We start from the raw sequence: 288,358 nt of genomic DNA, 5'->3' as shown, positions 1-288,358 counted from the left end.
AAAAGAACAAGCTGATATTTCAATTACTTCCTTCCATTTCATTGAAATTATTCCCTGATGAGTCAGGTCTCAGCCTTCTGAGTGTACCTGCAGTCCTTCCCTGGCTGCTTGACCAAAACTGTGGGTAATGCAAGCTCAGGTGGTTATGTGTACTCTCCTGCTTCTCTGGTTTTCATTTTCTCTCAATTTCTCCCATTTATCCCATTTTAGTAATTGTCATGCCTGTCCTAAATGAGACCTTTGCAAAGCAAACAGGTCACTCTCAGCAAATGAAAGGGTATTCTCAGTGAACAAGACAGATGGCCATAAAAAAAAATTAGGATGAGGGGGCTGGGGATTTAGCTCAGTGGTTTGGCTGCCTGCTGTGCAAGCACAAAGACCCAAGTTCAATCCCTGATACCAAAAAAAAAAATTTAGGACAGAATACACAATCTCCCTGGCACTGGGAAGTCCAGTGGTCGCCTGCACACCTGCGCTGACCACCCTTGGACTCTCAGTCATAAACATTTCTTATGATAATAGCCCCCTTTTCAAGCCCTATAGAAGCCTAATTCCTTTCCCAGCTAACTGCTAATATCTCTCTCTCTCAATGTTAGCCCATCCACTCATGGATGAAATCTTTTCCAGCTACCTGCTGATATTTCTCTCTCAATGTCAGCCCATCCACCCATGGATGTTATTATTTGGCTTTTTCCAGCTAACAGCCGAAATCTGCCTCCAATTACAGTCTCTGTTCACTAGAATAAACCTTTTTTCTCACAAAGCCTGTCCCAAGTGGTCTCGCATGTGCCGTTTATAACAGCAATTAATGAGTATTCATGGCCCCTTTGTATGACAGTTGGATACCATGTAGAGACACACTGCATCTGTTCCGGTGCTGTGTGCTTCTGAAAGTATCAGGGCTTAACCAGCCTATCCTGGTGGAAAGCTACCCTCCCATGGGTGGCTGTTTACTTGAAAAACTGGGACCAGGTGTCTGCTAGAGGAATCCTTCAGACATCAGAACCACCAAACTCACGAGTCACTGGAAAAAAGTGGACTTTTCTTTCGCAAAAGAAAAACACTGGAGGATGAGACAGGCTTCACTTTCAGACGTGGTTTCAGCAGGTCTGGGGCAAGGCCAGACATGATTCTGAAAAATACTTACCACAAGCTGAACTGTGTGCTGGATAAGTACTGTTCTAATAATAATCTCTAATGTCCCATTTGCTTCTTAGTTCTATGGGCACGCTTCACTGTAGTCATACGGTCTCTTTCCCTTTTAGAAACATTTAATGATTTGTGTTTATTTTCTATTTTGTCTTCATCCCTGAATTTGTTATACTTTTCATCCTTTTTAAAAAATAAAACCTAGTCAGCCAGGATTTAGCTCAGTGGTGCCATGCCTCCATCGAAAGTTCAGGGTCCTGAGTTCAATGCACAGTGCTGGGGAAATAAATAAATAAATAAATAAATAAATAAATAAATAAATAAAACAAACCTAGTGTCCTGTGTTGCAACTGGAATGGGTAGATGGCCTGCAAAGTTCAGATGCTTAAAACAACTTCTCTTTGTCAAACCCTGATGCGTATTATGGGATTGTGTTCTGCATTCCATGTCAGGGCACTATTTTTTTTTCCGTATCATGCTTCTCAAACACATAACCCATTTATAATTTGTTGTCCAACTTACAGCAAGCATTTAGATTAATTTCCTGCTCTATCACCATGGTTACTGGGAGACAACCTTCATCCTAGCAGAGCTCAGAAGGAAGAAAGGCAGAAAGTCTGAGGAGTCAGAGCCTCAAGAGGAAAAAGGAAAATCTAAGGTAAGTTCATGTCAGCTCTTTCTTTAAACACACACACACACACACACACACACACACACACACCACAAGAAACTTTACATTTGAAATATCTCAAGGGCTGTTTGTGTTAAGAGTGCTGAAATCTTTTAGCAGTTACTGTGATCTTCATGCCAGTTCACCTATTCAAAGTATATCACTGATAAGAGGTAAATGATGCCAACAGTGACATTGTCATCCCACCTGCTCCTCTCACTGTTCCCTGCTTCATCCAGTGCTGTGGCACCTTCTGGGTGGATGCAGAAGTGGCCACATCCTCACTTACTGCAGTCAGACTCCACGTCTCTCTTGCTTGGCCAAGAAAACTGTGAGGTTCTCTCCTCATTTGTCAAATGTAAGGATATTGGGGGCCAGGGATTTAGCTCTGTGGTACTGCACCTGCCTCACAAGTGCAAGGTCTTGAGTTTGATCCCTGGTACCAAGAAAAAAAGTAAGGATATTGGGATCTCCCTAAACCTTAAATGCAGTAACAGAGAAAAAAGAGTAAATAATATCAAAATCTAAATGAGGGAAGTGATGTATAAGAGCCAAATATTTACTATAGAGATAAAGAAATTAATGGATTTTCTTTACTTCATTCCAGGGAGCAATCTACAGAAAGGGGAAATCCCTAATTAAAATATAACCTTAAGTAAGTGTCGGGGATTTACTCAGTGACACCACACCTGCCTCGAAAGTGCAAGGTCCTCAGTTCAATCCCTGTTACCAAAAAAGAAAAAAGGAAAAAAAATATATATATATATATAAAACCTTAAGTAGGCTCTTCAGAATACATAGTCAGGTAGTTACATTCTCACAGTATTTCAGATGTATTAACCTTTAGCCTTAAGGCTGATGTTGGAGGTCATCTGTGTGATTTTGAAATACACAGGCATTCTGTGTAGACTCAGACTCCAGGAAAATGGATGGGCTTCTCAAAGGAAAATTAATGGAGTCTAAAGGGATTTATGGTGCAGGTAGTAAGGAAAAGGAAAAAAAGCAGGAATTCTGGGGATAGGTACCTCCAGCCTGTACAGCTCCTTTCTCCAGAATGGACCCTCTTTTTCTCAGTTATTTTTTTTCTCAGTTATTTAGTTACACAGAGCATCGTAAAAAAGAGTAAGCCATTGGACCTTAGGGTACACAAAGAAGTAAGCCTACTTCATAGGATTATTTCTTAGAAAATTAAACACTGACTCGTGTATTTCTCCCTCTCTTTCATGCAAGATGAACAAGAAATACAAAGTAAAGTTAAGGCACAGAGTTAAACTCCAGAGCTCCCAAATGTGACCTGGGAGGTCCTAACTGTAACCCTAAACTATCTTTCTCCTCCTATGATACTGAGGTTTCAAAAAACGTAAAATTGAAGGAAGATGGACTTTTCTCTCAGAATTCAGGGGAGATGTGTTAGAAGAACTAGATCTGGTGTCCAGAGGGTAGAAACATACTACTGGATTTCATGATTTTGTTTTTGTATTTTTTTTTGGTACCAGGGATTAAACTCAGGACCTTGTGCTTACAAGGCAGGTGTGGCGCCACTGAGCTAAATCCCTGGTCCCCTAGATTCCATGATTTTAAGAGTTCAAAATTTTTAAATGTTTTCATAAAAATTGACTCCAAAATGCTGTTATTGATGGCCCATTCTTGGTGTATGTTTCTTTCGTCATTGGTCATTCTACATTTTTTTTTTTTTTTGCTACCGGGGATCGAACTCAGGTCCTTGTGCTTGTGCAGCAGGTGGCAAAACCACTGAGCTAAATCCCCGGCCATTCTACATATTTTTTAAAAAATGCATTGTTGGGAATCCATCATGGTCGATTAGAGCTAGCAGCATTTATGAGACGTTTGGAGGATGCTCTACTTAGAAATGGAGGGCAAATGAAGGCATGAGAAGGCAACTTGAAGGAGAAGCCCACCAGATGATATCTATTGTCAGGGGTGATTAGAAAAAAAAATACAAGGTCCCTTGTCAATCCCTGTACTGCTTATAGCTCAGGTCCCATGGATATGACATCACAGCAAAGTATTCTCCTGCAGTAGGAAGCCAAGGGAAGAACCTATTAAGATAGTAACAGCTGGGCAGGGGTGATCTGAATCCAGCCAAGCACTCACCATGGTGCCCACTTGTCCTAGCTCTCTTCCCACCGGGAGACAGAGCCCAGCCACCAAGATATTTACAAGAGAGAGAACACTCAGGTAAGGACACTAAGGAAAGCCTGGGCCAGAAAGTCAATCACTGTGTTGATTGAATTAGGACTGTTGAGCCCTGGGAACAGAAAGAAACAAGGGCTGTTTTAGGACAGGGACCCAGGCACTGGTGTGCAGCTGTGACTGGTGTGAGTGGAGGGTGGAGCAGAGATACTGGAGCAGCACCACTGCTCCCACCATCCCCTCAGAGGTTACCAAGTTCTGCACACATGGGGGATTCTGCCCAATTCAACAGGAAGAAAGAACAATTATAAATATATATGGAGTGAATGTCAGTGCACTCAATTTAATAAAACAAACTACTGTACATAAAAGGACAAATAGGTACCAATACAATTATACTGAGGGACTTTAATACCCCACTCTCACAATACACAGGGCAAACAGACAAAAACTAAACAGAAAATATCAGAATTAAACCACACCATCAAACAAATGTATTTACAGATATCTACAGAGTGTTACATTCAACAACAGAATATACATTCTCACAGCACATGGAACTTTTCCCAGAATAGACCATATCTTAGGGTATAAAACACACATAAATACAAAAGAATTTAAATAATCCCATGCATATTGTAGGACCATAACATAATGAAACTAAAAATCAACAGCAAAAACCAAAAAAACAACAACAACAACAACAAAAAACAGCAAAAGAAACCACAGAAATTGTGCAAACACATGAAAATTAAATAATGCACAAATAACAATACACTATTGAATAAATCAGAGAAGAAATAAAATGTTCCTAGAATCAAATGACAATGGAAACATAACATACCAGAAACTATGAGACACAATGAAAGACTGAAGTTTACAGCAGTGAATACAGTGATACCAAATAACCTAATGATACATCTGAAGGTCCTAGAAGTACAAGAACAATCCAAATCCAAGGCTAGTAGAAGGAAAGAAATTATAAAGATCAGAGAAGAAATTAATAGATTTGAGACAAAAAATACAAAGGATGAATGAATCAAAAGGTTGATTCTTTGAAAGAATAAACAAGAATGGTAAAGTTTTAGCCAAACTTACTAAAAGAAAGAAAGAAAAGACCCATATCAATCCAGTTAGGAATGAAAAAGGTGAAATCACAACAGACACCATCAAAATCTATTTAAAAAACCTATATTCCAATAAACTGGAGAATCCAGAAGCTATACATAAATTCCTACACTTGATCTCAGCCAAAAGGCCGAGAAGCCATTATACATAAATTCCTAGACAAATATGAATTCCCAAAACTGAACCAATAAGGTATACAAATCCTACATAGAAAAAGGCAGTTATAAAACTATTGAGTAAGACTTGATGAATTCACAGCCAAATTTTACCAGAGCTTCAAGGAAGATCTAACACCAATAATCCTCAAACTTTTCCATGAAATTGAAAGGGAAGGAGCACTGCCAAACTCATTCTCGGAAACTAGCATTATCCTGACATGAAATCTGAACAACGACTCAACAGAAAAAAGAAAAAACTACATGCCAATTTTTTTAAAGAATATAGATCCAAAAGTCTTCAACAAGATACTTGCAAACAGAATGCAAAAAATCATTCAAAAGATCAAACATCATGACCAAGTTGCCTTCATTCCAGAGACACAAGGATGGTTCAATACATATAAATCAATAAATGTAATATATTGCATAAACAGAAGTCAAGATTAAAAAATCCATGATCATCTCAATATATGCAGAAAAAAAAGCCTTGGACAAAATCAAACATCCATTCATGATAAAATCTGACAAAAATAGATACAGAAGGACTTACCTCAAACTGACAAAAGCCATTTATTACAAACCACTTCCAACAGCATAGTATATGGGAAAAACCAAAAACATTTCTTCTAAAAAGTAAGAATAAGACAAAAATATCCACTCACACCATTCCTGTTCACTGTAGTTCTAGAAATGGTAGCCAGAGCAATCAGGCAAAAGAAAGAAATAAAATGAATAGGACTCGAAAAGGAAGGATCAAATTGTCCTTATGTATAAATGAGGTGAGGTGATCCTTTACAAAGAAGACCCAAAAAACTTCACCTGAAGATTCTTAGAACTAATAAAAGTAGCAGGACACAAAATCAATACACAAAAATAAACAGTGTATCTATATACCAACAATGAACCCACAGAGAAAAAAATTAGGAAAACAACCCCATTCACAGTAGCTTCAAAAAATTAAATATTTAGGAATTAACCTAACCAAGGAAGTGAAAGAACTTTGTAACAAAAACCATAGTGCTTTGGAAAAAAGGGATTGAAGAAGACTTTAGAAAATTGAGGGCTGGGGATTTAGCTCAGTGGTGCCATGCCTGCCTGGCAAGCACAAGGTCCTGAGTTCAATCCCCTGTGCCAAAAAAAAAAAAAAAAGAAAAGAAAATTGAAAGACATTCCTTTTTCTGTCTAGGAAGAACCAAAATCATCAAAATGGCTATATTACCAAAAATTATATGCATTTAATGCAATTCCAGTCATAATGCCATCAGCATTCTTCACAGAACTAGAAAAACACACTTAAAATTTATATGGAATCAAAAGAGACTCAGAATACCCAAAGCAATCCTAAGCAAGAGCTAAGAAGGAGGCATTACAACTCTAGATTCCAAGTTATGTAACAAAGCTACAATGATTAAAACAGCATGGTACTGACCACACCAGACATGTTGGTCCTTGGAATAGATTGAGGATGCAGAAACACCCTCTGGCACCTTTAGCCTTCTGAATTTTGACAAAGGAGCAAAAGAATATACTGAAGAAAAATAACCTCTTTAACAAATGGTGCTGGGGGCCAGGGATTTAGCTCAGTGGTAATGCACAACATCTTGAGTTTGATACCTGGTACCAAAAACCAAACAACAAACAATCAAATGGTGCTGGAAAAATTGGTTAGCCACATGTAAAAAAATGAATCTAAACCCAGATCCCTCAACTGTACTAAAATAAAATTAAAATGGATCAAAGACCTATATATAAGTACAGAAACTCTGAATCTGCTGGAAGATAAGATATTTTAAAATCCTGAAGACATAGACATAAGTAAGGACTTCTCAAACATAAATCTCCCCCTACTCCACTGCACAAGAAATAATACCAAGAATCAATAAATGGGATTATATTAAATTAGAAGGTTTCTCAGAGCAAGGGATTTAGCTCAGTGGCACCATACCTGCCTTGCAAGCTCAAGGTCCTGAGTTCAATCCCCAGTACTGGGGAAAAAAATTAATTAATTAATTAATTTAAAAGCTCCTGGAAATAAACTAAACAACCAATAAGATGAAGCAACAACCCAAAGAATGAGAAAAATTTTCCAGCTTTCTCTTGAACAGAGGACCACTATCTAGAATATATAAAGAACTCAAAGAAATTAGATCCCCCAAAATAAAAGAGCCAGTGAAAAAAATGAGCAATTGAAATGAAAGACACGACCCCACTGCAGACAGGCAGCCACCTGGTTCCACACTACAAAGACGCAGAGGACACCAGACCACCAGACCAAGGTACTGAGTCCCACTGCTCCTGGCCCAGAGGTAGGGGTTTCTGAGCCACCGTCCCACTGCTCCTGGTCCAGAGGAAGGGGCTTCCCAGTCACCATCCCTCCCACTGCTCCCAGCCCACAGGAAAGGGCTTTTGGGTCACCAACCCTACCCCTGCTCCCAGCCCCTGTCCCACCTCTCCCAGCTCAGAGAAGGTAATCTGTGCAGGCACTAACAGCCCCCTGCCCCTGTCGAAATGAGAAAACATGTAAATAAGTCTCAAAACCAGACTTGCAGATCACCTACTCCAACCCCAAAGGGAAATGAGATGGAACACTCTGATACTCAACCACCTGGACCCACAGAACTGGCAACAAAAGGGGATCTGGAAAAAATGAAATCAGAAATAATTTCCGAGATAACAGGAGAAATGGTGCCCCTGGTGCAAGACATGATTAATAAATCTAGAGAGGAGCTCAGGAACATGATGGAATCCCAACATAAGAAACAAATGGAATCCATAAAACAGATGCAAATAGATTTCCAGGACATGAAAAACTCCACTGAAAGTCTTCACAGCAGAATGAGCCATTGTGAGGACAGAATTTCAGACATAGAAGATAAGATTGCAATTAGTGACCTGGAAAAGAAAAATTGCTTCAAAATTATAAGGGAACATGAGAAATCAATCCAGCAGCTGCTAGATGATGCAAAAAAGAATAACATAAGACTGATTGGGCTCAATGAAGAAACAGGAGAGAGTGTAGATGACATAAAAAATTTCTTCACAGAAATAATGGCAGAAAACTTCCCAAGCAGGGGAAAAGAGCTTGACATACAGATTAGTGAGGCATATAGGACTCCAAATAGCCTTGATCAAAAAAAATCTACACATAGGCATATAATTGTTAAGATTCCAGAAACTCAACAGAAGAACAAAATTCTATAAGCACGTAGAGAAAAGAAACAAATCACATACAAAGGAAAGCCCATCAGAATAACAGCAGACTTCTCAACATAAACCATCAAGGCAAGAAGAGCTTGGAGTGACATATTCCAAGCCCTAAAAGAAAACAGCCTCCAACCCAGATTGATGTACCCTGCAAAACTATCTTTCAAATTTGATGGAGAAATAAGATACTTTCATGACAAAGAGCACCTTAGGAACTTTGTGAATACCAAACCAGCACTCCAAAGAATTTTACACAATAGCCTAGGAACAGACATTGAGGATCACAACCCCAGGAAGCAAAGCAGAATGAACCCATCTGGCATGACAAGAAATTAAATGTAAAGGGGAAGAACCCAACAAAAAGAAAAAGTCATGGCAATGACAAGTCAATACGTTTCAGTTATAGCCATCAACGTTAATGGTCTCAATTCACCAATCAAAAGAAATAGACTGGCAGAATGGGTCAAGAAGCAAAATCCAACAACATGCTACATACAAGAAACACACTTCATTCAAAAGGAAACTCATAGACTGAAAGTTAAAGGGTGGAAAACAATACTCCATGAGACAGGAACCCCCCAAAAAGGAGTAGCTAACCTCTTTGCAGATCAAGTAGATTTCAAACCAACACTGATTAAGAGAAATGAAGAAGGACACTACATTCTTGTAAGGGGAAGAATTCAAGAGGAAGAGATGACAATCATAAATATCTATGCACCAAACACTAGAGCACCCAACTATATAAAACAAATACTAACGGACATGAAAAGTCATATATGCACTAATACAATTATAGTGGGGGACCTCAACACCCCACTGTCACAGATAGATCAACTAGACAAAAAATAAGTAATGAAATACTAGAACTCAATCGAACTCTTGAACAAATCAACTTAACAGATGTTTACAGAGTCTTCCACCCCACAAAATCAGAGTACACATTCTTCTCAGCTGCACATGGGTCATTCTCCAAAATAGACCACATACTCACACATAGAACATGTTTAAGTAAGTGCAAAGGAACTGAAGTTATCCCCTGTATATTATCAGACCATAGTGCAATGAAATTGGAGATCCATAGCAAAAGAAACTCCAAACATTTCATAAACACGTGGAAATTGAACAATACACTTCTGAATAACCAATGGGTCACAGAGGAAATTAAAGAAGAAAACAGACAGTTCCTTCAATTAAATGACAATGACAATACAATACATCTGAATCTATGGGACACAATGAAAGCAGTCTTACAAGGGAAATTCATAGCAGTGAATACACATATTAGGAAAAGAGAACAAGCCCAAATAAACAACCTGATGCTGAACCTCAAGCGTCTAGAAAAAGAAGAGCAGGACAATCCCAAAGCTCATACAAAGGAGGAAACTATAAAGATCAGAGGAGAAATCAATGCAATGGAGACTAAGAGAAAGATACAAAAAATCAATGAAGCCAAGAGTTGGTTCTTCGAAAGAATCAACAAAATTGACAAACCCTTAGCCAACCTTATCAGAAAAAGGAAAAAAAAAGGCCCAAATCCATGCAATTAGGAATGAAAAGGGTGAAATGACAACAGACCCAGCAGAAATCCAGAGGATCATCAATACCTACTTCCAGAACCTTTATGCCAATAAGATGGACAACACAGAAAAAATGGACAGATTTCTAGATACATATGAATTACCCAAGTTGAACGAAGAAGACCTAAAAACTCTGAACAACCCAATATCAACCAATGAAATTGAAAATGTAATTAAAAACTTATCAACTAAGAAAAGCCCAGGCCCTGATGGCTTCACTGCTGAATTCTACAAGACATTTAAAGAGGAACTGCTGCCACTACTGTTTAAACTCTTCAATGAAATTGAAAGGGAAGCAATACTCCCAAATTCATTCCTGGAAGCAAGCATCACCTTGATCCCCAAAGCAGAGAAAGACCCAGCCGAAAAAGAGAACTATAGGCCAATCTCAGCAATGAACATAGATGCAAAAATCCTTAATAAGATAATGGCAAACAGAATGCAGAAGATCATCAAGAACATCATACACCCTGATCAAGTGGGATTCATCCCAGGGATGCAGGGATGGTTCAACATATGAAAATCAATCAATGTAATACACTATATCAATAGAGCCAAGGACAAAAAACATATGATTATCTCCATAGATGCAGAAAAAGCATTTGACAAAATCCAACATGCATTTATGATAAAAACCCTACAAAAAATTGGAATAGATGGTCTCTACCTCAAACTGATGGAAGCCATCTATGAAAAACCAACAGCCAATATCATACTAAATGGTCAAAAACTGAAATCCTTCACACTAAAATCAGGAAGAAGACAAGGATGTCCACTATCACCACTCTTGTTCAATATAGTTCTGGAAACATTAGCTGTGGCAATTAGACAAGAGAAAGAAATAAAAGGAATAAAGATAGGAAATGAAGACGTCAGATTGTCCTTATTTGCAGATAACATGATACTGTATATAGAAGACCCCAAGAATTCCACCAAAAGTCTTCTAGACTTAATAACCAAATTCAGTCAAGTAGCTGGTTACAATGTCAACACACAAAGATCAATAGCTTTACATGAATGACAGACTCACTGAGAGAGAAGTAGGGCAAATAATTCCTTTCACAATAGCATCCAAAAACTGAAATACCTAGGAATCAACCTAATGAAAGAAATCAAAGACCTCTTCTCTGAAAACTATGGCACTCTGAAAAGAGCGATTGAAGATGATATCAGAAAATGGACAGACATCCCCTGCTCCTGGGTAGGAAGGATTAATATAGTGAAAGTGGCCATACTTCCAAAACTGCTATAGAGATTCAATGCAATTCCAATTGAGATCCCAGCAGCATACTTCATAGACCTTGAGAGAACAATCCAAAAATTCATTTGGAATAAGGAGAGACCCAGAATATCAAAAGCAATCCTAGGTAACAGAGACATGGCAGGTGGTATCACAATCGCCAACCTGCAACTGTACTACAAAGCTACTGTGATAAAAACAGCATGGTACTGGCAAAGAAACAGACTTGAGGATCAGTGGAACAGATTAGAAGATGCAGAAACAATGCCAGACACATTCAGCCATCTCATCTTCGATAAAGGAGCCAAAGACCCTCACTGGAGGAAAGATAGCCTCTTTAATAAATGGTGCTGGAAAAATTGGGCTTCAACTTGCCAAAGATTAAAACTAGACCTGTATCTCTCACCATGCACTAAACTAAAATCAAAATGGATTAAAGATCTAAATATTCAAATAGAAACTCTGAACCAGTTGGAACAGAGTTTAGTTAGAACCCTTGAACACATCGGTGTGGGAAAAGATTTTATGAACAAAACCTCAGTTGCACGTGAACTAGCATAAAAAATCAACAAGTGGGATCTCTTCTTATTAAAAGGCTTCTGCACAGCAAGAGAAACCACCAACAGTGTGAAGAGACAACCCACAATGTGGGAAAAAATCTTCACCTGCTCTTCCTCAGACAAAGGTCTACTATCTCGAATCTATAAAGAATTTAAAAAGTGTTGGGAGCAATGCTACATAATTCTAGGGATAAATCATTTGGTTAGCCTAGTTCTCTTGCCTACAGCCCAGCTACAGAATAACTGGCCTCCGGTCACAACTGAAACTTCAGTGATCCAGTGATGCTGTGATTCCCCAGGACAAGAAACATCCTGGGAGAACAAACATCTGCTCAGTTCCTCATTGTTCTTGGACTGATTAACATCTTGTTTGCCGGAGATGTACTGAACTCTCTGCAAGCCTTCCGTTACACCTTGTTTATCCCAATGTGAACTATTGAACTCTCTGCAAGTCATTTGTTACAATTGTTTCTCCCGATGTACTGAATAAAAGGTGTGGTAAGCTGGGGGCTTTGTCTTTGCCGCCCAGAGCAGCACTGATCAGACCCAAAGCTCAGCTTCTTCTCAGTCTCATTTTTCTACCTTTCCTGTAATTCGCCGTGTGCTGCCGTGGCTCGCAGGAGACCAGGACTAACTGCAGAGGTTCTGGTAACGTCCCCTTCCCCTGTCCCCTACAAAAAAGATCAGACCTCCCAAATTGAAAGACCCAATCCAAAAATGGGCATCTGAAATGAACAGATATTTCTCAGACAAAGAATTAGAAATAGCAAATAAATACATGAAAAAATGTTCAACATCCCTGGTCATTAGAGAGATGCAAATGAAAACAACACTGAGATTCCACTTCACTCCAGAAAGAGTGGCTGCTGTCATGAAATCAACCAATAACAAATGCTGGCAGGGCTGTGGGGAAAGAGGAACCCTGCTCCACTGCTGGTGGGAGTGTAGACTGATGCAACTACTGTGGAAATCAGTATGGAGATACCTCAAAGAACTAGGACTGGAAGTCCCATTTGACCCCGCTATTCCACTGCTGGGGATCTTCCCCAAAGAATTAAAAGAATCATACCACAGTGATATATGTGTGCCCATGTTCATAGCAGCACAGTTTGTAATAGCTAAAACTTGGAAACAGCCCAAATGCCCATCAACTGGAGACTGGATAAAGAAAATGTGGGTTTTTTAATAAAATAGAGTACTACTCAGCCATAAAAATGAGAAATTAGAGACATTTATAGCTAAGTGGATGCACATTGAGGTGATACTCTTAAGTGAAATAAATAGGAGACACATGAATAAATCATGAATAGTTTCTCTGGTGTGAGAAACTGAAAGTGTAAATAAGGACTAAATGTATAATAGGTAATGTGAAATAGGAAGAAAAGGGGCAAAGGGGAAGGAAGTGGGAGGGCTAGAAGAAAGGATAGAAGGGGATGGGATTAATATGAGAAAATGGAAAAATAGGAACAAAATCTTTGTAAATAGGGAGGACTGGAGGGGTTGAAGGGAGGGCTGGGCAAGGGTGAAAAATAAGAACCAAGAGAGATTATGTAAAGGTGCAAATTTCCAATGATGAATGTCATTATATTGTATACCTAAAATGTACCAATGATTAGAATGAATAATGGATAATGCAAAATAGGAAGAAAAGGTCCAAAGGGGTAGGGGTAGTGGGAGGGGCAGGGGAAAGGAATGAAGGGAAAGGGAAAATGATGAGAAATGGAAAAAATGGAAATACAGTCTTTGTAAATAGGGAAGGGTGGAGGGGGTGAAGGGAGGGCTAGGAATGGGGAAAAAATAAGAACCAAGATGCATTATGAAAAGTTACAGTTCCCAATGAGAAATGTAATTGTGTTGTATACCTACAATGTACCAATAAAAGAATTTAAATTTTTAAAAAAGAAATGAAAGACACATGTAAGAAAAAGAAGTACAGCTCTCCAATAAGTACATTAAAAATGTTCAGCATCTTTGCCTTTAGAGAAATGTACATCAAAATGACAGTTAGATTTCATCTCACTCCAGAAAGAATGGCTATCTTACAGAACTCAAAGAAACAACAAATGCTGGCAAGGTTGTGGGAGCAAAGGGAATCCTTCTACATTGTTAGGGAGAGTGTAAACTAGTACAATAACTATGGACATTGGTATGGAGATTCTTCACAAAACTAAAAGTAGAAATTCCATTGGACCAGCTATGCCTCTTCTGTGTATCTTCATGAGTTAGACATATTACAGTGATACACGTGTGCTGTATTTATAGCAGCACAATTCATAATAGATAAATTTTAGAAACAGCTTATGTGCCCATCAACCAATGAATGGGCAAAGTAAATGTGAGTGGAGTACTCAAAAGAAGGCTAAATTTGAACCATTTGTAGGAAAATGCATGTATCTTGAGACAGTAATTCTAAGTGAAATACATCAGACACAGAAGATTAAATATCACATGTTTTCTTTTATATGAGAAACCCAAAATATAAATAATTTAAAGAGTAAAATAAAAGAGAGATTACAGAAAACAGGAAAATATACATTTAGAGATGGGAAGAAAATCTGAGGAGGAGAGAGGGGAGGGTGGGAAGGGGGGTAGAAGTAAATATGATTAAAATGTGATATGTTTATATTGCAACTCCCCAAAATTAATATAATTATTATGCATCACAAATATACCAACAAAAAATATTGTTGTATACTTTCTGCTTAATTTTAAGGATAGTTGAAAACTATGAGTGTTACTAGACAAATTATGGGCAGTGAAGCTCAGCCAGTCCCAGTATCGGGAAGGAAGCTCCCCGCCTCCATCCCAGGCTCCTAGGGCAGAGAAGCTGAGCCGGTCCCAGCACCTGGAAGGAAGCTCCCCCACCACCATCCCAAGCTTCTAGGGCAGAGAAGCTGAGCCGGTCCCAGCACCCGGAAGGAAGCTCCCCTGCTGCCATCCCAAGCGTGGGCGCCAGAAGCACAACCCCCCCCCCCATGGAAATGAGAAGACACATAAACAAGCCTCAAAAACAGACTTCTGGATCACCTACAGCAACCCCAAAGGGAAATGAGATGGAACACTCTGATACTCAACCACCTGGACTCTCTGAACTGGCAACAAAAGAGGATCTGGGAAAAATGAAATCAGAAATAATTACTCAGATAACAGCAAAGATTTTGCTCATGGTGCAAGACATGATTAATAAATCTAGAGAGGGCACAGATAAAAACAATAGAGGATCTGAAGAATATGATGGAATCCCAACATAGGAAACAAATGGAATCCATAAAACAGATACAAACAGATTTCCAAGAGATTAAAAACTCCATCGAAAGTCTGAGCAGCTGAATGAACCAATGTGAGGATAGAATTTCAGAAATAGAAGATAAGATTGCAATTAGTGAGGAGGAAAAGAAAAATTGCTTTAAAATTGCAAGGAAACACAAGAAATCAATCCAGAAGCTGCTAGATGATGCAAAGAAGAATAACATAAGACTGACTGGAGTCAATGAAGAAAGAGGAGAGAGTGCAGATGACATAAAAAAACTCTTCACAGAAGTGATGGCAGAAAACTTCCCAAGGAGGGGAAAAGAACTTGACATACAGATAAGTGAGGCATATAGGACTCCAGCTAGCCTTAATCAAGCTAGGCAAATTATGTTCTTACACAAGTAAACTTAGTGATGCAACTGCTCAGTGTCAGTCTCACTGTTTGGTGTAAGTTGAGGTTTGTTCCTCTGCACATTGAACTTCTGCCATGGAGGCCAGAAGCATAGAAGTTCTCAGAGTTCAGCTTCTTTCTTGGTTCCCTGAAGAGAGGTCAAGAGTACGAATATCTTTGACTGCTACAGCAGGAGAGAACATTAGTCCACCAACAGAAACAAAACAAGAATCAGCAGATAGGTGCTTGGTTTACTTATTTTGTGATTATTAAGAAATGTAGGGCCGAGGATTTAGCTCAGTGGTTTTGACCCCTGCTGCACAAGCGCAAGGACCCGAGTTCAATCCCTGGTACTGTGAGACCAAAGCAACTCCATTTTGCTAAAATCCACCATTCCCCTAGCCTCTCAAATTAATGGTTAAAATGTGTTTGCTCTGGAACAAAAGATACAATCTGTAACAAACCAAAGTTCCTAAGTTAATTACTCAGCCATCTGTTTACCCAGGAAATGAACATCCTGGGCCCACTCTCTGTAGGAACAGTCTGTCAATGTGCTGACTGTCAGTGCTGGGTGGTCGTGACCATTAGTCACCGTGTCTGCTGACCATCAATACATGACACTTGCCCACTAACCTTTGTCCTTCTTTTCTTTTGTAAAACCTACACGTAATCACCCCTTAACCCTGATGAGTTCACCCAATCAGAAATGTACATTTCATGCATGTTAAGTGCTGACCAATCATTGTAACTGCTAAGTGGAAAATCTCCAAACCTTGCTGTAACCTCTATAAAAACCCCGCTAATTTGGAACTCGGGGCTCTCAATCTCGATCCGCTGTGTTGGTGACAATTGAGAGTCCCTGCTTAAGCTTGAATAAATGACCCTCGTGTGCTTACATCGGAAACGGCCTCCTGGTGGTCTTTGGGACCTCGCAATCTGGGCACAACAGTACCAAAAAAAGAAAAAAAAAGAAATGTATAGCTTAGTTTCTTCAAGCACGTTTGTCAGTGAAGGGTAGAAAACATACAAGGTGCAGTCATTTTGATATTTTGGTCAGTGCAAAGTCTGATTTCTAAAAGAGCAAATGCTGTTTTTCCAATTATTTTACTTACTATAATTTTTTTTTTTTTGGTATCAGGAATTGAACTCAGGACCTTGCACTTGCACGGCAAGCCTGGAATCATTGAGCTAAATCCCCAGCCCTTATTTACTATAATTTATACAGTAAGTCCTTAATATACTGGAACCTTGCAATAATTAACTACAGCTTTTATTTTTCCTTTTTTAAAACTATGAACCAGAAATGTAACATTTGCTGCAGTCTTTTAAGATTTACATTATGAGTCACTTAAACTTTAATTAAATTTCTTAGATATTTCCTTTCTAGACTGAAGAGGAGTGCATTAGAATGAGCAGTTCTTTTTCATCCCAGAAAGTACTTCAAATGGCACTGTAGAGAATCATGTGTCTAAACAAAAAATGTAAAACTTGGTATTTCAGTTGGTCTCCATTCCACTATGTCAGAGTAAGATATGCTAGTCCACTGCCACTATTGGCAAATAATAAAAAACATGAAGTTCATACAGAAGGATTCAAGCAAGCCTACAGAAGGAGCAGGAGGGATCATAAGGACCATAATATATACATCTTATGAATATTTCTAGAAATAAATCAACAAGCCACTTCATTCTTCTTACAGTGTTTGTAATCTCTTTATTCCAGAAATAATTGGCCTGCTGGTTAAGAGGATGTGAGCGGTACTTTTCAGCTTGCCTCGCTATTCTCCTCAGGTCAGTGCCACACCTAGGATGGATGGTAGGGTACTTCACCCAGACAGGCAACGAGGGAGTGCATTGTGTGTTGAAAATTTAAAAGGAATAAACAATAAAATTTTTATCATCACTATATACTGACAATTCCAAACAGCTTCAGTGATACTATTACTCTGGAAAAACAAAAACAACATTTTTGTTGGCCCAAGTGTTAACCAATTGCTGCAGTTACGGAAATTTGACATACACATGAGTATTGCCACTTTTAAAATTATTATTTTTCAATAAACATTGCATTCTACATGGAGATAATTCTAACTCCTAGATGCACGTGGGCTCAGCTACACTTGTTTATATCAAAAATAAGAAGCTATGTGTGCTTAATTTTTATAATCACTATGCTATAATTGTTTGTTTTGAATCTATGGTTCAACAAGACTATATAGTACAACTGGATTAGAGATATGCACTGACTTGAGACAAGTTCTAGTAATTCATAGTCATTACAAGCTTTGGAGAATTTTACCATATATGATAGAAACTTAAAATGAATTCTTTGATGAAGCTCTTTTCTTGGGGAGGGGTTGTTTTTGAGACAGGGTCTCACTGTGTAGCCCAGGCTGGCTTTGAAGTTGGGGGGATCCTCTGCCTCAGCCTCCCAATGCTGGGATTACAAGCTTGCGCCACCACACCCGGCTTGATGAAACACTTTCAGTTGGAAATGTTTTCAATTGCAGAAATATTTGAAAACCGCAAGGGACAAAGTTACAGAACTCCAATTTCTGTAATTTATTATGAAGTGTTGTGTTGGATGGGATGTACACTCCGCTGCTCCTCTGGAATGCACTGCTACCAGGATGGTAAACTCTCAGCACCAGTAAGGAATTAGAGAGGTGGAGTTTAAAGGAAAGGAAGACATTTACTTGGAAAAGGATGGGAAAAGAGAAGACAGACAGCTACTCTGGAAGATCAAGGGGCATCGGAAAGGTGAATACCTCCCCCTACTCTGCCCCTGTCCCTGGCTCCTTTTATTTAGGACTAGTGATTTTTCCCATACTACATGGGGGCACCTGGAAATTGTCGCCATCTGGTTGGCTCTCTGGCTGTCTATATTTTTTGGGAGGGGCATTTGATTTTCTGTGTGTGTGTGTGTGTGTGTGTGATGGATAAGTGGGGGTGCCTTACAGAAAAGTAGCTTAGAGTTAATAAGTAAAGGGAACATTTGTGTATCTGGTGGAGTAATATAGTGATGCTAAAGTGAGAATATGCATATACATGTGTAAGTGTGTGTGTCTTCTGGTGCCTTCCCTTTGTCTCCTTTGCATTTTATCAGAGGTGGGTGGCTGGTTACTCTGGTCCTTTATATTTTGAGCTTTTTTTCTTTTATTAACTCTTTTTGATAAATTTTTATGGTAATTTTGTTATCTGGCGCTTTTTGGGGTCTTTTTTTTAGTAAGATTTCCTATTGATTTTTAATAATGCCTATCCTTTTCGTGTCTAGGAGCTAGCTTTCCCTACAGTAGAATTTTTAGGAATTTCTGCTAAATATCTATACTTTAAAGACTTCCTATCTATATATTCTATTTTTTTCATGAAAGTCTATATCACATAATTGCAGATAGCTAAGTTAGTTAGAAATTATTATAAGGCAGCTAGATACAACTGGGCCCTCAGCATAAACAATTGAGGCACATTCACTGGTTAGCATTATAAAAAGAGAAGAGGTACTGCACTTACCTACTTCCCCTATAGATGAATAGCAGTGATTGATTTTCTAAATAGGCATCAATCTCCCTAGCCCATTTCCCTTCTGGAAATTCCTCCTACATGACTTGTTTTCCTATTTGATCCCCATTTAATCAATATCACCTGGGTGACTGTACTTGTAATCTTATTGGTTGACTATGGTTTTGCCCCACCTCATGCCCATCTTGTGATTTTCTGCTGGATCTTTGTCCACTTTGTACCCACCTCATCTCATGGCTTTGCCCTGTAAAACATCTTATAATAGTGGGGTGGGCAGGCAACCCACTTTCTAGTCCCCCTTCTGTCTCTCTTATCAAAAGCTATCTTTCTCTCAATACATTTTTCCTACTCTTAACCTCTGTTGTTCCTAAATTCATTCTTCTATTTCATTTTGGGGGGGGGGTTGTTTGTTTTTTGATACTGGGGATCGAACTCTGGACCTTGTGATCGCGAGGCAGGTGCTGGAACCACTGAGCTAAATCCCTGGCCCTCTAATGTTTTGGCTATGGATTCATGCTGTTGCCACAGTTTTAATTTCTATTATCACTAAAGCAAGTTCTCATGCATGTTCTCTTATCAGGAACAAGAAACATTAACCCCCCAAAAAGCAGATTGGTTAATATCAGACTACTCTAGGTCAACTTTCTTATGAGGGTTCAAGCACCAAGAACTTATTTATTATGATGACCTTGGAAGATTGGGCTCCTTCTGATTTATTGCTCTGAATTTGTTATTTTCAGGAAAAACTGCTCTTTTTGGGGATCTACCTGCTTCCTTAAAGTTTCAGTTTGATCATGTGGCTCTTAACATAGGTGACTCCATTTGGTCTGGCCTGCTAGGACCAGTACAGAAGAACAGTCCAAACAAAAAGCCTCTTGCAACCCTTGTTTAACAATACTTAATCAGTCACGGACATCTCTCTTAGGATTATGTTTAGCATGTTAGTGTCCCTACTACACATTTGTAGTCAGATATCAACTCCTTTGGAATCCAGGAAAAATTTTATTTTGGCTACATTTTATTATACTATAAATAAATATGTTTTAGAAGAAGAATTTAAGAATATATATCATATGGTACATTAGCAGAACATGCATTCCTGTTGTAAAGTTTCATGATGTCCTAGAGAAAATTTAAACAATTGAAAGACAGGATGATATCCAGTCTTACAGAATGTTAACTAATTTGATAGTTAATTTTAGCAAGTCTTGCTTCTCTGAATGAAGCTATAGTTTCTAAAAATTATCTTATAAATACAGATGAGGGCTGGGAATTTAGCTCAGTGGTTCTGCTGCCTGCCTTGCAAGCACAAGGTCCTGAGTTTGATCCCTGGTTCCAAAAATAAATAAATTTAAAAAATGAATTTCTTTAAAATTAGCATTATAATGCCACTACCTGAGTGACATGTGCTGTAATATATTTTGCTTTTTATATTTTGTTTTAAAAGGGAGGGGTAGTTAGTGGGAAGAATGGATACAATCAAACTGTAGGAAAAGACGGCTCCTAGGCAGGGCAAAGATAGTCTTTCTTTAAAAAATTAATAGGGGGACCTGGGATTTAGCTCAGTGGTTCCACCATCTGCTTCACAAGCACAAGGTCCTGAGTTCGATCCCTGCAAACAAACAAACAAAAAACTTAATAGGGAATCTGGATAAAGCAGCTTTTGCCTCTACAGTTAGACTCTACAGTTAGACTCTACAGTTAGACTCTACAGTTAGAGCAAGTAGAAAGACAAAGAAGGAGAGAGAAACCAGACCCAGAAATGTGCCAGGTTATGTAATCACGATATGTATTTTTTAGAAAGAGGTAACAAAGCCTGTAGGAAGCTAGAAACATAAAAGATCAGCTCCACTCTCTACCTCTGATAACATGCAAAGGGGACAAGGGGAAGACACCTAAGGACCCTTATTTAACATGTAAAAGATACGCACACCTATACATGTAAAAATATATGTATATTCTCACTTTAGCATCATACTATACCAGATACACACATGTCCCCTTTATTTAATCATTAACACTAAGCTACCTTTCTATAAGGCTTCCCCCAATACACTTATCCATTACAAAGAAGCAGGAATGAATCAAATGGCCAAAAAGAATGCAGGCCGAGGTGTCTGAGTTAGGGTCAAAGACAGCTAGAGAGTCAATCAGATGGCAACAATTTCCAGGTGCCCACATGGGAGATAGAAAAAAATCAATCCTAAATTTAAAAAGCCAGGGACAAGGGTTTGGAGGTATTCGCCTTTCTAGTGCCTGGTATCTTCTCTTTTCCTCCCTTTTCCAAATAAACTGTCTTCTTTCCTTGTTTTGATTCCAGGGATTGAACTCAGGACCTCATGCTTGCCAGGCAGGCACTGTGCACTGAGCTACATTCCCTACCCATGCCTTCCTTTATTTCAAATGCCACTGCTTTGATTCCTTACTGGTGCTGAGAGTTTACAATCCTGGTAGGTGTGTGTCCCAGCAGAGCAGTGGTGTATACATTCCACCCTGATGCAATAAAACCATGCTGTATGTACGTATGAAAGTTTCACAACCCATTAATTTTTGCAATTTATATGCATTAATAAAGACATCAAATTTTGCTAGGGTAATTATATTGCACTCAAAATACCTGACTGTATATTTAGGTAAGTCCATTGTCTTTCTTGTAAAAATGTTACTCTTACCAAATTCAGTTTTCAACAATCATAGTATTAAATAATAATTGTATTAATTCAGCAATATTTGTAAGACTGGACTTCATGATTAAAGATGTAAACCGAAAGCAACATGAGGATAATGAGAATAACTAATGAGAGTGATTTACTGATTATGCCTAGGGTGTATTTTTAATGCAGTAGTCCTGTGAATGATACTAAGCACTAACATCTCTATTTTACAGGCAAGAAAACTGAAGCACAGATAGTAATCAGTATTTGTTCAGTGGCCAAGCTGGTGCTCAAATAAGAAGCTAATTCCAGAACCCTGGCTCCTTACATCATAATCCAGTATCTTCTATATATAAGGAAAACATGTGAAGAAAAGAAAAGGTGCTTTGCACAAGGACCTGGTTTAGCTAAATTCTACTGTAGTAACATTATTCATCATTTAAAATTCAGAATGCTCTAACTGCAGAACTAATCAAGATAAACTGAAAAGCACTGGTATTGTTCACAATTGCTGAAAGTCTTGGCTCAAATAAGAGGTGCAGATTTAGAAATGTTTTGATAAAGATTTGATTTCAGATATTGCAGAATAAAATGGTTTTGCCTTATTATATTTAGTAAGCAAAATTATTCTGTGAAATTAGGTTATTTAGAAATTATTTGAGAAGATTATAAAAAATTCAGTCTATTCTGATGCATTTGGACGTTTTATTCCTTTATTCAGTAATGCTGGGTTCTTGTTTTTGTTTTTTTTGGTACTGGGGAGGGGATCAAACTTGGGACCTTGCGCTTGTGAGACAGGTGGCAGAACCACTGAGCTAAATCTCTGGCCCTATTCAATAATGCTGTTAGCAGTTTGGGGAAAATGTTATGCAACTTGGTACAATTATGAAGATTATACCTTCAGCAACCATAGTAGGAATTTGTAGTGGCCTTGGTTCTGTCTAGTAAGGGCAATGACAAGCCAGGGGTGGTGGTACATGCCTGTAATCCCAGCATTTGGGAGGATGAAGCAGGAGAATTGCTGTGATTTTGTTCCTTTTTTTTTTTTTTTCAGTACCAGGGATCGAACTCAGGACCTTGTGCTTGCCAGGCAGGTGTGGTGCCACTGAACTAAATCCCTGGCCCAGGAATGCTATGATTTTATTGCCAGCCTTGGTAACACAGTGAACTCAAGGCCAGTCTGAACTGTACAGTGAGGCCGTCTCTGAGAGAAAGGCAGACAGACAGACAGACACAGAGAAAGACACAGAGACATAGAAAGAAACAAAAACCGGCAATGAACTTCATGAGTTCTTCACTCTAACAAGAGCTTTAGTATTCTTCATACCTCAGGTGTTCTAATTAGCTTTTGTGTTATGGTTCTAATTATCTTAATATGCATCCTTTCATCATAAAATACTTTAAGTTTGGATCTTACTAATTCAGAACTCATTATAATTCATACACTGAACCCAAATTACCTTGGCTCAAGTACACAGAGAGGGAAAGGCTTTAGCTAAATAATGTGACTCACACCCAACACGCTGCAGAGTTTTGATTATTTACTTTGCAAAACCATAAGCTTATTCCATTTACAAAGCTATAGCATAGCAGAAAGCCTTTTCCACTTTCCAGCATGCACTGTACAGCCAACAGCATGTTTATGAAAGAAAGCAGGTTGGTGCCCAGTGAATCAGAATTCTCCAGCTTCCCATTGTCAAGCATCTATGGACCTGAGGACTTGCCTGGATGTCCTTGCCCAAGTCAGTCAGGAGCTACAAGTTCATATGTTTTTTCAAATAATAAAACTGAGTATTGCACAAATTGTTGGCAGTGGTCTTTGTCTCCGGCACACTGTGCTAGGAGCTCTGTTCATCTGTGTCCATTTATTGGTAACATGGTCCTGTTCAGTGGATGAGTTAGTTTTCCTCTTGTCTGTAAGTGACTGGAAAAGTCCAGGGTGGGATCTCCTTCACCACGTTCCTGCCCATCTGGTCACCACATGAACTTTTCATCTTCCATAGCTGATGTGGCCACTCTATGCTGCCAGGAACTTACATAATGTTAATTTTTAGAACATTTACAAGTTGTCAGGGAACATGTACCCATCCACAAGTAATAATCTTTTTCCTCCATTCTTTCTTTCTTTTTTATACTTCATGGTTTATTTCAGTTGAATTGAAAAAAGTCTATACATTTGTTTCTTAACTGGAATTTGAGTTGGCGTAAGGAGATAGTAAATACAGTTTCAAAAGGAATGTTTTGTCAAGAGATTCAGATTTTATATTATGAGCCATAAAAAACCATCAAATGTTTTTTGTTGTTATTTTAACCAGGAGATGATCAGAGCTATGTTTTAGCGGTATTAATCTGAATGCTGTTTTGGATTGATTAAAAATAGGATATGTAGGCTGGGCATGGTAGTGCTCACCTGTAATCCTAGCACTCAGGAAGGCCAAGGCAGGAGGATTGGTGTGAGTTTGAGACCAGCCTCATCTACATAGTGAGATGCTATCTCAAAAATCAAAACAAAAAAAGGATAGGTCATGAAAGTCTGTTGTTGCAGGATCGATCCAGGTGACCAGATAAAAAAAATTCTTATTTCGAATTTGGTTCAGGTCCAGCTTTTATATTTCACTCATCCTTTTCTCTTCTCTCTGTGTGCTCATAACTTCAGGGTTTACCACCAATGTGGGACTAGACGTGTTGAGTTTTGTTTTTTTTTTCTTTTGTGGTATAGGGATCAAACTCAGGACCTTGTGCTTGTGAGGCAGGTGTGGCACCACTGACCTACATTCCCAGCCCTAGATTTGCTCTTAACTAGTATCCACTGCAGCCTTAGACTAACAGAGCTGTTGGCCACCCCAGCTCACCCTCCTCAGAGATCAACATTTCCATCAGAAGGGCTGCTGGGAGTGGTTGTCTGCCATCATTGCAATTCGAGTGAGTTTAAAGCTTCCACTTTTGTTTTGGTACTGGGAATCAAACGCTGGCCCTTGTTCTTTTGAGGCAGGCGCTGGAACCACTGAGCTAAATCCCTGGCCCAAACTTCTACTTTTTACTTAAGAAAGGTACTAATAAGTTGGTAACCTCACTAGCATTTAAATTCTAGGAATGAAGTTTATAACTGGTTATAATATTATATTCTTATTCCCTAAATGATCATAAGCATACTCTATTACATATACTAATTTGTTATTTATTAATAACTTCATTATTTTTTCTTCATTCTAAGATAGCTACACATATACAGACATGTTTAGTAATTTGTTCCAAAGAAGGGAAAGAAAAGAAGAGGGATTGTTTTTCTGAATCCTGAGTTCCAAAATATATAATCTCAGAAACCCAATTTTATCAATTTAACACAAATGATCAGTCTTTCCTGATTAGAACAGTCTTTGCTGTTACCAGAGTACTCCAGTCCTAGTCTCAGGGAATTTAGGAATTTGATTTTGTAATCAGAAAGCTTCCTGGTGAGCTATGAATTGTGACAGACATTTTGAGGAGTGTTCACCCAACTCTGGTTAAACCGGGGGAGGTGCTTCTTACATTAAATCATATTTCTTTCTAGTAATTCTTCAGTCCCACAGTAATATCTTTAGTTTATAGGAATATTAAATTCCAACATTAAATCTTTACTAACTTGTGTAATGTTCTTGAGTATACTGGGTTTCCACTGGCTAATTGCATAATGTTCATTTCACTTTCTGTCAATTACCTAGGAAAAGTAACATAAAATTTCCAGACCTCAGCAGATGAGGTGAATCTTCTGGGTTGCCATACCACTGCCCTGAGTGACAAAGAACAGAGCTGCCCCCAGTGCAGAGGAGGTCAACTTTCCAGGCTGCTATTTGACCACTCCCAGCACTGAGGAGGTGAGCTGCACAGGTGCCAGCAGCACACAGCTCCCCAGAATGCTGTTGAAATGAGAAGACACATAAACAAGTTTCAAAACCAGACTTCCAGATCACCTAAAGCAAGCTCAAAGAGAAACAAGAGGGAACAATCTGATACTCAACCACCTAGACTACATAAACTGGCAATGAAAGAGAATCTGGAAAAAATGAAATCAGAAATAATTTCTCAGATATCAGCAGATTGTCCCCATAGTGCAAGACATGATTAATAAATCTAGAGAGGACACAGATTAAAAAATAGAGGAGCTGAGGAACATGATGGAATCCCAACATAGGAAACAAATGGAATCCATAAAACAGATGCAAACAGACTTCCAGGAGATTAAAAACTCCATTGAAAGTTTATGCAGCAGAATGAGCCAATGTGAGGACAGAATTTCAGATATAGAAGATAAGATTGCAATCAGTGACCAGGAAAAGAAAAAATTATTTAAAACAGGAAGGGACCACAAGAAATTAACACAGCATCTGTTACACAATCCAAAGAAGAATAACATAAGACTAATTGGAGTCAATGAAGAAACAGGAGAGAGTACAGATGACATAAAAAACTGTTCACAGAAGTGATGTCAGAAAACTTCCCAAGCAGGGGAAAAGAACTTGACATACAGATAAGTGAGGCATATAGGATTCCAAATAGCCTTGATCAAAAAAAATCTACACATAGGCATGTAATAGTTAGGATTCCAAAAAGCCAACAGAAGAACAAAATTCTACAAGCAGTGAGAGAAAAGAAACAAATCACATACAAAGGAAAGCCCATCAGAATCACAGCAGACTTTGCAACACAAACCCTCAAGGCAAGAAGAGCTTGGAATGACATATTTTAAGCCGTAAAGGAAAATAGCCTCCAACCCAGATGGATGTACCCTGCAAAACTATCTTTCAAATTTGATGGAGAAATAAGACACATTCATGACAAAGAGCACCTTAGGAACTTCATGAATACCAAACCAGCACTCCAAAATTTTTAGACAGTATCCTAGGAAAAGACAACAAGGATCACAACCTGAGGAAGCCTAGCAGAATGAATCCATCTGGCACAACAAGAAATTAAATGCAAAGGGGGAGAATCCAACAAAAAGAAAAAGTCATGACAAGGATAAGTCAATACGTATCAGTTTTAACCATCAATGTTAATGGTCTCAATTCACCAATCAAAAGAAATAGAATGGCAGAATGTGTCAAAAAACAAGACCCAACAATATGCTGCATTCAGGAAACACACTTAATTCAAAAAGAAACTCATAAACTGAAAGTTAAAGGATAGAAAACAATACTCCATGAGACAGAAACCAAAAAAACCAGGAGTATCTATCCTCTTTGCAGATAAAGTGGATTTCAAACCAACACCGATTAAGAGAGACAAAGAAGGACACTACATCCTTGTAAAGGGAACAATCCAACAGGAAGAGATAACAATTGTAAACATATATGCACCAAACACTAGTGCACCAAACTATATAAAACAAATACTAACGGACATGAAAAATCATATAAGCACTAGTACAGTAGTAGTGGGGGACCTCAATACCCCACTGTCACAAATAGATAGATCAACTAGACAAAAAAAAATGGCAGTAGAATACTAGAACTCAAACTCTTGAACAAATGAACTTAACAGATGTTTACAGAGTCTTCCACCCCACAAAATCAGAATACACATTCATTTCGCCTGCACATGGGTTGTTCTCCAAAATAGACCACATACTCACTCATAGAACATGTTTAAGCAAGTGCAAAGGAATTGAAGTTATCCCCTGTATATTATCAGACCATAGTGTGATGAAATTGGAGGTCAATAGCAAAAGAAACCACAAAAATTTCATAAACACATGGAAATTGAACAACACACTTGTGAATAACCAATGGATCACAGAGGAAATTAAAGAAGAAATCAGACAGTTCCCACAATTAAATGACAATGCCAATGCAACATATCAGACTCTATAGGACAAAATGAAAGCAGTCTTACGAGGGAAGTTCATAGCAGTGAATACTCATATTAGGAAAACAGAGGGAGCCCAATTAAGTAACCTGATGCTGAACCTCAAGCTTCTAGAAAAAGAAGAGCAGGACAAACCCAAAGCTCATACAGAGGAGGAAATCATAAAGATCAGGGAAGAAATCAATGCAACGGAGAATAAGAGAACAATACAAAAAATCAATGAAGCCAAGAGTTGGTTCTTCAAAAGAATAAATGAAATTGACAAACCCTTAGCCAACCTTATCAGAAAAAGGAAAGAAAAGGGCCAAATCCATGCAATTAGGCATGAAAAAGGTGAAATGACAACAGACCCAGCAGAAATCCAGAGGATCTTCAATACCTACTTCTAGAACCTATACACCAAAATGTGGAAAATAGGCAATGGACAGATTCCTAGATACGTGTGAATTATCAAAGTTGAATGAAGATGACCTAAAAATTCTAAACAACCCAATATCAATCAATGAAATTGAAAACATAATTAAAAACTTACCAACTAAGAAAAGCCCCAGTCCTGATGGTTTCACTGCCCTACTCAATGACATTTAGAGAGGAACTGCTGCCACTACTGTTTAAACTCTTCAATGAAACTGAAAGGGAAGCAATACTCCCAAATTCAGTCCTGGAAGCAAGCATCACCTTGATCCCCAAAGCAGAGAAAGACCCAAATGAAAAAGAGAACTGTGGCCCAATCTCACTTATGAACATAGATGCAAAAATCCTTAATAAGATACTGGCAGATAGAATGCAGAAGATTATCAAGCAGATCATTCACCCTGACCAAGTAGGATTCATCCCAGGGATGAATGGTTCAACATACGCAAATCAATCAATGTAATACACTATATCAATAGAGCCAAGGACAAAAACCATATGATCCTCTCAACAGATGCAGAAAAAGCATTTGACAAAATCCAGCGTGCATTTATGACAAAAACCCTATAAAAAATTGGAATAGATGGTCTCTTCCTCAATCTGATAAAAGCCATCTATGAAAAACCAATAGCCACTATCATACTAAATGGTCAAAATCTGAAATACTTCACACTAAACTCAGGAACAAGACAAGGATGTCCAATATCACCACTTCTGTTCAATATAGCCTTGGAAACATTAACCACAGCAATTAGACAAGAGAAAGAAATAAAAGGAATAAAGATAGGAAATGAAGAAGTCAAATTGTCATTTTTTTTTTTTTTGGTACTGGGAATCAAACTCGGGTCCTTGAGCTTGCGCAGCAGGTGGCAAAACCACTGAGCTAAATCCCTGGCCCCAAATTGTCATTATTTGCAGATGACATGATACTCTATATAGAAGACCCCAAGAACTCCACCAAAAGTCTTACAGACTTAATAATCAAATTCAGTAAAGTAGCTGGATACAAGGTCAACAGACAAAAATCAATAGCTTTTCTCTACAGGAACAACAGACTCACAGAGAAAAATAAGGCAAACAATTCCTTTCACCATAGCATTGAAGAAACTGAAATACCTAGGAATCAACCTAACAAAAGAAATCAAAGACCTCTTCTCTGAAAACTATAGCACTCTGAAAAGAGAGATTGAAAATGATATCGGAAAATGGAAAGACATCTCCTGGGAAGGAAGAGTCAACATAGTGAAAATGAGGGCCAGGGATTTAGCTCAGTGGTTCTAGCGCACCTGCCTTGCAATCACAACGTCCTGAGTTCGATTTCTGATACCAAAGAAAGAGAGAGAGAGAAATTAGAGCCATTTATAGCTAAATGGATGCATATTGAGGCAATACTCTTAAGTGAAATAAGTAGGACACGTGTAAATACAGAATAGTTTCTCTAGTGTGAGAAACTGAAAGTGTAAATAAAGACTAAAAGGTATAATAGATAATGTGAAATAGGAAGAAAAGGTGCAAAGGGTAAGGGGAAGTGGGAGGGGTAGGGGAAAGAAAGAAGGGAATGGAATTAATATGAGAAAATGAAAAAATGGAAACAAAGTCTTCGTAAATAGGGAGGGAAGGAGGGGTTGAAGGAAGGGCAGGAGAATGGAGAAAAAATAAGAACCAAGAGAGAGTATGTAAAGGTGCAAATTTTCAATGATGAATGTCATTATATTAAACACCTAAAATGTATCAATAAAATTAATTTTAAAATATTTTCCAGACCTCAATTTCATATGTAAATACGTTAAATGAAAGGTACATAATGTAAACAGGTAGATAAAATGAAGTGATAGTAAATGTTTAGCAATAACATTTCTTGATTTTAGTTGTTTATACATTCCTGGGGTCAGTATTAGTCTTCAGTAGTGCCCTACCAGAAGTTTCTTCCACTTTAATTACACACAGCCCCCTCTGCACTGCTAACTCTTTCAGAACTTCACCTATTCCATTACGATGCCAAGGATCAGTTCAATTCCCGTGACTGCTCAAACCATCTTTTCTGTTGATGACAACAAGTGTCCCCCAAACACAGGCTGACTTAAAGGATGAAATACTTGCTCCAGAAGAAGCTCTTGATGTGCTGCTGAATTTGCATAGATTATTGATTCCAATTTCCAGGCTCTGCATGCCAGTGGGGAGCTGTACTGGGAATGGTGGTTCTGAAAGGCATCCAGAGTTAGTGCTGGATCAGGCAGAAGTCAAGAACTCCTAAATTTGGTAGTAAACATCAAGGAATGGGGGGCGGGGGGCGAGAATTTCAAGATGCTTTGAGGAGCACACTTAAAACTGCAAATGGAGATGTTTGTGCTAAAAAAGTAACAGGGCCAAGAAAACATTAGTCAGATCTGGGACTTCATTCATTCCAATAATAACCCCTGGCACAGAAATGATTACGCATTTTGCAACACAGCCTTAGGGCAAGTCTGGGAAAGGTCTGTGTGGGCAAAATGAGTCTTTCCTAAACTGACCCAGCTTGCCAGCTCAACCCCCACATGTGCCCCTTGTATGGAGTCTTCCTTCCTTTCTTTTTCCTCCCTGCCTCCCTCCCTCCCTTCCTCCCTACTTCCCTCCCTCCCTTCCTTCTTTCTTTTTTTCCTTCCTTCCTATTCCCTCCTTCCTTTTCTCTATCTCTCCTTGTTCTCCTCCCATCCCCATCCTCCCATCTCTCTCCATGGCCTTATGGATTCCATACAGTGTGCAGGGAGTTTATCAGACAAGTCCATCAGGAACTGTTAAGGGTAAGAAAGAGACAAGAGTCTTGAGGTCATCATAAATGGTTGGGTTTCCCAACTACCTCATTCATTTATGTTATCTAAGTACTAAGATCAAAGTATTTACTAATTTATAGTTCAAATATACATAACTGTGTGTGTTTGTGTATACGAAGAAGTTTACACTTATTTGTGGGTCTGTGTATATATAAACACTGATGGATTTTTTTCCTGAGTGAACGGATGTTGACCTCTAACTGTGGTTCAGGGGAAACTTTATGTTCTACTTTTTCTCTGGAGAAATAAAAAGATTATTAAGGGTTGTGGTGGTGGTGGTGGAATTGTGCATGTGTGAGTATTAGGTAATATTTGGTGGAAATTTGGGGGATTTTTTTCTTTGTAATCTTCCAAATAAGTCTGTTTATGTCATAGTTACTTGGAATAAATATCCTTCTTTCATAAGCATGTTGTGTATTTCCAGAAAATCTTTTTTTTCTGAAAAACATGTTATATACATAACTATTTTATAGAAATAAATCTTTGTCTTTCAGTGGGTTTTTTTTTCTTAGCTTTATCTGAAACACAATAGATTTAAGCAAGATCATATATCTGCTTACTACATTAACCATGTTATTAAGTTCCCCTTAAGAATATAGTACAACAACAACAAAAAAAGAATATAGTACAACATTGAAGAGTTGCCTGAAAACAGATAATGTTTAAAATTTTATATAAGGAATAAGCATTTCATGAATCCAGCAAATTCTTTGAAAATATGTTAAGCTTTTATTGTAAAGTATTACTCTCTCCTAGCCAGCCATGTGATAGTTTTTCTTTGATAGGATGTAAGCCACTGCAGATGTGGAAGCATAAGGTGCTCTGCAACCTCTATCGAGCACTGTGCAATGCATTTACCCTTTTCTTTGTGGTTACTGGCACCAAATTCCCACCAGCACAACTGGGGATGTTGGTTTGCTGAGCCATTCACAACTATGTAATTGATTCTTCTCCAGCTTCACCAAGCATTGCAAAATGCAGTCCAAAAGTACAGCAATTCTTTTTATCAGATTGGCATTTCCTGCCACAGAAGCACCATTGTGGACACCCCCAGTGTTTTTATTTTCCTCTGCTAGAGTTTTAATATATCTTTTACTTAAGTCTAATATGCGTTCACATACCTTGATGTCTTGGTTTTTCAAAAGTATAGTGCAGTAACATCAACCCTCATATGAGTCCAAATACAAGCTTCAGTAAACTCAGTTTCTGGGCTATATTTTTTCTCAAGATTGTGAAAAATATTTCTTTCTTTCTTTCTTTCTTTTCCTTTCTTTCTTTCTTTCTTTCTTTTTCTTTCTATTTCTTTTGTTACTGGGGATCAAATGCAGGACCTTGAGCTTGCCAGGCAGGTGCTGTGCCACTGAGCTAAATCCCTGGCCCTGTGAAAAACATTTCTGATGAAGCAAACAGATTTTATTGTAAAGAAGTAACCGGAGATAATCTACTAATCAGTCAAAACTTCTGGAAGAAAAACTCTATTACTATATATATTCTTCATCTTCCACAAGATTGCCTCTACTTTAAATTACCTTGTTGGTTTAAATTTAATGATATCCTGGGGTTGGTGATGTAGCTGAGAGGAAGAGTGCTTGCTTACCCTGCCCAAGGTCTTGGGTAAGATACCCAGTATAGTCATCAGGAGATAAGATTTGAAGATGCAGTTTAAAACTTTGTTTTAATAATAATAATAATAATAATAGCTACCATTAAGCATTTATTCTGTCTGGCATTGTTGCCTAACACTTTACATTCTCATTCACATAACTGCAAAAGATGGGTGTTAATATCCCTAGGAAACTGAAATTTGCATAGACTAAGTAATTTTTCAGAGTTATAGAACAAATACACTGTACAGCAATTATCTGAACATAAATTTGGCTAGTTCCAACCACCAAACACTTGGCCCTGTGATGTGAAAGGACTCAGATTAGTGATTTATTTTGTAATTGTTCTCTTTGGAGGCAAGCTTGTTGATAGAGATGTTTATTTTGTAAATTTTAATGGCTTATGTGAAATAATTTGGTAATTATTATTTTACTTATTTTATTAGAGGAAAACATGGGACAATCTTTATGACATTTGAATTCATGGATATTACACAAAGGGCTGTAAAATGATGCAGGCACTGTGGAAAAGAATTAAGCTGTTTTGTAAAAGATTACATAATCACAAAACTATTATATTTTCCCAACAATTCCATGCCTAAGTGTAAATCCAAAAGGACTGAATGCAAGGTATTTGTACACTAATGTTCATGACAGCATTATTAACAATAGCCAAAAGGTAGGATCAGCCCAAATGTCCATCAGTGAATAAATAAGCAAAATGTGGTGTACACATACAATGGCATATTATTACACCATAAGAATGAATGAAATTTTTATATGTGTTGGCACATAAGCAGACGTTAAAAACATTACATTTAGTGAAACTGACACGGAAGGAAAAATATGTGTACTATTCCATTTATATGAGGTACCTAGAGTTGTCAAACTGATAAAGGCAGAAAGTCAAATGGAGTTTACAGTGACTGACAGTAGAAGGAAAGGCAAGTTATTTCTGAATGTCTTGAGAGTTCTTTGGGAGAAGGGGCTTATGAAAGAGTTTTAGTATTTTTTTTTTACACCCAAAAGTTTGCTTACTTGATAAAAATTCAGTCTATTATGAATGGAGAGAGAACCCTGGTTAGTGAAGTCTAAAGCTTATACAGTTGTAAAAAGCAGTCAAATACTACATCACAGATGCAGAAATAAAGTCAGTGTATGTCTCAGTTACTTTTCTCATTGCTGAGACAAAATGCTCAAAGTTAAGGGAGAAAAGGTTTATTTGATTCACAGTTTGTTGAGGTTTCAGTCCATACTCAACCGGCCCCAAGGCAGGTGGCATGTGGAAGGGCATCACAGAGGAGAAACAGTTCACGGTGGGCAGAAGGTAGCAAAGGAAGCAAGGGGCCTGTGAAGTTTTTTTCTGCTCCTTTCATGTCCCAACTAGGTTACCAGGATTAGGGCAGTGCCAAATAAATCAGTGGACTGATTTAGTAATCACCCACCCTTAATCCTAGCACTCTCAATCCTAGCATTGCACCATGAATCAATCACACACTCTAGATTCAGCCACCTCTGAAAAAGCCCCATCTATGACTGGATGAGGCTTTGGGGCACACATCTAATCACAAGTCATAACAATGTTTTAATTAATAAATCAAGAACTCCTCTAGGGAATTTTCCCTTTTTTTCCTATTATCTGTCTTCTTTTTGCTCTTTATTTATATTTATATTTCTCCCATAAGAGAACCCATGAGATGTCTAAGCTTGTGTTCCTGATTTATTTAACAGTATGGTTCCAGGTTAAGGTTTTAAATTTTTTAGGGGCTGCAGGATAACAAGTGTTTCTCCCGAAAGGCTCAGATATCTCAACAAAGAGTTAGGTATTAAGGACATATTTTAACGCTGGAATTTCTTAACCCTGAAAGAAAAGAGGGTCTTTTAAAACTAGGCCCACCTCAAATCAAAAGTTGGCTCAGGGATTTCCTTGCGGAAGGATGAATTTTTCAGGATATGGATTCAGTTTTGGACTCATGACTAAGCCTCTCTGTGAGACTATGCAAGGACTTGATCATAAGCCCTAGAGTAGACTGAAAGACAGTAAGAGAGTTCAAGACTTAAGGATCTATTGCTGCCTACTCCAGCTTTAGGATTTTCTGGTTTAGATCAGCCATTTATACTATAAACAGCTCAAAGGCAGGGCATAACACTGAGGATCCTTACTCAAAGACTGGGAGGCATTCCTCGGTCTGTGGTGTATCTTTCTAAGCAACTAAACTCTGCGCTATGCGGATGCCCTGGACCTGGACACCTCCAGGCTGTGGCTGCCACAGCACTCCTGGTTGATGAAGCTACTAAATTAACTCTAGGGCACCCGCTGGAGGTCCAAGCTCCCTGTTAGGTTCAAAGTATTCTCAAAGTTAAAAGACACCAGTGGCTAAATGAAGGATGGCTATCTGAATATCAAGCTCTCCTGTTAGAATCTCCAGAGATTACTCTCAAGGTGTGGCAAGGTTTAAACCCAGCAACTTTATTTCCTACCTCAGGAGGAGACAGCCTGCTTCACTCCTGTATGGAAACTATAGAACAGGTTTGTTCCAGCAGGCCTGACCATCAACCAGCCCTTGGACAGCCCTGAAGCAGACTGGTTCACTGGAGCAGTTAGGGAATAATGGGACTTGAGGGCAGGTTAGGCAATCATTAGCCTCAAAGAAGAGATCAAGGCAAAGCTGCTTCCCTCAAACACCTCAGCACAAAAAGCTGAAAATAAGGCCTTACCCAAGCCTCAGAACTGAGAGAAAACAGGCAAGGTAACATCTACACTGACTCAGATATGCTTTCTTAGTCCTTCCTGGCCAAGTGGTCATGAGGAGAGAAAGGAGATTCTTAACAGAAAAGAAAGAAGGAAAAAAACCCCTCTCCAATTAAGCATGTACCTGAGGATCTTTCCCTACCAGAAGCAGTGTGGCTACTGACCTATGTAGCAGTAATATACTGCAGAGGATGCCAAAAGAACAACTCTCCCATGATCCACGGCAAGCCGTCAGCAGATCATAGTGTCAAGTTTGCAGCACTGAAGGAGGCCTCACAGATGGCCTTAATACCTTGGACTCCAAGCCAAAGTGTAAGACCTTCCTATTCAGAGATTAAAAGGAACAGGCAAGACAGTGAGGCTATAAACCAAAGAAGAATGGCTTGGGGGTTAAGGAGGAAGATCACAAAGTTTATCACCTCAGGCTGATCAATGGAAAATTACTGAAGAGTCCATGGTTCTTTCCATCTAGAAAAGGAAGCACTGGCCTCCTTGGGCAATTGTGGTTTTGTGGAGAGGGGAAGCCTCAAATCCACTATTCAAGAAGTCACAAGGGCTTACCCCCATTGCCTCCACACTGACCCAGGAGGAAAAGGTGAACCTCCCCCTTTGCTTAACCCAGTAGAAAGGTGGGGCACCTTCCCTGGAGAAGACTGGCAACTAGACTTCACCCAGACACCCCCACACCATGGGAACAAATACCTCTTGGTTTTTGCTGACACCTTCTCTGGATGAACAGATCCCACCCAGACTGAAAAGGCTCAAGGAGTCACCAAAGACTTTTTAAAAGACATCATTCCCAGATTAGGACTTCCCAAGTCACTCCACAGTGATAATGGCCCTTCTATTGTCTCCAGAGGGACACAGAAAATTTTACAAGCCTTAAGAATAACTTACTACCTTCATACCTCTTGGCATCCTCAGGCATCCAAAAATGTTAAAAGGGCTGATTCAGATATCAAAACCAACTTGGCAAAATTAGACCAAGAAACCTCAGAGTCTTTCCTGAAACTGTTACCCATTGCTTTACCAAGCATCAAAATTGCCCCAAAGCTTCCCTTCAGCTAAGCCCTTATGGAAGCCTCTATAGGAGGCTATTTCTAACTTCAAATCTAGTCACTGACCTTAGAACACAGGAAATGATTAAATACATCATCAATCTAGGTCAGGTACAGAGGTTTTACTAGAATATGGCAGTAAAGCCTTCCAGCACCAGACTCTGCACTCATCACTGTAAAATTCAACCTGGTGATTATGTTTTCCTTAAAGTCTGGAAGAAGGAGCCACCTTCAGATCACCTCCTTCATAAATGGAAGGGCCTCTCCTACTAAGTTCTTTTAAGCACAACCACAGTTGTCAAGCTACCAGGACATATTTCTTAGATTTATTTATCAAGAATTAAACAGGTTAATTAAAGAGAAATCTGTTTCTCTTGAGACTTTATAGGATTGATTTTTATTTTTGTTTTTTTTTTTTTAGTCAGGGTCTCACTCTGTAGTTCAGGCTGGCCTTGAACTCACTATGTAGTCCAGACTGGCCTCAAACTTAGGGCAATACTCCTGACTCAGGCTCCCGAGTGCAGACTGGGATTACAGGTGTGTGCCACCACACCCAGCAAGACTTTATAGGATTGACACATCAAGGAAACAAAGACCTGTGACCAATACTCCTGCAAGCCTTCAGAAGACTTCCAGATTCTACCATATTTAGAAAAAATAAAAAGGCTGATTCAGGATAAATTAGATAATTTTATTCATCTTAAATATATCCTCTCACAGTCACGCTATGTCTGCTAAAATCAAAACCAAGGCTATTCATTTTTTTCTTAACCCTTACATTATTCTTCAACAGGGGAGCTTATGTTTTTGTTAACTGGGCCCAGCACTATGCCAAAAACATTAACAAAGATCATGCTGGGTTTGTGGACACTGGTCACTTCTAGTGCACCTGGACCATCATGGTGGGCATCTCCTCTGTAGGGAGATGATTGAATAAAGCTTCAAAAATTTATAGAACAGCAACAAAGTGCAGTGACAGATTTAAAACTTGCTACTGGGTCTGTCAATGGTCAATAAATGAGACTCTTCATCAAAAAGGCCATGGGAAAATTTTTCTGTAGTGAAAAGTCATTCTCAGATTGGAAATATAGAGACCCTGATCTACCTCAGACTCCTAGAACTCTCATAATGGAAGATAATCTTTGTTCCATTGACAGCTACTATGAGCAACTCAGCCAACTAGCACTCCTTCATTGAGAACAGCAAAAAATGTACTTATCATAAGTTGAGCAGTGGCATCTGAAGTATGGGATGGATTCCTACTCGAGGCTATAATCACACTATTGTGTTACAAGATACTGACTTGTTTGCCACTCACTGGAGAATAAGAGCTGGAATAAGATGCCAGCCCCAAATGGTATCCAGTGCCTCTGTGGCACAAACCTATGGCCTTAGTTGCCTCCAAGATAGATAAAAAGATGTATATTAGGGTACCCATGGGTATATGGGTACTGGGTTAAAACCACAGGTCAACCAGCTAACCCCAGGTTTGTGGCATTGATGGACCAAATTTGGTTTTCACTGGTACAGTCATTTGGCTGCTATCATTGTACCCCAAATAGGACTTGAGAACGTGATGGGACACACTGAATCTCTTACTAGCTATAGACAAAAAGCTCTAAATGACACTGCAGAGGATATTTTATTACTAAATTCAGAAGAAAAAAAATGATGAGAAAAGCCATTCTAGAAAACTGAATGGCCCTAGATATCCTAACAGAAGCACAAGGTGACACCTGTGCCATCATCAAAACAGAACCTTGTGTGTCCATTCCTGAAAACTCTGCAAATGTGTCCTCTGCATTACAAGATCTACATTCACAAATTGGTGCAATGTCAGACCCTCCCATAACCTTCAGTGACTAGATAGAATCCTGGTTTCTGGAACAACATGATGAAAAAAATTTTCTCATTTTTCTGGCAATGATACTGTGCATTGGAATTGTTTTGTGTGTATGATCCATTGTTGTGGGCTAATGTCTTGTATGCCCTTCCCTGTAATGGTTTTTGGAAGTCAGAATCCAATATTCCTATGTCTCCTATAGATCATTCAGGACAAGACTTTTGGTTGCTGTGTAGGCAGGATCAATGCCCCTCCTCAGCTTGGAGCTGGACCTTTGGGGCTTCTGCACCTCCTTAGGAATAAGGGATCAAAGTCTCAGGAGGGAAATGAGGTGGGATAGAAGACATAGAAGTTAGGTAGAAAGGAGACAAGGAAATCGTAACTAAAAAATTAAAAATTTTAAGAAGACTACAACTTCTAGGAACCAGGTGAAGTTACCCAAAGAAATGTGTATCAGCATTCTTTTGGTTAAATTTAGACTCCTAGCCTACCAGGCCCATCACACCCAAAATGTTTTAGGAATACTAAAAGTCCGTAAGTTGGCTTAATTGCAAAAGTAAAGAATGGAAGCCTGACCCCAAGATAAAGCACCAGGTTGAGCGAACTCAAAGAATGTTCATATTACCTATTTTAAAAAACCTGCCCATATCTGTAAAATGGATGAATACTCTGGGAAGTCACCTTCTTCTGGGCTTTCTCACCCCTTCAAGAGAGGTATAAATGTTCCCAGTTCCAAACTGTAAGGCATCTCATTTTTCAGAGTGCCCACACTCCACTCTTGAGTATGTCCTATATCTCTGTTTAAAAATCCCTTCCCAAGGCTCTTACTGACATTTCCCAGAAATGCCCTTTCTGTGATAGGAGTCAGTGACCCTACTGCAAAGATGTGAGTTAAATTCCTTGTTTCAGGGTCAGGGACCTTGAGACCCAGCCCAATGACCATCAATACCTGGAAATTATATCCACACTTACTACAACAAAATGTTATTTTAAAATCATTGAAGAGTTTTGTGGAGTGTTTGAATTTTTTTTTGTTAGGTTTTAAAGTTTCAATCAAATTTAATTTCTTTTATCATCAAAAGCATCATATTTTCCTTACTCTTAGGAGTCATTATTTTAATACAAAATAAACACATGCCTTGTAAAAGTTATATTTATAGATAAATATTTCTTCAGTCATCACTATCACTTCCTGAGTCACTCAGCTGCAAATCAATACATAGAGTATTCATCAGAAAGCCACTGTTGTCATGAAATCTCTCACGACCAGCATCTGTATCAGAAGTCCTGAACTGTGGTATGGCAGACATGGTAGGATGCCCTGAGACACAATTCTCTGGATTAGAAGACCTGCCCTCTTCATCATCTGATTCACTAGAACTATCCTCACTACTTGATGATGATGAACTTGTGGAATTTAATGAATCATCACAACTACTCATCTGGTCCATTAGACTAGCTTCTGCCTTTAGTTCTCTTTCAATGTCATCCATTAGGGATGTGGGGGCTATCTTGTCTTCGGATGGAGAATGCTTTATAAGACTGGGAGTCCTAGTTGAATTTTGTATTTGTTGCTGCTGTTCTACATGATGGTGAATTTTACTGCTTCCTTCAACTCTTGTTTTTTTCTCACAGTGATGTTGCTGCTTAGTTTTTCTAGTCGACATTCTCCAGTATCGTGGTTAATAATCAAAATGCATTCTTTTAAGTAACGCTTCTTTGAACCTTTGGAAACAGTTACCGGTGTAGTTTAACCTTCTATATTTGGCAGAGTTATTGTCACCTGTTCACCTTTGCCAACTTCAAGGTGTCCTTTCCTTCACAAGAAGTGTCAATAGAAGCAGGTTTGAAGTCGTAGCGTACAGTGTGGAAGGCGTAGCGCGGCTGCTTCTTGAAACTCTCGCCTAACTTGAGAACTCACTCGCTACGGCCCAAGTGCGCAAGTCTCGCTGGTCCATTCAACACTGTCCTCTCCCTCCAACTTTGCCTTCGCTACAATCTGCCACCTCAGGCCCAAGCAGCTCTGTTTGTGGTCCGCCGCCAGCGCAGCCACCACAGAACCCGCCCCCGGGTGTTTGAATTTGAATATTTACATTGACCCTTATGAATTATTTTCTAACCAAATTCTCAAACGCAAATGATCCTGGATAAAAAAGATGTCCATAGGGAATCTACTTGGAAGACTATAAAACAAATTTTACCAGTAATGGGCATTTAAAATGGAAAACTCGCATAATCTAAAAAGATTCACTAGCTCTCGGGTCCTTGTTTCGGGGCAATGAAGATTGAAGCTGACAAAACAGTGAACAGCAAGCAATGGGGAATGGCCAAATGTGTGTTTATTAGAAAGAATAAAAGAAAAGATCTCCACTAGTCAGAGAGGGGCATGCCACGAGGTGGACACCATAGAGTTTCGATTCATTGACTTTTTATACAGTTTTGGGGACCGCTGTACCTGACAGAGAGCTGGGGTGCTCCTGGTTGCAGGTAGGTCTTTGACATCCAGAGGGCAAACTGCTTCATTCACATCTTATTTCCTCCAGTGTCTGTCCCCTCTGGTTAAAGACCTGTTCTTTTGTCTCTTGCATTTCATTAGGTCTTGATAGTACCTTTTAGTAACTCACTTAGGCCCCACTTTTAGTTTATTTTAAATTAGCTATACAGGACCTGTGTCCTATCTGTCTAACTCCCCCATCTCCTGCTTCAAAACTATGGAGGGAAATATTGGTTCCACATCAGTGCCTCCTCACTTGTCATTCCAGAGTTGAGGAAGACATTACCCATGTAAATGTGAAGCCAGCTCTTTCAGGAAATTAGGAAGAAGTACAGCATGGGTAAACTCAGACACAAGTTAATGCATAAGATGAAACTGTCTATTACTTTTCATAGACTTAGTAAGAAAGCCCTCAAATCAAATGAACTTTTGTTAGATAATGTCTAATAAACAGAAACTTTTCAATTGCTCCCACTTCTCTACTTGAATAAACCATAAGAGATATCTGTTATCTCAAATTCTGCTAAGTAGAAAAACCAAGTAGAAGCTGTCCATCTCTGTAAGCCACTCTTATTTAAGAAAGCAGTCACAAGAACATTTTGGAACAAATCAATCATGAAAGCAGCCTTCACACTGATTATTGTTACATACTTTCTGGGAATTTACACAATTTAAGCTTTTAATGAGAACGCCCAGCAAGTCCTATATTGACATATATGCCACATTTTCTCCATGTTCAACCAACTCTAATTCCTAAAAGTCTTTAAGATCCTAATGTTTCTGGCTAGTTTCTTTACAAATGGTTCTCCAATTAAAAGTATTCCAGGTCCTTCTTGCCTTGAGCAAAGAATTGAATGAGACCACCCAAAACTGATGCCAAAATTTGTTTGAAATGTGAGGGGTGAAGTGGTATAGGAAGAACTAGTTCTGCAGAGCGAACTTGAGCTGAACAGAGAATAAAGGTAAAAGCAAAAATAAAAGTGTACTCTGTCTATAAATGCAGAGTGGACTACCCTGAACAGTTACAGTAGTGGGCTCCTTGTGGTGTCTGTGTCCTTATAAGTGTCTACATCTCATGGGAACCCACTAGAGCTTTTACATACGGGGTTCTGGGAAATATATGGCTCTGTCCTGGGATCTTGTAACTGACAGGTCTCACCTATTTCCCCAGCCAGCTTTGCCACATCCTTCATCCTACATCACTAACAAACTCAATAATTTTCATTACATTTTTTATGCTCTTTAGTACTTTTTACAACCTTTCTGAAACTGAAAATACTATTCCAAAAGTCAAACAACTAAATATAATTGATTGGCTAACACAAGCAAAATGCATGTTAACAGTTTTGAGGACACTTTTGTTACAGCTTTAAAATATTTCCTGAAGTCATGTGAACAAAAAAGCATTGGAATTTACGCTTTTTATTTTTATTTATTTATTTATTTTATTTCTGGTACCAGGGATTGAACTTGGGACCTTGCCCTTGTGAAGCAGGCAGGGGTATGCTTTTTAAATTGTTGAGTGATAGCATTTTTAGATTAATTTGACAACTTCTAAATGATATACAAACACAAGTACACATGTAGACATTTTAAATAATACATACATACATGCCAACATACATAAAACAAAGACTTAGATTTATAATTAATCAGGCTGGGGATTTAGCTCAGTGCCACTGCACCTGCCTCACAGGCGCAAGGTCTTGAGTTTGATCCCCAGTTCCAAATATAAATAAATAAATAGAATTTTAAAAAATAGATTTATAATTAATCAATCTTTAAAAATTACATAGTGGCATAATTTTTATGTTTACAATTCTAAGTAATACTTAATCCTAAATTTGCATGTCTGAAAGTTGGATTACTGGTTGTAGCAAGGTGAGAAATATACACGGCAAGGGAGATTGCTTGCCTAGTTAATTTGAGTTTGAATTTCCTGAAGGTTTTGTTTTTCTGCCTTAAATTATTTAGTCAATTTGAAAATTTTTGCTCCAGGTTTTAAGACATTTTTCATTGTGTTAAAATTTGGACTCAGGTGGTCACATCTTATCACAGCTCTATTGATCAAGGTCTTCAGTACGGAAAAAAAGAAATCAGTTTAGGAACAGTACTCCCCACTGAGAAGAACACAGAGGCAAGCCATGAGTATTCAGATTTCTCCATTTTTCTAGTTAAAGAACAGAGGTGAAAGGAGACAAAAATCAATTTCCAGCAAACAGAAGTTTTGACATATATTTTGAAATGCATCTCATTGAGAATGAAACAATAACTGTTAGGCAAAATGAAGGGAAATTTAGACCTCAATATAAGAAACTCACCAACATTAGACAAGTAGCTGGATGGTCAGTGCTCCAGAAGACTCTTGCTTGTACTTGCCACTAGTTCATAAAAGGACAAAGAAAGCAGCTATGGTTGTTATCCTGGCCAAAGCTACTCCAAAGAATTTTCTTTTCTTTTTCCAAAGAATTTTCTTAAGGACAGTTGCATGAAATCAGAGTGGTACGGGTAGTACAACTGGGGTTGTGGGACCACTTCTCCTCCATCACCTGGACTTGGACAACATCCCAGGGCCAATCCTGTCTCCATTGTCCTAATAGAAGCAGAAATAAGAATAACAAAGACCCAAGAAACTTCTGAAGCTCCAAGCCAGACCATCAGTGTGTTAAATACAATATTTTGACCTACAATAACATTGTCTCCATTCAAAATTCATTGAAGGTTCATACATGGGGACTGCATGTCATGCATGTAATTATAACAGTGAATTATGGCAAAGTACTGCACACCAGATACTCTTGAGATGACTCAGCGCCCTTTGGATCATTTTTATCTGGAGAGATCCAATGAAAGACAACCTAAGTGGGCCACACATCTTTCAAATCCAAAAGCCACCTTTTCTCTGTTATTCCCATCCCAGCTCTTCTTCTCCTGTATATGCCTCCTTTTTGTTTCTGCTGGCACAAACCTGCTTGCTCTGAGCACACCTTCCCATTAACTTCAATGAACATGGCTGATTTTTCCTTTTACCATCAGGGTGTACACTTGCAATTCTTTGCTTGACATACGCAAGAATCGGGAATCTATCTCTCGGGAAGTCATCACACACTGTGTCAATAGGGCACTTTCAGTTATACACACCACGTTCAATCGCAATAAAATCATATTTTCTAAGTCACAGGAAACTAAAATTTCCTAGGGAGCTGAAAAGTAGCGCAAGCACTTTTATTCCTGAGCAGTTTAACACAGAGCTCCTGAAACCACCACCAGTACCTCTATCCCCTTAAAATCTTTTAACCCTAACTTTTTTTGTTGTTTATAAAGGAGGGAGGAACTGTCCTCCAGATGCTAGAATGTTCCTGGAGTCCTAAACTTGGGTTCAGATGGCAGTCGTTCCCTTTTCCCATGTCTGCTGGCATGCCAAAACTGTTACCGCTCACTCAGGCTCATATGTTGAGATTCATTTGTTCACCACTGACTAATTCAAAGAAGGACATATATTTTGGTAAAAAGGAGAAAAGGATTTATTCAAAGCTAAGCGTGAGGAGGTGGAGGGGCCCATATGCCCCAAATCCCCGTCTTACTGTTTATAGGTGGGCAAGGGTCCTTTATAGTAAAGAACAGAGGGGGAGGGAGAACAGAGGGAGAATACAAATCTTCACACTTGCTTTACTACTTCCACCGTCTTCAGCTTATCCACCTCTTTCCAGGCTGCCAGCCTCCTGGGGCTGGCCATCTGTGTATTCTGTCACTTCTTTTGGGCAGAAGAGAGGAGGAAGTATAAGCTATGTGCTCAGCAGGAAGAAGTCTGGAGACATTTTTTTAAACCTCTAAAATAAAAAATCTAACTTGTAAAGTTTCATTTTGCAGTGCCAGTTACACGAATAGTCTTCTTTGTTCATGCTTAAATGATTTGGGAAGTTTAGAAGAAAGACTTCTAATACTTATATCTGTTTCTTTTATGTCAGTAAAACTGGGGAGGTAGCTTGGTGGTAGAGCTCCCTTGTTTTCAGTCCCCACTAGTGCTAAAAAATTACATATGTGGCTTGCATTGTGTCTTCACTGGACAGTTCTGATCTAAGAGGCATCTGTTCCACTGCTGAGAGTGGTACAGCACTTGCCTAGTAAGCTTGAGATGGTGGGTTGGGTCTAATCCCCATCGGTGATAAACCTAAAAGATTCTTGTAGACGATGCAACCTCTTGTTTCAAAAACCAGGAAACAGGCACACTGGTGGGTAAAGTGGCTTACCCAGATCACATGAGTCAGTGGTAGAGGCAGGGAGCCCCTGAATCCCACAGCTGTCTCTCACACACAGACACACACATCCCGCTAGCTTCTCTCTCCCCAGTTGCAGATGTTTGGCAGCAGTAGCCACACTTAGAGTTCAGGGTTTCTACAGTTCTGGGCATAGGAAAGCTCACCACTTGCAACTCCTTGCTTTAGTCTCTGCTCTCCACTTTCTGTCTGCACAGCTTCCAAATTCACCACTAAAAAGCATTTTTCAGGCCTTAAAGTAGACACTTCCCCTTTTCACCACCTCACATTAATTACTAGCTTTGACTCCACAGGAGCTGTGGTTTTAATGAAGTCTTGATATCTTTCCAAAACAAGTTTCAAAAATAAATTCTACTTAATTTTGCAGTGTGAATTTATGAAATTCACTAATAATGCCCTCCATTCCCCACTGTGCTTTCGCATCCTGGAAAACCACAGAAGCTCATAGAAGCTCAGTTGCTCCCTGGCTCATGCAGCCATTAAAAAAAAGTTAAGATTTACCCAGCACCAGCAGAGTTTTGCTCATATAAAACATGTTTTAAGTAAAATAAAATTATCTGTTTTCATGTTTTAATAAGATATTTGACAATTATAAAAAATAGTATTATTTATAATATTATTATTTATTATTTATTATTATTATCATCCAAAATATTTAGGTGACATTCCTCCTCATCCCCCATAGGAATATTGACTGTTCTGAATGATGAATTTCAGGAACCTACTTAACCCATTGATTCCAACCTTTTTTTTTTTTTTGCTTAAATTCTTTTATTGGCACATTTTAGGTATACAATACATTTATACTTATCATTGGGTGCTTGTACCTGTTATTCCAACCCTTTTGAGATCCACATCCATAGAGATGTGATCCAAAAATACAATTGTTGAAAAATTTTTAAATTTTATTACAGTAAAAGACATACTGCCATTAATCTCTTAACATGTACTCCCTAGCTTCAAAAACACTTATCCCATCACTCCTGCCACTTTCTGAAGCAATTTGTAGAAGTCCTTTTTTGTAAGTGTCTCTAGTCACTCTATTGTGCCTGTCTTGATGTCTTGAATTGATTTAAAATGTTTACCGTTCATGGTCATTTTGACTTTGGGGAAGAGCCAGAAGTTGTATGGTGCCAGATCTGGTGAATAAGGTGGATGAGGGCACACTATAATGTTTTTCTTTGACAGAAATTCCTATAATCAGTTGATTGAAGTGAGGAAACTGAAACCAGAGGTGATTATTTAAATTTTAAAAATTTATTATAGCAAAAGACACATTGCCATTAATCCTCCTCAAAATACCATCCTTTGCTTGTTCAAACACACTTATTCTATTGTTCTTGGCAATGTGTCTTTTACTGTATTAAGCTTTTTTAATTTAGACATTCATTGCTTTTTTCTATCACACTTTGTACATGTTCCAGAATGTATTAAAGTCTGTGTGTGTGCGTGCACATGCGGGTGCATGTGTGAAAGTCAATAAAGATTGAGAGAAATGCCTGCTAACGTTTCTGCTGCACTTTGATGTATTTCGCTCTGGATTCCTCAGGTTTAAGCATAGCTGTCAACTGTGGAATTTATAGAGAGTAATTATTCCAAGTCACTGATAGTTCAAAATGCCCCCAGGCAAATGTGTGGATAAATCTGCTTTTAGGACTTCATAGGACTGGGTTTCAAGAATACTTACCAATTCTTACCCTTTGTTGTCTCATGAATCCTTACTGGTGGCGGAAAGCAAGGAACTGTCCTCTTTTCCTGGCTTAAAAACCCTGCATTCAATCCAGAGACAATTTCTGTCCAAGGCTCTTTCCCACACCACTTAAAGGTGTCTTTTACTACTGCTGAGTGTTTCTGACCATAGAAATCCAGCGCACTGTTATTCACTCTGTGACAAGAACTTTAAAAAAATGACATGTTTTGAGATAATAGCATCAAAAGTGTGTGTAACAGCAAACTACAGCCTATGCTGGCATGTGTATTACCCATTTATAAATGGAACTTTGTTAAGGGAGAAGCTGTTCTTTCATTATTAGAAATCTGATATAAGGTCGTGATGGAATATGGAGGCCTATTCTGGGGAATGTGTTTGGAGCTTGGCATTCCTTCTCTGTGGCAGGAGCAGACTACTCTTCCTCAGCCAGGTGGACACTCTTGTTAATGAGTTGACAGCTCCTAGGCCTTGGGAACTCCCTGGGGTCTTGCAGTTACAACTGCAAAATTTCTTGGTGCATCTCATAAACACACAATCTTTCTGTTAGAAGATCTATGTACCCCTGGGGAAAATTTAAAGGTAATACATACCTTGACTGGGCTTTAGATCTTGTCTAATTGCTACTGTTTCCCTTTGTGGGTTTGAGTAAGTCTCTAAATGCCACAAAGAATTTGATAGTGAGCCAAGTTATCTTCACTTTTGCAAATTGTTTGGTTAAAGCATCAAGGCATCTTCTAATGTTTATCACTCAGAGTTATGTGAATTAGAAAGAATTTTGAAGCTACCATTTCAGCTTCATATTACTCAGAAGTCTATTCCCTTTAACTTGGAAAGTAGACATGAATAATATTTTTCTATATATACACAATATTCTCAGTGCAATGTTTTTAACCTCCAAGTTTCAATCTGTTAATGGGTCCTGAAATCTAATAAGTTCATCAAAATTTTTCTTTTTTAATGAAGTAGAAGAAAATCTGCCTTGAGGGAACTGTCAGAAATAGATTATTAGACTGCATAACAATTCTTATGGTTTCATAGCAGACTAAATAGGCAACATTTACCATGCAAGTATTTGTTTGTTTGCATATATGATGATATTATTCTTTTGCAACTTCCTCCTCTTACAACTCACATATTGCTGGGCAAGGGTTTTAGCTCAGTGGTTCTGCCACCTGCCTCACAAGCGGAAGGTCCCGAGTTCAATCCCCGGGACCAAAAAACAACAACTCACATATTGCTTTTGTTTGTTTAAACTGTTCCCTAGAGACATTAAAAAAGGAGGTAGTTCTAAGTCTTATGGGTACTAAGTACTAAGTTTAGTAACTGTTGCCAATTATCATGAGAAAATATACAAGAGGTAATCAAAATATAGAGTGAATATTTAAATTAAAAATATATATTACGGTAAAAGACACATGATCATAAATCTCCTTCAAAATACACTTTTTTTTTTTGGTACCAGGGATTGAACTCGGGTCAAAATACACCTTTTTTGGGCCTGGGATTTAGCTCAGTGGCACCGTGCCTGCCTTATAAGCTCAAGGTCCTGAGTTCAATCCCTGGTACCACAAAAGAAAACAAAACAAGATACATCTTTTTTCTTTGAACACACTTATCCCATCATTTTTGCTTCATTCTGAAGCAGTTCTGGAAGTCCTTTTTCAGGAGTGTCTTTACAAGCTATGATCAAAAATACAGTGAATGCAACTGCCCAGTGCCATCAAACAGATAAAGCTTATAAAAAATTATGGTGTTATCTGATTTTTGGCAGAGGAGCCAATAACATCCTGTAGAAAAGACAGCCTCTTTAACAAATAGTGCTGAGAAAACTGAGTATCCAAATGCAGAGAATGAATATAAAAATCCATCTCTCTCACCTTGTGCTAAAATAATCAGAATGGAGCAAAGACCCAGATATAAAAACAGAAACACTGAATCTGCTGGAAGGTTAAAAAAAAAAAAAAAAAAAGGTGAAATTCTTTTCTTTTCTTTTCTTTTTTTCCAGTACTAGGAATCAAACTTACACTTACACTTGCCAGGCAGGCACAGTGCCTTCGAGCTACATCCCCAGCCCAAAAGGTGAAATTCTTGAAGGCCCAGGCATAGGCAAGGACTTGCTGAACAGAACCCCAATTACACAAGAACTAACACCAAGAATCAACAAATGGGATTATATCCAGTTAAAAATCTGCACAGAAAACAAAATCAAAAGATAAAGAAACAACTTACAGAATGGGAACAATTTTTTTTTTAAATTCTTAAATATGGTTTAATACTCTTCTCCATTTCTGTACATCACAACACCAAGATTTCGCTGCTTAGGATCTCTCTTCAGAGGCTATAGAGAATGCAAAAGCTACGGTTTTCACCCCTCTTAGTTATGTGTTTGTATGTGTAAGTGTAATACATATCAGTATATATTGATATACACATCAATATGTAATGCAATATATATCACCGAAGAGAACACATTGATTAAATACAAAAATTTGGCATCATTTCCAAACTTAAATAGTAAAAATAAAGACTACAAAAGGAGCTGCATACCCTAAATGTATCATGTGTAACAACAAGCATATTCAAAAATGTAAATTTACATCCAATTTCTCTGGTCTTGTCATATCACATTAGACCCATTTACAATGGCAAAACCCTAAGGTACTGCTGTGAAGAGAGCATGTTTGCTTGCTCATGGGTGTTCTGCAAATAAACAGCAGAGCCCAAAGCAAAAGCCTGTTCTGGTGAAACCTCCCACGTCGGTGAACACCAAAGAATCAACTCTTCTCACTGGGGTTGAGACATCAGGTTACACATTGACAGACAGTAATTTGGACCTCAGAGTACAGTGTAAGAACCAGAAGCTTTACATTTAAGACATACTCCCTTCATTCAAGTGAAACAGGATTATTGGAACGATAGGCGGGTCTGTAACCTGGGAACAAGGAGCTGGTTCAGACCAGTAAAGCTACGAGTGACTGAGTCAAGTCAGCGAAGAACAGCAGTCAGGCACTAAAGTGTTAAAAGTACCCAATTTGAAAACCAAATACACCCCGCTATCCTGTCAGCGTGGGGGTGATACCAACTGACTTTAAAAACCTTTGGTCCTTCAAAGTCCATTTGGTATGTATGTTTTTCCATTGCTACCACTGGGCACATCCCACACACTTTGTTTACTGTCACCACCTTGAGGACACCTTGACCTTGCATGTCAGCCAGCCCGAATTATGGCCCAACTGCAAAGCATAAACTTCAGGTTTTCAGGTCAACTTTTGGATCCAACATGGTTTTAGTCCATGGTGCCAGAAGCTGCATCCCATCCCTTCCCATCCCTGTCCTTTCCACCTTCCTCCCATCATTTCTCATGTGAGAAGTGCTTGTTAAGTCCCACATTTGAAACAGATGCCCCAACCCCACGAGGGGTTCATAATTACATGCACAGTCATACTGTCTGTTGTTCTTGTGAAAATCTTGTAGTTCATTTAAAAAAATCAAAACATTCACATAATCTCATGCCACCCAACACCCTAAGGAAACATGACCACCTCCCTTTTATCAAAGATACACCCAAGCAAAATAAAATAATCTTTAAATTTTTTTGCTTCCACTTAAAATGCATGTTTTATTTCTCCCAATCCCAGCAATAGCACAGAAGCCCCATCAGATCCATCCCAAACCAGTTTTTAGAAGGCTGAGATTATGAGGACCCTTGTCAAAGCAAGTGAGTGATACAAAGGCTCCCAAAGGCTGGGCACAGATGTGTCTGTCAAACAGATGGAAGTAAACAGTGCACTGGCCCCAGTGCTTCATGAGTCAGCTTGACATCGCAATGCAATCTGTATCCTTGAAACTGACAGTCTGGGGAGGGGTGTGAGGGAGTGAGGTTGATATTGCTTCCTATTAGCTCACCCTTTCAACATTAAACAGAGACCGGGAGAGAAATGGTTCCGACATTTCACCACATATATTTCTTCTTATGCAGTCTAAACTGAGAATGCCATGTAAATGGGTCACTGCAAAATGCAGCAATTTAATTTTTCTCCAATCAAAATCAGAAACAAACCAGAATGATCTCACTTCTATTAACTTTTGAAGGTTTACAGCAGTTAAAGTATTTTTGCTTCTATGTATGAAGGTTAAAAAAAATCATTTTTTTTCCATAAAATACAAGAGCAACCAATTTCACCATCGAGTTAAAGTAAAAACTGGGATTCTTTTTTAAATTAGTCCAAAGTGGCATTTAGGAACTTAGTTGTAGGCTGCTGTGCTGAAACCATGACAAACCAAAGTATAGGGCTGGGTCTGGTATTGTTTCGGTTTTCTTTTCAGTACCCAATGCTCACAGATTAAATTCTGGAAATGTTCCAATTGTAAGGCAGGGATCTCTTTGGATTCCACCACAGGTATGCTCCTTGGGTTGGATGCTGGAGGGTGAGGCACGTTTTGCCTGACCCGTGTCGACTACCTAGTAGTCATCAAGGTCAAAAAATTCATCAACTCTTCCTTAGTATTCCATTCCCTGGAAATCTACTCAGTACTGCAAGATACCTCCAATTCCACCAAATCCTTTCACAAATTGGGATCCTTCTTGTGACTTATCTGTGACAATTTCCAAAGTAGCTTCAAATTTTTTATAGTTGTTTGTAAACCATTCTAAAAGGAGCATGCTTTCAATCAGCTCATGTTCCTGTCCTGTCTCTTTGTCTGTGAAATGAGATTTATCCTTCTCTTGTTCTGGTGTTAAATAGGGAATTTTCTCCTCTTCTGTGCCTTGGCAATGAAGAACATATCTCATTATATCCAGATTTTCATAGGCTATTAGAATCTCTACAGCTCCCATTTCCAAAACAGTACTTGCCTGTGTCCTGGCTAATTTCATCAAAGTATCGTCCTATTAATTTCTTCTCTTGAATGAATTTCACGTTGGAGAGAACTTCAGTAGATAACTCAATAGTTTGGTTGAATCCATTTTCACCACCATAGGATATATCAACTAACTTTAAAACTTTCGATTGCAACCTCTGATCAAACATATCAGATTGACTTAGTTCAGTTTTAAAGTCAGCTGATCCAGGTAAAACAAGACCAGCCACATTCACTTTGTCCCCAGAAATAAACAGTTGTACAGCAGTTTCTGCTACTTTCCGAACATAGTTATGTCGCTTTTCCATTCTTAAACGGGCAAAACGCAAGGCTGACTGACCTCCTCTATCATGTTTCTTTGGAAGATCCACAGTGAATTTGTGCAGGACTTCTCTTGTATTTCCTTGGAGTGTGCCAAAAAGTGCACCACTACCATCTATTACAATGAAGCCAAACTTGCCGTCGTCTGAAAGTAGTGCTGTAAGAGCCTCTGTATGGAATTTGTTGTCACACAAATACAATGATGGTTTGAATTGGTTTGAAAGGCTCAAAGTCAATGTTGACTTTCTTTTCCTTTCCTTCTTCTGTTACAATTGTTCCACAGTAAACAACCAGACCATTTGGAGGTACTTTGTTATAAAGTTTGAGTCTTTGTTGTACAGATGTAATGGGTCCCAAGACTGAAAGGCGGTTTACTCGTGACTTAATGTTAGATGCAGTTCCAAACTCATCTGCTAACATTTTTGCCACTCGTGAAATCTGGCCTTTGGGAGGAATGCTCAATGATATCATGCTGGTGCCATTGCTGCGGGCCGCCTCCAAGCTCTTAATGAGCTTCTTGATCTTCCAGATCTCCACGTTCCTGTCTTCCTGTCGGCAGCACTGGGGTCATCTGCCATCTTCTCGCTTCCTCCCCCCTAAGGGCCCAGTCCTGGGCAGCAGCGGCTGCTCCTCCCCGGCGGCAGCTCTGACATAGGATACCAGCTCCCTCTCTCCAGGCAGCTGCAGGTGTTGCAATCTGCTCACATGGGGCCTGTGATCGGGAACAATTTTTTTTGCCAGCCACTCCTCAAAGGACTAATATCAAGAATATATAAAGAATTCAAAAAAGTTAGTCACCCAAAATAAAAGATCCAATCAAAATATGGGCAATTAAAATCAATAGACACTTCTCAGAAGAAGTACAAATGGCTAATCAATACATGAAAAGATGTTCAGCATTTTTGACCATTAAAGAAACGCAAATCAAAACAACACTGAGATTTCAATTTACTACACAAAGAATGACTATTATCACAAACTCAAAAAACAACAAATACTCATGAGGTAGTAGGTCAAAAGGAATGCTTGTACTTTGTTGGTGGGAATGTAAACTAGCGCAACCACTATAGAAATCAGTATGGAGATTCCTCAAAACACTAAAATTAGAAATTTCATTTGACCCAGGTACATCTCTTTGGGGTATCTTCCCCAAAGAATCAAAGCATCATATTATAATGATACATGCATATCCATGTTTATAGCAGCACAATGGGTAATAGCTAAATTTCATAAGTAGCCTATATCCCCATCAAAAGATGAATGAAGAAAATGTGGTATATATACATAATGGAGTACTATTCACCCATAAAGAAGGATACATTTGAGTTACATTGATACATTTGTAGGAAAATGGATGTATCTTAAGTCCATAATGCTAAGTAAGTCAGACATAGAACATTAGATATTGCTTTATTTCTCTTATATGAGAAACTTGAAGTATGTATAATTTAAGGAGTAAAATAAAAGAAAGATGATAGTGACCAAGGAGATAGACTATGGAGATGAGATGAGGATTTGGGGACGAGGAGAAAGGGGAGGGTGGAGAGGGAAAGTAGAAGTAAAAATTATTAAGATATGATATGTATATATACCAATTCCTCAAGATGAATACATTAGCTATCACAAACATATACTAATAAAAAATTACAGGATGTCCTCATTTACCAGGTCTGACACTGTTTGACTTCTTACTCTTCCCCAAAGTCAAAAGGAGCACAAAGAGCCCATATTTTAAATTGATTCAGGATATCGAGACAGTTATGACAGCACATTTAAAGACATGAAAGAGGACTGCTTCAGAAAGTAGCAAGAAAGATGGGATGAGTGTCTTTGTAGTTAAGGAATACATTTTTAGCAGAATTAATGGCAATGTTTCTTATGGTAATAAAATTCTACTTTAACTATTCAATACCTGTGTTATGGCCCATGTCTCATGGATCATAGGTAGAGGTTTTCAGAGGTAGCCGGATCTAGTGTGTGATGCTGGGATTAAGGGTGTGTGATTACTAAATTAGTCCACTGATTGGTTTGGCATAGTTCTGGGTATGAATAATGGGAAGGCTGACCCTGGGTGTGACTGCTACCCACCTTAAGGGCATGTTGCCTGGATAGAATACAAGGGACAGAAAAAAAAAAAAAGAATATAAAGGACAGAAAGAGGGATACTGTGGTTGCTTGTAGCTTGCTGCTTTCTGCCTTGCTGCCTTCTGCCTTGCTGCCTTCTGCCTGGTATGAGTCTCTATGATGTCCCTCTGCCATGCCACCCTGCCTTGGAGCTGGTCGACTATGGACAGAAACCAATACAAACTGTGAGCCGAAATAAACCTTTCCTCCTTTAACTTTGGGTGTCAGGTATTTTGTTTCAGCAAGGAGAAAAGAAACCAAGACACCTTGTATCCTTTTTATTTATAATTTTAGCTCACCAACTATAGTTATGTATCATGTTTCCTATATATAGCAAATGTTGTTTTAATATTAGTGAAGTTCAGAAGCTTCTTGGCTAGGTTAAAATTTCAGAGAACAGCAGCTGACAGATCAGGGACAATCAAAAATTAGTACTATTCTTTCACTCAAAAGAGAAACTGTATTACAGATCTTTCATTTCAATACAGAATATAGGACAAGTGATGTGGTTAAGTGGAAACAGATGACAGTTTTGCAATACTATTACAAATCAAGATTCTATAGTACAATACTTCATTTTCTCTTCAAGCATATGTTAATCTCAGCTCATATGTGGTTCTAAGTGTTGATGATAAAAACGGTATCTGTTGGCTTGTTAGGAAGATCTGCTAGGTTAAATCGTTAAGCCATAAACATTCTTGGTGTCATCCAGTGAAAGCACAATTCATATGGCTGTGGTGTGCAAGTGGTTTCAGTGTTTCCCCAAGGGTGCATTGCTGGAAGCTTGGCTTCCTGTGTGGCCATGCTGATATGGTGGAAATTTTAGGAGCCCAGTATGAAGTGCAATCCTGGACTCCCAGCACTTTGGGAGGCTGAGGTGGGAGGATGGCACGTTCTGAGCCCATCTTGGGCAATTTAGCAACTTAACGAGACCCTGTTTCAAAATTTAAAATATAAAGGGCCTGGGATATCACTTAGTGTAAAGGCCGAGGGCTCAATCCCCAGTTACAAACACACACACACACACACACACACACACACACACACACGTGGAGCTAGTGGAAGGTAACTCTGTCAATGGGGGCTCCACCTTTATGAGTGGATTAATGCAGTCTCATGGAGTGGGATGGTTTTCTCAGAAATGAGTTAGATCCCAAAAGAACAGGTCATTGTAAAGAGCCTGGCTGCACGCTGATCTCTTGCTTTCTGTTTGCCATGTGAGCTTCCTCCTCCTCGATGCTCTTGCCCTTCTGACACCCTGCAGTGTCAGGACCTCACCAGAGCTGAACCTCCAGAACAGTGAGCTAAACAAAGCTCTTTCCTTTACGATAAACTGTCCAGCATCTGGTATCCTATTATAGTAACACAAAACAGACTAAGACAACTCTGCAACATTGTTTTTGGATGATTCCCCAACAGATTTTGTTTTCCTTACAAACTTGCTTAATGAGAAGAAATATTGCCTTGTGTCTATATATGGAGAGAAAGTCATACTCATTATGTATTCCAGTATTTCATTTGTGACTTCCTGGATAATGTTTACTTGTTCGAACATGGGGAAAATAGTTGAAGGCTAGTTTTTGGAGGACTTGCAAGTGAAGGTGACCCCATTATGACAAATAAACCCTGTATTTTTGAGTGAATGGACCAATTCAAAGTTAATTTTTGTAGTCACTTTGTAATATGGATACTTAGTTTGTACATGTACTTGGAAAATGTTCCCACCCTGACCTCACCAGAAAAGAATTGTAATTAAGCCAAGCACCGAAATGCCACACTTCTATTAAACCCCAAGATTTCAAAGATGATTTTCAAAAAATTCATCTGTTATTTATTCTTCTGTAGTAGCTCTGAAGTGATTAAATGGAATTTTAAATGGCTCATGTCCCTGGGAGGAAAAAAAAATATCAGGGTGTTGAGCTTTCTGCTCTTGTGTGCTGATGGTATTACAATTAACCTGATTGGTCTGTGCTTTGGTGATGCAAGATATTTTAAAATGTCATTTGTTTACAACTGTTATTGTGAGTTCTGGAGGAAATAGCATCTACAATTTTTATCATAGACTCACATTTTGTTATCAAAAGAAAATTTAAAATTCATATAATTGTGAAGTTAAGTTTGAATACTACATTAAGAAATGTCCATACTTCTTTGTTTATATGGTTGAACTTTTTTGAGACTGCAGTGTAATTACATTATATTTGTTTTTTAAGATTTACTCCTAAGCTCTGAAAAAATTCTTAGATTCTTTAAAAATAGCTCATAAGCATCATGTGGCTTCCAAACTTTTATTTAATCTTATTCCATGGAAAGACAGTGACTATCAACTAAATCTTTGATTTTTATTGAAGAATAAAGAAGTATATATTCAGTGGAATGTAGTGTAAAGATAGTAATTCTCAAATACTTCTTGTTCGTGGTGGCACACGCCTGTCATCCCAGCAGTTGGGAGGCTGAGACAGGAGGATCACTTAAGAGTTCAAGGGCAGCCTGTGCTACAGAGTGAGTTCAAGGCCAGTCTGAACTGTATATCGAGACTCTGTCTCAACCAAAACAAAAATTCTTCTTGTTTGGGGCCAGGAATTTAGCTCAGTGGTTCTGCCAACTGCCTCAAAAGCGCAAGGTCCTGAGTTCAATCACCGGTACCAAAAAAAAGAAAAAAAACTCTTCTTGTTTAATACATTATATCACCAAGTGATTAATAAAAAGTTACTAACAACAAATGAATTATATCCAGAGCTACAATATAGAGAAAGCTATCCTATCATCCTCCTGATGTATATTACCTAGATTATGTATTATATTATACATAATATATATATATGTCATTACATTAAAATCCATACTGTTAGACTGCAAAGACTCTGAGAGACCTTCTACCCCACTGATTCTTAGATAGGATTCACTGTTAGAGCTTTAAGCTTGTTTAGACTATGCAACCTGCAACAATTCAGTTGAGTCTCTAGTATAGGACCCTAGGCATCAAAGGTTTAAAAACTCCCTAGTGCACCCAGGATTTAGCTCAGTGGTGCTGCCGTCTGCCTTGCAAGCACAAGGTCCTGAGTTCGATCCCGAGTACCAACCAACCAACCAACCAACAAACAAAAACAACAACAATAACAACAACAAAATAAAAACTCCCTGGTGATTTAAATGCATGTTAAAGACCCAGTGGCCTAGGGGAGTGGCCCTCCAGTTTAGCTATAAGTAAGACTCATCTGCATGCCTGTAATCCCAATGATGTAGGAGGCTGAGGCAGGAGGATCACAATAGCCTATGAAACTTAAAAGTTTAGAAGGAAGCTGTCTCAAAAATAAAATTTAAAAAGTGCTGAGGATAAGGGCTGGGGGTTTAGCTCAATGCTGCTGCCGAGTTCGATCCTAGGTACTAAAAAAAGTTCTGGGGATATAGCTCACTGCAAAGACCCTGGGTTCATTCCATGGGACACACACACACACACACACACACACACACACACACACACCACAAATTCACCTGTGGAGTTGTGTTAAAACAGATCCCAGGCCCTCATCCCTAAAGAATCTCCTTCAGTAAATCTGGGCATGAGATTGAAAAATTTCAAGATGACAAGTGCTTTGAATTGAATTGTATTCCCCAAAATTGATATTCATGAACCCCAATGTGACCGTATTCACAGAAAAAGCTTTTAGGAGGTTTTAAAATTAAATTAGGCAAAAAAGATGATTTCTTCTAAGAAGGATTGGGAGGGAAGGAGAGGGAGAGGGAAAGGAAAGAGAAAAAGGAGAAGGAAGAGGGAAAAGAAGACACACTATGCCATGCACTTTTGAGTAAGCATTTGATTTCTTTCAAAAATAGAGCTTATTTTTCCTTAGGCATTGACATTTTGTTAATAAGGAAGGGCAACTTCACAATTTTTATGAATTGCCAGGTTAATACAAAATGTGAAGACCTCAAAAGGAGAGATTAATTGCCCTGTCTTAGCCAATGATGTAACAGAGAAGTGAGAAAAAGACAATTTGGCTGGGGATCAAGCGGCTTCATTTCTCTTCCAACTGCTACCAGAAATGAGAAACAGGAACTGGTTAACAATCCCCACCCAGGATAACCTCATTTCTTTGTAGACTGAAAGGGCTAGAATATAATTATTCCAAGTTTCCTTCTGCCATTCTTATTTGATAAGTGCTTCTAAGGAGTGTTATTTTTCTGCTAGACTCTAGTTGGGCTTTTAAATTGTGTTATTTTAGCATTTAAAGAATATGGCATGCTTCCCATATGGCCACGATGAGTAAAAATAGTACTATTTACAGTGGAGCCCTGACTTACGAACTCAATTCATTCTCGAGGGCTAATTGTAACTCAAGTTGCTGATTTGAAGGCTCAGACTCCTCTACACAGCCTTCAAAGTCTCTCTTCTGTACACAGGCAGATCTCATTGTCCTTAGCGAGACATTGGCCCAGGATTTCTCATTAACTCCAAACAGGAAAGGATGTTGTAATGTTCCTTCCAGAAGTCTTTAAAGGTTAAATCTGTATCTGAAACCATCTAGAAGCACAAGTCGGTGATATTAGAGGTCATAACTCAAGACTCTGTTTGTAGATTAAAATTATGGCTGTAACCCAAGTTGTTTGTATTTTAGGCTGGCTGTAACTCGAGGGTCACTGTATTTTGTTTTATTTGTTTGTTTTGCTTTTTGAAACATGGTCTCACTGCGTAGCCCAGCTGGTCTTGAACTCACAATGTAGACTAGGCTGGCCATGAATTTGTGGCAATCTTCTTGCCTCAGCCTCCTGAACGTTGAGAATACAGATGTGTGCCACCATGCCCGGCAAAAAGGGCACTATTAGAAAATAATAAAGATGAAAACAAAAGAAACACATAAAGATGAAACAAAAGAAAACCAAAAGAAGAAACTGTAAGTTTTTGGAGTTAGGTGAGAAAAGTGTACAGAAACATCACTGGACTACACACTCAAATTCAACATTACCAAAATGTCCATTATTCCTTATCTAAAAATACTATACTGTAAATGCAAAACAGCCACGACTTTCTTTGTTTGAAAATGAACCTCATCAGTAGAAGAAAAAGTTCAAATAGCTTGGCTGTTTTATTGGAATTCATAGTGTATAATACTCAAGCAGCAAAAGTGTGAAAGGAAACATTAACTGCAACATGAAATCAACTTCACTACTTCAGCCAATGAGGAAATCAAGTATTTTTCCTAAATTGCATATCCCACAAAAGTATTTAGAAAGAAATATATTAGTAAGTATAGATTTAAAGTCAATTAGATTGAAGGCCATTCTTCACAATATCTTACACAATTATGAAGCCAGAACAGATGTGACAAATAAGCATATTCTCATCTGTGCTTTATTTGGCTAAGGGCCCATGTAGTACCAGTCCCACAGAACAGTGGCTCCCAAGCTTCCTGCACACCGGAATCACAGTGCTTTGAACACCGTGTACACCGTGATTTGATGGATTCAGGCTGTCAAGTGGGCTCAGGAATTCTAAATGCCCTCTGAATGGCTTTTATGTGAAGCCAAGTTTGGGGGCCACTGCTGTGTAACATTAGTTCAAACCCTAGCTACTTATTAGACAGGGCCATCTGGCACCTCCAAAGGCACGAGGGACACAGGAGCTGCAGCCTAGGATATGCCAAGAGAATTTTATTTTGTAGTTTTGTTTGTTTTTCAGACATCTACATCTCAGTAAGTTTCCCATTAAGGACTCTGAGCTGGAATCAGCCAGAAGGAGACAGGCCCTGAGAGGCTGGCTACAGACAAAAGGAGAACAAGTTCTTCAAAGGGAAGCTTGGTCTCTGAAACCAACACAAGACCCTCTCCACAGATTCTGACCAAAACTAATAAACTTATTATTAAAGTAACATCTGGACACTTGGAAAAGAAATTTAGTAAATGTTAACAAGAATTCACTAAATAGCCATTTTCTTTTTTTGACAATGTGGCTATCCTGGTAGAGCAAAGCTAAGGACACAGCACAGAGCGTATCTGCTGTCACTGCACCTGTATCTGGGAGGAAGGAGTTGCTTCTTTCTAATCCTTCAGCTGGGGGCACAGGAGGGTGCTCTTTTCTAATTCCTGCAACAGTGCCATGCACCCATGTACACTACTTTGCTCCCCTGGGATACAGAAAGAAAAGATGACTTGGTAACATGAGTCCTCAATCGGCGAGAATATTCACCTACCTCATCAAGTTAGTGTTAGGTGGCAGGGAAGAGGCTTGAGATCTTAAATAAGGACTTGGACTCAGACTGGACTTGAAGCAGATGCACAGTTGGGGGCAGAACTGCTCAGTTCTCTCAGTAATACCCAATTTGTTAACGAGCTGAAAGAAGAGGCCTGACTTAACACAGTAAACTCCACAGCATCACATTGAAATGTCGGACATTTCACTGGGGTGGGGTGGGATGGGACTGCGTGTTGTAACAGCAGCTGGGGCAAACTGATTGTAATTTAGAAGTCAATGGGGGGCGGTAATAATGCTGCCACTAAAGCGCCAAGGATATACTTAGGGAAATACAGTAATTAGAACAAAACCATTAAACAGCTTTCTACTCTTCTTTAGATGAAACGTGGAATTCAGTCCGTTTTTTTTTTCCGGTACCGAGGATTGAACTCAGGATCTTGCACTTTTGAGGCAGGCGACAGCACCACTGAGCTAAATCCCCGGCACCTGGAATTCAGTTCTTAGGGTTAACTGATCTGGTGTGGGGGCTCCCATGAAAAAGAAGTCACTGAAAACTTCCTTCATGAGTCTAGGGTTGGAAACCACTGACTAGAAGACTACTGTGCTTGGTGGGAAATTAAACTAAATGAGATTTTTGTCAAGATTTCTTCCAAATTTAAGAAGATAAACAAATTCACATGGATTACATAGTACTGCTAAGCACTTCCACAATTTATTCTAATAATACATGTAACTCTCAGCACAGAGCTTGGCCATGTATTAGACTCTCAATAAATATAAGATTAGCCATTTTTATTGTGTCCCCTCTATTGATAGAGCTATACTGTACAGTCAGACAGGTCCTTGCCTGGCCTCCAGGGTTTCTTTTTTTCCATAAAATGTTTTGTTCCAGAAATGGAACAGTTTGTGCGCTCCTGACTAATGTATCAAAATGTTTTGTAACTCTTTGAATTTGCAGACCTCTCAAGAATGTTCTGTAGCTCCACCCCTTTCAAGAATGTTGTTAACTCCGCCCCTCTGCTCCTGTGAGGATGCTCCCCACTATGTCAGAAATGTTCTGTAACTCCGCCCCCCCTTCAATGAGCATGCTCGCCTATGCCTAGACTGCTATATAAGGAGGCTGTCATTTCTAGTCAAGCTCTCAGGCTTCAGAGTATGAGCTCCTTTGTACCAGATTGTGGTAGCTGTGACGCTAAGCTGTAACTCTGAACTGTTAACTTTTGGCTATAGCACCTAACTGTTCCGTTCTGCCACAACACTATAGCAGTTCAGTGGAGGTATTTTATCTTTACACGCCAGCTGAGAAAACTGAGCCACTGAAGTTGACTTAGCTTTCCAAGGCCTGCAGTAAATTACAAAATCAGGGTTTGAGTCCAATGAAAGCTAGTTCTAAATTACAGAGCCTTTTCTTTCCTCCACAAGCCCTCTCCATATAAAAATATCAGGAAGTTTATACAAATCAGTGGTTTACCTGAATAAACATTTTAAAAATTTCACAATATCATTTCCTCCTGACTCAGTTGCGAGGAATCTCTCTTCCATGCAATTTCTGAAAAAGAGAAGCACAAAAGTAGACATCCACACTTTTTCCTATAAATGAGGCCGGACTGAAGGTCTTTGAGGTCTTGCAAACAAGGGAGATGGATAGAAGTGGCCCTTCTGCACTCGGAGGCAGGCCAACCTGGAGGAAAGCAGCCATCTTCACCACCGGGGAAGTAACTTATGCACGATCACTTCTGGATAGCCCAGCTCCGGAGACCAGTTAGGCGATGCTGAGCGAGGGGACACTGGCCCTGCGCTCACCCTGGTCACAACTGACAGGGGCCTGGCTGGCCTGGACTGGGTCCGTTAGTCCCTGGGGACTCCTTGCACGGAGCGGGAGGAAACTTCTAGTAGGGGTTACTACCGAGCTGCAAATGCTCCTGAAGGCCCTGGGTGGAGGAGGGCCCCTCTCTCCCACTGCAGGCCTAGGAGGTAAGATCGAAACTTCCTCTTGGGAGCTACAAACGTAGAACGCTGCGCTCCTGACCCTTTATCTTATATGATTAAAGTCGGGATCTCGTGCATTTGGCCGTACAGTCAAGGTGGGGACTGCTTCTGAGGCCCCTTCTCCGTCAGAGTGAGAGTGGTCAGAGGAGAGGGAGTAAGAGCTTTGGAGACAGAGGCGGGGAGCGGGCATCTGCTCCGGACGGAGATTCCGCACGTCCTGGGATTTCCACTCCCCGGGCCCGGCAGAGCCTCGCTCCTCCCCCGGGCCTCCCCAAGTTATCTTCCCTAGTAGTTCCACAGGAGCCTGGGGCGTGCGGCCTGAGCAGCGGCCCGGCGGGGCAGAGCGCGAGTGCGCCGGCCGGAGTCGGGGTCCCATACCCTTTCCCTCGCCTGCCCGCCGGGTGACGTCGCGGCCCCCCGCCCTCGGGAGCCCCCGCCCCGCCCCACCCCGCCCCTCCGGCGCCCAGCGGCAACGCGCATCCCGGCTCGGGTCCTGGATCCGTGGCGCGGCAGGCGCGCTGAGGCCGGCACCGAGCGCGGGACTGGCGCCCGGCGCGGCGGCGCCTGCAACGTCCGAGCCGAGCGGTCGGCGGCCGGCGGGAGCGGTAAGCGGAGGGCGCGGGGCTGGCGGGCGGACGGGCGGGCGCCGTGGGCCTCCCGCGCGAGCTGCTCCCGGGACTCCGGCTCGTAGCCGGCGGGGAGCGAGGAGCCCGGCCCCGCGGGGTCCGGGAGGCGGCCGCAGCCCGGCCTGGCGCGGAAAGGACCCGGCAACACTCGGCTCGGGCGGCCCGGGGCTTCTGCCCTGCTCCGGGCTGAGGCACCGCTCGCGCCCTCTCCCTGCCCAGCCCCAGATCCGCGCAGCGGGAACCCGGCCGGCGGGCGGCCCGGGCGGGGCAGGGCGGGGCGGCTGACTCAGCCTGGAAGCGCCGCGAGCGGTGCCGCAGGGCCGGGTCTGCGCTGCGGTGGAGCCCCGCCGGCCGGGAACTCGGCGGCTCTCCCTTCCCCGCGCGCTGCGGCTCGCAGTTAGGCTGGCCGCACTGGGGTCCAAACCCAGCCCTAGGCTCTGAGAGCTCGAGCTGACCCTCGGCTACCTGCGATTCTCGAGGTCAGGGAACACGTTACGTTTCTAGGCATCTTCGTGGAATAAAGTTCTTGTTAAAAATTTTAGCTCGTCATGATTTAAAATTGGAGAATGGACTTTCTTGCTTAGAAATATTTTCAATATGTGTGTATAGAATTGACCTTTTCAAGAATTCTTTTTTAGTTTATTTCTCCAGAAATGATAATCTACAAAATTAAATACTGAGGTGAAATATGTTATAGAATATTCAGGTTGCACAAGTAAATGGGATCATAAAAATATAATGTGCATGGAAGAAATAAAATTTAGGATTATCTGAGTATTGATTTCACGTGTTACTTTTTTCCTTCAAGTCACTCTACAGACATAAGCCCTTTTATAAACTATATAGCCAAGGTCTGCTTTAGTAAAAATGGAAGAGAGGTTGAATTTCGTGTCTCTGTCACCTAGTGACCCTTCTGTGGGTTTAGCAAAAAGTGCCAGACAGAGCTGGTTCCTGAGGGGACATTCTGGGCACACAAGAACGGCTCTCACTCTCCTAGCTGCATGGGAGAGAACATAAATAAGCAGCACAGTGAACTTGGAAGAGTTATTTTTGTTGACTGGTGTATGATGTCAGTATCAATTTCAGCCAGTTTTGCTTAAATAAAAACAGTGGCCTGCACAGTACATGTTAGCATTCAGATTGAAAAATGACATTGCAGTCGGCCAGTAGACGCGAATTCCCCAAAACAAAACAACAGCAAAACCAAACTACTTTGACAAAAGAAGATTTTGTAGTAGAACCTGATCTGGGCCTTTGCAGGATGGGATTTGGGGTTCCATTCCTGGTCCCTGCGGGTAGAAGCTGTTTCAAGTTCCTCTCTGTTTGGGGCCTGATGGAGGGGAAACTGCTGGATTTGCCAGGTGGGGTCAAGTGTCACGTAGTAGGTAGTGCAGATATATGTGCATCTGCTTAGGAATTTATAAAAGTAGTTCATAAACAAGCTAGGACCCTATGTTTCAGTGCGATGCAGGGCATGCCCAGCCCTAAGCTAGCAGTGTGGCCCGGGGAGTTCTCCCAGGGGTGACATTCCTAACTTCACAGCTATTTCCTAGTGCTTCATTATAATTTTTTTAAATTCCTGAGAAGGTATTTTCAAGTCAGAGATGAAAATGCATTCTGCCATTAAACAAAAAAATTATTTAAACACTCCTTAATGTTATTGTGGTAGAATATTTTCTTCTTTTGTGTGATAGACTATTTTCCAACTTATTTCAACTTATTTCTGTTTGCTTTAGGTCATGGTGTGTTATATGAAATTATACTATTCTCAATATTATGATTTTAGTAGATGACTGGAGAGGATAAAAGGAAAATAAGATAATTAAATTTGAGTTTTAACATACCAGTTTTTTTGTTTTCAAAAGGGGCAAAAAAATTAGCACAAGATTAGTATTTTGTAGTTGGAACATATACTAAATATTACTTAGCCATTAGGATGTTTGGCTCCTAAATGTAGTAAATATTCATCTACTTTTTCTCCATCCCTATTGCTCCTGGGATATGTTTGTCCTGGTCTGTAAGAAGAATCAGAACCTGTGGTAGCGGGAACTTCATCACATTATTGAAGGAGAGGGGCTGAATTTTTGCTACTGTGAAAAGCAGTAAGGCACCTGAGGAATTTTAGTTACCACTAGTCCTATAGAAAAAATGTAGCCCATCAAAGAACAGGGCAGTTCTTACTGATATATTAAATACCCACATTTTTCTCATGGGGGAATTACATTATCTTCTACAGGGATTTTTCTTGGGTGAGGTGGGGTTACTGGGAATTGAGCCCAGAGCCTTCCTGCAGGGCTGTATCCTCAGACTATTTGTTTATTTATTTGTTGGTTGGCTGGTTGAGGTTTCTTTATTGTTGATTCATTTATTTATTTAGAAAGGGTTTTTCCTAAGTCGCTAAATTGCTCAGTTTGGGCTTGAATTTGTAATCTTCCTGCCTCAGCCTCCCAGAGAGCTGGGATTACACAGATATGCATCACTATGCCTGAATCTCTATAGTGATTGGTAGAATAAAACACTTACATGGGCCACAGAACTACTTGTAGATGTTTGGATGGCACAAGAAAATTCTACAGACTTAGAGTTGGTGCCCAACATAGGAATGAGGCAAGTGAGGAAGCCCAGAGTACCGAAAAGGAAAATTATTTCCCCATGAAATTTATATGGTAAACGTAGTAGAATGGGAAATAGAGATTAGAATCCCAGACTCCCGAGAGATACTGATCCATATCCATTTGGTGATAGCAATAATCAGAAATGGGTGTTTCTAGTTAGAAGACATTAGAAAAATGGCTTCTCAATTCTACTGCCCAATTCTAATTGGAAATTCCCTTTTAACAATTAAACTTTACACTAAGAGGACAGTATTTTTAATTGAAATAATTGTTCTTTAAAGAAAATTTTTCTGTGTGTATAAAAAAATAAATGTAATCCTAAATTCTGATCCTCTTAGTGTTTCACAGCTTCTAACGTGTAGAAGAATGGTTTGGTTAGCTGATGGTGAAATGTTTCAGAGAAGAATCAAACTAGAAAAGAAATAGTATTAAGGGGGCCATTAGTATTAACAAATACTTACCTGTTTAGACCATTGAAGGAAAGGAAAAGTCCCTGAGGTCATACATACAGTTACATGAGTTCTTGCATTTTCAAATTGCATGGTACTATTTTCATTTTTTTCAAAGAATCTTAAGATTTTCATATTTAACGCTAGTGGAAATGGAGAGTGCTGTAGAGCAGGCTGACCTTTATTTTAGTGATGCAGAAATGGAAATACTGAAGGTAAGAGATTTGTCTGTTATTTTACCAGTAATTAGAGGTGTACATTCAATAGGAGATTAATGTAAATTGCAGGCTTAATGGTTCTTTTCTCCTTTGTGATTTGAAATTCATATTATTAAAGACTTACATTTCATTTTCCTACCTATATGCTTTATTCTCCTTTTATTATGTGCTACTGCCTTAAACTGTCGGTTCCCTAGAACACTCCTGTGCATCGAACTTCTGTAACTGGTTTGTGTCAGATTCCTTCCTGCAGCCCATTCTCTCCCACTCCCCTGTGCCTCCCTTGCTGTGTGAAGATTCCTTAGAGCCCCAGGCTGCTTGGGGAGTCCTCATTAGTGGCTTCCTTCTTGTGCCTCACCCCTGGTGTTGCTGGATTGTGCCATATGTAGGCAAGCTGTGGCCTGTTCGAAGTGTGGATTCCAATCCTCTTTCAGATGCCCAGAAGAGTACAGACCTGCTGGAGGAAAGTGCTCAGAGAGCTGTTAGAGATCACAGCGAAGCAAGGGGATGATTTAATTTGGAAAGAGGAAAAGACTGTTGAAGCCATTTGTTTATCTCTTCAGTGGAGTCCTTTGTTCCTTAAATCAGAATAACAGTATGAATTTTGATGGCCATTAAGATTGTCACTGGGTTTCTTTCTATTTCGACTTCCTTAGAATATTTGATAAACATGATCTTGGTGATCCTTGTTATCAAATGTTAGTAGATACTTCTTGAAAGAATTCCTCTCTTTAGCAATATACATAAGCTGTAGACAATAATATTGACAATAAGCATGATTTGCTTGGACATTTTATATATGGAAATAGTCATAACCATCAGACAAGTGTAGTCTTACTATTAAAAAAATCAAAAGGCATAGGTACAGGTAGCTTTCAGGTACATATTCATGACATATCCATTGTGGGCTGTATCCATCTGCTTTGTCCTAGATAGGGACAGTTTGCTATTGTGTATGTGTCTGTGTGCAAAAACAAAAACGAAAAAAACCCCTAAAAACTAAAAACCTTTAATGAATATCATTTGTAGAGTTAATAGTATCTCTCTTCTCCCCAATTGGTATGAAAGATAGTAGGATAATCATGTTAAAATCCCCTGTGTGTGAGGTAGCATACATACTTTTCTGGTGGAAATTGAATGGGCCCACAGTTTAAAAAGCTGTCATTTAAATCTTTGCATAGAAAATATCCATTGCACACACAGGTCATAGAGTAGTTCATTTGTGCTTGTTGCTTAAGTCATGCACTTTTCTCATATGCAACAGACCTAGGTACAAAGCAGTGGGTATTTAATACATGCAGAAGTTACACCACAGCAGTGTCAGATAAGCATTTCATAACTCTTAAAGGGAAGGAAATGGGCTCATCAGTCTTACAAATCTATCATATGAAGTATGCAGGCAGTATTCTGAGCTTTTGTGTTGCTGTCAAATGGCCATTACAAAGAAAATGAGGATATTTGTTAGCAATTCTTGAAGTAGAAGGTGACATTAGCACTAGTTATGAAGATTTTGGTGTAAAATGTAAACATCTACAGATTATATCATTAATTCAGTGTGGATTACTCATCAGAGGGGTAACTGACTAGAGATTGACCCTTATTTAGAGTATTCATTTAGGTTGGAGTATGGAAAGGGTTACTGCTTTTCCAAAGTTACATCCAGAAAGTTGCATGAGTGGCAAGAAACTCAAGAACTGCATGATAAAAATCACTAAATGGTTTAAAAATATTTCCTGCCAAGGTGCATGAACACCCTTCACAGAGTAGTAAAGACCTTGGTGTCTGGCCAAAAGAAGACACTGCCTACCTTCTAGACAGTACTGGGTGTGAATTTTCCTTCTTGAAGCTGAGGTATTTTTGTTCCAGTGTATCTGAGGGTAGTCCACAAGCTCCGGGTTTCTCAATTCCACGAATTCTGGGAGACCCTTTTCCTGTGGCCTTGGCAGTTTAATGACGTCACCCAGGAGGTGTGGAGGGGTTGGGTTCGGCTCCAGGGATGGGTTGGCAGGGGCAGCTGGATTTTCATCACCTGGAGCGTTCAGGCTTCTCTCTAGGGGGAGTGGGCCTGGCCAGAAGGAAGAAGTAGCCAGAAAGGGGAACTTGAACAGCTGTTTTCCATCTCCCCTGAAGAAAAAGAAGGGGAAATAGGGGAAATCATCAACTTAAAGCAAGCATTAAGAGGAATTTATGCTAGATACAGGGGAATTTTTCTGAATGCTTTTATCCTTTAGGATGGGTTTCTGAAGGAAACCTGGAAACCTTTGAGTTCTTCTCTGTTTAGAAAGGTTTAAATGGGATTATCTTGAAAAGATGGTAGACCTTGTCTCCTGGAGCTTTAATTCTTTGAAACTCATCTAAACTTAAATCTTAGAAGTTAAAAATGATTGAATTGTATGAATGTAGAGGAAGTTGTCAGTTTTACTCTTAAAAATTGCCTTTAGAATTTATACTTAGCATTTTTTGCAAGTATTTTTGTGAGTCTATTTATGGATTTATTCATATACTTGACCTTATACCAGTACTGTACAGTGTTGATTACCATAGCTTTATAGTCAGGGTTTTTTTTTTCAGTTATTATTAGGACATATTTACAGTACAAAATGGATGTGTTCCTTGTGGGTAATTGGTACATGTTCATGACACATCTTAAGACTTTTTACATCCTCTTTCCCTCCCCCTCCAGGTCTTGATCATCGTCCCAGTTTGCAAAAGATCTATTTTCCTGTTTCCTTTTGTCTACCTTTTATTTTGCTCTTTAATTTATTTATACGGTGAGTTTCTCATATAAAAGAAACCACACAATATTTAAGCTTGCATGTTTGATTTATTTCACTTAGCATCCCGGATTCAGTTAGACCGCCCAAAATAAAAGATCCAGCCAAAAAAATGGGCAACTGAGATGAGTAGACACTTCCCCAAAGGAGTACAAATGGTCAATAAGTACATGAAAAAAATGTTGTACTTATTTGGAGAAGGGTCTATTTTTTTTGAGTTCTTTATATATTCTAGGTATTAGTCCTCTGTCTGAGGAGCGTCTGGCAAAATTTTTTTCCCATTCTGTAGGCTGCCTCTTTACACTGTTGGTTGTTTCCTATGCTGTGCCGAAGCTTTTTAAGTTGATATAATCCCATTTGTTGAGTCTTGATGTTATTTCTTGTGCAGTTGGGGTTCTGTTCTGAAAAATCCTTGCCTGTGCCTATGACTTCAAGCATTTTATCCATCTTCCAGAAGGTTAAGTGATTCTATTTTAATATTTAGATATTTGAACCATTTTGATTTTAGTTTAGTGCATGGTGATTGATATGATCTAGCTTCAGTTTTGTGCATGGTGATTGATATGATCTAGCTTCAGTTTTGTGCATGTGAACAGCCATTTTTTGTTTGTTTTTGACCTTTTTGTCAATGATCAGGCAGGAGAATATATCTGGAGTTGTTTCTGCATCCTATATTCCATTGGTCTACATGTTTATTTTCATGTCAGTACCATGCTGTTTTTATCATTGTATCTTGGTAATATAACTTGAAATCTGGGACTATGATCCCTCCTGCTTTGTTCTTGTTGCCCAGGATTGCTTTGGGTATTCTGGGTCTCCTGTGGTTCCATATGAATTTTCAGATTGTTTTCTCTAGTTATGTGAGGGATATTGTTGGTATTTTGATTGTGATTGCATTAAATCTGTATATCAGTTTTCATAGTACAGTGATTTTGACAATGTTGGTTCTGCCTATACAAGAAAAGGGAGTATCTTTCCATTTTCTAACGCCCTCTTCAGTCTCCTTTTTCAGAGCGCTGTAGTTTTTGTTGTAGAGGTCTTTTACTTCTTTGGTGAGATTAATTTCCTAAGTATTTAGTTTTTCTTAAAGCTATGTGAATGGTATTGTTTTCTTAATTTCTTTCTCATGTGCTATAGAGGAATGCTATTGATTTTAATATGTTGATTTTATATCCTGCTACTTTGTTGAATTGTTTATTAGTTCTAGGAGTCTTTTGGTAGACTTTTTGGGTCTTCTGTGCCATCTGTGAATGATAGTTTGACTTCTTTTCCTGTTCTTATCCCTTTTATTTCTCTCTCTTGTCTTCTCTGGCTAATGTTGAGTATTGTACTGAGCAGAAATAGTGATGGGGGACAGTCTTATCCTGTTCCTCATTTTAATGGGAAAGCTTTCAGCTTTTCTCCTTTTAATGTGATTTTGGCTATTGGTTTGTGGTAAATAACTTTGTCAGGTTAAGATAAGGTCCTTCTATATCTGTTTTCTTCAGGGCTTTTGTCATGAATGGATGTTGGATTTTGTCACCTTTTTCTGCAACTATTGACATAATCATGTGATTTTTGTCCTTGCTTCTGGTGTATTACATTTATTGAGTTGTGTATGTTGAACCATCCTTCATCCCTGGAGTGAAGCCCACTTGGTCATGGTGTATGATCTTTTTGGAGATTTGTTGTATTCTGTTTGCCAGCATCTTGTTGCAGATGTTTGTGTCTGTGCTCATTAAAGAGATTGTCCTGTCACTTTCTTTTTTAGTTGGGTCCTTGTTTGATTTTGGAATGAGACCTATGCTACCTTCAAAGAATTTTGGAATCACTTCTTCCCTTTAATTTCACTGAAGAGAAGAGTCAGTGGGGGTGATCTGGGAGAGGAGAGTCTTGGCATCCATGTCAGAGAGCAACGTGCTGCAGAGCCAGAACAGAATGGGTACGCGCCTACTGTCTCTCCAAAACTCGGACAGCCCTGAGAGTGCTTACGGTCCTACACACTGCCCTGTGCCCGCCAGGGAGGGCTCTCAGCTCAGCCTTGGGGTTGGTGCTAAGACTGATAGTCGTCTGTGGGCTGGGACCATGATCAGCACCCGGGCTGATGGCTTTTTGGCCATCTGTGAACCAAGGAAAGGTTGTGAAGGGAAGATACAGGGGTGTCTGTGATAGTCCTTTCCAATCAGTTAAGGCAGTCAGATCTGTGGAGGTCTGCAAGGGTCATGCTGGGAAACAACTTGCAACCAGGACTCCTATTCGGAGTGAGCAACATTGTCTTTTTGACATGGTGATTGCCACATTTTTACTACAATATCTGTGAAAGCCCTGCACACTCATGGACCACCGAGATCCCTAACCTGCACTGCCCCTCTGGGTCTACTATAAAATGGAGAAGAAAAAGGTAAAAGACAAAAATCAAGGCTAGAGATTTAGATCAGTGGCACTGCACCTGCCTCGCAAGCGCAAGGTCCTGAGTTCGATCCCTGGTACCCAAACCTCCCCCCACCCAAAAAAACAAAGAAACAAACAAAAAAGTCAAAAATCAGTGTCTCGCCTTAGTTCTTTGTCAGTAGTTTTGAAATGCTTTCCACACTTTTCTCAGTTGTCTTAGGTTAGTGTCTTTTGATGGCCTCTTCAGCTTTGACACTATTTCTTTCTCTCTTCCGTCTTTACCTGATGTCTTCCACAAGTTAGAGCCTGTTGGCTCTGAGAACTCAGGAGGAATAGGGAGCAAGGGAAAAATGAACCTGTTGCTTTTATGTACCATTCAGTTTATCCCTTCTTAACCACCAGTTTGAAATTTTAAGGTGTACCTTTTTTATTTCCCCTAAGAAAATTATGTTCACTATTATCAGTGTGCTATGTTAGGGTCTTAAGATTTTTGCCATTAAAATTTTAGGGCTTAATGTGAGTTGCATAGGATAATTCTGTAAAAAAAATAACAAATGATAGCTGAGTCTCTGCTAGGGGAACTTTAATGGCACAGTGTCAGCTCAGCTTGTTAAATTTCATCTTGTGCAAACTTGAGAGTATTGACCCCCTTCTAATACCTCTTTCTTGGGAAAGGTATGTAAGTCAACATTTATACTACTAAGTTGCCTTCAGATGATAAACCCTATGCCTGAAAAAGTTAAGTTGAGCTAGCAGTGTTAGGGTGGTTACATTACAGACCCTTCTTTGTGTGCTTACCTCTTTTTTTCTTGTTGGTGAAACTCCTGACTTGATTCAGTGATTGGATGTTTTAGAAAAGATAAATCTGTATTATTTGGGATTGACTGTTTTGATGTATAACTTTTTCCAATGTACTTTTGAACTTGGAGAGTCAGATGAAAGAACACTGTATTTGAGGGATGGGAGTACTGAAAGGATTTAGTCATTTAGGGAGTATTTGCCAGGTACTTTTGGGTTTGAAGGGCCATCTTGGTAGCAGGCACAGGAGGCATGCAGAATAAATGACAGGATTTTTAACCTTGAGGACCTCTAAAATCTGTTTGGAGAAAGGTAACTGAGTATGAAACTTTATGAGATCATTGAAGTATTGAAGAGAGACAAATGTATAGTGAAGGATTGCAGGAAGGAAGCAGCCAGAGATTGCAAGGGTAGAGGATACTCAGCTATGATGGGGAGAATGAATAGATACTGACAGGATTTTATGCAAAAAAAAAAAATTAGGGAAAAGCGTTAAAGCAGACAGACTGAAGAGCAGAAGCATAGGAAGAGAAAGAAGCAGAAAAAGGACTAGCTGCCAGATTCAGGAGGACTCTTAGAAGTCACAGTAATTCACTTATCTCCTTTTATAACTTCTCTTTCTTTTCATTGTTCTCGTCATGTTTTCTTTCATTGTTGTTTTTTTCCCCCCATTAACTTTATTGGTACATTTTAGGTATAAAATACAGTTACATTCATCATTGGGATCTTGTACCATTACATGAGTCTCTTGGGTCTTATTTTTTTTCCCCTTCCCTTGTCCTCCCTTCACCCTCTCCACCCTTCCCTATTTGCAAAGACCTTGTTTCCATTTTTTTCCTCTTCTCATATTTTTTCCTTTCCCTTTTTTCCCCTTCCCCTACCCATCCCAATTCCCTGCTCTTTTAGACCTTTTCTTCCTGTTACACAATATCAGTTATGCATTTTTAAAATTATAATATTAAGATCTAGGAGACATTACCACAGATTTTACAGAATTTAAAAGGATATAGAAAGCATATTACAAAAACCTTTTTTGAAATAAATTTGACAACTTCTAAGAAGTAAGTTAGAAGACAAATTAATGAAACTAACTCTGGAGGAAATATAAAATTTGAATAACACCTATTAAAGAAAGTATATTCCTAGCTTGAAAACCTACCTATATGACAACAGTAGGCTCATAAACATTTTAACTGATAAATTATATCAAACAGCTAAAGCAGAAAAAAGAAGGAACACTTCTCCCCTCATTTTAGGAACTCAACATTGTGCTAATCCTAAAACTGGATAAAGATAATAGAAGAAAAAAGTATGAACATAGATAGAAATTTGTTTAACAAAACAAACTCTTAGAAGTCAGATATGGCAATATGTAGAAAGTGGTTTTATTATAGGGATGGCAGTGTTGGTTCAGCATTGGAAGATCCACCCCCGAAAGCAATCATTTTAACAGAGGAAAGGAAAAAGCCATATGATCCTGTCACTAGTTTGAGAAAGAGTATTGGACTAAATTCCACAGCTGTTCGTGGTAAAAGCTATCAGGAGACTAGAAGTAGAACAGAACCTTCTCAACAGATCAAAGACATGTACTCCATACTTCCAACAAAAACTCCTTCTATGAATGGAGATGATACAATGCTTTCTCCCTAAAGTGGGGAACAAGGGCATATATGCCTACTCTTCATCTGTCCATTAGACTTTGAAACATAGGTCTAAACCAAAATAGTCTGGCCATAAAATGACACAACTAGGATAGGATTGGCACAGCAGAAGCAAAATCTTTATATGTAGATGAAATGATCATCTACAGAGAAAATACTAAGAAATCTCTAGGAGCCCCTAGAACTTGTACTTGAATTTAGCAGGATTAGAAAACACAAGGTATATATAAAAATTCAGGTCTGTGTATACTTGCTATAAATGAAGAACTGGATATTGAAATTTAAAAGTTATGTGGGAGTACAAAGGACCCAGAAAAGCCAAAAACAAAAACAAAAAAAGTGTTGGAAGACATTTAGCACCCAATTTTAAGACTTCTTCTAAAGCTACAGTAATCAAGGGAGTGTTGGTGTAAGGAAAGACATATAGATCATTGGAATAAAACAGAGAATCTAGAAATAGAACCACACATATATGGTCCACTGAGTTTGGAAAGATTATTTAACATTAGCATTTTATAGAATATAAACTCGATTCAAGAGCCGAGGAAGAGATAGTGTCTTCAGCAAACAGCACTAGAACACCTGGTATCTGTATATAAAAGATTAACTTCAACCCTTTTTTTCCATACATGAAAATAACTTGAAGGGATCTATGAACCTAAATAAGAAAGCCTAAAAGTACAAAACTTTAAGAAGAAATTATAAGGGAAAATATTTATGAATTCAGGGTAGGCAAGAACTACCTAGGATACCAAAAACACGATGTATAAAAGAAAAAAAATTGATAAATGAGATTCCATCAAAATTTAGAACTTTAAATGACATCATTAAAATGAAAAGTAGTCCTTAAACAGACCATATTTACAATGCATATAACCTATGAGTAGAATATATAAAGAATTCTTAGAGCTCATTAATAGACAACCCAATTAAAATGTAGACATAAGAACATGATAAATAGCCAGTGTAGCACAAGGAATGGTATGCAATTCTAGAATCAGAAAAATACTAATCAGTACAATAATAAGATTGAATTATACACTCATTAGGGAGATGAAGGTAAAAGTTTTAAAAGCCTTGTCATGACTTTTTCTTTTTGTTGGATTCTCCCCCTTTGCGTTTAATTTGTCACGCCCAATGGATTCATTCTGCTGGGTTTCCTGGGGTTGTGATCCTCATTGTTTTTTCCTTGGGTATTGTCTAAAATTTTTTTGGAGTGCCGGTTTGGTATTCATGAAGTTCCTGAGGCGCTCTTTATCATGAAAATATCTTATTTCTCCATCAATTTTGAAAGATAGTTTTGCAGGGTACATCAATCTTGGTTCGATGCTGTTTTCCTTTAGGGCTTGAAATACATCACTCCAAGCTCTTCTTGCCTTGAGAGTTTGCATTGAGAAGTCTGCTGTGATTCTGATGGGCTTTCCTTTGTATGTGATTTGTTTCTTTTCTCTCACTGCTTGTAGAATTTTGTTCTTCTGTTGGATTTCTGGAATCCTAACTATTATATGCCTATGTGTAGATTTTTTTTTGATTAAGGCTAGCTGGAGTCCTATATGCCTCACTTGTCTGTATGTCAAGTTCTTTTCCCCTGCTTGGGAAGTTTTCTGCCATCACTTCTGTGAAGAGTTTTTTTTATGTCATCTGCACTCTCTCCTCTTTCTTCATTGACTCCAGTCAGTCTTATGTTACTCTTCTCTGCATCATCTAGCAGCCGCTGGATTGATTTCTCGTGTTCCCTTACAATTTTAAAGCAATTTTTCTTTTCCTCCTCACTAATTGCAATCTTATCTTCTATATGTGAAATTCTATCCTCACATTTCATTCGGCTGCGCAGACTTTCGATGGAGTTTTTAATCTCTTGGAAATCTGTTTGTATCTGTTTTATGGATTCCATTTGTTTCCTATGTTGGGATTCCATCATGTTCCTCAGATCCTCTATTTTTTTTTAATCTGTGTGCTCTCTAGATTTATTAATCATGTCTTGCACCATGAGCAAAATCTTTGCTGTTATCTGAGTAATTATTTCTGATTTCATTTTTCCCAGATCCTCTTTTGTTGCCAGTTCAGAGAGTCCAGGTGCTTGAGTATCAGAGTGTTCCATCTCGTTTCCCTTTGGGGTTGCTGTAGGTGATCTGGAAGTCTGTTTTTGAGGCTTATTTATGTGTCTTCTCATTTCCACCAGGGGGAGGGGGTGGTGGTGCTTCTGGCCCCCCCCCCTCCCCGTGGCTCACCTTCTCTGCCCTAGGAGCTTGGGATGGCAGCGGGGGAGCTTCCTTCCGGGTGCTGGGACTGGCTCAGCTTCTCTGTCATAGGAGCTTGGGATGGTGGTGGGGGAGCTTCCTTCTGGGTGCTGGGACTGGCTGAGCTTCACTGCCCTAGGAGCCTGGGATGGAGGCGGGGAGCTTCCTTCCAGGTGCTGGGACCAGCTGAGCTTCTCTGCCCTAGGAGCCTGGGATGGAGGCGGGGGAGCTTCCTTCCGGGTGCTGGGACTGGTTCACCTTCTTGGCCCTAGGAGCCTGGGATGGCATTGGGGGAGCTTCCTTCCGGGTGCTGGGACTGGCTCACCTTCTTGGCCTTAGGAGCCTGCGATGGCAGTGGGGCTTTCATTGGTTTTTTTGGTACCAGGGATCGAACTTAGGACCTTGCACTTGCAAGGCAGGCGGCAGCACCACTGAGCTAAATCCCCGGCCTTCCACACATATGTTTTGAAGACCTCTATTGCATGTAACCAGTGGTATTTGGCACTGTAGAAAAGATGAAAAATGACTATGACTCCTAGCACCTCATCCCTGAGTAAATGAGCTCCACCTCAAATCCTGTGTGGATCCACAGAGGAATGAAATAATAACTATAAGAAAGGTAATCAGAAAGGTAAAATAACTCAGTATGCATTTAAGTAGTAAGAAGTGAGTAGGAGAGAGTGTTAAAGCTGCATACATCCTTCCTGACCCCTTTATAATTTCTTTTAAAATTTAGTTTAATTCATGAGTACCTGTTTGCAATACACAATGTTTACACTCCTTGTGTGGAGTTGGTGTATGTACGTAACAGCTCCCAGTTCCTTTTTTCATCCCTTATCCTTCCCGCCCTCCCGTCTCCCTCCATCTCTTGATCCCCTTCCCCATTGAGAAAGATCTATTTCCCTACTTCCTACTATCTATCTTTTATTTTGCTCTTTATTTTTACTCTGGGTTTTTTATATAAGAGAAACCATGTGATATTTAAGACCGTGTGTCCGATTTATTTCCGTTAACATGGTCTTGAGGTGCATCTATTTCCCTACAAATGACTTGTTTATTGTTCTTTATGGAAGAGTAATACTTCATGGTGTGTGAATACATTTTCTTTATCCATCTGTTGATGGACATATAGGTTGCTTCCAAGATTTAGCTATTATGAGTTGTGCTGCTATAAACATGGGTATGTATGTATCTCTGTAATATGAAGTCTTTAACTCTTTGGGAAAGATACCTAGATGGGGAACAGCTGGGTCAAATGGACTTTCTAGTTTTAGTGTTTTTGGGAATCTCCATACTATTTTCTGTAGTGGTTGTAGTAGTTTACATTCCCACCGGTAATACAGAAGGGTCCCTTTCTCCCTCACAGGCCCCCAGCATTTGTTATTATTTGATTTCCTAATGATGGCCCTTTTTTCTGGGGTAAGGTAGAGTCTTGTGTTGTAATTTGCATTTCTCTAATGGCTGGTGATGTGGAGCATTTCTGATTTACTTATTGACCATTTGTACTTCTGTGAAGTGTCTTTCCATTTCTCTAACCCAGTTTTTAATTGGGTCTTTTATTTTGCGGGGTTCTGTTTTTGAGTTCTTTATATATTCTAGATTTTAGTCTTCTGTTGAGAAATTGCTGGCAAAATTTTTTTTGCCCATTCTGTAGGTTGTCCTTTCACTGTGTTCTTTCTTATGCTTTGTGAAAGCTTTGTAATTTGCTGTGATCCCATTTGTTGATTCTTGAACTATTTCCAGTGCAACTGGGGTTCTGTTCAAAAGTCCTTGCCTTTGCCTGTGACCTCAATAGTTTTACCTATCTTGTCTTCCAGCAGGGTAATGGTTTCTGGTTTAACACTAGTGACCTCTTTTAAGGCCCAGTTCAGATACTCCACTCTCAGTTCATCCTCCTTTACTCTCTTCTGTAAGTTTCAAGAGTACTTTGTCCTTCTCATGCAAAGTCACTTCCTTTTATTTTTTATTTATTAATTTTTTTACTTCCTTTTATTTTCGTTGTTTCTGTAAGTACTGTGTTTCTACCATGATTGTGTAAGATGATATAAACACCTTCATGGCTGGCATCATTTTGGAATAATCAAATTATATTGAGCAGTGCGTATATTGGCTCACAGGGAGATGACAAATGAATGGATTTGAAATTGTGTTCTTTTAATGAGAAAAGTACCAAATTGGGTGCAGAACAGATACAGAGATGGAATGCCATAGAGAGGGTAGCATTGGGAATAAAGAACAAGGATGGGAGTTGTGCTTAAGCAAGGATGCAAAGGTAAGTCTGAAAGGAGAATTTGCGGATAGAGGAAATGAACGATAAGATCAAAAAAGTAGGCAAGAGCTAGACTATGTAAACCATAGACAAGGAAGGGCTGTTCGTTTTACTGAGGGGAATAGAGGTCTTTCAGTAGGGAAGTGATATGATGGTGACTTAAAAGGAACTTTATAGTTTGCAAGAGTGTTGATCAGACTGCCTGGCTTTATATATTGTCTCCTTCACTTTCTTTGTGACCTTGGATAATGTTGTGATTTAGATCTAAAATGTCCCTCAAAAGTAATGTCATTATATTGTATACCTAAAATGTACCAATAAAATTAATTTGAAAAAGTTTTGTGTATTCAGAAGTTGGGCTTTTGGAAGGTGATTGGATCATGGGGGCACCAGTGGATTAATCATAGTTGAATGTGCTCTAGAAAGTGAGGTGTTGTTGGAAGGGGTGGGTTACTGGCAGTGTGACCTGAAAGAGTGTTTTCTTGTCCCCTACTCCTTTCTCTAGCTCTGCTTCCCAGCTGCCATGAACTAAGCAGCTTTGCTCTGCTACACCCTTTTGCCATGATGTTTCTCCCTTGGAGCCAGACGACCATGGACTGAAACCTCTGAAACTATAAACAAGTTAAACCCCTCCTTTCGGTTGCAAGTAGGAAGCTGACTAACACAGATAACTTAGTTGGTTTATACCTCAGTTTTTTTGGCTGTGAAAAAAGGAATGATACTAGTATCTGTATTATGGGGGGATTAAATGAGTTAGTCTGTGTGAAATACTTAGTGTAGTTCTTGACCCTTAGTAAACACTGTGTATGTTTATTGTTTATTGGTGTGGATATAATAAAGATTACAACTTCTACTTTAGAAATGTGAAAATTATAGGTCTTAAGACTGTATTAGTTTGCTAGGATCAGCATAACAAAATACCACAAAGTGGATGGCTAAAAACCAAATTTATTGTCTCACAGCTTTGGAGACTGGAACTCCAAAATCAAGGCTTTGGAAGGCTAGTTTTAGACTGTGAGGGAGACTCTCTTCCTTGCCTTTCTCACATTTTTTTCTTTCTTTATTGGTGGTAGTAGGGGTTGAACCCAGGGCCTCCTATGAGCTACTCAAGCATTGTACCACGGAGTTACATTGCTAGCCCCTTTCCAAGCTTTCGGTAGATGGATGCATCATCCTGTGACGTCTCTATGTGCCTGTATCTGTCTCCATGTTTTCCTTTTTCATAAAGACAACAGACATGCTGGATTGGAGGCCCATGATACTCTAGTATGAGCTCATGTTAATCAATAACATCTGCAACCACCTTGTTTCCAAATCCAGTCACATTTGGAGGTATTGAAGGTTAGGACTTCAACATACGAATTTGATGGGTGTTGGAGAATACATTTTGTAATAGACTCCAATTCAGGTCTTTTAAGTCTGTTATACTATGGTCATGGTATGACAAAAGGATTATAAAAAAGAGGAGGAATCTGTAGGTTTATTTGATAATCAGTGAATAAGGTGTTCCAGGCTCCTTAATCACCTGTTTGCCTGGACCTGCACCATTCCCTCAGTAGCCACAATGATGGACATGCCGCAAAGGGTCTCGGAATATTGGTGTGTTCTCTATTTCCTGAAAGTTTCTTTGACATTTTTTTTCTTTCCAGCATAGTACACTGTGACTTCTTTCTATTTGGCATTGCAGATAAGGATATTAAGGCAAATTTAGAGACATTATGTCTGTGCTCGATCCTTTCAGTTTTCTCTCTTAGCTTAGATGATACTTTGTTGTCCCAATGTACAGGTGATAAAGAACAGGCTACTTGGGCGGGGGATTTATCTCAGTGGCATTGTGTCTGCCTCAAAATTGCAAGGTCCTGAATTTGATCCCCAGTACTGGAAGAAAAAAAAGAACAGACTACGTTTGGAAAAAGTCAAAATTGTTGAAGCATCAATGGTATGGATTTTACTAAAGAGTCAGAAATGGAGAAGTAAATAGATGTGTATAGCTATCTTGTAAGACAAAATTGATGTCTCCCAGACTTACAGTAGAGATTGAGGGAAGTGGACAAATACAGTTGTGGTTGCTTAAGTCACTGAGAAAGTTGGAAGTATTCCCAAAGCACTAAAAATTGCTTGTGAAGATTTTTAAAAAAACAGACCAATGATGATTTCAGATGATGAAAGTGCTGAGAGAAGCACTCTTAGAGAGTCATTTGGAGAACTAAGCTGTCCCCAGGGACTGAAGAGGCTGGCTCCAACTTGCTTGTAGAGTTGGCTGTATGAGCTTTGTCTTCCATGGGAGAGCACAACCAGAGGAAAGGTGTCATTAAAGAATCAGTTACTTTTCAAAATCTTTATTTTGAAAGCATCTTAAGTGTCAACTCCCCCACACTCCCTTTTAATTTAGGAGTCACCTCAGAAATGGTCAGCTAGTTCTCTGCATCCATTTGGGATAAGAAATGAAAAGAAAGTTTGAAAAATAAGTTCAAAAGAGAGTTTTCTACAGCATGAGCAAAGAAGAAACCCATGAGGTTTGATCAAAAGAAGAGGTTAGGGGAAATCTTGCTGTGAATAGAGGTGGGATCTCACGGTGGGGATGAATATGAAAGTCTGGGTAGAAAAGTGCAAAGTAGAGATGAGAAGATACACATGTTTTAGAGTAGGGTGCTAAAGACAAAATGAAATGTGGATGGTTGATTCATCAAGAGGAAGACCCAGACACCAAGTTAAACATTTATGACCTTGTGCCTGCCCACAGACATAAACATTAAATATCTGCTTATGTTCCAGGCTATGTGTTAGAATACTCTGTCTTCTTTTTAAAAATCAGAACTGTTTATTAAGTACCTTTTACATGCCAGTCAGAGCACTAGGAACCTTGCTTGATTATCATTAGTCTCTGCTATAGTCCGGTGACGTGGCATTTCTATAGCTAATTTGCAGATGTGGAACTGATTTGGAATATGTCTGCAGGATATAGGAGAAACAATAGAGGGTATCCTTCTGAATCCTGTTGATGAAAAAGTTAGTAGTATAGAAATATTTTTAATTAATCAATTAATTACCGAGGATCAAACTTAGGGTCTTGCATCTGCCAGGCAGGTGCAGAGCCACTGAGCTACATCCCTGGCCCTAGAAATATTTTTTTAAAGCTTGCAGATAATGACAGTAATAAAGCCCTATACCAAACCATTAAATAATAAGTGTCCTTGGAAATATGGTTAGAAGGGGACACATGAAGGGAATCCTTTTACATTCCAAAAAAACCAGTGAAAGTAAGTCTCAGCACCCTGTCATCCAGCAGAAAGGCAGGCCTAGCTGGTCTTGAGGAAGAGTGATGGAAGGTCTTAATTCCATGCAAGATGGACTGAATGTTTTGAGGTGACCCTTAGGACTGTCTGTGGAGTGCCAGGAAACAAAAAAGGACATTCAGGAAGTGGATTGTGCACCGGCACACCAGGCCCCTGGAAGGGGTAAAGAGAGCCAGCTGGCAGTCTGGGCTGACTTAGTGAACAACTCTAAAGACCACTCCAGATGCCCTGAAGGTTCAAGCGTCGCAGTACACTTTACCTCCAAATGGTTTCTCTTGGTACACAATGACTTTTATTTTTATATAATTATATTTATAGAGCTATATATTATCTCAGAGTATCTAAAGGATTACATCTTGACACAATAGTTAAGTTTACCCATTTAATAAGTTATTTTCTGAGTGTTTCCCAAGTGCTAGCCCCCTCCCTGTTTCCCAGCCCAGCTGAGCTGGTCTCCTTGCTGTTTCTGTAGCCGTACCATGTGCCTTCTCGGTGCCTCTGCACCCAATCTTCCCCCTAGAGTGCTTACTGCAGAGAGCTGCATGGCTGCTCCCTCACCCCCGTTGAGTGTTTGCTCAGAGTGTGGCCAGCAGCGATCACCTTATTTAAATTACATCCTTGTTGTGCCCCACTACCGTCATTCCTTAACTACCTGCTGGGTTTTATTTTTCTTCTCAGCACTTGTGACCATCTAATCTATAATTTATTTCCTTTGTGTGCCTGGCTTCTCTCTAAAATGTAAGCTCCTGTGAGAAGGGAGAGGGAGGTTGCGGGGGGGAGGGTGGGCAGGAGGGTGGATGTGAGAGCAGGCAACATGGCCAGACCCCGAAGTGCCTGGACAGCCATCAGCAGGGACGTGGTGCCTGCTCTTAATGACGTGGGAAACCCTTGGACTGCTTGAGAAAGAGCAGGTCATAATCTATCAGGATTGGCCAGATCCCTTTGGCTCTTACGTTGAAAACAGCCTTGAGGAGGTAAGATGGAGGGAAGTGAGACGGGTTTGGAGGCAAGATGTGCCGTGGCATAGGTCATTAGAGTGGTGTGGATATGGATGAGTTTGAGGGAAGAAATCAGAATTTGCTGATGATTTAGATGTTCAAAGAAATTAGGGAGGAGAGGGAAAGCAGTTTGCAACTGAATTCCTGGCAGGAAAGGTTGCCAGTAACAGATGAGAAAGACTGAGAATGCAGTGCTTGCATCTTTGGGCTAATTACATGTATGTGTCATTGTTTTACAAACCAAGTTGTGGTGTTCTTCATTTGATGATGATTCATGAAAGGACAGTTAGAAAATACACAAAGATTTTGAAGCCAAAGAACCATGATCTGTGAGAAAAAATGAAAATCAGAAAAACTACATATGAAAGTGTTTCAGAATAAAAGATCTCCCCCTAAAAAGGTAAATTATTATTTGAACACTGAAAAAATAGAGGAATGCTTGAATATAAGAATGTAAAAGAGCTTCATGTCTAATGATAAAAGCATTTCTCTGCATATACTCATCCAATAAATACAATTTTCATTTTAATCAAATTAACTGAAGTCATGGTGTACCAGTAAATTTCTTTTGCATGAATTTCCCTTAAGCCTTTGCTTAACATCTAATATTTTATTTTATTTATTTTTTATTTTTTGGTACCGGGGATCGAACTTGGACCTTGCGCTTGCGAGGCAGGTGCTGGAACCACTGAGCTAAATCCCTGGGCCTCTAATATTTCATTTTTATTTATTTACTTATTTATTTATTTTTGAGACAGTGTCTTGCTATGTAGTTCAGACTGGCTTTGAACTCACTAGGTAGCCTAGGCTGACCCCAAACTCACAGTGATCCTCCTGCCTCAGCCTCCGGAGTGCTCAGATGACAGGTGTGAGCCACCATGCCTGACCTAATATTTCACTTTCAGACAATTTCTAAAGCTTTAAAGAAAGTATAAGTCCACTATATCCTGCTGTGTCCTTTGCTTCAGCAGCAGCATTCTTTTTTTTTTTGTAGTACTGGCGATTGAACTCAGGAGAACCTTGCGGTTTCAAGGCAGGCGAGGCACCACTGAGCTAAATCCCCAACACATCAGCTGCATTCTTTTTTTTTTTTTTGGTACCGGGGATAGAACTCAGGTCCTTCTGCTTGCAAGGCAGGCGGCGGAACCACTGAGCTAAATCCCTGGCCTGTCAGCAGCATTCTTGAACAGAGTTGTTTTTCTGGGTATCAGTCAAAGAAAAATGGCAAAAGTTGAATAAAGAGAAAATTTTGGTGAAAGCTATTGTGCCTGTTTTTCTAATGGGACAAAGTATTATGGCAAGACTCATAACTCTAGTGGGAATTGAGTTTAGGTTTAGGTTTCATGAAAAGGAAGTGGACACATGGGTCCTGGGGTCCCCGAGACCATTGACTCGGTGATTTACCAGAGGGACTCACAGGATTTGTTACAATCATAGTTATGGTTTAATGCAGCCAGAGGATATGGATGAAAGCAGCAAACGGAGGACCAAGCCTTGGGCTTCCGCACCCTCCCTGGAAGGGCTGCACTCCCAGTACCTGACAGCATGTGCCAGGGTGCTGCCCGGCAGAGCTCGCCTGGGTCCGGGCCTCTGGGGTACCTACTGGAGCAGCTCCGGAGCAGCTGATTTTAGCTGCTCAGACTCTGGTTCCCCCAAAGACACAAGTTAACCATAAGTCATGATGTTTGTATAAATACCTCTTCAAACTAGTTCCACTTGACATGAGCCTCAGACATACCAAACAAACTAGAAACAAGCAAACAAACTCAGAGCTGGTCAAGGGCCAGTCCCAAAGGCAGGATTCGGTTGGGAACTCATATGATTCCGTTGGGAACTCAGGCCTGCCGAGGTAACATTTTCCTACATAGCACAGGATGGTAGGGCCTTAAATAGAACAGACTACTGTTACAGAATAGCCTAAAAGGACCTGGTCCTGAAAGACTCGATATAAACACATATCCAAAATATGTATCATTTCCAAAAGGGTCTAGCTAAATTCATAAATGAATGAACTAGAGGGGAGTACATAAGAGAGGTTAGACAGGTTTTGGAGTACTTCCCCTAAAAATCTGTAATAGATGATGGATGATATGACTCACCCACAGAATTTTGCAATTAGTAGGCTAAAAAGACAGAAACTGACCCGCAAGTATACAGTATACCCCGTGAAGTTGAGGTTCCGAGTTCGCAGCCGCAGTCATTCACAGGTTTTTCCTTAGAACCTGACACTTGTTTGTGGAAACCTCCGAAGTTTCGTGGAAACCGCAAATGTCCTCCGCGATTGTGTTTTTGGAGGGAGATTGCAAGTAGCCAATCCGAAAGCGTTATTCAGTTCTCCTCGCCGCTGATTGGCTGCTGCCCTGTACCCTGTCTCCTGCAGATGCACCAGCATTCCCGCATCATAACAGGGTGCTGTACCGCATGTAGCTATCTTGAGGGTTCTGGGTTTTGTTCTTAAAACCCTAAGATTCCTAAGAACCTCCAAAACACCCGGCACCTTCAAAGGCCTTTTATACAGTATTTGATTAAATTAAATTATGTAACTGCAAGAGACATAGCATATTTAGGGCTTAAACTGTAACAGTAGGCATTTATAGGCATTTTATCTGGCCATACCTCAAATTCACAGTTATTCGCAATTCATGGGTGCTCTAAGAATGTAACCCCTGTGAATTTCGGAGGTCCACTGTATTTGGTATTGGCTGGGATTAGGAAAGAGGCCAAAAAGAGGAGAGTTAGCTGGAAGTTGATGTTGAATCCTAGAACAAAGTCTCAATGAGGAATCTCTTAAAAATGCAGAGTAATGTTGCTTAAGAGGAAAAAGCATGTTTTGATGAGAAAAGTGGAAGTAGAAGAAAAAGGAAGGAACTAAAGGTGACTTCAGGTTGAGAAAATATGGTGAAGAAGTTAGTTTTGCATAGAAGATGAACTTTTAGATGTAAGGAAGAAGGTGGGAATGAGTGTGGGAGATACATACCCAGGGTCCCTCCAGAGAAAGCTACGCAGCCACACACTGGTTAGAAATCCCAGGAGCAGGCAGCTGGAGGTTCCCAGGAGCCAGCAAGTGAAGGACAGTGGGGAAGTTCTTGACTCTGAGGTCAGACAGACCTGAAGTCAAAAACAAACCTGGTCTTTACTGAGCAAAAATGGATTATTACTTTACCTTTCTGAATGTCACTTTGCTTATCTGCTTAAGACAAAACTATCCCTCAAGATGACTTTAGAGATTAAATATGGTAACAACATGAGCACCCTTTGCACAGTAAAAGCAATGACTGCTTTTTGGGAAAGATCCATAAAAATTTGCTTGAGAATTATTAGAAGTAGGAGAATATGGTGTTGTAATTAAGTCCTCAAAGTATCAGAGAAGAGGCAAAATACTGTATAATATGAGGTGCAATAGAAATGTATGCTGAATGTTTAAATAAAATTTATTACACTAAGTATACTGCCATTAATCCCCCTCATAAACTTGCTCTCACTTTGAACACACTTATCCCATATTCTTGCCACTTACCCAAGTAGTTCTGGAAGTCATTTTTTGTGAGTGTCCTTATAAGGTGTGATGAAAAATATACTGAATGCTGCTGCTGAATGCCATCCAGGAGAAAGACAGGCTCATAAAAAAATTATGCTGTGTCCCTGTCCACTTTATTACTGGGTCTGGCACCATGCAACTTCTAGCTCTGTCCCCAAGTCAAAGTGACCATGAAAGGTGAGTGTTCTGCATTGAATCAGAACATCAGGGCAAACAGGACAGAGCAATTAAACACACTTCTGAAAAGGACTTCCACAACTGCATCAGAAAGTGGCAAGTATGATGAGATAAATGTGTTCGAACTGAGGGGGAGCATTTTAAGAAGAATGAATGGCAATAAAAAAAATGTTAAACATTCACTCTATATTTTGATCACCTTGTATGGTAGATAGTGAGGGATTTTGGAACATGTGCACCATGAAAGGGCCACCGGGTTTCTTTAAGTTTTTGAAAGAAGGTTTGGCCTGAGTATCTTTTTTTTTAAAAACTAATTTTATTGGTTCATTTTAAGGTGTAGAATATAATGATATTCAGCATTGGAAATTTGCACCTTTACATAATCCATCTTTGTTCTTATTTTTTCCCCATTCCCTTGTCCTCCCTTCAACCCCTCCACCCCTCCCTATCTACAAAGACTTTGTTTCCATTTTTTCTTTTTCTTATAATATTAATTCCATTCCCTTCTTTATTTCCCTTACCCCTCCCACTTCCCCCTCCCCTTAGCACCTTTTATTCCTATTTCACATTATCCATTATATCTTTTAGTCCTTATTTACACTTTCAGTTTCTCACACTAGAGGAACTATTTGGTATTTACACATGTGTGTCCTATTTATTTCACTTAAGAGTATTGCCTTAATGTGCATCCATTTAGCTATAAATGTCTTTAGTTTCGCATTCTTTATGGCTGAGTAGTACTCCATTTTATTAAACCACATTTTCTTTACCCAGTCTCCACTTGATGGGCAGTTGGGTTGCTTCCAAGTTTTAGCTATCATGAATTGTGCTATGAACATGGGTCCTCATGTATCACTGTTGTATGATTCTTTTAGTTCTTCGGGGAAGATACCCAGCAGGGGAATGGCTGGGTCAAATGGGACTTCCAGTCCTAGTTCTTTGAGGTATCTCCATACTTATTTGCACAGTGGTTGCAACCAGTCTACACTCCCACCAGCAGTGGAGCAGTGTTGCTCTTTCCCCACAGCCCCGCCAGCATTTGTTATTGGTTGATTTCATGAGAGCAGCCATTCTTTCTGGGATGAGGTGGAATCTCAGTATTGTTTTCATTTGCATCTCTCGAATGACCAGTGATGTTGAGCATTTTTTCATATGTTTATTTGCTATTTCTACTTCTTTGAGAAATGTCTGTTCATTTTAGATGCCCGTTTTTGCAATGGATCTTTAAATTTGGCAGGTCTGATTTTTTAAAAGTTCTTTATAGTTCAAGATAGTAGATCTTTGTCTGAGGAACAGCAGGTGAACATTTTTTCCCACATTGTGGGTTGTCTCTTCAAACTGTTGGTGGTTTCTCTTGCTGTGCAGAAGCTTTTTAGTAAAAAGAGATCCCATTTGTTGATTGTTTGTGCTAGTTCACAGGCAACTGAGGTTTTGTTCATAAAATCTTTTTCTACACCAATGTCTTCAAGAGATGTACCTAACCTCTCTTCCAGCTGGTGTAGTGTTTCTATTTTAATATTTAGATCTTTAATCCATTTCTATTTTAGTTTAGTGCATGGTGAGAAATATAGGCCTAGTTTTAATCTTTGGCAAGCTGAAGGCCAATTTTTCCAGCACCATTTATTAAAGAGGCTATCTTTCCTTCAGTGAGGGTGTTTAGCTCCTTTGTTGAAGGTGAGGTGGCTGAATGTGCCTGGAGTTGTTTCTGCATCTTCTAACTTGTTCCACTGGTCCTCAGGTTTGTTTCTTTGCCAGTACCATGCTGTTTTTATCGCAGTAGCTTTGTAGTATAGTTTCAACTTGGAGGTTGTGATATACCCTACTTTGTCTTTATTGCCTACAATTGCTTTTGCTATTCTAGGTCTCTTCTTGTTCCAAATGAATTTTAGGATTGTTTTCTAAAGGTCCCTGAAGTATGATGCTGGGATTTCAATTACAATTGCATTGAACCTATATAGCAGTTTTGGAAGTATGGCCATTTTCACTATGTTGATTTGTCCTACCCAGGAGCAAGGGATGTCTTTGCATTTTCTGATACCATCTTCAGTCTCTTTTTTCAGAGTGCTGTAGTTTTCAGAGTAGAGGTCTTTGATATCTTTTGTTAGGTTGATTCCTAGGTATTTCAATATTTTGGATGCTATTGTGAAAGAAATTGCCCCATTTCTCTGTTAGTGAGTCTGTTGTTCTTGTAGAGGAAAGCTATTTTTTGTGTGTGTGTTGACCTTGTATCCAGCTACTTTACTGAATTTGATTAGTAAGTCTAGAAGACTTTTGGTGAAGTTTTTGAGGTCTTCTATATGGAGTATCATGCCCTCTGCAAATAATGACAATTTGACTTCTTCATTTCCTATCTTCATTCCTTTTATTTCTCTCTCTTGTCTAATTGCCATGGCTAATGTTTCCAAAACTATATTGAACAAGAGTGGTGATAGTGGACATCCTTGTCTTATTCCTGATTTTATTGTGAAGTATTTCCATTTTTGACCATTTAGTGTGATATTGGCTATTGGTTTTTCATAGATGGCTTTTATCAGATTGAGGTAGAGACCATCTATTCCAATTTTTTGTAGGGTTTTTAATCATAAATGGGTGTTGAATTTTGTCAAATTCTTTTTCTGCATCTACTGAAATGATCACATATGGTTTTTGTCCTTGGATCTGTTGATATAGTGTATTACATTTATTGATTTGTGTATGTTGAACCATCCCTGCATCCCTGGGATGAATCTCACTTGGTCAGGGTGAATGATCCGCTTGATGATCTTCTGCATTCTATTTGCCAGTACCTTATTAAGGATTTTTGCATCTATGTTCATTAGTGAGATTGGCCTCTAGTTCTCTTTTTCGGTTGAGTCGTTCTCTGCTTTGGGGATCAAGGTGATGCTTGCTTCCTGGAATGAATTCCGGAGTATTGCTTCCCTTTCAGTTTCATTGAAGAGTAAACAGTATAGTGGCAGTAGTTCCTCTCTAAATGTTTTGTAGAATTCAGCAGTGAAGCCATCAGGACCCGGGCCTTTCTTAGTTGGTAAGTTTTTAATTATGTTTACAATTTCATTGATTGATATTGGGTTGTTTAGAATTTTTAGGTCATCTTCATTTAACTTTGGTAATTCATAAGTATCTAGGAATGTGTCCATTTCTTCTGTATTTTCCATCTTATTGGCGTATAGGTTTTGGAAGTAGGTATTGATGATCCTCTGGATTTCTGCTGGGTCCGTTGTCATTTGACCCTTTTCATGCCTAATTGCATGAATTTGGGCCTTTTCTTTCCTTTTTCTGATAAGGTTGAATAAGAGTTTGTAAATTATGTTTATTCTTTTGAAGAACCAACTCTTGACATCATTGATTTTTTGTATTGTTGTCTTATTCTCCATTGCATTGATTTTCTACCCTGATCTTTATAATTTCCTCCTTTGTATGAACTTTGGGTTTGTCCTGCTCTTCTTTTTCGAGAAGCTTGAGGTTCAGCATCAGGTTGTTTAATTGGGCTCGCTCTGTTTTCCTAATGTGAGTATTCACTGCTATGAATTTCCCTCATAAGACTGCTTTCATTGTGTCCCATGGATTCTGATATTTTGTACTGTCATTGTCATTTAATTGAAGGAACTGTCTGATTTCTTCTTTAATTTCCTCTGTGACCCATTGGTTATCCAGAAGTGTGTTGTTCAGTTTCTTTTGCTATTGCCCTCCAACTTCATTGCACTATGGTCTGATAATATACAGGGGATAACTTCAATTCCTTTGCACTGACTTAAACATGTTCTATGAGCGAGTATGTGGTCTGTTTTGGAGCATGACCCATATGCAGCTGAAAAGAATGTGTATTCTGATTTTGTGGGGTGGAATACTCTGTAAACATCTGTTAAGTTCATTTGTTCACGAGTTTGATTGAGTTCTAGTATTTTGTTGTTCATTTTTTGTCTAGTTGATCTTTTTGTGACAGTGGGATATTGAGGTTCCCCCACTACTATTGTATTAGTGCTTATATGATTTTTCATGTCCATTAATATTTGTTTTATATAGTTGGACGCACTAGTGTTTGGTGCATATATGTTTATGATTGTCATCTCTTCCTCTTGGATTGTTGCTTTTACAAGGATGTAGTGTCCTTCTTTGTCTCTTTTAATCAGTGTTGGTTTGAAATCCACTTGATCTGCAGAGTATAGCTACCCCTGCTTTTTTTTTTGGTTCCTGTCTCATGGAGCATTGTTTTCCATCCTTTAACTTTCAGTCTATGAGTTACTTTTTGAATTAAGATCAATTCTTCTATGCAGCATATTGTTGTATCTTGCTTCTTGACCCATTCTGCCAGTCTGTTTCATTGGATTGGTGAATTCAGACCATTAACATTGATGGTTACAACTGATATATATTGACTTTTCATTTTCATGACTTTTTGTTTTTGTTGGATTCTCCCCCTTTTGCGTTTAATTTCTTGTCATGCCTGATGAATTCATTCTGCTGGGCTTCCTGAGGTTGTGATCCTCGTTGTCTTTTCCTAGGATATTGTCTAAAATATTTTGCAGTGCTGGTTTGGTATTCATGAAGTTCCTAAGGTGCTCTTTTTCATGAAAATATCTTACTTCTCTGTCAATTTTGAAAGATATTTTTGCAGGTTACATACATGTGCGTTGGAGGTTGTTTTCCTCTAGGGCTTGAAGTATATCATGCCAAGCTCTTCTTGCCTTGAGGGTTTGTGTTGATAAGTCTGCTGTGATTCTGGTGGTCTTTTCTTTGCAAGCAATTTGTTTCTTTTCTCTGTCTGCTTGTAGAATTTTGTTCTTCTGTTGGATTTCTGGAATCTTAACTGTTATATGGCTATGTGCAGATTTTTTCTTTTGATCAAGGCTATTTGGAGTCCTATATGCCTCACTTATCTGTATGTCAAGTTCTTTCCCCCTATTTGGGAAGTTTTTTGCCATTTCTTCTGTGAATAGTTTTTTTATGTTGTCTGCACTCTGTCCTGTTTCTTTATTGACTCCAATCAGTTTTATGTTCTTCTTCTTTGAAATGTCTAGCAGCTGCTGGATTGATTCCTTGTGGTCCCTTAATTAATAATTTGAAATGGGAAGAAAAGATCCAAAGGGGGAGGGGAAGTAGGAGGGGAAGGGGAAGGGGAAAGGAAAGAAGGGAAACAAAAAATTATGAGAAAAAGAAAAAATGGAAACAAAGTTTTTGTAAATAGGGTTGGGTGGAGGGGTGAAGGGAGGACAGGGAATAGGGAAAAGATAAGAACCATGATACATCACGTACAGGTACAAGTACCCAAAGATAAATATAAATGTATTGTATACCTAAAATGTACCAATAAAAGAATTTTTTGGAAAAAATAAATAAAAAAATTTAAAAAAGATATTTTTCTTTTCCTGGTCACTAATTGCAATCCTATCTTCTATATGTGAAATTCTATCCTCGCATTGGCTCATTCTGCTGTTTAAACTTTCAATGAAGTTTTGAATCTCCTGGAAATCTGTTTGCATCTGTTTTATGGATTCCATTTGTTTCCTATGTTGTGATTCCATTGTGTTCCTCAGCTCCTCTATGGTTTTTTTTTTTTGGTACCGGAGATCGAACTCGGGACCTTGCATTTGTGAGGCAGGTGCCAGAACCACTGAGCTAAATCCCTGGCCCCAGCTCCTTTATGTTTTTATCTGTGTCTGCTCCAGATTTATTAATCATGGGCCGGGGATTTAGCTCAGTGGTTCCACTGCCTGCTTCGCAAGTGCAAGGACCCAAGTTCGATCCCCGTTACCAAAAAAAAAAAAGTAAGATTTATTAATCATGTCTTATACTGTGGGCACAATATCTGCTATTATCTGAGAAATTATTTCTGATTTCATTTTTTCCAGATCCTCTTTTGTTGCCAGTTCAGGGAGTCCAGGTGGTTGAGTATCAGATTGTTCTACCTTGTTTCCCTTTGAGGTTGCCTTAGGTGTTCTGGAAGTCTGATTTTGAGACTTATTTACGTGGCTTCTCAGTTCAAAGATGCAGCCTGCTGTGCCTTTGTTGAGGTGACTTTTTGCTCACCCAGTGGGCTTCACTTCTCAGCAAACCACCGAGCACCCTTTACTCTGCTGCTCACCAGTACCCCAATTCCTGAGTTCGGAGTGGTGGCCTTCTGGATCCCTGAGCTGACCTGTTGTATGGGTGGGCTTCTGGCTGGGGCCTGTGTGCATTTGGGAATGTAGCTAGGTGTGCCTCTCGCTGGGGCCCCTATGTAGCTGTTGTCTGGGAGGGCCTTTGGCTGGAGGCTGTGCACCCCAGTTTCTGTTGTCTTCACAGGCTTCTGGCTAGAGTCTCCACGCACTTATCAATGGTATCGGGGCAAGCCTCTGGCTGTTGCTTGTGTGCCTGTGTAGCTCTTTTCCAGGCAGGTCCTTGGCTGTGAAAGATGGTATGGTGGGCCTCTGGCTGAAGCTTGTGGGCCTGTGCAGCCCTTTTCTGGATGGGCCTTTGGCTTGGGCAGGTGTGCCCGAGCCTCTGGGGTCCGGGTGGAGCCCTTGCTGGGATTCACCTGCAGCCACACAGGTCTGGGCCACACAGCTGCTCCCTGGGATCTGTGTGTACTTACTGATGGAATGGCAGGCCCTGAGTATCTTTAATTAGTGCATTAGTCAGGGTTCTCTGGAGAACCAGAGCCAGAAGAACCAGGTCGGTCTCTCTCTCTCTCTCTCTCTCTCTCTCTCTCTCTCTCTCTCTCTCCCCCTCCCTCCCTCCCTCTTTTATTTAGAAGGAAATTTATCCTGGTCCTTGGCTCCTGCAGTTGTGAAGGTGAAGAAGCCCACCATGTGCCTTCTCCACGCTGTAGGGTGTGGTCCAGCCTGAGTCTGAGGCCCAGGAACACTGATGGTGTGGTCCTGTCCTAGGACAGGGGACCAGAACCCGGACTGAAGTAGGCAAGCAGGGGGAGAGGGAGCTCTGCTGTCCCTCGGCCTTCTTGTTCCCTTCAAGCCTGCAAAGTATGGGAGGAGACCCACCTACTTTAGGGAGGGTGTCTGCTTTATTCAGTTTACCAACTGAAATGCTAACTTTTTCTGGAAGCCTGCCCACCAGCACTGCCAGAAATATTTGACTGAGTATCTCTGCACTGCTGACCCAGTCAAGTCCACACACAAAATGAACCATGACAGCTGGGAAGAAAAAAAAATCACATATCTAAAAGTCAATGGGACAGAGTTGGTGAATTAAAGATATTTTTATCCACAGGTTGAAACAGTTACATTACCAACTGATAATTAATGTATTGTTGTCATTTGCGGGAAATGGAAAATGTATTTGTGTTAAACATCAGATTGAAAGTAATTATATTTAAGTTCAGAAGTGAAGTTGTCATCTGTTCACTTTCCACCAGAACTGATGTTTCTGCTTTTAGGATGTTTTTCTGACGATTGGTGTTATGGGTAAGCTTTATCTGTAAACTTCGATTGGTCGAGAAATAGTGTTAGACTCGATGCCTTCTTTCTTCCTCAGTTGAGCTCAGTTACTTGGAATATATAGCCTAGATTTTATATGTGTGCAGTTAGTTGTGCAGAAAAGAAAGACCTCTTGGCATCACATATTTTATATCTGTGAAAATTTTGGTTATTTTTAGGCTGTTGAAGAGATTACAAGATTTTTAGTAAACATTGCAGAGTGCTGTTTTTGGAATAAAGTTGTCTGAGTAGGTGTGATGAGCGCTTCCTCCTGGAGCCATAGTGATTTCCTCTCAGTTGGACTCAGAAGTTGATGATGGTGGCTGGTATTTATTGAGCACTTTTTAAATCCTAGGTGTCCTTTTAATGCTTTAAGTATATCAGCTAAATTAAGCCTCACAGAAATCCTGTGAAGAAGGTACTATTATTTTATCCAGTTTATAGCAGGAAGAAACAGGAATAGGAAAGGATGTGGCAGCACTGGGATTCAAACCCACAAAGTCTGGTTCCACCTGTCCCTTCAACCACTAATCATGTTCTGAGGTGAATCATAACTAGCATTAAAAAACAGCCACGAAGTGATGAACACTTTATAGATGTTTATCTCCCAACAAGTCTATGAAACAAACAGCGTTTGAATCTCATTTTAAATGAAGACACAGGCTTTCCGGTTAGTTTATGTGAGTTCTGCAGTGTGGACAAGCCTCTCCAACTACCCTGCCGGCTCTCTAGGCACCTGGCACTTGTCTGCTCTCCTCAGTGTATGGCAGGAGAAAAAGTTCACTTTAGTTTTTTTCATGAGCATTTCATGGTTTGGTTTAACTGTTATTTGAAACTGTTTAAGGTCGAGATTAGCTGTTGGCTTCATTATCTTTATTTACTCATTTTTTCCCCTGTGCTTTAAGGTTTTTTTTGTTTTAGCCAGTAGTGACCATAAATGTGTGTTTCCATGGTTAGAGCTATTGCCAAGAAAGCTATAGCTGGCGCTTTGCCCTTCTCCAGGAAATCTTTGGTTACTTACCCTTTAGAGGAACTTTGAAGAAAAGATTGTGAATTTTCTCCTGGGGTCAGGAACAATGGGTTAAATAAACTGCCTACTCATGTTTATCATCAGCCAGTAATACAAGTATTGCAGTTTTACAAAACTTCAGAAACACTAGTTTTTTTCTGTTTCTATCCTGTCATTATTTAGGGAAGGAATCATTTTTATTCTTCACTTTGTGTTTTTGATGCCTAGCATAGTTGCTGACTTCATAATGGCTCAGTACATAGTAGAGTCAATTGATATTTATAAAAAAATTACCAAACATGGATAATTGATATTCCAATTCTGGGTAACAGTTCAATGAAAAGCATAACATGAGTCCCAAGATGGTGGCCACCGTGAAGAGGGTGGCTGCAGAAGATGTCAGTGTTACTTTCAAAGATCAACAAAAGATAAACAAATTTGCCTAGAATCTGAGTAGAATCACAGAGCTAAAGGAAGAAATAGAAGTGAAAAAGAACTCCAGAATTTAGAAGATGCTTGTGATGACATCATGCTGGCAGATGAGGACAGCTCAATGATACCTTATCAAATTGGTGACGTTTTCATTAGCCATTTTCAAGAAACACAGGAAATATTAGAAGAAGCAAAGAAAAATTTGCAAGAAAAAACTGATGCTTTAGAATCCAGAGTAGAATCAATTCAACGGGTATTAGCAGATTTGAAAGTTCAGTTATATGCAGAATTCAGCAACAACATAAACTTGAAGCTGATGAAAGCTAAACATTTTATAATACCTTTTAAAATTTGTTTAATAAACTTGAATATTCTTTAAAATAATAATTTCCCTTCAAATGACATGGAAAGGAAAACTTTTTTAAAATTTTCATTTATTTAGTGGAAACTTGCCTATTTTCACGTCTTGCTTATTTATTTTATACTTTTAAAAGAAGACAGTATGTATTTTGCATAATGATTATATTGATTCTAGGGGCTTTATGTTATTAAAATCAGTTTTAAAAAAAGAAAAGCATACCATACCTGGATCATTACTTTTTAAAGACTCAAGACACAAGATATACATTTAATTATATTCAATAGTAACTTATTCTGAGAATAACATAAGAATAAAACAGTCTGAAAATACTTTAAGATACTGTATTCCTAGGCAACATTAGGAAAAATTAAGATAAATACCAGCTAGAAGATGTTTACCTGTTAGCCTGCTAGATACGCTAAAATTTACTTACAGCTTCTCATAGAAAGGATGACCATATCATTTTTTTTACTCTTTTTGTAAGCAGCTACCCTGGTAGCCCCATCAGTGATGTTACACTCCTACTTCTGCCTTACTTTCTCTTTGCCATAAAAATGATAGAGGTTTTACTTGCTTTCTAGATCTTTGTGGCCATATTAAAATAATTGGTTGAATTATTCTTCTCATTTAAGGAAGTTGTATAAAATTACAGTATTCATTGTCAGTGTAGGAAAGAAAGTGGGCTTCAGGTTATACTATGAGAAAACGCGACATGTTTATGAAAACCTTCCAGGGGGCAGTGCTAGAAAGGTTCTTTATTATACATAGCTGCACTTAGAATTGAACCTGAAGTTTTTCCAGTGCCACATATGAAGGTGGCAAATACTATTATTATACACAGCATGGCTTTGCTGTGTGGAATTGGGTACAATTACTCCTTTAGTAATATATGTAAATTCTAAAGGGTTACAGGTGCCATCGTATCATAGTGTGTTTGTTTGGAAATGACATTTTGGGAAATATTTTTCATTTCACCTTGAAAAAAGGAAGCAATAATCCCCCAGTGAAAGGAACTTTGTTTCACTTTGATTAAGAGCCCTTATTTTTTAAGTTTGGCTTTTTGTCTAAATCCACAGGCTTTACACATCAGGGACTGCAATTTTAGGGTATGACTGTGTAGTACCAAAAACATGTGTTTTCTTATGATTTGTCATACTTAAGAGCAAGGTTAGATTTATTTCACTAAAAAATTTTTACCAAAGTCATATAAGGGTTTTTTTAAATTTTGAGGAAAAATTTTTTCCTAAAATTTATTTCAGTTTTAATTGCTCATCTAATAAAAATGAAACAAAATAGTAAGGAGAAATATAAATATGTATTCTGTTAATTAAAATATATGTGAACAGTATAAAACACATGGAAATACATGGAAACATGTAAATGAGACTGTACCAAGATGTTCCCAGACACTTGAAAATGGGTTCTTCCGAGGGTAGAATGGATCAGAAAAGGGAATGTGTGGTTTCATTAGGAGCGTTAGCACTCGCAGCCCATCGCAGTTGGGAATGAAGCAGAAACAAGCCTGTTTCCCAGAGCAGGGTGTCAGGTCAGGGCTGTCTCTGGTCTGCCTGGTGGGAGACGTTCATGGATCGATCGGGGCTCTTCGGTTTTCGTCAGGACAAGACATTAGTAGAGGATGTCTTTACCTGTCCAAATCACATCACCAACCACTGGCCCACCTGTTGGTTTGGGCAAACTAAGTGACTGCAGTTGGGCCGACCTGGGGGAGTGGTGGCAGGAACTGCATGATGTTCTAAATATCGGTACAGTTCAGTTCCACAGATTGTGTCCAGTGATCAAAGGGTGCCTGGCAGATGCTGGCAGTGCAGCCTCTTTCGGGCAGTGAAGGTGACGATCTCAGACTGAATAAACTCGAGCCCAGGCCCTTCCTGTTGTCTTTGTTCTGATTCCTTCCTTGTTCAGCAGGCAGATATCTACTTTTACTTCCTCTGTTGGTTTCCTGTGAAGCTAGAAAAGATTTCCAATTGCTTAATAGCTGCATTTATGGTAGATGAATATGCTGACCTTCTGGTTTATCTATATGGGGGGTTAGTTTTACGTAACATCTCCTGTCCCAGAATGATCAGCTCCATTACTGATGATGTTGACTGAGCCAGAACTTGATCCTGGACTGAGGTTAGCTCATCTCCCTGGCAGTGATGGCCAGTGTCTCCTGGCTCTACATGTACCCCTTCCACTGTATAAATGTACTGAGAAATAGCTTCCTGGCTGGAGACTCCAAATCCCAGCCACTGTTGTGTCATTGCACCTTCCTGCTGAAGCAATACAGTGAGAAGGAGTTACATTTTGTATATCAAGAATTACTAGCCATGCTCGGTGTGGTGGCACACACATAACTTCAGTACTCAGAAGGCTGAGGCAGGAGGATTACTGTGAGTTCAAGGCCAGCCTAGGCTACATAGTGATTTTAAGGCCGGCCTAAATACATAAGAGAAATCCTGTCTCTGAAAAAAAGAAAAAAAAGCATCACTAGCCTTGGGAAGTCTCACAGTCAGGTAATAGTTTATTTATGTTACTCTTTTCTTTAGGGCAAAGCCCCCACTTCATACCTGAAAAATTTCAAGGATTCTGTCTGTTCTTTTCCAGTGAGTGGTGGGCTTGTTATGAATGACGTATTGAAGAGTCCAGAGAGCACCACTTCCAGTGTCACCTATCGAGTGTGCCCTTTCCCTGGGCAGTTAGTATCTGCCCTCAAGTTTTGCCTGTGAAGTATGAAGATTTGATTTCTTTCAAGTAAAATAGTTTATGGATGGGTTAATGTAATCTTACAGGTCTAAAGCTTCTCTTTTACTAAAAATAAATATTTTTTGAGCTCTGACTCCATGTGAGGTCTAGGCTAAGCACATCACATATGTTTATCACCCCATGACACAGGTACCACTGTATAGCTGAGATAATGGAGGCTGGACGGATAGAAGTCAGTTGGTCAAAGCTAGCAGAGGGTGGAACTGGGATTTATACTGATGTCTGCCCAGCTCCGTGTTCTTTATGCTGTGCTTTTTGGGTTTGGCACAGAAGAGGTCTTTTAATCCATCTTAATTGGAGATATATATTACTTTCTACAGGGTGATTTTTTTCCCCACCCTTATACTTTCTGTATTTTCTAAAGCCCGAGGGACTGAAAGAACCTCTGTACCACCTGGAGTAAACAGTTCCTGATGACCTGAAAACTCCCATCGCTTTTGAAACTCAACAGTTCAGTATTCAGTTCTTTCCTTCTCAGCATACTTTTTCTGTGCTTTCTTTGTGTAAAGATGTTCAAAATGAAACTTCTAATATTGTTGAACATTCTTAAAAGTTGGTTAAAGGAAAGAATCTCAGTTTAGGATTTGGAGACTAAGGCTTTATTTCTGTCTCTGAAATTTATTCTATTATGGCACAAACAATACTGTGTTGCCACATTCACGTTATTATAAAGTAAAAGATCAAATATGTGAAAAAAACTTAGGGTCATAGAAACAGAGTTTCTCTGTGTGCCAGCAGTCATAATAGTTCCAGTGAATTACTGAAATCAGAATTAAAGCAAAATAATTTTGGGCTTATTGTGCATTGTGCAGGTATACTTCAGGTAATTATATTTCATTTGATTTGGCCAGACTTGGACTTCTGCAGATATATCTAGGGCACACAGGCAGAGAGACGATACAGTTGGTATCTAAATTATCTTATAGTAACAGTGACTCTGCTATATCCATTGAGTGAGTAAATACTTAGAAATGTTGCACTCTCTGAGCTGTGCAGAGCAAGACAAAAGAATGGGAAGGGAAACTGGATTATGAAAGTTACCATACCAGATTAGAACGGAGGAGGAAGGAGAATTTCAGGGGAAATAGGCTCAACAGTGTCATTCAGAAACATCTTGAGACTGGAACTCTGGAGGAACTGTGTATGAGCAGAACCCACACTCAAGCAGCCAGTGGTGCTGCTGTGTTGAAGAGCTGTGCTCTGCTGTTTCTGAAACACAATGAGCCAGCAGGCCAGTCATTGGTGAGATCATCCATAGTCATCTCACAGTTCAGACTTATTTCTCCAAGATGCTCTGTGTAGGAGAGAGAGATGGAGAGAGGAGGGGAATCCATGTTCATTTTGTGGTGGGTGGAGTGGAAGGGTCAGGGTTGGGCTTTCTGGTAAACCCATTGGCCTTTAGGGCCATTGTTGAAGCATTTTCGGCATTTCCCAGACTGCTCATTCAGGCACCATGCTCATGACTTTTTGCCATGCTCATAATTTCTTGTTTATTTTTAAACTTGATTATATTTTAAACAAGAACTTTATACATCTGTCGTATTCTAATATTTGATGTGATAGTTTCAGTTTTTCCTAATGTACATTGAAATCAGTTCACAAAATTAGCATAAAAACTGTCTATTCGTGGTCCCCTTAGAATTATCTTGAGACATACTCCTTCCTTTCAATGTTAGCACTTTGTAGAGTGGGTAGACAGAGTGCATAGAGTTGACAGTCAAAGGGCAAATCCACAGACTGGAAATAGGGTGTTGTGGGTAGGATTTTCTAGAAAGATATACAATGATGGGTGGGAAGTGGTATTCTTATAGATTTATTAGCCTAAAGCAAGTTTGGGTTAGACTTAAGTTTAAATTTGTTTTTTCTCTTTCTTCTTTCTAAACAACAACAACAACAACAACAACAACAACAACAACAACAACAGCTGTTGAATAGCATTTAAGCCACTTGTTTCCAAGCTTTGTGTTTTTCCCCATTAATTTTTTGGCAGAAGTTCTTTTCTGGAAAATTTCAAACTTGCCTGGGCTTTAAACAAGGGGAACACAATTTCTTCTTGTTCATTTTAGTGATGACATCCACTCTACCAGCTGCTAAGCCCAGAGTTTAGTGCTGAGCCAGCCCCTGAGCTGCCTTTTAAAAAACCCATTGATCAATATTTATTTATATATGTATTTATTTGTTATTACATGCTTGCAATACATTCATTGTGGGTAACTGGTACATGTACAGAACACATCTCAATTCTTTGTTTTCTACCTTCCACTTCAACTCCCCCTTTTTGCCAGCATCCGATTCATTTATTTGTCTCATAAGTCCTTATGAATTAATTATCATACATACAGGTTAACAGCTAGACTAGCAAGCCAAAAATATGTAAAACAATAAGACTAATACACTAAATCAAGGTATACTTTTACATACAGTGTCCCTACTGGATTACAATAACTTTTCTCTCTTTTCCTATTGTCTGTATTTATTTTGCACTTTATTTATATATTGAGTTTCTCATATAAGAGAAGCCATGCGATATTTAAACTTGTGAGTCTGATTTATTTAATTGAACACTATGGTCTCGAGGTGCATCCATTTTCCTAAACATTGCTTAAGTTTATCTTTCTTTATGGCAGAGTGGTACCTCATTGTACATGAATAACACCTTTTCTTTATCCATCTCTTTTTTTTCCCCCATTAAGTTTATTGGTATATTTTAGGTATAAAATATAGCTACATTCATCATTGGGATCTTGTACCTTTACATGAATATCTTCATTCTTATTTTTTTTCCCTTCCCCTGCCCTCCCTTTACCCCCTACACCCTTCCCTATTCACAAAGACTTTGTTTCCATTTTTTTCCTTTTCTCATATTTTATCTTTTCCCTTCTTTCCTTTCCCCTACCTCTCCCACTTCCCCTGCTCCTTTAGACCTTTTCTTCCTATTTCACACTATCAATTATACATTTTTAAAAATACAATATCAAGATCTAGAAGACATTGCCACAGATTTTACAGAATTTAAAAGGATATAGAAAGCATATTACAAAAATCTGTTTTGAAATAAATTTGACAACTTCTAAGAAGTACCTTGGAAGACAAATTAATGAAGCAATCTGGAGGAAATTTTAAATTTGAATAGCACCTATTAAAGAAAGTATATTCCTACGTTGAAAACCTATGTATATGACAACAGGCTGATATACATTTTAACTGATAAATTATATCAAACATTTAAAGCAGAAAAAACAAGGAACACTTCTCCCCTCATTTTAGGAAATCAACATTGTGCTAATACTAAAACTGAATAAAGATAATAGGAGAAAAAAGTATGAACAAAGATAGAAATTTATTTAACAAAACAAACTATTAGAAGTCAGATCTGGTAGTACGTAGAAAGTGGTTTTGTTATAGGGATGGCAGTGTTGGTTCAGCATTGGAAGATCCATCCCCAAAAGTCATTATTTTAACAGAGGAAAGGAAAAAGCCATATGATCCGGTCAGTAGTTGGAGAAAAGTAGCGCACTAAATTCTACAGCTGTTCATGGTAAAAGCTATCAGGAGACTAGAAGTAGAACAGAACCTTCTCAACAGATCAAAGACATGTACTCCATACTTCCAGTGAAAACGCCTTATATGAATGTAGAAGACACAATGCTTTCTCCTTAAGTTGGGAAACAAGGGCAGATATGCTTACTCTTTATCTGTCCATTAAACTTTGAAAGCTAGGCCCAACCAAAATAGTCTGGCAATAAAATGACACAATTAGGATAGGATTGGCAAGGTAGAAGCAAAATCTTTGTATGTAGATGAAATGATCATCTATAGAGAAAATACTAAGAAATCTCTAGGAGTCCCTAGAACTTGTATTTGAATTTAGCAGGATTAGAAAACACAAGGTATATGTAAAAATTCAGGTCCTTGTATACTTGCTATAAATGAAGAATTGGATATTGAAATTTAAAAGTTATGTAGGAGTATGGAGGATTTAGAAAAGTAAAAAGAAAAAAAAACAGTGTTGGAAGACATTTGTTACTTAATTTTAAGACTTCCTCTAAAGCTACAGTAATCAAGACAGTATTGGTGTAAAGAAAGACATATAGATCATTGGAATAAAACAGAGAATCTAGAAATAGAACCACACATATATGGTCCATTGAGTTTTGAAAGATTATTTAACATTAACATTTTATAGAACATAAACTCAATTCAAGAGCAGAGGAAAAGATAGTGTTTTCCTCAAATGACAATAGAACACCTGGTGTCCGTATATAAAAAGTTAACTGTAACCCTTTATTTCCATACATAAAAATAACTTGAAAGAACCTATGAACCTAAATATGAAAGACTAAAACTATAAAACTTTAAGAAGAAATTATAAGGGAAAATGTTTATGAATTTAGGGTAGGCAAGAATTTCCTAGGATATAAAAAACATGATGTATAAAAGAAAAAAATTGATAAATGAGATTCCATCAAAATTTAGAGCTTTAAATGACATCATTAAGAAAATGAAAAGTAGTCCTTAAATAGACCATATTTATAATGCATATAACCTATGACCAGAATATATAAAGAACTCTTACAGTTCACTAATAGACAACCCAATTAAAAAGTAGACAGAAGATGATAAATAGCTAGTACAGCACAAGGAAATGTGTGCTTCACTAGAGTCAGAAAAATACTAATCAGTACAATAACAAGATAGAATTATACACTCATTAGGGAGATGAAGTTAAAAGTTTTAAAAGAACAAATGTCAGCTTAGGTGTGAACCAGTTAGAACTTTCTAATACTGCTAATGTGAATATAAAATGATAAAACTATTTTGGAAAACAATATAGAAATTTCTTGTATTACTGTTAAGAACCAACAGTCCTGTTCTTAATTTTTTACTTGAGAGGAATGAAAACACATGTTCACAATAGATTTGTATGTACAAGTTGAGTATCCCTTATCTGAAATTCTTGTTACCAGGGTGTTTCAGATCTTGGTTTGAAATCCACTATATCTGCAAAGAGGATAGCTACTCTTTATTTTTTGGGTTCCTGTCACTTGGAGTATTGTTTTTCACCCTTTAACTTTCAGTCTGTGAGTTTCTTTTTAATTACATGTGTTTCTTGTATGCAGCATATTGTGGGATCTTGCTTCTTAACCCATTCTGCCAGTCTATTTCTTTTGATTGGTGAATTGAGACCATTAGCATTGATGGTTATAACTCATACATATTGACTGATCATTGTCATGACTTTTTATTTTTGTTGAATTCTCCCCCTTTGCATTTAATTTCTTATTTCTCCTGATGGATTCATTCTGCTGGGCTTCCTGGGGTTGTGATCCTGGTTGTCTTTTCCTAGGATATTGTCTAAACTTCTTGGAGGGCTGGTTTGGTATTCATGATGTTCTTAAGGTGCTCTTTGTCACGAAAGTACCTTATTTCTCCATCAATTTGGAAAGATAATTTTGCAGGGTACATCAATCTGGGTTGGAGGCTGTTTTCTTTAGGACTTGAAATACATCACTCCAAGATCTTCTTGCCTTGAGGGTTTGCATTGAGAAGTCTGCTGTGATTCTGGTGGGCTTTTCTTTGTATGTGATTTGTTTCTTTTCTCTAAGTGCTTGTAGAACTTTGTTCTTCTGTTGGGTTTCTGGAATCTTAACAATTATATGCCTATGTGTAAATTTTTTTGATCAAGGCTGGTTGGGGTCCTATATGCCTCACTTATCTGTATGTTGAGTTCTTTTCCCCTGCTTGGGAAATTTTCTGCCACTTCTGTGAATGGTTTTTTTTATGTGGTCTGCACTCTCTCCTGTTTCTTCATTGACTCCGATCGGTCTTATGTTATTCTTCTTTGCATCGTCTAGCAGCTGCTGGATTGATTTCTCATGTTCCCTTATAATTTTGAAGCAATTTTTCTTTTCCTGGTCACTAATTGCAGTCTTATCTTCTATGTCTGAAATTCTGTCCTCACATTGGCTCATTCTGCTGTGTAGACTTTCAATGGAGATTTTAATCTCCTGGAAATCTGTTTGCATCTGTTTTATGGATTCCATTTGTTTCCTATGTTGAGATTCCATCATGTTCCTGAGCTCCTCTCTAGATTTATTAATCATGTCTTGCACTAGGGGCACAATTTCTCCTGTTATCTGAGAAATTATTTCTGATTTCATTTTTTCCAGATGTTTTGTTGTCAGTTCAGGGAGTCCAGGTGGTTGAGTATCAAGAGTGTTTCATCTCGTTTCCCTTTGGGGTTGTTGTAGGTGATCTGGAAGTCTGGTTTTGAGACTTGTTTATGTGTCTTCTCATTTCGATGGGGCGGGGTGGGGGGGCGTGCACCTCCTCTGTGCTTGTGGGGGTGGTACAGTGGCCAGGAAGCCTCCTCTTTGCACTAGGAGTGGCTCACCTCCTCTGTGCTTGCGAGGTATGCATTCATCTCTCTCTTTTTTTGGGGGGGGAGGGTACCGGGGATCAAACTTGGGTCCTTGCGCTTGTGCAGCAGGTGATGAAACCACTGAGCTAAATCCCCGGCTCTCCATTCATTACTTGGTGGACATACAGCCTGCTTCCAAGATTTAGCTATTATGAATTATACTGCTATAAACAGCAATATGCGTACATCACTGTGGTATGATGTCTTTAACTCTTTTGGGAAGATATCTAGAAGGGGAATAGCTGGGTCAAGTGGAATTTCTATGTTTAGTTTTTTTTTTTTTGGTACTAGGGATCGAACTCAGGATCTTGAGCTTGAGAGGCAGGCCGCAGAACCACTGAGCTAAATTGCCAGCCCTCTATGTTTAGTTTTTTGAGGAATCTCCATACTGATTTCCACAGTGGTGAGGCTGCAGGAGTGAAGGGGGAAGAGGCCTTTCTGCATTGTGAGCTGCCTTTAATCTGTCAGGTTCAATGCTGCGTTCTGTGATGTATGAAGCTATGGCCCCCTCTGGGAGGTGTGTCTTGTGAGCAGTTCAGTCCACTGTGATGTGGTTTGTGTCAGACCCACGAGCAACTTAACTTCTCCATAGATCAACAAAGGCTTCTGTAGCTTGAAGAGCATGTGGGACTGGGGACATGGAGTGCAATAGAAGGCAGGGAGCACACAGTTTGGGACACTGTGAGTGCTGGGTCCTTTCTCTAGGAGGCCTCCATGGATGAGTATTCTGCAGTTTCTTGCAAGGTTCTGCGTTGTCCTACATAATTTTTCCCCACAGGTATTAATGTTTTAAATGTGCGGTAACTCAGCCTCCTGCTGTGATACTCTCACATGAATTTGAAGCAGTAAGCAGGGAATCTTCAGAAATAGTTGTTATGGAGATAGCATCATCTCCAAAGCCACATCTCAGTGAGGCTTTGTGCTTCAGAGTTAACTCTTCTTATTAAATGTACCCAGGCATGTCCTAGTAACTGGAAGCCACGTGGCAGAAGTAGCTGGGATAGCAGGGTGAAGTTTTCAGGTTTTGCTTGTGGACCCCACAGTGTAAGGACTCGGGGAGCAGCCTCACTGTCTTAGTGACTCCATGCTGGGTAGGAAGGAGGTATGCACAGGGGAGGAGAAGGAGAATGAAACAAATCACCCTTTGCAGTAGTAAAACATTGAGGAATGTTTGTACAGAATCTGAGATGGAAAAATTCTGGTCTCTGCATGTCTTTACTATTCCCTGGTACCTCAAGTACTCTCCCCCTTAAAAAAAATGGACAGTTGAGTGAACTTCAGTTGCAGCCCTATGGAAGCCAACTAAATGAGAACTGAGTTTTCCAATCTGTCCTCACCCCAGCTGCCTAAATCCCCGCACTATTAATTGCATCAATGACAGTATCCATTAGGGATTTAATATACATGTACAGGCTTTTTTTTTTTAAGTGTTAGAAGTATTGTTCTCAGAAAGTAGCAAGAAATAATCCCCTAGAGGAACTGAGTAACTTCAGACACAGCCACTTTCTGTGTTGCCAGAAACCACACCCCTCCTCAGGCATAACCTCAGAAGACTGTTGCTTTTGGCTGATTCTCTGACCTTGAAGGATCTAGCGGCTGCCTTGACACTTTGGGTGCTAGACATAATACAAGCAGGGTCTAAGCATTATTTTTATTTTATATGTTTTATTTAGCTTGGCTGTTTTAAGTTTTTTATTCATTAGAATTTCTGCTCTTGAATCTGAAATGCTTCACAGAACCACTGCATTGAGTTTTTGCATATGTGTATTATAGTCTAAAGCACATTTGAGAATTCAAAGACTACCAGAATAAGGCATATCCACAGGGCGCCATATTGCCTTTCTCTTGGAGACAGAGCAAGAATGTGGTTTGACCTTCAGTGTGTGTTAAATTCTTAGTTTTTCTCTTCTGAATGTGATGAAGCAGATTTTCCTTGGAAAGATAGTTTGTGTTCAGCTTGGGAGGCTGATTTTTCACCATCGGCTTTTCCCTTTAATAATTGAAAACCACTGTTCATTATTTACACAAAACTGTCTTTTTTCTGGTCTGCTTTCTATAACCTTTCCCCTCTTAAGAATTTTAAGAATTCCCTGACTTTCCTCTGGGGGATTTTATGCCTGCTTTATCCCAGATGTGGGACATGGACTAAGCTGAGGGTTTTTTTTGAGTGTTCATAGGTTTGAAAGATGTTCTTTTAATCAGTGCACAAATCTGGCCCTGACTGAAAAAAGGGTTTGTAAGAAAGTCAGATAGTTAAGAAAATATATAATCTTGGTTTAAATTTCTGACTTACTGAATGACCACCAAAATTCCATATGCAAAATGAAAAAGTAGATGGTAATTTCAAATAATAAGAGAGGAATGCACATATGTTCTTTCAGCCTTTTAATCTTGAGATTTTAGTTTCTGAATGAAAGCATGTCAATTTCTAGTTCCAGTGGCCCAGTGTCGTCTTCATTATGGGCTTGCTTGTTGAATTCATGGGCTTGGCAGATGTTTATTCTGTCTTTATCTTCACTGTCTCCACCTTCTGTTCACATAAAGAGGGTGTTTAGTCTTATTCATGATATTTTGTCTGCCTACATCCTCATAGATGTATTGATTCTAATCCCTGGTTCAGAATGAAAAACATTAGGGCAACAGGAGAAGTTAGAACGAAGGAGGCAATGTTAATAAATGTAGAATTTTTTATTTTATGTTGTAATGCTTACTCACATTCCCAGAAAATATGTCACCACCAGTCTTTGGTTATTGTGGCTTATGTATTAATATCTAAAAAAATACCATAAAATCTGAACATTTCTATATGGTAATATGTGAGAAAAATACCAAGAAGACTCTTTTTCTTCCCTACTTGAGCAGATACACTGTTTTCCTAAGTCTAAAGTTGTGTTTTCCATAGTGAATACAATTCTGATATAGCATGTTTAATTCTATAAAATCAAAACTTACAGGTTTTAGGCAGTTTCTTCCTAACTCAAATTTTTTTGTATTTAAAAAATCAAAATTCATAAGCTTTATTTTTCAAGATATAGACGTTTTCATAATAAGGAATCTATCTACCATAAATTTCCTCCTATGCCATGTCCCCAAGGCTGACATCCGCTCTTTGATTTTTTTTTAATCTCCTATAGGATCTTTCAAAGATGGTTTGGCTGCCTTGGAGATTTGAAGATCTGAGGCCACGATGAGGACTCACACACGGGGGGCTCCCAGTGTGTTTTTCATATGTTTGCTTTGCCTCGGGTCAGCCTACATCGCAGATGAGAGCCCAGAAGTCATGATTCCCTTCACCAACGCCAACTACGACAGCCACCCCATGCTCTACTTCTCCAGGTCAGAGGTGGCAGAGCTGCAGCTCCAGGCCGTGAGCTCGCATGAGCACATCGCGGCCCGGCTCACGGACGCTGTGCACACCATGCTCTCCAGTCCCTTGGAGTACCTCCCTCCCTGGGACCCCAAGGACTACAGTGCCCGCTGGAATGAAATCTATGGGAACAACCTGGGCGCCTTGGCAATGTTCTGTGTGCTGTATCCCGAGAACATCGAAGCCCGGGACATGGCTAAAGACTACATGGAGAGGATGGCAGCACAGCCTAGTTGGTAGATTTTTGTCTTTTTCTTCTTACTGTATTCACTTCGGAGTTTAAAGAAATGAATTCATATTCAAATGAAACCTCAGAGGTCAGGTTTTCACATATTTTTTTTGTGGTGTGTGTGTGTGTGTGTGTGTGTGTGTGTGTAGGGGGGTTATTTTTATTTGTGTTGCCTGTGGCTTATGAATGCCCACAGTTTCAAAAGACCTGGTAATTTCCATGTTTCAGGTTAGAAGGAAGATGTTTAGATGCAGCCTACCCAAAGAGAAAATAATTTACAGGAGTGAGTAAGCAGTGTCACATGTTGATTGTTGAGAATTCTCCCTGTCCTGTTAAACATGCATAGAATGTACAGTTATGTGTCCCTTAATGATGGAGACATTCTGAGAAATGGATCGGTAGGTGACTTCATCATTGGGCAAACACCATAAAGTGTACTTACACAAACCTGGATCATATAGCCTATTACACTTGGCATTAATAAATAAATAAACAGGAAATATGGGAGGCTACTGCTGGCATAACATGCCACAGTGTTTTATAGTACATATTTTTAATAAGTAGAAGGAATATGCTCCAAAATAACATTAAGAAATATAGTATAATAAATACATAAATTAGTAACAGTTTATTATCATCAACAAATATTGCATAATATACATAATTTTATGTGCTGTGCTTTTATGTGACTGGAAGTGGAGTAGGTTTGTTTTCACCAGCATCAGTGCAAACATGAGTAAAGAATGTGATGTGATGATGGCCATGAAGTCATAGGCAATAGGAACTTCTCAGCTCAGTTATAATCCTGCAGGACCAACATCACCAAATATGTGTGGTCCTGTGCTGACCAGAAACTATTATGTAGTGCATAACTGTATTCCCATTTTGATTGACCCCCTTCCAGTGGGTAAAAGTTTTTGCCAGCAAGAAATTTCAGCAAGTGAAGACTTATTTGCACTAGATGACAATAAGGAACCCAAAGTCAATGTGATGGGTGGGATTGGCTGGCTATTTATAAACAAGATTCTATCCAGTTAACCAGTAGCTTGCCCAAACCAAACAGGAAAACCAGTATTACAGTGAAATTATGCAAAGGATTCTAATTATGTAATAGTTTACTTTCATAAGTTCAGGATTCAAAAACAAACTTTCTGTCTCTTTTTGGCTACTTTAAATTTGTTTTATTTGTTCATAATTAATGCTTCCATAAAGATGTGGGTTCAATTGACTAAACTGCAGATGCTAGAGCTTTTTTTAGTTTTACAAATTATATGAAATATCTTTTTAAAATTATGTAAGTTTCCACTTGTCATTGTCAGATGCTAAGAATAATCAGTGGGTGAATTTAATTCTTTGATGAATTGCATCTTACATGAATTATATCTTATATATCACAGAGGTAAAGAATGGTGATTTGCCAGTCCTCTGATAAATATGTGGAATTTCATAATGAAAAAGAATATAGATGAATTGGCATTAAATTAGGATTATTTTTAAGTATATATAGTCATTTTGAAGCTTACAATATTTTAGGCTGAAAAGAACCTTTTATTTGGTTTGTTGCAAATACAAAGTTTAGGTATGTATGCAGTTCCGACTCTGATTCATATTAATTGATCTTATTCCATTCCTGATGCCAAGAAAGAAAATAAAAGATGTGTGAAAATTTACATCATAATTGGACAAGATTTTATATTACCAAATGTTACCATAACTCAAATGGTTAATATGCTTACATTATTTAGTAGAAAAACCTTGTAGTCCATAACAATACTTTCTCTTTCCTTTTTTTGTTTTATATAAGTGGATTTTGTCACATTAAGATACTGATGGAAATGTGCCAGAAAGATACTGTGAAAAGCTGTCTATTTCATCTCACATAAGACTAACAGACTGTGAAGTACCTTTTTTAGTAAATGGAGATCTTAATACAAATACAATTGTATTAAGAATTGTACAGAACAAGTGCAATTTTATTATAATAGAAAATATTCAGGTATGTGAATACTAATGAATAACTCCTTTTGTTAGAGCAGATTAGACACCTCTGATAAAAATAGATAACTTTGAACAAAATTTTAATTTTCATGTAATTCTTAGAAATTCAGATTTACTAGTCAGTAGAAGTGTGTGAAATTTACTAGCGGACAAGCTTTATTTATGGCAGTATAGATAAAAATCAGCATGACTGGGTACTGTTATACAGTGATCAGAAGCCAGTGTGGCTCACTAGGCCTAACAGGTGGCTTCTTTCTCTTGACCTCCAAGAAGCTGAAGGTTGGAAATTGATTAGTTCCAGAAAAGATTGTAGTTCCAGATATGATAAGGAACAGACAGTTGAACTACTCGAACATGGTTGTACTTTTTAATGATTTTATGGAAATTTTAACTTTTGAAAGACAACCACAACTCCTAGGCTCTTAAGCATTCATTTAGGTTTGTGGTTGAAGGTAATCACTTTTTGACAACTGTTAAATGTTTTCACAGTTCAATTCTTCTGTTTAAATTGTTCAACTAAATCATATGTTCTCATTATATGCAAAAAAAAAAGTGTGTATGAGAATTGTCATTGTCCTGGACTATAGTTCACCTCTATTTCATTTCAGAAAAAAGTCTGGTTCCTATTTATAAAAGAGTTAAATAATTGATACAGAACTTAAAAACCTACAGTGCTTTCCTCAGCCTAACTATATTTGCCATTGTCCTTGAAGAGCAGTTCTAATCTTATGAACCCAGTGACTAAATTGTGTTCGTTTATATACTGAGGATTCAATGAAAAATTGGCCCAGTAATTTTATAATTTGCACCCAGGGTAAGGAGAGCCCACATTGGGTACTTAAAACCTAAGCTAGGAATATTTCTTCTGCTCGAATTGACTATAAGAATAATTTAGTGAGAAGTTCTATTAGTTTTTATTCATGACGTTATCCGTTGTATCCTCTATTCCTCTAATGTGGTAGGAAAATACCAACTCTGGAGTCACACTGCCTGCATTTGAATGTCCCACTCTTTAGTATGTTGCTTCACATTTATTTTCTTAGATTGTCTGAGCTCTAGTGTCTGGTTGTATAATGTGGTAATAATAACTGAATTTACCTCATAGCATTGTTAGAGGATTAAGTGAGATAATCATTGTAAAGTACTCAGCACAGTTTCAGTCACACAGTAAGTCTTCAGTAACAGAGTGGCAGTGATGATAGTATTACTTTCATTTTACCTACTACTGTTGGTTTATAACTTGGTATATGTGGGTTCTAGGGAAGTGGTATTTATTTGGAGGTTTTCTCACTTTTATTCAAATAGCTCTCAAAACTAGAACATCTGTTTAACTCATAAAGTTATCCTTTTGGCTTTGTTCCATCAAAACTTTGAGCGATGTGCCTATGCCTCCTCCCCTTAAAGTCACACAGTACTCTAATGGTAATGTCAGTAAAGAAGCCTGGTGTTAAAAAGAATTGCATATGAAGTATGCATGTGTACAAATTCATTAATAAGGTTCATTTCATTGAGTAGTATAAATAAGGATTTTAAAAGTTCACATCCATATATTGACCAAAAGAAATACTACTTCTCCTGAGGTTTTCATGCAGATCCCTCACCGTTCTTGTAAATGTCACTGCAGCGCATGTGTGATGAATTGCATGGGCCTGGTTTTTACCCTGCCCTAGCCTGAGAGTAGGATGATGCCTATTTGAACAGGTGAATGGCCCCAACAGGGGGTCACCAACAAATTTCACTAACCTACGTGGGGCAAGGGTGGGAATGGAAGAAATGGGCTTGTGGTCAGCTTAAGGCACTTTTTTCTAGACTAGCTTAATTCTTCACTAGAATTTTGCATATATGAACAAAGTTAATGACCCATGTCCATCAGGCAGTGCCCTTCTCCATTGTGTATCTCAGCCGTGTTCTTGGTAGACGGATTGCTGTGGGCTTAACTTCATACTTCTGAGCAGATTCTTTCAGTGATCTTCTAGAGCTAAACAAAGCAGAACAACAAAAAAGGCCAATTCAATTATTGGAAAAACTCAGCAGATCTGAAATCAGTTAAGGAAGGTGTAATTAAATTTACCATATTTTACTTGATCATGTGGGGAGAGGAAAGCATTTAAGAGCGATTTAAGATAGGTTGTAACAGGATTTGTTAAAGCCATAGTTGATAGTTATCCCTTGCTGGTTTCTAAGTAACAAGCTTCCTTAGGGCTTTGCTCTTTGATTGTAAACCCAAGGGAACAGGCCTGCCACAGTGTCTTGGAAGCCTGTCTATGCAGCTCTTGCATCCTGCCTGTCCTTTTAATTAGCTGTGTGTCTTTGGCAGATTCCTTAACCTTGGTAAGCATGTCCCTTCATCTGAAAGAGTCGATGATTCCTCCCCTGTGAGACTGCCAAGGATGAAAGGAGAGGGTGCATGTAAAGGCTCTTAGCAGGATGTGCCTGGCACAGTTTTACTAAAAAGTTCATCATTGTTACACAGAAATAGGTGTGCAGATACAATTTTATCCCACTACATTTTTTTGATACACAGTATTCCATTTTACCTTGTGTCCCTCTAGCTTTGTATTTTTCTGAAGTATTTGCTGTGAATCCTTCTATATAGTGTTTTTGGTTATCATCAGACAGTAAATAAATCACAGGAAAGAAATTACTTCACTTTTGCATCAGAGCCAGTTGGCTTCAGGAAATCAGGAGAACTGGGAAGGGAAAAAAAAAAAGTTGAACTTTTGGACAGAGATGTAATTGTATTTTTTTTTTTTCCTGCAACAGCCTGAGTGTTAGATGCTTGCCTTTGGATTGCAGATTTCTGGTTGGTGACATTGGAGGGTGTAGTTGTAAAATAAAGAATAATAATAATAACAGGAAAAAAACCTTCTGTCACAGAAGGTTCTTGAAAAGAACCAGTTGGTTTCGTTGTTGCACTTCCCCAAAGTAAAGTGGCCCTGCCTTTCTGAGCACTGCCTGCTGGGCTCCAAATGCAGTTCTCTGCAGCCATTTCTCAAGCTTTTTGCTTGTCTGAATTGCAGGTTAAGGCTGAGAATCAAAAGGGAAGGATGTAGCTGGGCCCCAACATGTGGAGCCACAGCACCATGAGTAAAAGATGAGATTTTCCTCTCCTGACCTGTGGTGAAGGCTGGGAGGTGTAGCCCGGGTGCACCTGGAATCCATTAACGTGAACTGGAAACAGACTCTGGACTTTGGAAACCCAGCCCCCAATTCCTCTGGCTTTTCCTCATTCATGGTTTTCCTTTCTTTTGTCCCTCCCTCTCACTCTCTTTCTGTTTCTCTGTTCTTTCATTCTGCACCTAAAGAAATCCCTCCTCTGGCTTCAGATCCTTGCAAACAGAAGAGTAAAATAGCTGATGGCTACAAGCCCTTTGACACTGATCAGAGTCAGAAATTTACAGAAACGCATGTAGTACAGAAATGAGGCCATTTGGAACTCCCTTCTCGAGTGCCATTTCAAAAGCAGGCTATTGCTAGATCACTACAGATGGCTTCTTGGGCCAGAATTGAGGTGAGCAGACCTGTGACAGGAGGAAGCCTGTGGAGAGAGAGGTGCTGAGAGGCGAGGTCGGGGGTGCAGGTGAACTGAGCCCCCTCCGAGGGTGTTAGTGAACAGCTGTGTGCTGAACAGTCACACCCAGCATAGCATGCTCGGTTAACCCAAATCCTCCTCGCTACACCACTAAATTGAACTCTGAACCCTTCATCCATTTCAACTGCAAGCGATGATAAAGTCATTCTAATAATGCTTTTTTCTAATAAGAGCTTTAAGATATAATGGCAGCTGTAATCATACACAACTGAAAAGCAATACAAAATTAATTTTTTTGCAGACTCTGTTGTTTGATTCCAAGATTCAGTGCCAACTTGCTTCTGAGTGACCCGCTCAGTTGTTGCCTTTTAAAATGCAGCACAACCTTGCAGAGTTGCCAGAGTGAGCTGTGCTCAAGGCCAGAAGAACCCTCATTCCTCTTTTAATAGGGTCTCAGTCAGTGCCCCCCACCTCCTGCATACAAACACAGACAATACAAAGTTCCACATGAGCTTTAGAATCGGAATCTTATACGTTTTTCTCATTTAAAAACTTGGCAAGCATGATGTTTGGATTTTGTGCATTCCTAGTTGTGTATCTTGAGGGAAAGTGTTAGTTGGCAAGTGCTGCATGTAGGTATATCTGTAATCTATTGTGATACTTTATAATAATATTTTAAAAGTTGGCTTTATCTATACCAGTAAAGATGTAGAGTCTTGCTGACATTGCGTTCTTGCTAATGATACATAGATACTTATGACAACTGAGAGTAGCAATGACACGAGTATGTGCAGAGTCTCTTCCAGAGCCGGCTCATTCTTTTCACCATAGGTGTCTTCAGAGTAGTCTTTCCCTTGTCTGTCTCCTTCTACCGTATCAATTATGGGAACATGATTTTAGCCATGCTTCACACAGCCTCTCTCCTCCATCCTTCCTCTTCTTTTCCAATGTCCACACACTGTTTTTGGACAGCAGAAGGAGACGTGGTGAGGGGCGGATCATGCTTAGCCCTCATGAGCCTCTGACTTAGGAAGCTTTGGGATGGCCCCAAAGGGACGAATCAGGAAAAGAGAAACTGGATAGATGCTTACAGTATTAGTCTAGGATGGAAATGAAGACTACAGTTACAACAGTGAGAAGGAGGAATGAACCTAAGAGACATTTGAGACCAAAAATGTATAGTAACTGGCTGTAGGACACTGTCTCGGAGGGTGATCTTTCAGCAGGTAGCGTATCCTTAAAACACTTATTCTAGGGATGCTCTTTCCTCCAGACTCACTGCATCCCGCCCTCATGGAGGAGTCCTAGAGACTTGCGCTTTTAACAGGTTCCCCTGTGATTGTGGGGTACACTGACACTGAAATTGTAAGAGGGCATGGGAGGAATGCTGGCCCTGGGTACCTGGCTGCTGTTGATGTCCAGAGGAGATAGCGAACATGGGACAGATCATTGGTTTGTGGGAAGGAAAAGTTAGTTCTCTTTTTTCACATCTTTTTGTGTCTCTCACTGTCTGATATCCTGTGCATTTTATCTATTTCACTTTGTTGTTGTTACCAAATGTGTGGACAGGGGACTTTCAAAGCCGCCTGCCCTTATTATCATTACAGGGGTCACGATGTCCCTGACACAGATGCCTTTATTTTTAGGACCTCCTGACCATATCCACTGCATCTTACAAGTTCACCATCTTCCATTTTGATGTGTTCTTGGGCTTTTGTGTTGCTGCAATCATTTTTCTCTTCCCTCCTTCTTAATCTCTTTACTCTGAATGAATTGTGCTCTTGTTGGTTCTTTCACTGTTGAACATGGGTGAGCACATCAGAAAAGTGTGTTTCTGAGAGGTAAAAAAAAAAAAAAAATTCAGCCTGTTGTCACCTTCACCACAAATCATGCCCTCATCCAGAGTTTACAGGTTTTCTAAGTCATTTTTTTCTGGAAGTTTGTTATTTTATTGTGCTAAAGCTTCTCACCCACAGATTGGCATGGGCCTACTTGGATGTCTTGCCCTGGCATTTCCACTTCCGCCTTGAGTCTGTGCCAGGCCTTTCCACCTGCAGAGATCCTCAACTCCTGCACCTCTTCTCCTCCACACTTCTCTCCAAGCCTATCCAGACTTCATCATTCCAATTAACTTCTCCTTCCCTGCATTTTCTCTAACCCAGTGATATTTTTTATTCAACTCATGGGTTTTTAGCAGTAAGTGGATTGTCTACCTGATTCTCTAACCAGAAGTGCATGTCCTTGAGATGCAGTCCCAAAGAAACTTCTTCCTAGAATTTTCCTGGATCCCATCCCTACCCTGCCAGTGGGATTCAGATGCTCTAAGGAACCCATGCAGAATTCTTGAAGCATGCTTTGCCTGTACTGTAATTTTTGGTTCATTACCCTCCTAGACTTGTACACAAGCTTTTTGAGGGTGGCACCAACATTTTCATCTTTGAGTCCTGGAGCCTAGTATGGTATACCTGCCATGAAGACACTAATAGATTATACTGAACGAATGGTCATGTTTTGACAGAGTCTAGGCTTGCCAAAAGCAAGAATCCCGAGTCTCCATACAGTTTTACATTGACTTGTGCCCTGCACACTGGATACTCATGTGTTAGGCCTGGCTTTCACTCTGGAGACCCGCCTGCCTGTCAGCTTTTGTCAATCAGTGGTGGTCACGGAGACAGTGTCCCGTGACCCCCTGGAGTAGTAGGGATGTCAGGATTGACATCTGTGTGCATACATAGCTCACTGGCTCCTCTTGTACTCAGTGTTCTCATCCCTGATCATTTGAAATTTTGGCCTCTGTCCAATTACATGTAGTGTCCATGTGTGTTCCTGGTCAGATCCCCACAATAGAGCTTAGGTTTTATTCACTTTAAAGCCACCTGCTCCAGTTTTGAAGTGAACAGTGGTATCCAGCAGTAGGAGGTACCACAGTACCCTTGGAGTTTTAAAGGCAAAGGCTGTGGAGCCAGCCTACCTATGTCCTGACTCTATCTGCAAGCTGTGTGACACTGAGTGTGTTTTGTGGCCTCCATGGCTGTTTCCTCATCTGAAAATTGGACATAAATATGCTTACCTTTTAGTGTTGTTTAGAGGATTAAGTGAGTTAATGAAACACTGTGTGGCATAAAAGGTTGGGTGGTGTTGTCATCTTTATCACTTTGCCTATATTTTTCTTTCTTATAAATTTATGCCAACAAAGGAAATTTTCATTTTTAAGTAGATGTACATTGCATACTCATGTTTATTGTTAACTTATTCTGATTTGGTAATTTTACTAAATACTGGTATACAGCAGTTTGAGGGCAGGTTATGCATTTTTCTTGTCAAGAGTTCTTGGTCTACTACACAGTTTTAATGGAAGTGATAAATGCTATGATCAGCAAGTACAGTGTGTAATGGGAAGATGTAGGCATTCTTTGGAGCAGAGTTGGATGCCCAGTATGGGAGCATTGGGAAGGACTCTCAACCTGGGGCCTGAAGAGCAAAGGCAGTCAGCCAAAAGATAGGGGAGGGAGCTGTGTTCAACTGTTTCCAGCAGAAATAAGTGATGTGCAAAGGCCTGGTGACACAAGAAGGCAGAGTACTTTAGAGGAACTGAAAATTTACTGTAGGGAAGAGCCCTGCTGCTTTGAGGTCTGAACAGGGAGCCAGCTGCTGCAGGGCCTTGACTGCCATGTGAAGGAGCTGGACGTTGCTTATCAGCACTGTGAGGCCACTGAAGGATTTAACAGAGCAGTGGCACAATCAGATTTCTGTGTGTTAACATTTTTATTGTAAAATAATAGAACCCCAAAAGAATAAATGTGTAGCTTAGTGTTCTAAAGCAAACACTCTAGCAGCCGCAATATAGGTCAGGCGGTAGAACTTCAGCAGTCACCCCCCAAAATCCCTCCATAGGCCCCCGTCCCACCTATAGTCCTCCCCAATCACCCTAACACACACACACACACACACACACACACACACACACACACACACAGACTACCCTGACTCCTACAGTCCTCCTGTCATCCAGGTTGCATGCATCAGGTTGTATGCCTTCACAGTTTGGTTTAGCCTTTGCTCTTGTGTGTGTGTGTGTGTGTGTGTGTGTGTGTGTGTGTGTGTGTGTTGAGATGTTTTTCTTTCTGCTGTCACACTCCCAAGTTCAAGTCATCCTCTTACTTCAGCCTCCTAAGTACTGGGATTACAGGCCTGTGGTGCCACTGCTGGCTTTGCACTTTGCTCATTTTATTTTTCTTTACTTTATTTTATTGATTGATTGGTTGATTGGGCTGAGAGTGGAGCCAGGGCTCTGCACCTGCTGGGGAAGTATGCTGTCACTGAGCTATCACTCCTGCTCCCATTTAAAGTTCTTTTAAGTCTTCTTGATCAGCAATTTCCCTTGCTTCCTTTTACTTTCTCTACCATTTGCAGAGGCACCTGGGCCCTTTGCCTGCCTAACTTCCCACAGTGTGCCACTGAGTGCATACTCTAGTTGCATTCAGAGAGTAGCTCCATCCTTGGTTTTCCTGCAAACTGGCAGCTGGATGCTAAGGTTTTATGCAACCCAGTGTTGATCACACTGACACAAACATACTGACTGTCCTCTCATTCAGACATAAAGTGCTGGTTGTGTCTGCAGTAAGAATCTCCAACCCGATGTGGGAGTAGATTGCAGAGGTCAACCAGAAGAATGATTTAGGCTCTGTTTATCCAGATAAGAGCCTAAAATAGGAAAGCAGGGTTAAATCCAGTGACAAAGAAACAGCATTTGAAAGACCTGGCAGTTGTATCTGAGGACCAAAAGTGCAAAACATTTTTTATGGGGTGTCAAGGAGATGGTAGGACCTCTCTGTGAGCTTGTAACACTTGGGGCTTCTGGGCAATGCTAATAAAGGGCTTTTGGGAGATATAATAATGAGTTTGAAGTTCCTGTGGCTCCTAGAGAAAATATCCAGTCCATATCGTTCAAGCTTTCTCACTACGTCCTGTTTAGCAGTGGGTGTATTATGATTTACACACAACACACACACAAACATGCCACACACACACACATTCATCAACTAAATATTTATCCAATACAATATGCCTTCAAGTACAATATTCATAATTTCTCTTGGTGATAAAAAAATGATATGAATTCTTTTTTGGTTCCGGGGATTGAACTCAGGACCTTGTGCTTGTGAGGCAGATGCAGTGCCACTGAGCTAAATCCCCAGCTTGGTGATAGAAAAATGTACATGGGAAGTTAAAGAGGAGGTAGATTTATTAGAGCAGTTCTGCCACAGTAGGTGAGTAACAGTTAGAAAGATCAGAGGGTACATTGAGGGGGCCAGTACAGCATAGCAGCTGTTTGGGTTTGCTCAGATTCCCTTGTGGAACTGAAGCTAAAAAGAAATATCTTGCAGCAGTCCCCAGGGCAGGGGGCATCAGATGGGCTGAATGCTGCTGATGCTTCTGCAGTTCAAAAGGCAAAAGGAAAACAGGTTCTTGATGGGGTGCAGACAGTGATTTCGTCTTGGGATAATATAACGAGCAGTTTGTAGTTCATCTCTGTGATTTATTTGCAGTGAATACCCTATTACAGAGAAAAATCTGTAAGAAAGGAAGAGATAAAAATTAAAAATCTGCACATATGGCTGACATTTTATATTAACTTCAATATCGTCCCACCCTAAACTCTTGGCCATAAATTTTAAAAATTACATAAAGCTTAGACTGTTTTACCTTCTTTGGAGGGGCTGTTGACATGGGAGAGATTGTAAGGTATGACTGAATCCAGTCTGGGTCCCTGTGACCTGCTATGTGGTCAGGGAAGATTAAAGGAATTCCATTCAGCCTTTGAAATCAACTTTTATTTTCAATGTATCAGAAAACTATAGACCTGAAACTTGCATAACTCTAGATCTACAGCTTAGGAAAGTATTTAATGCATTTCAAAGATAGTTCACAAATTTGGCTTCTGATTTAATTCAGTTTAGTTTATCCTGTTGTGTGACAACATATGAGATACCACAACGTACAGCATTTTAAATTTTATTTTATTTTTTGGTACCAGGGATGGAATTCAGGACCTTGCGCTTGCGAGGCAGGTGCATTGCCACTGAGCTAAATCCCCGACCCAACGTACAGCATTTTTTAATGATTCACAAATAAAAGTTCTATAATTTTGTTTTCCCTCTTATTCTGTTGCCAAGTCATGTTTTAGATATGTTCTTTGGAACTATATCCCAGGACACAAAACAAACATAATTGGTACAGGGTGCTTCTATTGCATTGTTTTATTCTTAAACATAAAGTACTTCAAAGCCAAAAGAATTGTTTTGGCGAGCAAAAGGATGCTTCTGCTAATTCCACAGTGATAAGTTATTTTGTATTTCCTAAGCTGGCTGCCAGGGCTCATTTAGTGTCTTCATATCTGCTGCCATCATTCAGGTCCTTCTGCCCTCTGCTTTGAACTTGTGGGCTTCGCTGGTTTCCTGGGGTCCTTCCTGCCGATCCATCAGGGGATCTGCCCGCAGTGCTGGCCTCAGGTCCTCTGCAGAAAGGAACAACCCTTATTCTGTCCCACAGAACCTGGGCAGCCCGGGCTGCAGCCCGTCCCTTTCACTGAAGCAGGTCAGGTTGTGGTCCTCTGCCTGCAAGACATGGCTACTTCGAGGGTATCACATTTACCCTCGAAAACAATAGCATTCAGACCTCTTTGCTTTAAATTTCAGTATTCATTGATTTTGTTTTTGTTACTGTGTGCTAGGAATTCCAAATATAAAATTAACCAGAACAGTATACTCACTGTCTGAAGAATCTGTGTGAGTCATTGTTTTCCCCTTAAGCAGGTCTCTCTAGATATTTTTGAATTTTACATTGTGAAAGCATAACACTTATTTCTAAAAACAAGAGATCTTAGTTTGTTTCCCAAAATTAATATTTTATGTAAAGAACAGACTTTTTAATTTTTAAAATTTTTGCTAGTACATGTTTGTAGTACATGAGTACACTCGTCTTGGGAGTTGGTACATGGACATAATACATCTTAAGTCTTTCCTTCCTCTTCCCTTCCCACTTCCCTCAATCCCTTGGCCCCCTTTCCACTTGCAAAAGATCTATCTTCCTGTTGCTCATTAGCTCCCTTTTATTTTGCTTTTTAACGTATTTATACTTTAGGTCTCTCATATAAGAGAAACTATGCGATACTACGCTGTGTGTCTGATTTATTGCACTTCACAGTATGTTATCAAGGTGCATCTATTTTCCTACAGATGATTTACCTTTATCCTTTATGGCTGACTAGTACACCATGTGTACTTCTCCTTCTGAGCCATGTCTGTTCTTTTCAGTTGCCCATTTTTGATTGGGTCTTTTATTTGGAAGGGTCTAATGTTTTCGAGTTCTTATGTATTCTAGATATTAGTCTTCTGTCCAGCAAATAGCTGGGAAAAATTTTTTCCCATTCTATAAGTTGTCTCTTTGTTCTTGTTGTTTCTTTTGCTGTGGAGAAGCTTTTAAATTTGATATAATTCCATTGTTGATTCTTGAGGTTATTTCTTGTGCACTTGGGGTTCTGTTCAGAAAGTCCTTATCTGTGCCTGCATCTTCAAGAGTTTCACTGATTTTTTTCCCAGCAGATTCAGTGTTTCTGTTTTAATATTTAGATCTGTGATGCATTTTGATTTTAATTTAGCATATGGTGATAGATAATGGGTCTAAACTCAAATCTTCTGCATGTGGACAGCCAGTGTACCCAGCACCATTTATTAAAGACGCTGGGTCCGGGGATATAGCTCAGTGGCATCACGCCTCTCTAGCAAGCACAAGGTCCTGAGTTTGATCCCCGGTCTGGGGTGGGGAATGGGGGACAGACTGTTTTTTCTCCAGAGTGTGTTTTTGCCCCTTTGTCAAAGATCAGAGAGAGCTGAATGTGCCTGGGGTTATTTCCTGTATTATGTTCCGGTGAACCACATGTCTGTCATTGTGCCAGTGCCATGCTGTTTCTATCTCTGTAGCTTAGATAACTTGAAATCCAGTATTGTGATATCTCCTACTTTGCTCTTGTTGCCCAGGATTACTTTTGCTATTCCAGATCTCAACTTGGTTCCACATGAGTTTTAGGCTTGTTTTTTCTAGTTGTTTGAGGAATGCTGTTGGTATTTTGATTAGCATTGCTTTAAATCTTTACATCAGTTTAGGTAGTATGGATAAGTACTAGTTCTGCTTATTCAAGAAGAGGGAACACATTTCCACTTTCTGATGTCTTCTTCAATCTCCTTTTTCAGAGATCTGTAGTTTTCCCTGTAGAGGCTTTTCACTTCCTTGGTTAGGTTACTTCCTAAGTATTTAATTTTTCTTGAATCTATTGGGAATAATATTGTTTTTCTAATTTCTTTCTCGATGGGTTCATTATTGGTGTACAAGAACACTATTCATTTTAGTGTGTTGCTTTTGTATCCAGTTACCTTGCTGAAATTAGTTCTATTTTTTTGGTGGATTTTTTGGGTCTTCTGTGTCAAGGATCATGTCGTTTGAATAGGGACAATTAGACTTATTTTCCCAGATGTGTCCCTTTTATTTCTTTCATTCTTATTTTTTTTGGTACTGGGGATTGAATTTAGGACCTTGTGCTTGCGAGGCAGGTGCGACACCATTGAGCTAAATCCCCAGCCCTGTAGCCCTTTTATTTCTTTCTCTTGCTGATTGCTCCAGCTAATGTTTCAAGTACTATGTTTTTTTTTTTATTCTTGTATTGGTACATTTTAGGTATACAATACGTTTACATTTATCCTTTGGTGCTTGTACCTGTACAGGATGTATCTTAGTTCTTATTTTTTTCCCCATTGCCTGTGTGCCCTTCACCCCCTCCACCCTTCCTTATTTACATAAATTTCATTTCCATTTTTTTTTTCTTTTCTAATAATTTTTCCTTTCCCTTCTTCCCTTTCCCCTTCCCCTCCCACCACCCTCAAAGACTATATTAAACAGGATTGGTGATGGTCGACATCCTTGTCTTGCCTCTGACAGACCTTTTTTGACTGTGACTCATTAAATAAAATTTACAGCATAACCCAACACACAGATAACATCTATAAATAAAAATTTAATAAAATAGCCTCTTGAATTTCAATCATGCTTTACGCTCTTACTATTTTCTATTTTATTCCACTTTAATTGAATTCCATTAAAATATGCTATATATTCATTTTATTCCATTAAAATATTCCATATATTCATCTCACAGTCAAGAGGGACACAAGGAAGGGATTCTCAGGAAAGCTGAACAAAGTACAGACTGTGAAATGAATATATGGGCTGCAATCTGTACCACTTTGAGTGGCCTCTTTATAATTCTAGTTTTTAGAATGTTTGTTCCTAGAATACATTGGAAAGCATAATTTTTCATTAAGAAGCAGTGTGACTCTGTGATTCATGATTACATTTCAGGTTTCCAGGGTTGAATGGAATGCAGTCTATAGCACATTATTTCCTCTTGGTGCCCGGAATAAAATTAGCTATATTCCCTTCACTGTTTTAAAAAGGCCCCTAGACTGTATGAAGTTGTATATCTCACTTCAGCAAAGTCTTTTAAAATTATATTGTAAAAGAAAAATTTTGCTAACACATTTTGAAAGAGGAATATTGGAGAAATAATAACCCAAGGGGACTAAAAGGCAGACATTCCCTGTGTCCTTGCACTTTAAGGGATGCCTTATCCAACTTGAGTTTTCTTACTGTGAGAGCTGAAAGACTTAGTGATTAGATGAAATGTTTAGCCACTGTTAAAGTGTCCCTCATTTAAAAAATGTTATGCCATGGGTAAATCTTTACCTACATGTTTGAATTACCTGCATGCTGTGCATGTCCTGTTGTCAGAATATCAGGGGGTTGCTCTTACAGTAAATGGAGTAAATAGATGATCAGGCCAAACAGGAGGAAGCAGGGGCAGGTACTAAATGGCAGCCATAGGCGTGTATTTGTTGCCAGGGCTGCTGTAAATACCACAGGTGAGTATTTAGTGTTTGCATATTTTAGCAAGGCAAAAACTTAAACAACTGAGACATATTGTATACTGTGACTTTTCAACTTGCGTGCACATTTTTTGTTTTCTCTTAAGGATCAGCAACCACTTCGTTTTATTTGCTTAGTTTTCTACTGTACCCTTAGTGCTAATTACCAACCAGACTTACCCAGTTATGTCAGTCTTATCTGAGTGCTTTCAAACAAGACATTCTTAGCAAGATGTCTTTAATGGTTGATCTTAAAGTAACTGCCACAACCTTTTGGATGTACTGGGATCCAGATTGCTTGAGTCTTGGCTCTGCTGCACAGGTTTGCCTTGTTCTTTCTTCTCTTCCGTTGGACCCTCATGCCAAGGGTCCTGTGTTGTCTTTTCTAAAAATATACATTCTAGTGTGGGCAGAGAAATTCCCCAGTGGTTTCTAGAGAAAATTTATAAGAGATAAATGTTGAATGTGTATTCACTGCTCTTGTGTTTAAATGGTAGCTTGGCCACACAGGTTCATATGCTCAGGTCCATTTGCTTGCCACTGACCAAGTCAAAGGTGGTCATCTATTTTGGTGGGAAAAGGATTTATTCAAAGCTAGCTCGGAGGAGATGGAGGGGCCCATGTGCCTCAGGTTACCATCTCTCCTTGTAGAGCTGCATTAGGGTCTTCTATAGCCAGGAACAGTAGGGGTAGGGCATACTGTGGAACAATAGCCATATCCAGGCTTGTTCTATCCCTGCCTGGACCCAGATCTCTCCCTCTCTTACCTGAGGAGATGAAATTGGACTTGACCTCCTGGTGCCAGAATCTACATGTTCTGTCCATTCATCTGGGCTGAGGAGAGGTGGGAAGCCCTTATGCTCTAGATCTGAAGGGGTTTGGAGAAGCGGTCTCCAGACAGGCTCTGAGGAGTTTCCCAAAGTTGGGTGAAGGAACCTACCCTACCCCATCAGAGGAACAGGGTTGCAGGTCCACTGACTCCTCAGGAAACAGTATTTTCAGGACTCGTCAGTGAGAGGCACAGGAAGGATTTCATTAGGCAGAAATTCAGAAGTAGGCACTCTGAGAAGTAGATTGTGGGGTCCTTGAGAGAGATGCACGTTATTTTCTAGAAATGAGAATGTTTTTTGCTTCTATTAAAGGAGTGGAAATCCCTGGAAAAGGTGGCCTACCCCTCGAGCAGGATATTGTCCAGTTTATGGACTTTCAGCATTTTTTAGAAATTTTGGGCGTGATGGGTCTATAAGGAAAGGAGCCTAAATTTATCCAAAGGAATGCTGGATGGCCTTGGGTATCCTTGATTGGGTCCCGAAAGTTGTAATCTTGAAAGTATCAGTTTTTAGTTATGACTTCTTTGTCTTCTTTTTACCTTTTATTTTTTCTATCCTACCTCAAAGCCACTTCTAAGGGAAAAAAATACAATTTTTAAAGTTCCATTTTTAAGGTGCTGGTTGTAGTCTGGTATATTTTTCTGATGCTTTTTGAGATATTGCTCTGTTGTATTCTGGATTATAGTGTTATTATTGAGGTATCTGATCCCACTCTGATTCCTGATGCTTTGCATGAAACACAGTATTTCACTCTAAAGCTTTTAGGGAGTTCCAGGATGGTGTTAGTCCTGGATGGATCTGTTTTCATTCACATGCTTGGTACTTAATGGGTTCTTTCATTCTGGAATCTCATGTAGTGTTCTAGGAAGTTTTCCTGATATATTTGGAATTCTTCCTTTTTCTTTTCTTTTTTGGTTCTTGTTCAGATATTCAGCCTCTTGGCCCAGTCCTGTTTTCTTTCCTCTCTTGTTGTCGCTTTCATGCCCTCATTTTTCTGCATTTCAAGATTTTATTCAGCTTTCCTCTAATATTGAGCTTACCTTCTTGCCATCTTTTTTTTCAAAGGCCCATTGTTTGTTCCCTTTGAAATTTTCTTCTACCTACATAATTTATTTTTTCCTAAGATACATAATCATTTTATTCATTTGTGTCTCTTCTGACTTATTATAGAATTTCCTCAAATCTATGATAGTTATTGGCTATTCTTATATAAGAATGGGGTTTATATTCGTTTCCTATTATTAATGTAACAAAGTACCACAAACTTCACTGATTTACCTTCTGTGGAAGCCTGACATGAGTCTAGTTGGTCTAAAATTTAGATGTTAGTAGGGCAACGTTCCTTTCGGAGGCCGTAGGAAGAAGTCTTTTCCTGGCAGAACAATCCTTTGCTTGTGGCCTCTTTCCTTTATCTTCAAACCCAACAATATTGTATCTCTGATTACTCCTGCATAGTCACTTCTTCCACTGACCACAGCCATGAAGGGTTCTTTGCTCTCGAGGATTCGTGCACATAATTAGATTGGCCCTATTTGTATAGTCTAGGATATTCTCCCATCACAAGGGCCTCAATTACATCTGTAAAATGCTTTCTGCCAGGGAAGATAACACACATACAGATGATGGGGGCTAGGCTGTGGACTTTATTCTACCTACCACGTACTCTAAACATCAGATCATCTACTCTGTGTGTATGGTGGGGGTACTTTCTGATTACCCTGGAAGGTGGATAACAATTTGCCTCAACCTTTAGGAAACACTTGATGTCAGAATATTGAGATCTTTACTCTTGGTCATGCTAGGTCTGAAATGGATGGCATGTTTTTGATGTTGCATGTTACAAAATTTATCTTGAATACTGAAAGATTAATAAATAAACACATACAAATTCAGAGTTATTATAATTGATGAGTTACTGTCAGGTACACATTATAAATTATTGCTTCTTCCCTGGAAGGGCCGTCAAGCTTCATCACCCTGGCTGCTGTTGTGTGTTCGGTTTTTCTTGCAATCACATTGGCTACTTCCAGGTTTGGTTTCTCACATGCTCACTGGATGCTTGCATAGTTTTTGCTGAAGCAATAAAGTTGCCCAGCTGAACACTTTGGAAGATATTTTAAGTTTTATGCATAGAAATGTAAAATACATCAACATAAAATACTAAGCCAGTTTTTCAATAGAAAAAATCATTTGATTATGCTCATGTGAACAGTATAGGTACGTGCAAAAGATGCTTTCAAAATTTGACATTGGAATTTGGTATACGAGCCTGCTTTTAATCCTAGTCCTTTGAGCTCTGCCATTTCTCCTAAACAGAAGTCTTATTACCAAATTTGAGTAGTTTTATAGTGTTTTTCCCTTATGCTGAACCCTCAGGGTGAATGCCAACCCATGACACATTTGGTCAATTAAAAGGGATTATAATTATGAATGCTGTTTGGTGCCATTTAGATAGATTATATTCGGTTAGCATTCTTGGGTATTTGGAAAAATAAGACTTCATCTCAGAGGATTAAACATTGGAATAATGACATAGCAATGCCATTTCCCATTTAATAGCTCTGCTATACATTTTATTCTCATTAACTTGGTGTATTTTGACCCTGAGATTAACTCATTATTATCTGCAAATAATCTAGAATACTTTTCATTTAAGTAAAAAATACTGCTTTTGGTTTCTATATTTTAACATTTAATAATTGGGATATTGAATTAAATTAAGTGGTAATGTTCTGCAAGATTAAGTCTACTGATTTAATGAATATAGAATATAAATTATGGGAGAAAATGATCCTTTATATTTCAGGGCTGATAAATTATTTTCACTGAAGATATCTTAATATGTAATCAACTTCCATTCATCATATTGTCATCTTTCTAGCAGCTGTTGCCATATACAAAAAGTAGTTTTTTCCCAAAGTAAATACTGAAAAAGGACAACTCATTATCCATGCTTCTTGGACCTAAAGGAGCCATATGATTACAGAATCATAGAATCTCTTCTAATATCTGCCTCTTTGCAGAATTTATGTCTTGCTGTCTAGAAAATGGCAGAGCTTAGACCCCTCTTGTGTTTCAGCAAGAGTGCTCTCCTGCCTAGCTCTTAGGCGGTCCACTAATGCTGGCACTTTCTTCTGCTAGTTCTTATTGACAAACTTGATGACTTTCTTTGAATGGCAGTGCTTCTCCTCACCAGTAAGAAGTAAAAGCAATTCTAGATGAAGACTGTTCTGGATTCCATTCTTGGCTTCACCAATTAATGTACTCAGCAGCTTTTGAGCACATTACTTTCTCTTCTAAATTCTTTTCTCCAAATCTGTAAAATGGGGATGTAATATGTAATTGAGTTGGGAAGATGAAATAAAGTATGTAAAAGAGTTGGCACATACTATGTGCTTAATTAATATAAAGTACAGCCTCTCTTTCCTTCCAAGTATAAATATTGTATTTTGCTTGATAATGCTGATGTCAGCCTTAGCCATGGGATCAAACAGTTTGAATATGGGCAAAAATCCAGGCCACATGTTAGCTGACTAAACTGTTCAGGTTACTGGCTCCCATTCCAAGCCCTCTGGGTCAAGCCTCTGTATTGCAGGCTTGCCTTGCTCTTCTTGGTGAATCACTACCAGGGCCTCAGTGTGCTTCACAGGCAAGGCCATACAGGTTAGAAATCTACTTTCCGATTTGGCTAAATTTTATAGCAATTACTTTAAAAAGTTTAACATATTACTCACATTTAACATCCATGGTTATGATTCACTTTTAAAATTAGGGGAAAAAACATGAATCACTGCTGTACTAGTTGTGTTTTTAAAAGGAGGGGTAATACATGACTCGTAATTTATTAGAGGTTTTTCCAGTCACACAAAGGCACTCGGTTGAAAGTTGAATGACTTTCTGTCAAGTTACCATCTCAGGAAGGAGACTTTTGGAATGAGTTAGACTAATTTAGATTTTAAAAGAAGAATGTACCTTATTTTGGCAGTTTGGTGGTGTGGCCAGCAAGCACAGTACAGGCGGAGGTGCAGTGATGTCCCATGGACACAGCTGCAGCGGAGCTGGCAGATGTGAAGGTGGCCTGCTCTGTCCTTTTAATTTAACACTGGGCGTTTCTAAGGAGTTCACTGTTCTGTTGAATTTAATTTTATAATTCTTTTTAAGCTTATTTCATTTTCTCTAAAATGTGTAGTTGCATGACTACTTAGTCCAAAGTCAGATTATTATACATAAATCTTCTATTTTATGTTGTACTAAGCAAATGTTTTATAACTTATAAACTACACTTCATATTATTCTGAAATGAGAAAAAGAAGAGGGATCATTTTAGTTCAGTTTTGCCGCTTTGTTGGAAAGTTTTGACAGATAGTAGAGCCTTCTTACTTTTGACCTAACCCCTGTGGAGGATATATTTAGAGACAGAGGCTTTAGGAATTAGGGTTACATGAGCTCATAAGAGTGGGCACCTCATGGTGGGATTCATGTCTTTGTAAGAAGAGAAACCAACACTTGGCACAGGCTGTGTTGAGTGAGCACACATTGAGATGGAGGCCAGCCACCTACAAGGCAGGAAGAGAGTGTCACCCAGCCTGAACATGCTGTCACCCTGACCTCAGACTTCTGCCTGGAGAACTGTGTCAGTATGTTTCTGTTGTTTGAGCCACCTAGTCTGTGGTATTCTGTTATGGAAGCCCAAGCTAAGACAGCACTTCAACATCATAACAGTAATATTCTTGTAACACTAAGTATTGATTTATAGATAAATTTCTGTAAACTCTCAAAACTTTTTGATAAGCTTTTAAATGGAATCATCTGAATAGTTTAATTCAGATCTATATAAAAGTAGATACCAACATCATTATTAGACTTCATTTTATTGGCTATTCAGTCAAATATGCTGTGAAGTTTTAAGTAATACATACTTCTTGGATTACCTGCTTTTTTATTCTATATATAATAGATCAGGAAGCATTTAAAAGAATGGAAGAAGTCTATTGATATAATAATGTTATAATAAAACTTCGGGTTAATAATACTGAAATTTTGGAAAGATGCTTATGCCTCTTTTCTTCCTTTTATGTTTATAATTTAGTTCATAGAAATTTCACTTTGTGATAAATTTTATGTCTTTCCCTACCAACACCCTACCCTCCAAACCAAGAAATTAATAGTCATTTTCTGTATTCAGATCAGTGTACCTCACATAAATTCACCTTTGAAAATATCTTAAGCAAGTTTTCAAACTTTGGACTCAGTTTTCAGACTTTTATACACTTAAAAATTAAGGGAGACATCAAAAAACTTTGTTTAGTTGGGTTATATATAGTGAAATTTACCATATTAAATATGAAAACAAAAGTTTAAAAATACTGATATATATTTATGCTGTTAAAATAGTAAGAGCATCCTATGATATTAAAAGAGTAAGGGCCAGGGATTTAGCTCAGTGGTTCTGCCTCCTGCCTCGTAAGTGCAAGGTCCCAAGTTTGATCTCCAGTATCAAAAAAAAAAAGTAAGAGTGTCCTAAATAACAGTTTTAGGAAAAAAATATATTAAAAACAAAAGTACTTCCTGAGAAGAAAAGTATTTTGCATTTTTGCAAAACTTGCATGTCTGCTTCTGCATTCAGTTTATTATAATCTGTTGTTTTGGTTAAAGCATATGAGGAAAATCACAACTTCGCATACATACATGATTGAAAAAGGAGTATTTTAATATTTTAAAATAATTATGTATATCCCTCTTTGATTGTACACTAAAGCTAGACCAGTGGTGGTACCTAAAAATTAGTTGCAGTGGGAAATCTCAAACTACATTAATGAATTGTCCATATTCTTTTACATCAGAATCCACTGTAGGAAAATGGATGTTCCTTGAGACTATAAAGTGAAATGAAATAGACACACAAACTTAAATATCTCAATGGTTTCTCTTGTATGAGAAACCCAAATAAAGAGCAAATAGAGTGCAAAATAAAAGATAGATAATAGCAAGTAGGAAAGTAGCTCTTTTTCAGATGGTAAGGGAATCAAGAGATGGAGTCTATGGGGAAGGAGGGAAGGAGAAGATGAAAAAAGAATTGAGATGTGTTACGTACATGTACCAAATCCACTCAAGGAAGGTAAACATTACATACTGCAAACCCACTAATAAAAAATAAAAACAAAAAATCCATTGCTATATTTTGCACTTAGAATGACTTATCCACAATGGTTATGTAACATCATGCCTTTGTGATTTTGAATGTTTGTTGATGAGTTATTAAAGTCTTTTCGAATGTTGACACATCTAGCTAAAAAGCTCCTTTGATGTTCTCACTGATTTAGTCAAGGAAGTGTTTAAGTACACTGAATTGAGAGCTGAGCTAGCTGCTCTTTTGTAGCTGATTAATGCCCATTTCACTGATAGTTGTAATTATGCAATTTTAATAATATTATGTAAATAAATGAAGTGTGAGTTCAAAAAGAAAAAGATTTAATGTTTCTAAGGCCAACTTAAATGCTTTGGAACAGCTTACTGTAAAAATTGCTATCATGATTTAGTGTGAATGAGACTTGTAAAAGATAAAGGAAAAACTCTTTAAAAATCTACATTCCTTCACAAGTATCTTTAGTTTCTTTCTATATTATGGAGAAGCCAAAGCTGGAAATTGTGATGATGTGTTGTATATATTCTTTGCAGGAAGAACAAAGAAACTCCATCTGTAGATCCATATTCAAAGAGCAGGCTTTGACTCAGTAATCAACAGATTACTGAATGTGCATACATATAAATATATTTTAAGTTAAAGCAAAATTTATGAAGTAATGTCTTGGTTTTTTAAAAAATGATTCCCTGCTTCACTAGCTTTTTCAGTGAGTTGATGACCTCTGGTTCATATCACATTCAATAAGATAGTTTTTCTGTTGCCACTCATGGACTAGGAGCAAATTTCTCTTGTGCTCATGACTAAAATGTGGTCTCTTCCACTATTGCGCATTGTTTCTGAGGTTGGGTAAGATGTATCTATAAAAGATTTAGAAAACCTTTCAGAACTATAGCTATTACAGCTTTTATAATATTGGGATGTACCTGAATGTACCAGAAACATTTTTTAATGGTATGTTAGTGTTTCATTAAATTGGAAATTATATATAGGAGCATAGAAATTTCCATAAAACTTTGCATGGTGTTTCATGAAGGTTGACTATTATATCAAATGTTCTGTTGTCCATAAAAAATAAACTCACTGTTTATTCAGATGTGTGTGGGTTTAATAAGTGGAAGAAGTTCATTGATAGCGGCTGTGGCGAGGTATATAATATATATATATAGACTGTCATTTATCGATAACCATGACATAGTATAGTGACACAGGGCTGGGCACAAATAACTTGGCATCTTCTGTCTCACCACGTACCATGAGTCTGTGAAAAACCTAGCCAGGAGCATACAGTTGAGTTGTTTTCTTCCTCAGAAGTAAGGAATTAATTCACTTTCTCACTGTTAGCTTACAAGCAGTACATATACACCGGCAAGTATATGACTTGCTTCTGTGACAAAATGGTTTAGAAACTCATTAGTCTTAGTCTTTACAGTACCAGGCTGTATCACCAGGGCAGCTAACTGAACACTGCAATTATTTCTAAATGCAAAGGTATCCCTCCAATTCCTGATTTCATAATGATCACATGATCATTGTCAGTAGTATTGCCAGGTTTTATACGTTTGTTCCTTCATTTTTTCTTTCTTTCCAAAGCATTTATAGAAACTCTTTTATGTATCTCCCACTATTCTTAGTGGAATCTGGTTGTGCATACAACAGAGGAAAAACACATCCTGTCCTTGTGGGATTTAAATTCTAATAGGGCAGCAGTCCCCTGCCACTTCTCGGGTTTTAGTCTAGGAAGGTTCCCTCCTGTGTACTGACACTCCACACACACACCTGTACTACAGCACAGGCCCGGTTAAAGACTTGTCTTGGTGTTCTTATTAAAACAAATTCTAAGGGCCAGGGATTTAGCTCAGTGGTTCCCGCCACCTGCCTCGCAAGTACAAGGTCCCAAGTTCAGTGCCCAGTACCAAAAAAAAAAAAAATTCTAGTAAGGGATACATATGTAAGTCCATAGATAGACACATAGATACACACACATACACATACTAAGGAAACAGAAAAGCAAGGAAGGGGGTGAAATATTGTTGGGGAAGTTGTTGGAATTCTCATAGGGTGACTAGGGAAGGCCTCACCAAGATGGTGTTAGTAGTGTAAATGTCTAAAGGAAGAATAGAGTCCAGAATAGGGGCTTAGAATATTTAAAAACTATTCTGCACCTAGGTGTGTGGGGTTCATTTGGAGGGAAATACTGCATCTTAATTGTTTTTTTTTTCTTTTTGGTGCCAGGGATCGAACTTGGTTCCTTGCACTTTCGAGGCAGGCAGCAGAACCACTGAGCTAAATCCCTGGCCCTTACTGCATCTTATTTTTCACTAATTCTAACTAATATTTAGCATGTCTTCCAATCAGGAATAGAAATAACCAGTTGCAATAATGTTGGGAGAACCTATGACTCTGTTACAGATAGGTGATACACAGGTATTTCCATATTGCATTGCAGTTGTTAAAAACATGTCAAAATATATGCCAGTCACTATTTATAAGTTATGATAGTATCCTCATTATTAAATAAAATTAGTATTCAATACTTAAATAAAGCACCTACATTATTATTTTAAAAACATATGTGTCGATAATTATATTTCAAATTATGGGATTTCCTCCTGTGCCTATGTTTCATGTCTTATGAATTTTAAAACATTCTGAGAAAGAGGGTAAGGCTTCACTCGATTGCCAAAACGGAGGATGTTGAGCTTAATCCCTAACTAAGGTGTTTCTTCCGCCTCCTCAGGCACAGTGTACTCTTCATTTGTTTCCCTGTCTTAGAGATCACTCAAAAACATCCTGAACAGATGAGCAGGTTTTCCAGATAATTCTTTACAGTTCTGATTGTGAAAGATCTTTTTTTTTTGTTTTCTGTTTAATGCAGGCCACACACTATTAAAATATTTGTAGAATAATGTAGCTAGTCAGATTTGGCTTCCTAGAAAATGATGATAGAATACGTCACAGAAGATCAGCTTTTAGAAATCTCTAGAAGGTGTTTGAAGAACCTTAAAGAGTGTGCAGTTCATTTTCTGGGAAAAAATGAGGTAGGGGAATTCTGTGGTAGCCTCAAATGCTGTTCACTCTCATCAGCCTTTTAGCCCCTCTTCCCACCCCTGTGTTGACCAGTAGGTCTGTCCAGATCGAGAGAGCAGGGACTGTGGATGTCACATTAACTGGCGACAGGAAACGAGACTGATGTACGTGTTCTTATGCCTGTGCAAAGGAAGGGCTGGGCTCTGGATGGATGAGGACTCCAGGGAATTTTGCCATTACGTGCTCTGTGCTTTAAATCTCTTTGAATATTTTCTACTGCCTTTCACCAGGAATACAAACATCAAAATTAAAAATTCTTAAAATCTTTTTTTCCCCATTAAGTTTATTGGTACATTTTAGGTATAAAATACAGTTACATACATCATTGGGATCTTGTACCATTACATGAGTATCTTGGTACTTATTTTTTTTTCCCTTCCCCTGCCCTCCACCCTTCCCTATTTTGCAATTTTGTTTCCATTTTTTTCCTTTTCTCATATTTTTTCCCTTCTTTCCTTTCCCGTACCTCTCCCACTTCCCCCTGCTCCTTTAGACCTTTACTTCCTATTACACAATATCAATTATACATTTTTAAAATTAAAATATCAAGACCTAGGAGACATTACCACAGATTTTACAGAATTAAAAAGGATATAGAATGCATATTTCAAAAATCTGTTTTGAAATAAATTTGACAACTTCTAAGAAGTACCTTGGAAGACAAATTAATGAAACTAACTGGAGGAAATATAAAATTTGAATAGCACCTATTAAAGAAAGTATATTCCTAGCTTGAAAACCTACCTATATGACAACAACAGGCTCGTATACATTTTAACTGATAAATTATATCAAACATTTAAAGCAGAAAAAAAAAGGAACACTTCTCCCCTCATTTTAGGAAATCAACATTGTGCTAATCCTAAAGCAGGATAAAGATAATAGAAGAAAAAAGTATGAACATAGATAGAAATTTATTTAACAAAACAAACTATTAGAAGTCAGATCTGGCAGTATGTAGAAAGTGGTTTTATTATAGGGATGGCAGTGTTGGTTCAGCAATGGAAGATCCATCCCCATAAGTCATTATTTTAACAGAGGAAAGGAAAAAGCCATATGATCTTGTCACTAGTTGGAGAAAAAGTATTGGACTAAATTCTACAGCTGTTCGTGGTAAAAGCTATCAGGAGACTAGAAGTAGAACAGAACCTTCTCAACAGATTAAAGACATGTACTCCATACTTCCAGCGAGAACGCCTTATGTGAATGGAGAAGATACAATGCTTTCTCCTTAAGGTGGGGAACAAGGGCAGATATGCTTATTCTTTATCTGTCCATTAAACTTTGAAACCTAGGCCCAAACTAAAATAGTCTGGCAATAAAATGACACAATTCGGATAGGATTGGCAAGGTAGAAGTAAAATCTTTGTATGTAGATGGAATGATCATCTACAGAGAAAATACTAAGAAATCTCTAGGAGCCCCTAGAACTTGTATTTGAATTTAGCAGGATTAGAAAACACAAGGTCCTTTGTACTCCTACATAACATTTAAATTTCAATATCCAATTCTTCATTTATAGCAAGTATACATAGACCTGAATTTTTATAAAAATTCTTAAAATCTTAATGTTGCCAGCAGCCTAGGAGAGAAAAGTGTTAACTAATTTTCACATGAGGTAGATTTTTGCTTGGGTCTAATGTGGAAGAAAGTCGGTTTGCTGTCATGAAGCCTGCTGGATTATGTCTTCGTTTGTGCCCTGGAAATGGTTGCATCAGAAGGCTGATGGAAGCGGTGAGCCCTGGTGCAATCACTGACATGGTCTGTTTATCTCTACAGGTTGGTGAAAGATGCTCCTTGGGATGAAGTCCCACTTGCTCACTCCCTGGTGGGTTTTGCCACTGCCTATGATTTCTTGTACAACTACCTGAGCAAAATGCAGCAGGAGAGGTTTCTTGAAGTGATTGCCAATGCCTCGGGATATATGTATGAAACGTCCTACAGGAGAGGATGGGGCTTTCAGTACCTGCATAATCATCAGCCCACCAACTGCATGGCTCTGCTCACAGGAAGTCTTGTTCTAATGAATCAAGGTGTGTGTGATCACATCATGGCCAAGGCAGCACCTGAGCTGACATCAGTCATACTGTCTGTGTTGTGAGCAAAGCGTTTTATGGCTGTCCATAGGTACATGTTCACACTTGGATCCTAACTGAGCCATGAGGTGAAGTCATACCCAGGGTGTTACTTAGCAAATTAAGGAGTATCCCTTTCTTAATTTCTTCTAGTTATATTAACCTGCAGGTTACTTAATTATGGCCTAGATGATCCAGGCTATATTCTTACAGCATAAGGTCAGTGATAAGTATTTATTTTTCTAGAGAATTTTGGCTGTGAAAACAACCAGCCTGGAATATAAGAAACCCAAAATATAAATAAAGAGCAAAATAAAAGATAGATAATAGGAAGTACAAAAATAGATCTTTTACAAAAGAGAAGGGGGACCAACAGATGAAAGGAGTGAAGAGGAAGGGTAAGGGAAGGGAATGAAAAAGAATTAAAATGTACTCTGTACACGTACCAACTCCCTATGAGGAATGTAATCATGCTGCAAAGAGGTACGAATATAAAATAAAAATTGAAAAAAAGTTAAACAGCTGGTTTATTATTTGAAAAGAATATTCTTAGCACACAAATAGGAATTATAACACTACTATTCTTTCTTTTTTCTTTAAAGACTTAAAACAACCAGGCTAGATCATTGAAGTCAAAATGAGCTTTCATGGATTGTATAGCTACTTTGCATTAACATATTTCATAACCATCAATGTTGCTCTTCTTTTTTCCTTGTAACTCTAACTTAATTACAACTTCTGTGGAAATATATAAATGACTAAGGTATTTAAGAAAAGCAGCTTTAAGATCACAGTGAATAGCCAGGGATATAGCTCCAGCATCACAGCACCTGCCTGGCAATCGCGTGGTCCTGAGTTCAATCCATGGTATTCCCCTCCCCCACCCCCCAAAAAAGATCACAGTGAATTATTAGAATATTAAATACATAATTGGAGTTTAGAAATCTAAAAGCATTTAACTCTTATTTATATCCCCATAAAATTAATTAGCATTTTATAGATTACTCAATGTCCGATTTTACTCAAACCTAACTTTGTTCTTTGTCATATCAGTCACCATTTTTAATAAAATCTTCAAAGAAAATGTCAGTTAACAATATCAGTACCTTGTATTGACAAAAGTTTGCAGTTTACAAAGTATTTCCAGTAGACATTACCAAAAGAGGGTGTTAAAAAGAAGAAATATGGAAAACCAGGTAATGTGACATCCAGGGAATAGTAGCCTTGGTTACCACAGGATCTGGTTGGAGATGGAGGACACAGGAAAAACCAGATGACTGGCATTTTAAACCCAAAGGACAGAAAATGGAAATGGAAAACCAGGAACAAGACTAACCATGTCCAGTGTAGAACTGGGTGGCAAAAGGAGCCCAAGTGCAATTAATAGGCACCTTTGTACAGCCACACCAGAGAATGCCGCTGTCTCCATGAGCCAGGGCAGGGTCTCAGGCAGGGACTTGGTTTTAGGCCAAGAGCTGGTGGTCCCTGGGCCTGTAGGATCCCTACACCCTGCATACCACATAGGCTCTGGTACAATGGTAACAGTGAGGGTGACACACGTTTGTGGGAGTAAAGCAGTGAGGCTCTACCCAGATTAGGAGGCAGTAAGGTTCATTTTATCCCCAGGCATTGTGTGTTTTAAAAACCATCAAACAAAACAGCGAATCCTTAAATCTAGAGTCCTAGGTTTAGATCAGAGTTCTGTTCTTTTCCAGTAATATGCCAGTGATCCAGAACAAATCAACTTTTCCATAATTTGGGGGGTAACAAAGCATAACTAAGTTGTTAAAAAGATTAACATTCTGTTCAGTGCTGTGAGAATTATAAATGTTACAGAAATGTGAGTTGTTACTATTGCCTAAATACCTGAATTTCTGAGCCCGAAAGATTTCATCAAACGTTTTAGACTTTAAAATTTTCTGTAGGGAGATTGAAAAATGTGACTAGTTGGGGAAGCACGTGAATGAAATCACATAGCTCATTTTTTTGGCAGACTCAGGACTCCTGGCCATTTTTACCGTCCCATTCCAGTGGATTGTCAGCCCACTGTGCTGCCTTTTCCAACCCTGTAGAATCTCAGCATATAAAGCATGAAGGTACAATGACAGTGCAAATCAAGACTCTTTGCATAGTACTTACCGTATTTTATAGCTTATTACAAACCCTATAAAATAATAGTGAAAGTTTTACAAAGTGATAAACTTCAAAAAGAATTTTCAAGAAGATCTTAGGAAAAATGAGTAGGAGCCTCAAGGTACAAATCTTATCTTACAAAGTTACCTTCGATTTGTAATCTTACAGATGATATAGTTTTGTTTAAAGATTATAGAATGACTTTTATCATTTATGTGTTTATTATCTTTTAATTAATAAGTAACCTGTATAAAGAAGCATCTTAACTTATATCAAGGACTCAGCTACTTACCTCTATTAACAAGATATTATTTAGAATGTTAACAAGTGAGAGTTTTACAAAATGCAATTTGTAGTAATATGAACTGATCAGATAATGTAGAGGGCATTGTTTGGCTGAGTTGTTGTTTATCCCTTTAGTCACTTTTTGCATGTGTTTTATTCTCCAGGATATCTTCAGGAAGCATACCTGTGGACCAAACAAGTTCTGACCATCATGGAGAAATCTCTGGTCTTGCTCCGGGAGGTGACTGATGGCTCCCTCTATGAAGGGGTGGCATATGGCAGCTACACCACCAGATCTCTGTTCCAATATCTATTCCTCGTGCAGAGGCACTTTGGCATCAACCACTTTGGCCATCCTTGGCTTAAACGACACTTTGCATTTATGTACAGAACCATCTTGCCAGGTATAGTGAGGATGCAGAAGGGGGAAAATATTACACAATTATAATTTTTTTAATTATGAAAATGAGGTCTGTGAGGTTTGTCATATTGGATTTAAAGAGTTTTTAAATATATATAAATCAGGAAAATTGAAAATTTGAGAGCTATATATAGCTGGAACATTTTGGGAACTAACATGAAGATTTGTGATTTGGGTATTATAAAGCTTGGAGCATAATCAAATATAATTTCTATCCCCCACAATACTTTTTTTTATATATGTGTACAGATAGACATATATATATATGTAAAAGTATATATATAAAACCTTAATGCTAATATATATAATATAATATACATAAAATTAATATGTATATGTATACATATACACATACAATTAATATATGTATAATATTATAGATGTATAATATATTATATATATTTTATATATAAACTTAAAGGCTCATAAGTTCACTTTTATTAATCTAAATAAAGTAGAAACTAATAGTTGTCAGTTTTCCTTTTTCTTTTTTCTTTCATTGACTGTTTTTAATTATAGAAGGGATAAGCCTAGGCAAAATTAAGCATGCATAAATGTACAGTCTGAGATTTTTGCAAATGAACAAGAGTGGTAGTGATCAGCAGTACACTCTCCTTATGGCACTGAGCAGGGAGAGTTTCTTATCAACTCTGTCTCTCATATGTGTAGACTCACAACCTCTTTTCAAAATATTGGCTTCTTGGGATTCTGGAAATTATTTCTGAGCTCCTTCTGGATCCCATTTCTCAAAGATTAAGACTGTCATTCTCCAGCTCTTTCTGCTTGACTCCCTAACAAGAAGAGAAGAGCAGGTGTTTGGGCAGGTGTTTTTGTTGTGGTTGCAATTATTATTTACAACAGAAGGACTTTTCCTTTTTCTGTGATTCCTGGTCAGTCCTGTTTAATTTTAGTGTTTAATTTTGTTTCCAAACACTGCAGAAATGATTCAAAAAAATAAAAGATTATATGTATGTATTTTAGTGTTTTTTAAAATATTTTATTGAAATAGTATAGAATATGAAAAGCAAAAAAGACAGTTGCTATAAAACTTCTACTTTGTATTGCTGTGTACTTTAGCCTTCTGAACTGGATTTAATAATTTATTTCTAGGAAAGCTTTATAGCTTTCCTCATTTCTGAAACAGGAGTGAGATATTAGAAAAGTTTAGGAGGTAAATTTCCATCACAATGGATTTTTCCCCAAGGAAATACAATTTTTATTTGATCATTCTAGACCTGCAACAGAGAAACCAGTATTTAAATCTTTTTGCTCTGGTTGCATATACATGAATTAGATACAATTTCCTGTATTAGACTAGTTATAAAAAATATTGCAGAGCAAATTTTTAAGATTTAGTTTAGAGTTATATTAAGAACCACATTGCTTTATTGCTTGTTAGACATATAGAAGTCTGTCTTGCAGTTCATCTTGATAAACGAAGGCCATACCTTTAAAGCAGGAGACTTTATAGTTCCTAGTGCTTGGTAATTTGAGCTAAGATCTAGCAGCCAGCCATCTCAGGGGTTGGATGTGCTAGGAACTGTGTATGGGTACTTCCTAAACTGGAAAGAGCGTTAGGAGCACCTTTAAGAGGAGCATTTACAAGGATATTTGTGCCTATCAGTTCAACTTCTGTTGAATATTTATAGGCCAGGCATCATACTAGACAGGGGATTTAAAGAGAAATAAAACATCCTCTGCTTTCAAGGAACTCTCGGACATGAAATATAATTTTTGGAATATCACATTTTATAAGATTTACTTGAAGAACATTTACTAAAATATTAGAAAGTAAAATCATTAATTTAAATGTGAATACAATCATGGTAGCATTTTAGAAGAAATTCTGTTTTGTCAGTCTATTTTCAACTGCATTCCTTATTTTTAAGGTTTTTTCTTTTTTTTTTGGTACCAGGTATTGAACTCTGGTCCTTGTGCTTGTGAGGCAGGCAGCGGAACCACTGAGCTAAATCCCTGGCCCTCCTTATTTTTATTTTTTAATTTTTTTGCTCCAGTTGATGTTCTGGTAATGATTATTTCTGTCTGACCCAGAGTTTTCTTCCATCCTTCCTTTTTAAGAGTAACTGGACTGCCCCACAAGCGCAAGGACCCGAGTTCGATCTCCGGTGCCAAAAAAAAAAATAACTGGAGCATATCCAGTCTTACTTTTGTTTTTCTTGCTTATTGCAGAATGATACCTGACTTTATGATCCTTGCACTTTCTTTAACTTCCAGAAGTACATGCTATTGGACTCTGTTGTGGGAATTAGGTTTTAATCTGGAATTTTATATACCATATAACATCCACTTTATTGGAGGCCACATGGAAGCACCTTATGTTACTGTCTTGGCCTACAGTGCAAGTTGAGTTGTGGGAGACTGGTACCCGTTGCAGGCTCAGGAACTTGCTGACTACAAGATGTCTATGAATAGATGCAAATAAGATCATTCCTAGAGTGCACACTGGAAAATGAGGAAGGAAGGCAATGTTTGTACACATTAATAGCCGTGGCATGTTTGTTACCAGTAACAAGTTGCCATATCACAAATACAAACTTGCACACAAGATTTGTGGAAGACTTTCAGGGGAATTATGATTAATGGCATGGATAGACTGTGGACTTTGTGGTTTTATTTTTATCCAGGATACACAATTGTTTATAATTTGCAAGTGGTTGGAAATTTGCAAGTAAGTTGGAAATCATGTTTAGATCTTTATAGGAGTATATAGTTTTAAACATGTCAGTTCATTCAAACTTCCTTCTCCAGGGTTTCAGAGAACTGTGGCTATTGCAGACTCAAACTACAACTGGTTTTATGGTCCAGAAAGCCAGTTAGTGTTCCTGGATAAATTTGTCATGCGCAATGGCAGTGGAAACTGGCTGGCTGACCAAATCAGGAGGAACCGTGTGGTGGAAGGTCCAGGAACTCCATCCAAAGGGCAGCGCTGGTGCACTCTGCACACGGAGTTCCTCTGGTATGACATGGTGGGCAGGCTTCATGGCGAAATGGTACCTGGGGTACTATGTGTGGTGTGCATTAACTTTTTTGTATTTAAAAAGAAAAACTAAGCTAAGGCCTTTTAAATCCCTTCCCTTATCACCTATGTATGTACAGCTTCGGTTCCACTTATCACAGTGTATAAACCTCTGCTCAAAACATCTCTTTACATTTAAGATCTAATTGCTATGCATGATTCTTAGTTCTCTTATATTAGAGATGTTCTAGCTTGTACTTTTTCATACATTAGCATGATTTGATTTTACATCATTTTAAAAATCATAGAAAAAACCCCCACAAAACTTAGACCAAATTATTCTGATGAGCATATCAAAAAGAAAAAAGTTGGACCGGGGATTTAGCTCAGTGGTTCTGCCACCTGCTTTGCAAGCACAAGGTCCTGAGTTCAATCTCTGGTACCAAAAGAAAAGAAAAAAGTAGTGAAATATTTTATTTTGTTTTGGTAATGGAGCATTATAATCTTCTAATAGCAAAGCTGTTCCTAAACTTTGAAGAGTGTTTAAAAGTGTTTGACAACTTCACTTTGATAATAAAAGGGCCATGTAATTTTTTTTTTTTGCTGTAATCTTTTAAGCCCAGAAGGAGAAGCTTGGATCTCCTTTGAAAGTAGTGCCAAATATATTGTTGGCATCCAATAAGTTGAAAATCAAAGTTATAGGGAACCAGATAATCATTAATCCTTGGTGTCTTTTTGAGATTTTGGAATTTACAGCCAACTGCAAAATAAGCTTTCTATAGTTTGCTTTTCATTATTCTTTTTTTCAAAGTTTAAACAATTAGAAAAATACTGGTAAAGAAGAAACTGTCTGTGGTTAACTAGCATTTTAAAAACTATTTTCACAAAAGAACTAAGTATGTTAACATACTCCTTTCAAGGATACGGAGGGATTACTTAATAGTGTTTTCGCTTACTCATAGGTAAAGAACCAAATTACAATGCTGACAGTAGGAGTCAGATTAGTGCTAAATCTAACTGTAGTTAACTGTCTTTCCTTATAGGAGTGTACAAAACCCACCAAAAACAAAGAAAGATGGCCAGTTCAGTTTGTGTCTGTGTCTGATAAATCACATCAGAGACACCAACATTAACAGGACCTCAGTAGAAACATGATTTCTGATGTCCTGAAACTGAGACTCTATGAAATGTCTAAAATCAAACACCAGTAACAATAACTATACCGCAGGTGATTGACTCAGTAGGCAAAAGTATGTAAAAGCTGATAATATGTGTCCACCTCTCTTCCTTTGAGCACCAAATCATAGGATAGTTAAAGGCAGTTACCCCAAATCAAAAGTAAACCATCATTTTCATTTGTATTTTTTTGGAATTTTCTGGTTTTAAAAAACCTATGGTCTTAGTGTAAAAATTTAATTGTTAATTATTATTTTAATATTAAACATTTACCATAAATAAAATATTATGTAAGAAGCATGGCATAATCTGCAAAGCAAAGTGAAATCTTTGGATCTGGCCTAGGCAGTGGTAGCTACAAGTATAAACCCTCCAAGATTAGACAGTTTTCTGGAATTTCATGTTTATATTCTTAGGTGAGAAATTGGCAATAAATTATATCTCATGTATGAATTTCTACCCTGTTTTAATTTATATCTTTTTACAGGAGGAACTGATTTCAAATCAAACATTCAGTAGTATCAGTTCTGACAGAACAGTTCTTCATTACAACTCAAGGCTTGTCAGAGTCCAGATCCTAGCATGAAGTTTCCTAGACTAGGAGTCTTTCAAGTAGAAATGGAGATGGAATGGTTAAGTCTGTGAGCCCCTGTAACTTGGGTGGTGGCTCTGACATTGTCAAGTGAAGAAGGTCCATGCAGAGATCAGCAGCAGGAGTCAGTTCTCTCTCAAACCCAGGATCACAGTTGTGAAGATCCACTCCTTCCTGGTCCCCACTGGTTTTCCCCGTGCCTGCCAGCTACCTGTGTGTTTTCAGAAATGCTCGTAACGCTGCCACCTGACCATGGTTCTGGGTAGCATTGTGTGTTGTCTCTCCTGGCTTTATTATCATGTAGCATCACAGTTCTGGTGAGTTATTTCCACTTCCATCAGAAAACCATTTAATTTTTAAAAATTCACCCCTTTAGGTATGATGCCAGCCTGAAATTGGTCCCCCCTCCAGATTTTGGCACCCCTGCATTGCATTATTTTGAAGACTGGGGTGTTGTGACTTATGGAAGTGCACTGCCTGCAGAAATCAATCGATCTTTCCTTTCCTTCAAGTCAGGAAAGCTTGGGGGACGTGCAATATATGACATTGTCCACAGAAATAAATACAAAGATTGGATCAAAGGATGGAGGAATTTTAATGCAGGGCATGAACATCCTGACCAGAACTCATTTACTTTTGCTCCCAATGGTGTGCCTTTCATTACTGAGGCTCTCTATGGGCCAAAGTACACCTTTTTCAACAATGTTTTGATGTTTTCTCCAGCAGTGGCAAAGACCTGCTTTTCTCCCTGGGAAGGTCAGGTCACAGAAGACTGCTCATCAAAATGGTCTAAATACAAGCATGACCTGGCAGCTAGCTGTCAGGGGAGAGTGGTTGCAGCAGCGGAGAAAGGTGGGGTGGTGTTCATCCGAGGAGAAGCTGTGCACGCTTACAACCCCCAGCTGAAGCTGAAGAACATTCAGAGGAATCTGATCCTCCTCCACCCACAGCTTCTCCTCCTTGTGGACCAGATACACCTGGGAGAAGAGAGCCCCCTTGAGACCGCAGCAAGTTTCTTCCACAATGTGGATGTTCCTTTTGAGGAGACAGTGGTAGATGGGGTCCATGGGGCTTTCCTCAGGCAGCGAGATGGTCTGTATAAAATGTACTGGATGGATGATACTGGCTACAGTGAGAAAGCAACCTTTGCCTCAGTGACATACCCTCGGGGCTATCCATACAATGGGACAAACTATGTGAACGTCACCATGCACCTTCGACAGCCCATCACCAGGGCAGCGTACCTCTTCATAGGACCATCTGTGGATGTCCAGAGCTTTAGCATCCATGGAGACTGGCAGCAACTGGATGTGTTCATAGCCACAAGTGAACATGCCTACGCAACTTACCTGTGGACAGGTGAAACCACGGGACAGTCTGCCTTTGCACACGTCATTGCAGATCGCCAGAAGATTCTGTTTGACCAGAGTTCAGCCATCAAAAGCAGCTCTGTCCCTGAGGTGAAGGACTACACTGCTATCGTCGAACAGAACCTGCAGCATTTTAAGCCAGTGTTCCAGCTGCTGGAAAAACAGATCCTGTCCCGAGTCCGGAACACAGCCAGCTTTAGGGAGACTGCTGAGCGCCTGCTAAGATTTTCAGATAAGAGACAGACCGAGGAGGCCATTGACAGGATTTTTGCCATATCACAGCAACAGCAGCAGCAGCAGCAGCAAAGCAAGTCAAAGAAAAACCGACGGGCAGGCAAACACTATAAATTTGTGGATGCTGTCCCCGATATTTTTGCACAGATTGAAGTCAATGAGAAAAAGATTCGACAAAAAGCTCAGATTTTGGCACAGAAAGAATTACCCATAGATGAAGACGAGGAAATGAAAGACCTTTTAGATTTTGCAGATGTAACATATGAAAAGCATAAAAAAAATGGGGGCTCAATGAAAGGTCGGTTTGGACAGGTGAGGATGGTGACAACTACTCACAGCAGAGCCCCGATACTGTCTGCTTCGTATACCAGACTGTTCTTAATTCTGAACATTGCAATTTTCTTTGTCATGTTGGCAATGCAACTGACTTATTTCCAGAGGGCTCAGAGCCTGCACGGCCAAAGATGTCTTTACGCAGTCCTTCTGATAGATGGCTGTATCTTACTGTGGCTGTATTCTTCTTGTTCCCAGTCGCAGTGTTAGCACTGAAGCTATGAATTGCTTGATCATTTTATGGTCAAAAGAGTCTATGCAAAAAATAACTGTTGCTCCAGTTACTGAAATTTTTTTCTCAGATTCATTTTAATAAATTAAAGGAAGACATGTTTGCATAAGAAAGAAGCAAATCAGAAAGAGAAATCAGAATTGGAGCAAGAAAAGAATGTATCCAAGGAATCAGAGTAGCTTGATTGTCCCCTGGTGTTTCTCGAAGTGTCTGGCTTTGCCAATTTAGCAATCCTCATAGTACTACTTTTAGAAGGAACAAAATGTCTGTTTTTTAAAGTAATTTTTTTTCTTAAAAGAAACAAAGATTTAGATAAAACAGTTTTATTTTCATTAATTTAATGCTATTAGTAATTTCCAGATACTTTATTATGGAAAAGACTGAAACACACAGTTGTAAGAAATATAGATGTCTAAAGAATGAATGACAAGATTTGCTATTACAGGACCTGGATGATTATTCATATAATGTAATAAAATGATGGTAGAAGTTCACCAAAAACTTCTTGTTTTCAGTACCAAACGTATATCTATAAATGAGTATTTGCTTGGTGATATTTGTCTGTGTAAGCATATAATTGATTGGATTAATGCATTCATTGTCTTTTCAATAAGCAAGACAATTATAAATGGAAAACTTATAAATCTAATGACTAAACTTTTCAAAATAAAATATTTTATATCCCAAATTTTAATACCAAAGAATATGGGAGACCTAATTTGGATATGATTCTTATGTTTTTTAATAGAAAAATTTCTTCAAGTTTATTTTGTTAAATAAATAGATCGTAATTGTTTTTTTTTTCCTAGTATGTTCTTTCTGTGTTGTCATATTCAAAATGTAACATGTTCTCCAAAATCTTTTTTTTTTTCCTCCAAATTTTTTAAAGAGAGATATCATTGTTTGGACATGCATTCATTAAATTTATAAAGTAGTGTTTGCTTCAAAAGAAGCAATTTCTCTACTCCTTCACATTTTTGTTGTTTAAACATTTTAAACATTTTTTTTTTTTTTTAAGGCTAGTCAAGTGAAGCAGTGGGAGTGGAGAAGGAACAAAGAAATCTCTAACTGGTTGTGATCAATTAGTTATAAACACCACTGCACTCGGACCAGCCTTAAGCATCTTTTTTTAAAAAAGCCAACTTCTAATATTTAAGTCACGCCAAACTTTTAAAAACTGAGTTTTCCAAGTTATTTGCATTCAAGTCTTTGGAAGGTAACAGCAACACAGAATACTGAAAACGAAACCCACAGTTTTATGATTAAGCATAAGAAATTGATATGCTTAAAAAGAACTGAAAGAATAAATTATCTTTCATTTAGGATATTGGGTCTGATATACTTGTCCTGTGAAAATAGAAAATGTATTTGGCCTTAGTTTTGAAGAAAGGACACATTCATTCATTTACAGGTTTAATGTAAAAACCTTTACTCCTATTTGTCCTTTTTATTCATGGAAATACCAATATTAATTAAAAAACAAGAACTCAGACAAATTCTTGTGAGCACCTTTTTGCAGTTCTAATTTTGAATCTTTTTACTTAAAAAAAACCACAAGTTTGATTTTTAACTCTACTTCACTCATTATTCTTGGAATGAGAAAATGACGCAGAGGAAGTCCTCTCTCTCTCTGTCTCTCTCTCTCTCCCTCTCCCTCCCCCCCCCCCTCCCTCTCTCCCTCTCTCCCCCTCTCCCCCTAGGGAGGATGTCATTACACACTGTTTAAAAGAATAATGTTTTCAAAAGAATAATGCTTCCGTTTGTCCTGCATGGATGCTCTTACTAGGATTTAAACTTGCCTTATGTGACAGATTCTTTGTTTACTTAACCTGATTCAACATTCCTTCTCTTCATTACTCATTCAAAAAGATGAATTGTCTGACATGATCAAAGGGAAATGCTGAATAAAAAGGGGAAAATTACTCTTCAAGGCTACCAGGCAAACCTGATCTCAAACCAGAACTCAAGTATACTTTGTAATGGAGATGAAAAGTGCAAGTGAGTGCCAAGATCAGCTTTTCCTTTGTTTTTTTTTTAGGTTAGGGCTAGATAATATGTTAGTGACCATAGCATGAGCCAGTCTAACATATTGCCTCATTTTAGAAGTATTTTTTAAAGTACAGTAATATCTCAGTTAAAGAATGCTTCTGTTTGCAAACAATTTGGTTCTCAAAAGCATTCAACAAAATTTTGCTTCCATTCACGAACTCCACATCAGGTGACAAACACAACCCCAGCCATCTTCCTCACACAAACACAAATACAGCCATCTTCCCCAAAATCATAAAACAAATTCAATTCATGAACTGAAGTATCACTGTATAATAATTATATCTCTTTAAAACACAATGAAAATTACATGAGTCCCCTCCCTTTTAATGAACATGGTATTTTTTTCATTTAAAAAGAAATTTCTAGCAGGGTGTGATGGCATATGCATGTAAACCCAGCACTTTGGGAGGCTGAGGCAGAAGTATATTGTTTGAGCCCAGCCTGGACAACTTAATAACTCAAAAAAAAAATTTTTAAGGGCTGGAAAAGAGAGATGGAGAGAGAAGGAGAGGGAGGGAGAGATTTCTTTAGGGTAGTGATTTTTTTTTTCAGTACTGAAGATTGAACCCAGGGCCTTCATTCTGAGGTACATCCCCAGCCCTCCCTCACCTTTTTTTTCTTTTTTTATACCAGGGATCGAACTCAGGACCTTGCCAGGCAGGTGCAGCACCACTGCGCTAAATCCCTGGCCCCCCCAGCCCTTTTTTTGAGACAGAGTCTTACTAAGTTGCCAAGGCTGAGTTCAATTCAGTGGTTTTAAATGGTTAAGTGAAAAATAATGCTGAAATAAATCATAGCTTTTCACAAAGGGATATATTTTATATCAAGTTTGTGCATATTTGAGTAAAATTAAGAAATTCTTTGTGTCTTCAAGAAAGCCAGGCAATAGTGTTAATCTGCATGAAAGGAGCATTTCAAGTCCATTGGCGAATATACAAGCTGTTACTCGGGGTTGGTAAGACTTTTGGTTTGGTTTTTAGCATTATTAACATACAGAACTTGTCTGTGCAGTAAGTGGCATATTCCCTAGTTTGTAGCTGATTAGCTTATTAACAGTCAAGGTGATGTAGGAGGCTGATCATTTGCTGAAAGAATGGTCTTCTGAGATCATTATTACAATTAAATCAGATGGAAGATGTTATTCTGGGACTGTTTCAGTAATTAAAATTTTAGTCATTTTAAGTACCACATGTCCTAAGGTTACTAGAAAGTGTTTTAACACATCATTTGCACACTGACTAACATGTTTTAAAAGAAAATTTTACTTTGTGGGAGATTGAGATTAAGGGTGGTGGACTAATTGATCTGGCAGAGTAAATTTTGAGGAAGCCCAGTGCTCTCAGGCTGTGGTGTGGGTACTGCTGGCTGCTTTTAGCCAGATTTATAGTGAGAATCAAGGGCGAAAAACAAAGCAGAAAAATTTGAAAAAATGAATTTTGACCCCATAAAACCAAGTTGAAGCCAAAGGAGATGTGGTTGATGAAAAGAATAGCACCATTACAAAGAAACCAGGTATTTTATACAGGCACAAGAAGATGACTTGAGGGCATCTCACAAATCAAGATACTACCCATCACAGGCTCAAAGGTGCAAAAGTGTAAACTTTTCATTTGAGAAGCTCAGGGACCCTTGCTTGCTTGGCAAGATTCAGGGGTCAAGGAGGCTTCCACTCAGATTTTAAAGAAGGCCTGGAAGCCAGCCATTATGCCTCTGAGAGGAGAGTGCATAGAGCAGCAGGAATGAAGCCAAAAGTGCAGTGGAGACCCTAGGAAGTCAGTGACACCAGGAATGTGGAATGGAAAGAGTAGAGCCAGCCCAAGGAAGTGGCTGCACGGGCTGCAACCAGCAAGGCCGTGGGGTGGGGCTGCCCAAGCCCCACAGAGCTCCCATCTCACCACCATATGCCCTGGATACCCACATGGAGCTGTGGGACTTAATGTTTGCCTTGCTGGCTTTCAGTCTTACTTGGGTTCAATTCTTTTCTGTCTTCCTATTCTTCCCTTTTGGAATGGGAATGTTTTCCCTGTGCCATTGTATCTTGGGATTAAATTATTTTTTTAATTTTACAGAGGTTTAAAGCTAAGAATTTACTTAAGCCTCAGAGGAATCTTTTAACTAGGACTTTTGAGAAATGCTGAAACTGTTGAAACTGTGGGGAAAGAAATATATATATATTCCATATATATAATACATATTCCATATATATAATATACTCCATATATATTATACATATTCCATATATATAATATATATTCCATATATATTATACATATTCCATATATATAATATATATTCCATATATATTCCATATATAATATACATTTCATATATATTCCATATATATATTCCATATATATATATTTCATATATATATATATTTTTTTTTTTTTGTACCAGGGATTGAACTCAGGACCTTGTGCTTGTGAAGCAGGCGCAGCTCCACTGAGCTAAATCCCCTACCCCCAGAATTAGTATAGTTTTGATAGTATGTCAGATTATTAACTTGTTTTGTGTTGTTTGGGTTTAAGGAGATGGATTTGAACATCCAGTTGACAAGGGGTGTTAAGCTTAATTGTCAACCTTAGTGGCTTGGGAACATTCTAGGGGATTAGTAAAGCACATTTATGGGTGAGTCTGGGTGGGTCACAGAGATGTGACTTTGGGGGTCCATATCTGGTTCCTTACCCCTTCCCCCACTCTGCTTCTCAGCCACCATGAGGTGTTCTCTGCCAAGCTCCTCTGCCATGATGTATCTGCCTTGGAGCCAGCTGACCATGAACTGAATCTCTTGAAACTGTGAGCCAAATTCTTTCCATTCAGTTGTGGGTGTCAGGTATGTGTCCCACTGACAAAGCTGGAGCTGATGATCTCATATATCTCCATGTTTTGTTTTTTTTGCTTCAATTCTTTTATTAGCACATTTTAGGTATGCAATACATTTACATTTATCATTGAGTGCTTATACCTGTACATGATGTATCTTGGTTCTTATTTCATCCGTGCGCCTTTCCTCCCCTCCACCCTTCCCTATTTATATAGACTTTGTTTCCATTTTTTTCTTTTCTCATAATTTTTCCTTTCCCTTCTTTCCTTTCCCCTTCCCCTCCCACTTCCCCTGCCCGTTTGGACCTTTTCTTCCTGTTTCAAATTATCAATTATTTGTTTTAATCCTTATTTACACTTTCAGTTTCTCACACTAGAGAAAACTATTCGGTATTTACACGTGTGTCCTATTTATATCACTTAAGGGTATGGCCTCGATATGCAACCATTTAGCTATAAATGTTTCTAGTTTCTCATTCTTTATGGCTGAGTAGTACTCCATTTTATACAAAAACCATTTATCCAGTTTCCAGTTGATGAGCACTTGGGCTCTTTCCACGCTTTAGCTATTACGAACTGTGTCACTATAAACATGAGTGCACATATATGCTGTGGTATGATTCTTTCAATTCTTTGGGGAAGATACCCAGCAGAGGAATAGCTGGGTCAAATGGGACCTCTAGCCCTAGTTCTTTGAGGTATCTCCATATTGATCTCCACAGTGGTTCCACCAGTCTGCACCCCCACCAACAATGGAGAAAGGTTCTTTTCTCCACACTCCTGCCAGCATTTGTTATTGGTTGATTTCTTGATAGCAGCCATTCTGTCTGGGGTGAGGTGGAATCTCAGTGTTGTTTTCATCTGCATCTCTCAAATGACCAGTGATGTCGAATATTTTTTCATATATTTATTTGCTGCTTTTACTTCTTTGTCTGAGAAATGTCTGTTCATTTCAGATTCCTATTTTTGAATTGGGTCCTTGAATTTGGGGGGTCTGATTTTTTTCAGTTCTTTATGTATTCTAGATAGTAGTCCTTTGCCTGAGGTACAGCTGCTAAAACTTTTTTCCCACATTGTAGTTTGTCTCTTAGCTCTATTGGTGGTTTCTCTTGCAGTGCAGAAGCTTTTTAATGAGATGAGCTCCCACTTGTTGATTCTTTCTGCTAGTTCCCATGCTACTGAGGTTTTGTTCATAAAGTCTTTTCCTATGCCAATGTCTTCAAGAGTTCTACCTAACTTACCCTCCAGTAAGTTTAGTATTTCTGATTTAATGTTTAGATCTTTAATCGACTTCAATCTTAGTTTAGTGCATAGTGATAAATATGGGTCTAGTTTTAATCTTTGGCAGGTTGAAATCCAATTTTTCCAACACCTTTTATTAAATAGGCTATCTTTCTTCCAATGAAGGTGGTTGGCTCCTTTGTCAAAGTTGAGGTGGCTGAGTATGTCTGGAGTTGTTTCTGCATCTTCTAATCTATTCCACTGATCCTCCAGTCTGTTTCTTGGCAAGTACCATGCTGTTTTTTTAATCACAGTAGCTCTGTAGTATAGTTTCAAGTTGGGGATTGTGATACCCCCAGCCATGTCTCTGTTGCTTAGAATTGCTTTTGCTATTCTAGGTCTCTTCTGGTTCCAAATGCATTTTTGGATTGTTTTGTCTAGTTCTGTGAAGCATATTGTTGGAATTTCAATTGACATTGCATTAAATCTATATAGCAATTTTGGAAGTATGGCCACTTTCACTATGTTGATTCTTCCTACCGAGGAGCAAGGGATATCTTTCCATTTTCTTATATCCTCCTCGATCTGTTTTTTCAGAGTGCTGTAGTTTTCAGCGTAGAGGTCTTTTGCTTTCTTTGTTAGATTGATTCCTAGATATTTCATTTTGTTGGATGCTATTGTAAAAGGAATTGTTTCCCTAATTTCTCTCTTAGTCTGCTCTTTGTGTATAAGAAGGCTGCTTTTTGAGTGTTGACCTTGTATCCAGATACTCTGCTGAATCTGTCAATTAAGTCTAGAAGTCTTTTGGCAGAATTTTTTGGGTCTTCTATGTAAAGTAATCATATGGTCAGCAAATAATGACAGTTTCATTTCTTCCTTTCCTATCTTTATTCCTTTTATTTCCTTCTCCTTTCTAATTGCTGTGGCTAATGTTTCCAGAACTATATTGAACAGGAGTGGTGATAGTGGGCATCCTTGTCTTGTTCCTGATTTTAGTGTGAAAGTTTTCAGTTTTTGACCATTTAGTATGATGTTGGCTGTTGTTTTTTCATAGATAGCCTTAATCAGGTTGAGAAGACTTTCTATTCCAATTTTCTGAAGGCTTTTTTTTTTTTATCATGAATGGGTGTTGGATTTTGTCAAATGCTTTTTCTGCATCTATTGAGATGATCATATGGTTTTTGTCCTTGGCTCTGTTAATATAGTGTATTACATTTATTGATTTACATATATTGAACCATCCTTGCATCCCCAGGATAAATCCAACTTGGTCAGGGTGTATGATCTTCTTGATGACCCTCTGTATTCTGTTTGCCAGTATCTTTTTGAGGATTTTTGCATCTATGTTCATTTGGGAGATTGGCCTGTAGTTCTCTTTTTGGGTTGGGTCTTTCCCTGGTTTTGGAATCAAAGTAACACTTGCTTCCAGGAATGAATTTGGAAGTATTGCTTCTCTTTCAATTTCCTTGATGAGTTTAAAGAGTAATGGTGATAGTTCTTCTTTAAATGTCTTGTAGAATTCAGCAGTGAAGCCATCAGAACCTGGGCTTTTCTTTTTTGGTAAATTTTTTATTACATTTTCAATTTCACTCATTGTAATTGGGGTGTTTAGAATTTCTATATCTTCATTTAACTTTGGCAATTCATATATATCTAGGAATGTGTCCATTTCTTCTGTGTTTTCCATTTTATTACAATACAGGTTCTCAAAGTAGGTATTGATGATCCTCTGGATTTCTGCTGGGTCTGTTGTGACTTCACCTTTTTTGTTCTTTTTTCTTTAATGTGGATGTCAATTCTTTTTTAAATTTTATTTTCTCGGTACATTTTAGGGGTACAATATAATGACATTCATCATTGGAAATTTGCACCTTTCAACTTGTCAAAGATTAAAACTAGACCTATATCTCTCACCATGCACCTTTTTCATTCTTAATTGCATGGATTTGAGCCTTTTCTTTCCTTTTTTTGATAAGGTTGGCTAAAGGTTTATCGAACCCACTCTGATTCATTCATTTTTTTTGTATCATTCTCTTAGTCTCCATTGCATTGATTTCTGCTCTGATCTTTGTAATTTCCTCTTTTGTATGAGCTTTGGGTTTATTATGCTCTTCTTCTTCTAGGAGCTTGAGGTTCTGCATCATGTTATTTATTTGAGTTCTCTCTGTTTTCCTAATATGGGCATTCACTGCTACGAATTTCCCTCATAGAACTGCTTTCATTATGTCCCATAGATTCTTGTATGTTGTACTGGCATTATCATTTACTTGTAGAAACTGTATAATTTCTTCTTTAATTTTCTCTGTGACCCATTGGTTGTTCAGGAGGGTATTATTCAATTTCCATGTGTTTGTGGGGGTTTTGCAGTTTCTTATGTTATTGATCCCCAATTTTATTGCACTATGGTCTGATAATATACAGGGGTAACTTCAGTTCTTTTACATTTACTTAGACATGTCCTATGAGCTAGCATGTGGTCTATTTTGGAGAATGACCCATGTGCAGCCGGAAAGAATGTGTATTTTGATTTTATGGGGTGGAACACTCTGTAAACATCTATTAAGTCCATTTGTTCAATAGCTTGGTTCAGTTCTAGAATTTTGTTGTTAATTTTTTGTCTAGATGATCTATTTGTGATAATGGGGTATTGAGATCCCTCACTACAATTGTATTAGTACTTATTTGGTTTTTCATGTCCATTAATATTTGTTTTTTATAGTTGGGGGAATTCGTATTTGGTGAATATATATTTAGGATTGTCATCTCTTCCTCTTGGATTGTTCCCTTCACAAGGATGTAGTGACCATCTTTGTCTCTCTTAATTAGTTTTGGTTTGAAATCTACTTTGTCAGCAAATAAGATTGCTACGTCTGCTTTTTTCTGGGTTCCTGTGGCATGGAGAACTGTTTTCCATCCTTTTACTTTCAGTCTATGAATTTCTTTTTGAGTTAGGTGTATTTCTTGTATACAGCATATTGCTGGGTTTTGTTTCTTCTTCCATTCTGCCAGTCTATTTCTTTTGATTGGTGAATGGAGGCCATTAACATTGATGGTTATAATTGATAGATACTGACTCATCCTTGACATGATGTTTTACTGTTGTTGGCTCTTTTATTTCTTATTTTTCCCCCTTTCCCTTTAGTGTCTTACCTTGCCTGGTAGCTTCCTTCTTTTGGGCCTCATGGAGTTGTGAGCTCCATTGTCTTTTTTCTAGGATATTGTTTAGAATTGTTTGGAGTGCTGGATTGGTGTTCATGAAATTTCTCAGGTGTTCTTTGTCGTGGAAGTATCTAATTTCCCCATTGATTTTTGAAAGATAATTTTGCAGGATATAACAGTCTAGGTTGGAAGTTATTTTCTTTTAGGGCTTGAAATACTTCGCTCCAGGCTCTCCTTTACTTGAGGGCTTGTGTTGAGAAGTCTGTTGTGATTCTGATGGGCTTTCCTTTATTGGTGATTTGTTCTTTTCTCAACCTGCTTGTAGGATGTTGTTCTTCTGTTGGGTTTCTGGGATCTTGACTATTATATGTCTAGGTGTAGGTTTTTTTTTTTTTGAACGTGGCTAGTTGCAGTTCTATGTATCTCACTTATCTGTATGTCTAATTCTCTACCTCTGTCTGGGGAGTTTTCATAGATTATGTCTCTGAACATTTTTTTTTATGTCAGTTGTACTTTCTCCTGTTTTTTGTGGACTATCAGTCTTATGTTATTCTTCTTTTCATCTCCTAGCAGCTGCTGGATTGATTTCTCGTGGTCCCTATTTTTAAGAAATCTCTGTTTTCATGGTCATTAACCGCAATCCTGTCTTCTATATCTGATAGTCTATCTTCACATTCCCTTAATCTGCTGTGCATACTTTCAGTGGAGTTTTTAATCTCCTGGATATCTGTTTGAATCTGTTTCATGGATTACATTTCTTTCTTATGTTGGGCGATCATGGTTTCTATTTCTTTCTTATGCTGGGCATTCATGGTTTCCAGCATGATTCTGAGCTCATCTATTATTTTTATCTGTTTCTGTTCTAGAGCCTCTAATCGTGTCTTTCACTCTGCTCACCATCTCTGTAGTTATCTGGGAAATTATTTCTGCTTTGAATTTTTCTAGAGCCTCATTCATCTGTTTTGTTCCTTCCTGTGCTATCAGTTCAGGGTGTCCAGGTGGTTGATTTTATCACTTTTCCACCTCGTTTTCCCCAGAATTTGCCTTTTGTGGGGTGGAAGTCTGAGTTTGTGTCTTGATTAAATGTCTTCTCATTTTTGTTCTTGCTATTGTCCTTGGTTTAATTCCTGGGTTGATATTTTGAAATTGCTTATTGTAAGTATCTTTGTTGCTTGTAGTTAGAACCCTTATGGAATGATTGCTTCTCAGAGGTGTCTCCCAGATATAGCTGGTCGTTAGGTTTTGAGTCTCTAATGGTTCTGAGGCTATCTCATTTTCATTATACCAGGAATGACAACTGATTAGATCAATCCCAACACTGTAGCCCAAGTGATACAATCAACAACACCATACCATCATTTACATCTTAGACAATGACAATTTGTGGTAGTTATTAATCTATCACCTTGAACTGTAAATTAAATAAAAATCGAGGGCCAACCCAACATATGTTTATAGTGAATAAATTCTTCATAGCAACTTTACCCTTCAGGATGGGGAGTTAGAAGGAGTTGGGTAGGGAGGGATAGGTAGGTAGAAGGATAGGGGAAGGTTAGCAGTGAGGCCAGAGGACACAGTCTAGAGAAAGAAAAAGAAGAAATATGAATTAGGGCCAGAACAGGAACACAAAGGGAGATAAAAAAACAATGTGGGATGGCAAGGGGGAAAGGGGGGGGGGGAGAGAGAGGAAAAATAAAAATTTGAAAAGAGTAGGAAAAAAAATAAGCAAAAAATACTAATAATAATTTTGAAAATAACAAAAGAAAAATGAAGGGCCTCCTTCAGGGTATGTTCCTGCTGTCACAATTGACAATGTGGGGAGCAGTGTGCAGATATAAGTCAATGAATTTTAGCAAGCCAGTTGCAGACCTGTGAAATTCAGGCAGATTTCTGGCTGCAAGTCCCAAGTTGAGTTCCCTGTCCTCTTGCAGGGTTGAACTCTGCAAGGCTCTACTGCAGGTTCTAGCTGCCCTTCCCCTGAAGATAGTCCAGGTTCCGATGGGAAGTGATGATCCCTCCAACTTACCAAGCACGGTGGTCTGTTGTGGCTTTTTTGCAGAGATTGTCTTCACTTTTTCACTGGGCTTTAGTTTTCATCAAGTAGCCTGAGATAGGGCCTCTGTCTGTTGTTCACTTTTGCAGCTCAGAACAATGGCCTTTATGTCCTCCTGTGCCTCTGTAGTGTGGAGAACCAGGTAGCGGCACAGCCAGGCCAGAGGCGGGGTGGGCGGTGGGGGTTGCAGGCACCCCCATGGCTAAGCTGCTTGCCGGTTGGCATGTTGAGGTGTTCTCACCGTCTAGCTGGTCGCAGGTGGGTGTGGAGAGCCAGATGGAGTAAGGCTCCAGACAGCTGGGGGCCTCCCAGCCTGCTCACCTAGCTGCTTGCCGGTGGGCGTGCCAAGGGGTCCTCTGTTTCTCCATGTTATGAAAAATCCTTGAAGTTGTTCTTATACTCCACCATGTCTTTGTCTTTTGCTGCTATAACAGACTGCCACAGGCTAGGTAAATTATAAACCAAATAAGTTTATTTGGTTCACAGTTGAAGGTGCTGGGAAGCTCAAGTTCAAGAGACCACATCTGGTGAAGACCTTCTTGCTGCACCATAACATGGCAGACAGCATCATGTGGTAAGAAGACAAGACACAGAGAGGAAGGTTTCCCCCTTTGATAGCTAACCCACTTGTGAGATAATAACATTCGTCACCTTTTAAAGGATTTACCTCAATACTGTCATAGTGACAGATGAGTTTTAGAGGAGACAGTCAAACCATAGCACCCTGTGTTCCATACATACATTAGGGGAGGCTTTTTCTCTCATTGGAGACTACTGTAGGCAATGGAGAGCCATTAAGGAAGCTTTCTGTAATTGTGTTTGCATTATAGAAGGACAACGATCAGTTCATTTAGAAGATGGATCCAATGGGGAAGAGGTTCGGAGGCCATTTCAGTAGTCAAATTAGGAGATAATTAGCTCTTTGATTAAATTTGGAGAAAGAATATTCAAGGGCAGTCCCATAGGAAAAATGTGTGACCAAAGGAATATATATTTTGGGGAGTATTTATCAGAAAGAATATGATTCAGGGATCTCTAATGATGTATATGTCGCTGAGTCTTACTGTGGAAGTGCATGGATGTCTGCCACGGCTGCCCCCATCACCCTGACTATCCCTTATTAAGCTGGGAAATTGTCGAAACCTTCCAGACAATTCTGTTTCCAGCTAGAAACACTCCACTTAGATTTGGTTTGCCTGGAGTGTTAGATGTGCAACAATGGGTAGTAGAAAATGAACCTGAAAAGGTAGGCTAATCTGTGGAGGGGTCTTTGTCCTTGTCCTCTACTTAATTTAAAAAGAAACAGTGCCAACTAGATAAGCATTTTGCTTAACCCAGTTTATAACTTAGTAACTTCTAACTCAGAAAAGTGAAAGTGCTGCTCCTTCTACATGTCTGTGGAAATTAGTTATTGGAAAGTCCTTGTCATGGGATGCACATTGACTTCAGTTGTGAGTCCCTGTGGAAACACTAATAATTTGGAATGGGCTGTTGAGGCTTTGGTTTAAAGTAGAATATCTTAAGGCATGAGTTTCTTAAAACATTCCAGTCAGCCCAGCACATCCAGATTAAAAGAGAAGTGTTTTTGTATATATTTAGAAATTATTTTCTGAACAAAATGTTTTCAATGATTTGGGCACTTTTTCTTTCAGAGAAATGGAAATAACAGGATACTAAAATAACATTTTTGTCCAGAACCAGAGGCCTCTACTTAAATAAAAAGAAGTTCTTGTTTATTGTCTTTCTTGATTAAACTCCTTCACCCCAGTCCTTGATGATCTAGTCTAGCTTTCCCATTTTATAGTTGCTTTAGGGAAGTTTAAGGTATCACCCAAATCAATATTGCATGCTTTGATTTTTCACTGCTTGTTAGACTAACCCTAGGTGTGTGTGTATGTGTGTGTGGGGAGGGGGAGTAACAGAAAAACAGGAACTAAAAAAGTGATGTGAAGTCATCAGCCATCAAAGCCGCTGCTAGAGTATTCTTTCCCAAACTATTTTCAGATAAACTATAGACTTAAACACTTGAATTGTATTATTTTATTTCATTAAACTTAAAAAGGCTAATATTTTGTTTCCTTAACATCTGATTCATTCTGATTCCTGATTAGATGAGTAGTCAGAGGTTTAGGCCATAAAGAGTACAACAGCTCATTAAACAATGAATCAGCAGTGCCCTCTAGCACATTTCTGAGAACTGAGAGGGGAAGGAGTCTGAAAAAAGAACTAAACTGTGGCGCCTACATGTAATAAATACCCACAGTGAAGATACTCATTAAGTATCACAAACATTTACTAATTAAAAAAAACTTGTGAAATTAAAATATCCTTCATACTGTACAGGACTCTTTTATCTTACTTTAATTCTCACAAACATTGTGCAACATAGGTTGAGACAGCTGGGTAAGCAATGAAGGCAGCGCGCAGTCTGAGAAGAGAGCTCTTCCAGAGAATGAGGGGTACAGAGAAAGGAGGAGTGGATCTCTGGATGCTGCCGTGTAGGAGGAGACAGAAGCTTGGAGAGGAATGTTGCTATAGGCTTGTTAAGAACCACTGCACAGTATTTATTTTTTAACTGCTAACTCGGGGTGTGGAGGATCACTTCAATAATGAGGTCATATGGAATTGAGTTCAAGCAAGAGAGCAGTTTGCCAGCAAAGAACTGCGTGGTACCCTTCAAGAGATTGCCACCCACAAACAAATTGCCCATCTTCTTTTTTGGGACTCATGAGACAGCTTTTTTAGGACCAAAGGATGTATTTCCTTACTCGGAAAATAAGGAAAAGTATGGTAAACCAAATAAACGAAAAGGTTTTAATGAAGGCTTATGGGAGACAGACAACAATCTGAAAGTGAAATTTTCAAGTCAACAGGCATCAACTAAACAGTCAAATGCATCATCTGATATTGAAGTTGAAGTTGAAGAAAAAGAAACTAGTGTTTCAAGGAAGACAGTGATCATGAAGAAAAAGCAAGCAGTGAGGATATGACTAAAGCAGTTGACATAACCACTCCAAAAGCTGCCAGAAGAGGGAGAAAGAGAAAGACAGAAAAAGTAGAAACCGAGGAGGAAGGAGTAGTGACAACAGCAACAGCATCTGTTAATCTAAAAGTGAGTCCTAAGCGAGGATGACCTACAGCTACAGAAGTCAAGATTCCAAAACCAAGAGGCAGACCCAAAATGGTAAAACAGCCTTGCCCTTCAGAGAGTGACATGGTTGCTGAAGAAGACAAAAGTAAGAAAAAAAAACAACCTAAAAAGCAGCCTAAAAAGGATGAAGAGGACCAGAAGGAAGAAGACAAACCAAGGAAAGAACCAGACAAAAAAGAAGGCAAGAAAGAAGTTGAATCAAAAAGAAAAAATTTAGCTAAAACAGGGGTTACATCAACCTCTGATTCTGAAGAAGAGGGAGATGACCAAGAAGGTGAAAAGAAGAGAAAGGGTGGAAGAAACTTCCAGACTGCTCATAGGAGGAATATGCTGAAAGGCCAGCACAAGAAGGAAGCTGCAGACCAAAAATGCAAGCAAGAGGAACAAATGGAAACTAAGCAGCAGAATAAAGATGAAGGAAAGAAGCCAGAAGTTAAGAAAGTGGAGAAATGAGAAACATCAGTGGATTCTCAACTTCAAAGAATACATCCTGAAATTAAAAATTCACTCAAAATCGATAACCTTGATGTGAACAGATGCACTGAGGCCTTGGATGAACTTGCTTCACTTCAGGTCACAATGCAACAAGCTCAGAAACACACACAGATGATTACAACCCTGAAAAAAATATGACAATTCAAAGTTACTCAAGTTATCATGGAAAAGTCTACAATGTTATCCAACAAATTTAGGAACATGTTTTTGGTTGGTGAAGGAGATTCTGTCATCACACAAGTGTTGAATAAATCTCTTGCTGAACAAAGACAGCATGAGGAAGCAAATAAAACCAAAGATCAAGGGAAGAAAGGGCCAAACAAAAAGCTAGAAAAGGAACAAACATGTTCAAAGACTCTAAATGGAGGCTCTGATGCTCAAGACATTAATCAGCCACAACACAATGGAGACAGCAGTGAGGAAAGCAAAGACAGCCATGAGGCTGGCAGCAAGAAAAAGCCATCCAGTGAAGAGAGACTGAAGTATCTCTGAAGGAGTCTACAGTGGATAACTAGGTTGATATATAATACCTGGATTACAAAGAACATTTGAGAAGTTTGTAATAGTTTTCATTTGAAATATTTAGACTGCTGAAAGTTTTAAATTTTTATAAGCATAGGTTTTGATATTTAAAACTTAAGGGAAAAAATCCCTTTATCTTTGTTTAAAAGTTATTAAACATTATTGCTAATTGTACTTGTGCAGTATTAACAGCTATATTACCCAGTAAATGTGAGGTGAAGTCCACTTAGAAAATGGTAAACTGCTTTTCCAGACATGGTTGTAGCATATTTTCAGTTAGTGTGTGTATGTTATTGTATAATTTGTAGAACAAAGCTACATTTTTAAAACTGCTACTTGTATAAATATTTCCCCTTTTCTCAGAAAAAAAATCCTTTTTACATATATATATATATATATGATACCAGGGATTGAACTCAGGACCTTGTGCTTGCCAGGCAGGCATCAGAACCACTGAGCTAAATCCCCGGCCCCCTTTTATAATATTTTAATGTGGACATAAGCTTTTAACTGCTTTGGAGATACCTAGGAGTGTGCTCACAGTGTCATAAAGAAGGATTATTTTAGTTTAGGAAGAACCTGCCAAATGGTCTTCCACATCAGCCACACTATTCTGCACTCTTATCAACAATGACCAATAATCATTTTTCAGGAAGTTCATTCTGATGGGACTGTACGGCAGAAAACACATGCAGAGAGGTGTCCGCACTGAGGGACAGTCCTGAGGCAGAACTAAACAGCATAGAAAACAGAGTGGCTCCTGCTACTGACCCTAAGTTTTCTAGCTTGAAAAACTACTGTCCTTAGCTGACATTGTAATTCTGGAAAAAAATAACTTTGAGGATAAAAGGAGTTCTCTTTTGGGTTTATGCTTACTGCTGGAGGGGCTGAAGATGAAGACCAGTTGTCAGAGCCATGGGAAAGGAGAATAAGGATAAGTTGCCAGCATTTTTGAGTATTATGTGCTAGCCACTATTATAAGAATATTACAGAGATCCACTCATTTAGTCTTCACCACAACCCAATCAAGAAGATGACCTTGTTTTCATTTTACAGATGAGAGAACGGAGGCACAGAGATGTGAACTTGCTTGCCAAGTTCACATGTTTAATTAATGGTGGAACCAAGAGATTACTCGAGTGAATGTGGAAAGGACTGACCCTTAGTGAATACCAGTGTTCATGGCTGGGAGGAGGCAGGGAAGCCTGGGGAGAAGACTTGGGTGAACAGACCTGGAGCTAGGAGGAGAGCCAAGGAGTGTTAATTAATAGCCAAACTCAGATTGGTTAATAAGGCAGGACAGTAGATGTCTGGTACCTCGGGAGGAGGTCAGGTAGAGTGCCAAAGTAAAGTCACAAGTAGTCAAACTCTGAGTCTTAACTACTCAGGCTTGGTTCACTGCTTCCCAGAAAGGAAGCGAAAGCTCTTTAGTGAATTTAAAAATACAACAGAAAAATAATTGCCCTTTCATTGCTTTCTGCAGCTAAATAAAAAATATTCTCTTAAGTACTCAGTTATGTGTGGGTATGGGATGGTGGAGAAATGGGGGAGGCAGTCGAAAAGTTTACTTAACTGAGCTGAGTAAACAGGTGAGAAGCAGCTGAGCTGGATAGAAAGGAGGGCAGGAGGAAGTCGTAGGAGCCTCCTTGCTCTGCCCTCACCTGCAACCCCACCCTTCCCCTCCTGCTTTGTGACTGATGAAAGTGGGTGGGAGTAGCTGCCCAGATGGCTCTTCAGCTGCACCTGGAACCTTCCCCAGGGCTCTGACTTCCTCCTGGTGTTGCCCTGACTCTGAGTAGGCTGTCTACTGTTTGTCACAAGGCTGGCAATTCAAGTTGCCATCTGCTGTTCTGAGCTGTGTAGCATGCTTAGACAGGCATGACCCCTGCAAAATTGCTCGAGTTCTGAGCCAAATAAAATAGGCATACTGCTGCCTTCAGTAAGAGAAGAGAAAATTCAAGTCCTCATTTCATTCACTCATTATTCCTACAAATGTTTATTGAACATCTAGAATAACATAGGTATGGGATATGTGATAGGACCTGAGGCACAGGTGCTAGGTGGGATTAACTGGGATTAATCAAAACTGGGATTAAGTCAGGCCTGATCTTTGACATTATGGGATTTATCGTAACAAAACATAAAGAGCAACATAAGGGGCAAGTAAATGATGATAAAACTGTCCCTCATAATAAGGCAATAAATACATGGTGAAAAAGACAGAGTATGTGGGGGACTGTGAAGAAAGACTGGTCATAGCAGGCTTGACTCCCTGTGCTCACATGCCTGGTTCCCTTTGCCATTAAGGTGCAAGAGAAGGCCACACATCCTTGCAGCTAGCTGGAGCCTCATCATTCTGAACAGGTACTGGTACTCAAAGCAGGGTATTTCCATGATAAAAACCCTAACATATTTGGCATGAGTTTAGCAGTGTATGATAGATAGTATGGAGATGGACAATGGAGGCTAGCGAAATGACTATTCTTGTTACATGGTAGTTGGTGAAACCAGTATCTGTATGAAATTGAAAATATTATGTAGCTAAAGATGTGACTCTATGGGGAAAGACTGAAAAGCCTTCTCTAGTTTATGTTGGTTGCCACTGTTTTGATACAGCTTTGTAAGCTCAAAGAGAACTAACTGGTTGATTTGTGAGCAAATATTAAAAGGATATTTCAGAAAATGGGGCCTTGCAAAGTTGCAAATCCTGACTGACTTTAGACTTCAAACACTAAGACAAACACTGATAAAGCCTTAAAATTCAAAGCTCATAAAAATAAACCCTTGGAAAGATCTATTGCTAACAGTTAGTACCTGGTGCAGCTTCCATTTCCCCTTTCTGAATATTTCTTATGGTTGTCCCAGCCCTGTTCCTCTACTGTGTATCTTTGCAAAGGTCTGATTAGTCTGTCGCTACTAGTTCATAGATCTATCACCCAAGAGGAACCACACGAAAACCGGGGCTGTGAACTCCACACTCTGACCAGTTCGGACTCTTCTCTATGAAGTTTTGTGTTATGTGTGGGGAAGAAGAATGAAACAGAAGGCAAATACTGTAATATCTCCAAGATCACTCCTTTTCTTCTGGCAAATGGAAGGAGTATATGTCCTTTTTCCCTTGCAGTGAGGTGGACCACAGGCTGTGCCAAAGCATTTAATGGCTGCAAGGAGACCCTCCAGTACTCTTCCTGCCGTGGCAATCATGGAGGATGGAACTTACCTAGATTGAGGGAGGCCTAGAGAATTGGTAAGGTACGCTTGTGAGTATGTCTGTGAGGGTGCTTCCAGGGAAGATTTGTGTATGGGTCAGCAAGCGGAGTGGGTAGATCTTCCCTGTATGTTGGCAGCACCATCAAAAGGCTGGGGGACTTGAAGAAACCAAAATATGGAAGGGGGAGCTTCCTGTGCACATGCTTCATCCTCCTTCACATGTGCACTTTTTGCTGATGCTATTACACGTGGACATCAGACTCCAGATTCATTGGTCCTTAAACACAAACTTGTACCAGCAACTCCCTGGGAAGCTTTTAGGCCCTTGGCCTCAGGCTTTCAAGCCTCTGGAGGCCTCAAACTCCTGTGCACATGCGTGTGCACACACACACAACTGAGGCTTCTTGGACCAAGAAGCTACTGGTTTTCATGGCTCTGTAGGCTGTAGACAGCCACTATGGAAGATTCAGCCTCTGCTCCAGTAAGCCAGTCTGATTAATCACCTCCCATGATTTTATACATTCTATTGGTTGTTTCTTTGTAGAAGTCTGACTAATGAATAGCATGAGGAGCACTTGAGTGGGGATAGAGGTGTTAAATTTCAAAGTAGTGTGAAAGACTGGTGCCTAAAGCATACGTTTTGGAAGTGAGGAATAAATGTCTTGTATTAAGCCATCAAGAGTGGGGGTTATTATTGCCACACAACATAGCCTAATCTGTCTAATACAGAAAACCTCCTTGAGGATGTGACATTTAAACTGAAGCTTAAAGGATGAGACAGAACTACCAGAGAGAACAGTGTAGGCCATGGAAGCTTTGTGTGCAAAGAATTTGGGGCAAGAAATGACATATTGTGTAGGTGCTAATGTCATAGAAATAAAAAGTAGAATAATGATTATTCAGAGGCATGGCTGGTTAGAGGGGATGGGGAACAGAGAGAAGTTGGTCAAAGGATGTATAATTATAGTTGGGTAGGAGGAATTCTTTAAAGTGTCCAGCACAGACAAATATATAGAGAAATAAGGTAGATGAATGCTTGTTGAGGGCCTGGGTGTGGGGAGAAGAGGATGGGAGAGCAATGGAAATGGCTTGGGTGCCAGTCAGTCATAACTGTCAAATTGATTGGGTTAAGAGACTCCTGGAGAGGTGATTGCATGGATCATGGGGCACTATACTCACCAGTGGGTTAATCCACTGAATGTGGTGTTAGGAGGTAGGGCCCAGTTGGGTGTAGATCCCTGGGGGTGCACTTTTGGTGCTCTTCCCCTGTGCTCTGCTTCCTGCTTCCTGGCTGCCATGAAGTAAGCAGCTTTACTCCACTATGCCCTTCAACCATGATGTCTCTGTAGTAGAGCCAGCTGATTACGGGCCGAATCTTCTGAAACCTTCTTAAACCTCTCCCCTTAAAGTTGAGTGATGGATATTGTGTCATAGTAATGGAAAAGCTGGCAAATACAACTTAATTGTTATGAAATTTCTTTTTTACGTGATGAAAAGGTTCTAAAATTGTTCTGATAGTTGCATGTGGTGATGGTTTCATATGTTCACTTCTTAGGACATACTAAAAATATTGGCTTGTACACTTTAAATGGGTGAATCTTATGATGCATGAATTATATCTCAATATAGCTGTTTTTTAAAAGTAAAATTAAGATAATAACATGTTCCAGATTTTCAAATACATTACTTACCACAAACAATATATCCACAATTTTTAACCAGTGGGAAGTATTCTCTTTAAGATTAGGAGCACTGTAGAAACGACATTCCAAGGAGGGTCATACCAAAGTGGTCTTTTCATGAGAGCTCCTGAAAATGATGTTTGAGAAGTAGCTCACTGGAAGACATTTTCAGTGAACTTTCAATTTCAGAGAAATTCTCTTTCAAGTTTTTTCTTGCTTTCATTTCTGAGAAATGGTTTGTAGTTTCAAAAACCCAACCCTGACACTGATAATGACAGTGTTGAGAAAAAAGTACTACAAAGAAAACCAAAAAGAACCCATAACCATTGGTTTTCCAGTGTGTTTAACAGGAGAGTCACTCACTTGTTTTTGTTTTTTTTAATTTTATTAACCACTTATTTCTTAAAAGCTGAAGAAAGCTGATCAGTCAGTGTCACTGGAGAAACAGATTTAATATAAAGCATATAAATATATAAGGATCTACAAGGTAGGCTTACAGTGGCCACCCACAGAGTCAGATGTGGAAAAGTGCAAAAGCCCTGTCTGCGTGCAGGAGATCTAAGGATCCAGACAGAAGTCGAAGGCCTGAAGCTCACTGTGGTATCCTATTCGAGTCCATACCAGGAGACCAAAGGGTCTGTGCTGGAAGCCAGGAGATGATGTCCAAAATGAAAATGGAGACTGGAGTGCCTCCGAAGAAACAGAAGGGAGACTTCCTTTTTCTTCCCCTTTTTTATTCCACTCAGGCTTCAAGCCTAATTGTTGGTGTCCCTCACTCCCAGGGTGCCCCTCACTCCCAGGGTGGGTCTTCAGTAAATCCCTTCAGCCACATGCCGAACTATGCTTATCCAATTAGTTAGGTTTTTCTTACTCAAACTGACACAACAGTGCACTATCATGAAAGTGTTAGAATCAAGTTTTCAAAGGTTCTTTTAAATATTACCTTCTATTAAATATGATTTAGTCCAGTCCCAGGAGAATTCAAAAATTTTCTTGACCCCATTAATGTGTTAGCCTATTTCCACTGAGGGCTGAACTTCTGTGCCATGGGTACTGAGGGCTGGACAATTTTAAGTGGACCCAGAACTAGAACAAGTCACCGATCCAGAGGTTGGGGTGGTGGATGCATGATGCTAGATTCAGTGGCAGGTCCTGGGAGAAAATTCAGCCTGGCAGACAGAACCAGAACTCTAAATGTTCATAAAGGTGTATAATAAGGACAGGCTGATCCTCAGTATCTGGGAGATCTGGGGTTGAGGGAGCACAGAAGAAAGCAAACCCAAGAGGTGGTGTTGAGAGACCCAAGCTGAGAGGACAGTGTCTCAGGATGCAGCTCAGTCTGGGATGTTTCTGGGGGTAGAACTGCAGGCAACTTATTCTGGTCTATGAACCCCTTAAACTTGACCTTCCACCTGCAGCTTTATCTTCAGGATGTGACATGTGGCTTTTCACTCTTAATGTTCCCATTACCCTGGCCTTTTGACCAAGCTCATTTGTATTTCAGACTCTTTGTCATTTATACTACATGTCATCTCCTCAAGCTTTCTCAGGACTCTAACATTATCCTATTTTCATTCTCTGCATGATCTTTAGAACTCCCCCTGCCCTATTTTCTAGATCCTCTCAGCTATACGCTCAAGGAGAGCAGGACACCTGGTTGTCTTGTTCCTTTTTTATCCAGCAATACCAGGCACTTTTTATAGATACTGGGATATCCTAGGTGTTTAGAAAATATTTAATGACTGAATGAACAGATGAATTAATAAACATTAACATTTTAATTAATTTAGTTGGAGGAATGGACAGATACAATTTTCTGTAGCTAAAACCATTTGAAACCAAATCCTTGACTAAGTAACAGGAGCCAGAGAAGAAAGTTGTCACCTTTATCAAAGCTTTCTGAAATTAAGAGAATGAAAACAGATACTAGGAGTGATGTAGAGGAGAAGAGGTGGTGGAGGATAAACGATTAGAAGAAGGTGGTAAGCCCTGGCTTGGACACTAGAGGGCAACCAGGATAATGCAAACCACCCTTGCTTTGAGAAATGTGAGAGAATAAACTGTACTTGGGACAGCCAGCTAAATTTTCATTTGGGTTCAGTTAAGGAAGATTTGGATAAAGCCATCTGCACAACAGTTGTATAAATAGTGGAATTTATTCCTGGTAGAGTTGGGAAAGTTTGGAGGGGAAAGAAAACGTCTTAGATATCTTAGAAGAATAGGGTATGGGTGAAGGGTCTAGCAGTAACAGGAAGGGAGATTTGTTTTGAAGATGGAGGTTCACAGAGATAATAGTCATAGCAGAAGTGGCTTACCTCAAATGTGTGACTTGCTGCAAGTTTACAGGGTGACCTGCATTACCTGGTCTAGTCACACAGAACAGGGGCCCAGTTGTCCTGCAAGACAGTTGCCCTCTAAAGCAGCTATGTGTCACTAAGAGGTTTTGTGCTAGGTACTATGCTAGGCCCTGGCAGTTGGAGTGGCAGTAGTTAAAAAGGGAAGTGGGACTGAAAAAAGAATACTGTGCTTCTTGACCCTTCTCTAACAACTCACTTAGTTCTACAGGCTACTCATTCTTCCCAAATAAGCCCTAGTGGATAAGCCCCAGCAGTGGGCAGTTCATCAAGGACTGTCCAGCCAGACTGGGTCTGGACACCTCCTTGTGGGTAGGCAGACAGTTTCTCTTAAAGGAGTAACGGGATGTCAAGTAAATGAATGCAATCCTGGGTCCAAAACTGAGCATTCCTTTGGGTTTCTTATGTATAATGCAGGTATTTTGGGGCTGTTCCCAAAGGTACAGCATAAGAGCACTGGTTAATGACATGATCTGTAGAAAGCTATTCAATGCACTCACCTCTGTCTTGAAAAGTGGGCTTTCATTTCCTTCTTTGACAAATAAGGATGCCTAGCCTTAGAGAAGCTAACTTGTCAAACACAAAAATGTCCCCAGCTTCAAGGCCAGTTTTTTGCAGTACTCCGCACCTCACTTAGTAGCCACAAAGGGTAAGACTCAGTACTGTTAGGAAAAATGGAAAAGGAAGCTCCACAGCCAAGGACAGGTCTTATTAGAGGCCTGAGAGGGACCCATCTGGTTGTAGGGATCAGAAAGGCCACTCCCTTACAGTCTATGGGGTTCTCACAGAGCAGCAGAGAGCTGCTATAACAGGAGTTGCTGTGATGCTGAGGCAGTCAGGGGAGCTGTGCTTACCTATGGGGAGGGGGAGAGCTCCCTCACGGACAGTGATCATTAGGCTGTCACGCTGCCAGCTGCAGCATTATCTGAGGGGCGAAAGCTGAGGTCTCTGGGCCTTGCTCTGGGAAAGGAAAACCTAAGTCCACAAGGCTTAAAGAGGAAGGGGCTGAAGGGGCTGTAGCAGTCTGGTTCCTTCAGGTATCACCAAAGTAGTTTGTGTCAGAGCAATGCTGCCTTGGGAAAACTGAAGATGGAGAAAAGGTGTTGGATGTTTGAATATTTATGAATATTTATTTATTATGTATGAATATTTTTGTTTTAACTAGTGTCTTTTGAGCAACCACATACAATACTCTGCAGACCAACGTGGTGGTCACCGATAAGAATCCTGACTGCACGGACGAATAAAGGAGTCCAATAAATCCAGGCTGATATGGGGTGGGAGATCAGGCAGAGGAGAGGACAGTCCAAGTGAACCAAGCAGGTGGTTCCGTCCAGGTGTATGGCAGACAGGGGCCGAGCATGAGGCAAGTGCTAGAGCTTGACTTGGTTCTGGGCCTTGTTGTGATTGGTCTTATGAAAGAAAAACTAAAAACCGGTCTTTGAATGTTTCCCGTAAACGAGCAGCATTTTTGTAATCGGGAGTTGGCTAAGAAACTTGGGTTGTTGCAACAGAACAATGTCTGGTGTTGTTTTCCAGGTTGGCTCAGTGGGCTCTCGTTCATTGTCAGACGGGAGGAAACAAATAACAACAGGTAGAGCTCCGGGCCTGGGAGAGAAGGGAAACTGGCCCTTCCTTTAGGAAAAGGGGGTGGGTGAGGTCTGTCGAGGACACAAGATTTCTCCCTCAGCCCAAGAAGATTTGGTTGAAATGAGAAAGTGAAACCCCTAGGCCTGAGAAAGCCTCTTCCCTTTTAGAAAACTAATTAGCAGAGTGGAAAAACCTCAGACCCCAGTCTACCCAATCCCTCGGGGAGGCAGGGAAGCAAAGAGGCGCAGGTCTTTGGGCCTCTTTTGGCGCCCTGGGCGGGGAGGAGACATGGACAAGTTTAAGACAGTGCTGGACTTGTACCTCAAGCACCGCAGCGCGCTGGGCTATGGCTTGGTGACTCTGCTGACGGCGGGAGGGGAGAAGATCTTCTCGGCGGTGGTCTTTCAGTGCCCCTGCAGCGCGGCCTGGAACCTGCCCTACGGCCTGGTCTTCCTACTGGTGCCCGCACTCGCGCTCTTCCTGCTGGGCTACGTACTGAGCGCGCGCACCTGGCGCCTGCTCACTGGCTGCTGCGAGCGCGCCCGGGGCTGCGCGCGCCCGCGGGGCGCCCTGGTGTGCGCGCAGCTGAGCGCGGCCGCGGCGCTCGCGCCCCTCACCTGGCTGGCCGCGGCGCTGCTTGGCGGCTCCTTCTACGAGTGCGCGGCTAGCGGGAGCGCGGCGCTCGGGCTCTGGCTGTGCGGAGACCGCGACTCCTCCTGCCCCGCGCAGCTGCCGCTGGTGCCCTGTGGCCAGGCCACGCCGCCCACGGTGCAGGACCTGCTGAAGGAACTCAAGGCGCAGTCGCAGGTGGGCGCGTGCGCCGGGGTGGGGCGAGGTTCCGCGGGCTGAGGTCCTGCGGGGGAGATCGGAGCTCTTCCGCAAACCGCGACACCTGGGAGGAGCGGGAATGGCTCTTGTTTCTAGCGGGCGCCGTGCGCGTACGCCGCTGGGCGCGGAGGGTGCGGCGTGGGAGCACGGTCACCTGTGCGGCCGGGCCCGCCTCCCACGCTGTGTGATTGCGTGCTCTGTACGGGGACACCAGCGTCCTGGGAACGCCGTCCGGCCCAGAGAAAGCAAGTGTTATTACAATTAAATGGGTCTGCCTGTGCTGAAGTTACCACCCACACAGCTCCGGGCCGACCGGGAGCGGCGCAGAGTTCCCGAGTGCACTCTTCTCACCCGAGCTGTGCAAACGCCGCAGTTTGAGTTCTGAGGGGCGACCTAGGGCTCCCTCACCCCGGGCCCTGGACTCAGGCTGAGGCTGTGGCCGACCTCACAAGCAAGTGGTTGTATTGAGGGGATTGCCCCTCACTCTTAAGGAGATGAGACTTTATAGTGTTGCTCGTTTGTCCTAATAACTGTGAATAGTTTAAAGTTTGCCTGAGGATCTTTAAAGCTGTTACTTATAGAATGATTACATTGCTGTTTTGTTGTGTTTTCTTAAGGTGCTAGGCTGGGTCCTGATTGCTGGGGTTATCATCCTCCTCCTGATCTGTACGTCTGTCACCCGATGTCTGTCACCCATTAGTTATCTACAGCTGAAATTCTGGAAAATCTACTCGGAAAAGGAGCAGCAGATCCTTAAAAGTCAAGCCACAGAGCACGCAACTGAATTGACAAAAGAGAATATTAAATGTTTCTTCGAGGGCTCCCGTCCGAACGAGTACAGCACCCCGAGCATTAAGGACTGGCAGCAGATTTCATCACTGTACACTTTCAATCCTAAGGACCAGTACTACAGCATTTTGCACAAGTATGTGAATAGAAAAGAGAAGAGTAACAGCATCAGATCTGTTGAAGGAGATTCCGTGATTCCCGTCCTTGGCTTTGTAGATTCCTCTGGGATCAGTAGTGCACCAGAGTTGTAACTAAACAAATAGGAAAAAAATTCTTTTAAAATAATACTTCATTTTAAAAAATGGATAGTATGACTGCTTTTTGTCCTTCTAAATTGTGGGATTTCATATCTGAAACTGAAATATAAAGCTTAGCCTCTTTATTATATTACTTAACAAGTAAACAAAACCAAGGGAAAATGAAGCCCGAAAAGTGGCCGCAAAGCCTGGGGACAACTGCACTAGAATTCTTATATCCTTATTTTGGAGTCCTCACATAACACAACTTTTATAATGCTACTTTCAAATAAAAGACTTTAGTATCAAAGCAGTAAAAGAGCAATTGAACTTTAGACCTTTCCTATAGATTATCTGATGTTAATTTCAAACTCACATTCTAACCTGTAACCACAGCTCATTAAGTACCTAAAAACTTCTGCATTTTAGCCCACTCTGTGCCATAATGGAAACACATTAAACTGCCAGTCACGCTTTTTTGTGGCCATTCAAATATTGCATATTCTGGCTATAATATGGTTACTATACAAAAATTAATCATGAAAAGGAAGATAATTTTTAAAAATACAAAAATGGAGTAGTTTAGGACAGCCATAGACAATAACTTTTGGTTTTAGTTTGTGAGATTGGAGGAGACATTTTAAAGCTATTTCTTATGGTAAATGTAAAATATTCTGAAAGGATAGTGTTATGGACCCGCCATTCAATCTGTATGCAGCTTCAATAGAGTATGGAAGTCAGATAAGACTGGAGCTATACAAATAATTGCAAGTGTAAACATTATGTACTACGAATAAATACTAATAAATTATTTTAAAATTTTAAAACTGCAAATTGTGATCTGATTGGCATTAAAGAAGGGGAAGGAATTGGGGAAATTAGTGAGAAGCTGAAATCTGTAGAGTAAGGAGTAGAACAAAGGCTCTGAAGTGAGAACAGTTTTAGTAAGACTGACCATTAGAGGCCGCTGGGTAAATGAGGACTGGACAGCTAACACAATGCCACTAATGAAAGGCTGGTGCTAAGAGCTTTATTTTTATCCTGTCAGGTTTAGAGGGATTAGCCTGCTTTTTTTTTTTTTTTTTTAAGGAAAAAAGGAATGGCAGGAAACAGCCAGAATGGAGCTGGAGAGACTAATCTGGAGGCCACTGCAGGGGAAATAGGTGGGCGCAGACTTCACTGGGGCTGCTGCTGATCACAATGGGAAACGTGGATTCTGTACGAGGATGTGACAGGATTCGTAGATGGAAAGGACATGAGGATTTAGTGAGAGCAATGCTACCTGTAGATAAAATTCGGTTACTGGATAATGCCAGGACTTTCCAGGAACACTTGTCTTCCTTCAGCTTGTCATTCCTGCCCATTTCTCAGATATAAGATTGCTTTCTGCATTTTTAAAAATGAGACACCTAAACTTGAAACTAAAACAATTGAACACTGATCATATTTAGCCCTTTTTCCTCTCTTGGCAGACCATTGTGCCTGCTTCCCTTTGCCCTTTTTTGCATGAGGCCATTAAAAGGAACTAGTCTGCAGGGCTGAATATCCTGTTGTTGAGAGTCATGTTTAACAAGAAAAGTGGCAGAAGAAACTGCACAATCAGTTTTTTCCATTCCCTAAAAGAATTCTTTTGAAAAACTACATCCTCTCTACTGTCATTTGTACTTCTTTTATTTCAACTTCCAATATCTGTGTATTCTTCGCTTTCAGAGCCTTTTTTCTGACCTACTAGGTATACCTACATCTTCGATAGTATTCACATTCTCTCCTTTTTGTTGGTTTATGCTCTACCTCTTCTTACACAGTCCTTAGTGATTATTGTGAAAATGTATATGCTTAAAATTTTAAAATCATAATACAAAATTGTGAGATACAGAGTAAAATTACCTCATTCCTTTGCAGTATATGTTTTCCAGAGGTAGTCTGTGTCTGGAAAAATATTATACTATAAATTGAGATGAGATAAAGGGACAAACTGCAAGTGCCTGGGTAAACTGAAGGCAAAGGCCTTGTAAACAGAGGTAAGACTCAGGAAATTGGAACCCAGGGGACAGAGGCCTAATTGGACCACAAAGAACAAAGGACAATTAAAATCTGCTGATGATGCGACACCTAGCCACAGTAGCAACTACATGTCCTAATTTTTACATTCCCATCACTTTAAAAACAACACCAGACATCACCGGCCAATGACAACTGCCCCTTTCACATGCCAGAGCTATGAATAAGGCCCTAGGTTTAGGTGCTTCCTTGATGTCCTCCCTGGGAACCCCTCTCAACTAGCAAGAGCTTTTCTTTGTTCTTTCTAATAAGCCACACCCAGTTCATTCCCCACCCACCGCTGCCCTGTCAACTTCATTCTTCATTGTTTTCAGGATAAGAGCCCAGAGGGAGAAAATTGGTTACAAAATGTTCTATAACTTTTCACATAAAAGATGAATAAAATATTTCATGAAAGCTTCCATGTTAGTATATAATAATTTACACTGTTAACAAATCACTGCATAGAATTCTGTTGGTCAGTAGGATATGATCCCTTGTTTTTGGTCAACACACACAGACACACATACCCCTACACACATTTGTAAAGTGTATAAAGATAAGCACCACATTTCCAAATATGGTCACTTCTGGAGTCTAAGTTTAGTGCACAAACCTTTTAAAAATCACATGCACTTTTAATCTTTGGATTTTGGGGGAATGAATAATAAATAGTAACCATGCAACTAGAAAAAGGTTAAAAATAGTCCTTATACTAGTGTGGAGATTTATAATCAAGAATGCAATTTAGCATATTTAACTTCATTTCATTTTCATGAGTCTATATGCTACCCTTGAAACATCACTCATGCATAAGAGTAAGAAATCAAAAAGTGACGAGGTTACATTACTAGTCTGAGATCATGTGGTCTGCTAAGACAAAACTAAAGCTAGCAGGCTGTTCCTCTCTAAATTATGTGGTTAAATATGGCCACATCACTGATTATTGGACCCAATTTTTCCCTTCTAAGTCCTTGTGCCTTTGTGAGCAGAAGTGATACAGATGTTCTCACTAACTCCCAGTGTATTACATTTCATTTTGAAACTTGGCAACTGCTGGTGGCTAAGGTCACTGTGAGGAAGTGCAGTGTGACCAAGAGACCCAGTAGTGTTGTCTTGTGGTGGGAATGTGGGCACTGCTGTTGCCACAGCGCACCAACCCTCAGGACCTGCACTCAAATGGGCTGTAGGATGGGCTGGTTCAAGAAGAATTTCTACACTCTGTGTGCTTTTATTTGCTGGTTTACCAAATAATTCTTCAGAATCCCTCGAAGCTTTATGCTATCCTGAAATTAAAATTTTAAAAGGGAATTCAGACACAGGATTAGCTGTTAATATTTGCTGAACAACAAAAATAATTGTTATTCAAGGTGATTCTTCATTGTACTGAGTACTGGGAAGATAATTCCCTTTAGAAGTCCTAAAATTAAGCATGGTCTCCTTGCTCCCTCTAAAGCCATGGCCAGAAATAATGCGTTATTAACTGATTAAAGATGCAAGTCCTGAGGGTAGCACCCAAAAATAGAATTAACTACATAACCAAACGTCTGTGGCTGAAAACATCTTGGAACCCATCAATATGTGGAACTCCCTCCAAGCACCTGCTATGTGTCAGATCCTGGTCTACCTGGAAAGCTAAGCCTTTGGTTGATCTAATTTTTATTTCTGCCTCTTCATTGCCTATGTGTGAAATATCTGTTGTGAGTGGCAATACAGACTGTGGAACTGATAACATCATATTATTATTCAATGAGAGAGGCCTGAATAAGAAAGAGATATATCCTGTCAAATGCTTTGCTACAACGGCCAAAATAATAAAAAGTTCCAAATGAGAGAGAAATTGTATGAGATCAGGTAATTTATTGTCATTTCAAAATTTGTGAGGTATCCAACACAGAGAAGAGTATGCGAAACAATTATATACACTTGAAAAAATAATTACAAGGCAAAAATCTGTGAAACCACCACAAAAAGGAAATAAATAATGTTAGCAGCACTCCCAAACACCTGTCCCATGTACCTCTGCACAATTCCAACTCTCTCTTCTCAAAGCGGGACATAATATTGTATTAACTCTGATTTATAGTTTTACCATGTATGTATGCATTCCCAGACAGTTAATGTTTAGTTTTGCATGTTTTAAAAATCTTTATGAGAAAGAAATCATCCTCTAAGAATGCTTTGTGGTCTTTTTTCTGTTTTCATTTGAGAGATTCATCCATATGTTGTCTAGAGCACCTTGTTTTGACTGCAGTATTTCTTCATGTGAATATTATCTCAAGTTAGTCATCCGTTTAGCCACTGATCTGAGCTATTACCAGTTTCTGGTTCTGATGAGCACTGATGGAGTAAACATCCATGGACCTGTACTCTGTCACATATGTGCAAGTGTTTTTGCAGCATTTGTTCCAAAGAATAGGTAGATGCACAAGGGTATGTGCACGTTCCAGTTTGTTAGATAAGCTTATCTAGCTTATCAGTTTACACAGGAGTTCTTACTGTTTTTTGCTTCTGCAATCCTTGGTATTTCTTTTTTTTTTCTTTAATTAATTAAATTATTTTTATTAAATTCTTTTATTGGTACATTGTAGGTATACAACACAATTACATTTCTCATTGGGGATTGTACCTTTACATAATGCATCTTGGTTCTTATTTTTTCCCCATTCCTAGCCCTCCCTTCACCTGCTCCACCCTTCCCTATTTACAAAGACTTTATTTCCACTTCTCATCATTTTTCCTTTCCCTTCTTTCCTTTCCCCTGCCCCTCCCACTACCCCTACCCCTTTGGACCTTTTCTTCCTATTTTGCATTATCGATTATTCATTCTAATCATAGGTACATTTTAGGTATACAATATAATGACATTCATCATTGGAAATTTGAACCTTTACATAGTCTGTCTTGGTTCTTATTTTTCACCCTTGCCCAGCCCTCCCTTCAACCCCTCCATTCCTCCTTATTTACAAAGATTTTGTTCCTGTTTTTCCATTTTCTCATATTAATCCCATTCCCTTCTATCCTTTCCCCTAGCCCTCCCACTTCCTTCCTCTTTGCCCCTTTTCTTCCTATTTCACATTAGCTATTATACATTTAGTCCTTATTTACACTTTCAGTTTCTCACACCGGAGAACCTATTCGGTATTTATGCATGAGTGTCCTATTTATTTCACTTAAGAGTATCACCTCAATGTGCATCCACTTAGCTATAAATGTCTCCAATTTCTCATTTTTTATGGCTGAGTAGTACTCCATTTTATAAAAAAACCACATTTTCTTTATCCAGTCTCCAGTTGATGGGCATTTGGGCAGTTTGCAAGTTTTAGCTATTACAAACTGTGCTACTGTGAACATGGGTGCACATATATCACTGTGGTATGATTCTTTTAATTCTTTGGGGAAGATCCCCAGCAGTGGAATAGCGGGGTCAAATGGGACTTCCAGTCCTAGTTCTTTGAGGTATCTCCATACTGATTTCCACAGTGCTTGCATCAATCTACACTCCCAGCAGCAGTGGAGCAGGGTTCCTCTTTCCCCACAGCCCCACCAGCATTTGTTATTTGTTGATTTCATGATAGCAGCCATTCTTTCTGGAGTGAAGTGGAATCTCAGTGTTGTTTTCATTTGCATCTCTCGAATGACCAGGGATGTTGAATATTTTTTCATGTATTTATTTGCTAGTTCTACTTCTTTGTCTGAGAAATGTCTGTTCATTTCAGATGCTCATTTTTGGATTAGGTCTTTCAATTTGGGAGGTCTGATCTTTTTAAGTTCTTTATAGATTCAAGATAGTAGACCTTTGTCTGAGGAAGAGCAGGTGAAGATTTTTTCCCACATTGTGGGTTGTCTCTTCACACTGTTGGTGGTTTCTCTTGCTGTGAAGAAGCTTTTTAATAAGAAGAGATTCTACTTGTTGATTGTTTGTGCTAGTTCACGGGCAACTGAGGTTTTGTTCATAAAATCTTTTCCTACACCGATGTCTTCAAGGGTTCTACCTAACCTCTGTTCCAACTGGTTCAGAGTTTCTATTTTAATATTTAGATCTTTAATCCATTTTGATTTTAGTTTAGTGCATGGTGAGAGATATAGGTCTAGTTTTAATCTTTGGCAAGTTGAAGCCCAATTTTTCCAGCACCATTTATTAAAGAGGCTATCTTTCCTCCAGTGAGGGTGTTTGGCTCCTTTATTGAAGACGAGATGGCTGAGTGTGACTGGCATTGTTTCTGCATCTTCTAATATGTTCCACTGGTCCTCAAGTCTGTTTCTTTGCCAGTACCATGCTGTTTTTATCACAGTAGCTTTGTAGTAGAGTTGCAGGCTGGGGATTGTGATACCCCCTGCCATGTCTCTGTTACCTAGAATTGTTTGCTATTCTGGGTCTCTTCTTGTTCCAAATGAATTTTAGGATTGTTTTCTCAAGGTCTATGAAGTATGCTGCTGGGATCTCAATTGGAATTGCATTAAATCTCTATAGCACTTTTGGAAGTATGGCCATTTTCACTATATTAATCCTTCCTATCCAGGAGCAGGGGATGTCTGTCCATTTTCTGATATCATCTTCAATCTCTCTTTTCAGAGTGCCATAGTTTTCAGAGAAGAGGTCTTTGATTTCTTTCATTAGGTGATTCCTAGGTGTTTCTGTTTTTTGGATGCTATTGTGAAAGGAATTATTTGCCCTATTTCTCTCTCAGTGAGTCTGTCATTGGTGTAGAGCAAAGCTCTTGATTTTTGTGTGTTGACCTTGTAACCAGCTACTTGACTGAATTTGGTTATTAAGTCTAGAAGACTTTTGGTGGAGTTCTTGGGGTCTTCTGTATAGAGTATCATGTCATCTGCAAATAAGGACAATTTGACTTCTTCATTTCCTATCTTTATTCCTTTTATTTCTTTCTCTTGTCTAATTGCCGTGGCTAATGTTTCCAGGACTATATTGAACAAGAGTGGTGATAGTGGACATCCTTGTCTTGTTCCTGATTTTAGTGTGAAGGATTTCAGTTTTTGACCATTTAGTATGATATTGGCTGTTGGCTTTTCATAGATGGCTTCTATCAGTTTGAGGTAGAGACCATCTATTCCAATTTTTTGTAGGGTTTTTATCATAAATGCATGTTGGATTTTGTCAAATGCTTTTTCTGCGTCTATGGAGATAATCATATGTTTTTGTCCTTGGCTCTATTGATATAGTGTATTACATTGATTGATTTGCATATATTGAACCATCCCTGCATCCCTTGGATGAATCCCACTTGATCAGGGTGTATGATGTTCTTGATGATCTTCTGCATTCTGTTTGCCATTATCTTATTAAGGATTTTTGCATCTATGTTCATTAGTGAGATTGGCCTATAGTTCTCCTTTTCAGTTGGGTCTTTCTCTGCTTTGGGGATCAAGGTGATGCTTGCTTCCAGGAATGAATTTGGGAGTATTGCTTCCCTTTCAATTTCATTGAAGAGTTGAAACAATAGTGGCAGCAGTTCCTCTCTAAATGTCTTGTAGAATTCAGCAGTGAAGCCCTCTGGGCCCGGGTTTTTCTTAGTTGATAAGTTTTTAATTACATTTTCAATTTCATTGGTTGATATTGGGTTGTTCAGAATTTTTAGGTCTTCTTCGTTCCACTTTGGTAATTCATATGTATCTAGGAATCTGTCCATTTCTTCTGTGTTGTCCATCTTATTGGCCTATAGGTTCTGGAAGTAGGTATTGATGATCCTCTGGATTTCTGCTGGGTCTGTTGTCATTTCACCCTTTTCATTCCTAATTGCATAGATTTGGGCCTTCTCTTTCCTTTTTCTGACAAGGTTGGCTAAGGGTTTGTCAATTTTGTTGATTCCTTCGAAGAACCAACTCTCGGCTGCATTGATTATTTGTATCGTTCTCTTAGTCTCCATTGCATTGATTTCTCCTCTGATCTTTATAATTTCCTCCCTTGTATGAGCTCTGAGGTTGTCCTGTACTTCTTTTTCTAGAAGCTTGAGGTTCAGCATGAGGTTGTTTAATTGGGCTCATTCTGTTTTCCTAATATGAGTATTCACTGCTGTGAATTTCACTCATAAGACTGCTTTCACTGTGTCCCATAGATTCAGATGTATTGTATTGTCATTGTCATTTAATTGAAGGAACTGTCTGATTTCTTCTTTAATTTCCTCTGTGACCCATTGGTTATTCAAAAGTGTGTTGTTCAATTTCCACGTGTTTATGAAATTTTTTGAGTTTCTTTTGCTATGTATCTCCAATTTCATTGCACTATGGTCTGATAATATACAGGGGATAACTTCAGTTCCTTTGCACTTACTTGAACATGTTCTATGTGTGAGTATGTGGTCTATTTTGGAGAATGACCCATGTGCAGCTGAGAAGAATGTGTATTCTGATTTTGTGGGGTGGAAGACTCTGTAAACATCTGTTTAGTTCATTTGTTCAATAGTTCGATTGAGTTCTAGCATTTCATTACTTATTTTTAGTCTAGTTGATCTATCTATTTGTGACAGTGGGGTATTGAGGTCCCCTACTACAATTGTATTAGTGCACATATGACTTTTCATGTCTGTTAGTATTTGTTTTATATAGTTGGGCGCACCAGTGTTTGGTGCATAGATATTTATGATTGTCATCTCTTCCTCTTGGATTCTTCCCTTTACAAGGATGTAGTGCCCTTCTTTGTCTCTCTTAATCAGTGTTGGTTTGAAATCTACTTGATCTGCCAAGAGGATAGCTACTCCTGCTTTTTTTCGGGTTTCTGTCACATGGTGTGTTGTTTTCTACCCTTTAACTTTCAGTCTATAAGTTTCCTTTTGAATTAAGTGTGTTTCTTGTATGCAGCATATTGTTGGATTTTGCTTCTTGACCCATTCTGCCAGCCTATTTCTTTTGATTGGTGAATTGAGACCATTAATGTTGATGGTTATAAGTGAAACATATTGACTTGTCATTGCCATGACTTTTTCTTTTTGTTGGGTTCTCCCCCTTTACATTTAATTTCTTGTCATGCCAGATGGGTTCATTCTCTTTGCTTCCTGGGGTTGTGATCCTCCATGTCTGTTCCTAGGATATTGTGTAAAATTCTTTGGAGTGCTGGTTTGGTATTCACGAAGTTCCTAAGGTGCTCTTTGTCATGAAAGTATCTTATTTCTCCATCAAATTTGAAAGATAGTTTTGCAGGGTACATCAATCTGGGTTGGAGGCTGTTTTCTTTTAGGGCTTGGAATATGTCACTCCAAGCTCTTCTTGCCTTGATGGTTTGTGTTGAGAAGCCTGCTATGATTCTGATGGGCTTTCCTTTGTATGTGATTTGTTTCTTCTCTCTAACTGCTTGTAGAACTTTGTTCTTCTGTTGAGTTTCTGGAATCTTAACAATTATATGCCTATGTGTAGATTTTTTTGATCAAGGCTATTTGGAGTCCTATATGCCTCACTAATCTGTATGTCAAGCTCTTTTCCCCTGTTTGGGATGTTTTCTGCCATTATTTCTGTGAAGAGATTTTTTATGTCATCTGCACTCTCTTCTGTTTCTTCATTGACTCCAATCAGTCTTACGTTATTCTTCTTTGCATCATCAAGCAGCTGCTAGATTGATTTCTCATGTTTCCTTATAATTTTGAAGCAATTTTTCTTTTCCTGGTCACTAATTGCAATCTTATCTTCTATATCTGAAATTCTGTCCTCACATTGGCTCATTCTGCTGTGTAGACTTTCAATGGAGTTTTTCATCTCCTGGAAATCTATTTGGATCTGTTTTATGGATTCCATTTGTTTCCTATGTTGGGATTCCATCATTTTCCTCAGCTCTTCTCTAGATTTATTAATCATGTCTTGCACTAGGGGCACAATTTCTCCTCTTATCTGAGAAATTATTTCTGATTTCATTTTTTCCAGATCCCCTTTTGTTGCCAGTTCAGTGGGTCCAGGTGGTTGAGTATCAGAGTGTTCCATCTCATTTCCCTTTGGGGTTGCTGTAGGTGATCTGGAAGTCTGGTTTTGAGACTTATTTATGTGTTTTCTCATTTTGACTGTGGGGGGGGGCTCTCTCTTGACGCCTGCACGGATTACCTCCTCTGATCTGGGAGAGGTGGGACAGGGGCCAGGAGCAGTGGTAGGGATGGTGGTCCAAAAGCCCTTTCCTGTGGGCTGGGAGCAGTGGGAGGGATGGTGACCGGGAATCCCCTTCCTCTGGACCAGGAGCAGTGGGACGGCGGCTCAGAAGCTCCTACCTCTGGGCCGGGAGCAGTGGGACTCAGTACCGTGGTCTGGTGGTCCGGTGTCCTCTGTGTCTTTGTAATGTGGAACCAGGTGGCTGCTTATCTGCAGCGGGCTGATCAAGCCTTGGTGTTTCTAATTGTTTACTTTTTGTCAACCCAATGAGTATATAATATGGTAATACTTCTCATTGTGGTTTTAGTTGGCATTTCCCTAGCTGTGGTCTTCTTTTCCTATATTTACTAATAACTGGATATTTTCTTTTATGAAATACCTATTCAAGGCTTTTGTCTATGTTTAATATTTTAGTTGTGCATCTTTTTCCTATAGGTTCGCCAGACTGCATTTGCTTAAACCAACAAATATTTGAGGGCCTGCTATGTTCCAGGCCTGTTCTTGGTACTTGGCATATATCAGTGAGCCAACAACAAAGGTGCTGTCCTCATGACATTTGTGACACTTGCATTGCAGTTGGGGAGAGAGAAAGTAAGGTTACAGTGAGCACAGTAAACAAGTGAATACTTGGAGCTGTAAAGAAGGGAAGTATACTCCGAAAAAAAGGAGAGCACACTAATAAACACTGGAAAGAGGAGAGCTGTTGCCCTCACTGAAAAGTGACCTTTGAGCAGAGTCTTGAAGGAATGAAGCATAAGTCAGTGTGTCCTGAGAATAGTAAGTTAGGAGGCAAAAGTGGTCCACAAGGTTAGAGAGGTCAGTAAGTGTCTGGAGGGGAGAGATCACATAAGGCCTTTGGGCCATTGTAAAGACTGTGGCTTTTACCGTAAGTGAAATGAACAGTCACCTCACAAATTCCCAACAATGCCTAAGTGATCTGATTGGGTCAGTCCATCTGACACTCTGAGGTAATTGACAGAAGGTAAGAACATGCTGATTAACAGAGAGGAAGTGATGCAGTCCTTTTGGACTGGTGGCCCTTGTCCTGGAACTAGAGAAATGATGCTTAGGCAAAAGATTGCTGAGCTTGGTGAACATAGCTTCCATAAGCAAAAAAAAAATAAATAAATACATAAATACATAAATAAATCTGATTTTGTATAAAGTTTTGAAAAGTGATAGTTTTCAGGAAATTTGTGGACTTAAAAAGCAGGAATTGCGAATCAGTCAAATTTTAAGCATGTAAGTGTAATTCATAAAATTGAAGCTATTGCCGATCAGTCAGCATTCAGAAGTGTGAGGCTGGGCCAGGGATTTGGCTCAGTGGCACCGTGCCTGCCTTGCAAGTGCAAGGTCCTGAGTTCGATCCCCAGTACCACAAAAGAAGTGTGAATGGCTTAAGTGGTTAAGTCAGCCAGAAATGACACTATACCCAGCATCATCGAATGGAACTCTGAAAGTTGGATTTTTTTCCTTTTGAGACAAGTGGCTTCTTTAGGCCTGGGGCCTAAACAGCTTCTCCCACCTCTGCTCAGCCCAGACAAATGGACAGAATATGCAGATGCTGACACCAGGAAGCCTAGGCCCAGCTCCTTGTCTTCAAGGAGAGGACAATGAGCTAGAGACTGCTGGAAGTGATAGAGCAAGTTGGAGAGCTGCATGACTGCTCTGCTCAGCCCTCCACTCTGCTCCTTATTATAACAGACCCTTGCCCACCCAAAGAAGTGAGAGAGTGACTTGGGGCAGATGGGCCCCTCCATCTCCTCAGAGCTAGCTTTGAATAAATCCTTTTTACCAAAATAAATGATTTGATCAGTGGTGAGCAAGTGAACCTGAGCACATGAACCTAAGTGACTGGTAAAAAATTATTGTTGATTGCTTAGCTCTCAGAATCAGTCACAAAAATGAAGCTGTTGTTGGTCAGTGGTGACAGGTTTTAATTTTGTTCCACTGTTTCTTATTTAAAGCTTGAGTATATGGCTTTTTCTACTGTCTAAATTTCTATCTTGAACTTTGAGGCAAGAAAATTTGCATGTTCATGTAAGTCGAAAGACTGCATCTAAGTTTGTACTGTATGGCCAGTACTTAAGGTGGTTCTTGGGTTACTAAACAGATCCAAATCCCTTTGCCTATTGTTCAAAGACTTTAAAAATCTACATTCTCCCTCCACTCAATTCTATCTATCTGTCCTTATTTTTCTAATATTCTCTAATATGTAATCTCTGATTTAATCAGGCCTTCTGACCATCCTACCATACCCATTTCCACCAGCTCGAAGCAGACCAGGTGTGGCCACATGTCTCCACTCGACTGATTCTCTTCTCTCAGGATCCCAATGCCAGATCTGGAATTTGATTTTACTTTACCTACAAGTTAATAGTCTGTTACTGTGTCATGGAAGCTGGCTTAGTTGTAAAATTTGGGGCTAGTGACAGAACCCACTTATTATTAATCTCAGCAGAGCAAACAGCATGAGCGTGAAGTTTGCATTGGTTTCCCTTGCCTCTGCGATCTATGGAGACAACATGGAAGGTCGAGGTTACCCACACACTTACAGGAGACTGGACTCCTGGGGAGAACACTGGGCTTGGGATGCCATCATGTTACAGTAAGCAGAAGTTAAATCTGCTGCTAGGCCAAGGTGAGCTTTCTTCATCTCTCAGAGTTGCTTCCCACAAACAACCTGAGAAATGGCCCAGACAAAAAGTAGTCACAGCCTTGAATGATGACAGATGTGTGAGAAACATAAGGTGTTTTCCATCTTCAAGCCCCATTTCAAATCACACTTCTTCCTTAGTGGATTCCCCAACAAAATCAATCCATCATGACATCTTGACACACTTAGGACTTCCCTCCTCAAACTCAATTGATCATATGCCACTTTGTGTCAGAACAGAGAGACATCTTTTCTCTTCCCAGCATGATTTCATACCTCCTGAAGATTTAAAAAATTGTTTTGTGACTCCCACAAAACAGCAACAAAACTGACAAAAACAAGTGAGAAAAATTAAATTTCATGAATTTTATTAAGAAAAAATTTGAAGTATCACAAATGCTTCTTGAAAGTTTAAGATACAAAGTATATCACCACAGATTCAGCAAGCACACGCTGCAATTTGGTAGAAACATTATCAATCCTAGGCTTGAAAACCACATGTTGATAAATCAGGTTATTTCTTATGTTTGTTGGCCTCTGGTGTATGACACTATTTGTTACGGGGAGACTATGGCATAATAAAAACTATTGTATAAATAGACAGTATCTTTCTTACATGTAAAAAAGAGAAATAACTTAAAGAGGCAATTAAAAAAATTTAAAAATTTCATAGCATGCCTGCCAGCAATGTACAGTTTAATGATATTCTAAAGACCACTGTTTGGGAAACTGTATTTCAGATAATGAGAGGGAGACCTACACCAACTGTTTGGCTTATTTCATGACCTTCTTAAATCACATAGTATAATCCCTAAACGGCAATGTGAATAAACTCAAATCTAAGACATGATAAAGTTGTGAGACAACCTATTCCAATGGCCAAGCAAGTAGATGGGGACACATGAAACCCTCATTATTTCTCCGCAACTAGGTCATCCTGTGTCTGGGCATCTTTAAAGATACTTAAAAGCACTTAAGAGAGAGGGCAGTGCACAGAATCAAAACCAGATTTTTTTCTCTTAAAAATCAAAACAATCAACTCCTCTCTGGGCTTCCAGCTCTGCTCAAGATTTCTTGATGAGACAACTGTTCCTATTCAATTGTAAGCAATCTAAGAGGACTGAATTTAACAAGGTCACATTTTTAAACCTTCAAATCTGTTTGCCACTGTTCATACCAACAGAATTTCACAACCTCTTCAGGGTCGTAAGAACATTTATTTCATCCAGAAGCTGCCTGATTTTCCTTGCAGATGTATGGTAAAGCTTTCTATTTAAAACAGCAGTTTTTTTTAAAAAATCTAAACTGTTTTCTAGATCTTTATATTACCACTCCAATTTAAGAACTAACAATTTACACTTATTACAAATAATACTTAGTTTTATGATTATTGGCCATAAAAGACAATCAAGGGATACTTCGGATTAAAGTTGTTGATTTAAAAGTACATAAGCAGCTACCATAAAAATTATAAACTATGCTTTCTAATGGCACCAAGGAACCAGGAAAAAAAGCAGGAAAAAGCAGCATAGCTTTTGGAAGTTGGAAAGCAGGCAGTAAGTAATAATGGACATAACACAAAACAAAAACAAAAACAAAGTAATAGACAGACCTGTGAAACTTGAAACCCTAGTCAGAAGTAGAAAGAGATAAAGAACGATATTATTCTTACCATGGAATCTATAAAATGCATCACCAGACATCTCTGGAGAGGGGCATGGAGGTGTAGTTTAAGAGGACTGACTAAGAGATTAAGAATTGTCCCTCAGTTCTCTGACCCCATCCCACTAAGCTGAGCAACTGCATCTCCACACCTTAATTGAGTTTAATCTTTAGATGTGATTTATTTAAAAACATCTCTGAACTGAGGAACACTAGTGATAGCTGGAAGCAAAAATATTGCATGAACAAGCAGAGTAAGTTAAAATATACATTCTGAGTTTTTATTTCTCCATTCTTTTGCCCCAATTTCTCTTCCAGAATGCTAGCATTATTAGGCCTATATTTTCCAGGCAGTATATCAGAAGAATGATTTCTAGTAAATCAGGCTACTCAAAAGAAGAGATGTCAATAAAAAGACACATTTTGAGAATCACATTTATATTCTCCAACTTATGTTGAAGGTCATAATCTACACTCCTCACTAAAGTTTATATTGTATACAATATAAATGGACAGCCAAGGATATCCAGAGATTTGAGAAAAATATGAAAAATAGTGCTACAAAACCTACATTAATGATTTTAGAGATATAAGAAGAGACATTATATTAAGAAATCAGAAAAGAATGGTATTAAAAACATTTACAGGACAAAAGAAATTCCGTTTTGGGGGGGGGATTGGTTTTTTTTTTTGGTACTGGGGATCAAACTTGGGTGCTTGCCTTTGCGGGGCAGGCAGCAGAACCACTGAACCAAATCCCGGGCCCAAGAATTCTGTTTTTAAACATGCCAATTATTTTAATAAAAGTAATGCCCATCCAATAATACATATTCCCATACTTATATCCAATCTTCTGCCAAAATTCTTTTTTAAAAAATTAATTTTATTGGTACATTTTAGGTATACAATATAATGACATTTATCATTGGAAATTTGTACCTGTATGTATTCTATCTTGGTTCTTAAGACAAAAGAATTCTTAAAAATTAACAAGGTGATAGCAGGGATTTAGAATGCACTGGAAGGTTTGGAAGACAAACCTGGGGAACTCTCTTAAGAGATAAAAGGGGAAGAGTCAGGATTGGCCAACATGGCTGCAAAGAGGAGGAGTCACATCTGAGAGACTGAGAGAAGATCAACTAAAAACATGGTAACTGGAAGAAGGGAAGGGACGCACACCCTGATATAAAAAAATCAATTTGAAAGAAGAGACTTGTAGATCAAACAAAATATAGGCATAGGTGTTTAAAAGAGGGGAAGTGGGGCCTGGGATTTAGCGCAGTAGGCAGATGTAGGAAACAGGGTACTAATGAGCCAGACTTGTAAAAAGGGAGGAACAATGCATTCTTGAGAAGGACAGGTTGTGGTTAACAAGTGACCTGTGGTATCTTTAGCTAACATTTGATCTGGGAGAACGGTTGCACAGAGTCCCAAGTCCTCAGGTGCAGTGTCATCTTGCTATTAGAGACACCACAGTATCATCAATCATTGAGATCTCAACTGTGACCGTTGGCATAGGGAATTCTGTCTCCTTATGCCAGCTGAAGGCTCTTCTAGCTCACATATAGGCCTAGGACAGACACAATTTTAATCAATAGCCAAATTCATAAGCCAATTCTATGATATTTTAAAGTCTGCTCAATGCGGTTTCAAGCTGGTCTCTTGCAGTTAGTGAGCCTAGGTTAAAAAAATAGAGTAGTTTAGGAAAAACATGGAAACCATGAATGCCCAACATAGAAAAGTACTGGATTCCATAAAACAGAATCAAATGGAAGTCCAGGAAATTTAAAATTCTATTAAAAGTATATGCAGCAGGGCCAGGGATTTAGCTCAGTGGTTCCACTGTCTGCCCCACAAGCACAAGGACCAGAGTTTGATCTCCGGTACCAAAAAAAAAGCATATGCAGCAGAGTAAACCAAAGTAAAGACAGAATATCAAATCTAGAAGACAGGGTTGTGGTTGGTGATCATTAAATGAAATATTTCTTTAAAATGGCAAGGGACCACAAAAAAATCAGTCTAACAGCTGTTAGAGAATGCAAAGAAGACAAATATAAGATTAATTGGAATCAATGAAAAATCAGAAGATAGCACATAAGGCATAAAAGATCTCTTCACAGAAGTAATAGAAAACTTTCCAAGCATGGAAAAAGAATTTGACATACAGGTAAATGAGGCATATAGAACTCCAAAAGTCATGATCAGCAAAAAAACTACACCAAGGCATAAAATAGTCAAGATTCCAGAAATGTAATACAACAATAGAATACTAAAAGTTTTTAGAGAAAAGAAACAAATCACCTACAAAGGAAAACTCATCAGAGTCACAGCAGACTTCTCAACACAAACTCTCAAGTCAAGAAGAGCTTGGACTGAAGTATTTCAAGCCCTAAAGGAAAACAGCCTCAAACCCAGATTGATGCACCCTGAAAATTACCTTTCAAAATTGATGGAGGGGGCTGGGGCTGTAGCTCAGTGGTGCTGTGCCTGCCTGGCAAGTGCAAGGTCCTGAGTTCGATCCCTGGGGCCAAAAAACAAAACAAAACTAATGGCGAAATAAGACACATCCATGACAAAGAACACATAAAGAAATTCATGACCACCAAACCAGCCCTCCAAAAACTTCTGAGTGATATTCTACAACAAGACAATGATGACAATTCAAGAATTTCAATGGAATGAATCTACCAGGCAAAGCAAACAATTAAATAAAAGGGAAAGAAAGGGAACCAACAACAGGAAAATAATATAATGACAAGGATAAGTAAACACCTATCACCATCAATGTGAGTGGTCTCAATTCACCAATCAAAAGAAATAGATTGGCAGAATGGATCAAGAAACAAGATCCAACAATATGCTGCATACAAAACACATTCAACTCAAAGAGAAATTCATAGACTGAAAGTCGAAGGATGGAAAACAATACTCCATGCAACAAGAATCTGGAAAAAAAGCGGGAGTAGCTAGTCTAATTGCAGAAGTAGTGGATTTCAACACAAGACTGGTCAGAAGAGACAAAAATGTCACTACATACTTGTTAAGGAAACAATCTAAGAGGAAGAGACAACAATCATAAAAATATATGCAACAAATACTGGCACATCCAACTACATTAAAAAAACACTGATAGAGGCCAGGGATTTAGCTCAGTGGTTCTACTGCCTGCCTTGCAAGTGCAAGGTCCCAAGTTGGATCCCCCATACAAAAAACAACAACAACAAAAAACTAATGGATATGAAAAATCAGATATGCACTAACACAATTATAATGGGAGACCCGAATACACCATTGTCACAAGTAGGCAGATCAAAAAAAAAAAAAAAGAGAGAGAGAGAGAGACAAAAAAAATCAACAAAGAAATATCAGGGCTGAGCCAAGCCTTTGAACAAATGGACTTAATAGAGATATACAGAGTATTCCACCCAACAACCACAGAATACACATTCTTCTCAGCAACACATGGGACTTTCTCCAAAATAGACCACATACTAGCTCATAGAATATGCTTAAGTAAATGAAAAGGAATTGAAATTATGCCATGCATATTATCAGGACATAGTGCAATGAAATTGAAAATGAATGGCAAAAGAAACCTCAGGACTACATAAACACATGGAAATTAAATAATACTCAAACAACCAATGGGTCACAGATGAAATTAAAGAAGAACTTAGACAGTTTCTACAATTAAAAGATAATGCCAATACAATATACTGAAACTTATGGGACACAATGAAAGCATTCATATGAGGGAAGTTTTAGCAGTAAATTCCCACATTAGAAAAACAGAATGAGCTCAAATAAATAGCCTAATATTGAACCTCAAGCTTCTAGAAAAAGATGAGCAAGCTAAATCCAAAGCATGTATGAGGGGGAAAATTATAAAAATCAGAGCAGAAATTGATGCAATCAAGACTAAGAAAACAATACAAAGAATCAATGAGTTGAACAGTTGGTTCTTTGAAAGACTAAATAAAATAGACAAACCCTTAGCCAATCTTATTAAAAAAGGAAAGAAAAGACTCAAATCCATGCAATTAGGAATGAAAAAGGTGAAATCACAATGGATTCTGCAGAAATCCAGAAGATCATCAATATCTACTTTGAGAACATGTACTCTAGTATGATGGAAAGCTCAGAAGAAATTGGCAGATTCCCAGATACGTATGAATTACCAAAGCTGAATCAAGAGGCTCCCATGTTTCCATGCCTCCCATGTTTCCACATCATGCAGCTCCATGTGCCCCAGCCACAAGTTGACCTGACTTCTGTCACACACATGTTGTCATTTTCTAAAAATGTATATAGTGAGAGTATATTATGTATGTTCCCTGATGTTTTAACCAAGCATAATTATTTTGAGACCAATCCATCCTCCTTTCCTGTATTTAGCTGTGTATAAATCCATTGCCTGGGTTACTACAGTTTGTTTATTCCTTCAGCTGTTCATTGCTGTTTGCATTTTAGTTTTCACTGATTGAAAACAAAGCTGATGTGTGTGATCTTGTACAGTCTCTGCATGAGGACATAGAAGGTTGGATGGGCAGAATCATAAGGTAGTTAAGTTTTTAAATGTTAAGTAAACTCCCAAAATTCTTTCTGAAGTGACTATATAACTAGCAAGACTGAAGGATTCTTATTCCTATACTTCTTCACTAAGACCTATGTGATCAGACTTTAATTTTTTCTCCTTGAAAGGTAGAGTGGTATCTCCTTGTAGACTGAATTTTCACTTAACAGATAACCGCTTATGATAAAAAAAATTTATGTGGTTATTTGGAGTCCAGATGTGTTCTATGCTAAAATATCTTTTCAAATCCTGTTGTCTGTGCTTTAAATTTTTAATATTTTAATTGTGTTTCATATTTCTTTTATGATATACAAAGTTTTTCTCAGATGTATGACCTGCAAATCTTTGATCCCAATGTGTGCCTCGTGCTTTCATTCTTGTAACAATATATTGAAGGGGCAGTTCTGAATTTTGATGAAATGTAATCTATCATTTTTTGTTCTGTTATGCATACTATTTATGGAGTTGTCTGTAAGAAATCTCTAACCTTTGAGTAAAACAACTTTGTTGCACAGAAACATATATTAATATTTTTCCCATTGCTGGGACAAAATACTGAGCACCCACAATTTAAAGATAGAGAGGGTTATATTGGCTCACAGATTCAGTGGGGTGAGTCCATGGTCAGCTGTAAGACAGACACTGTATGGTGGAAGTGGTGGCAGAAGAAGGCTTCTGACCTCATAGCAACCAGAAGCACAGCACTATAGAGGAGCCAAAGACAAGAATATAAGCATGTAGGTCTCAACCCCAGTGATCTACTTCCATCAAAGCCCCACCTCCTTACAACACATTCAGTCAGGGAACTCATCATTAGTAAAATTATTGATAAGTATAGGACACACATTATCCAATCACCCTCTAAATACGTGAGAGTTTGGGTGACATTTTACATTTAATCCATAAATAAATCCCATAGATTTAGGTTTCATATTTTGGTCTTTAATCAATTTGGAGTTATTCAGTTAATCTTGATATGATAAGAAATAAGGGTCAGAGATTACACTTTTTGTATGGCTCTTTATGGACCATACTTATGTACAGCATATAGCCAGACACATTTGTAATAAAGATTATCCCTTTTCCACTGAATAGCCTTTCACCTTTCTTGAAATTCATTCCTCTATATAAGTGTGGCTCTATAGGATCTCTATTTTGGTCCTTTGACCTTCCATGCCTGTTTCTTGAATATAAAATTCCATCCCTGACCACACTTATGTTGCTCATATAAGTTGGGGACTTGTATTATGGCCCTACCATTTTACAACAGGCATCTAGGTATATCTGAAATGTAATTTATAAATCAACACATGTAGGATAAAACTGAGATTACCTCCTAAAGTAGCACTGATAATATTGAGCTATAAAACCTGGGTATTATGCAGCCTATTAATTTCAAATTCATGGTCTTTATCCCAAAAGTGGTTTGGCACAAAGTGCATGGAGAGTGTGTTGTGTATGTGAAGGAAGTAATCCTAAAACATCACTAAAGGATAATGGGGAGAGAAAGACAAAAAGTGAAGCACCCCACTTTCCAGCTCCTCTCCATGAGGGGATCAGGATGACAAACCTAACTTACCCTCCCCTTCAGAGGCAGAGTGTCAAGAGGGTAGGGGCTCAGACACATTCAGCTCATTAAATAGCTGACTAACTAATGGGTTAGGGCAAAATGTATTGCTGTGCCCCTGAGATGGCATCTTCGAGAGTCCACTCTGTGTGCAGTGGATCCTGGGTTCCCCACCCTCTTGGCCAAGCAAGCAACAAGTGAGTGCTAAGGCAGAAGTGCTGAGCTGTCAGGTGAGCAAAAGTGGCCATTAGGACTCCTCTTACAGAGACCTGAGCACAGCACAGACACGCCAGCCTCTGGAAGTACAGGCTGAACATGGAGCTGCAGGGTGGGCTCTGCACCCTGGGATGAGAAGGGTCACGCTCCTCCTCACAGCCCTGCAGATATAACACCCACAGTCAGGGACACCCAGGCCCACAGAGCAGCTGTCACTGAGGGCTTTCATGGCCCATGTTTCTGATGAGTCATGTAAGTCCCAAAGCCCAGGACAGCTGGGACAGAAGGACTGGAAAAGGTCTCACCTTCCCTCCTCTGTGCTTCCCAAGCCCCTGGCCTCCTGGGATTGCCTGAGAGTGGGACAAGATCCACCTGCCTAGTCCCGAGGAGGAGCCAGGGCCCCCTGAGAGTGTTCAGGACTGGACCTGCTTGCTGGCCTGATGGGGACACCAGGCTGGCTCCCCCTGGGAGCTGTTCTAGTGAACCTCACTCTTCAGAGGTGGAATTGATCTTCACCTGTGGGGCCCCAGAACCCCGGGCCAGCTCAAGCTCACCCACCAGCTCCCACACAGGCCTTCCTCAGACCCCTAAGGTGGCTCCCTGGACCTGGGGTGGCCAGCCTCTGCTCTCCATCTGAGGTCTGCAATGTCTATTCCTGTTTTCTGCTGGGGGACTGGAGTCAAGGCCACCTGAGCTCCTTGTGTGCTCAGGCAGCTTCTTAATAAATGCAGCAGGTTGTCCTCACCTTCTGGGCTAAAGACCCATGCAGTTCAGATCCAGGTCAAAAGGCTGGATTATCCTTTACTGCCAGTGCATTTTGAGCACACATTCCTCAGGAATTCTTGCTCAAATTTTAGATTTGGCTGATTAGTGAACTCTCATTGAGTAGCCCTGACATCACAGTACCCATGGACCACCTATCTGGGTCTGTAAGGACCAGAGTTTCCACCGTGTAAACAGAAGCTTGGGCTTGGCCTTGTGTTTGCTCACGGAGACCAGCACCTTGACCTTTGAGATCACTGAGACCTTAACTCAGCCACATGCCTTCTCATAACCCTACCCACATAATGCTGAGAGTCTAGGATGCTCAGGCCCACAGGGATAACTCCAAGGCTCAGGAGAGTGTGTGCAGTCAGGGAGGGAGCCCAGGACAGCCCGGAGCAGGTCATGAGCTGTGGGCTGTGCATGGAGACTGATAAGATGGTTCCTGCAGCTTTCATGGGCACGGGCTCAGGCATGGGGCTGTGTGCAGCTCCTACACCTTGGGAAGGATTCTTGGGGATAGAGCAGGAAAGGTCTCACTGGGACAGGCTTGTCCTGCTCCCTGCCCAAGTGACCCTGCTAAAAGGTGGAAAGAAGTTGGGTCTCAGCACATCAGGGCAGTGTGGGAGGGAGGTCAGGGCAGAGCCTGTGGTCACCACCCTGGTTGGACAGCCCTGGAATGATGGTCACTCACTTGGCACAAGGGCAGTCAGTTGCTGGCCTGTCAGGGAGAAGCATCCCTCTGCTAGACTCCACAGCCCTTGCAAGAGATACCAACTGACTCAAGTCATAAAGATGGACACCAGGTATAGTGGTAGATTTTTGGAGTTTGTTTTACAAAACTGCTTAGTGAAGCCTGGCAAGATGGTGCAGATTTGTAATCCCAGTATTCTGGGAGGCTGAGGCAGGAGGATCACACTTTGATGCCCAGACTGAGTAACTTAGGTACTTAGTAAGAGTCTGTGATCAAATAAAAAACAAAAATTAAGTGGGCTGGTGATATAGCTCAGTGAGAAGGTCCTGGATCCAATCCCCAGTACTGAAAAATAAATTTATTGATTTGTAAAGTACCTCAGTCCAGAGGATTCTACAGTGTCCACAGGCAAGACTGGACCAATCACCCTTAGGAACCTTCAGTCCCTGATATCTAGGATTCTTTGAGATTTCATATTTTAGAAATTAATTTTAATCAAGATCCAGAGAACTTTTGTCCATCTTCATGTAGGAGAGGTGGGGCAGTGCTGTCCTGTCCCTCTGTCCTCTGAGATGTGACAAATGTTAGCCACAGACTATCCCCCCTGACCCCTGGATTCCTGTAGAGCTACATTTCCCAGAGGTCACTGGGAGTTCTGTGCCCCTGGTCCTGAATGTTCATTCTGCTAGGTGGGACAGGCAGATCTTACAAAGGTGAGACTGTCTCTGCCAACACTTTTGTGACTGTGACCTCGAAACTCCACTGGCTGGATTCTGTCTGTAAAAATGAGGTTTAGAGATGCAAATGTTCCTTTTGGCTCTGTCATGGGCATGAAAATCTGGGAACTGTCTGGAGCAGAGGTTGCTGTGACAACAGTGTCATTGAAGCCACTGAATGTGTCAAGGGACGGAGCATGATGGAGCCATGTCTCCAGTTAGTTCATGAGATGACAGGGGAGCTGTGGCCTGACACACCCCCACCCAGTGTCCAAGACACAGCCTGAACCCTGAGATGCACACATGAAGGGGGGGCACCTCAGGGGGAGGTCACAATCCCTGGGTCACTAGGTCCTTTCTTGTATTATTCATTTATGTTGCATTCCATATCTCACAGTAATAAGTACTTCTTGTCTGAAAAGAATTATTGGCTATTTTACTGAATATGTGGAAGAGAAATCAATGGGCTCTATCTTGAATTATTTCTTCTTAGAAAAAAAGCTTGTTTTTTTCATCAGTCCCTTCTAAGATTCTATGGCCAAAGAGAAATCTGATTACCCTGATGTGAAAATGTACAGTAGATAAATAGCAAGGACATAAAGTGTGTGGTGGCCAGGGATGTAGGGAACAGGGAAAGGGGACGTTACTAGAACCTCTGCAGTTAAGTCCTAGTCTCCTGCGAGCCACGGTAGTACACGACGAATTACAGGAAAGGTAGAAAAATGAGTCTGAGAAGAAGTTGAGCCTTGGGTCTGATCAGTGCTGCTCTGGGCGGCAAAAACAAAAGGCCCCAGCTTACCACACCTTTTATTCAGTACATCGGGAGAAACAAACGTAACAAATGACTTGCAGAGAGTTCAGTACTTCCGCGTAAACAAGATGTAACAATCCAAGAATAAGGAGGAACTGAGTAGATGTTTGCTCCTTCCAGGATGTTCTCAGTTCCCAAGATGTTTCTTGTCCTAGAGAATCACAGCATCCCTGGATCATTGAGGTCTCAGTTGTGACCGGAGGCCAAAATGGAGTTTTGTCTCGGAATTCCATAGCTGGGCTGTAGGCAGGAGAACTAGGCTAACCAAATGATTTAATCCTAAAATTATGTAGCATTGCTCCCAACACAGGGACTAGCAGCAGGGGAGAGGGGAGGAACCACTCACGGTGCAGCACTGAGGAAAATGCTCTGGACCTGGACAGCGGTGACGGGTGCACAACACTGAGAAGGCACTTCATGCCACCAAGCTGATTGTTTTTAACAACACTAAAATCTTAAATTTTATTATAATTCATTCTATCATTGACATATCTCTGGGAAATAAGGGCAACAATAAAGACAATAATAAGCAAATCTGTCTGGGAGGGGAATGGCTGGGGTGGGGCAGAAGCTGGCCCCAGGGGGAGGTCAGGAGCTGAGACCTGCTGAGGCGCCCCCAGGAGACCCAACTGTGCAGCTGGAGGAGAAGGGCTTCCTGGGGCTGGCTCTGGCTGTGGTGCCAGAACGGGGGAGGCAGCTGCAGGTGGAGCTGGTGTGGGCTCTGCTGATGGGTCTTCATCTTGGGCTGGAGCTGACCCTGCAGCTACAAGAGTAGAAAAGATCCTCAACTGTCTGTGTTCCTTCCTGGGGCAAAACCTTCCCCACTGCCTCTCAAAGAAAGCTCTGTGCACCAACACAGCCCTAAGAAGTCCTCCCTGACCAAATTCACCCAGTGACTGAGAGAGTCTTGGTGTTCTTGGGTCACCCCAGCACCTGAAAGGTTTGCTGTGTCCAAAGGCCCATCCCTCCCCCCATGCCCACAGGCCCATATCCCAGTCCTCCTCACCTTTGGGCTCTGCCTCAGTGGGCTCAGTGTGCTCTCGCTGGGCCAGGAGTTCAGCTGGGGGATTCTCCTGGGAATGCAGCTCCAGCAAGGAGCCAAGGACAGAGGACATGGAGCTGGGGAAGGCAGGTAGGAGGCAGAGTGAGAGGCCTGGCATTTCCTCCCACACTACCTGCCCAGCAAATACGCAGGGAAGGACCAGTGAGCCTCCTGCCCAGTCTGCGCATGCTCCAGCCCCACCCTCTCCCACCCCCAGTAGAGCAGTCCTGGCCCAAGCAGCCCTGAGAGCCTGACAGAAGGCTCAGTGGGAAGGAGTCCTTGTTCAGTGGTGTGACCACCTCTGCCTTCTTCAGGGCAGCCACACACAGTGTCTCCCTGCCCGTCCCCACTGTCAGCTCCATGAGGACAGAGTCTGGTCTCTGCTGTGTGATTGTACTCAAGGGCACAGGGCTGCTGCTCCATAACTATCTGAGAAGTGAGGGACAGTAGGCATCTGTGCTTCCCTGCCTCTCTTCAGGCTTTAGGGTATGTAGTGCTGTGTTGCCCGGTGTCTGTGCCTCCTCTGGACTCCCTTTGCACTGCTGTGAATCCACATCTAGGGAGGAAAGGAGGGGCTTCATCTACTGTAATTTGAGTAATATCTGCTCTGATTGTGACTGTGTAGATACCAAATATCACTGAAACTCGAGAGGGCAGTGATTGGATCTGCTGTGGATATTGGTTCATGATCATTACCTGGAAAAGTGTCTGCACATAGTTTGTCTTCATGTATGTTCATAAAGTGATGTAGCCACCTGCACTTCCATGATGTCTGAGTGGGCCTGTGTCCTTTGCACAACCCAAGGTTTCCTGTTCTGGGACAACCCTGAAGCCCTTAGAGTGACTCTGCAATCTTCACAGTGACCACAACAACTTTGCCCAAGTACAGGGCTCAGTGAAGGAGAGGCACAGCTTCCCAGTGGGGATTGAGGATCATCTGTGAGAATCAGCATGGCTGCTGTAGTTGGTCTTCCATGGGGCCAAGACCAGGCTCAACAATTAGAATAGAGACCTAATTCCATCTGACAGCTGTGAGTGACCTCAATTTTCTCACCACCCCACTGCTCAGAGTTGGAAACTTGGCTGAGAGGGGCTTGCATCTTCCCAAGATTGGAGCCATAGTGGCCAAGCCCACTGTGCTGCTGAGAGCAGAACACCTTCCCACCATGCCCTCCTGTGGGGAGGAAATGCAGGCCCTTCTGGGGTCCAGGAAGGAGGGCCCGTCGATGGGCCAGCTGTCCAAGAAGGCCTGCCCCGGGGCCCCCCTCAGGGTGTCCGGCATGCCTGCCTGTGCTGTCCTCACTGTGCAGACCTCTGCCAGGCTCTCGGCTGCCTGATTTCCAATCTGTGAGGGGAGAGTGGGGAGGCATGGAATTGGCGTCCCACCCATGACTCAAGCCTTGATCAAACTCTGAATTGTTCATAGTGGCTCCTACAAGGAGAGCGTAGGAGGACTCAGCTGAAAGCAATCTTCATATGAAAGTTAAATTTCAGAAGGAACACCTAGAAATATTAGCATTTCAGGCCAGCTGTTTGCTGAGGAGAAGTTGTGTATAACTCCATGAATGAAGAGCAACATCCCATGGGTCCTGAGACCTCTCCCAGGGTAGAGATGAGGAATCAGCCACATGGATGCCTGGGCCAGGAGTTACAGTGAGGTGAAATGGCCGAATGCAATCATGGCAGGATTGAAGTGACACCTTGTCCACATCCCTTTCTTGGGTCTCCTCCAGCATGTGGATGGTGACCTTGCCTCTGGCCAAGGTGGAGGCTGAGCAGAGAGGATATGGACATTGGCGACATGGGACCCGGATACCTTTGGGGGCAGGACCCTGGCCCACTGTTACCAAGCCCTGCAGGGAGGAGGTGAAGGTCTGTCCCCGAGGGGCCTCTCTGTCCCCCTGTGGCCTCAGGACAGAGTCCCCTCTTCTCACACACACACCCTGGCCTGAGCTGGCACCTGTTGTTATTTTGGCCCAGTGTCTGTCACAGGCACATGGCACACAAGCCCCAGTGACAGCTCCAGCCCGATGTCCTGATGTCCTATGTGCAGTTCTGGTGGGACAGTGTCCAGCAGCTGGCAGGCAGCATGAGGCTCTGCCTTGTCACAGTTTGTGGTGTTTTTGTCCCAGGTAACCCTGTGCTCCCCAAATGCAAACAGCTCTGTCACAGGCTTCTGCCCCAGGAGGACAGGAGATGGCTCTGGAGGCTGTGGATCATCACTGGGCAGTGGCCTTCTCCTCCTGCCAGCCCTGTCATGGCTGAGATGTGACAGGACCCTGGGCTCACAGCCTCCCAGCACCTGCTCCTGCCCAGGAGGAGCTTCTCTCCTGACCCTGTCCTCCCCCCCCCCCCCAGAGAGTGAAGATCCAGGGTGGGAGTGGTGCAGGGGACTCACAGTGGTGGGCAGGCCTAAATGTTCTTGCCCTGGACTCAGTGTCTCAGAGCACCTGGTGGCCAGTCCCAGGGAGACCTGCCCTGGGCTCCCTCTCATCTCAGGCCCCGAGGTCTCTGGGTGTGGTGAGACCTGCCCTGTGCTGCCCATGAGGACTGGGCGGTTCCTGGCGAGTGGCCTGTAGTGTCTGAACTTAGTCATCCATCCCCTTGTTCCCAAGTGCTTTCCTTGTGCGGGGTCCTGAGGCTGTGGCCTGGAGGCCTTGGAAAGCAGCACGACATGTTCACTGGTGACTCTCTCCAGCCAAGTGACTGTTAGGCAGCCTTGGTGAGACTGTGGTGCCCGATGACTCCAGGGTTCTGAATTCTGTTGGGACCTGTCGCCAAGGAAGTGAGGTCATGTGCTGGGGTCCATAAGCTGAGCCTCCCCTCTGAGAAGAAGACCCTATGGTCCTATTTCTTTCCATGGTGGAACAAGTCTGTGTGCTCCTTAGAAACAGCAATGAAAAACTAGAAAAACTGTCTGATCTTAGAGTCTGATGAATTTGAAGTTTTAATGCAACACATATGTAGATGCTTAAGATGTAGCAAAAATAGTAGGAATTGTGCTTTTCTGTCCAAAGGGATTCGTTCTCTTTCAAGACACTGTGTTCAGGGTCATCACTTAAGAGATCTCCTTGATTTTCTTTCCTAGGGTGACTTCAATTTCAATTCCAATAGGGACCATAGAGATGTTCCACAAATCCCCATAGTAATTTGCTTTAAAGGATAAAACAGTTTCAAATTATATCCCCTGGATGCCCTGGAGTGGAGGATCCATAGCAGGTTGTAACTTTCAGGTCCACATGGACAGTTATTCACACTCAGATACTGCACTTAATCTCAAAGTGCAGTGTTCGGTGCTGCGACCTAGAGGGAAGGGACAGCAGGTGGTGACTGCAAGGTGCAGTCTTTGTGGGGCTGTGGAGATCATCGCCCCAGTGGTGATGCAGAGCACATTCACACTTCACTTGGGAACTTTCCTGTGTCCACTGCTATCCCCTCCTGTCCCTCATTCCAAGTTGACTATGTGCTTTGTGTCCCTGGTGGAGAGTTTGCCTTTTTAAAGGGGATGGAGCTGTAACCATTCAGTATAAATGTTTTCAGCAGTTCTTCAAGCAGTAAGCCATGTTGGTTTTCTCATGTGCTGCTTCTGTCAGTGGTGGAGCCATCGCAGGCCATTGTGTGGATGGGGCAGGAATTGCTCCTCATCCATCTGCTGACGGCCATTTGTTCTGTTTCCAGTGTTGACTTAAAAGTGAGGCCGCTGTGACCATTCTTACACACCTGCTTGTATGGTACAGACTGTCACTTCTTAGGGGAGATACTTAGATGTGAAATTACTCATACTGCTGCTGTACATTTAACTTAAAAATTGTTAAAATGTGTTTTGAAGCAGTTATGTTAAGCAGAGCTTGAGAGTTTTTGTTGTTGTTCTTTTGTTTCATTTTCTTTCCTTGTTTGTTTTTGGTGAGGATTGTGAAACTGTCCTAGAATTTTCAGTGCTTTGTGGTTTGATTCTGTATAATCAGCCTGAGAACAAGCTGTTTATATTATATGAATTCAATATTTTTGTTGTGGAAAAAATGTAAAAAGGAGAACATAAAAATCACCTCTAATTTCAGCAATGCAAAACTTTTTCAGTTTCTCTTGCATGTGTGCCTTAGTCAGCACACCTTGCATAAGATTTACCATCATGTACAAATTGATCTCCTACCAGGAATTTCATTGTTTTATTTTTATTTTTATTCTTCAAATGAGATGGCTGCAAATATGCTACTACATATATCTACTCAAGATCTGGATATCTTAGTATGGAAAGATATTTGTTCATTTAAAAAAATATTTTTTAGTAGTAGAGTTTGAACCAGGGACTTTTCATTGAGCTATATTTCCACACTGTTTGAAATTTTGTTTTCTTTTTTTATTTTGAGGCAGGGTCTAACTAATTTACTAATTAACTACTTTACTATTTAAGCCATACTATTTATGGGCTTAAATTTGTGATCCTCCTTCCTCAGCCTCCCAAAGCTCTGGGACTGCAGGTATACAATATCCTTGTGTGGTGATTGACAATAAATGTGTGTATTTACAGGGTACAATGTGCTATTTTGTTCTATGCTATGGGTATACTGTAGAAAGATTCATTCTAGTTAATATACCCACCACTCTACTAACCTACAATTTCCTTTACTGTGTATAGGACTAAAACTGCCCAAGAATATTACAAGGGTTCAAGCTACATGGGTCCTATTGTGCTGCAGAAAGATGAGGCCAAGATACACACAGAGCTTCGCCTGACCCCCTCTCTTAGGATGTTTTTTTTTAAATCTCTAGGGATTGAATTCAGAACCTTTGAGCTTAGCTACATCCTCTCCATTAAAAAAATATATTTTTTTTGAGACAGGTTCTCAGTAAGTGGCTAGGTTGCTCAGGGTATTCTTGAACTTGTGATCCTCTTGCTTCAATCTCCCAGAGAACTGTGGTTACAGGCAATACCACCACAAATGGTTTCTTCATAGCTTTGATAAAAGCTCCTTAACTAAGCAAAGAATAGAGATGAATGCCTGTAATCCCTGCACTAAAGAGGCCAAGGCAGCAGGTTTACTGACAGTTCCAGACCAGCCCAGGATATACACTGAGTTCAAGTCCAGCAAAAACTACAAATGTAGACCTTGCTTCAAAAATAAATAAATAAATAAATAAATACCTAAACAAAAGAAAACTCCTCAGTGAAAATAAACTTTGATTTATTCTGGTATCTGGGCCATCTGATTTAATCCGTGTGTCTGTTGTTGCAGTATGAGACTGTTTTGATTGCTGTCACTTTATAATACACTTTGAAATCAAGTGTTTTGAGACATCTACCTTTGCTCTTCTTGTGTAGATATGGGAACACACTTTTAGTGTTTAGTAGTTCCATATGAATATTCAGATCACTTTTTGTATTTATAAGAAAGTGTCACTGATGATTTGGTAGGACGGCATTGATTCTGCTGGTTGCTTTAGGTAGCATGGAGATGATAACACTGTTAATTCTTCCAATCCATAATCGTGATATCTCTTCCTTTCTCCTTGTGCTTTTCATTCTTTCCTTTTTTTTTTTTTTTTTGGTACTGGGGATCGAACTCAAGATCCTGAGCTTGTGAGGCAGGCGCTGGCACCACTGAGCTAAATCCCCAGCCCTCTTTGTGCTTTTCACTAATTTCATCAATGTTCCATAATTTTCAGGCAACAGATGAATTTGGTTAAATTTTCCTGTATATTCATTCTCTTTGATGCTATTATATATTCAGTTATTTTTTATGTATTAGGGGATAGTTTATGTGTATAGAAATGAAATCTATTTTTCCATGCAGAATTTGTATCCTAAAACTTGACTGAATTTGTTATTTCTAACATATTTTTAGTGGAGTCTTGGGTTTTCTGTATATAAGTATGTGTCCTGTGGAAATAGATAACTTTTACTACTTCCTATCTGTTATGGATGTCTTTCTCCTGGCTCATTTCAATTGCTAGGACTCTGAGTACTGTGTCGAATAGAACATTCCTGGTGGGAATCCTTGTCTTATTCCTGACCTTAGAAGAAAAACTTTCAGCTTCCACCCACTGACCACAGTGTTAGGTGTGGGCTTGTCCTGCAGGGCCTTTCCTGTGTTGAGCTTCATTCCTTCTGCCTATAGTGTGTGAGCAGTTTCTATCATGAAACAATGTAATGTTGAAGTTTTTAAAATGCTTTTTTCTAAATGTATTGAGTTGTTACAATTTTTGTATTTTATTGTGACAATATGGTTTTTCACATTGAATGATCTGTGCATGTCGGACCATTCTTGCGCAGCTGAGGTCTATCCTGATATTGACCATGGTGTTGGAGCCCTTGAACGTGCACCTGAATTTAGCTGATGTGTATTTTGTTCAGCATTTTTCTGTCAATGTTCACTAGGAATATTTCTCTGTATGGTGTTTTCAACACATCTTTGTCTGTATTATCGAGGTGATTCTGCCATCTAAGATGAATTTGGAAATGGTTCTGCTCCACTTTCTGAAGGACTTGAAAAATGATTGATATTTATTCTTTATTCAATATTTGATAAAATTGACCAAGGCATCTGTCTTATCCTGGACTTTGTTATTGCTTTTACTGTTTGCATTGTGCAATTTAGATTGTTGACTTACTGTTTGTATTCATTATTGGTCTGTTCATTTGTCTGTTTCCTCTTATTTCACTGTGTGTCAGTGAAATGACCCCCTACCCATTAGGAGTCACTTTCCATTTCTTCCAAACCTGAAATATTCAGATTAGGAAACAGTCATCTGCTTGTTTTGGTATTTTGAAATTGATCTAGTCTGAAGATTTCATTATATGTACACATGTAAATATACATATATAAAAATATAAACATATATTATTCTATAATATATAATTTTGTGAGTAACATCATTCAGGTACATACTCTTTTAATGCACATTGTTGGGGGTGGTGATTCGTGCTGGAGGAAAAGTTATGAGCATTGGATAATGAATCCTTAAAGGAATGATTCTATAAGTTTTCCCCAAGTGGAAGGGTATGGATTTCTAGACTGCAGGGTTCCATCAGGTGATCAGTACAGTGGAAGGATGCAGACCCCCACTGAGATGCATCAAGGTGCAATTTTGGAACACTAAATTTAGGGAGAAAATCCTATAGTTTATATGACAGAACAGACAGACCAAAGAAAGAATCAAATGGCACTGAAGGTCTGAAAAATAACTGGAAGTTGGATGATTGCACTTTCAGGGCTCTATCTCATACATATTCTTTTATGAAGAAGTGTCTAGAGTATGTATTCATCCAGAAAAAGAAGTAGGCCAAGAAATGGAAGTAATGGGGTCAAGTATACAAGGGACTCCAGGTAAGATAGAGGAGAAAGAAATCCCTAAGACAATGAGGAAAAGAAATCACTCTACCACAAAGATGACAGAAGCATCCTTTCCATAATGCAATTAACTGCAGATCTGAAGGTTTAGAGAAGAAGACATTTTTTTCCATTAAGTTTATTGGTACATTTTAGGTAAAGAGAAGAAGACACTTAAAATGTTCACAAATTGTGAGTCCCCAAGGTTCTACTGGAATCTGGCTGAGATCTGTTAAATAGTGTGTTTTGAGACTCATTCCCAAAGTCTTTGAAATTCTTTCCTTCAAGGGGTGAAGATTAATGCCTTCCCTTGTGTATGTACTGGGCCATGGACTCATTAAATTTGAGAAGAAAGATGTGAAAGCAATGATATGAATCCTAAAGTCTAATGGGAAATGAGGGTCTGGAAGATTGCCTGTGTGGCTGGGGTGGAGGCAGTTTGTGAAAAAGCCTCATCTTCCTCAACAAGAGTCAGAAATTCGACCTCCACCAACTAATCAAGGAGAGGCTGCATGAGTTTGTTACTTAGTGAAGTGCAGTGAACACTGGAAGAAGTGGTTGCAAGAGTGGAAGGAGGTGCTGGTACAGGACAGGAAATGGCGGCAAAGGGGGACCTAGTGGAGACTGGCCATGGGAGGGAAGTAGATTTGCACTCTAATTTTACTCCTTATACAGTTTCCATGAATTCAATGTAAAAAAGTAAATTAAAAAAGAAGAAACAAGATTATGACTAAAATAATCATGGAAAGGTGTGGAAAGGTCGTGTAAATGTTGCCAGTGTTCCTAATCAGTACTTTGCATTTTTTGTAATGCCTAATTCTCTTAAAGGCCTCCAAAGTGTCATGACCTCCACAGAAGAGAATATCTGCATGACATCAACCTCCACTTAAGGTCTCACCATGTTGTCTGATTGGATGCAAAATCATAACATGATCACAGTCTAGAGGCCAGGAAAGACCTGTCACCCAACAGTTATAATGCAGTGGGACTGTGCTAAGATGAACACATGCACATGTCAGAGAAATGACCCAGTGGTAACTTGCCTGGGAGTTGCATCAGGTGCATATGGGTTGAGGTGAGGTGTATGTTGACTACTTAAGGAGTAGGAGAAAGGTGCTAAGAGAGCATGACCACTGAAGAGGGTTTTTGGAGTCTAGATTATTTACCAGGCATAAGGAAGTGGAAGAGCATTTCAGAAAAAAGGAATAGCATAAGTAAAGGCACAGAGGCACAAACAGATTGGGATACTCAGTAACCAAAATAGCTCAGCATTCCCCTGCCACGGAATGCCAGGGCCAGAGAAAAAGGCAGAGGCCAGGTCACAGGAGGCTTTATTTGTAGTCACAAGGAAATTATTCTCCCCTGTAGACCATGGAAAGACAGTATAGAAACTGGTGATATTATCAGTTATGGATCAATCATCCTGGTGAAGCGTTTTTTTTCTACTTTGTATTATATTATGACTGTTTTATATAAACAGAAAAACAGGATAGCATAATGAATCACTATAAACATAGACTTAACAATTGTTGCAATGTTTAAACATTGTTTAACGCTAAAAAAAGAGTTTGCTAAGGGAAGTTTCAAGTATAAACAAAAGTAGAAAACAAAGACAATGAAGCCCAAGGTGCACATGTCAGCTCAACAATTATCAACTCCTTGCTGATCTTCTGTGCTCCACCTCTCTGCTTGGCTCCCAGGTTATTCTGAGGCACATCCTCAGTATCATATCACTTCATCTGTAAACATAAAAGTATATCTCACAGAAGAAAGTAAACCTTAAGGAACCCACACCACCACCATCACATGTAAAAATAAGGCCCCTAAACATCCTGTCAGCGTTTATATTCCCCCTTGCCTTACAAAGGTAATATCTATGTGAATGGAGGATCAAATCAATTTCATATATTGCAAGTTTGAAATGTCCTTAAGTGTCTTAGGTATATTTAATCAGTACTTTATTGTAAAAATTTAATTCATTATGTTTAAGTTTTTAGATTATGGTGAAATATCTGTAACATTAATTTTATCATCTTAACTATTTTTAAGGGTACATTTCAGCAGTAATAAGCTCATTCACATTGTTGTGCTTTCATCTTGCAAAGCTTAAATTCTGTACTCATGGAACAATAACTCCCCATTTCCCACTTCCTGCCTCCTGGCCCCTACCTGTCTGCCCTCCACTTCCATAGGAGTGACCACTTCCATAGGAGTGACTACTTCCGGGTACTGCATGTGAGTGGATCACATGGTATCTCTTTTATGGCTGCTGCATTCATGTAGCATATTGTGCTTAAGACTCATTGATGTTATGATAAGAATCAGAATGGTCTTCCTTTTCAAAGGTGATTTCATTTTATGTATATGTACATTTTCTTACCTGTCCATTGATGGACACTTGAGTTGCTTGTATGTTTTAGGAATTACAAATCACTCTGATATGGACATGCATCTCTTGGAGACTCTGCTTTCAATATTTTTAAGGGGGTGTATTTAACCAAGGTGAAGCTGCTGAATTTTATGTTAATTTTACTTTGCAAAAAATATTTGAGGAGCCACCATAATGTTCACCACAGGAGCTGCACCATTTTTAACTTCCCACTAACAATTCACAAGAGTTCAGTTTCTTCACATTATTACATTAATTTCCATAGAAACTGCATGATTCCTCATCCTCATTTGTAGTTCACCTTTACCCATATTGATTACCAATAAAAATCAGTGGCTTGGACTGGCCATCACTTTTATCGGTTGTACCGGCATTGGTCATCCTGGTGCCATCATTTTCTGTCTCTCTTAGTTCTGTCTTTTAGGATTTTTTTTCCTCAGGCCTGCATCATTCACTGAGTAGGAGACTGGTGCTTACTGCAGAGGTTTCCAGTAATGTTTCAGGGGTCCCCAGTATGCAGGGTTCTGAGGACGTGGGAAGAGGGGAGGATCCCAGTCACAGAAAAAGGGTCTGGCTCTGAATACCAGAAAGGTGACACTGTCCCCTGACAATGACAGGATGAGATTGAGTCACCTTAGCAGGGGTTAGGAGAATACCTTGACTCCACTTGTCATCACTGGTTCTCACCTTAAACTGTGAAGCAAGATTCAAGGTCTTCCAGGAGTTGGGGGTGAGCTGAGGCTATATGAGCATACTTTCTGCTGTGGAACACAGCCCATTACTCCAAGCTCTGATATCCCCAAAGCAGCAAATAACCCAGGCTTTAGACTGAATGATCACACACATACCAAGGAGAAACACATGACCCTTACTTCCCTGGTGCTGTAATGACTGATTCTCCATGAAGGCACCAACACAGAACAGATGATATCTTGACTGGATGCCCTAAATTAAAATGTCCTATGAACCATGCACATAATTTCCCTCAGTCTCCAAAGGCAATGGGGCAGTTTGACTGTATGCTATTTTATGGAGCTCTTCATTTCCATAGGTAATTTTCATTCTGAAAATGCAGCAAAGCTAAAACTACCAAGACTCACATGGTGATTGTTCCAGTAACATCAGAGAAATAAGGAAAGCTTGCTAAAGCCATTATTAAAAAATAAGCCAAGGAAAAGCAAATTCTGGAAAATAAGTAAAATAGCTCAGAGACAATTTTTACTGCCACAAGAATGCTAAAAACTGACAAAAAGAAGAAATTGTCACCCCGATTGGCAGCAGTTCCCCTCAAAAAAACTATAATCTGTGACTAATTCATAGCTGCCTAAGTCATTTCACATTGCAGACAGTCTGGAAGAATTCAAGGTCAAAACCATGTACTTTTCAACTCACTAGATAGCTGAAAAATTGGTTTTTTAAGTTTCTCTGATCACCTGCTGGGTAGTGTTCATCAGGAGAGTGTCACATCACAATTAATAAATGAGGGTTAAAATAAGTTTCTAAACTGGTTGCTTAGTGGACAATTCTTCACCAAGAATGCAACTTCTTCAGACCCAGTAGATAATTAAGGTTGTGTTTCTATATAGGAACTCAGGCAGCTGACTCTTGACAAAGATTTGTCCTCTGTATTCTAAATGAAATGGAACCGACAGATGAACCAATGATATGGAAAAAGCAGTAGAGATAAAAGTTTAGAATGAAAAATTTGGGAGATTATATAGAGCATTTTTAATTGATAAAATTATGACACTTGAGAATTTGATCTATTCCATGAAGAAGATGCTAGGGTAGATCAAATGGAATTAATAATCATTAGTAGAGCTGGGTATGGTGGTACAGGCCTGTAATCTCAGCACTCTGGGAGGCTGAGACAGAAGGCTCACAAATTTCAGCCCATCCTGGGCAATTTAGCAACATAGCAAGGTCGTGTCTTAAAATAAAAAATTAAAAAGGGATGGGGATATAGTTCAGTATGAACACCTTGGGTTCAAGCCCTAATACTACAAAATAATAACAATAATAATAATAATAAAATAACAGTAGTAATAATCAACTAGTATATGCAATTACTTCTTAAAGAGATACAAGAGTTCTCCAGTTGCCACTGTTTCACCAGGGAACTTGCCATATCAGTTATTCCTCATTCTCTTCCACTGGCTCTTGCTCATAAGCCTAAAAGCATTTTCAAGTCTACCAACCTGGAATGAATAGTCCCTTGACACTTCCTCCCTAACAGTCCACAATTGTCTCCCATCCCATCACTGGCAAACACCTAAAAATAATAATGTGGCAGAATGCTCCCCAGTTCTGAAGGAGCTAAATGGCTTAGATAAGTCCCCTTTCTTTGGGGAACATGGGAGATGATGACAATGCCTTCTTGAAAGACTGGGTATTTTATGGAAGGCACACATTGGTCTTATATTGGGAACCCTGGAAACATTACTGAAAACCTCTGCAGTAGGCTCCAGTACTCAGTGTACGATGCAGGCCTGAGGGGAAAAATACCTAAAAGACAGACCTAAGAGCAATAGAAAGTGGGGTGCCAGGACAATCAGTGCTGGTTCAACCAACAAAGATGCTGGCCAGTCCAAGCCACTGACTTTTATTGGTAATCAATTGGGGTAAAGGCAAGCTACAATCAAGGGCAGGAGTATGTTCGAGGATGTGCAGCTATGTGGTTTCTATGGAAATTAATGTAAGCGAGGTTCATAAAAGACAAGACAAAATCTTGTTGAATTAGGAACAGAATAAACCAAATATATGGTTGTAATTAGAACATTGTCCTTCTAGTTAAGAAGGTTTTAGTTGTGGGAATGGAATTTGCGTGTGAGTTACTCTGACCTCAGCATGCAGGCTTCAGCTGGACTCCTATAAACAAGCCAATTGTGGAATTAACTCTACAGCCTGCACTGCTTACAGCCTGCGTTGGGGCATAATCAATATTGCAATCTCCTGCACCTGTGTCATCATTTATTCTCTCTCTCTCTCTCTCTCTCTCCCTCCCCTCCATTTTCAAATCCCTGCATTCTGAAAATATGAACAAGCAAACAGCACAACTGCACACCAAGTGACCCAGGTCTCTTTCCATCTGTAGTCAAGTTTCTTAGAAGAAGAATAATCTTGGCACAGCCTCACACCTCCCACTGACTCTGAAACCCACGTGGCAGGCTTCTGCCACCACCCATCTTGAAATTTCTGTGAGACAAAGACCTTCTCATTACCAATCCTAACTTCCCTTTTCCTGATTAACTTTCTTGGCTTTTCTGTAGCACCTAACACCTCCAAACACTGGTTCCTTTGAAACTTGGCTTGTGGCCACCTTTTCCCTTCCTCTGTGTACTTTGGGGTGGGGGTGGGGGGGGTTGAGACAGGGCCTTGCTATGTAGTTCAGGCTGAACTTGAATTCACTGTGTAGCCCAGGCTGGCCTCAAACTCGCAATAATCCTCTTGCCTCAGGCTCCTGAGTGCTGGGATTACAGGTGTGCACTACAATGTCCAGCCTGCCTCTATGCTGCTGACTGAAAGATTGGCTTCTCATGTTCTTCTTTCCTTACTGTCTCTGGAATGGTGGTAATTCTCAGGATTCTGTCTTTTTCCCCTTACGCTTTTGTTCTTACCCTCTGTGGGTGTTCCACCTATATCTACTGTTCTTACTGTGATCCATACACTGAAGACTCCAAAGTCTGTCAGTTCAGACCCTCTTTGATTTTTTTTTGAGACAGGGTCTTGTTATGTAGTTCAGACTGGTCTTGAACTCACTATGTAGCCCAGGCTGACCCAAACTGCAGTGTTCCTCCTGCCTCAGCCTCCCATGTACTGGGATTACAGCCGTGCACCACTAAGCCTGACCAGACCCCTCTTCTGAGTCCCTGGTTTCTTTGACTATGGCTTACTAGTTTCTTGCCTAGGCTGGCCCTCTCTTATGGCCTTCCACTCACTAGGCCTGGTCCTTGGGAGCCATCACCAACTCCCTTTGTCTACAGCCTCACATCTTAATGCATTTAAAGCATTGGCAAACTTAGCTCCTGTGTGATAGATTTCCCTTTGATTTAGGGTGGCTGCTGTATATAATAGCTACCTTCTTCTTCCCAACATGCCCCTACTCCCATCAAAAGAGTAACCTAATACTTGCTGTCCTCCTAACAGCTAGGAACATCACAGTCTCCTCCAGTCCCTAGCCACTACCTCACTCAACCCCACCCCAGCTCCTACAAGGCCTACCCTAGCTCCTATAAGAAGCACTCCTCATCCTGGCCATATTGCTTTTGTCTCTCATTTGTTCAGAGACAGCCCGGCAGATTGTCCCTGCAATAAAGGCTTGTTGTGGCCTGGTCTGGTCTTGGTTTTTGGCTTTCTTACCTGACACTGTGTAGTTTCATAACCTATGTCTTATCCCCCTCTTTACTAATTTAATGCCCCATAGACTGTTGTTTTAGCACCTGATACAAAAGTTATTGAATCCCAAATTCAAGCAAATCGCTTTTTTAGGTATTCCAATGTTTGGTACATACACATCATTAGAAATTAGCACTTCCTCTTCAAAGTCATCAGAATCTATGTGATTCATCCACTCTGCTAAAGTCATGAAACACAGTCTGCTGGTTTGGAAGTTTGTATCACGGGGCAGCTCCTGAAATCAGGGCGTTGTTTTTACTTTGGAATTCTCAAGTGACTCCTGATAAGTTTCTAATGGAAACAACTGAAGCAAGAACGTGAGGTTTTCTTTGTTTCATTTTAAGAGCTGCCACTGCATTAGCTCTGTGCCTTCTGCCTGCAGGATCTTCCTTCTAGGTCTTGGTTGCCGAACAGATGCCCTCTACAGTGCAAGCCTTGGCTCTTCACCTCCAGAAGCCTCTTCCTCTCAGAGGGGAGGAGAGCATACACACTCAAATTCAATTAGAAAAGAGTATTTAAGCATGTGAAAAATAGAACAATAACCAGTCTATTCTGTTCACTATTCTCCAATATGTTGCACATTATCTGACCTGTCACCTATTGATCATGCACTGCATTTTATTGCATTACTATTAATAGGGATTTGAGATTTGGAAAATGCATTATTTTGGATCCAATTTATTGCAAGTAACAAAAACTCAACTCTACTCCTGTAAAAAATATTGTGCATTTACTGAGTCATGGAAACAAATTTCAGAGGCAGGGAAGGTTCCCTCCCTCCCCCTTCCCTCTCTTTCTCTTTGTAGACTGGTGATTGAACCCAGAGGCTTAGCAATGAGCACTTTTTAATTTTGAGACAGGGGCATCTCGCTAAGTTGCTCAGGTGGGACTCAAACTTGGTGATCTTCCTGCCTCAGCCTCTCCCAAAGTGTTGGATTACGGGCAAGTGCCATTGTGCCTGGCTCGGACTCGCTTTTTTGCAATTAATTCATGTTTGTCCTTTTTCCTATGTCAGCAGCAACCAAAGCTGAGAGAGAGAGAGAGAGAGAGAGAGAGAGAGAGAGAGAGAGAGGCTTTTTCCACAGTCATAGGATAAAAATTATAGTGACAGAACCAATGACTGCTGTCTGAGGAGTATCATGTGTGAATTGGCTTAGATCTGGTAGTAATGGGCTAGCTTTAAACTGAAATTAGCCCATGTGTTTAGGTAAGAGCAACAAAGCTGTGAACAAAGCTGACTTTCCCTGAGGTGTGAGGTGTGTGGGTCATCCTGTTTCAGGTGGGTGCCTAAGCAGAAAAATATCATTTTGCAATCCGGGTCAGGGATAGAGCAGGTCAGTAAAAGTCCAGGGCATGAAGTATATTTTTAAAAAAGGAAATGGTGGGAGCTTTAAGGAAGAAGTGAGGAATTGCAGGAAAATTCCTTAAAAGAAGAGAAGCTTATGTAGAGGCAATAGGGCTGCTAGAAGACAAATAGAAAACAAAAGAGAGAAGAAGAGCACAAAGAGATTGGATTGCAGAACACAGTCTGAGTGTAGGGATAACAAGAAACACTCTCGAGACATCTGTTTTTGAACTGTTTTTAGTGAAGGCTTTCCAACTTTTCATTTGTTTTGTTTAGCTTCTCCCTAGTGAAACACTTGAAAAATAAAATTTTGCTAATTATCTTTGTGCCTGGGACTTGTTTTCAATGTTAGGGAGACATGCATGGATGGAATAAGAACTGGGCATTTCTTTTGCAGATTCCTCTGCATTATCTGCATTGCATCCTTTACAATCGGCCGATGGTTTATCTAGACACTGTTAGCTGACCATTGCTTGTGTCCACCGAAAATTCTGGAGGTTTTACCAGGATGAGGCAGTGCAGCAACTGGACAGATCTTTCCAGGAGCATGCAACTAAGTGGAATAAACAAAATTTGGCCCTCCTTAAGAAGAAGAAGAAGGATGTTGGGTGTTTTGGCTCCCAAGTTTCCAGGGCAGGAAGGAGTTTCCATCATGGGCTTCTTCAGTGTCACCACACAGATGCTGTTGGCTTGGACAGCTGGTGGATGAAGAAGCTGTGAAATGTGATGACCACCAGGGTCCACAGCCCTAACCAGAGAGACCCATAACAACAACTGGAGTATCTTTCAGTGTCTTCTGTATCTCTTGGTAGTTAGCAGACCTTAGTCAAAATAATAGCAGATCTTTGTTAAAGTAGTCTTTTTGTTACAAAATTTTAAATATTTTCTCACTTCAAGCACTTGTTTTTTGACATTTCTACTTAGGCCTTTTACAGTCAGGGAGAACAGTGAACTTCTCCACAATAGTCCATATCAAGTGCTAAAGAGATCCAAGCTTTTAGTAGCTAATAGATGAACCTGAGAGGTTTGAGGGATCAGTAAATAAGCACACAGAATGCTGCTGGAAATATTTCTGATTCCTGGCAGCTGTACTTAGCGAATAATGTACAGCTTTGGCAGCCATCTAGTGGTGTCATTTGAGCAACACTAAACCATCTCCCTGCCCCAAATATTGCTGAAATGATTTTAAAAAGTCTGTTTTGATCAAGATTTAGGGTTTTTATGAAATGAAAATATAATATGATCTTGTAGTTATGATGAACAACTTCCAAAGCCCTTTATGAGAAAAACTCAACTTCACACAATAGCAATGAACACACACACTGGCAGCTGGGGATGAGGGGCATCTTTGCTTACTGTTTATTTGGGTCATGGCTCAGTTGGAGACAGCACATTTCATGGCACTCTGACAGTCCCCTTCCATTGGTTTCCTGTTGGGGTCTCCTCGGTGGGAGACTGGAACCTGAAGACAGTATCTGATGAAGCCTATTAAAAGAAGGGCACAGGGGACCAGAACTCTGTGTGGAGTTAAGGCCAGGTTTATTGGTAATATTCTTCTTTTATACATTTTTCTGTAGGATACATCAATCATTAACAATTTACAATGCTAGTCAACTAACCACCAGTTTTATCTGTGAGTACATAAAGCATCTAAAGAACCATCTCCTTTAACTATCCTCCTTTAATCTTAGTGCATCTTATCTAAATCATCTTGGCTACTTAAAGCTTCTAAAGGAATTAGCTACTCTTATCTACTCTTATACCAAGCAAATATTTGAGAGTCTCAAGGGACCACAGCAGAATGAACACTGTGGGATCGACAAACAGCCTTCTGAAGTTATCTTTAACTTCTCTATCTGGACCTGCCACAGACATCAGGACAATCTGTCCTCCTAAGGCTGTCCGAGGGCCTGAGAACTTCTCACATCCTCCACAGTTTCCCTTAGCTATTCTTTCTTTTTCTTTTTTAAAAATTTTTTCCTACCCATCTTTTCCCTTTCTGTCCATGCCATTCGGTTCTCTCTATTGCTTTTTCTGTGTGTCATACAGAAAAGGCTCATTTGCCGCTGACTGGGATTCTAGGCCAGTGATGTCCATTATAGTGTTAGTGATTACTTCATATGTCACCAATGTGCCTGAGTTTTTTAACTTAGTTTAATTTTAATTGACTTAGATTTAAAAATGAAAATTTTAAAATGTTAAAAATGTTAAACACCACTAATCACAATTTTACTGTTTGAGAAGGACTATATTTCACGATAAACTTTGAAAGTTTACCAGTCAACTGAGATGTGCTAAAAGTGTAAAATGCAAACCAATATCAAAAATGCAGTATATAAAACATCCATGATGAAATAATATTTTAGATAATCGGTATAAATGAAATATATTATTGAAGTTAATGTTACCTGTTTATATTGATTCAAGGTGGCTATTAGAAAATTCAAAGTAATATATATGGCTCTCTTAATTCTAATAAAGTGCAACTTCTAGATTCTCACATTCCTCAGGATGAAGCACATATTAAATGTGAACAAGCCATTCTTTTAGGTATATAGGTCATATTTTATAGCATGCGTCAAAATCAAGGGAGTGCCTTCCCTCTAGGCTGAGAAAAACAAAGGATGGGGAAGAAACCCCACCTTGTAGCTATTACCAGTTTCAACACACAGCATCACTAAAAATATAGGATGAAGGTGCCTTTAGGTAAGTAGGCTTTGACAGTGGGGTTGGGACAGAAAGGAGGGAGGGAGTAGGCTGGAGAATACTTCAGGCAATAGAACATTTTCAAGAGAGCTACTTGAATGCTGATTTAAGGAGGTCCTTAAATATGGGTCTCCATGCATTCCTGGAGAGGTAAGTGAACTACGGACAAAAAATCAGTTGATCAGATGGTAGAAAAGTAAGTTATTAGATGGATTGAAACCAAACCTTCTTCTGGAGGTACCAGTTTTAAAAACATGACAACATGACATCCCTTCCAACATGATATATCTTCTTCCAGATTCTATTCGTTTTCTGTATCAGAGGCCTGAAGATCCTTCCATTGGTGCCGCAGCTGCTCCAAGGAGCCTATCTGGTCCTTAGGGCTGCCTCAATGGCCCAAAGAGACAGCTAGGAGAGGGGAGCATTTCCCTGTGGTCTTCTAGAGTCCGAAAGTCTGGAATTTCAGTGCTTATCTATGGCATTTAAACATATCGATATTGTTTTTGATATTTATCATATCCGATCCTTTCATTTTCAGATGAGAGAGAGAGAGAGGGGAGAACGAGGCTATGCAGGGTCAGCCACCAGTCAGAATGATCTGAAGGGCTAGAAACAGAACCAACAATGGGAATTCTAGTTGATTTCTATCCATATCACTTCCCCAGCTTCTTGTTTATCTTGTTGTTTTTCAGAGTTATGAGTCAGAGTCAGGGTATCATGTATGCTAGACAAGGGCTCCACCACCAGGGCTCCATACCCTCAGCCCCATTTACATCAGTTTTAACTCATGTTATCACAGTAATTGTAGCTTTTCCTTGTAAAGTGAGTTTTCTACCTTGTGCTGGTGCTCTGATGAAGATTATTGTTTATTTAATCCAGTACAATTTCTTTTCTTTCTTTCAATTTTTTTATGGTATTGGAGACTGAACCCAGGGCTTTTGCACTGAGCTACACCCCCAGCCCCCTTTAAAAAATATATTATTTTATTGGTACATTTTAGGTATACAATATAATGACATTCATCATTGGAAATTTGCACCTTTATATAATATCTCTTGGTTCTTCTTTTTCCCCCTTCCCTTCCCCTCCCTTGAACCCCTCCTTCCCTCCCTATTTACAAAGACTTTGTTTCCATTTTTCATTTTCTCATATTAATTCCATTCCCTTCTCTTAATTTCTTATTTTGAGACAAGATTTTGCTAAGTTGGTATATTGTTGGGTTCAAACATGGGATTCTCCTACCTCAGCCTCCCAGAGTGCAAAAGTTGAAGGTGTATGGCATCTCACCTAGGTGCATTTTCTTTCTTTCTTTTTCTCCCCCCATTAACTTTATTGGTACATTTTAGGTATAAAATACAGTTACATTCATCATTGGGATCTTGTACATTACATGAGTCTCTTGGTTCTTATTTTTTTCCCCCTTCCCTTGCCCTCCCTTCATCCCCTCCACCCTTCCCTATTTGCAAAGAACTTGTTTCCATTTTTTTCCTCTTCTCATATTTTTTCCTTTCCCTTTTTTCCCTTCCCCTACCCCTCCCAATTCCCTGCTCTTTTAGACCTTTTCTTCCTGTTACACAATATCAGTTATACATTTTTTAAATTACAATATTAAGATCTAGGAGACATTACCACAGATTTTACAGAATTTAAAAGGATATAGAAAGCATATTACAAAAATCTTTTTTGAAATAAATTTGACAACTTCTAAGAAGTAAGTTAGAAGACAAATTAATGAAACTAACTCTGGAGGAAATATAAAATTTGAATAGCACCTAGGTGCATTTTCAATTTTAAATATGTTCTTGTCACAGACAAAGTACTCTTTGGAAGATTTTTAAGGCTAAAAATGATGGTGTAATTTCTTTTTTCTTCCCATTTTTTATTAGTACATATTTGTGACTCATAATAAATACATTCATCATGGGGAATTGGTATACATACACAGCACATGTTGGTCCTTTTCAGTAAAATTTCTTAGTGAATAAACTTTCAGGTAAGGAAGACTTCTCAAAGACCATTATTTACCTCTCATTATAGAGATTTCCCATCTGACTGTCAGCAATATTTCATGAGAAAAGAAAGAGATAGATACTGCTATTATAAAAAATAAACTAAATTTAAAATAAAATGAATGAAAATTAAATGCTATTTAAAAATTCTTCAGAATTGGCATCCAAATAAATACCTTGCCATGGTGATTACAAATCAAACTTTCACTTCCTAAAGTTATAAGCCAAAATAATATTCACAGATTCATAATTTCTTAAAAATATGGAAAAGTGTTACAAAGGAAAGTGTTTCTACAGAGAATGCCATAGGTAGTATCTGGATCCTGTTGCTACTTAATGAATTTATGCTGTGTCATTTCATCCATTTTTCCAGTGAAAGAAGATAATGTACCAATTGTTTGTACAGGTTGTGCCTTTTCCCCATTACCATAAGTAAACTGAATGAAAGCTGTGAGGATAGAGGTATAACATGCGGAATCCATGCTTCCCATCTTATACGGAGTTATTTGTATATGAAATCTTGTGGACATGAGATGAAAATGTGTGATTTATAAGCAAAATAAAATCCTCACGCCCCACCCCACATTTTAAATTTCTAGCTGATCTATAAGCCTTTCAAAGACCATGCTGTTAAGCAACTCAACATTCCTGTAGCCATACATGTTAGCTACTAACACGTGCTCCTCAACTAGCCACCCTGTGGCATTTCACATGGAGCCTTCATTTTCTCCGTCTATATTTTTTCTCATTTGGCTGTTTTAAAAATGTTATTCCTATTTCTGTCACACTGTCGCCTTTTAGTCTGTCTTGCAAGAATGTGACATCAGCAGCCAAATGAACCTAGAAGGAAAAAAAACAGATCTTAAAAAAAAGCAAACCTCTAAAATTTTCTCAGTCTCTTTTTACATTGTTAGTTACTTTCTGTGTGAAGAGGTGAACATGAAACCCTTCTGTGGATGCAGGGCCTTGAATGTGTCTCCTCCAGAGATGGTCCAGCAGCCTGTAGTCCTGTGCTGGGATCTGCTGAGACAGTGGTGGTCCACACCTGGCCCAGCTCGGGTGGCAGGGAGGCCCAGATGTATAGGCCATGTCCAGCTGTGCTCACATGCCAGGGCTGGACTGTGGATCCCTCTCAAGAAAAACACAGATTCCCAGTTCAAAGGTGGCCTTACCTCAGCGTGCTTGGCCTAGCAGAACTTCCAAGGATAAATGGATTCTTAAAGGATTCCTCTCAATCTGATTTGCCATAAATCATTGTCATTAGCTAAATAACATGGCCACTTAGTCTAACAACAGTTAGCAATCAATTATGGCTTTGGGAAGCTTTGAAAAAATATCAACTCTATAAATTAAAGATTGAAATTATAGACATGAATATTTAATGCTCAGGCCTTCTTTTTCTTCATGAAGCATTTACCATTTCCCTTAGGGGTTCCTTCTCTATTCATTATATTGTTGACTAAATAAGGTATTTATTTAGTTTTCAAATCATTAATAAATAAGATAAATTAATGAAAGTACCTTCTAAAGGCAAAGAGTAGGTGAAAAATGCCTAGGTCTAGCAGATGATTAATGAGTATTTATTGGTGCTTATCTGTCTCATTTCTTTCTCTCACTAAAAATTTCTTCACCTAGAATTTGATAAAACATAGATTTCCATGGGCCAAATTATTGGGCTCATATGTTTGCAAAACCCGTGCCTTGGATTACCTACCAGCCAACAGAAGGATCAGGTTGCACTTGGAAATATAGAAACTAAATTTACCCTCTACTGTTTCTCTCATAACTATTTTATGTCTTTGTTGAAATTTAACAGAAAATCAATTAAAAATAACAAGGAGGCTATTTGGATATTTGGGGCTGCATGAAATCTGACACCTATTTTTCATTCAGCATGTATAATAATCAACTGCTATCCATAAGACCTGGAAACTTCTTTATCTGTTTTTTATTTAGTTTTATTATTTTTCCCTTGCCTGTGAACTCCCGGAACTCTCCTCTTTCCTTTCCTCAATATTATGGTCATTGGGTGAGGGACAAGCTTTAAACAATGCTAGGGTAGAAGTATGGAGGGTCTATGTGAATAGTATTATTTCTATAGTTTCATGTTTTTGGACTTGTTTTTGCTTGTGACTTCATCTTTTTCCTAATTACCATGAATAATTAAAAGTTACATGCACAGGGGATCATTATTGAGGAGGTCAATACATGTCTAGGTTCTGGTTACTTCCTGGCCCATTAATTCTTTTTTTTTTTTTTTTTTTTTTTGGTACCAGGGATTGAACTCAGGACCTTGTGCTTGCAAGGCAGGAGGTAGAACCACTGAGCTAAATCACTGGCCTTGGCCCCATCATTCCTAATAGTGAAGAGTCTGGAAAATAAGACTGTTAGCTCCATTCACCAACTTGGCTGTATGTGTATTAAGCTGTGAAAGATTCTGAACCACAACCACCCAGCTGAGCTGCTCCCAGAGTTCTGATTCTCAGCAACTGTGAGAGATAATAAATGTTCGCTCTCTTAAGTTGCTGTATTCTGAGGGTGAATGTTACACATCACCAGGCAGCTGATACACCTGGCAAGATGAAGTACTCGTCTTACCATCTCCAGGGCACCTCTGATAATCCCACAGAGTAAGTTGCAGTAGCACAGAGAAGACCGCCCAGCAGGGAGTTCTTCCACAAACTCCGATAGAGGATTCTTGTCAAGAATCAGGGAAAATTCATTTCTGCTTGCATTGTTACAGGTCACACTTGGTGTAACTCCCAAGTACATCTTGAAAGCCACCTGATAAAGATTTTAAAAAAACACTGTCACTTGTGCAAATATCTATTAGCTGGACCACAAATACCCTGTTCCAGGCATCTCAGCCCAATGATTAAGAGTGTGGAGTGTGGGCTCAGCATTTCTGGGTCCACACTTAGCTTAGCAATTTATCGACTCATGTGAGCATCTGAAATCTATTTATTTTCACGGAATATCCTAATAGTGTTTAAGAAGAGGCTGAAGAGTAAGAACAAAAGGGTTCCAAGATTGAATCTAGAGAGAGCAAACTATAATGAGTACATTAAATAGAGATGGCAGCCAAATTACTGTAGGTGACAAGCCTTTGAGAAGGCACAAGGGGTGATGTTAGGATGAATGTAAATGAGCCATAATGTGATTCTCAGGAACGGCTGTTTCTTTCCAGGCCTCAGAGAGAGATTTACAAATGTATAAATGAAAGAAATGTTGGACGCTATTTATTTTAAACACTTAGTTTCACAATGAGTAAACTGGTGCTTAGAGAAGTAAAATAGCACAATCAAGACCATAGTATAACTTGTTTTCTGGGCTCCTAGTGCAAAGCCTGGATTTTTCACATAGGCCTGGATTTTAAACCTTATTAATTAATAGAAATTTATCAGCTTAGGATGTCACCTTTCAAATGCCTTAATTAATTTTAAAATTAAGAGCAGTGTATAGAAGAGAAATGAAAACTATTTTCTTAAATTATTTATAATTTGAAGTATTAAGAATGGTCTTTCTCTCTTTCTTTTTCTTTTTCTTTCTTTCATTCTTTGTTCAGGTATTTACTGAGCTCTGCTTGATAAGCACAGTACCTGGCACATGATGGGAATTCAGTAACCATTTACAGAACAAATTATAGAATGAGTACCCAGTCGCCGTTTGACACCATGTCAAGACCCAGAATACTTGGATACTGAATAAGCATTTTCAGGGGAGACAAGGTGGAGAGCCGGCAGGGCAGAGACAGCCTACGTAGTAGGGATGCACCATGGCGTGGAACACTGCAATGAGGTTCAGGGGACATCCACATCAATCAGCTTGCGGACAGTGGGGAACCCTAAAGAGGAGATCAGGCTAATGCAGAATCAGATTCTGTTTTAGAGGACTCCCTTCATGTTGCATGGAAGATGAATTTAGCGATGGGGTGAGGTGAGCATGAGGTCATAGGGAGATACACTAATCAAGAGGTTACCCTGAGAGTCTAGGAAGGAAATGGTAAGGATTCTCTCATTTTGTTTCTTCTTCAAAACTTAAACCCTCCTTAAACGTTCCCATATAAATTTCAAGTATCTCCAATCCCTAAAAATGGCTTAATTTTCTAATCCTACCCAGTTTAAAAAGGTATAAAACGAATCCCTGCCTTCCAAATCTGAAGTCATATAGCTAGAGAAAAAACTTTCATTGTGAAACTCTGGGTTTGGAGATTTCGTTTGGATCCCAACAAACTGGCTGCTAATGTTGATTCATTCTGCTGGAAAATTCCTAGGCTATTACTCGTGTGAGTGAGAATTTCTTTCTGATTTTCCATCTAAGGCACATAGAAATAATATTAAAAAGAAGGCTGTGCATTTTGATTTACTGTACTTCTCAGCATTTAGGCTGCTGTTTCACGGCCCAGTATCTACCAGTAGGAGGCGTTATCTGAACACTGTTGGGAAACATGCATTCCTAGTGAATGACATTGTTTTTTTATCTGGCTGAATTCAGCCTGAGACTTGAGGACATTACTTCTAATGAAAGAAGAACTCCACCCTCGTCGACTGCCACAGCCACTGCCACAGCCCCAGTCACAGCTGCTGTTTCAAAGGCAAAGGCAAAGCATTTTCCCTCTCTGTGCATCTCCAACATGGATGCTTTTCAGCCCATTGTAAAATTCTTTCTTAACCAGAAAACTGCTATTGGCTACAGTTTCATGGCTCTGCTGACTTTGGGAAGTGAGCGTCTCTTCTCACTTGTGGCTTTTAAGTGTCCCTGCAGCAGTGAGAATATGGCCTATGGGCTGGTGTTCCTTTTCGCTCCTGCCTGGGTGTTACTGATCCTAGGATTCTTTCTTAACAACCAGGCATGGAAGCTTTTCACAGGCTGCTGTGCAAATCCCAGGAAAATCTTCCCCAGGGGCCACAGTGGCCATTTCTTCTTTGTGCTTGGCCAGATCACACTGAGCTCATTGGTGGCTCCAGTAATGTGGCTTTCTGTGACTTTGCTTAACGGAACTTTTTATGAATGTGCCATGAGTGGGACAAAAAGCTCAAAAATCCTGGATCTGATTTGCAAGGGCAGGCCCAAAGAGTGCTGGGAAGAACTTCACAAAGTCTCTTGTGGCAAAACCAGCATGCTCCCCGCGGACAATGAAGAAGTGAGATTGTCCCTGCAAGCCCAGTCTCAGGTAAGAACAAACTCACCTCTTTCTCCCACCATGAGCTTGAAGTTTTCTGTCTGTCTTACTCTCAGCCAGGGCTGAGTCAGTATGCCAGGATATTTTGAAACTAAGTGGAAATAAGAACATGATGTACTGGTAGCATTAAGACAATCTCAGGAAAGCTTTCTGGAGGTTGGATGGCTCAGTAAAATTGCTGATTGGATTATATCTTTTCCATTTCCAAAAAGAAAATATCCTCTGGGTTATGCATATGTAAATACTTAAGTACTTTAAAGCTGTCTCTCTGGGTTGACTTTGTAAATAATGTATAACACCAAATCATAAAGTGAGTATTAATGGCTGACTATAATTAAAAATTACTGCCTTCTATCCATTATTCATTTTCAAACCAGTTTCTTAGAGAAACACAAACACATGCACCTATTAAAATAGAGTTGAAACAAATAAACTAATATTTTTTAAAGTTTCACGCAATATAACTAGTGTAGCAATTCCTTTGAATGGTTTTCAGCCACTGCTGTTTCTATGTATAAATACTTTCATGATTGAGAAGAATTTCCCATATAAACTATGACTCAGTAGTCTTTAAATAGCCATCAGTGAAAAGTGGCCATATTCTCTAGGGAGATTAGGTCTTTTTTCTGCACTGTTGAACTAAAGTTCTTACATTACTTCAGATGCTCAAAATTCAAGTTGTTTTATTTAGCAGGAGGAAATCATAGCTTCACCTAATTGGTGCAGGAAAATAGCTTGTCTCTCCAGATAGCTGAACACAAATCAGATGGATACCCCTGCCCTGGACTTTAGAAAAAACAGACACCCTATAGTCATTCCTAAAACCAAAACAAGGAGTACCAGAAGGTAAACAGATTTGCATTTGTCAGGAATACTACTTATTTCAAAATAAAAGCTCCAAAGAAGTAGTTTTACCTTTTCAACAAGGATTTGCATTTATAGCATATCAAGGCAAAGTCTGTCCTTAAAATCGTACATTCCAAAGCTACTGGAAGTGAAATCATACTCTATGAACTGATAAGCCAAAAGTGTCCCAAAACAAGATCTTCTGTTGAATGAGCAAAGCACATTTTAGATAAAATATGTCAGGCTCCCTTTTGTTGAAGGAATGTATTAATTACAAATGTTATGACAGAATGAATAATTTATGTTTGATGTCCTCAGGCAGTGCCATATCCAAACACTTATCACTGTGTAAGCTTTTCTTCTCTAAACACAGGCACAAGATTTTAAATCATACACATTCTGTCATAGCCTAGACTGGGCACAATCACCTGTTGACTTTTCAGCAGAATGAGAAGGACCTGGGGCTGATTCCTATGGGTGGATGCCTGAAAGATGTGGATGAAAGGAGTTGTGGCAACAGCAGGTGCTGACCGTGACACTGATAACAGGAGGCAGCATACACTCCTGGCCAATAACTGGGCATGTGGGTGGGGGTGGAAAAAGTGCATTCATCTATGGGTGGGGTGGAACAAGAAATCCAGCTGGATGATTCTCTGTTCTTAAGGGTGTTAGAATGGAGTAGTGGAAGAGCTCAGCCTTGGAGGTGAACTTCGGTTTGATTGAGATGCTGTTATTCATGAGCTATGTGACCTAGAGCTAGAGGTTCTACCTCTGTGAGACCTAGCCTGGTGTGGCACAGTACAAGTACGTCCCTGAAGTGTTGGAAGGGTTAGAGACAATGGACATAAATGGGCGTAAAGCATACAGTAGATATTTCAGGTTGATGAGAAAATTGTAAGGGTTTGGGGAAGGAGACTCACACAGAACAGGACACGACTGAGAACTCTGTTGAGGGAGCCTCCAGCACACTCTTGTTGGATTCTGGGCGTGGTGAATGGGGGTGGCAACATGAGGGACAAGAAGTTTCAGAGGTCAGGACTCAGGAAGGCAAGTCAGTGCTAAGGTCATGTAGAGGTGGGAAGGCATAGGAAGCTGGCCAGATAGTTTATAACTCAGCTAAAATTAGCTCAGATTCTGAGATAAGATGGCTGAAGAGAGGACCAGTTTGGAAAATGAGGAAGGTAGATGACAGAAAAAGGAAGAGCTGAGGTAGACAACCACAAACCCATAAATGATTCAAGCTAAAGATGAGAACTTTCACATGATGGTAGCTGTACCTCCTCACTCACTAGTCATAGGCACAGAGGGAGATTACGAGTTCAGTAATGCTTTTACACAAATGTATATACATTTAAAAATAGCAGTGGGTGTTGTAACTACCCTCACTGAATGCACTTGTGTGTTCAGCATTATTTCACTAGATTCCCCCAAATACCCTCTGAGATGAGGCACCCCCATTTTACACCTGAGGAAACAGAGACATAGTAAGGGAGAAGGAGGTTTAAAACCAAAGAATGCCCATCCCTGGTAAGCATTCACATGAAGAGTGCAACCCTTCTCTCCAACCTCCTCTCTGAGCCACAGTTTTGTAGCCGTTTGTCTGGAGCTCATTTGTGGTTCTGTTATGGTCTAAATAGATTCATTTGCAGATTACTGTCTCCATTCTCAAATGAGCCCATCTGTCAAAGAATACTAAAATCATTCTACATTTTCAAAGAGATCTTCTAGTTGGGCAAATATAAAATTAATTCCATTTAGAAAAAATAATTTGAATCACAAAATGTATTTAGAAGATATGTTGAACTACATAGCCTTTCTTTTTAAAATTAACAACAAAACAGAAACAGAAACATCAGGTCCATTCATATTAAGAAAAAGTGTTTGTTTTTTAACTACTAAAAATCAGAGCAAACAATCTTCAAGGTTTGGAATGACTCTTTTTCCTCAGCATTTAGACAGGCTCTAAATTATGCTAGCTTTAGCCTCCTGTTGTGTTGCGTTTGTCTCCCTTTACCATGAACAGTGAGTAATGGCCTTTGTACCAGAGAGTGTTACTCTAAACAATGTCACCTGGGAAAAGTGGGTCACCAGCCTTATACACGTCTGTCAGTGCCTAGGAGTATGTGGCTAATTAACTGGTCAGGTGTGCCCAGAAAGCCATCATTACTCCTGCACAGAATTCTTTCTTCTAAAAGATATACTATTTGAGTACTTGATTTATCCAATTCTTAAATAATTTATTTTTTAACTTTTTTCCATTTGCTAGTCTTCTGTTTATTTATTTTTGGCATAGCAACAATATTGGGTAAGAGAATAGATATTAGATAAACTTTATTTTGACTGATAGAAAAGTGTCTACCAATTACCATAAGTGATTTGAAATGAGGAATGGTAAGGACTGTGGTATTAATTTAGCTATCCACTTCCTAATAATACTGTCTCAGTTTCCTGAGACCTGAGTTTGCTTTCACATGTCCTCAATATTTCTTTCTTCCTAAGATTCTAGGATGGTTCCTGATTTGTTCAGCATCCTTCTTTTCTCTGCTCACCACTTGCTATGCTCGCTGCCGATCTAAAGTCAGCTATCTGCAGCTGGATTTTTGGAAGACATATACACAGAAGGAAAAGGAGCATTTGGAAAATACATTTGTGGATTATGCCAACAAGCTGAGTGAGAGGAACCTGAAATGCTTTTTTGAAAACAAGAGGCCAGATGTCTTTCCCATGCCCACCTTTGCTGCTTGGGAGGCTGCTTCAGAGCTGCATTCTTTCCAGCCAAGCCAGCAACATTACAGCACCCTCCACAGGGTGGTGGATGATGGGCTGGAACCCTGCCCACAGGACGCCGAGACCATGATGATTCTTGTGGGCACTGCCCAGGATCTGTAGTTCATCTGCCATCACTGGCTCACAGTGCTCAGCAATGCATCCATTCTGAGAGCCTCCTGCCGAACCCACAGCGGCCTCGTATCTTTGTATCTTCTCATAGTTAGAACTTTTTTACTGAACTGGGACAAAAGGGAAACTTCTTTGAAGTTCTCAAGTGCAATAAATGTCAGGACAAGCTCAAATTGATGCGGATGATGACCTTGCACGGATGGAGGATTGGGTTTAGGAGGTCCAAACATTGCTCCAAGTTCTAAGATTTTATGATTCAGCAAATAGCTTTATGCAAGAGGCTCCACCACTCTGTGTAAATATGAGTCATGGTATCTGGGGGCTGAAGCAGTGGCTTCTGAGGGAGTGAGATACTCTGAATGCAAATTGCTGAATCCAGTGGCAGCCAAGGCATTGTCAGAAGGAGTCCTTGCTGTGTAAATCTAGCCCAATCTAACCTATGCCTTTCAAGGTGTATGAAATTCTCCCATTTGAAATTCTTTCCCTCAGAATCAAAAGACCTCAGTTCTCACAAATGGCCAATTACAAGAACATGAAGTCTGAAATTCAGAGATTTCTACATGTTTCCAGCGTATGCTGAAAGTATGTCACTGAAGGTGGGCTGCTTCATAAGGCTGTAGGCCCTGGGCACTTTCTCATTCACAGACCAGTTTTTACACACGTATGTGACTGTCTTGATACAAATACAAATATATATATTTGAACACTTTACTCAACCTAAAATTTCATTTATTGTATCCCAAATTTAAAATTCAAAGCACTCTCATGGGCCTTTACGTGGCATGATGCCTACTGTGTCACTAGTATGTCTCAGTTGGTTTGGGTTACTGTAATAGTGTCACACACTAGGTGACTTATAAACCACTCAGATTCATTTCTCACAGTTCTAGAGGTTTGGAATTAGGGTGCTGCATGTTCACCTTCTGATGAGGGCCCTCTTCCATTTTGCAGATTGCGGAATTCTTGTTGAACCCTCCCACAGTGGAAAGAACAAATAGGCTCCTCCGGACACCTTTTTAGAAGGACACCAATCCCATGTCTGAAGGCTCTGCCCTTGTGATATGATTACCTCTCAAGGCAGGAAGACCTTCTAATAGCCTTGGGGTTTAGGGATCCAGCATATGAGTGGAGAGGAGGGGTACAGATATTAAGACTATAGCAGGGTAAAAAGATCTGGGAACACTGACCAAAGTATACTAGTAATTAAACTATTTTGCAGTTTTGCACTTATCAGAAATGATGCAAATTTTGCATTCTACTATGTAATATATATATTCATGCTGGTGTGTGTGTAAATTCTCCTTGAGTGGAATTGTGCTTGTGGAGGAAAGACCATGTTATTCACTGTGGCTTGCACCTGGCATGACTGGGAATCCATAGCTCTGGATTTGAGAAATCTGGATATTAGCTGCTTATTGCCATGAAATATGATAACAGATGGAGGCTACAACCCTACAGGTATAACACCCAGAGCATATCTGTGATGTTGTGTCTTATAAGAAGAAATATATATTGTGTCTTCATGCTCATTCCTGGCACAGAACTTCTACCAACCTTGGAATCTCCACAGGGTGTCTTAGTATGCCAATGAGGTGACAGGTGGCTCTTGGATAGGCTCAGGATGGGAACTGGCTGCTGGAGGAATGGCTATGTGATTAGAAGATTGAAACTTTCAGCCCTATCCTCAGACCTCCTGGGAATAGAGAGAGGCTGACCATTGAGTTGGTCACCATGGCCAATAAAGTAATCAATCATGCAAACATAATGAAGCTGCCACAACACCCTCCAAAGAACAGGGTTCTGAGTGCTCTAACACATGGGAGGTGGCATCAGCAGAGGAGGCATGGAAGGTCCCCTATCCCTTCTGCCCACACCTTGCTCTCTGCATCGCTTCCATTTAGCTGCACCTGAGTGCCTTTTATATGAAACAAATAATAGAAACTCCAGCCCTTTCATGAGATCTGGGAGCCTCTATAGCAAATAATTGAACCTGAGAAAGGGCTCATGAGAAACTGATTTGTAGGAGAGAGATAGAGATAGAGATAGAGAGATGAGAGAGAGAGAGAGAGAGAGAGAGAGAGAGAGAGAGAGAGAGAGAGAGAGAGGATTAGGTGTGAGGGGGCAGAAAAGTCAAAATAAAGAGAGAGAAAATTCATTAAAGACAAATCCTTCTCCTTAGCCCTTCTTGACTTGAAAGCACTTCTTCCCTTAAGTGTCCGCTGAGTTGGAAGAAAGCAGATGTCTCTCTGTATGGCTCTTGGGCTGGGTAAAAGATTAAAGCAGCAGTTCTACAAAAGTAGCTTTGTTATGGCAAGCTGACAACCAAGGAATTAACTCTGGGGCATTGCTCTGTCACCCTAAACCACAGAGGCTTTCTGCAGTTAGGAAGCTTACACTCATAACAAACACTGCCTCATTCAAAAATATCCAAGCTGACTAAAAAGAAGCCAGCAGCCTCAGGTACTTTTCAACTGCAGCTTAGTAAGCAGCCTCCTACTCTGAGAAGGAGTCACCCCAGGATGAGTCAGGTTCTTCTCCTGACTCCCAGTCTTAATTCCTCTGGAACACTGCTTTACTCAGGAAGAAAACAGGTGTCAGGAATCTTATCTGTCCCAGGGACAACCTTGGAGGGCATGGGTGGAGACAGGATGGGTAAATTGGTATCTGTCCTTGGGTATCCAGAGGGAACAGGTACCCAGAGGCATGAAAGCAAGCTGGTTTGGGCAGGGGAGACTTTAGAAGAGTGAACAGTTTGTTGTTTTAGGTTGGGCAGACAGTGTTTAACATAGGAAGCTGTGCATAAGTGATTTATTAATAAGGAATGTGCTCAGGAGAAACCTGTTAGCAGAATAGAAACAGGTGAGAATGAGGTTTCAAGTGAATCTCAGTCTCATAGGGAGGTGTGGGCCATCGGCATCTCTCTGGGGGCTCTAAAATGCCAGCTGTGGCTTGATCCCAAAGCAGGCTCTGGGACTTCACCTGTGGCTGTGAGTTGGTCCAGGGAGTGACCCTCCAGAGAGGCTGGCACCACTGGAAATGCAATGCCTGGAGAGGATTCTGCAAGGGGGCCACCAGTGTCTGCTACGGCAGTCTCCTTTAGGTCTAGAGGTGAGGCATACAGCGACACCCCTGGACTACAGCCAATCTACCCCCAGGCTGCTTTTTAAACTTCTCATTTCCTTTAAAACCAAAGGACAACAAATATGGGTATCTTGTCTTCTTCTATGGCCGTTGCTCTATTACATAAAAGAAAAGGGTTGGAGAATGCTCTTTGAAATAATTTGATGCTTTTACATACAAGGTATATATACAAGGAAAAAATTCAATGACATGTAACGCCTATGTTATGAAAATGATCCTGTGAATAAATTGTGTATAAATGTACAGGACTCTTTTCTTTCTGTGAGGTTCAAGCATGCTTGTTCAGACTGTACTAATAAACAGCAGCTTTTCAATACATTCAGCTTATTCATATCCAATAGAGAAAGGGAAAGAAAAGCTATTTACCAAAAATTATAAAAATAAACACTGGTAGACAAATTGTTACATACTTCTATCCATTATTCCTTTAAGAAATACATTAATGTGTGCTTATGTGTCCAAAATAATGTTTTTAAAATATATATGATTTTCTACTTGGGACCTTTGAAATACCACTGAAATGTGTACATTTAACAGAAAAATGGTGAAATTACTGATTTCAAGTATGACACTTTATTTCAAATAAATATAGTACCATATTTCAGATTTACTATGAAAACTGATTAAGATTCTAAAGTCTCCATGAGACTCCCATCTCTTCTCACTTCTCACCTGGCATATTTTAACTCCAACTTGAGACAAATCAACTTGTAAAGGATAGGATTTATTTTTGTTCATAGTTTTGAAAGTTGCCATCCATGGTCACTTGGGCACATTGTTCTGGGCTTGTGGCAAGGCAATACTGCATGGTGGAACTGCATGGTGAGCAAAACCACTCACTTCATGACCAGGAAGAAAAAGAGAGGAAAAGGAAGGAGGTGGGGTCCCAGTATCCCCTTCAAGGTACACCCTAATGACCTCCAGACTTCCCACTATGCCTACCTCTTCCCACCATCCCCCCTAATAGCACCAAATTGGACACCAACTCTCTTAACACTTGGGGCTCTGAGGGCCTTCCAGATCCAAGCTATAGCATAACAATGCTATTCTGCTTAGACTTTGTTGGTTCTGAATTCTCCAAGGCAAGTATCTTGATTTCTAGTAATTCTTTCTCATTTTTTCTCTGTTGTACAAGGCAGGCAATATTTAGTTTCTTTTGTGAGTTTATTATTTTTGAAAATAATTAAGAAAAATCTAGGTGGTCAGTAGAGTAGGTTAGGTGAGAAGGATATGAGTTAGTTGGTGGCTCTCAATGTTGACTGCATATTGCACTTATCTGGAGGGGGGGAATCTCATTGATAATCTCAGTGTCTGGAACTGCCTCAGAGATCCTGATGTAACTTTTCTTGCTGAGGGCCAGGACACTGGCATTTTTTAAATCTCCTAAAGTGATCCTAATGTGCAGCCATAGAGGAGAGCTACTGATTCTCCATAGGAAGTTCATGGAGGTAGTAAGGTGTGTGAAGTTGCAATGTTTGAAATCTTATCTGGTTTTCAAACAGTGATGTGTAATAAAGGTTTAACAATTAGTTCTCCAGGAAAAACATCTAATTTTGCCAACTTCATATTGCAATTTCAAGTTACCAAGGTGAAATCCCTGTATGCAGAGTTAGAAAGAGATACTAACTATCTATGGTCTTTTTAAAGCATGTATGAACTTTAAAGAAGGTTTTAAAACAGGTTCTTTCTGTTTTTTGAAGTGACATTGGTTCTAGCCAAACCAGCTTCAGAGAATTTTTGGTATATCCATATGTCATTTTAATAAAGCCTACCTAGAGTGTTAGGGTTCTCCAGAAAGAATCAATAATCTATATCTACAACTACATCTGAATACTATACATATGAATACATGAGAAGCGAGTTGTTATGGAAATTAAGCCACACAGTTAGAAGCATGACACATCCCATAATATGCCATCTGCGTACTAGAGAAACACAGGAGTCAGTAGCCTGGTTGAGTCCAAGCCTAAAAGCCTGAGAATCCAAGAAAATCTCAGTCTGAGGCCAAAGACCAGACAACCTGGAGTTCTGATGCTCAAGGGTATAAGCTAGCCATATGGGGGTGGGGGAGAGACCCAGCCCCACCTGTTTTAGTTATTTAGCTCAGGCATCAGACACAGGAGTACAGGCCATTTTGGACACTCTAGCCCAGTACACATGATGTGGAAAAGAAGTTGGGAACCCAACCAGCAGCTAGAACTGAAGGTCCAGATCTAAGATCCTAGTTGCACCACTGCAGCCAACGCCAGACATTTAAGCCACCACAGCTGAGGCTGCAGGCTTTATAGAGCAGCGTCCACCATGTCCTGCACAAATCCCTGACCCAGAAAACCATGATCTTAAATAAATGCCTACTGGATTAAGCTGCAAAATTGGGGGCAATAGGAAACAATATACAACCAAACACAAATAAAATTCAGAACTTATACAAAAAGAAAAACTAGATGAAAATTGTTATACAAAGACCATCTGTGCAGTTTTTTCCTCAATGTTTTCTCTTTCTTTAGGATCCAGTTAGCTGTATTGTCATGATTTAAAAAATGCTGATCGTGTGCCTTTTCAAAATAGCTCCACTAAAGCCTGAAGTGCCCTTTTAATTATTTTTGGTTAAATTTTGTTTGAAAGGAGCACATTGCTGAGGATTAAATTCTATTTAAAATAAATTGTATAGTATTGGGAGGAGCAAGATGTCGAGCTATTATTTGTCATTATGACTTGGGACAAAAATAGCAGTGAGGGAGGTTACAGAATAGGTTGGCCTTGAGTAACCTGGAAACAGGCAGTCTTCAGGTCTTGTTCCTCAGAGTGTTATCTTCAGATCATCAGCATCAGCATCATAAAGCAGCTTGTTGGAGATGCTGAATCAGACTGCCCCAGACATGCTGGTTCAAGTCTGCATTTTCATAAGATCTTAGCGGATTCCTATGCAATTTAATTTTAAGCACAAGGGCAGTGGTTCTCAAACTTGGCACATGTCAGCATCATTTGGAGAGTTTATTAAAATGTAGATTGCTGACCTCTGTCTGCAGACTGTCAGTAGGTCTGGAGTGAAGCAAGATGATTTGCATTTCTAGCAAGCATTGGTGCAATAACCACACCTTAAGAATGCTGGCTCAGAAGTAAAGCATAGAGCAGGCCAATCTGGGGAGAACATCCTAGAAGAAATTCAGAATTTTAGGCTGTTTCCCAGATCTATTGAATCAGACATCTTGTTATGATATATCAACTTGTCCAAGAATTGGGGGTATCTCTCCATTGACTCAAGAACATTTTTTTGTATTTCAGGAACATTTCAAAGTTTATCTCACAGAAGTTTTGCATATGCCTTGTAAATTTGTTTGTAGTTATTCTTTTTTTGCCATTGTAAATGGTTTTTTAAAAATTTACATCTTGCTAATAATTGTTAGCTGAATATAAGAAAAGCTATTCTTTTATGTATATCAATTTTATACTTTTCTCCTGACAACTTTATTATTTGTATAGTTTTATCAGAATTAGAAAAGTATGTACTTTGCAACCTGTCTGGTCTATGATGAAGTGAGCAGCTTTGCTCTCCACATGCTCCTGCCATGAATTTCTGCCTTGCCACAGGCTCAAAGTGATGGGGCCCCTGAGCAGTCCTGGACTGAACCTCTGAAACCATAAGCCAACATAAACCTTTCTTCCTTATGAATTGCTTTTCTCAGTATTTTATCTCAGCCCCAGAAAGCTAACACAATAGTGACTCAGTTTTTCCATGGATCAATGACATAAAAACAGGAGAATAAATATGATATAGAAACTTAATAACTAAATGCAATATGTGAACCTTAATTGTATTCTATTTAAAACAATCAACTATAAAAATATATGTTTGAAATATTTAGGGAAATATGAATGAGCATTAGATACATTGCCTTATTACCTAGTACTTTCTTTAAAACATTCTAGAAAAAGGAAGGGAGTTGAAAAATGAAACAAACTGGGAAAATATTGATACTTTTGAAGCTAGAAAGTAAGTATATAGGAGTCATTGCATTATTTTGTTTACATTTGTATATACTTAAAAATTTTCATAGCAGTTGTATAACACAACAAATGATATGCTCTCCTCAATTTTTTTGCTGAAATGTTGCATATGTCAATGTAATATGATGACTTTGGCTCTTTTGGGAAAATATCAAGAAGAACTTTATCTAGGCCAAATTGAATTTCTCTTTTTAGCTTTTTGAGGAATCTTCATGCTTATTTCCATAGTGGTTGTACTAGTTTACATTCCCACCAACAATGTAGAAGAGTTTCTTTTCCACACAACATTGCCAGCACTTGTTATTTTTTGAGTGCTTGGGAATATCCATTCTTACTGGAGTTAGGTGGAATCCCAGTGTTGTTTTGATTTGCACTTCATTAATGGCCAACAATGCTAAACATTTCTTGATGTGTTTATTGTCCATTTGTCCTTCATCTTCTGAGAACTGTCTATTCATTTCAATTTTTGATGGGGTCTTTTGTTTTGGGGTATCTAATTTTTTTTAGTTCTCTATATGTTCTAGATTATTGCCCTTCCCTTGAAGAGTAGCTTGAAAAATTTTTTCCTATTCTGTAGGTTGTCTCCTCACTGTGTCGGTTGTTTAATTTGCAGTGTGGAAGTCTTAAATTTGATAAAATCCCACTGTCAATTGTTGGTATTATTTCTTGTATAATTGGTGTTCTATTCAGGAATTTCTTGTCTATGCATATGTCCGCAAGCAGATTCTGTATTTCTGTTTTTATTTTTTATTTTTTTGTTAAATTCTTTTATTGGTACATTTTAGGTATACAACACAATTACATTTCTCATTGGGAACTTGAACCTTTACATAATGCATCTTGGTTCTTATTTTTTCCCTATTCCTAGTCCTCCCTTCACTCCCTCTACCCTTCCCTATTTACAAAGACTTTATTTCCATTTTTTCCATTTCTCATCATTTTTCCTTTCCCTTCTTTCCTTTCCCTGCCCCTCCCACTACCCCTACCTCTTTGGACCTTTTCTTCCTATTTTGCATTATCGATTATTCATTCTAATCATTGGTACATTTTAGGTATACAATATAATGACATTCATCATTGGAAATTTGCACCTTTACATAATCTCTCTTGGTTCTTATTTTTCACCCTTGCCCAGCTTCAACCCCTCCATTCCTCCCTATTTACAAAGATTTTGTTCCTCTTTTTCCATTTTCTCATATTAATTCCATTCCCTTCTATCCTTTCCCATACCCTTCCCACTTCCTTCCCCTTTGCCCCTTTTCTTCCTATTTCACATTACCTATTATACATTTTAGTCCTTATTTACACTTTCAGTTTCTCACACCAGAGAAACTATTCTGTATTTACACGTGTGTCCTATTTATTTCACTTAAGAGTATCACCTCAATGTGCATCCACTTAGCTATAGATGTCTCTAATTTCTCTTTTTTTATGGCTGAGTAGTACTCAATTTTATAAAAAACCACATTTTCTTTATCCAGTCTCCAGTTGATGGGCATTTGGGGTGTTTCCAAGTTTTAGCTATCACAAACTGTGCTGCTATGAACATGGGTGCACATATATCACTGTGGTATGATTCTTTTAATTCTTTGGGAAAGATCCCCAGCAGGGGAATAGTGGGGTCAAATGGGACTTCCAGTCCTAGTTCTTTGAGGTATCTCCATGCTGATTTCCACAGTGCTTGCACTAGTCTACACTCCCACCAGCAGTGGAGCAGTGTTTCTCTTTCCCCACAGCCCCGCCAGCATTTGTTATTGGTTGATTTCATGATAGCAGCCATTCTTTCTGGAGTGAGGTGGAATCTCAGCATTGTTTTCATTTGCATCTCTCAAATGAACCATGATGTTGAACATTTTTTCATGTATTTATTTGCTATTTCTACTTCTTTGTCTGAGAAATGTCTGTTCATTTCAGATGCCCATTTTTGGATTGGGTCTTTAGATTTGGAAGGTCTGATCTTTTTAAGTTCTTTATAGATTCGAGATAGTAGACCTTTGTCTGAGGAAGAGCAGGTAAAGATTTTTTCCCACATTGTGGGTTGTCTCTTCACACTGTTGGTGGTTTCTCTTGCTGTGCAGAAGCTTTTTAACAAGAAGAGATCCCACTTGTTGATTGTGCTAGTTCACGGGCAACTGAGGTTTTGTTCATAAAATCTTTTCTTACACGGATGTCTTCAAGCGTTCTACCTAACCTCTGCTTCAACTGGTTCAGAGTTTCTATTTTAATATTTAGATCTTTAATCCATTTCGATTTAGTTTAGTGCATGGCGAGAGATATAGGTCTAGTTTTAATCTTTGGCAAGTTGAAACCCAATTTTTCCAGAACCATTTATTAAAGAGGCTATCTTTCCTCCAGTGAGGGTGTTTGGCTCCTTTATCGAAGATGAGATGGCTGAGTGTGTCTGGCATTGTTTCTGCATCTTCTAATCTGTTCCACTGGTCCTCAGGTCTGTTTCTTTGCCAGTACCATGCCATTTTTATCACAGTAGCTTTGTAGTAGAGTTGCAGGTTGGGGATTGTGATACCCCCTGCTATGTCTCTGTTACCTAGAATTGGTTTTGCTATTCTGGGTCTCTTCTTGTTCCAAATGAATTTTAGGATTGTTTTCTCAAGGTCTGTGAAGTATGCTGCTGGGATTTCAATTGGGATTGGATTGAATCTCTATAGCAGTTTTGGAATTACGGCCATGTTCACTATATTGATCCTACCCAGGAGCAGGGGATGTCTTTCCATTTTCTGATATCATCTTCAATCTCTCTTTTTAGAGTGCTATAGCTTTCAGAGAAGAGGTCCTTGATTTCTTTTGTTACGATGATTTCTAGGTGTTTCAGTTTTTTGGATGGTATTGTGAAAGGAATTATTTGCCCTATTTCTCTCTCAGTGAGTCTGTCATTCATGTAGAGGAAAGCTATTGATTTTTGTGTGTTGACCTTGTAACCAGCTACTTGACTGAATTTGGTCATTAAGTCTAGAAGACTTTTGATGGAGTTCTTGTGGTCTTCTATATACAGTATCATGTCATCTGCAAATAATGACAATTTGACTTCTTCATTTCCTATCTTTATTCCTTTTATTTCTTTCTTTTGGCTAATTGCCATGGCTAATGTTTCCAAAACTATATTGAACAAGAGTGGTGATAGTGAACATCCTTGTCTTGTTCCTGATTTTAGTGTGAAGGGTTTCAGTTTTTGACCATTTAGTATGATATTGGCTGTTGGTTTTTCATACATGGCTTCTATCAGATTGAGGTAGAGACTATCTATTCCATTTTTTTGTAGGGTTTTTATCATAAAAGCATGTTGGATTTTTTCAAATGCTTTTTCTGAGTCTATGGAGATAATCATATGTCTTTTGTCCTTGGCTCTATTGATATAGTGTACTACATTGATTGATTTGTGTATGTTGAACCATTCCTGCATCCCTGGGATGAATCCCACTTGATCAGGGTGTATGATCTTCTTGATGATCTTCTGCATTCTATTTGCCAGTATCTTATTAAGGATTTTTGCATCTATGTTCATTAGTGAGATTGGCCTATAGTTCTCTTTTTCAGTTGGGTCTTTCTCTGCTTTGGGGATCAAGGTGATGCTTGCTTCCAGAATGAATTTGGGAGTATTGCTTCCCTTTCAATTTCATTGAAGAGTTTGAACAGTAGTGGCAGCAGTTCCTCTCTAAATTTCTTCTAGAATTAAGCAGTGAAGCCATCAGGGCCCGGGCTTTTCTTAGTTGATAAGTTTTTAATTAGGTTTTCAATTTCATTGGTTGATATTGGGTTGTTCAGAATTTTTAGGTCTTCTTCGTTCAACTTTGGTAATTCATATGTATCTAAGAATCTGTCCATTTCTTCTGTGTTTTCCATCTTATTGGCCTATAGTTTCTGGAAGTAGGTATTGAAGATCCTCTGGATTTCTGCTGGGTCTGTTGTCATTTCACCCTTTTCATTCCTAATTGCTTGGATTTGGGCCTTTTCTTTCCTTTTTCTGATAAGGTTGGGTAAGGGTTTGTCAATTTTGTTGATTCTTTCGAAGAACCAACTCTTGGCTTCATTGATTTTTTTTGTATTATTTTCTTAGTCTCCATTGCATTGACTTCTCCTCTGATCTTTATAATTTCCTTCCTTGTATAAGCTTTGGGTTTGTTCTACTCTTCTTTTTCTAGAAGCTTGAGGTTCAGCATGAGGTTGTTTAATTGGGCTTGCTCTGTTTTCCTAATATGTGTATTCACTGCTATGAATTTCCCTCATAAGACTGCTTTCATTGTGTCCCATAGATAGCGATATGTTATATTGTCATTGTCATTTAATTGAAGAAACTGTCTGATTTCTTCTTTAATTTCCTCTGTGACCCATTGGTTATTCAGAAGTGCGTTGTTCAATTTCCATGTGTTTTTGAAATTTTTGTGGTTTTTTTTGCTATTGATCTCCAATTTCATCGCACTATGGCCTGATAATATACAGGGGATAACTTCAATTCTTTTGTACTTACTTAAACATGTTCTATGTGTGAGTATGTGGTCTATTTTGGAGAATGACCCATGTGCAGCTGAAAAGAATGTGTATTCTGATTTTGTGGGGTGGAACACTCTCTGTTAAGTTCATTTGTTCAAGAGTTCGATTGAGTTCTAGTATTTCATTACTTATTTTTTGTCTAGTTGATCTATCTATTTGTGACAGTGGGGTACTGAGGTTCCCCACTACTATTGTATTAGTGCATATATGACTTTTCATGTCCATTAGTATTTGTTTTATATAGTTGGGCACACTAGTGTTTGGTGCATAGATATTTATGATTGTCATCTCTTCCTCTTGGATTCTTCCCTTTACAAGGATGTAGTGTCCTTCTTCATCTCTCTTAATCAGTGTTGGTTTGAAATCTTCTTGATCCGCAAAGAGGATAGCTACTCCTGCTGTTTTTTGGGTTCCCATTGCATGGAGTATTGTTTTCCACCCTTTAACTTTCAGTCTATGAGTTTCCTTTTGAATTAAGTGTGTTTCTTGTATACAGCATATTGTTGGATTTTGCTTCTTGACCAATTCTGCCAGTCTATTTCTTTTGATTGGTGAATTGAGACCATTAACATGGATGGTTACAACTGAAACATATTGACTTGTCATTGCCATGACTTTTTCTTTTTGTTGGGTTCTCCCTCTTTACATTTAATTTCTTGTCATGCCAGAAGGGTTTATTCTGCTTTGCTTCCTGGGGTTATGATCCTCAATGTGTGTTCCTTGGATATTGTGTAAAATTTTTGGGAGTGCTGGTTTGGTATTCACAAAGTTGCTAAGGTGCTCTTTGTCATGAAAATATCTTATTTCTCCATCAAATTTGAAAGCTAGTTTTTCAGGGTACATCAATCTGGGTTGGAGGCTGTTTTCTTTTACGGCTTGGAATATGTTACTCCAAGCTCTTCTTGCCTTGAGGGTTTGCATTGAGAAGTCTACTGTGATTCTGATGGGCTTTCCTTGTATGTGATTTGTTTCTTTTCTCTAAGTGCTTGTAGAACTTTGTTCTTCTGTTGAGTTCCTGGAATCTTAACAATTATATGCCTATGTGTAAATTTTTTTTTGATCAAGGCTAGTTGGAGTCCTATATCCTTCACTTATGTGTATGTCAAGTTCTTTTCCCCTGCTTGGGAAGTTTTCTGCCATTACATCTGTGAAGATTTTTTTTTATGTCATCTGCAGTCTCTCCTGTTTCTTCATTGAGCCCAATCAGTCTTAGGTTATTCTTCTTTGCATCATCAAGCAGCTGCTAGATTGATTTCTCATGTTCCCTTATAATTTTGAAGCAATTTTTCTTTTCCTGGTCACTAATTGCAATCTTATGTTCTATATCTGAAATTCTGTCCTCACATTGGCTCATTCTGCTGTGTAGACTTTCAATGGAGTTTTTCATGTCCTGGAAATCTATTTGCATCTGTTTTATGGATTCCATTTGTTTCCTATGTTGGGATTCCATCATGTTCCTCAGCTCCTCTCTAGATGTATTAATCATGTCTTGCACTAGGAGCACAATTTCTCCTCTTATCTGAGAAATTATTTCTGATTTCGTTTTTTCCAGATCCCCTTTTGTTGCCAGTTCAGTGGGTCCAGGTAGTTGAGTATCAGAGTGTTCCATCTCATTTCCCTTTGGGGGTCCTGTAGGTGATCTCCAAGTCTGATTTTGAGACTTATTTATGTGTTTTCTCATTTTGACTGGGGGGTGGGTGGGGTGCTGTTTGCACTCACATGGCTCACCTCCTCTGTGTTGGGAGAGGTGGGACAGTTGCTGGGAGCGATGGTAGGGATGGTGGCCAGGAAGCTCCTTCCTCTGGGCTGGGAGCAGCGGGACAGAAGGTGGCCCAAAAGCCCTTTCCTCTGGACCAGGAGCAGTGGGATGGCAGCTCAGAAGCCCCTACCTCTGGGCCTGGAGTGGTGGGATGGATGGCAGCCTGAAGTCCCTTCCTCTGGGCCAGGAGTGGCAGGATAGATGGCAGCCCCAAAGCCTGTATTTCTGTTTTTTTATATAGGTCTGTGATTCATTGTGAATTGATCTTACTACAGGGTAAAACGTAAGATTAAGATTCATTCTTCTGCATGTGGAGAAGCAGTTTTCTTAAAGAGGCTATCTGTCTCTAGCTTATATTCGTGGCCCTTTTGTTGAAAATAAGATGGATGAAGGTCATTGGAGTTTTTTCTGCATCCACTATGTTTTGTTTGCGCATGCGTGTGTGTGTGTGTGTGTGTGTGTGTGTGTGTGTACTGGGAATTGAACTCAGAGCTTTGAGCCTGCCAGGCAGGTACTGTGCCACTGAGCTACATTCCCAGCACATTCTACACGCTCTATTCTATTCCACTGGTAAACATGTCCGTTTTTGTGCCAGGACCATGCTATTTTTAACTACTGTAGCTTTGTGGTATAACTTGAAGTCTGGGATTATAATAAATATCCTCCACCTTGCTCATTTTGCTCAGAATTGTTTCAGCTTTTCTTGGTCTCTTCTGGTTCCATATAAAGTTTAGATTTTTCTTTTCTAGTTTGGTGGAAAAGGCAATGATATTTTGATTGGAATTATATTAAATCTATATATCAGTTTTTGGAAATAGGGCTATTTTGATGATACTGGTTCTGCCAATCCAGAAACAGGGGGTGTATTCCATTTTCTAATGTTCTTTTCAGTCTGTTTTCAGAGTATATGGGTTTTTTTACAGAGGTCTTTCACTTTCTTGGTTAGGTTAACTCCTGCATACTTAATTTTGTTTGAAGCTATTATAAATAGGATTGCTTTTCTGGTTTCTTTTTCTATGCATTCATTTTTGATGTTATTGATTCATTTATTTGTATCTGCTCACTTTGCTGAATTTGTTTATTAGGTCTGAGTCTTCTGGTAGAGTTGTTTGGATTTTCTATGTAAACAATCTGGAAATAAGGACAGTTTGATTTCTTTCTTTCCTTCTTGACTATCTTATTTCTTTCTCATGCCTGATTGCTATGGCTAACATATCAAGTATCACATTGAATGAAGTGGTGAGAGTGGAGAGGCTTGTTTTGTTCCTGACTGTAAGGGAATGTCTTACCTTTTCCCAACTTAATATGACTTTGGCTGTGGATTTGTTACAAATGGCTTTTCTCAATTTAAGGTACTGTCATTCTGTACCCATTTTAGTCAAAGTTTTTGCATGAATGGACATTAGATTTTTGTCAAAGGCTTTTTCTGCATCTATTGTGATGATGTAATTTTTATCTTTACTTTGGTCTACATAGTGTATTTTAAAAAAATATTATTTTATTGGTACATTTTAGGTATTCAATATAATGACATTCATCATTGGAAATTTGGACCTTTACATAATCTCTCTTGGTTCTTATTTTTCCCCATTTCCCTACCCTCCCTTCAACCCCTCCATTCCTTCATATTTACAAAGAGTTTCTTTCCATTTTTTCATTTCCTATATTAATTCCATTCCCTTCTTTCCTTTCCCCTACCCCTCCCATTCCTCTTCCCCTTTGCCCTTTTTCTTCCTATTTCACATTATCTATTATACCTTTTAGTCCTTATTTACACTTTCAGTTTCTCACACTAGAGAAACTATTTGGTATTTACACATGTGTGTCCTGTTTATTTCACTTAAGAATATTGCCTCAATGTGCATCCATGTAGCTATAAATGTCTCTAATTTCTCATCTTTTATGGTTGAGTCATACACCATTTTATAAAAAACCCCCACATTTTCTTTATCCAGTCTCCAGCTGATGGGGATTTGAGGTGCTTCCAAGTTTTAGCTATTACAAATTGTGCTGCTATGAACATGGGTGCACATACATCACAGTGGTATGACTCTTTTAAATCTTTGGGGAAGATGCCCAGAAGGGAAATAGCTGGGTCAAATGGGACTTCCAGTCCTAGTTCTTTGAGGTATCTCCATACTGATTTCCACAGTGCTTGCACCAGTCTACACTCTCACCAGCAGTGGAGCAGTGTTCCTCTCTCCCTACAGCCCCACCAGCTTTTGTTATTGGCTGATTTCATGATAGCAGCCATTCTTTCTGGAGTGAGGTGGAATCTCAGCATTGTTTTCATTTGCATCTCTTAAATGACCAGTGATGTTGAACACTTTTTCATGTTTATTTCCTAGTTCTACTTCCTTGTCTGAGAAACATCTGTTCATTTCAGATGCCCATTTTCGGATTGGGTCTTTAAATTTGGAAGGTCTGATCTTTTTAAGTTTTTTATAGATTTGAGATAGTAGACCTTTGAGGAACAGCAGGTAAAGATTTTTTACCACATTGTGGGTTGTCTCTTCACACTGCTGGTGGTTTCTCTTGCTGTGAAGAAGCTTTTTAATAAGAAGAGATTCTACTTGTTGATTGTGCTAGTTCATGGGCAACTGAGGTTTTGTTCATAAAATCTTTTCCTACACTGATGTCTTCAAGGGTTCTACCTAACCTCTGTTCCAGCTGGTTCAGAGTTTCTACTTTAATATTTAGATCTTTAATCCATTTCAATTTTAGTTTAGTGCATGGCGAGAGATATAGGTCTAGTTTTAATCTTTGGCAAGTTGAAGCCCAATTTTTCCAGAACCATTTATTAAAGAGGCTATCTTTCCTCCAGTGAGGGTGTTTGGCTCTTTATCAAAGATGAGGTAGCTGAGTGTGTCTGGTGTTGTTTCTGCATCTTCTAATCTGTTCCACTGGTCCTCAGGTCTGTTTCTTTGCCAGTACCATGCTGTTTTTTTCAAAGTAGCTTTGTAGTATAGTTTCAAGTTGGGGATTGTGATAGCCCTGACATGTCTCTGTTATCTAGAATTGCTTTTGCTATTCTGGGTCTCTTCTTGTTCCAAATGAATTTTAGGATTGTTTTCTCAAGGTCTGTGAAGTATGCTGCTGGGATTTCAATTGGGATTGCATTGAATCTCTATAGCAGTTTTGGAAGTATGGCCATTGTTACTATATTGATCCTTCCTACCCAGGAGCAGGGGATGTCTTTCCATTTTCTGATATCATCTTCAATCTCTCTTTTCAGAGCGCTATAGCTTTCAGAGAAGAGGTCTTCGATTTCTTTCATTAGGTTGATTCCTAGGTGTTTCAGTTTTTTGGATGCTATTGTGAAAGGAATTGTTTGCCCTATTTCTCTCAGTGAGTCTGTTGTTCATATAGAGGAAAGCTATTGATTTTTATATGTTGTCTTTGTATCCAGCTACACTACTGAATTTGGTTATTAAGTCTAGAAGATGTTTGGTGGAGATTTGGGGGTCTTCTATATAGAGTATCATGTCATCTGCAAAAAATGACTATTTGACTTCTTCATTTCTTATCTTTATTCCTTTTATTTCTTTCTCTTGTCTAATTGCCATGGCTAATGTTTCCTAAACTATATTGCACAAGGGTGGTAATAGTGGACATCCTTGTCTTGTTCCTGATTTTAGTGTGATGGGTTTCAGTTTTTGACCATTTAGTATGATATTGGCTGTTGGATTTTCATAGATGGCTTTTATCAGATTGAGGTAGAGACTATCAATTCAAATTTTTGTAGGGTTTTTTTTTTTATCATAAATGCATGTTGGATTTTGTCAGCTGATTTTTCTGCATCTATGGAGATAATCATACAATTTTTTTCCTTGGCTCTATTGATATAGTGTGTTACATTGATTAATTTGCATATGTTAAACCATCCCTGCATCCCTGATATGAATCCCACTTGGTCAGGGTGTATGGTCTTCTTGATGGTCTTCTGCATTCTATTTGCCAGTATCTTACTAAGGATTTCTGCATCTATGTTCATTAGTGAGATTGGCCTATAGTTTTCTTTTTATGTTGGGTCCTTCTCTGCTTTGGGGATTGAGGTGATGCTTGCTTCCTGGAATGAATTCAGGAGTATTGCTTCCCTTTCAATTTCTTTTCTTCCCCCCATTAAGTTTATTGGTACATTTTAGGTATAAAATACATTTACATACATCATTGGGATCTTGTACCATTACATGAGTATCTTGGTTCTTATTTTTTTCTGTTCTCTGCCCTCCCTTCACCCCCTCCACCCTCCCCTGTTTGCAAAGATTTTGTTTCCATTTTTTTCTTTTCTCATATTTTTCCCCTTCTTTCCTTTCCCCTACCTCTCCCACTTTCCCTGCTCCTTTAGACCTTTATTTCCTATTACACAATATCAATTATACATTTTTAAAATTAAAATATCAAGACCTAGCAGACATTACCACAGATTTTACAGAATTTAAAAGGATATAGAAAGCATATTTCAAAAATCTGTTTTGAAATAAATTTGACAACTTCTAAGAAGTACCTTGGAAGACAAATTAATGAAACTAACCCTGGAGGAAATATAAAATTTGAATAGCACCTATTAAAGAAAGTATATTCCTAGCTTGAAAACCTACCTATATGACAACAACAGGCTCATATACATTTTAACTGATAAATTATATCAAACATTTAAAGCAAAAAAAAAAAGGAACACTTCTCCCCTCATTTTAGGAAATCAACACTGTGCTAATCCTAAAACAGGATAAAGATAATAGAAGAAAAAAGTATGAACATAGATAGAAATTTATTTAGCAAAACAAACTATTAGAAGTCAGATCTGGCAGTATGTAGAAAGTGGTTTTGTTATAGGGATGGCAGTGTTGGTTCAGCATTGGAAGATCCACCCCCAAAAGTCATCATTTTAACAGAGGAAAGGAAAAAGCCATATGATCCTGTCACTAGTTGGAGAAAAAGTATTGGACTAAATTCCACAGCTGTTCTTGGCAAAAGCTATCAGGACACTAGAAGTAGAAGAGAAACTTCTCAACAGATTAAAGACATGTATTCCATACTTCCAGTAAGAACCCCTTACATGAATGGAGAAGATACAATGCTTTCTCCTTAAATTGAGGAACAAGGGCAGATATGCTTACTCTTTATCTGTCCATTAAACTTTGAAACATAGGACTAAACCAAAATAGTCTGGCAATAAAATGACACAATTTGGATAGGATTGGCAAAGTAGAAGCAAAATGTTTGTATGTAGATGAAATGATCATCTATAGAGAAACTACCAAGAAATCTCTAGGAGCCCCTAGAACTTGTATTTGAATTTAGCAGGATTAGAAAACACAAGGTATATATAAAAATTCAGGTCTATGTATACTTGCTATAAATGAAGAATTGGATATTGAAATTCAAAGTTATGTAGGAGTACAAAGGACCTCGAAAAGTTAAAAAACAACAACAACAACAACACAAAATGTGTTGGAAGATGTTTAGTACCTAATTTTAAGACTTCTTCTAAAGCTACAGTAATCAAGGCAGTGTTGGTGTAAGGAAAGACATATAGATCATTTGAATAAAACAGAGAATCTAGAAATAGAACCACACATATATGGTCCACTGAGTTTTGAAAGATTATTTAACATTAGCATGTTATAGAATATAAACTCAATTCAAGAGCCAAGGAAAAGATAAGTGTTTTCAGCAAATGGCACTAGAACACCTGATATCTATATATAAAAAATTAACCTCAACCCTTTATTTCCATACATAAAAACACCTTGAAGGGATCTATGAACCTAAATATGAAAGCCTAGAAGTATAAAACTTTAAGAAGAAATTAGAAGGGAAAATGTTTGTGAATTTAGGGCAGGCAAGAACTACCTAGGATAAAAAAACATGATGTATAGAAGAAAAAATTGATAAATGAGATTCCATCAAAATTTAGAGCTTTAAATGACATCATTAAAATGAAAAGTAGTCCTTAAACAGACCATATTTACAATGCACATAACATATGACCAGAATATATAAAGAACTCTTACAGCTCATTAATAGTCAACTCAATTAAAAATTAGACACAAGAAGATTATAAATAGCCAGTACAGCACAAGGAAAGGTGTGCAACTCTAGAATCAGAAAAATACTAATCAGTATAATAACAAGATTGAATTATACACTCATTAGGGAGATGAAGTTAAAAGTTTTAAAAGCCTTGTCATGACTTTTTCTTTTTGTTAGATTCTCCCCCTTTGTGTTTAATTCGTCATGCCCAATGGATTCATTCTGCTGGGCTTCCTGGAGTTGTGATCCTCATTGTCTTTTCCTAGGATATTGTCTAAAATTTTTTGGAGTGCTGGTTTGGTATTCATGAAGTTCCTGAGGAGCTCTTTACCATGAAAGTATCTTATTTCTCCATCAATTTTGAAAGATAGTTTTGCAGGGTACATCCACCTGGGTTGGAGACTGTTTTCCTTTAGGGTGTGAAATACATCACTCCAAGCTCTTCTTGCCTTGAGGGTTTGCATTGAGAAGTCTGCTGTGATTCTGATGGGCTTTCCTTTGTATGTGATTTGTTTCTTTTCTCTCAGTGCTTGTAGAATTTCGTTCTTCTGTTGGATTTCTGGAATCCTAACTATTATATGCCTATGTGTAGATTCTTTTGATCAAGGCTAGTTGGAGTCCTATATGGCTCACTTATCTGTATGTCAAGTTTTCTTCCCCTGCTTGGGAAGTTTTCTGCCATCACTTCTGTGAAGAGTTTTTTTATGTCATCTGCAGTCTCTCCTGTTTCTTCATTGACTCCAATCAGTCTTATGTTATTCTTCTTTGCATCATCTAGCAGCTGCTGGATTGATTTCTCATGTTCCTTTACAATTTTGAAGCAATTTTTCTTTTCCTGGTCACTAATTGCAATCTTATCTTCTATGGTTGAAATTCTATCCTCACATTGGTTCATTCTGCTGCACAGACCTTCAGTGGAGTTTTTAACCTCCTGGAAATCTATTTGCATCTGTTTTATGGATTCCATTTGTTTCCTATGTTGAGATTCCATCATGTTCCTCAGATCCTCTATTTGTTTTATCTGTGTCCTTTCTAGATTTATTAATCATGTCTTGCACTATGAGCACAATCTTTGCTGTTATCTGAGTAATTATTTCTGATTTCATTTTTCCCAGATCCTCTTTTGTTGCCAGTTCAGAGAGTCCAGGTGGTTGAGTATCAGATTGTTTCATCTTTCCCTTTGGGGTTGCTGGAGGTGACCTGAAAGTCTGTTTCTGAGGCTTGTTTACGTGTCTTCTCATTTCCACATGTGGGTGTGGCACCCTCATGGCTCACCTTCTCTGCTCTAGGAGCGTGGAAGGGCGGCAGGGGAGCTTCCTTCTGGGTGCTGGGACTGGCTCACCTTCTCTGCCCCCCCTTTCAATTTCATTGAAGAGTTTAAACAGTAGTGGCAGCAGTTCCTCTCTAAATTTCTTCTAGAATTCATCAGTGAAGCCATCAGGACTTGGGCTTTTCTTAGTTGGTAAGATTTTAATTATGTTTTCAATTTCATTGATCGATATTGGGTCATTTAGAATTTTTAGGTCTTCTTCGTTCAACTTTGGTAGTTCATATGGATCTAGGAATCTGTCCATTGCATCTGTGTTTTCCATCTCATTGGCATATAGGTTCTGGAAGTAGGTATTGATGATCCTCTGGATTTCTGCTGGGTTTGTTGTCATTTCACGCTTTTCATTCCTAATTGCATGGATTTGGGCCTTTTCTTTCCTTTTTCTGATAAGGTTGGCTAAGGGTTTGACAATTTTCTTTATTCTTTTGAAGAACCAACTCTTGGCTTCATTGATTTTTTGTATCATTCTCTTAGTCTCCATTGCATTGATTTCTCCTCTGGTCTTTATAATTTCCTCCCTTGTATGAGCTTTGGGTTTGTCCTGCTCTTCTTTTTCTAGAAGCTTGAGGTTCAGTATCAGGTTGTTTAATTGGGCTCACTCTGCTTTCCTAATATATGCAGTCACTGCTATGAATTTCCCTCATAAGACTGCTTTCATTGTGTCCCATAGATAGCGATATGTTGTATTGTCACTGTCATTTAATTGTAGGAACTGTCTGATTTCTTCTTTAATTTCCTCTGTGACCCATTGGTTATTCAGAAGTGTGTTGTTCAATTTCCATGTGTTTATGAAATTCTTGTGGTTTCTTTTGCTATTGATCTCCAATTTCATCACACTATGATCTGATAATATACAGGGGATAACTTCAATTCCTTTGCACTTACTTAAACATGTTCTATGTGTGAGTATGTGGTCTACTTTGGAGAATGACCCATGTGCAGCTGAAAAGAATGTGTATTCTGATTTTGTGGGGTGGAACACTCTCTGTTAAGTTCATTTGTTCAAGAGTTCAATTGAGTTCTAGTATTTCATTACTTTCTTTTTGTCTAGTTGATCTATTTGTGACAGTGGGGTATTGAGGTACCCCACTACTATTGTATTAGTGCATATATGACTTTTCATGTCCATTAGTATTTGTTTTATATAGTTGGGCACACTAGTGTTTGGTGCATAGATATTTATGATTGTCATCTCTTCCTGTTGGATTGTTCCCTTAACAAGAATGTAGTGTCCTTCTTTGTCTCTCTTAATGAGTGTTGGTTTGAAATCCACTTGATCTGCAAAGAGGGTAGCTACTCCTGCTTTTTTTCAGGTTCCCGTCACATGGAGTATTGTTTTCCACCCTTTAACTTTCAGTCTATGAGTTTCTTTTTGAATTAAGTGTGTTTCTTGTATGCAGCATATTGTTGGATCTTGCTTCTTGACCCATTCTGCCAGTCTATTGGTTTTGATTGGTGAATTGAGACCATTAACATGGATGATTATAACTGATACGTATTGACTTATCATTGTCATGACTTTTTCTTTTTCTTGAATTCTCCCCCTTCATATTTAATCTCTTGTCATGCCTGATGGATTCATTCTGCTTTGCTTCCTGGGGTTGTGATCCTCATTGTCTGTTCCTACAATATTATCTAAAAATTTTTGGAGTGCTGCTTTGGTATTTATGAATTTCCTAATGTGTGCTTTGTCATGAAAGTGTCTTATTTCTCCATCAATTTTGAAAGCTAGTTTTGCAGGGTACAGCAATCTGGTTTGGAGGCTGTTTTCCTTTAGGGCTTGGAATATGTTACTCCAAGCTCTTCTTGCCTTGAGGGTTTGCATTGAGAAGTCTACTGTGATTCTGATGGGCTTTCCTTTGTATGTGATTTGTTTCTTTTCTCTAACTTCTTGCAGAACTTTGTTGTTCTGTTGGATTATAACCCAAATGGTTATTTTATTTTAAAAGTTTCTTCTTTTTTCATAAAACATCTGCTACATCCAGCTCCAATGGAAAAAATTCTCAAAATATTTTATGAGTTGCTTTTGCTGTTAAGATTATCATTTTTAAATTTTGAAAATTTTATGACCACAGAGAATTTTGTTTTCCATTTATTTCCACTTCTTGTCCTGGCTCAAAAAATGCTACCAAGTAAGAACACAGCCTGGCAGTCAGCAGACTGTGATGCCTGGTTTCTCTGGAATGCTGTGACTTCCATGGAATTTGGCTTCTCTTTACCAAGGGCTCCCACTTATTTTAATATATGTTAGGAAACATGGGAGAAAAGGAATTCAATAGACTTCTACTATTAGATTGTGAATTATCTTTTGAAAAAAAGGAATAGCAAAGCAAGATTTTATATTTAGGCTTAATCTGATTAGCTTCCAGTTCTCTATTGGAAGGATGAAAAAAGCAGCACTACTATGACAGGGTTGAGAATAAGGCACATATGTGCAGGAACCCTGGGCCCCTCGCTAACAGGGTGCACTGTGCTGAGAATGCTTTGTCTCATCTGATTTCCAGTTTCTACCCTTTGGATTGGGAGCCTGGATTCTCCACATTTGTCTATACTCTTCTCACTAACAATGGAGCTTTTCACTTGGCTTCTCCCCACCCCTTGAGCTCTTTGCCTGGTAAGGGTGCCTGGATCTCAGTCTCACTGAGACACCAGGGACTCTTTCATCTGGGGAGGGAGACACATGCAATAATGGTTAAATTCTCAGAGACATATTTACAAATTATTTTGGTATGAGACAGGATCAAGATATTCTAATAGTTTAGTGTGCGTGTTGGGTGGGGGGTCTTTTTTCCCAGCACAGTGATAATTCTTGCTGTCTGATGCAAGGGTGAAGTAAGTGGTAACTACTAGGGGTCCTCCCACCTGCACTGGTGGGGATTTCGTGGCTGGTTGTCTCTGGTGAAGCACTGCATTCCCTGAGGTGGAGGAGATTTGGGCTGAGTGGAAGTTGCCCAGCATTAATTGCCCTCAGGAGTTGTGTGGGATGCACAGAGCCTCCCCTCCAGTCCTAGAAATGGGAAGTCACATCCATGGGCTCCCAGGCTGATGAGATAAAGCATACCACAAAGGGGTCACATATGGAGGATCATCAGCAAAAGTCAGTTCTCCACAACATCAGTAAGATTTTAACAAAGAGAAGGGCAGAGATTGCACTACTGGCTGAATCTCTTGGCCTCTCTCCTAAAGTAAGCTTCATTTGAGAGAAAGGGTGGGGTGAGGGCAAACAAGGAATGGAAGGCAGCTCTAAAACTGAGATTTTGATTTTCATCCCAGTACAAATGTGAAAAAAATGTTCAAATGAGAAAGGGAACAAGGGAGAGAGGAGGGGGAAAAGAAAGAAAGGACAAGAAAAAAAGTAGAATAGAAGGAAAAATGGAAACAAAGCTTTTGTAAATAAAGAGGGAAAGAGAGGTTGAAGGGAGGGGAGGAATGGGAAAAAAAAAAAAGAAGAAGCAAGATACATCATGTACAGGTACAAATTCCCCATGATGAATGTTATCATTATGTATATCTAAAATGTATCAATTAATGTTTTGCTTCAAAAAAATGGACAGACATGAAGCCTCCCATTTCAGGCAAAGCATTGTGACAGCAAACACAATACAAATGTTGCGCATTATACTGGGTGTATCATATTCAAGTTTATACCAGAATTGTGAAATATGGAAACTTTTAGGAAAAGTATTTGTTTTAAAAATACACATTATCTAGAAAATGAAGGAAGCCAAGTGTAATCAGTGAAAAGAAAGGAGAGTAAGTAAAATACAGAATCATAAGTTACAATGCAACACTGTTTTCTTACTTTTAATTTTTTTATAATATAAGATATCTGTGACTTGAATGGGCCAGCCTGGTTCAAGTTCATTTTGGGGGGAAGTTTTCCTGCTTACATAAAAAAAAAGTCAGGTTATCTCTGGTAACATTCTTTGAAAAAAAACACACAAAATCACACAGAATACCTGGAAAAAAAGAACTGGAAAAACATTTAGGAAAAAAAATAGAGCAAGAAAAGAAAAGTGCCATAGGACTAGAGAATCAGAGAAAACTCATCTTTTATGATTGGTGCCTTTGTAATCTCAAAAGAAAACCTAATATTACTGTAGAATTACATCATTTCTCTTAGGAGAATTTGTCACCTCTCTGTACCAAGCATCTCCTGAGATCATTGTTTTGAGAAATGTCTGGCTCACTCTTGATAATGGTCTAAAATATTTATGTTCAACTGACAGTGTGGCTTCAAGTAGGACTGCTTCCTAAGGGAAGCATTTTTTAAAGAGTTTCTTACTTGTTTATTATCTGCAAAATGCATAACAAAGACAGTTCTTTCTACTTCAGGACTTTATAGATAGCATACTAAATAGAGTCTCCTATACTGCCCCCCCCCAATTCCAGCCTCTGGAACAAAGGAGAGCAAACAGAAGCCTCAGCAAGATGAGTAAAATGAGACTCATATACCACTGTCACTAATTTCCTACACAAGAGGAGTAAGGTATTTGAAAATGACTATGCCCTATTTGAAAGTCTCAGAATGTTTTCATACCCAATTCTGCTTCCCGTAGGATTCTCATGATGCTGTGCTCTGAGCCATTATTCTCCATCTGGGTACAGGTAATAGGTCAGAGTGGGCATTTGAAAGCCCACCAGTCAGTCTGTGGTTTGGCTAGGGGCATACAAATGACCTCACATGAAACTCCCACTCAGTGGAGGCTAGTGATTGATTGAACAGGTGCCAGACTCTCTTTTAGGGACAGTGATGTGATATACACAGAGAAAGTTACAGTTTGGGTAATTGAGCCAAAGACAAGTGACACCTGGAGAAAGGAGTAAGTAGAAGCTATGAGGCAGTAAAAACTGTGCAGCACCACAAGTCCTGAGGCAGAGAGAATAGAAGACTAGAAAGGCATTGGTGGGCACCTCCAAGAGCAAAATAGGCCAGCAGTGAGTGAGTCACCAAGATGGTGGAGGAGTGAAGTAGGAAACTCTCATGGCCTGCTGCTGCAGTGATCCCACGGGCCACAGGAGTTTTCAATTTTTGTTCGTTTTTGAAGCCTGACTATTGTATCTCAGAATATCCTTCCATTAACTCCTCTGACCTCACATACCCAAATGCTGGCAATCTGAAGCAGTCAGCTTAATATGAGTTGACTCTACAATGAATTTTAGGATACATTTAAACATTTTTCCTAATAATGTAAACTGTAATATGTAGTAATTTGATTACCCACTTAATGTTTGTAATTTGTAACACAATTCACTTCAGAGTAGAAGAATGAATTTCTTCTGGAACTTTTTATACTCAGGTAGATAGTGGAAAAAATAAACACTTCAATGAAATTACCAAGATGTGTTCATTATCTGCTATTTAATGAAAACTGGTTACTTTCCTGTCCAAGATCCTGCTGAAGTTCAAATCTTGTTGCAGATTTGTTACTGCAAACCCTGACACTCCTGGAACCCTGGATTTCCAATTTAGTGAATCGAAATGCTGGAAATAGGAGGCCTGTTCTGCGTGTGTTGGGAGTTTGGGGGAGAAGAAAGAAGGGCAGAAGTCTTTAACGTAGAGCTACAGTAAATGTGAATCACTGCCCTCTTCTGGACAGAATAGGAGAAGAAACAGTGTATAGATGTGTGGAATAATCCTCAAATGTTTCCTAAATTCACTTCAACAACATTTAATGAATGTCTGTGATGTGTGGCAGTTCACTAAACTCCACAGTGCCTGAATTATCCCTCCCCTTGGAAAGCTTACAGAGGAGATAGGGAACTGATAACTTCAACAGATGATACAATTAAGTATTAAATTAAAGTTTATGCATATTAGTGTAACTTAGGGATACTGCATTTTTCCATTTTTTTTTCTTTTTTAAGACAGGGTCTTGCTATGTTGCCAAGGCTGGCCTTGAACCCCTGAACTCAAATGACCCTTTTCCTCAGCCTCCAGACCAACTGGGACCACAGGCACATGAGACCACACCCAGCTCTCTTTCTATTCTTTGTGAGACACTTTTGCTTTAGTTAGGTGGAGAATGGAAATATATATATAAAAGAAGATGATCAACAGCAAATTCTTGGAAGACCAGGCACAAAACACAATAAAATTTTATCTCCTGAGCAAATTAAAACATTAAACTAAAATGAAGACTCATGTTGCTTTGTTTTCCTAACAGAATGTCTTAAGAGTTCCCTTACACGTGTGAGGCTGGTCTGTCATTTTGCTTACTTCTCTAGATACTGCAACTCCTGTCTCATGCAAAGCAAGCTAACTTCTACCATTTGGCCCAAGTAAGACCTATAAATATTTCAGAAAGTGAATTTGGTGGACTTAAATCTATGTGTCCCTCACACAGGCTCAAAGTCCTGAGCTCTCACTGTACCTTTCACTGGATGACATCTGAGATGCCAATCTGCCACTGTGTCTCGAATTGCTACTGCCTGAAGAGCACTGCTCCAGAGAGGAGTGCAAGTTACTGGTCAGCCACCTTCTGGAATTATTGGCCGTAGTATCATTTAATAGCATTTCTAACAGAAATAAAATAGAGACAGAATTTATAGTCATGAGACTGATTGAGAGATAATATAGATTTGATTATCAGAGGTAAGAAATTTGGACAAAAGAGATGAAGTGATTGACAGATTTCAATGTGTAACAGAAAGTCTTTACTTCAAAAGAAAAATTTGTAGATGGAAAATTGTGGTCTTACCTATTTTTCATTTTTATTTGCAGGAAGTTGATGCCACCTTGTCAAGAGATGTGGCTTCCCAATGTGGGAAAAAATCTTCACCTGCTCTTCCTCAGACAAAGGTCTACTATCTTGAATCTATAAAGAACTTAAAAAGATCAGACCTCCCAAATTTAAAGACCTAATCTGAAAATGGGCATCTGAAATGAACAGACATTTCTCAGACAAAGAAGTAGAAATAGCAAATAAATACATGAAAAAATGTTCAACATCACTGGTCATTTGAGAGATGCAAATGAAAACAATGCTGAGATTCCTCTTCACTCCAGAAAGAATGGCTGCTATCATGAAATCAACCAATAACAAATGCTGGTGGGGCTATAGGGAAAGAGAAACCCTGCTCCACTGCTGGTGGGAGTGTAGACTAGTGCAAGCACTGTGGAAAGCAGTATGGAGATACCTCAAAGAACTAGGACTGGAAGTCCCATTTGATCCCTCTATTCCCCTGCTGGGGATCTTTCCCAAAGAATTAAAAGAATCATACCACAGTGATATATGTGCACCCATGTTCATAGCAGCACAGTTTGTGATAACTAAAACTTGGAAACAGCCCAAATGCCCATCAACTGGAGACTGGATAAAGAAAATGTGGTTTTTCTTTTTATAAAATGGAGTACTACTCAGCCATAAAAAATGAGAAATTAGAGACATTTATAGCTAAGTGGATGCACATTGAGGTGATACTCTTAAGTGAAATAAATAGGACACACATGAATAAATACCGAATAGTTTCTCTGGTGTGAGAAACTGAAAGTGTAAATAAGGACTAAATGTATAATAGGTAATGTGAAATAGGAAGAAAAGGGGCAAAGAGGAAGGAAGTGGGAGGGCTAGGGGAAAGGATAGAAGGGAATGGGATTAATATGAGAAAATGGAAAAATAGGAACAAAATCTTTGTGAATAGGGAGGAATGGAGGGGTTGAAGGGAGGGCTGGGCAAGGGTGAAAAATAAGAACCAAGAGAGATTATGTAGAGGTGCAAATTTCCAATGATGAATGTCATTATATTGTATACCTAAAATGTACCAATTATTAGAATGAATAATCGATAATGCAAAATAGGAAGAAAAGGTCCAAAGGGGTAGGGGTAGCGGGAGGGGCAGGGGAAAGGAAAGAAGGGAAAGGAAAAATGATGAGAAATGGAAAAAATGGAAATAAAGTCTTTGTAAATAGGGAAGGGTGGAGGGTGTGAAGGGAGGGCTAGGAATGGGGAAAAAATAAGAACCAAGATGCATTATGTAAAGGTACAATTCCCAATGAGAAATGTAATTGTGTTTTATACCTACAATGTACCAATAAAAGAATTTAATATAAAAAAAAAGAGATGTGGCTTCCTTTACTCTTCCATCCATCCAGCTAGAGTTGCACTGAAAGACAGGAATAGTTCCAAGGTGGGGAAGCTGGTGGGTTCTGGTCAAACATAAATGCACAGATATAAGAAATGGTCAGAAATAAGCAATAATCAAAATGGCTTATCTTTCTGTGCTTTTCAAATAACTATATCAAAAGCCACTCTTCATGGTTCTGTTTATAATGCTCAAGTTAGAGCATATAAACATTCTTCCTTTGCCAATAGAAGGTGCTGTGGGGCAGTGCAGGAGGGAGGTGCTCCTGATCTGGCTCTATTGTGTCTTTTCTTTGTAGCCCCCCCCCCCCACCAGTCTGGTGACAGGCAGTGTGCAGGATATCTGTTAGGTCTCCTTTCAGATTTGGTATTCATGAAGTTCCTAAGGTGCTCTTTGTCATGAAAGTATCTTATTTCTCCATCAATTTTGAAAGATAATTTTGCAGGGTACATCAATCTGGGTTGCAGGCTGTTTTCTTTTTCTCCTTTCAGATTTGCTACTGGTAGATCCAGCCACTGTGATATAGAGATGATATAGGATCTCTAAATGATAGAAGGGAAATATAATTCCCAACCTGTTAGGTGTCTGATACGCTGAGTTTGCATTCTCTAAAATCAAAGAATGAATTCTAGGAACAATGGAAATTAAGACTAGGAAGTACTTATTGAGTGACAGACAGGTCCTGCCTGAGAGGAACAGGAGGGGTCTCAGAAAGTGCTCACAAGCCCACTACTCAAAGGAGTTTTATAGAGCAAAATCATGAGGTGGGGATAAGGTAGGACAAAATTGTCATCAACCAATGAGACTACAAGTATAGTTGCTTAGGTAATACTGGTCCAATGGGGAAGCAAGTCATGTGGCAAGTGTACATGGAGAGAACAAGGACCTTTCCTGGAAGGAGTAGGTCAGGAGGCCTTAGTCCCCCACCCAGGTGACTGTTTCCTACTTAGAATATCAATCATTATCCTTCATCCCCTGGGGAAGTATGTAGGTGCAGTCATTTCATGTTTATCTTGAGGCCTGGGCTTCATTGAATGTGCCTCTAGCCACAGCTGTAATGTGTTCTTATCTTCTGCACTTACTTCTGGAAGGGTCTAGCCTGTCTGGCTGCTAGCTGTCTACAATACCTGGTTCTCTCACATCTGTCTCAGCCCTTTTATATGTGATGAGATTTCCTTGCCAGCATTGGCCCCCACTCTACTGCCCACCAGTCTGAGCCTTGACACCCTGTCTCCTTCTCCTTCATCCATGGTCTGCAGTCTCATCTTCTCCAGCCTAGGCTTGGAAAGAAGATGCTCCTTCAAAGTGTTTTCCTTTTTTGTGTATTGTCTCTCAGCCCCGTAGTCTTTAGTCTGCATAGGTTTTTTGTTTTCCTTTTTCTTCTTTAATAGATAATCTGATGTAAGTAGTTTATACTTTTTATATTCAATCTTCCTTGTTGAAATGATTAATTTTGTCTCTTGACCAAATTCTCATTGGTTTCCTTCCAAGCCATGGCACTTTCCTCTAAAAATGTCTCCTAAAGTCAAATTTGGCTATCCCTGGTGAAATGTCAGATCAATGCTTCTGAGTACAAATCTGTATTGGAGGTTGACATTCTATGGGCATGGAGCTGTCCTCATCTAAGGTAATTTGGAGGTTGAGTATTCAAAAGGGTTGAATTCCTCCTATAGATTCAGCCATGGCAGTCTTGTGAACTTCAGCAAAATAAAAAATACAATAAAATATGGCTGGAATGACTTTCTGGAAACTCTCCATGTAGGTTCAACTCTAATCTTAAGTGGGCCACTTTATTAAGGTAAAAATGATTTAGCCGGAAGAAAGATCTTCTGCCACTGGGGTTCCTCTCTGGAGTATGTTTGCAATTTTTTGCTCTACAGCTTGTGCTTTCCACCTTCACCACTTGATTTCACTTCCTTTTTAAGCATCTCATTTATATTGCCTTCTGTGTATGTTTTCTTTCAGTTATTTCATTGATTTTATATCACTCACCAATAAAATCATTGCTCACATTATTTAATTAAAGTGAAATTTCAATTTATGCTAAGAAAGGAAATGATCTCATTTTTGTCTTTCAGAATTCCCAACAAGTACAGTATATTGGATTCCAATACTTTAACCTAAAGATCAGAGTTTCAAGTTTTAAAAACCTTTTTATAGTGTATTTTTTCTCTATTTAAAGAGCTCCAGTTAGTGTGCCAACACCAATGATGTGAGGTTTATACTGAAAAATGAGTTCCCTTTATTGCCCTTCAGAACAACTATTGCTTTAAGTGACAGTAAAAAACTATCCTGACCTTCATGGACAGAATTTGTGTGCGGCCAAGCAATTACAAATGCTGTCAATAACTAGAAGGTACCGATGCTCAGGGGAGCTTGGAAGCTACATCTACTACCCTCAGCCCTTTATGATTATGATTCAGTGTCACTTTTAGCTAAGAAATCTGAAAATAAGGAAACTGCAATTTAAACAGGCTAAACAACTTGCTCAAGGTCACGCAGTGGGGTTATGGCTGAGCAGGATGAGAGCTCTTCTAGTCGCCACTTCACTGGATATACGTAAGCCAGCACCTGCCTCTTAGTGGGGATCAGAGCTCCTGTGTTAAAATTACCATTGAAAGGCAACATTACTATATTCCTTGTAATAGGCTTTCTCATAGACTTTATTTAAAGGTCATTTTTATCTCTAATTAGATTCTAATAAAACAATATTTTACCATAAATGTGTTTAGAAATCCCTAAATATATCTTTGTATATTTGAAGTGTTTTTAGTTCTTTGGCCAAAGACAGATGTAACTATATTTTCCACACTCTCTTACAATAAAAGACATATAGATTTGTAAGTATTAATTCTCTAATATTTCCTTACAATAAGAAAAATCAGTCACAGTAATATATATTCTAATGTTTTTGAGTTCTTTATATATTCTAGATATTCGTCCTCTGTATGACAAAGTGATGGCGAAAATTTTTTCCCATCTGTAGCTTGACTGTTCACTCTGTTGGCTATTTCTTTCACTGTGAAAAAGCTTTTTAATTTGATATGATCCCATTGGTGACCAGGCTTCTCTTTAGAAAGTCCTTGACACAGGGGCTGGGGATGTAGCTCAAGGGCACAGTGCCTGCCTGGCAAGCATGAGGTCCTGGTACAAAAAAAAGAAAGAAAGTACTTGACTATGCCTGTGACTTCAAGGGTTTTACCTATTTTATCTTCTTGCAGGTTACATGTATCTTTTTTAACATTTAATTATTTGATCCATTTTAATTTTAGTTTAGTACATGTTGAGATATATGGGTCTAGATTGAGTCTTTTGCGTGTGGATAGCCAGTTTTCCCACTACCATTTATTAAAGACACTATCTGTTTTACTGTGTATGTTTTTGGCCACCTTGTCAAAGATCAAAAAATTTAATGTGCTTGGGCTTGTTTCTCTATCCTCTGTTCTGTTCTGTTGAGCCACATGTCTGTTTTTGTAGCAGTACCATGGAGTGTTTATCACTGTAGCTTTGGATTAGCTTCAAGTCCAGAATGCTGATGGCTCTTGTTACCCAGGATTACTTTTCCTATTCTGGGTCTCTTCTGGTTCCATGTGAATTTTAATATTGTTTTCTTCTGTTCTGTGAAGAATGTTGTTGGTATTTTGATTGAGATTGTATCAAATCTATATATGAACTTTAGAAGTATGGCCATTTTGATTACATTGGTTCTGCCTATCCAGGAACACAGGATATCTTTCCATCTTCTAATGTCCTCTTTGATTTCCTTTTGCAGAGTACTGTAGTTTTCATTGGTTGAAATCTTACACTTTCTTATTTAGGTTAATTATTAAGTATTTAATTTTCCTTGGTGGTGTTGTGAATGATATTTTTTTCTAATTTCTTAGTGGATTCATTATTGATGTACATGTATGCAATTTTTTGGTGTTACATTTGTAACCTGCTACATTGCTTAATTTGGTTATTAATTCTAGGAGTCTTGGTGGATTTTCTTTGAGTTTTCTAAGGATAATGATCATGTTATCTGCAAATAATTATAATTTGACTTCTTCCTTTTCTATACATGTCTCTTTTATTTCTTTTTCTTGCTTAATTGCTCTGGCTAATGTTTTGAGTACTATGTTGAACAGCAGTGGTGATAGTGGACACCCTTGTTCTGATTTTAGAGGGAAAGCTGTCAGTGTTTTCCAATTTAATATGATGTTGGCTGTAGGTTTGTCATAAATGACTTTTATCTGTACTTGTTTCCTTAGTGTTTTTATCATGAAAGGATGTTGGATTTTGTCAAAGGCTTTTTCTGAGTCTATTGAGATGACCATGTGATTTTTGTCCTTTCTTTATGTGACCTAATTATTGCTTTGTGCATGTTGAACCATCCTTGCATCCTTGAGATGAAACCTACTGGCTCATGATGTATGATCTTTTTGATGACTTGTTGTATTCCATTTGCCAGTATCTTGTTGAAGACTTTTGCATTTATATCTATTAAAGAGATTGGTGTATAGTTCTCTTTTTGTTTGAATCCCCATCTGGTTTTGCAATCAAGGTAAAGTTAGTTTCTAGGAATGACTTTGGAAGAACTCCTTCCCCTTCAGCTTCATTAAAGAGACTGAGGAGTACTGGTGTTAGATATTCCCTGAAGGTTTTATACAATTCAGCATTGAATCTATCTAGATCTGGGTTTTTTTATTGGCAGAATTTTTATTACTGCTTGACTATCACTGCCTGTTATTGGATTTTTTGGGTTTTTAAAATATTCTTGGTCATGTTTTGGTAATTAACATGAATCTAGAAGTTTATCCATTTCTTTTGAATTCTCCAATTATGTGATGTATATGTTTGAAAAGTAGTTGTTAATAATTTTCCTGATTTAGGCAGTATCCAGGGTGATTTTACCTTTCCATTTTTACCATGTGGTTTTTTTTTTTTCTTTTTGGTATCATGGATCGAACTAGGAATCTTGTGCTTGTAAGGCAAGCAGTGGAACCACTGAGCTAAATCCCTGGCCCTACCTTTTCATTTCTATTTGCTTTGATTTGGATTTTTTCTCTCCTTTTTTGTTAGATTGGCTAGAATTTGTCTATTGTATTAATTCCTTTGAAGAACAAACTCTTTGATTCATTGGTTCTTTCTATTTTGCCTCAATTTTATTGATTTCTGCTCTGATCTTTGTAATTATCTTTCTTTTACTAACTCTGAACACATATTTCTTAACTGAATTTTCCTAACTATAGAAACCTATAGTTTCCTATGTTTTTCTGATTAAAATTAATATGTGGAATATTCTCTTGCAAGTCCACAGAAGCCTTTCAGCGACTTGGACTCGGTACTCAGAGCCAAGAAGAACAGTTGGAGAACCAGAGAATCCTCAGGGTCACTGCACTGCCCAGGCTGGAGCTCAGTTAGACTCAGTTAGTGTTCTTGGGACTGAGAGCATGAGCTCTGATCTCCAAAGCAGGCAGAAAGTGACTCCAGGTGCTCAGTAATGAGATGCTCTACTTCAATCTAGTTATTGCTTTTTACAGATTTTTTAAAAAAGTATCTCTTAAACATCTATTTTTAAACATAACTGGATTTATTGTTACATGGAAAATGTCTGTATCATACATATATAAACATATCCAGAGGAATATATTATAACTTTCACTAGTTCTTCTAGCGTATCTTTAGAATGGAGCTTCCAATCAGTTTTTAAAATTATTTTGTTTTTCAGATACCAAAGCTAGCAACCAACCTTAAGTATTTGAGTCGAGTTTTATTTTCCACATTATATGATTTTCAGATCGTCCGGCAATGTTCTGTTTAAGTATCTGCAAGCCTGGCATTTTAGAAACGTATTTTGTTATTATCTAGCTCTACTAAGGCAGTGGGATTGGTTGGGACAAACTCCAAGGGAAAATCACTCTTAAGCCAATCTGACCATCACTACTGGAAGGCTGTGCCCTACTAACCAAAAGGCTGAGGTGAGTCCAGAAGTGGTGGTGCACACCTGTAATCCCAGCACAAGGGGAAGCTGAGGGAGGGGGATCACAAGTCCAAGCATTGTCTGGGGTAAGTTAGGGCTGGGGATGAAGCTTGTTATAAAGGCCCTGGGTTTAATCCCCAGTAACACTAACACACACACACACACACACACACACACACACACACAGCCCAGGGGAGCTACCAACTAGAATACAACAAACACAGCCATCTACATTTGTGTCAGTGACTAGTAATCTTGTAGTTTTGTCCATAGAATTATTTTAGTAAAAAGTTATCTTATTTTTCCAACCATTGCTTCTTCAGTATCTTATATTCTGTCAATCAATATAGAAAAAGACACTAAAAATATGCTTAAGAAACAATGCCAGGCACATTCAGTCATGTGATTGTTGACAAAGGCTCCCACCACATTTGGTAGAGAAAAGACAGCCTCATTGACAAATAGTGCTGGGAAAGTGGTTATACATATACAGGCAGAAGGTTGAATGTAAACGCCTATCTCTTACCATGTACTAAAGTAAAATAAAAATGGATCAAAGACCTAGATATTAAAACAGAAACAATCTGAAAGATAAAATATGTAAAACTTGTGAAAATACATGAACAGGTAAGGATTTTATGAACAAAACTCCAATTGCACAGGGAAAACACCAAGGATCAACAAATGGGATTAAAAAGCTTCTGCACAGCAAAGCAAACAAACAATAGAGCAAAGAGCCAAACTACAGGATGGGCAAACCTTTGCCAGCTACTCCTCAGACAGAGGGCTAATATCTACAATATATAAAAATTTTTAAAAATAGACTCCCCCAAATATAAGATCCATCAAAAATGGCAATAGAAATAAATACTTTTTAATAGAAGATGTACAAATGGGTAATAGATACATGATGAAGAGCTTCAACATCTTTGGCCATGAGAAGAATGCACAATAAAACAACACTGAAATTCCATTTTACTCCAAAGAGAATGACTGTCATGAATAACTCATATTATAACAAATGCTAGTGAAGCTGCAGGGGTAGGAATGTAAACCAGTACAGCCAGTATGGAAATCAGTATGGAGATTTCTTAAAGAACTAAAATTAAAAATTCTATTTGACTCAGCTATTTTCCTTATAGGTATCTTTCTGAGTTAAAGGCTTCATATTACAATAACACATGCATACCCATGTTCAAAGCAGCACAACTCATAATAGCTAAATCTTGGAAGCAACCTATATGTTCATCAACAGACATACGGATAAAGAAAATTGTGTATACATACACAATGAAGTGCTACTCAGCCATAAAGAATGATAAATTTGAGTCATTTGTAGAAAAATGGATGTACTTAAAACCATAAAAGGCACATGAAATAAATCAGACACACGAGCTTAAATATTGCATGATTTCTCTTATATGAGAAACACAAAGTCCAAACAATGTGAGGAGTAAAATGAAGGATAAGTAGATCAATCATCTGCAAATTAGGATGTAGAGATGTAGGGATGGGGAGGAAACAGAGGGGAAGGGGAAGTAAAAAGAATTGAGATGTGTTATGTGCTTGTACCAACTTCCCGTGATGAATGTCATCATTATGTACAGTAAATGTATACTAATAAGCAGTAAAAATATTTCCTAATTTTAAAAAATCTGCTTATGGGCTGGAGATTTAGCTCAGTGGTTCCGCCACCTGCCTTTCAAGTGCAAGGACCTGAGTTTGATCCTTGGTACCAAAAAAAACACTCTGCTTAATGGTAATGATAAATTCACCATCCTAAGGTTAGAAAGGACCTGGATTCCAATTCCAACCCTATGATTCACTAAAGATGAAATAATGATAGTACTAACACTGGTAAGTGGAAAAAAAAACCTTCTCTTTGGATTGCGGTTTTGAATGTATAATTTTTCACATACGCTATTATTTAATTTCATCATATTCTTTCTGGGGCTCAATTTTCTTATCTGCAAAATGGGAATAAAAACTCCTACTCTGCCTAGTTCAGAGACCTAATGTGAGGATGAAAGACAAAACATAAGTAACTGCAGTTAGAATCACAAAGCACTGTGTGGTAGTATTGGAGCCAGGCTTGTGAAGAGTCAATCTGGCCATGTATAAAAACTTTAAATAACGAGAGAGGAGAGAAGAATGGACTGACTTAATTGGCCAGCTGTGTACACCTTTGGGCAGCATCTGAGGACCTTTTAAATATCTCACATCCATGCATACTTTCCGGATGTCCCACATATTATGAACATTAAGTTAATCACCATAGGCCTGCAGAATAAATGCGTGCTGGCTAAGGATGCATTTCACAATTGTATATCTAAGAAAGCGGACGGCCAGGGATTTAGTTCTGTGGTTCCACTGCCTACCTGGCAAGCGCAAGGGCCCAAGTTCCATCCCCGTACCAAAAAAAATGAAAAAAAAGAAAGGTGAGCTAGTCTTGAGTGATTCCAAGGTGCCTCCCACACATCAGGGCTGTGAGAAAGATCTTAAAGCTCATGCATTTCCAGGAAGCTCTGTATTTGTCTTCAAAACGAATACAGCAGTATTCTCTGATCTTGCCAAAGACTATTTCCTTCTATGTGGTGAAAATCATTGATTATGTAAAGAAACTGATTTGGGACATGTGCATTACCAGACTCCTGTTACACTCTCCTTCTGTTTACCTTCTTGGGACACTTTTCCTAGTGTGACACAGACACACACCACTCACACTATGTAGTCAGGAAATCAAGAGATGCATAGAGGCCTGGAAGCATTCCACTTTCTGTTCAAAACAGCCTTGTCTACATGCTGAAATAAAATGTTTTTAAATCAGAAACCCCTGTCTCAGCACCTGGCAACATATACACATGGAACTTTTCTATTCAGAGCAGAAAAACACCAAGCTCAGGAAGAACCAGAGATTTTAAAAGCATATGGACATGACTAAAAATGCATTTACCTGAGCAATTATGTCGGTAATTTCTGAATAACTGTGGCATCTTCTCACACAGGACCGAGCCAAAAAGTCTTCCACGAGCCTTGTGCCAATGCCGTATCCCCTGTGGATGAAGGACAGTATGGTCTCCATAAGTGAATCACAAACTGAATCAAACCAAATGGGCCAAGTCAAATGGCCTTTGGAATCTTAGTCCCACCAAGCACTTGAGGAGAGAGTAACACATCAGGAAACCAGTCTCCCACCAGCAGAGGGATCTAAGTAGAGCCGAGTTGAGACTGGCCCCAATTTGACAGTGTCAGATTTTAAGAAGCCTGGGGTCTGTAGCCTAATATTTCTTATCATTAACTCCTGATAGAAACAGAATGAAAGTCTAACCCTTCTGCTACAGGCATGGTACCTGAGTGCTCATTCTTCTTCTATCATAATTTCCATGGTAGGAGGGCAGGCATTCCCAGGATGGGTTCTAACAGTCAGGAAAGCAGCAAGCAGAAATATTAGCAGTTATATCTGTGATATGTACTGTGTGTGGTGGGGTAACCAAGGCCAGAAATCTCATTTTTTATTTCAGAGAAACTGAAATGATGGGGTTTGGGAAAGCATTTACCTTACCTGTTGATTCCACCCCAAGCAAGTAGCCCTAGCAGTACTGAAATGCTATTTTGAAAGCCATTTATGGAGATGTGTGAACACAACTGACAGTGTGGTCAAGATGACTGAGCAGTCCCCTTGGAGAAGACAGATTGGAAACTTAAGTTTCTGGGAGACATACAAAGAAATGCCAGAGTCTCTGTCTTATAAAAACTTGCGATCTATTTGAGGGACTACAACTTTAATAGTGAAAATGAAAAAAGAGAACTGTTTTCGCCTAAAGGCTGGCAAAAAATTGGCCTTTAATTTTTACAGCCACTTACAGAGACCAGTGAAACTACTGGGACAGAGCAACAGACAGCCCAGCAAGGCAAGGCATTGCAAGGTTTAGAGGTAGTAATTGTTCCCCCAGGGTCTACAAATGGGTAAGTGATATACTGGTGACTTTGACATTGAAGGAGATGGATTAGATGTCAGTGTGCTTATTAATTCACTAAATCCAGTGAGATACTCTGTTTATATTTCTGAGTGGATAGAAATAGGCATTTTAGCTTCCTTAACTCTCCAGAAAAATGGTTTATAATTCCAGCCAGGAATCTCATGCTGAAAGATTTTTTTTTGGTACCAGGAATTGAACTCAAGTCCTTGCACTTGAGCAGCAGGTGGCAAAACCACTGAGCTAAATCCCTGGCCCCACATGCTGAAAGATTTTAAAGAACAAAGCATTTACTTTGAAAGAAACAGTGAAATGAAATTTTAAAATGTGCACAGGGCTGGGGATGTGGCAGGAAAGCACACACCCAGTGTGGCCAGGCTGAGTCCACCTCCACTGGGAATAGTGATGGAAACCAGAGATTCTTAGCAGTGCATAAACTGTATATCTTACTTTGGTCAGAGAATATGTTTCTACACAGTAGATATTTATAAATCAAATTAAAAATGTAAGACTGTTTCAAAAGCTAGTAGAAGAATTCAAATGTCAATTTTTTTTAAGGAAAGACTTTTCTGTAACCGCTTTATCAAGTGTTTAATCCTTATTTCTTAAAATCTGCATTCCATTAGGTCAACAGATGTATTTTTTGTCAAATAAATAAATAAAAGATAAAAAATATTCAAGCAATAAAAATGTTATATAGGAGAAAGAAAATCTTCTTTCAACCTATAATTCACGATCATCTGTCTGGTCTTCTTGGAAAACTACCAGCAGTTTTTGATAGGTCTCCCACCACCTCAGCAGCTATTATGTATAGTTGCTGCCCTCTTCCTATGGTGCCTTGCCCCTTCCCCTGTGTGACCTCATGCCAAGATGGTTGCTCCCACCAAAGAACAAACCCTTCTTCCCAGCATGCCCCTGTTCCCACCTAGAGAGTAACCTAATACTCACTCACCTCCTACCACCTAGTGACATCACCGGCTCCTCCATTCCCTAGTCACTACCTCAGTCAACCCCGCCTCAGCCCCTACAAACCCCACCCCAGTCTCTATAAAAGACTCTCCCTACCCCAGCCATATTGCTTTTGTCTCTCCTTTGTTCAGAGACAGCCCGGCAGATCTATTCCCCTAATAAAGGCTTGTTGTGGCCTGGTCTGGTCTTGGTCTTCGGCCCTTTTACCTGACATTTCTTTCTTTTTTTTTTTGCATATCTTTTCATTGATAATATACTAGTAAACAAATATTTATTTGAGAGGAATTGTTTTGTTTTGTTTTGTTTTTTGGTACCGGGGATCGAACTCGGGACCTTGCACTAGCAAGGCAGGCACCAGAACCACTGAGCTAAATCCCCGGCCTGAGAGGAATTGTTTTAGCAAAAAACTTGCTGAAAAGAATCAAATTTTATTTTCTTTCATGTTATTAAAAGAATAATTTCAGTTTCAGCACACCCTTTGCTTATAAGCAACTAAGAAAAAGTGACTTCTAACTAAAAAAAAAAATTCCACATTGATGTTTGTAGAAAAAGTTCCTTCCTATTGTTTTGTGCTGTCGACTCTAATGTCAGGTGTAAGAAACCGTGTCCATCTTCTCGCTGTGCTTCACTGAACCAGCAGAAGAGCTGGTGGAAAGGAGCGAGGCCTCAGAGGCAGGAAAGGGCCTGCCATGTCAGGAAACAATGAGCATTCCACCAACGAGAGAGGCTGCTACTTACATTTTATCTAAGTATTTGTTCACGTCTTCATCCTTTTCATAATCCTTACACAGCTGGGCAACCAAAGCTCCATAGGTGAGGACAAAGAGGTCTTTGTTCTGGAAAGAAAGGGTTAACTTTGTGTGACAGGCAAGTTGATGACAATACAATACTGTATTTTTTTTTTTTTTTAACAAAATCTTTCAGTTGAATCCATCTTCCCATTTTTGCAACAATTTTCACTTTTCAGAACAAATTTTACTGATATATCCAAATATATTGCTGCGGCTGTGGGGAAAAGCTGTGAAATAAGTTTCTTAATGTGAGAACATCTTTCTGTGCAATTGTGTACATCATATAATTTGCAGTGTATTTTCATGGAGGATGGGTTTAAAAGTCACTAATTTCTAAAAGAAATTTCTATTGTTCTGGAATGGCCTTGGGCTTGAGGTTCAGCTGGAAGGGAGTAACTGGGGAGACTCCTCGCGGCCCGCCCACCCCTCAGGACCCCACAGGTTCCAATGAGACATCGGGATGAACCCCACTGCTGCCTCGTTTGTGGGATTTTTTTTTTTCTTTTTTACTTAAAAAAGGAGACTATGTGCTTTCTTTACAAATATCCAAAATATGTCCAAATTTAGAGTGCTTTACAAATTACAACTGGTAGCTGAAGCCAATTCAAATTTTGTTTAGTATACATATGTTGAAAATATGGAAAACAGAAAACATAAAGCTCAATAAATTCAATTTTAGAAGACTCTATTTTGCTTCTGGTATTGAGAACTGAGAAAGGGGTGGCGGTTTTAAGGACAATTCATTCCCCCTGTGCGTCCAGAGGAGGGAAGTGCAGCCTCAGAAGACGGGAGACTTGGCCTAGGGGGCGCCTCAGGGAAGGGGCAGGGGGCCGAGACAGGAAGAGGGGTGGACTGGAAAGTGATCTTATTTTGCACGTGGTCTTGTGTTTTCAAACATAGATTCGGGTTTGGAAGAGGTATCTTTACCTGTACGCCCAGGGATCTTATAAACAAAAAGGGCAAAATAAGGCTTGATAATATGTGGGTCTTTTTTAAAAGCATGGGCAGGAGTGACTTAAAAGTAAAATTTTTGCCAGTAAAGTGTCCTCTATAAAGTATTATAATTTTCACTTAAATACTTCCAAAGTTAGCCCAGCACCACTAGTCCCCTCTCTTGTATATGGGCTGATAGCGTAAAAAATACACTTCTTTTGTTGGGAGCAATGCTACATAATTCTAGGGAAAAATCATTTGATTAGGCCTAGTTCTTCTGCCTACAGGCCAGCTATGGCATTCCGAGACATAATTCCATTTTGGTCTCGGGTCACAACTGAGACCTTAGTGAACCACATGCTGTGATGCTTCAGGGCAAGACCACATGGGCGGGAGACACCCTGGGAGGAACCAAATCTTCATCTGTATAGTTCCTCATAGTTCTTAGATTTCCACCGCCCCCCAGTCTTTTGTTACACCTTGTTTATCCCAATGTGAAGTACTGAAATCTACATATTCATTTGTTACATTTCTTTCTCCCAATGTACTGAATAAAATGTGCTGCAAGCTAGGGGTTTTTGTCTTTGCTACCCAGAGCAGCACTGAACAGACTCAAGGCTCAGCTTCTTCTCAAAGTCTCATTTTTCTACCTTTCCTGTAATTCGCCGTGTGCTGCCCTGGCTTGCAGGAGACTAGGACTTACTGCAGAGGTTCTGGTAACGTCCCCTTCCCCTGTTCCCTACATTCTTTAGTTGGGTAGAATATATATTATATATTATCACTAAATAAATTTTAATGAATAGAACCCAAATACTATTTGGTATATACAGGCACAATTTATGTGAGAGAATATAAATCAAAATGTCACAAATGTTTATAGAATATACATTAATTGTCACTACGGAAACATATAATTCAGGTATAGGAAAATAATGAGTATGTTGATATTTTTTACCAGGAAATAAGGGATGTGAGAAGTGATATGAACAAAAGTATTTTTAAACATAATACTGAGGCTCACCGTGTGTTATGGCTTATGTCTAGATGTCTCCCCAAAGCCTCATCGAAGCATAAGTGGGGCTTTTTAAGCCGTGGCTGGATCTAGAGTGTGTGTCACTGGATTGATTCATGGTGCAATGGTAGGATCAAGGGAACTAGGATTAAGGGGGTGAGTGCTACCCGCTGATAAGACATAAGGGGCAGAAAGATTAGTGGTGGTCCCTTGCTTGCTTGCTATTGCTGTCTTCTGCTTCCCATGAACTGTTTCTCCTATGTGAGGCCCCTCTGCCACCCTGCCTTGGAGCCAGCCAATAATGGACTGAAATGAAACCTCTGCAAACTGTGAGCCAAATAAACCTTTCCCCCTTTAACTTTGGGTGTCAGGTATTTTGTCTCAACAAGGAGAAAAGTAACTAAAACACCAAATATTTAGTTTTAATCTTTTTCTTACTTAAAAATTCCAAGAACCTACTTATTAACAACAATTTATAAATTAAAGAAATGAAACATAACTTTAAAATGAAATATCTACCTTACATGTAAGAGGCCACAACAGCAAAGAACTGGTATGTACTACTGCTACAGCATAAAAATAAGCAAAGGTGAAGGAGGGAGAGATAGCAAAAGAAAGAGAATATGAATGGTAATGCATTTCTTACTACTGGCAGTATAACAAAAGAATTTGCAAAAGAGATAAAAGGAGAAAAATTATATTTTACCTACCTGCCATAGCCTGAGCATTGTGTCCATTTATAATTAAGACCATACTAAAATAATAGCATTTCCCCCACCCAACACCCCACTATATTTTGAAGCATATTTTACATACAAATGAGCTTCAAGTTCAAAACCCTTAAAAGCCTGTGTGCTTCTCTGCTTCATGACCAAGAACTGTATCTCGAACTATAGGTCCAGTTATGTCTCTGACCCATACCATGGACCCGAATGAATGTCAACACAACTCCTTCTTCAAGGTTTTTAAATAATTTTATATATGAAAATAGAACACTCTTAATTCTTTCCAGAGGATAAAATGTTTTAACCTAATATATATATATATATATATATATATATATATATTTAAATTTCAGTACAATGTGAACTACAGATGTACAGTATTATTATTTTTAGCAAAAGAGCCCCACAGAAACCTTAACCAAGATCCCAGAATGCCAGGGGGGCCACCTGCAGGCCTTTCTAATCTGGATGTGCTGGGTCATCACCATGACATTAAGTACCTGAGGCTGAAAAGACTTAATTATATCAAATCTGTCTCCTGAAATAACACACCTTTAAACTTAACTGTGAGTTTTCATATCTGTGACATCAGAATGGCTAAAACTATGTGTGAGGATTAAAAATTTACCCAAAATGAAGCTGCAAAAATTAAAATTTAAAAATAACTGAATATGGAATATATAGAAAGGAACATAGCACAGACCAAATAAAAATGCTTACTTTAAAGACTAGGAAATACAGTTTTAAAGGTAATCTCTAAGTACTTAGTTTCTCTGATGATCTTATTCCTCTTCAATTTTACACATAATCAACTGTTTTATATATGCATATATATAATTTCATATTTCATGTAGTATGAAATACAAAGAATTGCTTAATCTTTTCATATTTTCTATCAGAGACAAATCAAGAATTTAATACTTTCATACAGTTAATTAGAAGAGAATGCCCTAAAATCTGTGTAAGGAATAGATTGTTCTTTTATGGTGTATAAGAGGTACTTGTAACTATTCCCAGTGGTGTTGTTTATGGTCCACCCCACTAACCCCTCTCTGGCTCCAGTGAGAAATTCTACTTGGTAGCATCACCTTCGAAAATACATTAAAACACCACTCAAGAAAACATGCTCTATGAATCAGAAGAAACCTTGTTTATAAAAAGATCTTACTATTTTTTGGTATTCTGGTCTTCTGGGAACAGGGCGAGACATAGTGTGGAGATGAAGAATGCTGTCCTCCGTTCCTTTTCTCTGGTCAGTGCTTAGAAGTGCACTGGCCTTGATTCTTTTTGAAATGTCTTCTTGCTTTGAGACAGGAATGCTATTTCTGAACACTATGCTTTTGCTCTCTGCTGAAATGAAGAGGAAAACAAAATGCAAGCAACAGGACTGCCTCATACCTACGTGATGGTCGCTGATCAAATAACTGCTTCATTTATAATAAGTTGTAATCTAGATCCATAAAATCTAATAATGTGAAGTCAGACCAGAAGCTCAAAGAGACTAAAAGTTCTTTAGCCCCAGGGAGTTCAAGAGTGGTATTTTGTTTGCATGCCAACACATTGTTTTAAAATCACAAACAGAAACCTTCACAATCCAAGATAGATCTCACTGCTAGCATTATTTCATCTTGTATTGATTGTCTTATGAATTAGGGAGATAGGATCAGCAATCTGTAGGCACCAAATCCTGGATCCAAACCTGACTGGCAAGTCACATGGTACCATGCTGTCCTTAGAATGTTGACTCCCATCTTTTGGGACCGCAGTATTCCAATATACCCAGTGTCCCTTCTTTTCATAATCACTCACCAGCAATTTCAAGAAGTGATGGGATGGGTGATATTTTCTTACAGAACCTTTGCTCAAGATGTGTGCGGCACACTTTAATACTGTATAAAGTTACTGGCAGAGTGAGGTCTTGGCCTTCTTTTGCTAGGCTCTGAGATGTTGGCTATCAAAGGCTGTCTTTACTTATGCAGAAGTACAGATATTTAAAGTTCAAAGGAGAATTCCCATCTTAACAACTTCAGGGAGCAGGTGATCAACCCCATTCCAGAAATGGAAGCATGAAACTCAGTTTAAGAAAGTCATTTCCTATTCCTTACAGTATGAGACAATCAGCCATAGCTGATTGTTCTGTCACATTCTTGCTATAAAGTGACACGCCAGTGACTACTTTGAAGAAAGGTGTGGCATAGTTGAAAGACTCTGGGAAGATTATGAAGGTTCAGGCTCAGTTGAAGTTCTATCCATTGCTGTCTGTGTGGCTTTGCACTCCACACTTCATTGCTGTATGGCTCAGTTTATACATCTGCAAAATGGCAATAAAAATAATACTGACTTTCCAGAAAATTGTGAGTATGAAAGAGGTAATAGGTGCTGTAAAACACATTATAATGCACTACATGGAGGCTAATAAATAGAGGCTATTCTTGACACTGATGATATGGAACTCTACAGTAATTAAGGCATTTCCATGAGTGCCCATGGTCTGTGACACCATTATCTCAGGGAAACCACTTAGCTGACTTCAGTAGCAGATTGATAGCAACTTGTATTTATATAAAATTTACAGCTAATGTGGTTTTCATTCTCTTTATCTATTTTAATACAACCACAATCTGTGAAGTAGTCAGTACTATATTCATTGACATTTTAAACAATAGAAATATATAAAATTAAATGACTGGGAAACTTGTTCAAAATATATGGATAGCATACAACAAAGAGTGATTTGAGCTCAGTATGCTGATTCCAATAAAAATAATTTTATGATGCATACATTCAGATTATGTCAGAGCACAGTGCCATTGTACATTTCATTATTACTAGAGATTGGTAGTACTGCTGTTTACATTCCTTGTGTTGAGTTGGGGCCTGTGCTCAACACTTATTCTTTTTTAATCCCCTTCCTCTTCTCTCTATCCCTCTTTCCTCCATTTCTTGATCTCATTGCTACTTGAAAAGACCTATCCCACTACTTCCTCTGACCTATTTTTTATTTTGCTCTACATGTACATTTCAGGTTTCTCATATAAAAGAAACCATGTAATATTTAAGCTTCTGTGTCTGATTTGTTTCATTTACCATTATGGTTTCAAGATGCATCTTTTTTTAACCTACAAATGTCTCAAATTTATTTTTCTCTATGGCAGAATAGTATTCCATTATTTGTAAATAGCACATCTTCTTTATCCATTCATCTATTAATGGACATGTAGGCTGATTCCAAGATTTAGCTATTATGAATTGTGGTGCTATAAATACTGGTATGCATGTAACATGACTTATTGTCTTTAACTCTTTTGGGAAGATAGCAAGAAAAGGAAGAGCTAGGTCACATTGAATTTCTAGTTTAGTTTTTTGAGAAATCTTCATAATGATTTCCCTAGTGGTGGTGCCAGTGTACATTCCAGCCAACAATAGTGTAAAAGTGTTCTTTTTCCCCCACAGCCTCACCAGCATTTTTCATTCTTTGATTTCTTGATGATGGCCATTCTTTCTGGAATAAGAAGGAATCTCAGTGTTGTTTTAATTTTCATTTCTCTACTGGCCTTGATGTTGAACATTTCTTCATGAATTTCTCAGTCATTTGTACTTCTGTGAAGAGTCCATTCATTTTGCTTGCCATTTTTTGGGTAGGGCTTTTATTTGGGGGAGTATTTTTTAGTTATTTATACATTCTAGATATTAGCTAATCTGCTTAAGGAGTAGCGGGCAAATTTTCTTCCCCTCTGCAGGTTGTTTCTTTGCTTTGTTGGTTGTTTTTTTACCTGTGGATCTATTGTGAGTGGCAAAACCAGGGCTCCAAACTTTGCTCAATGCAGTGCTTTTTTTCTACTCCTCCTTCCTTCTCCTCCTATCGTTTTCTCATCCATCCACCTCTCCTCCTCCCACTGTTCCCTGTCTTCTCCTCTCCTTCTGACCACACACCTGGCCTTGTGCTGCACATGGCTGTCCCGGAGGCTGCTTGGTGCTCCCCCCAGTCCTTTTCTGCCTCAGGGAGAAGCCAGTTTTCCAAGGGATAGTTGATCTATGGTCAAGAAATCAAGATGGAACCAACATGTTTTGTCCTGGGTCCAGGGCCTGGGGTTGAGGCTACCAGGAACCCCAATTCTTGTCTTATGGCTGGCTCAGGCAGCTCCCAGCACAAAGTGTTCTCAGAGGGATGTGGTAGTTAGAACTGAGGGCTTGAGGTCAAGCTGGAGACTCCTGACTATAGAGCAACCAAGGCGCTGGTCTAGCTCTGGGTCTCTGTGTGATTCAGGCTCATGTGGACAATTGTGAGCATGAATGTGGATCCTCCTGTCTGGCAGGATCCAGGTAGGCACTGAATATGTGGAAATAGCTTATGGGGAACAGGCAGAATGAGACCTGGCCAGGGAGCCCAGGAGGGTGTGCCAGAGCGTGCAGCTGGGCCCTGAGATCTGGACCACACATTGGCAGAAAGGGAAGTGAGGGAGCACCAGCCCACCTGGGTCTGGGTACACAAGTTTTCCCAATAGGGCCATGCATCCATGTCCTAGCCCCCAAACCAGATCCTCTCTTGTGCCAAGCATTGTCCAGCTCTGTCATAAGGCTTGGAGGTGTTGGTTAAGCCTAGTGGTAGTGGTGCCTGGATCACTCAGGAGCTGGATAGCTGTTAGACAGAGGAGGGAACTGAAGCCACTTGTGTACATGCACCCATGGGATGTGCCTGTGCCCCAACTCTTGACCTTCAGTGAGGAGGTCACAACCATAGTCACCAGTTCCTTTTTCCTCTTTTCCAGGATCCCCTCATGGGACTCTCTTCCATTCCTTGGGCTGAAGGCCAGGAAGTTGTCAGACTTCCCTGATTCCTCCCCTTCCTGACCACTGGTGCCAGACTCACAGCAACTAGTGGCCAAGATGCATTTTGACTGAGAGGCTGTGAAGGTGAGTATGGTGGTAGTGCCCTTGTTCAGTGGTGTGACCACCTCTGCCTTCTTCAGGTCATCCTGACACGGTGTCTCCCTGCCTGTCCCCACTGTCAGCCCCATGAGGACAGAGTCTGGTGTCTGCTGTGTGGTTGTACTCAAGGGCACAGGGCTGCTGCTCCATAACTATCTGAGAAGTGAGGGACAGTAGTTGTCTGTCCTGCCCTGCCTCTCCTCAGGCTTTAGCTCATGTAGTGTTGTGTTGCCCAGTGTCTGTGTCTCTGCTGGGCTCCTCTTGCACTGCTTTGAATTCACATCTAGGAAGGTCAGGAAGGGCTTCATCTCTTGTAATATGAGTAATACCCACTGTGCTATTCAGGGTGACTGTGTAGACCAAAAAGAATTGAAACCCAAGAGGGAAGTGGTTGCATCTGCTCTGGTTATTGGTTCATGATCAATGCCTGGAAAAGTGTCTGCACATAGTGTGTCTTTACATATGTTGGTAAAGTGATGTACCCACCGGCTGTTGCATGATGTCTGAGTGGGCCTGGGCCCTTTGTACACCTCAAGATTTCCTGCTCTGGGACCACCCTGAAGCCCATAGAGTGACTCTTCAATCTTTAAAATGACCAGAACAACTTTTTCCAAGTGCAGGGCTCCATGAGGGGCAGGCACAGCTTCCCAGTGGGGATGGAAGATCATCTGTGTGAATCAGCGTGGCTGCTGTAGCTGGTCTTCCATGGGACGAAGGCCAGTATCAACATTTATGATAGAGACCCCATTCCATGCCACAGCTATGATGTGCATCCCACTGCTCAGAGTTGCAAAATGAGGCTGAGACAAAGGCTTGCACCTTCGCAAGACTTGGAGCCATAGTGGCCAAGCCCACTGTACTGCTGAGAGCAGAACTCACCTTCCCACCATCCCCTCCTGTGGGGAGGAAATGTAGGCCCTTGTGGGATCCAGGAAGGAAGGCCCATTGCTGGGGCAGCTGTCCAGGAAGGCCTGCTCCAGGGTCTCTGTCAGGGTGTGCAGCTTGCCTGCCTGTGCTCCCCTCACTGTGCAGACCTCTGCCAGGCTCCGGGCCACTGATTTCCAATCTGTGAGGGAACAGAATTGGCATCCCACCCATGACTCATTAGGAGGGATTGAGGATTAAGCCTTGATCAAACTCTGAATTGTCCTTAGTGGCTCCTACCAGGAGGGCACAGGAGGATCTGGCAGAAAGTGAGCCTCATATTAAAGTTAAATTTCAGAAGGGACACCTAGAAATACTAGCATTTCAGGCCAGCCTGTTAGCTGAGGAGAGGTTGTGTGTAACTCCTTGCATTAAGAGCAACATGCCATGGGTCCTGAGACCTCTCCCAGGGTAGAGATGAGGAATCAGCCACATGGATGCCTGGGCCAGGAGTTACAGTGAGGTGAAATGGCCGAATGCAATCATGGCAGGATTGAAGTGACAGCGTCCATGTCCCTTTACTGGTTCTCCTCCAGCATCCTCTCCAAGGTGGAGGCTGAGCAGAGAGGATGTGGATATTGAGGACATGGAGCCTGGATACCTTTGGGAGCAGGACCCTGGCCTACTGTTACCAAGCCCTGCAGGGAGGAAGTGAAGGTCTTGTCTGTCACTGAGGGGCCTCTCTGTCTCCCTGTGGCCTCAGGACAGCGTCCCCTCTGCTCACACACACACACACCCTGGGCCTGAGCTGGCACCTGTTGTTATTTTGGCCCAGTGTCTGTCACAGGCACATGGCACACAAGCCCCAGTGACAGCTCCAGCCCTATGTCCTGATGTCCTATGTGCAGCTCTGGTGGAACAGTGTCCAGCAGCTGGCAGGCAGCATGAGGCTCTGCCTTGTCACAGTTTGTGTTGTTTTTGCCCCAGGTAACCTTGTGCTCCCCAAATGCAAACAGCTCTGTCACAGGCTTCTACCCCAGGAGGACAGGAGATGGCTCCGGAGGCTGTGAATCATCACTGGGCAGTGGCCTTCTCCTGCCAGCCCTGTCATGGGTGAGATGTGACAGGATCCCAGGCTCACAGCCTCCCAGCACCTGCTCCTGCCCAGGAGGAGCTTTTCTCCTGACCCTGTCCCCCCCCCCCCCCCCCCAGAGAGTGAAGATCCAGGGTGGGAGTGGTGCAGGGGACTCACAGTGGTGGGCAGGCCTAAATGTTCTTGCCCTGGACTCAGTGTCTCAGAGCACCTGGTGGCCAGTCCCAGGGAGAGCTGCCCTGGGCTCCCTATCATCTCAGGCCCCGAGGTCTCTGGGTGTGGTGAGACCTGCCCTGTGCTGCCCATGAGGACTGGGCGGTTCCTGGCGAGTGGCCTGTAGGGTCTGAACTTAGTCATCTATCCTCTCACTCCTTCCCAAGTGCTTCTTATTGTTTTCCCCTTTCCCTGCCCTCCTTTCACCTCCTCCGCCCTTCCCTATTTGTGAAGACTTTGTTTCATTTTTTTCCTTTTCTCATATTTTTTCTTTTCCCTTCTTTCCTTTCCCCTACCCCTCCCACTTTCCCTGCACCTTTAGACCTTTACTTCCTATTACACAATATCAATTATACATTATTAAAATTACAATATCAAGATCTAGGAGACATTACCACAGATTTTACAGAATTTAAAAGGATATAGAAAGCATATTATAAAAATAATTTTTTTTTTCTTTTTTTTTACAAAAATAATTTTTGAAATAAATTTGACAACTTCTAAGAAGTACCTTGGAAGACAAATTAATGAAACTAACTCTGGAGGAAATATAAAATTTGAATAGCACTTATTAAAGAAAGTATATTCCTAGTTTGAAAACCTACCTATGTGACAACAACAGGCTCATATACATTTTAACTGATAAATTATATCAAACATTTAAAGCAGAAAAAAAAAAGGAACACTTCTCCCCTCATTTTAGGAAATCAACATTGTGCTAATCCTAAAACTGGATAAAGATAATAGAAGAAAAATGTATGAACATAGATAGAAATTTGTTTAACAAAACAAATTATTAGAAGTCAGATCTGGCAATATGTAGAAAGTGGTTTTATTATAGGGATGGCAGTGTTGGTTCAGCATTGGAAGATCCACCCCCAAAAGTCATCATTTTAACAGAGGAAAGGAGAAAGCCATATGATCCTGTCACTAGTTGGAGAAAAAGTATTGGACCAAATTCCACAGCTGTTCATGATAAAAGCTATCAGGAGACTAGAAGTAGAATAGAACCTTCTCAACAGATTAAAGACATGTACTCCATACTTCCAGTGAGAATGCCTTATATGAATGGAGAAGATACAATTCTTTCTCCTTACGGTGGGGAACAAGGACAGATATGCTTACTCTTCATCTGTCCATTAAACTTTGAAACATAGGACTAAACCAAAATAGTCTGGCAATAAAATGACACAATTCGGATAGGATTGGCAAGGTAGAAGCAAAATGTTTGTATGTAGATGAAATGATCATCTATAGAGAAAATACTAAGAAATCTCTAGGAGCTCTTAGAACTTGTATTTGAATTTAGTAGGATTGGAAAACAAGGTATATATAAAAATTCAGGTCTATGTATACTTACTATAAATGAAGAATTGGATATTGAAATTTAAAAGTAGGAGTACGAAGGACCTATAAAAGTAAACAACAACAACAATAAAAAAAAAACCAGTGTTGAAAGATGTTTAATACCTAATTTTAAGACTTCCTCTAAAGCTACAGTAATCAAGGCAGTGTTGGTGTAAGGAAAGACATATAGATCATTTGAATAAAACAGAATCTAGAAATAGAACCACACATATATGGTCCACTGAGTTTTGAAAGATTATTTAACATTAACATTTTATAGAATATAAACTCAATTCAAGAGCCAAGGAAAAGAGTGTTTTCAGCAAACCACACTAGAATACCTGGTATCTGTATATAAAAAATTAACCTCAACCCTTTATTTCCATACATAAAAATAACTTGAAAGGATCTATGAACCTAAATATGAAAGCCTAAAAGTATAAAACTTTAAGAAGAAATTAGAAGGGAAAATGTTTATGAATTTAGGGTAGGCAAGAACTTCCTAGGATACAAAAAACATGATGTATAGAAGAAAAAAATTGATAAATGAGAATCCATCAAAGTTTAGAACTTTAAATGACATCATTAAAATGAAAAGTAGTCCTTAAACAGACCATATTTACAATGCACATAACCTATGACCAGAATATATAAAGAACACTTACAGCTCATTAATAGACAACCCAATTAAAGAATAGACACAGAAAGTTGTTAAATAGCCAGTACAGTACAAGGAAAGGTGTGCAACACTGGAATCAGAAAAATACAAATCAGTACAATAACAAGATTGAATTATACACTCATTAGGGAGATGAAGTTAAAAGTTTTAAAAGCCTTGTCATGACTTTTTCTTTTTGTTGGATTCTCCCCCTTTGCATTTAATTTGTCATGCCCAATAGATTCATTCTGCTGGGCTTCCTGGAGTTGTGATCCTCATTGTCTTTTCCTAGGATATTGTCTAAAACTTTTTGAGTGCTGGTTTGGTATTCATGAAGCTCCTGAGGCGCTCTTTACCATGAAAGTATCTTATTTGTCCATCAATTTTGAAAGATAGTTTTGCAGGGTACATCAATCTGGGTTGGAGGCTGTTTTCCTTTAGGGTGTGAAATACATCACTCCAAGCTCTTCTTGCCTTGAGGGTTTGCATTGAGAAGTCTGCTGTGATTCTGATGGGCTTTCCTTTGCATGTGATTTGTTTCTTTTCTCTCACTGCTTGTAGAATTTTATTCTTCTGTTGGGTTTCTGTAATCCTATTCTATGCTTATGTGTAGATATTTTTGATCAAGGCTAGCTGGAGTCCTATATGGCTCACTTATCTGTATGTCAAGTTCTTTTCCCCTGCTTGGGAAGTTTTCTGCCATCACTTCGGTGAACAGTTTTTTTATGTCATCTGCACTCTCTCCTCTTTCTTCATTGACTCCAATCAGTCTTATGTTATTTTTCTTCGCATCATCTAGCAGCTGTTTGATTGCTTTCTTGTGGTCCCTTACAATTTGAAAGCAATTTTTCTTTTCCTGGTTACTAATTTCAATCTTATCTTCTATATCTGATATTCTGTCCTCCCATGTGCTCATTCTGCTGTGTAGACTTTCAATGGAGTTTTTAATCTCCTGGAAATCTGTTTTATGGATTCCATTTGTTTCCTATGATGGGATTCCATCATGGTCCTCAGATCCTCTATTTTTTTATTTGTGTCTTTTCTAGATTTATTAATCATGTCTTGCACTATGAGCACAATCTTTGCTGTTATCTGAGAAATTATTTCTGATTTCATTTTTTCCAGATCCTTTTTGTTGCGAGTTCAGGGAGTCCAGGTGATTGAGTATCAGATTGCTCCATCTTGTTTCCCTTTGGGGTTGCTGTAGGTGATCTGGAAGTCTGTTTTTGAGGCTTGTTAATGTGTCTTCTCATATCCACGGTGGGGGGAGGGGGTGCTGCTAGCGCCCATGCAGCACACCTCCTCTGCCCTAGGAGCAAGTGGTACAGTGACAATTCTTACACACCTGCTTGTATGGTATAGATTGTCATTTGTTGTGGAATAATTTACGTGTGAAATTTCTTGATCACATTGCTGCTGTATGTTTAATTTAAAAATTGTTAAAATGATTTTTGAAGCAAAGCTTGAGGGTTTTTAAAAAAATTTTCTTTGCTTGTTTGATTTTGTTGAGGATTGTGAATCTGTATTCTGAAATTTTCAGTGTTTTTTGATTTGATTTTCTATAATCCGCCTGAGATCAAGCTGTTTATATTACATAAATTCAGTCAGTATTTTTCATGGAGAAAATTTAAAAAGAAAAATACAATAATCACTTATAGTTTCACCAAGCTTTGCAGTTTCTTTACCATGTGTGCCTTAGTCAACCCACCTTGCATGGGATTTACCATCACGTAGATATTGGTGTACTGTCGGGGTTTTAAATTAGTTCAAATTTTTATTTTTAACCTTTTAAATGAGATAGCTGCAAAATGCTACTAAATACATTCTCTCAGGATCTGGATATCTTAGTATTAGGAGAATTTGACCATACATTTTTCCCTAAATTTTTATTTTAGTACTATAATTTGAATCAGGGTCTTCTCATTAAGCTATATTCTCATATCATTTAAAAAAATTTTTTTTTGAGCCAGGGTCTAAGTAATTCTCTAATTGGGCCTGGCCGGGTGGATATTTGTGATCCTCCTTCCTCAGCTTCCCAGAGAGCTGGGACTGCAGGTGTACAATATCCTTACTTGGAATCTGACAATAACTGTGCCTATATACAGGTTATGATGTGCTGTTCTGATCCATGGCTCACTGTAGACAGATTCGGTGTAGTTAACGTACACACCACCTTGCTAACCTACAATTGATTTTCCAGTGAATAGGATTCAAAATCCCATTGTTCAACAGATTTGAAATATGTACTGCTCATTAACAATGGTCACCATGCAGGTGAGTAGATCACTAAGAATTTCTTCTCTGTTGTTACTGAGAGTTTGTATCCCTTGGTGAACATCCTCCTTTTCCCCATCCCTCCTGGAATTTGATCATTTTTAAAGTCAAACTGCCCAAGAAAGTTATGAAGGCTGAAGCTATTTGGGGCATGTTGCCCTTCGGAAAGATGAGGCTGGGCCAAGATTTAGCTCAGTGGTTCTGCTGCCTGCCTTGCAAGCACAAGGTCCCGAGTTCGATCCTCAGTACCAAAAAAAAAAAAAAAGAAAGAACGATGAGACCATCAGTCACACAGAGCTCTGCCCAACACACTCTCTACTGGGAGTGTTTTTTAATTTCTGGGGATTGAATTTAGAATCCTGGATCTTAGCTACATCCCCTTTATTTAAAAAATATATTAAAAAAAGTTTTTGAGAGACATCCTCAACAAGTGTCTAGGTTGCTCAACCTATAACTTGTGTCCTCCTGCCTCAGCCTCTCAGAGGCTGTGGTTACAGGCAACACCACCACAACTGGCTTCTTCATAGCTTTGTTATCAACTCACTGACTGAGCAAGGAATGTTGACAAATGTCTGTAATCCCTGCACTCCGGAGGTTAAGGCAGCAGGTTCACTGGGAGTTCCAGAGCAGCCCAGGATATACAGTGAGTTCAAGTCCAGGCAGATACAAAGGAAGACACTGTCTCAATAAAATAAAATAAAAATCAAACTAAATAAAAGAGAACCCCTCAGTGAAAGTAGACTTTGGTTTATACTGCTATCTGGGCCATCTGATTAATTCTGTGTCTGTTGTTATGACTGATTTCCTTGCTATCACTTTATACTTTGAAACAAGGTATTGCAGTGTTCTGCATTTCCATATGAATTTTTAGATTCCTTTTTCTATATAGGAAAATGTCATACATATTTTCTAGGATGGTATTGATTCTGGTGATTGGTTTGTGTAGCATGGATATTAGAACAATATTAATTCTTACAGTCCAAAATCTTTCCTTGTCCTTGTGCCTTTCACTCATTTCATCAATGTTCCATAATTTTTAGGCAACAGGCAAATTCGGTTAAAATGTTCCTGTATATTCATTCTTTTTGATACTATTATATATGGAGATTTTTTTATAGTGGGTTATAATCTAAATCCAAAGAGACAATTAATTTCTCCATGCAGATTTTGCATCCTGCTACTTTGCTCAATTTGTTCATTACTTACACCAGGTTTTTAGTGCTCTTAGGTTTCTGTATATACGATATGTCCTTTGAGAACAGAAACAACTTTCACTACTTCTTATCTGATTCAGATGTCTTTGATTTCTTTTTCCTGTAATTTCCGTGGCCAGAACTCTGAGAACATTGTTGAATAGAGGATGCCCGGTGGGATTCCTTATCTCATTCCTGACCTTAAAGTGAAAGCTTTCAACTTCCACCCACTGAGCATGGTGTCAGGTGTGGGCTTGTCCTGCAGGACCTTTCCTGTGCTGAGCTCCATTCCTTCTGCACATGGTGTGTGAGCAGTTTGCATCATGAAATAATGCTGAGGTTTTGCAAATGTTTTTTATTGCGGTGTTATGATTTTTGTACTTTATTCTGAGAATGTGGTTTTTCACTTTGAATGATCTGTGCATGTTGGACCATTCTTGCACAGCTGAGGTCCATCCCGATACTGACTGTGGTGCTGGAGCCTTTGAATGTGCTGCTGAATTTAGCAGACATGTATTTTGTCGAGCATTTTTGCTGTCAATATTCACTAGGACAATTCGCCTGAGGGGTGTTTTGTTTTGTATTGAACACATCTTTGTCTTCCTGTGTTATCAGGTTGATTCTGTGATCTAAAATGAGTTTGGAAGTGGTTCTTTCTCTTCTACTTTCTGGAAGATTTGAAAATGATTGGTATTTACTCTTTACTGAATACATGATAAAACTCACCAGAGCATCCTGTCTTATCCTGGACTTTGTTTTTGCTTTTGCTGTTTTTGTTGTGCAATTTTGATTATTGACAAACAATATTCAATATTGGTCAGTTGATCTGTTTCCTACTTATTGACTGTGGATCAGTAAAACTAGAGGCCCCAACTAATCAGGAATCACTTCCCACTTCTTCCCAACTTGAAACACCCACCTTAGGCAATAGCCATCTACTTTCTGTATTCTGAAATTAACCTAATATGAAGATTTCTACACTATTATTGTACTATATGTACTCTCCGTGAGGAGCTTCTTTCAGGCTGTCTTTTAATGCACAATGCCAGGGTGGCAGTCCCTGGGGAGGAATCTGTGACTGGTTCAGGCTTGGCTTCTCATTTACGGCCTCAGGCCCTGGCCTTCCAGCAGTGTCCAGGAGCCACTGATCCACTCTGTAAAAACCTGTTCTGCCCACACAGCTATGGTGGGTCCCTCTAAGGCAGCTGAGAACTGCACCTGGATGGGACACATTCAGTCAAGGTGGGCTCTGTAACAGGCTGACCTTTTAGTAAAGAGATTCCCAGAGTGGAGAAGGTGCCTCAGGCCTGGATGGAAAACAGCTGTTGGGGTGACCACTCTGGCTTCCTCTTCTGTCCAGCATGCAGGTCGGGCTGCTTATTGAAAAGCTGATCTATGCAGCAGGAAGGATGGGCCAGGGCCTTCCCTGTCTCCTGGTTCCCTCCCAGGTACCATGGTGCCGTCCACCACTGGCTGTTTCACCTCATTCCCACCTCAGGTCTCCACAGAGGGCCCCTCCAGCCCATCCTCCCCTTCCAAGGCTCCAACTGTATATGAAGCCCTCAGATGTGAACTCTGTGCCCACAATCTTGAACCTGTACACATTTACCTGGAAATTTCACATCTAGGGATTTGTCTGAAACAGTGAGATTTACAGACTCACATGTTCCCTTTACCTCTGCTGTGGGTGTGAACAGTTAGGAATCATCTAATGTACAATTGCACAAGATGCTGAGTGAATTATAAATTCACAGCCACTGACTGCTATATAGATTCAATGCAATCCTAATTGAAATCCCAGCAGCATACTTCATGGACCTTGAGAAAACAAGCCAAAAATTCATTTGGAACCAGAAGAGACCTAGAATAGCAAAAGAAATTCTTGGCAACAGAGACATGGCATGGGGGATCACAATCCCCAACTTGAAACTATACTACAAAGCTACTGTGATAAAAGCAGCATGGTACTGGCAAAGAAACAGACCCGAGGACCAGTGGAATAGATTAGAAGATCCAGAAACAACTCCAGACATACTCAGCCACCTCATCTTTGACAAAGAAGCCAAACACCCTCACTGGAGGAAAGATAGCCTCTTTGATAAATGGTGCTGGAAAAATTGGGGTTCAACTTGCCAAAGATTAAAACTAGACCTATATCTCTCACTATGCACTAAACTAAAATCAAAATGGATTAAGGGTCTAAATATTAAAACAGAAACACTGAACCGGCTGGAACAGAGGTTAGGTAGAACTCTTGAAGACATTGGTGTAGGAAAAGATTTTATGAACAAAACCTCAGTTGCCCATGAACTAGCACAAACAATCAACAAGTAGAATCTCTTCTTATTAAAAAGCTTCTGGACAGCAAAAGAAACCACCAGCAGTGTGAAGAGGCAACCCACAATGTGGGAAAAAATTTTTAACCTGTTGTTCCTCAGACAAAAGTTTACTATCTTGAATCTATAAAGAACATAAAAAAATCAGACCTCCCAAATTTAAAGACTCAATCCAAAAATGGGCATCTAAAATGAACAGACATTTCTCAAACAAAGAAGTAGAAATAGCAAATAAACATACGAAAAAATGTTCAACATCACTGGTCATTGGAGAGGTGCAAATAAAAACAACTCTGAGATTCCACCTCACCCCAGAAAGAATGACTGCTATCATCAAATCAACCAATAACAAATGCTGGTTGGGCTGTGGGGAAAGACCAACACTGCTCCACTGCTGGTGGGAATGTAGACTGGTGCAACCACTGTGGAAATCAGTATGGAGATAGCTCAAAAGAACTAGGACCGGAAGTCCAATTTGACCCAGCTATTCCCCTGCTGGATATCTTCCTCAAAGAATTAAAAGAATCATACCACAGTGATATATGTGTACCCATGTTCATAGCAGCACAATTTGTAGTAGCTAAACCTTGGAAGCAGCCCAATTGCCCATCAACTGGAGACTGGATAAAGAAAATGTGGGTTTTTTTTTATAAAATGGAGTATGACTCAGCCATAAAGAATGAGAAATTAGAGACATTTATAGCTACATGGATGCACACTGAGGTGATACTCTTAAGTGAAATAAATAGGACACACATGTGTAAGTACCGAATAGTTTCTCTAGTGTGAGAAACTGAAAGTGTAAATAAGGACTAAAAGGTATAATATATAATATATAATATAATGTGAAATAGGAAGAAAAGGGGCAAAGGGGAAGAGGAATGGGAGGGGTAGGGGAAAGGAAAGAAGGGAATGGAATACATATGAGAAAATGAAAAAATGGAAATAAAGTCTTTGTAAATAGGGAGGGATGGAGGGGTTGAAGGGAGGGCAAGGGAAAGGGGGAAAAATAACCAAGAGAGATTACGTAAAGGTGCAAATTTCCAATGATGAATGTCATTAATACTGTACACCTAAAATGTATAAAAAATTAATTAAAAAAAAAAGAAACTGCTGAAGGTTCAGCCAGGGCATGTCTGAAGTCCTGCATGATGACAGAAATGGTTATGAGCCGGCATAGTCCCAACCCAGCAGCAGCAGAAACATGGGCCTGCACAGGAAGGTAAGGACAGGAAGGAGGAGTACCTTGGGGAGGCCACTTGTTCTTGGTGAGGCCACTTGTTCTTGGTGAGGAGGATTTTGTCTTTATTTCATTCTGCATTCGTTTTGAATTCTTTATATTGTGGTAAATATTTCTATATGTTGTTATAGTACATAATTCTTACAATCATTTCATTTAAGAATAAAAAGTGGTTATTTAATAAGTGAATGAAAATAGGTGATTTAACACTGATCTATATATAATTAAAATATTCATATAATCATCTTCATACATCACTGATGGACACATAAAAATTTTCCACATCCACCTCTAGAGCTCCTCTTCCTTAATTGTTGGGCAAGTCTCCCAGGCTCTGTCTTTGTCTGCCTCTTTGCTTCTGTCTTTCTCATGTTCTCACACACAGACTCTTGTGCATCTATGTGAGTATGCAGATTGATATCAAGGATATTCTGCTTTGGAATCTGAGATCATTCACACAGACATCCTTGGCAAACCTGTGCGTGTTTTTCGTGATTGGATTCCTGGGCCTGTTTCCCTGTGGCCCCAGAGTCATGCCTCCTTATCCCCATGTATTCCCCGGGTTCATGTGGCCCACAGTGATCCAACACAACACTCTCTGTGGATGTTAGTGATAGTCCCAGTTCCTTCCTACTTCAAACAGTGCTGTGAACAACAGTCTGGAAAAGAAATCTTGAAAAGTTGTGTGATACATGAGATAAATCTCTAGCCTTAGCCCTGGGAGGTAAACGGACACACATGGAGAATGCTGATGGGAGCTGCCAGAGGGGGCTGTGCTCTGCCTCCACACCCTCACTAGTGCTGGTCAGCACAGCCTTAACACCTGCCAGTCTGATGGGACACAGGACGTCTCAGTGATGCATACCTGTGTGTATCAGCACTGGGAGACAGCATTTGGTACACTCCTTGGCCATATGTGGAGATTCCCTTTGGAATTACAAGAATTTGTCTTTTCTCCCACAAAATAGACTGATGAGATCAGTTTGTGCCACTGCAATATGGACCCTCTATCATGATGTGGGTTCTAAATAACATTTTTCTGAACGACTTTGTCTTAATTTCCACATTGTTTTTGTTTCTGTTTTACCTGCAGGAAAGCGTCATTTTTTTTTCTGTCTTCTAATACTGAAATCATGGAACAGCTCTTTGAACAGCAAATGATAAATACATACACAATGGTATTTACTTTTTCCTTGTAAACATTTCTTTCTGAGATTTCCCCTTCTAAGACAGAGTGATGACAGTCAGTCTCCTCCTGTAATGTTTGGCTAAACAGAATCTGAGGCATCGATGTGAAAAACCTAGAATAGTAATTCAGAGACACAGAGATGAGTGGTGGCTGGGCACTAGTGAAGAGGAATGGTGAGGGGTATGTATGGGTTCAAAACTGTGGAAAGGTTCTGGAAGTGGGCAGAGGTGGAGACTGAGCAAACTGAGAATGTGCTGAGAACTGGGCGTGTGAGAACAAATAAAAGCTTCACTTATTAAAATTAACCTAGCATATGTTTCACAGAATTACAGACATGAAGGTGAAAGTGAAGATGGAAAGAAATGCAAAGGGAAATGAGGGAAGGGCAGGTGTTTGACAGGAGCTGGCCCAGGTACAGTTTAGGAGCAGACACTGGCTATGGAGCCACCCACATCCCCAGGTGTGGAGCTCAGTCTTCCTAAGGGCAGCTCTAGAGCTCAGGCCTAATTTTTATTACCCATGAGCTCATGCATGAGCAGTGAGTCCCTGATGAGAAGTACGTATGTGTTGAAAAGACAGACAACAATAATCTATCATTAACAAGCAGAAAATTTGCCTGAAAAGCCTGCTGTGGTGGGAACATCTCCCAAAATGCACATATCGAAATTTAATCCCCATTGTAGGGTTATTAAGAAGTGAGGCCTTATGAGAAATGATCAAGTCATGAGGGTTCTGTCCTCATGAATGAATTAGAACCTTATAAAAGGGCTGGATAGAACTAGCTCAGTCCTCTTTTTTTCCTTCTCCATTTCCTTATGTCCCATATACTTTAGTGAATGTTTAAATATGAAATTAACATAAATTTACCACCAAACATTGCATAACATATTGCTATATATACACTTCAGTCTAAGTTTCAATCAACAGAGCAGAACTGAATCAGCTGAAATATCCTGTATCCTCTCTAATCCTATTGTTCTCTGTTCCTCTGTGGTCACCAATATTCAGAATTTGATATCGATCATTACTCTGCATGTTTCAAAATGCTACATGATAATATCTGTTATGTTTCAGATCTAAAATGTCCTCAAAGGCTCATGTTTTCAGAAATGAGCTTTTGGGAAGTAACTGACTTCTGAGGGCCCTAACTACTCATCAATGGGCTACTGGCAGGTGCATCTGCTTCACCTTAGGCCCAGTGCAACTGAACCAGCTGACCATGGAATGAAATCGTGAGCCAAAATAAATCTTGACTTTCTTTAAGTTGTTTTTCAGATATTGTGTCACACTGATAGAAAGCTAACACACTATCTATAAGAAATACATAGTATTTAAAATTTTATATAATGGTATCATACTGCACTTATCCAGCAACTTGAATTTTTCTTATAGTTTCTAAGATTTACTCATATATAATACCTGTCACTCTAGAAAACTTATTTTTACAGACCTATAGCAGGGGTCAACAAAAATTAGTTCTTCCTTTTTTGAGGCAAGGTCTCACTATGTAGTCCATGCTGGCCTGGAACTTACAGACATCCTCCTGCCTCAGCCTCTCAAGTGCTGGGATTACAGGGATGTTCCACCATGCCAGCTAGCAATACTTTTCTGTAAAGGACTACATAGCAATATTTTCATTTTTGCAGCCATACATATTAGGCCACAAGTCAGTCTTGCTCTTGTAGTGCAGCCATCCACACCTAATAAATGTGGCCGTGTGCCAATAAAACTTTATTTACAAACACTGAAATTTAAATTTTCACATCACAAAATATTTTCTAAAAATGTCAACCATTTTAAAATATAAACACCATTTTTAGCTCATAAGCCAGGCAAAACAGGCAGTGGGCTAATTTGGCCCATACACCACAGATTGCTGACCCCTATTCTCTAATATTTTTATCACAGTTGATTAATCTATTTTCATATTATTGGACATAATGTTGAAATTTTCTTAGTAATATTACATGGTCAATATATTTTGGCAAGTGATTTTTGAGGGAACTTATAAAAATCTTTATTTTCTATTGTTAGGATATAGAATACTATATATATACAGATATATGTTAGATAAGACTTGCTGAATTTATTCTTTACGTATTTTCCATTCTTTCTAATGTTGACTTGATCAATTCATTTGTGATGAAGGTGTGTTAAAATTTTCTCTATGATAAGAATTTCTCACAATTTGATCAGCTTTTTCCTTTATATATTTCAAAGTTATACAGAAACAGATACAAGTTGACAATGTCACATCTTCTTGATAGATCTTTGCTTTTACTATGACAGTGTCCAAAATTAGCCCTTTTGACACTTTTTGCCTAAA

General features: G+C 39.4%; 4 protein-coding genes, 3 long non-coding RNA genes and 4 pseudogenes across 14 annotated transcripts; 5 read left to right on the top strand and 6 right to left on the bottom strand.

The window, feature by feature from the left end:
- The first annotated feature begins 18,059 nt into the window (after nt 1-18,059).
- Nucleotides 18,060-23,449, top strand: LOC110346544 (uncharacterized). Its single transcript, XR_002390655.2, has 3 exons — nt 18,060-18,242; nt 21,889-22,036; nt 22,710-23,449. It is a non-coding gene; the product is annotated as an uncharacterized LOC110346544 (long non-coding RNA).
- An 8,105-nt stretch (nt 23,450-31,554) lies between these two features.
- LOC110346549 (coiled-coil domain-containing protein 126 pseudogene) lies at nt 31,555-35,646 on the bottom strand (annotated as a pseudogene).
- Nucleotides 35,647-39,032: 3,386 nt separating this feature from the next.
- Nucleotides 39,033-44,210, bottom strand: LOC101707945 (ELL-associated factor 2 pseudogene; annotated as a pseudogene).
- Nucleotides 44,211-48,725: 4,515 nt separating this feature from the next.
- Nucleotides 48,726-61,846, bottom strand: LOC101707471 (eukaryotic peptide chain release factor subunit 1 pseudogene; annotated as a pseudogene). The gene is made up of 3 exons (XR_015450013.1): nt 61,432-61,846; nt 59,959-60,098; nt 48,726-52,399 (listed from the first exon to the last, which is right to left on the bottom strand). The product of XR_015450013.1 is annotated as a eukaryotic peptide chain release factor subunit 1 pseudogene (transcript).
- A 68-nt stretch (nt 61,847-61,914) lies between these two features.
- Dse (dermatan sulfate epimerase) lies at nt 61,915-146,168 on the top strand. 6 transcript variants are annotated; one of them, XM_004869073.3, is made up of 6 exons: nt 61,915-61,934; nt 107,514-107,982; nt 135,324-135,577; nt 138,202-138,441; nt 141,228-141,435; nt 143,580-146,168. In XM_004869073.3, exons 2-6 carry the CDS (start codon nt 107,567-107,569, stop codon nt 145,348-145,350), a joined length of 2,889 nt encoding a protein of 962 aa, XP_004869130.2. In that variant the 5' UTR covers nt 61,915-61,934; nt 107,514-107,566; the 3' UTR covers nt 145,351-146,168. The 6 variants fall into 6 exon arrangements, with proteins under 6 accessions (XP_004869130.2, XP_004869129.2, XP_021103484.2 ...); XM_004869072.3 differs by lacking the exon at nt 61,915-61,934 and adding an exon at nt 62,423-62,554; XM_021247825.2 differs by lacking the exons at nt 61,915-61,934; nt 135,324-135,577 and adding an exon at nt 62,423-62,554 and having other exon boundaries at nt 107,514-107,978.
- On the bottom strand, nt 111,764-112,662 carry LOC110346559 (uncharacterized). Its single transcript, XR_002390668.2, has 2 exons — nt 112,511-112,662; nt 111,764-111,951 (listed from the first exon to the last, which is right to left on the bottom strand). It is a non-coding gene; the product is annotated as an uncharacterized LOC110346559 (long non-coding RNA).
- Nucleotides 118,753-170,158, bottom strand: LOC110346558 (uncharacterized). The gene is made up of 3 exons (XR_002390667.2): nt 170,006-170,158; nt 127,506-127,628; nt 118,753-119,079 (listed from the first exon to the last, which is right to left on the bottom strand). It is a non-coding gene; the product is annotated as an uncharacterized LOC110346558 (long non-coding RNA).
- On the top strand, nt 150,228-163,430 carry LOC101706480 (PC4 and SFRS1-interacting protein pseudogene; annotated as a pseudogene).
- Nucleotides 169,695-172,364, top strand: Calhm6 (calcium homeostasis modulator family member 6). The gene is made up of 2 exons (XM_004869069.4): nt 169,695-170,491; nt 171,130-172,364. The coding sequence occupies exons 1-2, from the start codon at nt 169,973-169,975 to the stop codon at nt 171,550-171,552; spliced, it is 942 nt and encodes a 313-aa protein (XP_004869126.2). The 5' UTR covers nt 169,695-169,972; the 3' UTR covers nt 171,553-172,364.
- A 32,086-nt stretch (nt 172,365-204,450) lies between these two features.
- Trappc3l (trafficking protein particle complex subunit 3L) lies at nt 204,451-270,137 on the bottom strand. 2 transcript variants are annotated; one of them, XM_087207887.1, is made up of 6 exons: nt 269,865-270,137; nt 265,974-266,071; nt 263,243-263,342; nt 219,135-219,320; nt 213,178-213,306; nt 204,451-205,431 (listed from the first exon to the last, which is right to left on the bottom strand). In XM_087207887.1, exons 1-5 carry the CDS (start codon nt 270,090-270,092, stop codon nt 213,217-213,219), a joined length of 702 nt encoding a protein of 233 aa, XP_087064013.1. In that variant the 5' UTR covers nt 270,093-270,137; the 3' UTR covers nt 204,451-205,431; nt 213,178-213,216. The 2 variants fall into 2 exon arrangements, with proteins under 2 accessions (XP_087064013.1, XP_004869125.2); XM_004869068.2 differs by lacking the exons at nt 204,451-205,431; nt 213,178-213,306 and adding an exon at nt 213,774-217,376 and having other exon boundaries at nt 269,865-270,132.
- On the top strand, nt 221,102-228,901 carry Calhm5 (calcium homeostasis modulator family member 5). Its single transcript, XM_004869067.3, has 2 exons — nt 221,102-221,709; nt 225,064-228,901. The coding sequence occupies exons 1-2, from the start codon at nt 221,170-221,172 to the stop codon at nt 225,451-225,453; spliced, it is 930 nt and encodes a 309-aa protein (XP_004869124.3). The 5' UTR covers nt 221,102-221,169; the 3' UTR covers nt 225,454-228,901.
- Nucleotides 270,138-288,358: the final 18,221 nt, after the last annotated feature.

Source organism: Heterocephalus glaber, unplaced genomic scaffold (genome assembly GCF_053883595.1).
Source record: "Heterocephalus glaber isolate CG9 unplaced genomic scaffold, H.glaber_assembly_v1.0 deba00000896, whole genome shotgun sequence".
Lineage (NCBI taxonomy): Eukaryota > Metazoa > Chordata > Mammalia > Rodentia > Bathyergidae > Heterocephalus > Heterocephalus glaber.
Note: the sequence above shows the minus strand (reverse complement) of the source record. Positions and strands in the feature narration are given on the sequence as shown.

Coding starts and splice junctions, on each gene's coding strand:
- Dse (XM_004869073.3), top strand. CDS start 107,567: ATGAGGACTCACACACGGGGGGCTCCCAGTGTGTTTTTCATATGTTTG. Junction 107,983..135,323: donor ATGGCAGCACAGCCTAGTTG/GTAGATTTTTGT, acceptor TTATCTCTACAG/GTTGGTGAAAGATGCTCCTT. Junction 135,578..138,201: donor TCTTGTTCTAATGAATCAAG/GTGTGTGTGATC, acceptor TTTATTCTCCAG/GATATCTTCAGGAAGCATAC.
- Calhm6 (XM_004869069.4), top strand. CDS start 169,973: ATGGACAAGTTTAAGACAGTGCTGGACTTGTACCTCAAGCACCGCAGC. Junction 170,492..171,129: donor AACTCAAGGCGCAGTCGCAG/GTGGGCGCGTGC, acceptor TGTTTTCTTAAG/GTGCTAGGCTGGGTCCTGAT.
- Calhm5 (XM_004869067.3), top strand. CDS start 221,170: ATGGATGCTTTTCAGCCCATTGTAAAATTCTTTCTTAACCAGAAAACT. Junction 221,710..225,063: donor CCCTGCAAGCCCAGTCTCAG/GTAAGAACAAAC, acceptor TTTCTTCCTAAG/ATTCTAGGATGGTTCCTGAT.
- Trappc3l (XM_004869068.2), bottom strand. CDS start 270,092: ATGAGGCAGTCCTGTTGCTTGCATTTTGTTTTCCTCTTCATTTCAGCA. Junction 219,321..263,242: donor TTACCGACATAATTGCTCAG/GTAAATGCATTT, acceptor AATCTTTATCAG/GTGGCTTTCAAGATGTACTT. Junction 217,377..219,134: donor TCAGAGGTGCCCTGGAGATG/GTAAGACGAGTA, acceptor TTTTCCTTCTAG/GTTCATTTGGCTGCTGATGT.